At 44.1% G+C, this 233,626-nt stretch overlaps 4 protein-coding genes and 1 pseudogene across 5 annotated transcripts; 4 read left to right on the top strand and 1 right to left on the bottom strand.

Moving 5' to 3' along the window:
* The first annotated feature begins 14,561 nt into the window (after window positions 1–14,561).
* Window positions 14,562–99,426, top strand: SHLD1 (shieldin complex subunit 1). The gene is made up of 3 exons (XM_056121885.1): window positions 14,562–14,657; window positions 14,878–15,059; window positions 98,175–99,426. Exons 1-3 carry the CDS (start codon window positions 14,629–14,631, stop codon window positions 98,612–98,614), a joined length of 651 nt encoding a protein of 216 aa, XP_055977860.1. The 5' UTR covers window positions 14,562–14,628; the 3' UTR covers window positions 98,615–99,426.
* On the top strand, window positions 53,617–72,592 carry LOC130030234 (40S ribosomal protein S25-like; annotated as a pseudogene).
* Window positions 99,427–130,319: 30,893 nt separating the features above from the next.
* CHGB (chromogranin B) lies at window positions 130,320–145,789 on the top strand. Its single transcript, XM_056121327.1, has 5 exons — window positions 130,320–130,564; window positions 134,199–134,245; window positions 134,941–135,034; window positions 142,163–143,895; window positions 145,402–145,789. The coding sequence occupies exons 1-5, from the start codon at window positions 130,522–130,524 to the stop codon at window positions 145,483–145,485; spliced, it is 2,001 nt and encodes a 666-aa protein (XP_055977302.1). The 5' UTR covers window positions 130,320–130,521; the 3' UTR covers window positions 145,486–145,789.
* A 10,715-nt stretch (window positions 145,790–156,504) lies between these two features.
* On the bottom strand, window positions 156,505–168,789 carry TRMT6 (tRNA methyltransferase 6 non-catalytic subunit). Of its 2 annotated transcripts, XM_056121399.1 has the most exons (11): window positions 168,513–168,789; window positions 165,558–165,685; window positions 163,410–163,519; window positions 162,640–162,731; window positions 162,453–162,536; window positions 162,064–162,188; window positions 160,794–161,152; window positions 160,328–160,413; window positions 159,645–159,747; window positions 159,457–159,543; window positions 156,505–157,945 (listed from the first exon to the last, which is right to left on the bottom strand). In XM_056121399.1, the coding sequence occupies exons 1-11, from the start codon at window positions 168,638–168,640 to the stop codon at window positions 157,754–157,756; spliced, it is 1,494 nt and encodes a 497-aa protein (XP_055977374.1). In that variant the 5' UTR covers window positions 168,641–168,789; the 3' UTR covers window positions 156,505–157,753. The 2 variants fall into 2 exon arrangements, with proteins under 2 accessions (XP_055977374.1, XP_055977375.1); XM_056121400.1 differs by lacking the exon at window positions 163,410–163,519 and having other exon boundaries at window positions 168,513–168,634.
* Window positions 168,790–178,969: 10,180 nt separating this feature from the next.
* On the top strand, window positions 178,970–220,838 carry MCM8 (minichromosome maintenance 8 homologous recombination repair factor). The gene is made up of 18 exons (XM_056121799.1): window positions 178,970–179,117; window positions 179,426–179,506; window positions 183,573–183,655; window positions 184,370–184,519; window positions 188,811–188,914; window positions 190,479–190,677; window positions 192,132–192,217; window positions 193,295–193,446; window positions 194,042–194,237; window positions 199,378–199,408; window positions 201,828–201,968; window positions 202,410–202,551; window positions 202,855–203,050; window positions 205,589–205,808; window positions 207,522–207,731; window positions 212,592–212,668; window positions 219,897–220,086; window positions 220,606–220,838. The coding sequence occupies exons 1-18, from the start codon at window positions 178,970–178,972 to the stop codon at window positions 220,696–220,698; spliced, it is 2,499 nt and encodes an 832-aa protein (XP_055977774.1). The 3' UTR covers window positions 220,699–220,838.
* Window positions 220,839–233,626: the final 12,788 nt, after the last annotated feature.

Raw genomic sequence — 233,626 nt, forward strand, 5'->3', positions numbered from 1 at the left:
TTTGCTTCAGTTATTCATAGCCCACCTCCGAGTGAAACCATGTAGTAATTGGGTTTCACTTCTTTATTTTATAGAGCACAATCACCTCAAATTCCACCAATATTTTTCTCTAAAAGACATGATTTCATATATTTTAACGATAAAGTATATTTCATTGAGCATATATGCTAACAACTTCTTTATTCAGGCATCCATCAATGAACTTGTAGACTCAATGCATGCTTTTTTTTTTAATGTGGGATTATTGCTAACTATTCAGCCATTGATTAGGCTTATTGAATTGGGTATGAACTCCACCTTACTATTTTTTTCTTTTTTTTTATAAATTTATTTATTGAATCACCGTGAGAGCAGTTACAAAGCTTTCGGGTTTAAGTCTTGGTCATACAATGATGAAACACTCGTCCCTTCACCAGTGCCCATTTTCCATCACCAAAAGCCCCAGTATACACCCCATCCCACACCCTCCCCCTACCTGTGGGGCAGATGATTTCCACATTACTCTCTCTCTACTTTGATTACATTCAATATTTTGACACCAGACCCACCATTATTATTTGGGATTTTACCCCAACACACAGATCTGCTGAAAAGGCAACCATAGACAATTTGTTTTCTATTGCTGATTATGAATAACATATGATGCCACGTGGCCGCAGTAGTGGCCATGTGATTTTGGAATTCTGAAATTTTAACAATTAAATCTGGAGGGATTTCTGCCCAAACCTGCTGGGAGATTTGTTCCTGAGTCTCTAGGATCATGGCCATTTAGGCTGCTTGATCAGGAGCCAGACAGGCTGTTCATTGGCAGCGACTCAGGGTCTCTTTGGGGTGGGGAGGAAAGGGCTGGCTCCACCTCCATCCCGTGAGGCCCCACGTGTCTCATCACTGCGGGTCCAAACCTGACTGTCCAATGGCCTCTGGAGGATGGTGGCCACCGAGCCGTCAGGGAGAACAGGTCAAGACATGAAACCTATTTCCACCTGGGGTGGTCCAGCGCCAGTAACCTACTGTTGGGACCAGCCGCATTTCTGCCAAAAGCCGCTGGGTTCCAAGATTTGTTTCTGAGTCTCTTGGATCATGGCCATTAAGCAGTTTGATCGGGAGCCAGAGATCCCGTTCGTGGGCAGTGACTAAGGGTCTTGTTGGGGTGGGGAGGAAAGGGCCGGTTCCAACCCCATCACGTGAGGCCCCACATGTCTCATCACTGCGGGCCCAAACCTGACTGTCTAATGGCCTCTGGAGGATGCTGGCCACTGAGCTGCCAAGGGGGAGCAGGCAGAGGGACAGCATCCTTACCCCCTGGGGTGGCCCAGTGCCTGTAACCCATTGCGGGGACCGGACGCATCTCTGCCAAAAGCCACTGGGTTCCGAGATTTGTTTCTGAGTCTCTGGGATCATGGCCGTTAAGCAGTTTGATCAGGAGCCAGAGAGGTCTTACCTCTAATTATATAGCTGAGCCGGGGGTGGTTTGTGGGTGTGTCTCGCGCATAACTAACTTTTGGCCGTTTACTTTACTTTCTTGGTAAATTTGGCCCCGAATTGTTGGGATTTGGCCAAAGACACAGCAGCAATTTTGGGGTATCTAGAAGTCTGAAGGCATCATCAGGCTGCGGATGCAATTGCCTCACAGATACAGATTGACCTGCTGGCGGCACCATACTCCCTCAATCCACGCTTTGATTACGGTGAATACTGCTATGACCATAGGAATAAAAATGTAATTTTAATTTAGCACTTTCATATGATTTGGACAAGTGCCTAGGTATAGTATCACAGGTATGGTAGTCCGGCCAGCTCATTAAGGAATCTGCATAGCCTTTTCCAGAGGCTGTACCCTTTATATACCCAGCAATTGCGGTAACTGGTTTCCTTACCCCCTCCACATCTTGGGGAAGATTTCTTGTTCCAATCTTTCTGATACAGTCTCCTGTAACTATGGAGGAATGTTTTCATGAAACAACTGGGGGAAAAAAGTAAAACAAAACTATAAATTTGGGGGTTGGAGAAATAGTACCGCAGGTAGGGCGCTTGCCTTGCATGCTACCAACCCAGATTCTATCCGGGGGATCTTCTAGGGTCTTCTGAGCACCGCCAGGAGTAATTCCTGAGTGGAGTCAGGAGTGGTAAATAAGCCCTGAGCACCACCAGATTTGGTCCCCAAAGAAAACCAAAACCAAGTTTAGGCTTTGGACCCCAGAGTCAGTGCAGTGTGGGTAGGGCGTTTGCCTGGTTTTGATGCCCGACTCCTCCTAGGGCCCCAGCTAGGAGCAATCCCTGGGTACAGAGTCGGAAACTATGCTCAGAGCATGTGGTCCAAAGAAATAGAATGCTTTGTTTCCTTAACGTCCACAAAACGCATTTATCTATTAGCTGCGATATGAGCGGTCCTCCATAAACTCCCCCCCAGAATTCGGCGGCCAGGAGCTTGCCCTCAACAAAAATGGCTGCGGCTCGCATTCCGAGCCCTTCCTTGCCCGCAGCAAAGATGGCTCCAGCGGCTTCGCATCGCCCCTCCCCTTTGGCAGAGCAAACATGGCGCCTCCGCTTCCGGGTTCCGGGCCAAAGCAGTAGCGAGCGGTGAGTGTACCGGGAATGCAGGAGCGTTCCCGCTGCCGTTTGTCGTCCTTCTGTCGGCATTGCCTAGGACTAGGAATGAGAAAGGGAGCCTCGGCAGGGCATCGCATCCTCGTTCCATCACTGGGAACTGTCCCGGGATTCTGGCAGTGCCCCGTGGCGCACGCCCGGTCCGACGTCCTCCACCCCCAGCCCAGCCCTAGATGGGGGGAGTGCGGGGAATTTGTCTGGATGAACTCCCCTTCTCTCTCTCACACACATTTTTTTTTTTTTTTTTTTTTGGTTTTTGGGTCACACCCGGCAATGCACAGGGGCTACTCCTGGCTCTTGCACTCAGGAATTACTCCTGGCGGTGCTCAGGGGACCATATGGGATGCTGAGATTCGAACCTGGGTCGGCCGTGTGCAAGGAAACCGCCCTACCCGCTGTGCTATCGGGCCAGCCCCTCCCTTTTCTCCTTTTCAAAGCGGATTTCGGAGATTGAATTGACAATCTTACAATCGCCGGATTCCCAGTGTCAAAATCAGTGGCTTCTCATGTATCCTAGCATGGTGCGTCTATAGCATCACAAACTGCAGTCAGAACGCTTGCCTGGACCGTTTAACCTGGACCCATTAGGAGTCACTTTCCATTCTCCAGCATCTTCCAGTGCTGGGCTTCAGAGCTGTCGTTTGTCTCTATCCGTGCTATAAATGAAATCATACAACATGCAGTCTTATGTTCAAGATAAACAGACACCTCAATTTTTGAAGAGTTGATTGAAACAGAAATTAATAAGGCAGCATTTAATGTAACAGACAAACGGGATGGGCAGAGCAAAATGAAACCCTTTATAGGCAGGAAGGTGCAGGAACCAGAACGTGATCGCAGGCAAAGAAAGTGTTTGGTTATTGCAAGATTAGGGAGTGTATCAGCCTGATTAACTAGTGCTGATCAATCAGTTCTGAATGGTTGGTATAAAGTTTCGTCTTGAGGATAGCCCAAACTGTATATTTCAGTTTGGTAATGTAAGGCTTAGCCAGTTTTTATTTTGATTTTTCAGTTCTTCACTAAGTGCATTATTTCCAAAGTTTGAACTTAAAGCATCTAGCAGAACTTAAGTCCTTTATTGCTGAAAAATGTTTCATGTATGTATGTCCCACATTTTATTCATCCATTTGTCAGATGATGGATATTTGGATTATATTTTTGTCTATAATTAATTAAGCTGCTGTTAATATTTGTGTAAAATCTGTCATAGTTTTTCATTTTTCTTGAAGTATATACATAGGAGTCAAATTGCCTGGTCAGAATGTAACTGTTGAGTCTTTTGGAAACTACCAAACTGTTTTCCAAAGTGTTTGCACCATTTTACTTTTTATTTGTGGATATCTTATGGTTCTAATATTAAAAAGATTTAATTCCCCTGTGGAAATGTCTTGGCAATTCTCCTGTAGAAAATTAACATAAATAAAATATTTCCTTTTGGACTCTCATTGAACTTTATGCTTTTCCTTGTGACATATTACACAGTCTTAATTACTGTGACTTTGTAGTAAGTTTTTGAATTAAAAAGAATGAGACCTCCGATTTTGTTCTTTTTTAAGATTGTTTTGATTATTTTTGACCCTTGCATTTCTACAATAAGAAATTTCTAAATAAATGTTCTTAATTTATATTGTTATTGTAGTTTAGGTAATAGAGTTACAATACTATTCAAGTACATGATATTGATGCACAAAGCTATTACACACCACCAAAGTTCTCTTGGTGCTCCTCAGTCCTTCTGTCACCTGTGATCTGAAATTCCTTCCGTTGTTCCCTTACCCATTATTACTTCTCTTAGCATCATTCATGTTCTAGAGACCCTCCACTTATGTTCTCCTCTTACTTTCAGTCAACCTATTTATTTCCCTCTATTGCTCCTCCCAAACCTGTCACTCTCTGGTTCAAATTCCAGTATCCAAGGCTTATTGTAAATTAATGTTGCAGTAACAATAACTCTCACAATGGAGATGTTACTGGTGCCCGCTCAAGCAAATGATGAACAGTGCTATATCCTTAACTTGTTTCTCATTCACAGATGAATGAGATTGTGAGATCATTCTGTATTTGTTCTTTTGTTTCTGGCTTATTTCACTCAGCATGATATCCTCCAGTTCTATTCAAGTTGCCGTGAACTGAGTGACTTTTATTTTTTCTGGCTGCATAATATTCCATTGTCTGCATATACCACAACATTCTTATTCATGCATCTCTTGTTGAACATTTGGGTTTATTCCGTATCTTTGTACTAAGAGCTTCAATGAATGTAGGTGCCACTATCTTTTTGAATTAATGTTTTTGTGTTTGGGGGGATAGAAATGGAATAGCTGGGTCAAATGGGAGCACTGTTTTTTTTTTTGAGAAATCTCCTTATCACTTTCTACAGAGGTTAGACCAAGAGATTCAGACTAGCAGTCATTTGAGTGCTCATTTTTCACCACACATCTGCCAATGACTTACTGTTTTCATTTTTTAAAGTATACACCATTCTTACTGGTGTGAGGTGATACCTCATTATTGCTTTGGTATTTGTTTCCCTGAAACTAAGTGATAATATGAACACTTTTTCATAGACTTATTTGCCACCCATGTTTCTTCTTTATGGAAGTCTCTGCTCATCTCTTCTCCCGATTTATTGATGGGGTTATTGGTTCTGTTGTTGTTCTGAGACCTGTGAGTGCTTATATATGTGTAGTATTAGTCCTTTATCTGAAGCGTATGTGAAAATATCTTCTCCCTGCTAGTGAATTTGAATTTTTTTTTCTGAATTTTTTTTTTCTGCTCAAGTTAATTTTGTCCTTTGGAAAGATTTTGTCTTCATATAGTCCCCACTTGCTTGCTTTTATTACTTTTGTTATTGGGATCAGGTTATTGAGTACCCTTTCAATGTCCAGATCCCAGAGAGTTCTGCCTTTGCTTTCTCTGTATATTTTTCAGTTTCTAGTTTAATCTTTTTTTTTAATTAATTAATTAATTTATTTTTACTTTTTTGGGTCACACCCAGCGATGCACAGGGGTTCCTCCTGGCTCATGCACTCAGGAATTACTCCTGGCGGTGCTCAGAGGACCATATGGGATGCTGGGAATCAACCTGGGTCGGCTGCATGCAAGGCAAACTTCCTACCCGCTGTGCTATCTCTCTAGCCCCTCTAGTTTAATCTTTAGTTGTTTAATCCACTTTGAATATGATTTTATGTATGGTGTGAGATATGGATCTAGTTTGTTGTTTGTTTGTTTCAGCATGTGGTTTATCCAGTTTCCTCACCAGCATTTGTTGGAGAAGATCTCCTTGTTTCACTTCATGCATGAAACTCCTTTTTCATAGGTTAGCTGTTCATATATCTGAGGGCTTATCATTGGTGATGGTGGGGGGGTGGACCTCAATTCTGAGCTACCCCCTCAGCCTATCAGCCTATCCTTAGATAAGTACCATGTTGTTTTTATTACAATGTGTTACCTCCCCAATTTTTTTTTCCTCCCCAGGATGGCTTTGGCTATTCGAGGGGTTTTATACATTCATACAAATTTCAGTTGTGCTCATTTCTTGAAGAATGTCTCCACATGAATTTTTGAAACAGTTTTCTCAACTGTGTTTTTGAAAACACAGTGGGGAATGCGTTTGCCTTGCACGCGGCCAACCAGGTCAGCCCAGGTTTGATTCCTCCGCCCCTCTTGGAGAGCCCGGCAAGCTACCGAGAGTATCTCACCCACACAGCAAAGCCTGGCAAGCTACCTGTGACGTATTCAATATGCAAAACACAGTAACAAGTCTCATAATGGAGACGTTACTGGGCCTGTTCAAGCAAATTGATGAACAACAGGAGGACAGAGAGAGACAGTGACAGTTCTTAAAAGCCAATTGATATTTTAATTAATATTGCATTGATCAGTTTGGGCAGCATTACCATCTTAACTCTTTATATAAGATTCATTTAGATCTTTAGTTTTTTCAACATTTTTTGTAGTTTTTACTAGTTTTGTAGTCAGTCATTTAGTTTAGTGACATATGAGTCTTTAATTAATGCATCATGAATCATGAATATTTTTCTTTTTGATACTATTTGAGTTGTTTCTTAATTTTACTGTCAGATTGTTTATGCTAGTGTAAATAAAATAACTTCTATATTTAGTTTTAAATTTCTCAGTCTTAAGCAAGACTTAAAATAATTGTTTAATTGTTTTACTAGTGTTTTAAGTTGGATTCCTTAGGGGTTGTATTTGTTTGTTTTGATTTTGGACCTGCTGGTGCTCAGGGGCTGCTCCCAGCTCAGTGCTTGGGGATGGCTCCTGGCAATACTCCAGGATCACTCCTGGCAGTGCTACGGGGACTATGCTGTGTGATTTCTGGGGCCTTCCATATACAAAACATGCTTTCCAGCTCACATACTTTCTCTAGTCCTTGAGATTTTCTATATGCAAAAATCGTATCTCTGCTAGTAAAGTTCAGCTTCTCTCTTTCCAGTCTCGAAAGTCTTTACTTCACGTTCTTGCTTAATTGTATGGTTAAAAAATCCAAGATAGGGGACAGAGAAATAGTACAAAGGTTACGGCACTTGCCAAGCATGCAGCTGCGTTTGTGATGCTGGTTTGAATTTTGGCACCACAGATGATCCCCCCAAGCACTGCCAGGTGTGATCCCTGAGCCAAGAGTAGCAAAGAGCCAAGAGTGGCTCCCAAGCACAGAACCAGGTGGACTCCTGATCACCCTGGGTGTGCCCTGCCCTCAGACCCCCCAAATTCTCCAGGATATTGCTGAATAGAAAAATGAGAGCAGACATTGTCTGATCTCAGAGGGAAGATTCAGTCTTTCCCATAAAGTGTGATGGTTGTTTTGTTTGTTTGTTTATTTTAAATATGCCCTCCAGGGCTGTGGAGAGATCTCATATCTCATAAATTCTGACCCTAACTTAAGCAGTGGTTGGGAGTAACCCCTGGGCACCACCAAATGAGGCCCCAAGTGAGCAAATCACCAAAATGAACAAATGTCCTATATCAAGTTAGATAGTTTCCCATTATTCCAAGTTTTAAAAAAATTATGAATTGGTACTTGGCTTTGTCAAATGCTGTTGTGGCAAGGGGCAGGCAGGGATAGTCATGCTGGGTTTTGTCCTTTTTTCTACTAATAGACTATTATATTAATTTTCAGATGTTAAGACAGCTTTGCAGTTTTAGAAATGCAATATAATCCTTTTACTTTTATATTTCAAAATTTGGCCTGCTAGTACTCTGTCAAATATTTGTTTGTTTTTGTTTATGGACAACACCTGGCAATGCTCAGGGCTTACTCCTGGCTCTGAACTCGGAGATCACCCCTAGTGGTGCTCAGGGGACCATATGGGATGTCGGGGATCAAACCCAGGTCAGTCAAGTGTAAAGCAGGTGCCCTACCTCCTGTACTAATTTTTAGGCCCCCATGTCAAGGATTTTTTTAAAAAAGATCTGTATTCATGATATTGTTTTCTGTTAATGCCCTTATCTAGTTTTGGTTTTTTTTTTTTTTTTTTTTTTGCATCAGGATAATATTGAAGTCAGGGGTAAGTCAGCCTCATCTTCTTCATTTTTTAGGATAGTGTGAGCTCTTTCTGGAAAACCTGAAAGAAAGCTGTTATATCTGAAACATGGAGAACAAGAGGGATCTGGACTAGAAAGACAGCTCTGATAGGCAGTTGATGTCTCAGAGGGGAAAGCTTGGGCTGAGTCTCCAAGAATCCAAGATGAGCTCCTGGGCAGGCAGGAGGGAATAGCCCCCGAAGGTGGGAAGACCGTTAGGACAGTATCTTGAAAAATAAAGATCAGAAGGAACTTTTAAAAGTTATATTATGGGTAAATCAGGTTGGCAGAAAAGAAGAAATAAGCCCATTTAGATTCTATAAAAGGGGAAAAGAGATTGTGACAAGGGCATATGTCATCTTCTCATTACACTTTTCTTTCCTTCTGGACAACCTCTTAGATTGATATAATTTTGCATCTTAAAAAAATTCAACACTTGTACAAAGAATTTCCGTATAGCCTTTTCTAGGCTTACAGATTGTTTACACTTGCCTTGTTCACGTCCTCATTCTCTCATATCCAATAATTCTAGGTAAGTTTATAGAACTATTTAATTTGAATGTGGCAAATGTTTCTGAAGATAATGTCGTTCTTCATGCACCAAGCTTTGTTGAAAGTGGGAGCAAGGGCTGGGAAATAACTCAGGTAGTTGAATACATAATGTGGATAACACATGCCCCCTAAACACTGCTATGTGTGGCCCTGGTGGTCCCAAAGTATAATTGGGCCAGAGGCCAGTTATGGTATTGGTAGTCCCCATTGCCAGTTGGACTAAGCTCTCCTGGGAGCATGCCCATGCTTAAAAATAATAAAGAAGAAAATGGAAAAAATCTACGTCCATTGGAAAGCCTAATTTCTTTCTTTCTTTCTTTCTTTCTTTCTTTCTTTCTTTCTTTTTTTGCTTTTAGGGTCACACCTGGCGATGCACAGGGGTTACTTCTGTCTCTGCACTCAGGAATTACTCCTGGTGGTGCTCTGGTAACCATATGGGATGCTGGGAATTGAACCCAGGTTGGCTATGTGCAAGGCAGACACCTACCAGCTATGCTATCGCTCCAGCCCTGAAAAGCCTGATTTCAATATATTAGGTGATTGTGTTGATTGGCTGCTCCTTCAGTATTGGGGACAAAAGCTAGAGAGAGATGGTCATTGATGAAGATTTCTGGAATGGTCCAGATGGCAAAATCTACAGGACTGGAATGGCCATAGTCACAGGAGGGACAGCTCCCCTGCTGTGACACAGGTTCAAGATGTGGTGTCTTTGTGTATGAAAGGGAGTTAAGGAAGTATCTTTCAGCTGGATTCTTTGTCAACTAGGAAGTGAGAAAATGGATTGAAAAGAGGAGGTGGGTGTGTTAGTATTAGAAAGGGGTAACTTAAAATAGGGGACTAACACCCAAGAATAGCCGAGACAAGTACCAGGAGGTTTACTCCGTGGTTTGGAGGCCAGCCGCACACACTAGGGGAAAAGGCAGCTCAGATAGAGAAGGGAGCACCAAATAAAGGGTGTTGGGAGGATTCTCGCAGGATGGGAGATGCATGCTGAGAGTAGACTATAGACCAAAAATGATTGCCACTCAGTGTCTGTTTTGCAAACCACAGCACCCAAAAGGAGAAAGAGAACAAAAGGGAATGCCCTGCCACAGAGGCAGGGTGGAATGGGGGGAGGGGGATGGGGGGGTGGGAGGAATACTGGGACCTGTGGTGGTGGAAAATGGGCACTGGTGGAGGGATGGGTATTCGATCATTGTATAACTGAAACCCAAGCACAAAAATTTGTAAGTCTACAACTGTACCTCATGGTGTTTCACTAATAAAATTTGAGAAAAAAAAAAAAGAAAGTGGTAACTTGAAGAAGACTGGAGGAAACATGAAAGAATCAAGGAGAGGCTGAGAGAAACATTTCAGGATTCAATGAGCTGGATCACCTTCCCCATCCCGTTGGCCATTCTTGTATATAGCAGAAGCCAAGCCCATACTGTACTGTGATTCTCTCCTTCAATTTGTGCATAAGGGATGGATAGGTGGATTCATCTGTATTGGGATTTTGACAAAAGAGATGAAAGACAGGGACTGGAGTGATAGCACAGCGGGTAGGGTGTTTGCCTTGCACACGGCTGACTCAGGTTCGATTCCCAGCATCTCACATGGTCCCTTGAGCACCGCCAGGGGTAATTCCTGAGTGCAGAACCAGAAATAACCCCAGTGCATCGCTGGGTGTGACCCAAAAAGCAAAAAGACCAGGATGTTGCTGAATAAAGAAAGAAAGCAGCATGAGAAGTTAAAAAAAGAAAAAGAAAAAGAGATGAAAGACAGATTAGTCAGGGAAGGGAAATTTCAGGTATTCACAAGATTATGGACGGTCTAGGATTTAAAAAAAAAAGCAAGAAGACATCTGGGAAATAGGAGCAAATGGACAGGAGGAAGGCTGGGAAGAAAGGAGCCTATGATTTGTTTTTCTTAATTATTACTCTTTTGCTTGTTGGAGCTAGCATTATTGACCACAGATACTGTAGTAAGTATTTTACATGCATTAGTTTCATATAATTCTTATAGCAACTCTTTAAGGTAAATATAGTCATCAAGCCATTTTTATAGTTGAGGAAACTGAGATTAAGTGACTTGCCCAAGGTGGCAAGCTACAAAGTGACAGCAGGGGTTCAAAATTATGATCCTTGTACCGTTCTGGACATGTCTCCAGAGTGTCCCAGTTGCTTGGCTTCTTTGGAGGAGCAGTTTTGGAGCACAACAGTGGAGTTTGGAGCACATCAGGCTTACTACTGGCTCTGTGTTCAGGGGATCATTGTCATGCCGGAAATCAAGCCAGGGTCAGTTGTGTTCAAGGCAAGCACCTTAACCTCTGTGCTGTCTCCAGCCCCCAGCTGTGTTTCTTGCCTATGGTTTACCCATCTCTCACTCATGTTTAGCTCAGCTTCCAACCTAAGCAATTGATCACAGCACACCTTAGCTCAGAAACTTTCATTATGTTAAAATATAAGTGGAGATAGATATAAAAATAAGATGAATTGATGGATACGAGTAGATGATGTAAAAATGGATTGTACCTACTTGTAGAAAAATAGATGAATTGTGCTTGATAAAGAAAATCATAATAACATGCTTATTGGGAAATTTAGGCGGTGGCTATGTGAATGTTTCATTGGCTGTCTGAAGTTTATTTTCAAATAAAATATCAGGTGGGCAGAGCCTTAATAAAAAAATTACTGAAATTAAAACATTTTTCATAAGTGGATCCTGACTGATTCGCATGTTAGGTCTATAAGAAGGTTGTATGTATCTGACCAAGGTTCATCTTGGTATCCCATATGGTCCCCCAAACACTATGAGTAGTAGATCCTGAGCACAGAACTAGAAGTTCAGAGAACTTCCAGTTATGGCCTCCAAACAAAACAAAACAAAAAAAAGGAGTGAAGTTGGTGTAAAACTGTAGAATGTCTGTGTTATCTCAGAAACATGTTTTTATGTACTAAGAGACTTTCTGTGACAGGACAACTTAAATTCTTCAGTATTTAATAGAATTAAGGAGGATATAATTTGGAGTGTGTATTTAAAGCTGTTTAAAGGGGAGGAGGGGAGCGCATAATCTGAAGAAAGAAAGTGAACCATTTATTGAAAACTTTGGGTATAGGAAAATTAATCATTGCATTCTGCTTGCCAACAGAGGTGGCTTCACACCAGAAGAAGGAACGTTTATTTCTGTTACTGGCTTTCTCCTCCATAAATGCAGAGTTGGAAATAATTTATTTTTCATGCACAGATATTTACTTTATAACAGAAAGGATTCTTTATTTCAGTATCACTCTCTCTCTCTACTCCTCGTTCTCTTACCAAATGTCCAGTTTGAAATGCACGTGACATTTTATAAAAGTAATCCTCAACAAACAAAAAATTTTCACCATCAATGTAATTCTTTGCTTTTTAAAAAGGATTCCTTTCATTTCTACCGCCAATATGCTCTGTTGATGGTTGATTTAAAAACACCTTTGCAGGCAGACAGGATATGCCTGTGACATTTACTGACTTGTCTCTTCCCTTCCAGAAGCCTCCAGGACTATGTTTGGTAACCTGAGGGGGGAAGGACGAACAGTGATGCCCATAGTGGAGGTGTTGCTGAAACTTCAGATTTGGTTGGCTAATAGAGCACCCGTGAAAAGACAGGATGTTCTTGTTTCTTTGGGAGCCTTGATCTCTGCTCCTCTCAAGAGCAATCAGCTGATGTCTTGGCTCACTCTGCCTGAGCAAATGTCCACACCAGCATGTGACCGCATGTCCTCAAACAAGAATGATCTTGCCAGGCTTCTGTGTTGATTTGTTTTTATGCACCTCTTGCCTGCATTTGATCTGTGGTGACTTGGGCTACGTGGGGGGCTGACGTGAGACTCCGGGGTCACGCGGAGCTGGGTTCGTCCTGGCTTGCTGCTTTCTTGCAAGGTTTACTTGGGCCAGTTATGCAACTTCTGTCTCTGGTCTGACCGTCTGGCTGTAAATAATGTAAATAAGGGTAATGATAGGATTACCTGCCTCATTTATGCTGTCGCAGCTAAAACTCTTACTTAACACAATGCCCAGCACCCAAAAGCTTTAGACAACTGTTAGCTGTGCTCATTATTGAACTGATAATGTTATTCAGAAGTTGCTTCTTCAAACATACATCTGTGAAATCTTTTAAGTTCTGTCATTTTGACAGCTGGATAGTGTTTCATCGCTTGAAATACTGTCTCACCTAAACCTATTCCTTTACTGGTCTTCTCTAACTCAAGAGATTATACAATCCTCCACCAAAGAGGTCACTCTTCCTTGACCCTTAGTTTCTCTAGTCCCATCCAGCGAAGCTGAGGGATTACTCTGGATCTGCACACAGCAATCACTCCTGGCAGTGCTTAGGAGAGCATATAGGATGCCCAGGTCAGTTACATGCAAGGAAAGTGGCCTAGCCACTGTACTATCACTCTGACCCAAAGCTGCTGCTGCTGCTTTTATTTATTTGTTTGTTTGTTTTTGAGCCGCAGCCAGTGGTTATTCCTGGTTCTGCACTCAGGGATCACTCCTGAAGGACTCGGGAGACCATGTGGGCTGCCGAGGGAATTCAGACAGGGTCAGCCCTATGTAAGGCAAGTGTCCACTTTGTATTTTCTCCAGCCCTTCCATTCAGTTACTCAATCTTAAGTCCCTCTTTTATTTTTGTCCCTAAGTATGTCCTGACTCTGTACCCACTAGCTCCTCTCCACCTGCCCTCATTCTCTTGTTCTCCCCTCTTACCTGGACTACCTTTGCTTCTGAGACCACCATCTATGAAGCTGACACTCTATAAATCTATCTAGTCTTCAACCACCAAATCTATAGATCTGATTGTGCTGTTTCTCAACATGATATTTGTGACCCAGGGTACTAGTGCCCAAGGTGCTGGCTAGAATAAGAGTTAATGGGGACAACATTCAGGAGGCAGAGTCACAGAGGGACCAGATTATCCCCAGGCTCCTAGTGATTTTGTTGTGAGATGGGCAGCACCCTCCAGCTAGACAACAAGAAGACATGGGCCCAGGGCATAAAAGAAAATCATCAGAAGCATTTGTTTCTCAGTGTGTACGTGCTCAGGCCAGTAGGCCCCTTTGCAGTCTCTAGGACTCATTTGTTTGCATAGCAGAGTTGTTAGTGGTGGCTGGGCCCTGCTGTGTCGTTCAGCCTGAGACCACAGAGCTGCCCTCTTCAATTCTCAGTGACTCTCAGCTTCTGTTCCTGACACCCAGGCCATCGGGGCTGGCAAAGCTGGTTGTCCTGGTCTCCAGTTGCCATCACTTGGTCTATCCCATGCCTGGGTCCAATCTCCTTGAGAAAGCCCACCTCTAGAAAGCCCTTCCGAATCCCACCCTTATCTTGTATCGCCAAGGCACATCTGTGTGTTTGAATCATCCCAAAGTGTAAACAAAGTGAAGAAAGGGTCTGTCACATCGCATTTACCCCCAGGGGCTGGCAGCAGGCCTGGCCTTTCAAGTAATTGTTGACTTGAGCGCATGTTGAGTAGGCTACAGAGGAAAATGTCAATCACTTGTAATCTCACCATTAAGAACTTAAAACACTCACCTAATTAGCTCTGAAATGAATCTGAGATATCCTCTTCTAGAGGTTTTTTGTTTCTTTTTTTTCTTTTTCTACTGTGGAACTATATTTTTCACATCTGCATTCCATATTAATATTCTACATTATGAAGTCTCTATCAAACCCTAGCTGGTGTTTTCAAATCTTTTTTCATTTAATTTGTCTCCCTTTGTCTCCAAATGAATAAGTCCTGGAGACTGCAAAGGGGCCTACTGCCTTGAGCCTGTACACACTCTCTTCTTGTAGCCCTGGAATGAAATATTCTTGTAGCCCTGGAATGAAATATTCTTGCAGTCCTGGAATTACAGCGCTGTGCAGTATTTCATCCTTACCCGACCAGCAGCTGATTTTCCAGCTGGAATGATTAATGGCTGCTTTCTGTGTTCAGGGTAATTTTTTTTTTCTCATGATGAAGAAAACATGGTCAGAAATAGTGGAACTAAAGTAAAGACAAGGGTGACCATTCATTACAGGAGAGCCCATTATTCTGGTCCTACGGTTGTTGCATCCTGAAGATGCTGGAATGTCAGTCCTGCAGGCCAGCCTTCATGCAGGCTCCTCTTCTGCAAAGTCTTTTGTATTAAATTGTTTTCTTCTTCTCCAGGGCAGGACCATGGCAGCCCAGGAAGCCACTCCACACAGCCATTCCGAGGAGAATAGTGTTTTGGACCTGCCATCAGCTGCTGACATAAGAGATTACGTGCTGCAGAGGCGCGGTCAGGAGGCCACCAGTGGGACTTTTAGTTCTGTGGAAACCTTTTCTTTGCCTTGTTCTTCTGATGTGGAGCCAGGTAGGAAGCCGAGTTTAAAGCTAACATTTTAAAAAACAAAACGGAGCAAAAAAATCCGACACAAAAACCTTAGCACGTCGGGGATGTGATCATTTGTTTCTCTCTTTCCCAGTAGCCCGGGTCTGAGGAGTGATTCATTGTCTTGGGTAGAGAGACATCTAAGAAAGCCATGGGAGAGACTTGAAAGCACAGCCTCCCCGCTGGAGCCCTGGCAGGAGGCTTTTCCTTTTTTCTTTTTTGTCTTGCTTCCTTTTCTGATCTGTCTCCAGGTACATTCAGAAGCAGAGGAACTCGGTTCAACAAAGAGAGAATGAAATTGTTTGAGGGGTATTTTTCCCCCCTTTTCTTTTTGTTCTTTTAAAGCTTCAGAAAATGGCATTGTGTTATAGGTTATAATAATAGATTCCTTAGTATTTCTCTTAGACGCAAACTCTAGTATCGTGCAACAAGTTTTCAGGCTGTTTTTTTCTCGCTGAATTCTCAAAATGATATCTTTGATTGAGGCCTAGTGATAATTCCCTGACACGGTTAATGACCATCTCTGAGTTGAAAGCTCATATTTTCCCCAATTCATTGGCCTTCCCAGGCCCAGGTTCATAGAAATATATTTAGATTATGTGAACTCAGGGATCAGATGAGAAAAGAAAGAGTTGTACCTGTCATTACTACATTAAGAGGCAGAGTATTTGTATCTCTGTGTGTATGTCTTTATAGAGGAGATAAGTCCAGGGTTTTTGTGTATATGAAACATGTGCTCTACTTCTGATCTACATCCGTGGCTCAAAGTACATATTTATTATGTAGTGAACTCCTTGGAAACTAAGAAACCATTAGTCTTGACAATGATTAATTCATTGTTGGCATAAGTGTAGTGCGTACATAACATTATCTTCAAGAACCCTATGGAAATAGTACTTTAAAAGTCCCTGGTGGTTCTGTTCTGATCTTAGGATCAAGTTATCATGACCTGATAAATATGATTAGTCTGCCTTATGTTTATTGCTGACCAAGAATTAGATAATTTTTTTTTGAGCCATACCTGGCCATGCTCAGGGCTTACTCCTGGCTCTGCACTCCTGGTGGGGCTGTGACCATTTGTGTTGCAGGAGTTCAAACCTGGGTCAGCTGCATGCAAGGCAAGCACCCTACCTGCTACAGTGTCACTCTGGCCCAAGAAGTAGATAATTTCTTATCCTTTTTCTTTCTAGATTTGACAATCTAACTCCTTTACAGTTTCCTCTTCCCACTACAATCCTGCTTCCTTTCTATGACTTTCCATCCCTAAAACTGATGTTGTTCATTGTTTCTGGTTATCATAGCATTTCCTGGAAAGCAAGAGTGGATGAAATGAGAACTTTCGAAGTGTTGACTTGTTGAAGTACTTCAGCAATGACTGGATTCTTCCAAGGAATTCAGTGTTTATTTTTAATTGCCTTTTGGGAGAAAAATCCACAGGAAAACAACTGTTTTTAATTTGAATTTGGCGGATGGTTCTGAAAACTAAGAGCATGTTGAAATGTTTACGTTGGAAGGAGTTTTCAAAATCTCCACATTTCAGGCAGGAGGAAAAGGTTCTTTGGGAAGCCCTTATGAAATTCCAAACATGGGAAGAAGCATTCAAAGGTTAAAATAGTAACTTCACATGGTGCTGCTGGTTTGAATTCTGGTTTTGCTTCTTCCTCTTGTTGGATCCTGAGCAAAAAAAAAACCCATGTAGCTTCTCTGTGCTGGTGCCTTCATTTTATGAAATTGAGACACCTAGCTGGGCATGGGGGAGAGATAGTGAGGCTGGATGACTCTGAGGCTCTTGGAAATCCAATTTTTCAGGATTTTAGACCTGGGCTATTCCAGTCCCCACTGTAATGACTGAACTCCCTTTAAATTCACGACCTTTTTCCTCTGCTGGACCCTGACTCTCCTCCTCCATCGTACCCCATTTTCCCATCTGCTCACTCTCTTATTCTCCTGATGTCAGTTTCCTATCTATTTTTCCTCTCTTTGGAAACTCCTTGATGACTTCTTCTTTCTTGAAGAAAACAGAAACTCTCAGAAGAGGTGACCAACCACACACTCCTGCTTCACACCCCTCGGCCTCCCTCCTGCTTTTTTCCATGGGAGACTCGCCCTTGTTTCAACTTTCATTTCTGCACTTGATCCCATCTGCTCTCACCTGTTTGCTTGAGGTTGTGACTCTAGAAAGTTTCTGTGTCATTGATTTCTTCTCTTTTGGCCACTCGCATGACCATACCAACGCGCTAAAATAATTCTTACCTAAAAAAGGTGCCCACCCCCTTCTGCACAGTGGAACATTATTCAGCCGCTAGGAAAAGTGAAGTCATGAAATTTGCTTATACATTGATTGACATGGAGAATATCCTGCTGAGTGAAGTCAGTCAGAGGGAGAAATATATTTTTCACATATTATGTGAAAAATACCCAGAGACATAGAAACAGAAGCCAGGAAGACTGGACCATGGTAGGAAGCTTGCCACAAAGGGGGAAAGGGAATGGAGCTAGGACAGAGAAAAAAACCAGTGTGACCAAGGTAGTTGTTGGAGATGATCACTCTGACAAGAACTGAGTGCTGAAAGGAGGTATGCATGATAGCCTTCAGTAACATATTTAACAAACTGCAGTGCCTTAAAGGAAAATGAATGAGAGAGAGAGAGAGAGAGAGAGAGAGAGAGAGAGAGAGAGAGACATAGAGGTATGCTCTGGGGATGGGACTGGTGAGGAGGGGACGAGAGGGAAGGAAACTGGTGACATGGGTGTTGGGAAATGTGCACTGGGATAAGGATGGGTACTGGGACTTTGTATGACTGAAACTCAGTCATGACAACTTTGTAACTGTATATCTTATGGGAATTCAATTTAACAAATTTTAAAGAAGGATAAACAGCTATTTAAAAGGTGCCCACCCTTGGCTGAGGGCTGTGACTCATTATGGAGTATGTGCTTTGCATGTTTGATCCCACGGTCTCTGCAAATTCCCACAGCGTTCCTTCCCCGGAGTCCAAATACTCCTCTCCTTAGATTTGCTTCTTTGTTCTTTCATACTGAAAACCCTTTAAGACTGGTCTGTATCTGCTGCTTCTAATTACTCTCCTCCAAATTCCTTCTAAGGCCCTGTCTCTTCTCCCTGTCATGCTGCACAAGCCACTCTTCCTAAGGTCCCAGTGCCTGCGCGTCATTGAACCCAGTGGCTGCTTCTTAAGCCTCTGTCCACATGGCTTATTGGCAGTTCACTTCTCCTTCTTCGGCTCTTCCATCCCTGGGCTTCCTGAGAAGCCTTGTGGTTCTCTTCTGACTTGTGCTGTGCTTGCAATCTCCTCTCCTGGTTACCGCTTGCCCCTCCAGCAGTTTAATGTTCCAGGACTGGATTCTTGGATTTCTGTTCTGACTCACTTCCTGCAGGATCTCATCTGGACTCAGAGCCTTCCATTTCCTCGGTACCTTATTCTGTTTCAGATCTCTCTTTCCTGCCTGAATCTTTTTTTATTTTCATTTTTTATAATTTTATTTATTGAATCACCGTGAGAGCAGTTACAAAGCTGTTGGGTGTAAGTCTTGGCCATACAATGAAACACCCGTACCTTCACCAGTGCCCATTCTCCATCCCCAACAATCCCAGTATACTCTATCCCACACCTTCCCCCTACCTGTGGGGCAGATGATTTTCGCATTACTCTCTCTCTACTTTGATAACATTCAATATTTTGACACTAGACCCACCATTATTATTTGGGATTTTACCCCAACACTCAGATCTGCCAAAAATGCAACAGTAGACAATCTGTTTTCTATTGCTGGTTATGAATAACATATGATGCTGCGTGGCTGCAGTAGTGGCTGTGCGATTTTGAAATTCTAAAATTTTAACACTTAAATCTGGAGGAATTTCTGCGAAAACCTTCTGGGTTCCGAGATTTTCTCCTGAGTCTCTGGGATCATGGCCGCTAAGCAGCTTGATCAGGAGCCAGAAAGGCCATTGGTGGGCGATGACTTGGGGTCTCGTTGGGGTGAGGAGGAAAGGGCTGGCTCCACCCCCATCCCATAAGGCCCAAAATGTCTCGTCACTGCAGGCCCAAACCTGACTGTCCAATGGCCTCTGGAGGATGATGGCCACTGAGCCACCAGGGGAAAGCAGGCGGAGGGACAACACCCTTTCCCCCCTGGGGTGGCCTGGTGACAGTAACCTACTGCGTGGTCCGGATGCATTTCTGCCCAAAGCCGCTGGGTTTTGAGATTTATTTCTGAGTCTTTGGGATCATGGCCGTTAAGCAGCTTGATCAGGAGCCAGAGAGGCTGTTTGTGGGCGATGACTTGGGGTCTCCTTGGGGTGGGCAGGAAAGGACCAGCTCTACTCCCATCCCGTGAGGCCATCATGTCTCGTCACTGTGGGCCCAAGCCTGACTGTCCAGTGGTCTCTGGAGGATGGCGGCCACTGGGCTGCCAGGGGGACAGACCAAGGCACGAAACCTATTCCCACCTGGGTTGGCCCAGCACCGGTAACCTACTGCAGGGACCGGACGCATTTCTGCCAAAAGCCGCTGTGTTTCGAGATTTGTTTCTGAGTCTCTGGGATCATGGCCATTAAGCAGTTCAATCAGGAGCCAGAGAGGCCATGCCTCCAATTATATAGCTGAGCCAGAGGTGGTTTGTGGGTGTGTTTCCCACATACATAACTTTTGGCCATTTACTATCTTGGTAAACTTGGCCCCACGTTTTTGGGGTGTGGCCAAAGGCACAGCAGTAATTTGGGGGTATCTGGAAATCTGAAGGCGCCATCATGCTGCTGATGCACTCACCTCACAGGTACAGATTGACCTGCTAGTGGCACCATACCCCCTTCCTGCCTGAATCTTTTCTTGAGATTTAAACCATCAGTGTACGTGACCTCAGCATGTTGGTTTCTGCAATGCGTCTACAATTCAACCTATTCTAAACCAATGTCTTAATTCCTCTCTCTGGATCTCCTCTCAAGAGACTTCCCCCTTAGCCCTCTAAATACCTCGATATCTCATACTTGCTCTGTGAGGTTTTACTCACTTCAGAAAAGAACTTCTGTCTTTCTGTTTCTCTTCTACCTTCATCATATCTTTCCCCAACTTTATTGTCTATACAGTGCTCGGGCCATAAACTTAGGTGTCATCATCAACTCTTTCTCTTAAACCTCCTATTCACGTCACTGACGATAACGCTAACCACTCTTTCTTCAGAGTAAATCTAGAATCTGGGCAGTTTTTGCCATCTCCACTGCCACCATCCTGGTCCTTCTGTCTCTTTGGTTATTGTTATGGTCTGGATTTTCCACATCTCCCGTTCCATCCTTGTGATCTTTTCTCAGCATAGCAACCAGAAGGATCATTTGAAAAATATAAGCCATTTCGGACTAGTCCTTGATGCCAAGCCCTTGTGTCTTCTTCTCTGACTCATAATGAAAGTCAAAGTTCTCACCAGGTTTCTGCCCTCTGGACCCTGGACCTAATGCCTCTCTGACGGCTCTTCCCACCCTCCCTGGCCCGGATCTGTACCAGGCACATGTCTCTGCACCCCATGCTCAGCTTTCAGGGGCCATCCCTTGCCTGCTGTGTCCAGGAAGCAGCACCCGATCTCCTTTGACCCTTCTCCTTCTTCGTTGCTTCTCTCCCTTCTGCTGCATATGCTTCCCCAGCTTTATTCATCTATCCAGTGCTAGTGCCATCTGTCAGCCTGTATGTTTGGACTGTTAATTTGTTTGACTGTTTGACTATTAATGTCATCCCCCATGGCACACATTAAATTCCAGGATAGCGGGTACTCAAGAAATAATTGTATGAGGAATTCATGAGTAAATGTTGACTGCAGTTACTATTTAATGGAGAGAGATACACCTGGATAGATTTAGGGCTGATGTTGATCACAACATAGAATGCCTGTCCTCCCCACGTCCCCTGCCCCCATGTACATGCTAGAGTAAAGCTAGCTATGGAAGGTCCCGTGGAGAAGGAGTGGGAATCATGGGCTGCCCTGCATAGTTCAGGGCTGAATGTAGCCCCAGAGTTTTGTCGGTGTTGGATATGAGTACATGTGTTCTGACACACATGGGTATGTTAAAAGGCATTATAACAATGTGTACAACCTACACGCTGTTATGTCATCTATATCACATATAATTTTCACATGTACTACCACACAGAGGAATGTCACATACTCCCCACACAGTTTAGTCACTCAGCCTGTGTCTTCAGAGTCGGTTGTCCAGGTTTCTCCTCCCTACTTGGACCTCTACCCTGTCTTCTGGGTCCACAAAAATCAAGGTCTCTCAAAAATCAATTAAGGGGGTGTGGGTTGAGTGGGAAGAACACTGAGATCCTGGCAGAGGGTTGTAGTATTGGAATATTGTATGTGTGAGAGCATATCATGAAAACTATTATTGGGGTCGGAGTGATAGTACAGCTGGCAGGGCATTTGTCTTGCACACAGCCAACCCAGGTTCGATCCCCAGCACCGCACATGGTCCCCTGAGCACATCTGGAGTGATTTCTGAGTATAGAGCCAGGAATAACCCCTGATCATCACTGGGTGTGACCTAAACACTCTGAATAAAGATAGAAAGAGAGAAAGAAAGAAAGAAAGAAAGAAAGAAAGAAAGAAAGAAAGGAAGAAAGAGAGGAAGGAAGGAAGGAAGGAAGGAAGGAAGGAAGGAAGGAATAGAGAGAAAGAAAGAAAGGAAGGCAGGAAGAAAGGAAGAAAGAAAGAAAGAGAGAGAAAGGAAGGAAGGAAGGAAGGAAGGAAGAAGAAAGAAAGGAAGGAAGAAGAAAGAAAGAAAGAAAGAAAGAAAGAAAGAAAGAAAGAAAGAGAATATTGTAAATCCTGGTGACTAAAAACAAAAAAAAAGAAACTGAAAAAACAACAGCAAAACAGTTGAAAATGTATTCCTTATTCAAATACCAGTATTTGATGATAACTCATAGTATTAATGTGTCCAGGGAGGTCTTTGTCCCTTGCCTCAATCTTAAGGAATGGTTTCATTCCAGAAATCAAGGGCTGGTAGAAAGATTTGGGGATGTGTCTTTCTGGTGTTGTCTTTCAATCCCTAAAGATCCTCACACTCCCACCCCCTCTTCAAGTCGTTTCCAATCTGACCTTTCCACATGGAGTCATTTGTTTGACTGTTTGACTGTTAATGTCATCTCCTGCTCCTTTGCCCTTGCCATCAGACTCCTGCAGCTTGTGATCTAAATCCTCAAGATGGGACTGGAGAGACAGTTCTGCAGGCTGAGCATGTGCTTTGCATGCAGGAGGCCTGGTATGAACCCAGGCAAGGCATGGTCCCCTAAGCACTACCAGAAGTGACCCCTCAGCCTGGACAACCACCAGTTACAGTCCCAGAGCAAAAGCAAAAACAAAATTCGGTTGTTTTGCACATACCACCCCCAGGGAATTTCTGTGACTGTTCCCTATTCGTTTCTTTTTCTCTTTTCTTTTTTTTGGGAGTGGGGCACACCTGTCAGTGCTCAGCAAACTCCTGGTTCTGAGCACAGGGATCATTTCTGGAGGTATTTGGGGAACATATGAGATACTATGGATTGAACCAGGATCAATTACATGCAAAGGAAGCACCCTACCCACTTACCTTCTTTTTCTGGGAAAAAAAATTTTTTTTCTTTAAATAATAAAGCATGTAGGGGCTGGAGCAATAGCATAGCGGGTAGGCATTTGCCTTGCACGCGGCCGACCTGGGTTCGATTCCCAGCATCCCGTATGGTCCCCCAAGCACTGCCAGGAATAATTCCTGAGTGCATGAGCCAGGAGTAACCTCTGTGCATCGCAGGGTGTGACCCAAAAAGCAAATAATAATAATAATAATAATAAAGCATGTAGAGCACTTGCCTTGCACACAGTCGACTTGAGTTCAATCCCCAGCATCCTATATGGTGCCCCGAGCACTGCTAGGACTGAACCTTGAATGCAAAGCCAGGAGTAAGCCCTGAACATTGCTGAGTTGGCCCCAAAATAAAACAAGAATTTGGGAGGGGAGGGGCTTAAGGGAGCCTGGGTACCATTCCTGGAAATACGTGGTCAACCAGCCGGAGAGTTCAAACTCGGGCCTAGTGATATGGTGCTGCTTGGACACAGCAGTGTGGGGGGCCATCAGGACCTTCCCAGGGGTGCGCAGGAACCTCCAGGGCTACACCCAGGGGTGCAGGGGGAGTGGGAAGCTTGTGGGGCTCCATACCAAGGACGGAATGCTGGATCTGTGCACGCATGTGTCCCCAAACTGTCTTCCTGCTCCTTCGTATGCTCGTTTGTCTTCACCTGCATAGACACTACCATGTTTTAGAATTTGCTAAAATGGTTCCCTTCCATGAAGGAATTATCAGGGTCTCTCTTTTTGGATGCTTCTCCTGCCAGGTACTTCCCACATGTCGCCTTTTTTTTTTCTTTCTTTCATTTCCACCTCAAATCTGTGAAGTGGAAAGAGCCCTGCTTTATCAGTGAACACATGGTTAGGAAACCTGCCTGGTGTTACCTAGTAAATATAAGTGCAGGGATGCATCCAAAGCCAGTGTTTCAGAGCATGTTTTTCTGTCTTAAAAAATAGCTTTCTCTCACCTGGGAAATAACCAAGAAGCTGACACCTCAGACGAGAACTGCTGGAATTCAATATAGGCCTGTTTGTTATCTTGCGACCGCAATTTTGTCATCTGGGGAGGGATGAGTTTTAAGGAAAAACAACCCATTTTGATGCTATTTTATTCACATCTTAGTATTTTGAAACCAGTTCTGCCATTCTCTAAATCTCTTATCTGTGATGCCATTTATTGCTCTGGTTGCAATTGCTTTAAAAAATGGACCCGAGGACCCAGAACATCCTAAGGACGGAGTGAAAATGGTTTTGCAGCAGGGATTACATCATGACCAAATGGATGGCAGTCATCTGCTGTTATCTATCACAATGTAATAGATTGTGCTGTGGGGAAATAAATGTGCTCAGGTGTATCTACCACAAAGGGCACTTCATCCTTGACATTTTGTTCTTTCTTTTCTGGGGTGCCAATGGGATTTGGGCCACACCCAGTGGCACTTGGGTGCCATTCCCTGGCTCTGTGCTCCGGCGTCACTGCTGGCAGTGCTCAGGGGACCTTATGCTATGCCAGGAGGAAACCAGGGTCAGCCACATGCAAGACAAGCGATTTAACCCCTGCATTCTCTCTCTGGTTCCAGGAACTTTTTTGTGTTTGCATGAGAAGTTTGCACAGCACAGAAGGCCATTATAAACATTATAAACATTCTAGAGCTGCCTTTTATGAAAAGGAGGTTTTCTCCAAAAGTAAACATAGGAAAAGTTGTCATGAGTAGTCTGGCCACGACAGAGCCATACCTGTGAGGTGTTCAGACCACCTGAACATCTGAGGTGAGGGAAGTCACTGCTCTATGGAGCCAGGTCTCCCACCCATCTTCTCTCAGGATTCTCAGGATTCTCAGGATTCTCAGGGGTCTGAGGTTTTCATTTCCTGTTTGCAAATTGAGCCCATTCTCCTTCCCTTCACTGTGTTTTCACAGGGTGTTGTTATAGGTTGGGCTGGAGCAATAGCACAGTGGGTAGGGTTGGGTGTTTGCCTTGCACGTGGCTGACCCGGGTTTGATTCCTCCATCCCTCTCGGAGAGCCTGGCAAGCTACCGAGAGTATCTTGCCCACATGGCAGAGCCTGGCAAGCTCCCCGTGGTGTATTTGATATGCCAAAAACAGTAACAACAAGTCTCACAATGGATATGTTACTGGTGCCTGCATGACCGTTACTGGTGCCTGCATGAACAATGGTGCTACAGACAGTGCTACATTGTTATAGCTTATCTCCCCCACAGTCTTGAAGCGAACTTTGGGCCACATTTTCATCTTGTTCAGGAAACTCTGGATGTCCAGAGACATGGCTACCCTTCAGTTAGCTGCTGGTAGTGTTCTGCTGGCAACTGTTTTATCACAGGTGTCTCACAGCCCATCCTCAAGCCAACGTGTTCTTGCTTTGCTTGTTTGCTGTTATGTGGTATTTGAAAAAAAGAAGTTTCGCCTAAAGTGTGTGAGGCCCATCCCTGCCCCTCACCCTCACTCACATTGAAGAGGAAAGAACCAATCATCTTCCAGATGAATTGGTGGATGCAGACAAGGTCACCAATAAATAGTGGCCCAAGGCCACAATGGCTTCTACCCTGGTCCTCAGCCGCTGGTGAGTGCATTTGCATCACTGAAACTTGACTCCCAGGCTCTGGCTGGTTAAAACCAGACAGAGTTGAGCAGACTGTTGGGGGGTGGGCAGATATCTAAGAGTGGGCCTGGGGCCTGGCTTCCCCTGTTCCTGAGCAGAAGAAGAAGTGAATTATTGCCACTAGGGTTCAGTCAAATCATCCCAACTGTCAAGAGTCAGACCTGTTTGGCAAGAGGATATGCCTACAGTGCTGGCCAGGATCCCCATAGGTGGGGAGATGGCCACAGAGGACTCCAGACAGTCCCAGGGGCAGGAAACAGGCGGTAGCTTGTCCACGCAGAGTGCAGGCCTGACTTCAAAATTGGGGTCAGTGGCCAGGATGACAGTACAGTGGATAGGGTGTGTCCCTTGCAGGTGGCTGACCCAGGTTCAGTCCGTGGCACCATACATGTTCCCCTGATCTCCTCGAGTGATCCCCAAGTGCAGAGCCAGGATTAAGCCAAAAAAAAAAAAAGACTGGGGTTGGCATCACTCTTTATTTCTCTCTTTCTTTTTTTTTCTCCAAATTGAACCATTGAATTACAAAGTTACAAAAAAAAAGTATGTTTGAGTTTCCGGCACATATTGTTCCAACACCAATCCCTTCACCAGTGCCCTCTACCCTCCACCAATGTCCCCCGTTTCTCTCCCGACCCCATCCTGCCTCTGTGGCAGGTACCTCTGCCCTCCCCCATTGTCCTAGTGTCCCCTTCCCTAACCTGTTCCCCTCAGCCCTGCCCAAGTGCCAAGCTGCCCGCTGCAGACCAGTTCTCCTCCTCTTCCTCTCTATTGCCATTGGGCATTGGGTACTCCTCTACAGGGTTTCTTTATCCACCATATATTAGAGAGATCACTCTGGGTCTGTTCCTCTGATTTCACTCAACACGATACTCTCCAGATTCATCCATGTTGCAGCAAATTGCATGATTTTATCTTTTCTTAAGTCTGCATAAAATATCACTCTTCTATTTTTTTAACAATTTATATTATTATTATTATTATTATTATTATTATTATTATTGCTTTTTGGGTCACACCTGGTGATGCACAGGACTTACTCCTGGCTCTGCACTCAGGAATTACTCCTGGTGGTGCTCAGGGGACCATATGGGATGCTGGGAATCCAACCCGGGTTGACCACGTGCAAGGCAGATGCCCTACCTGCTGTACTATCGCTCCAGCCCCATATATCACTCTTCTAACCCCTGGAAATGTAGCCGGCAGGGGAGTGGCCTCAATCTTAGGGAGCACTAGAGACCAGTGCAAAAGGCAGATTTTAAAAACATAAGCCAGGATTCCTCTTCCTGCCAGTACTCTGCTTCTGTGGACTGCCCTCACCCTGTCCTTCAGTCAGACTATTAGGAGCGGTTCACCACCTTCCTTCTTTCTGCTTCGTTCACTGATTGCTCCTCACTTCTGGGCACGTAGCCTCCACCCGATGCCCAGTAATTAAGCCTGATGTGCCCAGATACCTGCGACCCTCCCCCACCCCCAGCAATTCCCGATGGCTACTGTGCTTATCTTGATGTCCAACTGTCACTTCACCCTTCATGCCCGGAGGAGGCTCTTACTGGCGAAGGAACAAGAGCCTTAGGAGCACTCTGCGAAAGAAAACAAAGGGTTAGAGAGGAGAGTATTACTCAGATAATCCCCAGAGCTCTGCTTATTTCAGTCTGGGTGTCCAAAGGTAGGCCAGGCTGGGCTATAACAGTCTGCATTCATCGGACCCCTCTGACAACTGCCCTTAGAAGTTCAAGTTTGAGGGAAATGCTGAAACTTTCCCATGGCCGCCTTGCACTGACTTCAGAGGTACCCTTTGTCCATGATCAGAATGCATCTTGGGTACCCCCTTGGACAAAGGTTTCAAAAGGCCACACCCAGAATTTATCAAGCCAAGATAGTCCACCAAGGACTGTGCCCTGTGCCCCAAGAGCCTTTGGGATGGACTCTGCTTTTGAGAGTTTCATCCAAGATCATTCACTCTTTCACCTGTCTGAGTGAGTGGCATATCTGTCCCAAGTGACCAACAAGCCACTTCTCTGGAAGCTTTGGGGAAATAGAGCACTCTTTTCCCACGATGGCCTGAGGAGGCTCTTCCAACCACCTGTAGTGGGAGCAAAGCAAAGACCCCCACCTTTAAAAGGCCCTCCTGATAACACGGTTTCTTCACATTCCTCTGGTGAAGGTCCCAGAGATGTCATCACCCACTTACCCTTTGCCAACTCCAGAAGCTTCTCTGTCTCATTTCCAAGACTCCATGTCTTCGGGTGTTTGAGATTTTTCAGTCAAAATCTTTAGCAACCCATCTGACAGTATTGCGATATTCGAGCCACTGGCAAGGCTGTACAGGCCCATGCCTTCAACTGTGTCTAACCATATTAGCACATGCCTGGAACTCCTGTCAGGCCTGTTTTTATGCTGAGTCAGCGTGTAATGCCTCAGCCACGTTGTCCCCCTCCTCCCTGGCAACTCCTGCCTACCCCAGAGACGCTCAGCACGCTCTGCCCATTAGCCTCCAGCACACACTTGCCAATAGGCTTGAACTCACCATTCTTTTTGTCTATTGTTTGGGGGCCATACCCCGCTGTGCTTAGGGGTTACTCCTGACTCTACTCTCAGGAATTACTCATGGCAGTGCTCAGGGGATCGAACCCGGGTTGACTGTGTGCAAGGCAAACACCTTACCCACCGTACTATTGCTCCAGCCCCCAAACTCTCTGTTCTTAGCTACTTATTTCTTTGTCTCTGGATCCAGGGAAAAAAACGCAAAGAGGAGACAGAAGGGAAGCACCAGGTGAGCTGGTGAATAATCTTCAACAAATCTCTCAAAAGCAGAGTCCATCTCAAAAGTTCTTGGGGCACAGTCCTTGACAGACTATCCTGGCTCGATAAAATCTGGGTGTGGCCTTTTGAAACCGTTATCCAAGAGGGTGCCCAAGATGCATTCTTATCACGGACAGAAAGGGTGCCTCCGGAGTCAGTGCTCAGACACTGCAAGGCGGCCATGGGGAAATCTCAGCCTTTTCCTCAAACTTGAACTTCTAAGGGTAGTTGTCAGGGAGTGAGATGAACACAGACAGTGAGGTGGATGTTAAACATAGTAGCACATTTGACGTAGCTAAGGCTGTAGGTGGCTATATGTTCAAAAGAAGTAGTGGCTCCATGCCCCCTTATTGTTCTTAAGGAATCTGTCAACATCCCATCTTCAAAGGGCCATTTTCCTACCTGAGTGTTTAGGCATTTCATGGAAGGAATTTAATGTTTAAGACTAGAGATCTTTCTTCCTTTAATGGAATTCTTGTAGCAGCTACATGTAAGTCTGGCAAACACATATCGAAATGGAATTTAAAATGTGAATTACAGAGTTCTGTATGGATTCTTGTTTTAAACAGAATTCAGGGTGTATTTTTGACAGGTAGAAAATGTTAAAGGTGTGTCCCCTATAGCTGCATTAAATGAGAGCCAACCTCATGTCCCAGCTCGCTCTAAACTGGGCCTCAGACAACAAAGTGAGAAAGAGAAAGGAGAGGATTGAAGAATCTGCTCTGTGAGAACCGAAGGCGCAAACGGGGCTGCTTCCCATCACACGCGGAGGCCTTTCCAAGGCTGCATTTGGGAAGCATGGGTTTGCTGCGGGAGGACATCTCGGCATTTGTTACTGCTGCCTGGACTGTGTGTTGAAGAGTGAAAAAATGAATTTTTTTTTGCAGGGGGGGGTAGGTGGGGGGTCACACCCAGCGATGCTGCTCAGGGGTTACTCCTGTTTTATGCACTCAGGAATTACTCTTGGCGGTGCTCAGGGGACCGTATGGGATGCTGGGAATCGAACCCGGGTCGGCCACGTGCAAGGTAAATGCCCTACCCGCTGTACTATGACTCCAGCCCCAAGGAGTGAAAGATCTTGACTTAAGTTGCAGGGTCCAAGTAGGACTCCAAAGTCTTTGGACCTCATCAACGCATCGTTATTGCGTGACCCAAGCCGGGAAGGAGAAACCGGAAGTGCCCCTGGCTGACTCCGGGTTTGGCGACGGCTTTTTTCCCGGGGTTTTCAGACCGTGCTCGCTACCGTCGGAGGAGGGCACCAGGGTTGGCACTGGCGGGAGGAGGCGAGCTTCCCAGAGTTCTGTGTTCTCTCATACTGCTCAGCCATCACCGTTCATTTCCACTGGGCCAGAGGTAGCGCTTCACAGAAGAAAGGATGTCAAGGCCAAAAAGCGTTTGAGAGCCACAAAGCTCCCCTTCTACAAGGGAGGGCCATGGGTGTGGAGGAAAACCGAACCCTGGGGTAACAAAGGAGAACAGCACTCAACGTCATGCAATAACCCGCCTGTTCCCATTTCCTAGGTGGCCTTCTAGACACATGACTGGCAACTGTGACTTTACCTTCTTTTTCTTTTTTTTTTTTTAAAAAAAGATTTTTAAGATTGACTTTCAGACTGCTAATTTATAGTTAAAATGGAGCAGTTGAAGAATAAAACTTTTTGGGTTTTTGTTTGCTTGTTTGTTTTTGGGGGGGCTTTTTGGGTCACACCCAGAGATGCTCAGGGCTTACTCCTGGCTTTGCACTCAGGAATTACTCCTGGCGGTGCTCAGGGGACCATGTGGGATGCTGGGAATCGAAACTGGGTCGGCCCTGTACAAGGCAAACGCCCTACCTACTGTGCTATCGCTCCAGTCCCAAAAATAAAACTTTTTATTATTTATTGTTTTATTATAGTTGAGGTTTGCAGTAGTTTATAGACTTGATGCAGAAATAGATTAAAGTGATCAGTAGAATCAATGCAGTTATAGCACTGTGCCACTAAGTACTCAGCACTCCTCACCACTCTCCTTGTGTTACTTCCCATCAGTCTTGCCTTGCCTTGTATTGCTTTGCCCTTCCCCCCTCCTCTCCCCTCCTCCCCCTCCCCTTCCTTTCTCTTCTTTCCTCTTCTCTTATTTTCTTTCTCTTTTTTCTTTTCATTTTTATGGGCCACACCTGATGGTACTCCTGGCTCTGTGCTCAAGGATCCAGGTGGCGCTCAGAGAACCATATGGGGTCCCAGGGATTGAGCCCACGTTGGCCTCATGTATGGCTGTCGCCCTACCCACTGTACTATTGCTCCTGCCCCCAGCTCACCTTTTCCCAGAATCAAATTATCTTTAAAGGCGTGAGGATATGATTATGCTGTTCCTGATGCTCTCGTGGCTCCTCACTTTTGGGTTTTAAGGGCACAGGCTGAGGGAGAGAGAGACCCGTTTACTTCTGTGAACTTTGCCTGCGTCTTGGGTTTTAAAAGGAAGTCCCAGTGGTATGAAGAGGCACTCATCTCTCAGGTAGGTGCTCCTGGCAGGTGGTGCCTGTCATGGGAAGGAGAGCAGCGATTTCTCCAAAGGATTTTCTGTTCCTGACTTGGCACTCAGCTATGACTTCTATTTTTTTTTCTTTTTGGGTCACACCCAGCGATGGTCAGGGTTACTCATAGCTTTGCACTCAGGAATTACTCCTGGCAGTGCTCGGGGAACCATATGGGATGCCACGGATTGAATCCGGGTTGGCCATGTGCAAGGCAAATGCCCTACCCGCTGTACTGTTGCTCCGGCCCCTGTGACTTGTATTTTTTGAGGGAGATGGGGCACACCCGGTGGTACTCAGGGGTTTTTCTTGGGTCTGTACTCAGGAATTCTCTGGTGGTGCTCAAGGGACTGTATGGGATGCTGGGAATTGAACCTGGGTCAGCTGCATGCAAGTCTCTACCCGCTGCAGCATCTCTCTGTCCCAGCGGTGACATCAGAGAATATGAGGAAACAACTTCATTACAATACTCACACGTGGGCAAGAGAGATGGGACAGGGATTAAGGCGATTAATTAATTACTTGCATGCAATCCACCCCCATTCAGCCCCCCCCCCTCACCTATTGTGCAGAGCCAGGAGTAGCCTCCGAGCACTGCCAGCTGTGACCCAATCTCCCCCAGGGTAGTCAGTTATATACACTATCCCTGTTATTCACCATTCAATATTCATAAAGCAATGAAGACCCAATGTAGGGCAGACAGAGGATGAGGAGCTTATCCAAGGCTGTACACTGACATCGCCATCACTGCCTCTGCATCTTACATGCATTGTTTGCACTCTCACTGCCACCTCCGAGAAGAACATGCAGTTACGACCGCCATGGAATAAGAGGAAATAAGTCTCCCCAAGGTTCCATATTAATATGTTGCCCAGAGAATGGTGGAAAATGAAGGTGCAAATCTGGGTCAGGCCAACTTCAAAGGCAGAACTTTAAAGAAATGTAAACATCCAGGCGGGACTGAGTGCCAAGAGTGAAACCTTAAATATTTGCAATTGACTCTCAGTGCCTGCTGGCTTCCAGTGCTGATGCAGTCTCTCCAGACCCTGCAGAATCCTCTGGGTTTGGGGAGGAGGGGAGGAGGGCAAGGTGGGGGCATCCTGGACTCTGGTTCCTTTGACCAAGAATTTAAAATTCGACCTGAAAATCATAATTCTAAAAATTTAAATTTTGAGCAGTAGTGTAAAATTTGTGTCCTTCTCTCTTTGCCAGAGAGAAAGCATTGTCTTACAACAGGGGGCAGGGGAAATTTTTTTCTGCCCACTTGGAGATCCATGACAGTATTTTTGACCATACCGTACAGGTAGAGGGTTCATGGGGCAGCATACAAGAAGCATCAATGTTTGTTCTGTCATGTACCAGCGCCAGTCTACCTGATTTCTGGGCCTTATATGACCCCTGGGCTGGCTGGTCTCCACCCTGGGCCTAGAGGGAAGACATTACTTTCTCAGTTCAGCTTCTCACACCAGAGAGGAAACTTCTTCCCTGCAAGCCAAGAGAAAAATAAAAGTCAGGCATTTTTACTGTTTTCTGGAATGATTGAAGCCCTTAATATTTTTTATCAAAAGGAACTATTTGGACTCTTTATTCTTAGCTCTGGGCCCTTTGAACTTGCAAATCATGCCCTGTGTTTGCTGAGTATCTGCCCTTTATAGATCCAGAAGCTCCCTGGAGTTCTTGAAAGACCTGGGTTTTGCGAACATACTTGAAGTTACAAAGTTGCAGCTAATTGGAGCATAACTTTTCAGGGCAAGTGCTTTTTAATTCATTCCTGGTGCCCTGCGCTTGCCTGCCCAGATGTAAGCTCTTCTCTGTGCCATTTCTGCTCCCATAGTATACCTGTAATTGCTGCCTTGTAAACCTGGACCCCACTTAACGAGTAGAGAACAAAGACAAAAAGTGCTGGACAGAGTAGGTCCTCAGTTAAGACTGATTGGAAGAACATGTTGTCCTGGGGCTGGAGAGAGAGTCCAGCAGCTAGGACACTCGCCTTGCATGCGAATGACCTGAGTTCAATTCCCTGCACCCACTATGATTCTCTGAGCCCCACCAGGAATCTTCCCTGAGCACTCCAGGGTGTGGCCCCAAAACAAAAATAAGTAACTAACGCATAGGAACAACTGAATTAAAGGAGAGCTTTATGGGCAATGAAACAAGTTCAGTGAGGAAGGAGCCCACCGTATAAGCTGAAGAACAGCATCAAAGAGACGGAGTAGAAGGGCTGGTTTTATTCCCAGCAGATGCAATCGAGGAACATACAGGGAACATATAACACAAGTACAGAAAATGGAGAAATGTCAGATAATGAAGAGCAAAAAGAATGGAAGCCAAATAGGGTCCTACTGCCAAGTCTCCACTGGCAGGTCCTGGCGTCCCCGGCAAGGCAAAAGTGCTCTCCAAGTCACCTTTGATCCAGTCAAGCCAATAGACTGCAAGGGGGCAGCTTCTCCCAGAGAAAAGTTCTCACAGTCTCCAAACTAGGCACAGCCCGCCCAGTATCTGCCAGTTTTTCCTGCTAGTCCTCCTAAATTTTCAGGTGAGGAAAGAGAAGGAGTAATGTTGCAAAAAGTTTCGACAAAGTGACAAACACATGTATGTAAAATCTTATACAAGAGTAGAAATAGAATCACAATATGTACCTTGTGATTATGTAACCAGTTATGTAACTCTCAGCAAATTTAAACTTATCTTTTGTGTATTGTAGGATAGGAAAGGTTTTTTTTCTCCCAATGAAGTTACATGTATTGACTGCATATGGTCACGTAACTTGAATATTATAGAATTATAGATATAGAAATAGATTTGGCTTGGGGGCCAGCAGTGCTCAGGGTTTTCTCCTGACTCTGGACTCAACATCACTTGTGGCTGGGCTCAGGGCACCATATGGGGTACCAGCGATCAAATCCAGTTGGGCTATATGCAAGGCAAGTGCCCTAACTGCTATACTATCGTTCCGGCCCCCAAAGTTGAATCGTATTAACTTACACATAAACTCTGCAATTTGCTTAATTCTTACTTGGGAAGTTTCAGACTAACCCAAATGTTGAAATACAATGGAAATCATGCTTCAGAGGCTAGACCAACCATGTAATGAGCATGAGGCAGATTGATGAGATTACAAAGAGACATCTTATTCCATTTATTCCTTCTGTACACACTGAGCAACCAGCCAGGCTGGTAAATCACCTGTGATCTTGGACGCCATCCTGAATCACCTTAGCTAACACAGAACACTTGGGGAGGAAGAAAGAAGAAAGGGGGAGGGGGTCAGTTAAGAAGTATAACCAGCAAGGCACATTAAAGCAATGGAAGGTGGATTTGGGGGGTGGGGGTGTCATACCCAGGGGTACCCAGGGATTGTTCCTGGTGGGGTTCTGGGGACCATATTGGATTCCAGGGATCACACCTAGGTCAGCCACATGCCAGGTTAATGCCTTACCTGCTGTACTATTTTTTTCCACTCATTTTTTTTTAAATTAAGGCCTGTGATTTACAAAGTTATTAATAGTTGAGTTTTAGGCATAAAATATTTCAATACTACCCCCACCACAAGTGCCAACTTCACTCTACCAGGTGTTCCGTATTCCTTCCCCACCCCAACCCTTACCCCATCCCCACCTGTCATCCTGACAGGCACTTTACAAAGTCCCAGTGGTTGCAGCTTAGATGGCAGTGCCACTCACCCAGATCACCGGTCTAATGAAGCCCTGATACCTGTTCACCCATTACTTCCTGTTCTCTTCTTCCTGCTGTGCTATATTGCTCTGGCCAAGCAATCTAAGCTCAGCCTCTCCATTAGCTTTTCCCTTTCACACTAATTTGCTTTTCTGCTTCCCATGAAACGAACAGTTTACAAAGGTTGTGTTTTAGAGGTTGCAGACTTCTGCCTTCCTAAGCTGTTCTCTTTCTAAAGCCCACAGCAGAGAAATGAACATCTGAAGAAATATGCTACTGATATTAGAAGTGCATCATTCTGGTTCCCCCATCATGATGAAATGGTGCTCTAAGTAGGATGGTTTCTTTCTTTTTTCCCCCAGAAAAAAAAAAGAACACATTATTATTTTTTAAAATTCTTTTATTAGTGAAACACCATGAGGTACAGTTGTAGTCTTACAGATTTTTGTGCTTGGGTTTCAGTTATACAATGATCAAGTGCCCATCCCTCCACCAGTGCCCATTTTCCACCACCACAGATCCCAGTATCCCTCCCCCCCCCACCTCCCCCCCCATCCCACCTTGCCTCCGTGGCAGGGCATTCCCTTTTGTTCTCTATCTCCTTTTGGGAGAACACATTATTTTTAACTATAGTGTTTCACGGATATCCATAAAATCTGTATTTTAAAGCTGTTTTATTTTAAGAAACCTGTATTATGTGACTTTATAGCAGTTTGCCAGCATTGTGTTTACCACTTAATAGCATTTTTTTATTTCCTTGCTTCTAAAGTGTTATAATTGAGTGAGATAGTTAAATGAATCCTGAAAACAGACAAGCAAGATTTAGGCCCAGAATTGTCTTTTAAAAAGTAGTCTTGGAAAATATTAGGGAACAATAGGCATGGTATAAATTAAACAACAAAGAGGTTACCCACAACCAGTGCCATTTTAGAAGCAGAGTTGTGGGAGGATGTGCTAAAATAATCTCGCAGGTTTGGGGCCAGGAATAAACCTCAGCAGCTGCTTCAGCGCCTGGGTGCCTGGCAGGGTCTGACGCAAGAGCCCTTGAGTCTGCTGCCCTCTAGCGATACATTGTGTACTTGTTCCCAAGCCTTAGAACTTAAAACGGATGTGTTGAACTTGGTAAATATTTTTGTAGTTTTATGGCTACTAGAGATAAAACTTAAGGTTGTCAGAGACTATTTTGTGCTGATTTTATATGAGAAACTAACTTATCTTAAGGCCGCCAAGGCTAGTTCTAGTTACTTCACATATAATTTGAGGATACCTTTTCATTTGTCTTAATTGATTGCTGCCCAGGATACAAACATAATGCAAAATGAGGGCTGGAGTATACAGCGGACAGGGTTCACCTTGCACACCGCTGACCTGGTTTCAATCCCCAGCACCCTATATGGTCCCCCCCAAGTCCTCCAGGAATGACCCCTGTGCACCGAGCTAGGAGTAAGCCCTGAGCACTGCCAGGTGTGGTCCTCCCAAACCAAAAATACAAATAAATAAATGAATAAATCAGTCAATAAATAAATATGATATTCCTTTGAACAATGGCCAATTAAAAGTTGTAATTGAGGGGTAGGGCAAAGATAAGATCACAGCATTTAAATTTACCTTTTTTTGATGAAATTATAATGGCATTAAAGGGTCACGGGATTTTACAACTATTTGGAGACCTATAATCTTTTTTTTTTTTTTAAAAAGGGCAATCTCATTTCTGCCTGATAAATACTGCAATAAATGCCGGAAATAAACTGAGACAGCTCAGGGAGAACAGAGAACACTGGCCAATGGTAAAAGATGGGTGGATTTGGATGACTGGGGGAACAATCTCACCACGTGTCTTCTGTCCTCCCCGCCAAATGAAGAAGGTGACCAGGAAGGACTGGTGCATCTCAGCCTGCAACCTAGTAACAGGAAGGCATGTTTCTCCCAGGAATTGACCTCATTGCCCAGTGAGTATCCCCAGGCAAGCTCAGCACCCACCAAGGAGGAAATCTATAGGAAACTCATGACAGCAAGTGGGTCAAGGGAAGCCCTTTCCCCCATTAGGCCTGAGCTAAGCCCTGCCTAGGGAGCCAGGAGCCCAAGCGAGAGGGTTATGCCAGCATAGCAGGAGATCCAGCATAGGGAGTCTTTGGGTCCCCATGGGCCTTGGACTCCTCCCTCCTCCATGTTCCCTGGGACAGTTGTGGGCAGCTGGCATGGGTGGAGGCCTGGCAATGAAGTCTCCTCTTTGAAACCACAGCCCCCCAAAATAGGCCTCTGGGTTCTCTAAATGCTACGTTAGCCAAGCTTTATAGGAAAATTGCTCAAGATACAACCAAAGTTCATTTGTCTCGGTACCAAGAACCAAACATCACAACTTGATTGGAAAAATAGTCACCGATGCCAAGACTTGAGATGAATCAACTTTGGAATGATGTCACAAGGTTGTTGTTTTTCTTTTTAAAGCAACCACATGAAAATGCTTCAGCCATAATTATACATCTCCTTGAAACATGAGAAAAATAGAAAATCTCAGCAAAGAAAAATAAGTGATAAGTAGAAGTATATTGAAAATGGTTAAAATGAAACAGCCCCAAAACCCAACTCCACAAAAATTAAAGGACTTTTACACTAAGACCAAGACTAGGGCCTACTCTAAGACCATAAATGTAGACACATTACCTTAACTATAATAATTTTTGTTTGTTTGGGGGCCACAGCATGGGATGCTCAGGAACTCCTGCCTCTATACTCAGGAAGTACTTCTGGGGTGTTTGTAGAATTATATGAGATGCCAGGGATGAACCTGATCAACTGTGTGAAGGCAAGTGCCCTAATCACTGTACTATCTCTTCAGACCCATTAACTATAATAAAAAATTTTAATATTAATCAAAAAATATTAAATGTCTCGCTCTGACAGCCTACAGGGGAGGGTGGAAAATTAAGCTACATTTTTTAAAATTTTATTAGTGAAACACCATGAGGTACAGTTGTAGACTTACAAATTTTTGTGCTTGGGTTTCAATTATACAATGTTCGAGTACCCATCCCTCCACTAGTGCCCATTTTCCACCACCATGGATCCCAGTATCCCTCCCACCCCCCATCCTCCCCATCCCACCCTGCCTCTGTGGCGGGGCATTCTAAATGTCTAAATCCAATACCTTGATAAAGAACTTTTAAAATTCTGTAGAGAAACAAAAGAACAACCCAATAGAGAACAACAAAACATAGGAAGAGACATTTTTCTGGAGACGCTATTCAGGTGGAAAATTAGCATGTGAAAAAAAGTGCTTACATTATTCGCTATTAAAAAAATATAAAACTTAAACCTTAAAGACACTTATCAAAATGTTAAAATTTTTAAAAAATAAGAAAAACAACATGAACTGGCGAGAGGTCAAGGATCTAGATAGCTGAGATCTGGCTGGTGAGAATATGGAAGGGAACTTTGTACATTTTTTTACTTTTAAGTGACTCAAATAATATTCTTTTAAAGTAAAGGTCTACAGACCAAAAGATGCAAAAACAGAGCATTCTTCTTACCATCTCACCATCTCATTTCTGTTCCCTATAAGACAGTAAGTGTTGTGTATATTTGGGGGGGGGGTGGTGAGGTGGGAGTGTGTGTGTGTGTGTGTGTGTGTGTGTGTGTGTGTGTGTGTGTGTGTAATGATGGGGATGGTGTCCTTAAGAGCATATGGGATCATACATTTATATGTCCTGATTTGCCCTTTGGGCAAACTGTTAGATTCTTTTGTTTTTGGGTCACACCCGGCACTACTGAGGACTTACACCTGGCAGGGATGGGGGGCATGAGGGAGCATATATGTGGTACTGGAGTTTGAAGCCAGGTTGTTGATCTGGCATGCTTCAAAGTATACCCACTATACTTTCTCTCCGGTGCCAAGTTTTAGATTCTTTTATAATTAATTTCACCAATTAATATCTTCTTACAACATTTAGAAAGTTATTTTCAATCCCAAACTATATTGATAATCATCTCCTGCCTTTAAGTTCTTGTTTTATTCTGAAATCTTTTATTTCATTGTAGGGTGTGAAGTACAGACAAGGTTTTATAGTTTTTCAAATGTGAATCAGTTGTTGTAATGCTATTTAATTGTATCCTTTCCTCTCTGTTTTTAAAGATCGTACTCACTTTTTAAAAAATTGTAGTTTACATTCTTTATTTTTTGTTTTGGAGCTAGATCGGTTTGGGTTTGGGTTTGACCTGGAGTCTTGGTTTTCCTGCAAAGTGGGCAATATGGTATGTGGTAAAGGGATGATGGCACCCCACAGGGGCATGGGAGTAAACTTAGGTGCAGTTGTGGAGGGGTTGCTTTGTTTGTTCACTTAAAGAAGGGAGATTTCCAAAGGATTGCTGAGTGATTTTTTTTTCCCACTTGAAAAGATGGCCCATACGCCAAATGTCACTGTCACTGTCCTCCCGTTGTTCATCGATTTGCTCGGGTGGACCCAGTAACGTCTCCATTGGAGACTTTGTTATTACTGTGTTTGGCATATCGAATACATCACGGGTAGCTTGCCAGGCTCTGCCATGCGGGCAAGATACTCTCGGTAGCTTGCTGGGCTCTCCAAGAGGGGCAGAGGAATCGAACTCAGGTCAGTCATGTTGGCTGCGTGCAAGGCAAATGCCCTACCGCTATGCTATCACTCCAGCTGATAAATAAGTTTGGAAATTTCTGTTCTAGATTTAGCAGCTTTTCTGACCATGGCGAATTAATAGCCTTCACTTTGCTCGGTTTTCTCGCCTGTCAGACTGAAATGATGGTGTTGCCTGCCCACTTCACTTGTCACATGACTGAGTGGGCATCTAGAGCTTAGTATAAGTGGTGCTGGTGAACTTCAGGATCTAGTCTGTGCCAGTGCGTTGACATGGTGGAGACTGTGGGAGGTGGGCTTGGCTGTCAGTGCTTCTGGAAGCATGGGGGTGGGTGTGGGGAGGTTGTCTACCTTCATTCCAAGAAGACCCCAGAGTTCTCATCCTGGACCCTGTTTTGTGGTTTGGTGTCTCTGCAGAAGTGTGTAGTGAAGTTGAGTCCTTGGTATAGTGGCAGCTGTTGGGTTGTGGGTACAGCTGCCAGGGCTTCTGCAGGGTGGGGACTCGCCCCTCCCACCTCCCTCCTGATACCTTAGAATTTTCAGCTGGGAAACCAGTGTGTCCATAAATTTTAGTTGCTTGGCTTGCATCTCCTCAGGTTAAATTCTTTTTAGAAGAAACCAAAGCCTTCTGCTTCTGTATGTGGCTCAGTGATCTGAACTGGGACAGAACTCTTTGAGAGGAGTTACCCTGGTCAATGCTGAGTATCTGTGGGATTGGTTCCTAGAACTTGCTGTTAGACTGTATATTTTCTGTTAATTTTTAGTATTGAGGCATGTTTTTCTACTCTGGTTTTCACAGAATCTCTTCCTTGCAAATAAATTTGTCAACAGGTGCCTTCTGGCTCCCCAAGTATTTGATTTGTATTTGAAGATGAGCCTATGCAATAATCTACAAATGACTATATGCTGAAGGATCCCAGTTAATTTCAGGTGCTTTAAGCAACATTGCATTTGTAAGCCTGTATTATTTGGCATGTTTGTTAGAGGTCCAACTGGTCACTCACTGGGGGCTGGGGCATTGTCTTCTGCATTTCTGCACCATTTTATGGATTGGGAATGTTATAAAAGAGTGGATACGCATGATTCCTGTTCTGTAGGGTTGATGGTCTAGTTGGGAAAATTAGATTTGCAGTCTTAAAATATAAGGAGACCAAATCAGGCAGAGCACATTTTAGAGTTGCACAGACCAAACTGAAATGAATAAATTCATTCAAGACCATCTATTCAAAAAAGAACAACTATCTTCTTATTTCCCATGTCAGCATCTTCTATGAAAGGATTAGTTGTTGAAGCTTTTACATTCTTCGTGGCTCTAAAAAAAAAAAAAACAGAAAACCCAACTTTTTTTTCCTTTTTTATAAAATTTTTTATAAAAGTTCCCGGACGAGAACAGTGCAGTCTCTGCCCCCGCGCTTGGGTGTTCCTTCCCGGAGTCCCTTGGAGGGGAGCGGGTTGAGCTTTCCTCCCCGCCCCGACCAGGGCTACGGCAGCTGAAGACCTTCAGGACCAGCCACCACCATGCTGAGACCACTCTCCGCACACCTGAAGGTACTGGCAGAGGAACAAAGCCACGCGGGTTCCGGGGCCGAGACCTCCAAGCCTACTCGAATTGGAGTCGAGCATCTTCCACCCAGATCCTCCAAATTCCAGTAGGCGGGGGTCACACCCACCACCTGGCCCCCTGGCGCCGTGTAATCCCATCAGCGGCCAAGACTCAGAGACTATAAAATCCAGATCCCGGACGAGAACAGTGCAGTCTCTGCCCCCGCGCTTGGGTGTTCCTTCCCGGAGTCCCTTGGAGGGGAGCGGGTTGAGCTTTCCTCCCTGCCCCGACCAGGGCTACGGCAGCCGAAGACCTCCAGGACCAGCCACCACCATGCTGAGACCACTCTCCGCACACATGAAGGTACTGGCAGAGGGACAAAGCCACGCGGGTTCCGGGGCCGAGACCTCCAAGCCTACTCGAATTGGAGTCGAGCATCTTCCACCCAGATCCTCCAAATTCCAGTAGGCGGGGGTCACACCCACCACCTGGCCCCCTGGCGCCGTGTAATCCCATCAGCGGCCAAGACTCAGAGACTATAAAATCCAGATCCCGGAACCGCACGGCCGCATTTGCGGCCGCGCGACATCTTAACAGAACTTTTTTTTTTATGACATCTTATTGTCTTATTTCTACTTTGGACAAACTTGCAGGCTATCGAATGTAGCCTGCCCACAGGGCAGAGTCTGGCAAACTCCCCGTGGCGTACCAAATATGCCAAATACCAGTAACAATGATGGGTCTCACTCTCCTAAATAGCCTTGAGTATAATCTCAGGGCTAGGATGAAAGAGACGTTACTGGGGCCTGCTCGAGGCAATCGACGAATAAAATTTTTTATTGAATCACAGTGAGAGCAGTTACAAAGCTTTCGGGTTTAAGTCTCAGTCATACAATGATGAAACACCCATCCCTACCTATCCCTTCACCAGTGCCCATTTTCCACCACCAAAACCCCCAGAATACTCCCCATTCCACACCCTTTCCCTACCTGTGGGGCAGATGATTTCCACATTACTCTCTCTCTCTCCTTTGATTACATTCAATATTTTGACACCAGACCCACCATTATTATTTGGAATTTTATCCCAACACACGTACCTACTGAAAAGGCAGCAGTAGACAATTTGTTTTCTGTTGCTGATTATGAATAACAAATGATGTCATGTGGCCATAGTAGTGGCCGTGTGATTTTTGAATTCTGAAATTTTAACAATTAAATCTGGAGGGATTTCTGCCAAAACCTGCTGGGTTCTGAGATTTGTTCTTCAGTCTCTAGGATCATGGCCATTAGGCTGCTTGATCAGGAACCAGAGAGGCCATTTGTGGTTGGCAACTTGTTGGAGCAGGAAGGAAAGGGCCGGTTCCACCCCATCCCATGAGGCCCCACGTGTCTCATCACTGTGGGACCAAATCTGACTATCCAATGGCCTCTGGAGGATGGCAGCCACTGAACCGCCAAGGGGGAGCAGGCAAAGGGACAGCATCCTTTCCCCCGCCTGGGGTTGCCCAGTGTCAGTAACCTACTGCGGGGTCCAGACACATTTCTGCCAAAAGCCGCTGGGTACCAAGATTTGTTTCTGAGTCTCTGGGACCATGGCCAATAAAGGGCTTGATCAGGAGCCAGAGAGGCTGTTCGTGGGTGGCGACTCAGGGTCTCATTGGAGCGGGGAGGAAAGGGTCGACTCCACCTCCAACCCATGTGGCCCTGCATGTCTTGTCACTGCGGGCCCAAACCTGACTGTTCGATGGCCTCTGGAGGATGGTGGCCACTGAGCCGCCAAGGGGGAGAAAACCCAACTATTTAAAGATAGAAATTAGCATGTGATTTTACATTTACCCAGGTAGAAAGACCAATAATACAAGATTTATTCAGATTTTAAAGGAAACAATTTTTAACTTTATTACTAGACTTCAGACCTCATTTGATTGTGTGTATTCTCAAAATCACCTGGAGAGTTTAAAATTGTATTTAGAAATATTACTCTTGACTATGTTTATTAGTATATTACTAATAAAAAAGGAATAGAGGAACAGTCATAATAGGACACAGATTGCTTCTTAGTTATAATTTCCACTGGTTCCAGTGAAGTTTCCCTTTCATGGGACATCTGAGATTTCCCCACTGCTTTCCCTCTGCCTCTTAACAAGTGGCTGATTCCCTAAATTTGAATTTGACTGGCTTTGTGAAGAGGGGAAAAATTCAGTGAGTTTGGAGGCTGAATCTATGACTTTTCATGCTTCTTTCTTCAAAGAATGGGGTGATTTGCAATGTTGTCTTCCAAACTTGTCATGCATGTGGATTACATGATCAGTTTCTATAGCCCCCTCATGAGAGTAGTAGCCTGGCTAAAGTAGAAATTAGAGATTCAAGGACTAGGAAAGCAAATTTGGAAATGATCCCATGAATGCTAGCGTTTTTCTTCACTTAAGTGTATTTTGCAGGATCAGAATGAATTAGAAAAAGCAATCTTTAGATTTCACTCATCCTAGCCAGGAAATAGGTGTCTCCTGTGACCCCCACAATGCACCCTGCTGTCTACTTCATGCTGTTTACTCAGCCAGTGGACAGAAAAAAAAAGCAGGTACCCTTTTTTGAGTACTGTACATGGAGGGGCTGCTCCAGACATCTTATAAAATGAAGAAACATTTCATTTCCCCCCCTACCAGATCACAGCTACACCCCTGCCACTCCTGTAAATTATTTGTGATCATCCCAATTGTGTCTTCCAGCCAGAAAGATAGTAGATTGGGTAAGGCTCTTGTTTTTCATGTGGCCAATCCCAGTTGGATCCCTGGCACTAAGAGATTCCCAGGAGTGATCTATGAAGTAGATCTGAGCCCTGCCAGGTGTGACCCTAAAACTCAAAGTCCCCAAACAAAAAGCAAATGGGGTCTTCCATATAAGTCTGGAGGTGACACTGGGTATTGATGGAGGGCTATAGAGACTTTAGGGGATAGGGATATGGAAGAGTAATTGTACAACACTACTTTGTAGGTAAACATGAACACTGTCGTAACCATGTTACCTTGGGTATTAAAAAGGAGGAGGAGAAGAAAACCAAAACAAATAGGGTCCTTCTACTTGGAACCTCTTTCCAGCTTTCTCTCTTCTAAAGTGCTCACCCACATGGGCGGGAGCCAGTAAACATTCGCCCTTGTGAATGTGAGTTACAACACGGAGAGTTACAACACAGGAGGTGAATTGAAGGGTACTTAGTCACTTCCAGTTTTAGTCTGTAAACTGGCCTATCACTCTGCAAATATGAACTCAGCCTTCAACAGGTATGAGAGAGTTAAGTTGTTTTGCCACCAGCCAAGAGACCTGGGAGAAGGATTGTTGAGTGTTTTTCAGCATATTAAGTCCTGAGAAGAAAAATAGAAACAGAAAGAATAGGGCGGAAAGGGAAGGAACAGACAGAAAAGGAAGGAGTGTAGAGGGAAAAAAAAAGAAAAAAAGAGATAGGTATGTATAATTTTCAAAACTGCTGTGAGGACCCAAGTATATAAAAGCCCCTGAATGGTCTCTGCTCCATAATATTCTTCATATTCCTGATGTTGATTAGGTAAAATATTATGTTCTTGAGCACAATGTTTGACATGTTTGACCAAGGGCATGTCTAGATCTGTTTGATTAGTTCACATTAGAGTTCCTTTGTCCTTCATGAATATCCAGTCAGGGTATTATTCAGAAATTGCACACATAGACTGCCATTGTCACAAGCCCTTCTGCTCACTATACCTGGCTACTTCTTGACCTGTTTGCCTGTCTCACATGTACCTAGGACCCTTCTAGTCTCTGTCACCAGTAGCAGTTGTACATGGGGCGATAAGATAGTACAACTGGTAGAGTGTTTGTCTTGCCTGCAGTCAACCTGGGTTTAGTTCCCAGCCCCCATTTGGTCCCCTGAGCCTGCCAGGAGTGATCCCTGAGCTCAGGGCCAAGAATAAGCCCTGAGCATCAGAGAGCATGGCCCAAAAACCAAACAAACAAAAAAGGTAACAGTTGTATCTGAAGTCATGTTTCAGTTATCTATGGTGACTGCCTAACACTTCAGTGGTTTAAAACAATAGCTAATTTAGTCTCTTCCACAATTTTGAGGGTGAACTTGGCCAAGTGGTTCTTTTGCTCCCCATATTGCTGACTGGGACTGCACTGACCTAGAAGTTAAACTGTCTGAAATGTTCAGGTTTGTGCATTAATATGACTGGCAGGCCAGAAGGTTAGTACAGGGGTTATGGCCTTGCATGTGGACAGCCCTAGTCCAATCCCCCAGTACCTTATATGGTCCACCTGAGCACCACCAGGACTGATATCCAAGCACAGAAGCAGGAATATGATTGACAGTGGTTGCTAGCCATCAGCTGGGAGCTCAGCGAGGCTGTTAACTGGCATACCCACGTGTGGCCTCTGCTGGTCTATGCTCTCAGAGTATGGCAACTGCATTTCAGAAGGAAAAGCTCAAGTATAAGACACATAAGAAAATAAAAGCAGAAAACTGTTAGGCTTCTTACAAGCTAGCCTCACTTCTGTTGTCTTCTATGGGTCCAAACAGTCATGAGCCAGCTCAGATTCAAAGAAATGACAGAAGCAACTCTCCCCTTGGTGTGAGGATGGCGTGTGTACAAGGTGGGGTGGAGATGGGGGTGGGAATTGATGATAGGCCACCTTACTATTGGGTCAATGCAATGGCTCTTTAAATTTTGTTTGTATGCTCTAAGTTGTAAAGGAATATTCGTAGGCCCAAGATTCTTGCCTCAGAACGATTCTGAAGAGTTATGAGGTATCACTGATCTAAACATCAGAACTTGTGCTTCAGATTTGTCTCATATCTAGTAATGTTATTGAAACATTTATGTAGTATTATCTAATGTCATATGAAAGAAATTATTTTTGGCTTTTTGTTTAGGGGCCATACCCAGTTATGCTCAGGCTTACTCCTTGCTCTATGTTCAGGGATCATTTATGGCAGGTAGCTGGGGACCATGTGGGGCGTCAGGCATCCGACCTGGGTTGGCCAGGTGCAAGGTAAGCACCTCTGCACCATGCTACTGCTCCAGTCCCTGTTTTCCAGTTTTGAATATCGCTGTTACCTATAGCATAAAACACTCTGGTGACTCTGAAATGAGGTGATGCTCAGAAAGTCCTTTAGAAGGGTGCCTGGCATGTGCCTGATCACATGCATCTCTCATCATTGTAAACATCCTGGGTTCCTTCTCTGTGAACTAGGAATAATACCTCTGACTTCTCATTTCCAAGGTATTGGGGATTTCTTTCTTCCTTGTTTACTTCATTGGCTCCATTCTTATATCTCACCAATTTACCAATTTTTGTGTGTACTCAAAGCCACCTTCCACCTTTGGTGAGGAGAATTAGGGATGTACACAAACACAGAGATAAAATAGTATAGGAAAGCACTGATAGAAATTCAAAACTGGGGGCTGGAGTGATAGTACAGTGGGTAGGGTGTTTGTCTTGCATGCGGTCCACCCAGGTTCGATTCTCAGTATCCCCTATGGTGCCCAGAGCACTGCCAGGAGTATTTCCTGAGTGCAGAGCCAGGAGTAACCCCTGTGCATAGCTGGGTAAGACCCAAAAAAGCAAAAAAAAAAAAGTTAAAAACTGTCAAGTGTTTGTGACAGAGGTTGGGAAAGCCACTCTGCTAATTTTTTCTTTTTTGTTTTTTGGGTCACATCCGGCAGGGGTTACTCCCAGATCTGCACTCAGGAATTACTCCTGGCGGTGCTCAGGGGACCATATGGGATGCTGGGAATTGACCCTAGGTTGGCTGCATGCAAGGCAAACGCCCTACCTGCTGTGCTATCACTCCAGCCCCTATTTTGTTTATTGATTTTTAAAAAGGTAAAGTTTCAGTCATCTTAGACTTCAAGTGAAAGCTACAATTAATAACTGGATATAGCAAAAACATGAAGGAGATGAACCTACTTTGTTCCTTCAAAGATAGAAATTCTGAAACTTTTAGGTAGCACAAGATTATATGTTTGAAACAAGTGCAGTGGCTGGAGAGATAGTTCAGGGGCTAAGGCACTTGCCTTGCACACAGTTGATTCCTGTCCAATCCCCAGCACCACCGGTGGTCTCCCAGCCACTGCCAGGAGTAATCCCAGAGTACAGAGCCAGGAGTGAGTCCTGAGCACCAATGTGAGTGGCCCCCAAACCAAACACAATTACAAAGGCAGTGTGAAGTAAACCTACAAATAGACATCTTTATAGTTCACAGTTACTGGCTGTTCACTTGACCTTATCCCAAGTAATCCATCAACAATCAGATGGATACTGTAATGGATACTGTATTATTTACTTTGGGTTGCAAGTACCGCCCAAGTGATGACCAAGAGGCAAGGACAGTCTGCCAACCAGTCAGGGTGCTGAGGAAACCAGGCCCTGAGGCCCCGCTGGATGACGGAACCAAGGCACTAAGGGCCGACTCACTGCAAGGCTCTGTCAGTGACCACACATGCAGGACTGCTGCAAGCTACACCCTCGTAATCATAGCAGTGCTTTGTTGGCCACACTATAGAATTCTCTCACCTATATCACAGGGCCAAGACCTGTGCAGGACAAAGTGAAATAGGAGATATATTTACATACAGATAGATAGAGATAGATATCTTTACATATATATTATTGGTTTAGTTCAGAGCCTCCCCCAATGATGCTTGTAGCCACCTGGATCACACCCAGAGTTCCTGGGATGCCAGGGCAGTTCTGGGGATTGAACCCAGGTCCTGTGCATGGCAGACATGTGCTCCAACTCCTTAAGCCATCTTCTTGGCCCGTAACAGGCTACATTCTCATTTCTGTACGACTTGATTACCACCCTAATCTCATTCTCACCCATAGCATATAGCTAACAAGCCACAGCCCTTGAAACTCAAGAGAGGTTGTACTCCAATGCAGTATTCTTTTTTTTAACTTTTTTTTTTAACTTTTTGGGTCACACCTAGCGATGCATAGGGGTTACTCCTGGTTCATGCACTCAGGACTTACTCCTGGCTGTGCCTTGGGAACCATATGGGATGCTGGGAATCGAACCCGGATCAGTCGCCTGCAAGACAAACACCTTACCTGGTGTACTATCACTCCAGTCCTCTTATTTTAATTTTATTTTGTCACTATGCCAATACAATATTCTTGAAGAGAGGCTAAAAGATATTTGTTCTTTTCTTTATTTGAATGCAGATCCCTACAAGAATTTCATAGGGAAGATGAAAACTTTGGGGGGGGGCCGCACCATGGCAGGGGGGTAGGGTGTGGGAAGAAGAGTGAGTCTCAGATGTGGCATATGGTTTCAGGGAAAAACCTCTTGACTCCTAGGCCACAAAAATCCCATTTAAGGAATAAACCAAGAATGACCAGTAGATGGTGGTATTCTGATTCTTTGGAAGCTCGGCCTTCATCTCCTGCTTCTTTAAACAAAAGAAGATATACTGCCTGCTACTAGGGCTAAATCAGTCAAATTTATGCCTGCTGCTAGAACTAGATCAATCAAATTTATGCCAAACATTGATTAGGTTGAGGGGAAAAGTCCAGTTTATATTCAGTCACCCGGGTGGTTTTATTTGTTCTCTGGGCCACACCTACTGGTGCTCAGAAGCTGCTCCTGTCTCTGTGCTCAGGCAGGGAAAGTCATTCCTCTCAGGTGCTTGGGGAGACTTTGTGGGGCCAAGAATTGGATTCTGGGGCCGGAGTGATAGCACAGCGGGTAGGGCGTTTGCCTTGCACGCGGCTGACCTGGGTTCAATACCCGGCATCCCATATAGTCCCCCAAGCACTGTCAGGAGTAACCCTTGCACATCACTGGGTGTGATCCAGAAAAAAGAAAAAAAATTGAATCCTGCCCCCCTGCAGGCTAGCCTGCACACCAGTCCTATGAGGCGCCTGCGTGGTTCTTACCAGACAATTTAGTTCCTGCCAGTTCAGGATCCGCCACATCCTGCTCACTTTCTGTGGGTTAGTGCAGACCTATGATGTGTTGAAACAGTTCAATTATAGCCTAACATATGGGGTACCCCAGGACTTTCCGGAACAGATGGTGCACTGGATAAAAGTGTCTGTCACAGGCTGGAAAGGGCGCTCAGAGAACCAGAGGGATACTTTGCTTGAAGGAGACCTGGGCTCAAATTGGAGAGTTCCCTGAGCATGACCGGGAGTGACCCCCCAAGTATGGAGTTGGAAATAGCCCCCGAGCATTGCAGGGGATAAGGCACAGACAAACCAAATGATTTTAATCATCAAATTATGTATACCAGTGCTGGCTTACATTTCCTAACTGGCACATCAAATAGGTATTTCCATTAAGCAGCAGGATGTTATTCAATATTGCATGAGATGTCTCCCATTGACCTGGAAGTTGTTGTCTGTTTTTGTGAGTCCAGGGATGGAACCCAGTTCCTCACACATGCAAGACCAATTCCCTGAGTTACATTCCCGGCTCCATGACTTGGAAAATGTGAAATGTGGATCAGATGGATAGTACAGTGGGTAGGGTATTTGCCTTGCACATGGCCAACCAGATTCTATCCCCAACATCCCATATGGTCCCCCAAGCACCACCAGGAATAATTCCAGAGTGCAGAGCCAGGAGTAACCCCTGAGCTTCGCTGGGTGTGACCCAAAAAAGAAAAAGAAAATGTGAAATGTTTGAAAGGAGGGGAAGAGGGGGTGGATGCAAGAAATTCTGCATATTCAAAGTTATCCGTGGTAGTTTGTGTACTGAGAAGAGGCCTAAGTGTTGAGGGTGAAATAAAGCCTTTGCCTTGCCCAGGAGATCTTGGCGGAATCCAAGCAGCAGGAATTTGGATTCAGTGATGATCAGTTGAAGAATAAATAAAGATCTCACCGCACTTACCCCAGATGCCCTTTTCCCTCTCAGACGAGAGCCGGGCCTTGATGGAGAAGAACGGAGGCCCAGAGCCAAGAGCTCAGGCTAGCAGGCCTCGCTCAGTCATCACAACCTTTCCTCTTCTCACATTTCCTTACCAGTCAGAGCCCTGCCCCCCTGCCCTGTGATTCGCCAAGAACTTTTGTCATCTACCAGCTGGTATAGTTTCCATTTTCTTAAAAAAGAGAAAGTGGTAGATCATTTGGGACAGAATAAAACGTGATGATAAATTATTCAATTTTGCTAAATTTGCCATAATGCAGGATTGACAAGATGGGGCCTACAGACCCATCTCTCTGTTAAATGGGGGGAAAGTGCAGCCTTTGGAGGTGGAAGGGCTCTATCATGTTTTTTTGTTTTAATGGTTTTTGGTTTATTTATGGGGAATGGGTACACCTGGAGATTCTCAGGGCTTATTTTTGGCTCTACTCTCAAGGGACCACATTATTTGTTTGGCTTTTTGGGTCACACCTGGTGATGCTCGAGGCTACTTGTGTCTTTGCATTCAGGAATTACCCCTGTCGGTGCTTGAGGGACCATATGGGATGCCAGGGATTGAACCTAGCTTGGCCATGTGCAAGGCAAATGTTATACCCGCTGTACTATTGCTCCAGCCCCCTTGCTGTATTATCACTCTGGCACTCTACCTCTCTTCTTTAAAAAAAAAATGGTGTCCTTAGGTAGGTGAAAGAACTTCTCTTAGCCTCATTTCTTTCCTTTGTTTTATGGGGATAGTAATACATCGATGGGCTGAAGCGATAGCACAGCGGGTAGGATGTTTGCCTTGTGCACAGCCAACCCGGCCGAGCTGGGTTCAATTCCTCTGCCCCTCTCGGAGAGCCCGGCAAGCTACCGAGAGTATCTCGCCCTCACAGCAGAGCCTGGCAAGCTACCTATGAAGTATTCGATATGCCAAACAGTGACAAGTCTCACAATGTTACTGGGCCTGCTCAAGCAAATCGATGAACAATGGGAGGACAGTGATGGTGACAGTGAACATATCCATGTGTTGGACATTCACTTGGAGTCACAAATGACAATCTCCACCCTCACTCTTTTCATACTTTCAGCATCATACTGAATGGCCCATGATGCAAGCACTTATGGATGATAGCTTCACCCTCCCTGTTGGAAATTAAAATACTTACTTGCCTCTCTTTGTCATGTAGTCCATTCCATGGAACAGCTAGTGACTGATGTTTTTCTCATTTTCCTACTATGCCCTGGCGAGGTGATTTATCTGCCATAAAAACCCACGTTCATTTCCACACAGAGCGGTCAGATATGTGGTGTGATAAACTTCCTCTCAAGTGTCAGAGGACGTGGTTCCAGGCCTCACAGAACCCCAACAGTAGATCTTCTGGCCCATGGTGTTGGAGGAACCATTGATGTTCTGAGCATTTGTTTTTTCCACGTCCCTGCAGAATAGGGGAGCTGTGGCATTTAGAGTCTTCTTGCTTCCCATGAGACTCGAGCTGCTGAGCAGTTGGGATCCTTCCTGAGTAACGTCAGATGTTCTTGTTTCTCTGCACTTGGTTTGGGTGGCACAGTGTGAACTGAGTAGCTGGGGTGGGGGTGGGGTTGTAGAATGGGAGCGCTTTTTTTTTAAATCAAGATCAACTGCCTTCTACTTGACACCCCCTCAAATGTGGTGTGCTACTCTTGGCACATCAGTGGCACAGGAAGTATGAGATGTAGCATGGTCGTAAAAGCACCAGTGTGCTCCAGGAATTGTAAAATTTTAAATAGGGTGCTAAAGCTGGAGTTAAATTCTTAACTGGGTGGTGATTTGGTGGTTCGGAGGCATCTCTGCACCATCTTGCTCTCTTCCGATATTTGTGAGTCTCTGGATCATGGCCGTTAATGTGTTTATATGGTGCCCAGAGGCAGCTCATGGGCGTGACTGCCAGGTACCCGGAAACACAGGGAGATTGGGAGAAGGCCCCCATTCCCAACTCTGTGCAAGCCTGGAGATTTCAGTCACAAAACCCACATACCTGGATTTTTCAGTGGATTTATTCTCATGCATGGGGAACTCAGCACAAGCCTGTAAAGGCCAGCTGTGAGCATGGCAGCGATTGGATTCTGGATGTTTGTGGCTGCTGGGGTTCTGTTGGGACAGGTGGAGGGACACACCCATTCCCATCATAAATATTCCTTGCTAAAAAAAAAATGAACTTATTTGTTGGGTAGAACATTATACGAACATCAGTTGGGTTAATTTTATTGTTTGCTGTAAGTTAATTCTTGGTAAAGTGTTTGTTTTAGAACATCAAATTAATAACTCCGTGGAGGAATTGGAGGAGGTGGATTTAATGAGTTGCCATAGTGGCAGCTACAGAACTCTGGCGTGTGTATCATTAGAAGGTACTTCCAGAGGTAGAAATGAAAAAGAATGATTTTTTTTTATAAGAGGTAAGAAATGTTGGGGGTGGGTTTGTTTTTCTAAAACTTTTCATTAGTGATTAAAGTGACAGCTTTTTAAAAAAAATTACAAAAGAACGAGATGTGTGACTAAACTGTAGAAAAAGTCTGAAGTGTACATTTGCAACAAAAATAGGCAAGCTATTTTCATTTCATGAAGTGAATACTAACTAGCATCTAGGGTAAATCAGTGAGATGAACAGATGTGGCATCCCTTGACTAGAGCCTTGGTGTTATTTGCTCTGAATTCAGAGTCAAGTCCTTTATACTTATACTGGCGGGTCTAGTTAGGGGGTCTGATTCGTAGCCATTCCATAGAAATCACTGTGTTGTGTGATGTGGTCTGGCTGTCACAGCCCAACTTGCTCCCAAGGGGAGTGCTACCAAGAAGGACCCAGAACAGGTTTAGCTCCAGGCCAGGACAAATGTTCTTCTAACAACTGTTACCTTGTGTTTTGTAGTGGCTACCTCCCTCTTCCCTTGTGTGTGCCGACAACTCGAAGATTTACTCTACCAGGGCTGAAGGGAGAGCACAGCGGGTAGGACATTTGCCTTGCACATGGCCGATCCAGGTTCAATTCCTAGCATCCCATATGGTCCTCTGTGCACCGCCAGTAGTAATTCCTTAGTGCAGAGCAAGAAGTAACCCCTGTGCATCGCCAGGTGTGACCTAAAAACCAAAAAAAAAAAAATATTTACTCTACCCCAGGAGTTCTTGACCTGGGTGGTTGGGATTTTTCACTCTCAGCGAACACTTGGCAGTGTTTGGAGACACTTGAGTTGTCACGGCCATAGGTGTGCTTGCCAGGTCAGTGTGGGCAGAGGCCAGAGATGACACCGAACACCCACAGTGACAAAACAGCCTCCCGTTTCCCAATAGAGAGAGCTGACCGTGGAGTGTGAGGTCACAAGCATGTAGTAAGTTCTCAGCAAATGCCTCTTGACTGCAGACCCCCTCAGAACCACATAGAGTAGTTAAAGCACAGAACTTGCTAACCAAGTCACAGCTTTGTATTCACATCTGAAAATCAACGGCGTTGCAGTGAAGACCCAGGGAGGGCTTGATGGTCTTTCTAAGAATTTCAGGTCCTCCAAAGGTAAGAGAGATTACGGGCAATATTGTCTGCTATGGAGACAGGCGGAGGGTGGGAAAGGGTGGTTATACCGGGGATATTGGTGGTGGGGAATGTGCACTGGTGGAGGGATGAGTGGTTGATCATTGTGTGATTGTAACCCAAACATGAAAGCTTGTAACTATCTCACAGTGATTCAATAAAATTTAAAAAAAAAAGAGAGAGAGAAAGAAAAGAATTTCAGGTGCTCACCATGTTGTTTCCTGGCTCTGACATCTCAATGTCCCCCCCCCCCCCCCCCGTGGCACCCAATAAATACTCTGACTCATCAGGCCTGCAGAGAAGGGAAGTAAATTCATCACATTCATTCAGTAAAGTCCTTGAGCAACCGTTGTGAGCCGGTTCTGTGCTGCCTCCTGGGGATGAGGTATGAAGCAGCCACAGTTGTTGCTGTCTGCAATTTGTCATCAAGTGATAGAAAACCCAAGAAACGAGGCTGGGAAACATTAAGGCTAGGAGAAACTGTCTCACTGTGATATTAATTTTGAATTTTTTTTTTGATTTTTGGGTCATACCCGGCAATGCACAGGGGTTACTCCTGGCTTTGCACTCAGGAATTACTCCTGGAGGAGCTCAGGGGACCATATAGGATGCTGGGAATCGAACCTGGGTCATCCGCATGCAAGGCAAATGCTCCAGCCCCTAGTTTTGAATTTTTAGAAAGAGACTAAAATTAGTTTATTGGGAAATCATGAATTTTTGTATCATGAACGGAGCCAAGGATGAAGACGTGGCCTCCTGCTCTGCTTCCTGGAGAGGAAGGACAGGGCCTGACCAGGATTTGCTGAAAGTGAGGCAGGTGAGAGAGGGGTTCTTATAACTAAACTTTGCACTTGGCTCGAGTGAGCGTCTTTGTGAGTAGAGACTCTGATGCGCTTCCCACCAAGCCTCTCTGGTTGTGATGTGAACAGCTGGATGTGGTTCAGGGCCAGTGGCTTCTTCATGGTGGAATTTCTAGGCAATGAAGCTGTCCCACTACTTGCCCTTCCTGCTCTCCAACCCCCGCTGTTACCTTTGCATTTCAGGTCACTGCCCCAGTGGCATTTTCTTTTCTTTCTTTCTTTTTTTTTTTTTTTTATGTAGAAGTACTGCAATTTATTCAGCCACTGATTAGGCTGATTGAATTGTGCATGAACTCCACCTTACTTTTTTTCTCCATTTTTTATAATTTTATTTATTGAATCACCATGGGAGCAGTTACAAAGCTTTTGGGTTTAAGTCTCAGCCATACAATGAAACACCCATACCTTCCCTAGTGCCCATTCTCCACCACCAAAACCCCCAGTATATCCCCATCCCACACCCTCCCGCTACCTGTGGGGCAGATGATTTCCAAATGACTCTCTCTCTACTTTGATTACATTCAACATTTCAACACCACACCCACCATTATTATTTGAGATTTAACCCCAACACTCAGATCTGCCGAAAAGGCAACAGTAGACAATTTATTTTCTATTGCTGGTTATGCATAACATATGATGTCGCGTGACTGTAGTAGTGGCCGTGCAATTTTGGAATTCTAAAATTTTAACAATTAAATCTGGAGGGATTTCTTTCCAAAACCTGCTGGGTTCCGATATTTGTTCCTGAATCTCTGGGATCATGGCCATTAAGCAGCTTGATCAGGAGCCAAAGAAGCCGTTCGTGAGCAGTGACTCAGGGTCTTGTTGGGGTGGGGAGGAAATGGCTGGCTCCATCCCCATCCCGTGAGGCCCCACGTGTCTTGTCACTACAGGCCCAAACCTGACTCTCCAATGGCCTCTGGAGGATGGCGGCCACAAGGCCGCCAAGGGGGAGCAGCCAGAGGGATAGCACCCTTTCCCCCCTGGGATGGCCCGGTGACAGTAACCTACTGCGCAGTCTGGACGCATTTCTGCCAAAAGCCACTGGGTTTCGAGACTTATTTCTCAGTCTCTGGGATCATGACCATTAAGCAGCTTGATCAGGTGCCAGAGAGGCCATTCGGGGGTGGCGACTCTGGGTCTCATTGGGACGAGGAGGAAAGGGCCGGCCCTACCCCCATCCCGTGAGGCCCCACGTGTCTCATCACTGAGTGTCCAAACCTGACTGTCCATGCCTCTGGAGCATGGCAGCCATCGGGCCGCCAGGGGAGCAGACCAGGGCACAAAACCTATTCCCATCGGGGTGGCCCAGCACCGATAGCCTACTTCAGGGACTGGACGCATTTCTGCCAAAAGCCGTTGGGTTTTGAGATTTGTTTCTGAGTCGCTGGGATCATGGCCATTAAGCAGTTCAATCAGGAACCAGAGAGGCCATGCCTCCAATTATATAGCTGAGCCAGTGGTGATTTGTGGGTGTGTCTCCCACATACCTAACTTTTGTCTGTTTACTTCCTTGGTAAACTTTGCCCCAAGTTTTTGGGGTCTGGCCAAAGGCACAGCAGCAATTTTGGGGTATTTGGAAGTCTGAAGATGCCATCAGGCTGCTGATGCACTTGCCTCACAGGTACAGATTGACCTGCTGGTAGCACCATACCCCCCCAAGTGGCATTTTCACAGGGCACATTCAAACTTGTTCATCATGGGAAGGGTTAAAAAAAAGGATAGTTGTTGGTCCAGATATATGGAACCGCAGGTAAGGAGATTGCCTTGCATGCAGCTGACCAGGGTTTGATCCCTTGCACCAAGATCAGGTTTCTTGAGCCCCACTAAGAGTGATCCCTGAGCAGAGATCCAAGATTTCAGTCCTGAGCTCTGTTGGGTGTGACCCACCCCCCTGCCCCCAAGATCCAATAACTTGCATGAAATAATAAAACAGAAATAAATACCATTTCAGGCAGATACTAAGTGACAGCTTAGCGACTGCCATACTGTCTCACAGGGGAAGATTTTATTTATGTCTCCTTGGGGCTCATCTTTTTATCTCCAAGTTTGATGTGTTCTAGCTTTAGCCAAGGCCTTTGATTTATAGTGTTTGGAGAAAGAAACCAGAGATAACAAAGCCAGCCCGGCCAAACGTGCTTCCTGATGCGTTGTTTCAGCGCGGGAGCTGTCTGGGAGATAGATGCAGGGGGGTTTCTGCAGGCTGCTCAGTGGGAGTCCTCTGGAAAGGCAGCTCCCTTAGGGCCCCATAAAACCCTTTCCCAAATCTTGGAAATATAGTTCGTCCCATGTTTTATGGCAGCTCTTTGTGTTCCTTTGAAAAATCTTTTAGTAACTGAGCTTAATCAGGTAAGAAAATAAACAATTATACATCCATTTAGTATGCATATTTTATTTATTTATTTTTTAATTTTTATTAGTGAAACACCATGAGGTACAGTTGTAGACTTACAAATTTTTGTGCTTGGGTTTCAGCCATACAATGATCAAGTACCCATCCCTCCACCAGTGCCCATTTTCCACCACCACGGGCCCCAGTATCCCTCCCACCCCCCACCCACCCCCCATCCCACCCTGTTTCTGTTCTCTGTTCTCTCTCTCCTTTTGAGTGTTGTGGTTTGCAAAAGAGGCATTGAGTGGCAATCATGTTTGGTCTATAGTCTACTTTCAGCATGCTTCTCCCATCCTGGGAGGATCCTCCCAACGCCCTTTATTTGGTGTTCCCTTCTCTATCTGAACTCCCTTTTCCCCTAGCATGTGTGGCTGGCTTCCAAGCCATAGTATGCATATTTTAAAAGAAAAAGCTTTAAGAATTACATGGGGGCAGGGCTGGAAAGATAGTACACTAGTAAACTGCTTGCTTTGACACAACCAACCTGGATTTCATTCCCCAGCACCCTGTATGGTCCCTCAAGCACTGCCAAGAGTGATCCCTGAGTATAGAGCCAGGAGTAAACCCTGAGTACATCCAGGTGTGGCCCCCAAACAAAATTACATGGGGGCTGAGATGTAGCTGAGTAATAGGGCATAGGCCTTGCATGGGTTCCTTCTCTGGCACAATAACTCAATTAATTAATAAAATGTTACACGGAAGTCTGTGACCATTATTTTTCAGCCTCTAAAATGTATTTTACTAACAAATTCTGTTGTAACATATTGGATAGTGAAGGATGATGAGATTAGTTATCTTATGGGGACTAATAACAAATTACCCCAAACGTAATGGCATAAAAAAGCAAACATTTATATCTTCAATTTTCAGGACCAGAGACTCAGAAACATGAGTGATTTAGCTTGAAGACTGACTCAAGGTTTCATGAGATTACAGTGGGGTGGGGGGGAGGGAGGGAGAGAGAGATCAAAATAGAAGTCTCCATGCATTTCATAAGCAGTTTCAGAAATAACAGACTTGTGCCTCTATTCTGAGGGGTCACCTAGCCAGCAGTTCTTAAATTTTTCCACTTGTAATCTCTTTTTGCCCAATAAATTTCTATGCAACCCTGGGTATATACATATATACAATCAAACACTATTTTTTTTTGCTTTTTTGGGGGCGAGGGTCACACCCAGCGATACAAAGGGGTTACTCTTGGCTCATACACTCAAGAATTACTCCTGGCATTGCTTGGGGGACCATGTGGGATGCTGGGAATCAAACCCGGGTCGACCATGTGCAAGGTAAATACACTACCCGCTGTGCTATCGCTCCAGCCCCTTGAATCAAACACTAATAATAATACATTCTAAATAAATTTTTTGGTTTACTTTTGGACCACACCAGTGATGCTCAGGGCTTACTCCTGGCTCTCTGCTTAAGGATTACTCCTGGCAGGCTTAGGGGGTTCAGATGGGATGCCAGGGATTGAACCAGGTTGACCCCATGAAAGGCCACTACCTACTGTACTATCTCTCTGGCCTCAAAGTGAATTTTTTAAAAAGTTTCACAGTCCCATATGAGGTTATTACCCACAGTTTAAGCTAGGACCTATGGACCAAAGGGCTAGTTTGAAAGGTTGGTGTACATACTTTACATGCAGGAGACTTGGGTTCAATCCCCAGCACCAAGTGGTCTTCTGAGCACTGCCATGGAGCAACCCCAAGCATTGAGCTGAAAGTAGCCCCTGAGTACCCCCAGGTATGGCCCAAAATCTAAGCCTAAAGGGAAGCTGAGATCCAGATGGACTCTGGCAGTGGGTGGAAGGGCCAGACCACATAAGCTCATAAATGCCAGTAAATGAAGATTCTTCAAAGCTGACTTCTCTATGGCCTATGGTCAGGCTGACTTCCTTTTTAAATTTATTTAAAATTTCATCATATTGACCCAATTGATCTGATATGCACTGGTTCCATGATTTATCTGCTTGAGAGACACAGTGAAAACCCGTAGTAATGGGACTTTGTGCATGTCCCTAAGTCCCAGCAATAAGACCAGTTGGGTCATTTCTTGTTCTGTAAGACCCCTAAGAGGCAGGTATGAGTCACCAAGAAGACTTCTTTTCTGCAGGGGATCCTCCCAAGAAGTGCTCTGAGGGTGACTTCCAGCAATACTGTTGTCCTAGCTTCTCCACTGCTAAGACCCAGTGAGGTGGTACTGTTCACATCCCAGGAGATCCCAGGATGCAGGAGGGCTACCAAGATCACGTTCAGTGGTGATCAGGGGACTTTGCAGTACCAGAATCAAACATAGAGATTGAACTCACACATGCCAGGCCTGTGCTCCAGCCCCTTGAGCTGCCCCCCCACCTACACACACACATATACACACACACACACACCCCAAAAGGACTTTTTTAGGTTTGGATGAACCTAAAAAACCTAGTTTTTGTTAATACTGGCGCTAAAAAAAAAAAAAGCTTTATATAATGTCACACTCCATTTTTTAAATTTTTTGGTGGGGGGGGGTCATACCTGGTGATGCACAGGGGTTACTCCTGGTTCATGCACTCAGGAATTACTCCTGGCAGTGCTCTGGGGACCATATGGGATGCTGGGAATTGAACCCGGGTCGGCCACGTGCAAGGCAAACACCCTACCCACTGTGCTATCACTCCAGCCCCCACAATCCACTTTTTGAGGGGGGGAAAAAGCATAGATTATGTGACAATTCTGCAGTGAAATACAGTGCAAGGGAAAGCCTGTTTTCTTAAAAGGTCTGAATCAGTTGCCAAGGAGACTGTGTCAGGCTGAACAAATCTTAACCTGAAGGAAATTGGGTATCCAGGCACAAAACAAAAGCCCCTTCTCTTCTGTGCACCAAAAGCAGGAGGGAAGGCTGGGGGGTCAGGTGGCAGTGGATGGGACACATGACATTCTCCATTATACTGTGTAGAGAATCAGAGGAGGGAACCTTCCAACACGAGTCTGGGTTCCTTCCAGTCCTCATTTTCCATGGAAGGAGCCCATGCCAGGAGCCAGTAGAGCCTTTCTTTTCTCCCCCAGAGCAGAACCAGGGTCTGATCTTGGGTGATCATTTGCTTGCCCTGAGTGGGAAACAAAGGAACTGGACTGGTAAGAGAATATAGTAACAGAGTCTTCCCTTCTGACTCAGCCACATCACTACTCTCTCTTTCTTTCTTTCTTTCTTTCTTTCTTTCTTTCTTTCTTTCTTTCTTTCTTTCTTTCTTCGGGGTCACACTCAGTGATTCACAGGGGTTACTCCTGGCTCTGCACTCAGGATTTATTCCTGGTGGTGCTTGGGGGACTGAATCGAATCCAGGTCGGCCGCTTGCAAGGCAAATGCCCTACCTGCTGTGCTACTGCTCCAGGCCAACGTCATGACTGTTTCTCCAGACACTGTGCACTGGAGCGCCATGCCATTCAGATTTGACTCCCAGGCACTGGTTTCCCATGTTGGGATGTTGGCATGTTGCTTCATTATAGAACCTACATGTGTCTTCTCCGATAGCAGGCAAGTGGACGCCTGTCCCAGTTTCTCCTAAAGAAACCACCCAAGTCCCTAGATGCAACATGTGCCACCTGTTTGCTTATTTACAATCAGTGTTGCTTTTCAAAATGCATGTGGGTATTAGAAGGGTACTTGGTTATCTTTGGAAACATGTAGAAAGTGATGCTGGAGAGATAGGATGGCACTTACCTTGCGCTCAGCCAACCTGGGTTTGTTTTGTTTGGAGGCCACACCCAGCAGTGCTCTGCACTAACTCCTGGCTCTGCACTCAGGAATCACCGCTGGTGGTGCTCAGGGGACCATTTGGGGTGCCAGGGAACAAACTTGGATTGGGCACTGCAAGGCAAGTGCCTTATCCTCTGTATTATCTCTCGGACCCCATGTTTGAATATTTCATGTTTTTTCAAAGCCATGCTATGAAGAAAGTAGCATCTTTGAAACTGAGAGATGATTATTCATCATTGTCATGTTTGCGATTTATCGTGACTTCTCTTTAGGAGCCATCTATAACATTGCTGGGAGTCTGGGGCTACTTCTGGAAGAAGTTGGCTAGCAAGGCCAGAGGTGCTCCGGTCATGGTGCTCTGAGGCCAGCAGGGCAGCACCTGGTGCTGCTTTCAGGTCAGACTTGAAGGTCAGGCTTCAGGTCTCGCACATACTAGACATGCACTCCAACCCTTGGGAATATCTCCTGTTAATTTTTAAATCTCATAAGATGGACATTTAAAAAAATATATATATACCATGTATTAAAGGACAACACCTTCCTTGCAGATCAGCAGAGAATTTTTGCCAACAGGCACCTGTCATGGGCTAGTTTTGAAACTGTCACTGTCACTGTCCTCCCGTTGTTCATCAATTTACTCGAGTGGGCCCAGTAACGTCTCCAGTTGAGCCTTGTTGATACTGTGTTTGGCATATTGAATACATTACGGGTAGCTTGCCAGGCTTTGCCGTGCGGGCGAGATACTCTCGGTAGCTTGCTGGGCTCTCCGAGAGGGGCAGAGGAATCGAACCCAGCTTGGCCGGGCTGGCTGCATGCAAGGCAAACGCCCTACTGCTGTGCTATCGCTCCAGCCCTAGTTTTGAAAACCATTGGCATTTGCTTCCTGAAAGTAGAGACTACAATAGTTATCTCCAGCAGAATAGCCGGCACTTCCATACAACTGTTATCTAATCCAAAACCTAATTTAGTTTTTACCAGTGGTCTCAATTTTCTTTAAACATTCTTAGCCTGTGAACTTTCTCTTTTATCATTTAAATTCTGAAATATTTGTAATGGCTGAAAAACATTCTATTATATTTGCAGGTTGGTTTTGGCTTTGGACCACCACCTGGTGGTGCTCCGGACTTAACTCCTGGCTCTGCACTCAGGGATCTCTCCTGGCCGTGCTCAGGGGACCGTATGGGGTGCCTGGAATAGAACCTGTGATGACCATGTGTGTGCAAGTCAAGTGCCCACTGTACTATCCCTCCAGCCCCTAGATGTGTCGTACTTTATTAAACATTTTTACTAATGATATTTTACTCACAAATAATGCCACAGTGAGTATTACTGTTCCCATATCCCATATTTTGTGTTGGCTGTGAGCTGACTCACACATCAGAGCTGGCAACAATGAAAAGATGCAGATATTCTGGTGTGTACTGGGAGCACCTGACTCAAGTGTGCTGATCCTTTCAAATAAGCAGGCATCCTCTCTTTCCCCACTCTTGTTTTCTTTTTTGCTTGTTTGTTTTGTTTGTTTGTTTTTGGGTCATACCTGGCTTTACTCAAGACTTACTCCTGGCTCTATGCTCACAGAACACTCCTAGTTGTGTTTAGGGGACTTATATGTGGTGCAGAGTTCAAATCAGGGTAGGTTGTATGCAAGGCAAGTATCTTATACACTGTACTGTCTCTCAGGCTCACATCTCTTCCCCTGCTCTTTCCCCTTCAACCTCTCTACATCATATCTGAAATGGATATGATTATTCATCTATAATATATTTACATTATATTAATTATTAGTATATTGGAGCGATAGCACAGCGGGTAGGGCGTTCGCCTTACAAGCGGCCAACATGGCCGACCCGAGTTCGATTCCTCCGCCCCTCTCGGAGAGCCCGGCAAGCTACCGAGAGTATTCGATATGCCAGACACAGTAACAACAAAGTCTCCAATGGAGACGTTACTGGGCCCGCTCGAGCAAATTCTATTAAATTCTAATTATATTTATGTAATTATAAAATTATCCTAAAATTGGGTAATTTTAGGATCATTTCAAATATTGCTGGGAAACTTAGCTTTTGTGTACCATCTTCTTCCACGTTCTATTGTCCTGTCCTTGTGTCCTCCACATTATCCTCTGACACCTTCCCAACACGTACACACACAGATACAGACATACACAGACACAGACACAGACACACACACACACACACACATACACATCCCTGCCCTCCATAGCTTTCCACCATGCATTGGATTGCTATGCCTGATCCCAATTCTGGATGCCAACGTTCTTTAGAATAGGCTCTGTCAGATGAGCTGTGCCGTGGTCAGAGTCTTGGAGTTCCCCGGTCCTTGGGGAAGATGGGGCCAGGGTCTCCAGACACCTGCGAGGGGCTTCTCTCCCTGCCTGTGGCAGCATTCACTCCTTCCCTCCATGTGTCCTCACTCTGGCTACAGTGTGAGCTCAAAGAATTGTCCCCCTTTTAAATTTTCATTTCCTTACTGATGAGATCCAATGCATGTTTTGAATGTGGTTAAAAACAACAAAATTGGGGGTTGGAGCGATAGCACAGCAGGTAATGCGTTTGCCTTGCATGTGGCCAACCCAGGTTCAATTCCCAGCATCCCATATGGTCCCCTGAGCACTGCCAGGAGTGATTCCTGAGTGTATGAGCCAGGAGTAACCACTGTGCAACATTGGGTATGACCCAAAAAAGAAAAAAAAATTGCCACGTTAACCATTTTTAAGCACTTCATTCATGACATTAAGTACATTCACATTGTTGGGTGCCCATTCCACCAGTCAGCTCTGGAACTTCTCTGTCTTGCCAAACAGAAGCTCTCTTTGCTGATTCCACATTCCCTTTGCCCCCAGCTCCTGGCAATCCCAGTTCTGCTCTCTATGGATGAAGTGTAACATTTTCAGATATATCTTAGCCATTTATTTTTCTCGGAATTATTTGAAATATCCTTAGCCTGTATTTCCTCTGGGCTTACTGGTACTTGAATGTTGAATGCTTATCTGAAAGTTGCTATTGTTGGGTCACGTGTTTATAATAGTATTAACATCTGTGTCTTGATAGATGGTTCTTGCACCTAAATACCACCAAGAGTGCCCAAAACCATCCACCAACTTATTTCACTTCTAGTCCGCCTCTTTATTCTCTCACTTTTCTTCCCCCACTGCTTGGTCAACTCAGTTATGTAATCCAAAGCCAAGGGTTTGTCATCATTTCTTACCAGCTATGCCCTTATTTTGTTTCCCTAAATATCACAGATGAGTGAGCTCATTCGGTTTTTTTCATTCTCGCTTGGTATTTTTCTAATTCAACAACAAGGTTTTGGTAGGGGAATTGAGAGCCAATAATGAAAGGGCTTTGTAGATTTTTAAATCTATTGGAAGGTTAATGTTCTTTCTCTGCCTGATTTTAGTCATTGAGACATTTGCCTTCCTTTGTCCACTCCTGGCTCCTGAGTCAAACTCACCTAAAAGTTCCTTCCCTTTAGAAATGGGTGGGCTCTTTTGTTTTGTTTTGTCTTTGTTTTGATTTTTTGGTTTTTTGTTTTTATATTTTTGCTTTTTAGAAGAAGAGCCACACCCAGTGATGCTCAGGGTTTCTTCTTGGCTCTACACTCAGGAATTGCTCCTGGCGGTGCTTAAGGACCATATGGGATTCCGAGGAGCAAACCTGGGGTTAGCAACATGCAAGGCAAACGCCCTACTGCTATATTACGGCTAGGGCCCTGGGCTCCTTTTTTTTTTTTTAACAGCTGAGACTATAAAATGCAGCTCCCGGACGAGACCAGTGCAGTGAGTCTCCTGCCCCTGCGCCTGGCTGTTCCTCGCTGGGGTCCCTTGGAGGGGAGCGGGTTGAGCTTTCCTCCCCGCCCCGACCAGGGCTCCAGCAGCCGAAGACCTCCAGGACCAGCCACCACCATGCTGAGACCACTCTCCGCACACATGAAGGTACTGGCAGAGGGACAAAGCCACGCGGGTTCCGGGGCCGAGATCTCCAAGCCTACTCGAATTGGAGTCGAGCATCCTCCACCCAGATCCTCCAAATTCCAGTAGGCGGGGGTCACACCCACCACCTGGCCCCCTGGCGCCGTGTAATCCCATCAGCGGCCAAGACTCAGAGACTATAAAATGCAGCTCCCGGAACCGCGCGGCCGCATTTGCGGCCGCGCGACATCTTATCAGGACATCTTTTATGATATTTTATTATCTCATTCCTACTTTGGACAAACTTGCAGGCTATCGAGTATAGCCTGCCCACAGGGCAGAGTCTGGCAAACTCCCCGTGGCGCACCAAATATGCCAAATACCAGTAACAATGATGGGTCTCTTCTCCTAAAGAGCCTTGAATATAATCTCAGGGCTAGGATGAAAGAGACGTTACTGGGGCCTGCTCGAGGCAATCGACGAATAACAGGATGATGAATGATGAATGAATGAATGAACAGCTGAATAATTGGCAATTATAATTTTACATATATTAAAATTATACATGTTGATATGATACACATATACTTTGTGAAAAGATTACCAAGGTCAAAGCAACTTATCCCTTACCTCTTAGAGTTACTGTGTGTAAGCAAAGGCTTCAGATCCAAACTTGGCCTACAGTGCTTATGCAATTGTAAGCCTAACCACCCCTCCCAATAAAAAGAAAAATTAATCTACCAAGTACAGCCTTGTTTTGCAGACACAAAAATCACAACTCACAACCTACATATGACCCTGCAGCATCAGTCAACCAATGAGTCAATCCGCTCAATCCACTGGTCACTGAAATTCAAGAAAAAAGGAAGGAGAGACAATGGGCTCTGGCTGGGCAGTTTTCAGGCTGGGAGCCAAGCTGCCCAGTGGGCTTTGGCGCCCCCACTCGGCCACCCTGAGGCTGGTTGTTGTGTCTGTCTTGAGGGCTGTTTTCCATCTTTTGAGCCTCTGATCATGCTGCTCTTACTGAGAACATTCAAACAACAGGAAACACATTCTCTGGGCCCTCTGCCATGAACCTTTGCCCCCCCCCACCCCAACTCTTTGATGGCTAGGCTGCTTGTGCTTCTCGCTGTTCAGAGTTGTGCTTCTCCTCTTTCCTAGCCATGAATGTCACACCTCTAGTGATCCCCTCTACTGTATTACTGATCTTTCTCTCTTGACCAACTCATTCTCAGAAACCTAAAATATGCAGTAATCCTTTCCCATTAAAAACTAACAAATGAGGGGGTATGGTGCTGCCAGCAGGTCAATCTGTACCTGTGAGGCAAGTGCATCAGCAGCCTGATGGCACCTTCAGACTTCCAGATGCCCCAAAATTACTGCTGTGCCTTTGGCCAGACCCCAAAAACTTGGGGCCAAGTTTACCAAGAAAGTAAACAGCCAAAAGTTAGGTGTGTGGGAGACACACCCACAAATCACCTCCGGCTCAGTAATTGGAGGCATGGCCTCTCTGGTTCCTGATCGAACTGCTTAGTGGCCATGATCCCAGAGACTCAGAGACAAATTTCAGAACCCAGTGGCTTTTGGCAGAGGTGCATCTTGTCCCCACAATGGGTTACCAGTGTTGGACCACCCCACGGGGGGAAAGGGTGTTGTCCCTCCGCCTGCTCCCCCTTGGCGGCCTGGTGGCCACCATCTTCCAGAGGCCACTGGGCAGTCAGATTTGGGCCCTCAGTGAGGAGATACGTGGAGCCTCACAGGATGGGAGTGGAGCTGGCCCCTTCCTCCTTATCCCAACAAGACCCCGAGTTGCTGCCCATGAACGGCCTCTCTGGCTCCTGATCAAGCTGCTTAACCTCCATAATCCCAGAGACTCAGAAACAAATCTCACAACCCAGTTGTTTTGGACAGAAATGTGTCCGTCCCAGCAGTAGGTTACCGGCGCCAGGCCACCCCAGGGGGGAAAGGGTGCTGTCCCTCTGCCTGCTCCCCCTTGGGGGCTCGGTGGCCATCATCCTCCAAAGGTCATTGGATAGTTAGGATTGGGCTCACAGTGATGAGACACGTGGAGCCTCACGGGATGGGGGTGGAGCCAGCCCTTTCCTCCCCACCCCAACAAGATCCCAAGTTGCTCCCCACAAACGCCTCTCTGGCTCCTGATCAAGCTGCTTAACGGCCATGATCCAAGAGACTCAGGAACAAATCTCGGAACCCAGTAGATTTTGGCAGAAATCCCTCCAGGTTTAATTGTTAAAATTTCGGAATTCCAAAATCGCGAGGCCACTACTGCAGCTGAGCGATATCATATGTTATTCATCCAGCAATAGAAAACAGATTGTCTACTGTTGCCTTTTTGGCAGATCTGAGTGTTGGGGTAAAATCCCAAATAATAATGGTGGATGTGGTGTCAAAATATTGAATGTAATCAAAGAAGAGAGAAAGTAATGTGGAAATCATCTGCCCTACAGGTAAGGGGAGAGTGTGGGATGGGGGATATACTGGGGTTTTTGGTGGTGGAAAATGGGCACTGGTGAAGGCATGGGTGTTTCATTGCATGACTGGGACTTTAACCTGAAAGCTTTGTAACTGCTCTCATGGTGTTTCAATAAATAAAATTATAAAAAAAAAAAGGCGAAAAGAAAAAGTAAGGTGGAGTTTATGTCCAATTCAATCAGCCTAATCAATGGCTGAATAAATAGCAATACTCCTACATTTTAAAAAAAAACTAACAAATGAAACAGAGCTGGAGCGATAGCACAGCGTGGGATAGGACGTTTGCCTTCCACACGGCTGACACGGGGTTCCATTCCCAGCATCCCATATGGTCCCCCGAGCAATACCCGGAGTAATTCCTGAGTGCATGAGCCAGGAGTACCCCTGTGCAATGCCAGGTGTGACCCAAAAAGCAATACAAACAAAAAATAAAAAATGAAACAAAAACCTTGACCTCTTGCTTGGTGCATTTGGACGACTGCCCCTTTCTTTTCCTTGTTATTGCTAGAGGCTGTGCAAGATGAGCCTGGCTTGCTATAACTTTATGCACTCTCCATTCTTCCCCCCTTTTCATCCTGCGCCCCTCAGGCTTTTTCCTCCACTCCACACTGCTCTTGTTAAGAGTCTGTTTCTCATCTCTTCCAAACTTCTATTTCCTTTCTTTCTTGTATTTCAGTGACTAATGGATTGAGCTGATTGACTCATTGGTTGGCTGATGCCGCAGGGTTTATATTTATGTTGTGAGCTGTAGTTTGGTTTCAGCAAAAATAATATAGTACATAATAACATAATAGATTAATTTTGTCTTTTTTTTGAGGGGGTAGATTTATAATTACATTTGCAGCACTGTAGGCCAGGTTTAGATCATAAGATCTTTTTCTATTCCCAAAACCAGTGGTCAGTTCTTAGTCTTCACTATATTGGACCAAACAGCACAGTTGATGTAGCTGATCTCTCCCTTCCCTAGCATTTGTCTTCACCTGACTCCATTTCAGTCTCCTGCTTAAGCCTTCTCATCCTCTTCAGCTGTAATCCAGACATCTTTCCTCAGCACTGCCCTAGTTCTGGATTCCGCCTGCCTGCCTTGGCCAGCCTACCTTCCCCACTTCTTCCCAACCACATAGGTGGCCATTCCCACCTCTGAGATTTTATCCTTGCCAGTATCTTAGCTGGAACATTCTTCTCTTGTTCGTGTACTTGCTTCAGGTCTCTGCCCAACAGGACTTCTTCCTAGAACCTTTCTTGCTTTACCCCAACCAAACAGGCTTCTCGTCTGCATTGTTATCTCTTCCCTTCCTCTGCTCTATTTTTTCATCATGGTGTGTATCAATGTCTGATTTAAGTTTTTAGGCTACACTCAGTGCTTCTCAGGAGCTACTCCTGGCTCATTGCTTGGGAATTCTTTTCATTAATACGCAGGACACCACCATAGACAGTGCCAGAAACTGCAGTGGCAGATTTCACCAAAATCAGATTATCTGGCGGCAGCAGGTCTCTGCTCCGTGACTTCCTGAAACGCTCTTGCTTCTCTGAGTGCAGATAGGCTAGAGTTCATCATCTTGCACTTCCCTTGAATGAAGGAGATGCCTCATTCAGTTCTCTCTCCTGCTGGGACTGTCTGTGTTACACTGTCCCACAGACAATCCCCAACCTTGGCCTTAGATGAAGGTTGCATTTTTTTTTTAATCTTAAGAAATGAAATCTTGGGCTGGAGTGATAGCACAGCAGGTAGGGCATTTGCCTTGCACACGGTCGACCTGGGTTCAATTCCCAACATCCCATATGTTCCCCTGAGCACTCACTGTAATTCCTGAGTGCAGATCCAGGAGTGATCCCTGTGCATCGCTGGGTGTGACTCAAAAAGAAAAAAAAAAAGAAATGAAGTCTTTGCGATATCCAGAAATATTGCTCTTCTGTATTTCTATCCAGGAAGGGAATTTTTTCCCATAACATTGCTTTGTTTTTAATAAACGATAGCTTGGGATGGGGGAGCTGGAGAGATAGTACAGTGAGTAAGGCATTTACCTTACATGTAGTCAGTGTGAGTTTGAGCACTGGCACAACATATGGTCTCCTGAGCCCTGCCAAGAGGGATCTCTGGCACCGAACCATGGATAAGCCCTAAGCACTGCCATGGTGGCCTCCAAACACCTGAGTCACAAGCTGTGAGCACGCTCACAGATGAGAGCAGTGCTGGAAACCCAGAAACTGTAGGTCCCCTGGTCATAGCAGCCTCAGCATCAGCATATGGGGGTGTCCTGCCTCAGTCAGGGTTCCCTGGCTCCTGCCATCTGTCTGCTCCCCACAGAAGGCCTCTCTGACTTGCGTATGGCCATGCTCACACCCCAGCCTCTGTGCCCTCAGAAGGCACAAGTCCTGGAGGCCCTTCCATGGCCCTCTTTGGAGTACCTACCCTTACCCTTGTCTTCCCAGTATGATTCCTTGTATTTTGGGGTTTTTTTTTGGGGGGGGGGGTAGGCAGTGGCGCCAAGGACTTATTCCTGGTTCTGCACACAAGAATCACTCCTAGCGGGTTTGGGGAACCATATGAGCTGCTGAAGATCAAACCTGGGTCATCTGCAGACAATGCATGTGCCCTACCCACTGTCTCTCTGGCCCCACGGCTTCTTATGCTGGTCCTTTTTCAGCACCTGCTTGATCTCATTGAATAGTATTAATGGTAGTGGGGAGGAGAGTCCAACTCTACTTGTCTGTCTGTGGTGGTGGGGGAGCCAGGCTGTGCCGGGGATCAAGCTCAGGGCCTCATATATGCCAGGCATGTGCTGTGCCCTTTCAACCTCTCCCTGGCCCTCCTGGTAGACTTCAGTGTCACTCAGTCACCATCAGTCACTCAGTCTCTCTATTGAAAGGGCCTAGCAGTGAGGACCACCTTTATCACACGTGTGCCTCTGGCCCTGAATGAAAATTCAGAGCTTTTTTTGGGGGGTGGGGGGAGAATTACACTGTTCTTAGCAAAACCACACCTCCATCTCTTCCAGAGTATTATACTGAATCTCGCCTGTCAATCCCCTTAAAAACAAAAGAGCAATCTGGGCCAAAAAGATAAATAAAATGTCCACAGCTCGACTCCTGTTAATCGTAACACTCAGAGCATCTCTGATCAAACAGGGCTGTCCATCTCCCTTGCATGGAAAAGCCCCAGTGACCCCTAATCATGGCAGGCTACTCTTGACTATTGGGGAACAAAAGGCAGGAGACTGGTCACTCTCTTGAGCCCTCATCTTGCCTGTGTGGGGGGCCTTAGGAGGGCAGTATGAGGAGGTTCAGGATGAGCCGATAAAGGCAGAGAGGCCAGTCAGCATGCAGACCAGCCAGCAACGACAGTCCACCATCCACTTTGCGCCAGGCCCAGGGCCCATCCTTCTAACGGCTCATGACTAGATTCCTCATTACCACTTGGGCTGGCCTGCCTCTTGACAGCGTGGGATGCTCATAAGAACGAGATGAGTCTGGCTCAGAACCCCTTTCCCTGCCCTTTTCCTTAAGGGGAGGAAGGTGGTGATTGTGGAGGCAAGGGTGATGCTTTTAATAGGAATGTGTGGGCATGGCGGGGGAGGTTGAGTGGGTAGCTTGAGTGAAGATGGGCAAAGGCCACTTCAAATAAGGGAGGGGCAAGGAGAGAGAGAACAAAAGGGAATGCCCTGCCACAGAGGCAGAGTGGGATGTGGGGAAAGGGGGGTGGAAGGGATGCTGGGACCCGTGGTGGTAGAAAATGGGCACTGGTGGAGGGATGGGTACTTTAACTGAAACCCAAGCACAAAAATTTGTAAGTCTACACTGTACCTCATGGTGTTTCACTAATAAAAATAAAATTAAAAATTTAAAAAATAATAAGGGAGGGGACGCAGGGCTGGTGTTGGTGTGTCCTGCGGCACACATGCTCCACACCACCGCTCTGTCAGGATCTGCTGGGCCTGATGGATGCTCGCTGTGTGTTTTCAGAGCTGGAACAGGCCCTCAGGTATCTGTGCAGGAAGCACCGTTTATGTGCTCTGGTGCCCCCGAGGATGTGCAATTTGGGGACCAGGGGACCGGATTGCTCTGGGCTTGGTGGGTCCGAGGGAGGCCTCTACACTGTTTACGCATCAGCCAGCTGGCAACCAGGGTTCTTCCCACCGTCAGTGCCGTGGCTTCAGCAGCAGATCTCTTTCTGAGCTCTTCCGGTTTTGCTTTGTTTCTCCTGGGCTGGTCTGTGATCAGGCCATTTGCTCCAATGTGCAGAAAAGACTGGGTATTAAGTGAGGCTGCTAGGTGACAATCCAGAGCGCTGACCAACCTCCCAAAATTCCAAGTCAGGGCCATGCTTTTGAGAAAGAATGGAGAGGGTGTGCATGTTGAGATTGGTGCCACCTGAGCAGAGAAAGGATGCAAGATAGAATGCAGTGATTTGATCGACTGTCTGCTTCAGGCAGAAAATGACCCGTCGCCTGAATGCCATCAGGAAGCAGCGAGATAAGCCAATAAAGGAAGGGAAGTCCAGGCCTCCACCTCACCAGTCTGGCCAAGCAGCCCTGGCCCTGAGCAGAGCTGCTGGGGATGGCTGAGGGGATCCTGCTCCCCTCTCACTGGAAAGCTGAGCCACTGAAAAACTGCTTTGTGAAAAGGTCTGAAAATTAAAAATTGCTTTGTCCTAAGAAAAAAAATAAAAAAGAAAGAGTGACGCTGAATTTGAACCTGGTTGTGCCTGTATCTTTGGGTCTAGTCATAGGCTGAAGACATTCTGCCTTGCTGGTACCTGCCTGACATTCTGCAGCGTGGTGGAGGCAGTTTGTGAAGAACCACGAACAGCAGGTGGTGGCTCTCCATTCCGGCGGCCTTCTGGGATCCATCATTACAGAGTCCCCATCTTTGGCACCCACAGAGCAGATAGTCCAGCCTAGTGGTGGACAGCTTGGTGCTGGTACTTGGCATCCCTGGGTTTTGAGCTTGTGCCTTGTCACTTAGGAGTTTGGGACCTTGTGTGGGCCACTCAGCTGTGTTTTGGTTTTCATATGTAAAACGAGATCCCCTTGGAGGAGTGAGGAATAAACTAAGCTGTGTTCAAGCCTAAAGAATGGTGCTCGGGCCCCAGGAGGTCTCGCCTCAGTGCTGTGGTCTATCCTGTCAGGTCCTCTCCTCACACTTGAGCTCTTCAGCTCCTCATGCCTTTCCATGGTGTGAACCCCTCCTCCTCCAGCAACACTTCCTCTCTGTATTTGTGGCTTTGGCCTTCATTAGCCCCCTCTATGCAAACACCCCCAGCCCCACACCCATTGCCCAATTGCATGATCATATCAGTTCAGGCCCTGGTGGAGAGCAGGTAACAGTCAGACCAGGTCATCTGAGGAAGCTTTGTATAGACAATGGTAGGAGCAGGTGTGTGGAAAGGGCCATTCCTGACCCTGGGAACTGGAGGAGTGTGTTGTGAAGCTGCCTGTGGGAGCCATGATCTTGGTGCCGGGATGCAGCCCACACATGACGACCGTCAGGAAGAGCCAGTGACATAGTCCAGCCTTACCTTCCCCTCTCCCCACATCTGACCAGCCCCCAATGGGTCCCCACTCCAAGACAGAGGGCAAGGATTGCGTTCAATGAGGTACACGAAGTCAGCCTACTAGGGCACAGATGATCGAGCCAGGTAGATGAGAAGCAAGACTAGCAGGTAGCTGGGAACTGTCAGCATGGTGCCCTGTGGTTCTGCTTGTCCACTGCCCCCACTCAGCCTTGAGTCCTGGCCCACTGTCGTCTGGGCCACACCCATCTCTCCGGCTACAAACCCTCCTCTCTGTCTCCATCCCCACAAATCTCATCTCTTCTCCTGCCACTCTTCCTTTGCATTGCTTTGTGATGCCTCCAAGTAAGTGGCCAAATTTTTAAAAAATGAGTGCTCAAAAAAACTAGTGTGTGCAGGTGACTTGTTGGCAACATCCTAGAAAGGTTGCAGTGGCAGCAGCAGGAAAAAGAAAAATGCCAGAAAGTCAGCCAAGAAAGACAAAGACCCAGTGAATAAATTCGAGCACAAGGTGTAAAAGAATAAGTGATCCAAAGGCAAAGTTTGGGACAATCTCAGTTACCTCATCTTGTTTGACAAAGCCACCTATGACAAGCTCTGCAAGGAAGTCCCCAACCAGAAGCGTATATCCCCTGCTATTATTATGGAAGATTCAGGGGTCCTTGGCCCTTCAGGAGCTCCTTAATAAGGGTTTCAAAGCTCAGAGCTCAAGTTATTTACACCAGAAACACCAAGGATGGAGATGCCCCAGCTGCAGGGAAAGATGCATGAGCAGGTCCCAACTGTGCATTGTGAAAAACAAAAACTTTACTAAGTCAAAAAAAAAAAGAAGAAGAGATGACTTATTAGAAGATGTGATAAATAGCATGTAACTAGCTAAGGCTATGTTATGAAGAATGATTTCATATTTTTCCTCTCCCTCAACAGAAACTTTGGGTTGGGGTCACACCTGGTGATGCTTAGGGGTTATACCTGGCCCTGTGCTCAGGAATCACTCCTGGCAGTGCTTAGGGGACCATATTGAATCCTAGGGATAACCTTGGTCAGTTAAGTACAAGGCAATCATCCTACTCACTGTATTATCTCTCCAGCCCAAGAAGGGATTCCTATTTCTACCACTGGTCAACAGTGTCACTTGTGTTAACAAGTTCCTCCCTGGGCCTTTCCCAGCCTCCAGATTCTTTGGCCTTTGTGTTCCCAGAAGCACCCTGTCCATCACTTATCTGTGCAGTTTGCCATGTTTCACTTCCTCTTCTAGATCTGTAAGTCCAGAAGGATTGGAGTTGTATCTGTGATGTTCATCACACTCTCCAGACTTTAGAATAGTGTCCAGTTCATAACAGAGCCTTTACAAGTTTTGTGCACTGAATTGTCACAATACTCTATGGCATGTCATAACCTCAGGAGGCCAGCTGAATGGGGATTTTAGGTGTCAGGAAATTGCCTGTATTTCTTTCAGATCATTCTTTCTGCTGGATGAAGTCATTCTTTACAGCCCCACTCTTTTTCATGATTACAGCCACCCTTTCCACTTGTGTAGGAGAAGGTTCTAGACCAAAATCAAATTCCCTTTTCCTTGGGTCTCCATCAGGAATATAACATTTGGGGAATTTTTCTAAAATTATTCTATTTCTATTATTCTATTTCTCATTTGACTTTTCTAACTATATATGGTTTCTTAATCGAATAGAGTAAAGAAAAATACAATGGATCATTGTTTGGAACATTTCAAACCTAATTGGTAATTTCGTCAGTGTATCACAGACATTTTCAGATCTTACAATTGAACATTGGGATCATTTTATATGAGTCACTCAGTGATGGTCTAACCAGATTTTATTATTAATCAATGACTTTAGGGGTTCTTTTGAAAGGTCACAAATGATATTTAATAACCTCAAAAAAGATTACTTTTTGGTAACAGGAAGTAGTGACATAGACTTGAAGCTTTAATTTATTTGAGCCCTAACATTGCTCAATAATCTTTTCATTCATTTTGGTTTAATATTATAAACCAAAATAAGAATAGTTCTGGAAAGGAAATTAAACCTGGAATTTGAGATAACAGGCCCTGAGGAAGCTTACATACTAAAGATGATGGGAAAAAAAGACTTATCAAAAAAATAAAGCAATTAGCTTGGTGGCACTGTCCAAATAGAGTTGTCAAAAGTGAAAGCCTGAAAGAAAAATGAACAGATGGACTTCATAAACTTGAGGAATATTAATTCTGGGGAAATCTTCTAACAGGTTTTTACTAATGCATTTGTTGCAAACTAATTGCCTCTTCTCTAACTGCTAACTGAAGTCTATGTTGGGAGGTTTTGTAATAGAAGCAATTGAAAGCACAGCACTGTCATATTTTTCATTAATTTAACAGGGAGTGGTTGGGATGATAAGAATAATTGGATTTATTTTGAAGATAATTGTAATTATAAGTTGTGTCTTACTACACAGCTTGTCCTTTATAATATAATTTGCCTTTATCTAGAATATAATTTCTTCTGCCCTTCTTGGTTAACAACCTCTTACTTAGGAAAAATAAGTAAGCGTGGGCAATATGAAGATAATCATTTTTAAGGTAGATGGAAATAGAATGATTTGGAAGCTCTCAATCATGGCTGGGAGATTAGATTTCGGCCAGGCCTGATCTGGATCACCATCATCAGAACAGACAAAAGCAGATCCAGGCCTTTAATTCTCAGATAAGCTTGTTTGCCTCTTTGATGTATTGCTGAAAGCTGAACCTCTGTATTCCCTATAACCACCAGGTTCCAGTCGGCTCTTTTTGTATGTAAGATTAAGAAGACAAAGTGATCCAGGTGTTAGAAGTCAGGATGCAGGTAACTTTTGCTCTCCCAACCTCTGGTCTTTTCATTCTTTTTTTTTTAATTTTTATTACTGAGACAACATGAGGTACAGTTATAGACTTACAAATTTTGTGCTTGGGTTTAAATCCAGTAGAGAAATTTCCTCACCTTTTATTCAGCATGAGGGGGCACACCAAGCTGTGTTCAAGTTTACTCCTGGCTCTGTGCTCAGGGATCACTCCCAGTGGGGCTCAGGGGACTATACGAGGTGCCCGGGATCAAACCCAGGTCAGCTGCACACAAGTAAGCACCCTACACACTGTACTACCTTTTCCTTCCTTTCCTTAAGGATTCTTGTGTACAGCAGAAATTGCATGTATCACTGCCTTGGTTTTTATTCCTCTTTGTAGATGAGGATTAACTCGGATGCTCTGTGGCTGACACATTTGTCTTCCCTGCAGGACTCAGAGCTCCTGATCCTGATGATCTTGAACCTGGGCACAGAGTTGTTATTCTTGGCATCTTCTCCTGAAATAGAATTTCTGTCTTTGCCTCCACTTAACTTTCTTCTAGTTTTTTCCTCCAAGACTCTTCAGATTAGTTTCTCTTTGGACTCTAGTATTTAAATAATGCTCATTTAAATGAGATGATTCATGATTTGAAGAAAAATCACCCCTATAACACTGACAGACTCTTTCTGTTGACCTTATAGAACCTTAATGAGAGTGTTGTTTCTTCATTTTTGCTCTGCTTAAGACCATGTGATATTTGTATTATCTCTAGGCCTGTGAGTCTAAATGAGTGGAGGTTTGGGTTTTTTTGGGGGGTCACACCCAACAATGCTCAGGGGTTACTCCTGGAGGTGCATGGGGGACCATATGGGATGCGGGGCATTGAACCCGGGTTGGCCATGTTCAAGGCAAATGCCCTACCTGCTATACTATTGATCCCTATAAATTAGTGTTTGACTGTGGCTATATGTGAGTGTTTATCTTGAACAGAATCCATCTAAAGTGAGAATGTGTGTGTGTGTGTGTGTGTGTGTGTGTGTGTGTGTGTGTTTATGTGTGCATGTCATAGATGGAGACAGGGAGACAGAGAATAGCAGAAAGAGAGAGAATCAGATAGAGAAAATACCTATCCACAAAAGAGATAAAGTTTGACCTTAACATCTTTATCATTTCCATTTGTCTAACCTTGGCCTGTGTCCAGTTACCCGAAGGCATCCTGGAACTCTATTGTCTAAGAGTCCCCGCAAGGCTCTCATGGGTCGGAAGGAGACTAAATGTTACCTGTGTTGACATTTAACTCCTGTGACTCCCTCTGACCTTCCTGATCATGGTCTCTGTGAAGGACAGGTTGACAGATGCGATGTTTATGTAAACATGATCAGAAAAGCAGTGCTGGGTTTCAGGAGCCAAATCCTGCACCCGGTTCAGGTCCAGCTGATGGAGGCCAGGAGCAGAGCTGCCGACCAGGGAGTTTCTGGTGGCGCCTTCCTGCCTCCAGAGTGGGGACCCCCTTATCCTATTTGGCCATTTCTTTCAATATGCCCTTCCAACAAAAATAAAAATAATAATAAAATAAAATAATTTTAAAAAATAATAAATAAACGTCTAATAGGTAAATGAATAGTGTATGACTTTAATTTCCAGGCAGAACTAGCAAAGTGATGGTTTCCTTTTCTCTGGGAGGGAGGGCACCCAGCTGTGCTCAGGGGCTATTCCTGGCTCAGGAGTGAACTCTGGTGTTCCGGGAACCATATGTTGTGCTGGGGCTTCGAAGTGAGGTCAGCAGAATCCAAGGCAAGCACCTTCACCTCTGTACTATGCCTCTAGCCTGGAAAGCCAACATTTCTCTTTTTTTTTCTTTATGATTTTGGGTGCTCAAGGCTTCCTCCTGACTCCACACTCAGGGATCACTCCTGAAAGAGCTCAGGAGATGATACACAGTGCCAGAGATTCAAACCCAGCTCAGCCGTGTGCAAGGCAAGCACCATAACCCTTGTACAAGCTCTCCGGCCACATAAAATCTATACTGCTGGGTGGAGGGTGGAAGGGGGAATACTGTAAACTCACCCTGCTGGTTTGCATTCTTATTTGACTAATTCTTTGAGGAAAATAGCTTCCCTTTTTTGATGGGGGGGGGGGGGGGAAGGGAGTGGTTAAGCTTGAAAGTGCTCCATGGTCATTATAAAACAAGCCTGCAATGTGCAGATGAGTGAGGAGAGTAGCCGTGATAGAAACAACAGCTCGTGCTCTTCGAGTACTGGGGGAATTGACACTGCTCCTTACTTCATTCCATCCTCCTCCAGTTCTGAGGGCAAGAGACCACTGGGCCAGTATGAAACTTACTGGAAAATTGATGGGTGCCACCACCTCTGAGGCTTTGGGGTGGGATTTCTGCAGTGCTGACAGTGAGGGTGATGCAACTGTGCCACAGCCACCCTAGGGCCTTCTAGGGTGTTCAGATTCTTTGTGCCCCTTTGTTGGTAGTGACATGGAGTTGCTCTTCGATGGATTGATTGATTGATTGATTGTTAATCACTATGATTTACAATACATTCATGATAAGGTTTCCACTTCCCTCCACCACTGTCTCATCTCACCCCTCCCCCATCAATCCAGCCCACCCCAGTCCCCCTGGTGAACTCAGTTCTGTAGACCCTTCTCAGGTTCTGTTGCCTTTGACCCTTTGTTATTCCCCTTCTGTCCTTCTTTAGAGCCCCCAGGTGAGGGAGACCTGTCTCTTCTGGACTTCACTCAGCAGCATGATTTCATCTTTCCTTAAAGCCCAGTAGCATTCCACTGTGTACATATGCCACAGTTTCTTTATTCAGTCCTATGTTCTTGGACACTTGAGTTGTCTCTAGATTGGGTCTATAGTGCTGCAGTGAACATGGGAGCACAAATATCTTTCCATAATAGACTTTTGTGGCCCCTGGCATAGATGCCAGGAAATTGAATTGCTGGGTTTTTATGGAAGTTCAGGGCTGAGCTTCTGAGCCTGTTAAGTCTGAACGTTTCCTTCATTCAGTTTCATTTGCTGAAACCAGTGGCCTCAGCACCGTGTTCAATGGCCTCAGCACTGTAGACAAGATGAATCCCTGCCATTGGGAAGTCACGACAGGAGAAAGCTGCCAGACACAGCTTGGCCATAGGCGGGAGGAGGAGCTGCAGTGCAGTGTTGGGCCCTGTGTAGTAAGTGCTGCTAGACCTGGGTAGGCGGGGTCCGGGAGGGGGCACCCACAGAGGAGGCCACGGGCACAGTGACATCTCTGGGGTAGAGAAAATCAGCCAGGGAGGGGCCCTTTGAGAACAGGTTAGCAGGGTAGCTGGTGGAGCGGCACAGATGGTGTTTAAAGTCAGGTCTGAGTCATTCTGTGAAATCACAGAAATCCAAGGAGAGGGACTTGGCAACCCTCCAGCAAGTTATGTGACCTTCTTGTCTCTCAATAACCATTTGGTGTCTAGCTCATAAACGGCAGTGCTCTCTAAAATAGCATCGTACAGGAAATTGCTGAATGAATGATTCAAGGACAATGGTTTGATGCCTTGGCCTGTCAACAGAGAGTTGACTTTTACTCTCTCAAAGGGATCTTTAGTCGTCGTGAGTAGCCCCCCTACCCAGCATGGTACTCCTCCCTCTGTCCCGGTGCTCTTGGTTCCTACTGTAGCCCTGTTTCCAGAAATAACTGTATAAGTGCTAAATATAACCTCCAAAGCAGGACCACAAGATGCTCAGCTTCTAAATGCAGTAGTTTTTGAGATAGAAGCTATTTCTGTGTCATTTTTTTCCATGTTGCCTTAGCAACTGGGTTTTTTGTTTGTTTGTTTGTTTTCTGTTTGTTTTTTGCTGGGGATTGAACTCCAAGCCTCACATATGTAAGACTGGAGCTTTCCCACAGACACACATGCCTGCCCTCTGCCCCTTTTTGTAAAAGAAAGCCTTTTTAAATTTTCCTCAATCATATAAACTGTCTCTTCTTCTTATTATTATTTTTAAAAATTTGTTTGCTTTGGGGACATACCCAGTGGTTCTCAGGGCTTACTCCTGACTCTGCACTCAGGAACCATTCCTGGTAGGGTTCATATGGGGTACCGCCATACTATCTTTCTAGCCCTCTACTTCCTTTGATTTAACTCAGACATACAATAGATTTATAAATAGTTCCAAGTCTCTGATGGGTTAACTAAATGGTAGTTTTTTTTTTTTTCAGAATTTTCACAAGGTTACACAGGGATCAACTGTTTCTCAGAATTTTCACAAGGTTACACAGGGATCAACTGTTACACAGGGATCAACTGTTAGCCTGCCCTGATTTTTTAAAATCTGATGTCAAATACTGTAAAGAATGATTCAGATTCATTTTTATAAAATATCACTAGTATTTTAATATCTGGAGTTTTAATTCTCTGATGAGGGAGGTCTCTGTGAAAATTGTTTCAGGAGCCTGAGAGATTTGCAAGCGGCTGACCCAGGTTCAATCCCCAGCACCCCATATGGTCCCCTGAGCAGAGCCAGGAGTGATCCCTGAGGAGTGATCCCTGAGCACAGAGCCAGGACTAAGCCTGAGAATAGGGCTGAATTGTGAGGAAGTGAAGGAAGATAGGGAGGAAGGGAGGGAGGAAGGAAGGGAGGGAGGGAGGGAGGGAGGAAGGGAGGGAGGGAGGGAGGGGGGAGGGAGGGAAGGAGGAAGGGGAGGGAGGAAGGGAGGGAGGAAGGAAGGAAGGAAGGAAGGGAGGGAGGGAGGGAGGGAGGAAGGAAGGAAGGAAGGAAGGAAGGAAGGGAGGGAGGGAGGGAGGGAGGAAGGAAGGAAGGAAGGAAGAAAGGAAGGAAGGAAGGGAGGGAGGGAGGAAGGAAGGACAATTTCCATAAACTGTGGCTGAATATCATTCTGTCAGGTTCCTGCTATTCCCTGTGCTCCAGCTAGAATGACTTCCCGGCCAGACCCATCCTTCCAAGCCCTGCTCCCATCTCACATACTTGGCATTGCCCTTTTCTCTATCAGGAATCCACCTGCTTCCAGCTTGCACATGCTTCCTCCCTGCATTTAGGTCTCCAGTTTAAGCCACCTCAGAAAGGATTTTTTTTCTGGACCTTCAAGACTAAAACAGCTTCTACTGGTTATCAACCATGTATGAATACGAAGTAGTTCAGTTCACCTCGCTAGAACTCCACCCATGGCCAGAGTTTCTGATTGGCTTTTTAATTCCTAAGCCCTTCAGTTGAAAATTCACAGCAAGAGATTCCTAGAAAATTAAGAGAATCTTCCATCACCAAATACAGACTAATATATAAGGAACTTGGAATACACTTAGACAATGATTGAGTAAAAAAATCTGCAATAGCAACCACAATAATGGCTGCAGAGGAAATCATTATAGAAATAATACATGGCCTTCAAGATAGCAGCAAAGCAACACCCGGGTCAACAGCTATGGAGTGGCCTGGAGAACAAGCAGGCCAACTTAGCAACAGGCAGATGGCATTCAGCAGAGAGTCACCTGGAGGGATGGAGAATTGTCAGATTATCCTCTTCATTTGACATGTAAAATCATATATGGAATTCTACAGCAAGGCTCTTGAAGGGTATGGATAGAGTCAGGGATAGTTACGAAACAAAGGAAACCAATGCACAAAAAGAAATGAGAGTTAGCTATAGAAACAGTAATATGCAATAACATTGCATGTTGTTACAATTTTACAGTGATTTGATATACCTAACTAATAAGAAACCCAAGTATTGATTTTCTAAAAATAAGTCCACATAAACATATTGAGAGGATCGACAGTGGTAAGCTTTGACTCATATGCCTGAGACCTGTCAGCACAAATAATGTCAGAAACTGATCAAGTCTCATATTTGGCCTGGGAGATAGCCTGAAAAACTGGAGCACACACTTTGCATGCAGGAGCCCTGGGTTCAAATCCATGGACCCTGTGGTTGCCTGAGAGCCTCCAGGAATGAGAGCCCCAAGCATAAAGCTGGAAGTTGTTTATGAGAATACCACCATGTGTGGTCCAACCCCCGTACACACATAAACACTCACACACATACCAGTTATCATTTATAACAGTATCATTTATAACCAGTTATCATTTATCACAATAATGACCACATTATTGTGTGATATAAGAATTTTCAAAGTGAAAAAGAATAACAAGTTTAAACATAGATTGAGGAATAGCAGGAGTCAGGGGACTATTGTTGTTCATTGTAAGACTTTTAGCCCAATCTGACTTTTGAAAACTCTGAGTATAGGTTACTTTGCTAAATATAAAATTATGGGTGAAAATTAGAAATGTTGAGCCACCCTTCTGTGTCCTTATCACTGATGCAGTTCAGTGTACACATGATTAATAGGAAACAGTCTGCCATGTAGCTGATGGTCTGGCTGTCAGGCTCATTTATTTAACCAAATCCATTTTTACTTGCACATGGTGTAATTAACTCAGACTCGCTTTGTTGGAAGTCACGCTGAAGACATTTATCATTTCCTTCTGCACCATGGAGATAGATTGGACTCTGGCTCATTGTTGTTGAGACGGTGTGCTCATTAAAAATGGAATAGATGCATGCAATGTACAGCAAAGAGAAGAGAGTCAATAATATTGTATTAACTGTGCCCAGTGACAGATGGTAACTGGACTTATTATGGTGATCATTTAGCAATGTATACAAATGTCAAATCACCATGTTGTATACATTAAGCTAGTATAATACAATAAGCCAATTATACTTCAATTTTTTAAAAATGGAAATAGATATATGTGGGACTAAATTGAAATTTTCTATTGCTTTAGGTCTAATGATGTACCTTTGCCATGTTCTTAATCTTCAGCAAATATTTATCTTCCCAAAGTGACATTATTGCAGTTTATAATCTGTGCTACAAATGAGGCATTTTCTCTTTCCCTTATCCCCAGAAATATCTCTGTTCGAAATTATAGTCTTTTATTTACTTATTCATTTTGGTTTAGGAGGCCACAGCTAGCTGTAGTCAGGGATTACTCCTGGCTCTAAACTCAGGAATCATCTCTCTTGGCCGAACTCAGGAATTGAACATGAATTTGCTGCTTGCAAAGCAGCACCTTGTTCATCTCTTGGGCCCTCTAAATTAGGCTTTAAAAACAGAAAAAAAAACATGGGGTGGGAGTGTGGGAGGGATACGGGAATCATTGGTGGTGGAAAATGGGTACTGGTGGAGGGATGGGTACTTGATCACTGTATGACTGAAATGTAAACACGAAAGTTTGTAAGTCTATAACTACCTCACGGTGATTCACTAATTTAAAAAAAGAGAGAGAGAAAAAGAAAGAAAAAAATAAAAACAGACATATTATTCTTTGTGGGCTACTGTCTCCTTCGTGCAAAATTCTACTTCACAGAGCGGGGAGAAAGGGCTGCAAAGTTCAAAAAGAGAACTCCCAGAACGACCACCAACTGGGAACTCTTTGGTACTATTGCGGCAACATGGGAAGATGCCATTGTTGACAACATTGACGAGGAATACGATCGACTGGTTCAGCACCTCCATGAATGTGCGAGGAACGCCAAGAGAGAGATAGCCACAAAAAGTCGCCTATCTTCGAAAACTCTTGAGCTAATTCGCCAGCGTGGTTTGGCGCATGCCTCAGGCAACCGCAAGCTAACGTCCGAGCTTGCAAAGCAGTGCAGAGATGCGATCAAGGAAGACCTCAAAGAGAGAAGAGCAGAAGTACTGGTAGATGCGGCAGAAGCCGGGAAAAGTATTCGTAACGCCCGCCTGTCCTTCGCCAACTATAAGACCAAGATGACTGCCCTCCGACGTCCTGATGGATCCATCACATCCTCCAGAACGGCAATGGAGAAGATTATCCATGACTTCTACTCAAATCTCTTCGATAGCCATGTCCACTTGCCGACATACCAAATTCCACAGGATGGGTATGTCGTTCCCAACGTTCTCCCTTCTGAAATCCGACACGCCATTTCGTCAGTAAAGAAGCAAACAGCACCCGGCCCAGACAAGGTCAGACCTGAACACCTGAAGAACCTGCCGTCAGTACTCATCAATACACTGGCTCGGCTCTTCACTCGCTACCTGTCTGAATGCAAGGTTCCATCTCAATGGAAAACCAGCAGGACCGTACTACTGTTCAAGAAGGGAGACATCCATGACATTGGCAACTATCGCCCGATCTGCCTATTGTCTGTCACCTACAAGTTGTTCACTCGAGTCATCCTGAATAGGATTGGCAGAACACTAGATGAAGGACAACCATGTGAGCAAGCAGGGTTCCGCAAAGGATTCAGCACCATCGACCATATCCACACGATAACCAAACTCATTGAGGTTTCTCGGGAGTTCAAGATGCCGCTCTGCCTAACGTTCATTGATTTAAAGAAGGCCTTTGATTCTGTTGAGACGGAAGCGGTCATTGAAGCCCTAGCCAATCAGGGCATTCAAGCCCAATACATCAGGATCCTCCGTGAGCTGTATTGCGGATTCACTACCAGGATCTCACCATTCTACAAAGAAGTGATCGTTGATGTCAAGAGAGGGGTGCGGCAGGGTGATACCATTTCACCAAAACTCTTCAGTGCCACCCTCGAGAACATCATGCGACGACTGGAATGGGAAGGAATGGGAGTGAAGATAGATGGTCGGCAACTACACCACCTCCGCTTTGCTGATGACATTGTTTTAATAACACCAAGCATCAGCCAAGCGGCACAAATGCTGGCCGACTTTGACCGTGAGTGTGGAAAGGTAGGACTACAGCTGAATCTTATGAAGACAATGTTTATGAGAAACAGCCTTGTTCCTGACGCCCCATTCGCTCTCAATGGAACGACCATCTCCGAATGCAACAGCTATGTGTACCTAGGTCGAGAGGTCAACATGAGAAATGACCTGGCACCTGAGCTGCGCAGGAGGAAGAGAGCGGCTTGGAACGCCTTCAAGAACGTCGAAGAAATAGCTAAGAGGACGAAGAACCTCCGGCTCCGGGCACATCTCTTTGATTCCACTGTTCTTCCTGCATTAACATATGCCTCAGAGACCTGGGCCCTACGCAAACAAGATGAGAACGCCATTCAGGTCTCCCAAAGAAGAATAGAAAGAGCTATGCTTGGAATATCACGTTTCACTCAAATGAGAGAAAGAATCCGGAGTTCTGACATCCGTCGACGATCAAGGATCAGGGACGCTGTCTCATTTGCCAAGGTGTCGAAAATCAGATGGGCTGGTCACGTAATGAGATTTAAAGACGACCGTTGGACTAGAGCTGTTACTGATTGGATTCCACGGGATGTCAAGAGACCGCGTGGCCGCCCACCTACCAGATGGTCAGACTTCTTTGTCAAGGTCATGAACGATCGGTTTGAGGCCCTCCATGTTCCTGGAGCGAAGAGATGCCATTGGGCTACACTAGCACGCGACAGGGACAAATGGAGACGTTACTGGCGCCCGCTCGAGCAAATCGACGACTAACGGGAAGTTAAGTGACTTAAGTCAACATTTCCACCCTATGAACTGAGCCCTCTTGATTTTTCTCCTGTGCCTACTGATACATTTGTTTGGACACATTTTAACTTTCTTTTCATTTTATGTATTTATTTGGATTGGGAGCCACACTCAGCAGTGCTCAGGGCTTACTCATGGCTCTGCGCTCAGGGATCTTGCCTACGTGCAAGGCAAACACCCTGCCTGCTGTACTCTCTCTCTGATCCCTGTTTTAATTTTTTGTTTCATTTCCTCCCTGTCTGTCTCTTTGTACTAAAGTCAGAGCAGTATCCTCAAATCTGATTTGTTTCCTAATTCAGTTTCCAGCAGTATCTTATCTCCTATTTTACTTGTCTCTCATCGACGAGTACAAATATCTGTTTTTATTTCATTGTTATTTTTTCTAATTTGTTTTTCTTTCTCATTTTAATTTCCCTGTTTCTTTTTGTCATTTCTTATTCCTTAGGCAGACTTTCTATTACCTATCTTATTTCTTTTGTCTTTTCATTTTATTTGCTCTATATTCTGCACTCATTGATTCCAATAGCTCTGTGAGTCTTATTCTGGTACTGGTTCGTTTTGTTTATTCCTTCTCAGAAAGTGGGCACTCTAGTGATGGGCATGGTGTTTGAATAATATGTACATGAAAAGTATAATTAACAGTGATGTAAATCATAGCACCTCAATAAAAATGTTCCAGTTCGGTTTGTGAGGATTGTTTTTACGGTGACTCTTACTCAGGGAGACCTCATCCATAGAGTTTCTGGAAATTTGCATTGAGAGTACATTTCTCACATGTAGGGGGAAAAAAGGGCTTGTGTTTCCCTCCTTTCAACCCGGAAAGGAGGAATCAACCTGGAATCACATGAAACTAAATATATTATGTGGAGGTTTCTAGACCACAAAAATCACCCCCATGCAGACCATAGACATATTTGAGGTCTGGTTCATATATCACTCATGGCATTTTTTTTTAAATTTCCAGGGACAAACCTAAGACAAATCAGTTTTCTTTCTTTGGCCTTTTGCAAGGCATTTCCCCCCAGTTGATGTGTCTCTGTAGGCATTTATGTAGCAATCTCTTCTAACCTCCGACTGCTGTCAGCCTAGCTGTTGTGTCTTGAACACTGCGTAGCCAATAAAGCTGACGAGCCAGACCCAGACATGGTTCAGGACTCACTTACTTCTGCAGTGCCTGCTCAATTTACTTTGGTCTCAAAGGACTTTTTTCCTTTATCCCAGCTTAGCCATGCATTTTAAAAGATCCATTTAAAAAAAAATTTTTTTTTAACCCAGCGGTTTCAAATGTTTGATTACAGGGAGGATTTTACATGTCCCTATAGAAGTGAAAATTCAGTTCCCTCTTTGCAGGCATTTTTAGCTCTTCACTATCCCTATGAAAAACATTTCCCCCCTCCTCCCCCCACACACAAATATATACTAACCCCTCCCCCCTGCATACACCCTCCCCCCAACCCCTCCCCTGGGACTTCCCATTTTCTGTCATTCAGTCAAACCTGCTTTCACATCTTTGGGGCCTTTACTGCATGTATTATGTTAAGCTATTTGAAATGTTTGTCTGTGACTTTTAAGCACTTTCAAGAGATTTGTTCCTGGAGCCAGGGGGATAGTACAGCAGTTAACCTTGCTGCTGCTGCCTTCCTGGGTTCAATCCCCAGCATCCCATTTATTTCCCCCAGGCACCACTGGGAGTAATTCCTGACTGCAGAACCAGGAGTGACCCTTGAGCATTACCCGGTGTGGCCCCAAACCAAAACAAACCCAAAAAATCAAGTGATTTGCTCCAGAAGAGAAAGCTGAAAAATTTGTCTTTAAGGACCCAAGTGGGTAGGGCGCTTGCCTTCCATGTGGCCAACCCAGGGTCCCTGAGCCCTGCCAGGAGTAAGCCCTGAGCACCGACAGGTGTGGCCCAGAAATTTAAAAAGAATTATGAAATCTCAAAAAGCCTTGTCTTTCTTCAGATTCAGTTGTCAGTGGAAGAAAGTGGGCGGGGTGGGGGAATGAAGGAAAGAGGTTGACAGTTATCTCCGAAAGCCTGTCTCTGTTTTTCCCCATCTCTTCTTGCCTTTTTATTTTATTTTAGTGATGCAAGTAGTTTTTATTGAAGGACAGAGGGGTGGGGGGAGAGGTGTTCAAAAGAGAACTTGGGGTTCTCTCGAGTAGAAAAAGCAGAGGAGAGAAATGCATATACGAGAGAGAACACAGAGCTTGAAAGAACTTTTTGCTTTTGGAAAATTTCACCCAGCACACCCTGCCATTCCGACTCAGCAGGTAGGCAGTAATTCCTGGGTTTATTTCCCACGTCAGTGCAACCTGGTTCACCTTCTTGAACGGATTCATTCACCTGAGCTTTTCCCTGCAGCTCTGCTTGACTTCTACTTTCTACCAATTCTCAAAATCACCCCTTCAGGCTCCCTGAGGTTGAGTCACTTTGGTCCCACCCACACTCTGATGCTGGTCCCCCCAGAGGCTGTGCTGGGGGACGACTGGAGGGTTCCACCAGCCTGGGCTTCAGTGTTTCGCCCTCCCACACACACACCAGGGCCCCTGCTGTTACCTCCCACACGGGCATGGTTTGCTTTGCAGAGCTGTGCACTTGGGACCTCTCTGCAGTCCTCATCCCACTGCTGGGAGATAGGTAATGCTTGGGTGATTCATCCCATCGCTTCTGACGCCAGGATGGGGGCCAGGGCTGTACGTGAAGCTGATGCTCTCGCCTGTTCCAACCGAGATCTTGTCCATCCGTCCATCTGCCCTTTCCTTAGGCTGTGACTCCCTCACAGCCTCACCAGATATGCAGCAACATCAATAATCCACGTTCTGAAATCCCAAAAATGTTAGGCGATGCACGCCTTGATGCTACCACGTAACAACTCCACAGTTGGCACTACTCTTTAGGAAGCTTTTATTTATAGGCAAAGCTTTCTGCTGCTAAATCATTTCCTTCTTACTGTAACCCTGTTGTAGCACTGTCCTCCCGCTGTTCATCGATTTGCTCGAGCGGGCACCAGTAACGTCTCCATTGTGAGACTTCTTGTTATTGTTTTTGGCATATTGAATACGCCACGAGGAGCTTGCCAGGCTCTGCAGTGCGGGTGGGATACTCTTGCTAGCTTGCCAGGCTCTCCCAGAGGGACAGAGGAATCAAACCCGGGTCAGCCGCATGCAAGGCACAAAGGCCCTACCTGCTGTGCTATTGCTCCAGGCTTCCTTCTTACAGTCCTAAAAAAAGGGAAGAGCTATTGTTATCTATCCCCCATTATGCACATGGGTCCTGGGACCTTTAAAGATGTTAGGTAACATCATCGGTCACAGGAACCAAACTTAAGTCCTCAGCTTCCAAAGTTCATGCTTCTGAGCATCTCACCTGTCACGACAGAAACATTATGTTTTCAATGAGTATGAGCTTCTAAATGGAGGCCAGAACTCAAATGCACCTTGTTCCATCCTTCAGAATAACTTGTTTGGAATTAGAAGCACATGCAAGCCGCGCTGTCATTGCTCAGATTGGATTAGGGGATTCCTTGAAAGCACAGTATCTGCTTTCAGAAGTTGGCGAAACCTAAGGAAAGCAAGTTCCTTTTGGAGATACACTTTAATTTTTACCCCATGCCATATTGCCCGGCTTTCTGGCCATATGATTTATCAGTTTTCACTTCTTAAATCTCTTGGCAGTTTGCCAAAAGGTACTCTGTCCTCTGAGGTTGGAGATTTGTCACCAGTGAGGACATTTAGAGGAAGTTTCGAGATGGAGTAAAGGCATTCCCTAAGCAGAAGCGGTCCCACCAATGTTCTCAGTAATGTCAGCATTTAAAAGAAATAAAGAGCTGGAGGGGACAAGAGAGCTCAGTGGGCAGAATCCATGCTTTGGATGCAGGACATCCCCATGCAGTCCAATCCCCAGCACCAATGGTTCCTGAGCATCCCCATGAGTAATCCCTCAGTGCTGAGCCGGGAGTAACTCCTAGGCATTACCAGGTGTGACCTCTCCCCCAATTTATTTGGTTTGGGGCCATGCCCAGCAGTGCTCAGCACAAAATCCTGCCTCTGCACTCAGGGATCACTCCCAGTGGGCTCAGGGGATCAGATGTGGTGCCTAGAATAGAACATAGGTCAGCTGTGTACAAGGCAAGCAGGAGGCTCAGATTTGAGTGTGGCACCATCTGGTCCCCCAGCAGCACCTGGGAGCAGCCCTTGAGCCCTACCCAGAGCAACCCCTGGGCACATCCGGAAATGCCCACGTTCAAAACAAATCACAAACAGAAGAAAAAGATCTTGTGCCCGGGAGGATTACTCTGAAGGGGGAGTAATATTTTTACATTCTGATTTATTTGTGTACAATTCGATGATGGCACAGACTTCTGTTAAACCTTGATTGGATACAAAGTGAAATCTGTTTACCCAGATATACACATCACAGAAAACTTGGTGTCGAAAAAAACGTCAGACCTCCCTGGCTATTCTAGTCTCCAAGAGTGTCACTGGTGATGTCAGTTCTGGAAGTAGCTCTGTTCTGATCGCTAGCTTGTTCCGTTCCTCCTTTGTTTGATCTTAGAATTCGGAAATATCGACTGGTGGATTTGGACAGACTATGAGTCAGCCCCGTTCCCCTGCAAGGGGAAAAGGATCGGGCTGCTGTTTCCCCAGCAAAGAGGAATGCTGTCCCTGTTGGTTATGTTTCTGGCAGCATGACAAGCATCATTTGTAAAGCGCTGCATTCTTTCTTACAGTTAAGGTTAAGGTTAAAGCTTCAAGCATCCTCTTAATTAGCTGCTCACATTTACTTAACTCTGCTGAAGTAAACAGTCAAATTCAAAATAGCCCTGTTGCCATAGCAACCTAGATCCACTCACAAGTGTTCCTGATGCTCTAGGCCAGGACGGAAGATGAGTCTTCTGAAACTTCCCATGTAAAAATGTTATGAGGAAAGTCATGGGAGGTAAAAACAACATAACCAAAAAATAATAATAATGATAATAATAATAAATAAAATAAAACAGTTGGTTTCTGTGTTAAAATGAAGCAGCTCTCCATTCCAAATGACTCCTGAACGAGCTTGTCTCTTGCTTCCCCACCTGACAGTCTCCTTGCTACTAACACTCTGCAAAATGGTACCCGGCAACGTGGAGAGATCAAAGGGTGCTGCTGCCTCTTCCAGCTCTAAGTCTAAGGTTCCCAGGTTCTCGTGTAGAGAGTGAGTCAAGGAGTCAGCCACCTAATTCTCCAAGGTTTTTCCAGGGCCAGGTTCTGATCCTTGAACTTAACTACGACATAATAGCTGATTTGGGGGGGTGTTTGTAAGTTTGTTGGTGGTGATGGTTTGTTTTGGGTTGATTTGTGTGTGTGTGTGTGTGTGTGTGTGTGTGTGTGTGTGTGTGTGTGTGTTTTGGCTTTGGTTTTTGGACCACATCCGGGTTTACTTCTGGTTCTGTGTGCAGGGATCCCTCCCGGTGGGGCTCAGGGGACCATATGTGTTGAGGATTGAAGCATGGTTGGCTATGTGCAAGGCAAGTGCTCTACCCCCTGTACTCAGGCCCACAATCGAGGTGATTTCAATGAAGCCTCAGGCTATACCTCCATCTGAGTGTGAAGAACTGAGCTGGTGAGCCTTTGCATGACCTTAGCGTCTAGTTACTAAGCCTTTTTCAAAATCATGGAGGAGGCCCTCCAGCAGCAACCATATGGAAAGCATCCTTTTGTTTGTTTTTATTTGGGGGGTCACACCCAAAATGCTCAGGGATTCACTTCTGGCCAAGGGGACCGTATATTTTGCCCACCTAGTTCCATTCTAAAGTTGGTCGAAAAGAGACACACTCAGTAGAAAAATGATAAGGACTTTCAGCAGTCTAGGACTCCATTTCTCAACTGGGATTCATATGACCCTCTATGGAGCCCCAGGATACTGAGGGAGGTCACGGCATTAGACTAGGGGACCAAACTACAGTCTGAGGTAGGGGCACCAGAAGTAAACAAAATCTAAGGATCCATAGAAGGGTGAGAAACTCTAATATGGAAGCACGGACAGCCAGTGTGTATATAAGAAGCAGTTCAGCCCTAGGAGCAATCCAGAATCACGACCCGATACGAAACATTTGAAGTATCTTCCAGTATGAGAATTTGGCAAAGCTATAGAGAAACAGGAAAATGCAGAGGCTGTAGGTAGGAGTTCAATGCTTCCACCACTTCAGAGAGCGATTTGGCAGAACTGTGTGAAACTGCAAACGTTCTGACTCAGCAGTTCATCTTCTAGATGTATTTCCAGAAAAAAATCTTATGCCAGTACACAGGGGCTATTTGCTGGGGGACGATTGTGATTAGGAAAAATTACGCACAAGCTAAAGTCCATCAAGAGAGAATAGGTGGGCTAGAATGATAAGTACAGTGGTTAGGGGATTTTCCTGGCATACAGCTGTTCTGGGTTCAATCCCCAGCATCCCATAAGGTCTCCAGAACACAGTCAGGAGTGATTCCTGAGCACAATGCCGAGAGTAAACCCTGAGTACTACCAGGTGTGCCCCCCCCAAAAAAAATGAAAAACCCAAATAGGTAATGGAGTTGGAGAGATAGGATAGCATGTAAGGCAATTGCCTTGTTGTATGTACCGAACCAGGGATTGAGGTTACACCAGGAAAATGCCTGAGCACAGAGCCAGGAGTAAGCCCTGAGCATTGTCAGGTGTGGTCCAACCCCTTTCCCCCATACCCCCTCGCCTCATGTCCCCTGGCACCCCCGTCATGCAGTAACAGAAAACCAGGCAATAGAATAGAATTTGTACTTCCTGTAACAGAGTAACAGGGAACAGATTCATACCTATCAATAATGGTTAGAAATTTAAAACCGTATGATTAGTGAAATGAAGCAAAACTTTGGTAGGTTAGAAGTAAAAATAATTAAAATTAAACCACCATTCACAAAGTGGCACTCCTTATTAAAGTAAAAAAAAGTAAAGGCCCTCCCGTTGATCATCGATTTGCTCGAGCGGGCCCAGTAACGTCTCCATTGGAGACTTTGTTGTTACTGTGTTTGGCATATCGAATACATCACGGGTGGCTTGCCAGGCTCTGCCGCGCGGGCGAGATACTCTCGGTAGCTTGCCGGGCTCTCCAAGAGGGGCAGAGGAATCGAACTCGGGTCGGCCATGTTGGCTGCGTGCAAGGCAAATGCCCTACCGCTGTGCTATCTCTCCAGCCGGCACTCCTTATATCTTATGCATATATCTATATATAAAAGTGGACTGAAAGAAGTGCATGTCTGTGTAAAAGTGGTCAGTTCTTTAAAATTGAGACAATGTGGTTTGCAGTAGTTTCCATAATATTAGTTTTGGGGGGGTTGATTTGGGGGTCATACTCAATGATGCTTAGAGATCTCTTGTACCAGGCTCAGGGGACCACACGGGGTGATAGATTTGCCCATGTGCAAGGCAAGCACCTTAGCCACTGTGGTATCTCTCCAGCCCCCTCCTTGTGACTGTTTTATACTTGCCATGCCACTTTGTACCCCAAGAAGTGAAGATTCAGCATTCCCTGAAATGCTGAAATCTTCATTAGAGTCTTGAAGCAAATATGATGATATAGTAATTGTCTACATGGACAATATATGGAGTGTTGTGAGCCTGGATAATAGAGTTCGTTCCCTCCAGTCCTCAGAACATTTTAATTTCTTTAGAAAAAGAAAATGCCCAAGGGAGAGTAAGATAACAGGCAATTCAGACAGTGGAGACTGGCTATGTTCACTGCCTGGGCCCCTAATTTTAGAGCTATTCAGCAATTGCACACGTCTTCGCTTTTTTCCCCTAGCATTTTGCTCCCTTCTCAGCAGGTGCTTTTTTAAAGAACCCTGGCCTCTGCCTGTGGCTTCTGTTCATCATCTAGAGAACGTGATAGCATATGCCACCTCCCCTCTGGGCAATTCATCCAGTTTTAGCTTTCAGATGTAAACAAGCACAGACAAGGGGCTGGTTTCCAGAGCACCTGACCAGCCCACCCATCCTTTTGAAGTGTGCATATGGATTAATGACCCCTTGCACTCAGGGACACACAGCCCCTCTTTGTGTGTGGCTCTTGTCCTTTAAAGGAACCAACCATGGCAAGTTCTAAATCTACAAACCAGCAGGGTGGCCAGCAAACAAAAGGAGGCTTAAGCTTCTTGATTTTTATTTTATCATTAGTTTTATGTTTTTAATAAGTTAGGAAATCAGGTGTCTTTGGACCCAGCACTTGATATTACCCAGCAGGAGAGCCAGAGTAAGCCAGAAGGAGTCAGAGTTCCCTGTAGCGTAGAGGGAATGGAGGCCCTTTACTTGTCCTAACCAAGAAAAAATGTCAGTTGGGAAAAGGAGGGGAAAGGAAAGGATTGCTTTGCAGCAGGTTAGAAGGCTTCGATATCTTGTTATTTAAACCACACACTGGGATTGGTTTGCGCATCCCAAACTCAGGCTCCTGGGATACAGAGGTGTGTGGTGGAGATCTCTCACCACTGCCGCAGTCACATCTGCTCCTTTGTTGCACGTGTCTAAGTGGTGTCTGACACAACCCAGAGCACTTTCGAGAACGAGAGAGTGCCATGAGGAATTAATTCAGATACCAGCCATAACCAGGGGTATCCTGAACCTCACAGTCATGCCATTAACTGGAGGGTATTAAGGGTGTCACCCTACTTGTCCAACTGTACACCTAAGTTCTTTGCCACCTAATACCAGCCCCTGTCTGACTGTCCCCCTGCGTCCCTCCATACCTCCCTACTGGGAGAGCTTTTTGTCTCCCTCATCTCCAAAGATGCAGGCTTGGCATTTCTGACTTTTATTTATTTAAGGTTTTCTGGGTCACACCTGGCGATGCTCAGGGGTTACTCCTGGCTCTGCACTCAGGAATTACTCCTGGCAGTGCTCAGGGGACCATATGGGATACCAGGGATCGAATTTAGGTCAGCCGCCTGCAAGGCAAATGCCCTACCCGCTGTACTGTTGCTCTGGCCCCTGGCATTTATGGGTTGGTTATTTTTTTGTTGTTTGTTTGTTTTTTTGCTTTTTGGTCACACCCAGCAATGCTCAGGGGTTACTTCTGGCTCTGCACTCAGGAATTATTCCTGGTGGTGCTTGGGGGACCATATGGGATGCCAGGGATAGAACCAGGGTCAGCCTCATGCAAGGCAAACACACTACCTGCTATGCTATCACTCTGCCCATTCCCCCCTGCCTCCCCCAATCTTAACCTTCTATCACTTGGCCCAATCCTCTGCTTGGGCTGGTAGGTGGCCTGTAATTCCTGAGTTGGAAGCTAAAGATAACAGGACCCCCTCCAAAGGCTCAACCTCAAATCCTGGCAGGAGTGGTCTCCAGGGGCAGCTGGCATCAATACGACCACAGACGCTGACCCACCACGTGTGACCACCTCTTGCTTCTCTAACCACTGCGGCACATGCCTGTCCAGCCATCACCCTCCTTCTGATCTCCAGGGCCCTGGATATTAACCATCAAGAAAGTAACTGAGAAGCCAAAGCTGTCTTAAATCTGCTAAATCTCTTAAAGCTACAATGTCTGAAACGGCTTTTTCCATTGGAATTAGAATATGCGTCATATAGAGAGTAGTTCGCAACTGCCCGCCCACAGCTGCAAAGAAGTTGGAAACCACCAACATAGATCTGTTTGAATTTCTAGTTTAGAACCATAAAGGAACTTAATTTTAATTATATATTTTATTTAACACAGTCTACCCAACATTATCATTTTGACGTACAGTTAGTAGTCAAAAAGTATTAATGAAGCATATTATATTCTTTTCATACCGAGTCTTTAAAATCTGATGCCATTTCATGCCTACATACCCATTAGACTCATTCCATTCCTCCCATGGCTAGTGGCTGTATTATTATATAGCTGCATGTATAGGTTGCTCAAATCACTTTCACTCTGTGGAATTTTCTGCTGTCTATGTTACTGTAAAGTCTTTGTTTTTCAGTTGTTCTTGAATCATGTCAGTTTTTGAGAAAACATCCCAGAATAGTTGGTATAGTGGGAGTAACCAGGGGTTTGACTGTCCATACCTTAAGAAGTATGTTTAGGGGCTTAGAGTGATAGTACAGTGGGTAGGGCATTTGTCTTGCATGCAGCCTACCCAGGTTCGATCCCCAGCATCCCCTATATACCCTGAGCACCACTAGGAGTAACTCCTGAGTGCAGAGCCAGGAGAAATCACTGAGCATCACCAGGTGTGACCCAAAAAAGCAAAAAAAAAAAAAAAAAAGGAGGAGGAGGGGGAGGAGAAGGAGGAGGAGGGGGGGAGGAGGAGGAGGAGGAGAAGGAGGAGGAGGAGGAGGAGGAAGAGGGTGTTCCAATGTTCCCCTATGTTCCCATTCACTCATGTGCATGACACTCTGGATATTTAAACCTACCATATGGCTAACTTTGTATTAAATATTCATCATAGGGGTCTACAGAGCAGTACAGTGGATAAGGCACTTGCCTTGCATATGGCTTACCTGAGTTCAATCCCTGCCACTCCATTTGGTCCCCTGAACACACCAGGAGTGGTACCTGAGCACAGAGCTAGGAGTAAGTCCTGAACACAGCCAGATGTGGCCCAATGCCCTCCACCACCCCAAAAATAAAAAGGAATGAAGTGTGCAAATAAATGACCAGTGATGATCAGGGCTTACCACCACCCTTCCGCCTTGTCCTTCTCATGCCCACAGTGGCATTTTCTGAGAGCCACGTGGAACTCATGAGTTCAGCAGATAAGCCAGAGCTGTGGGGTCCCAGGACTTCTCCATGCAGACCCCTTTCCTTTGAACAACAGATAGCTAGCTCAGAGTATGCAGTTCATCTCCTCCATTTTAATCCTTATCATTTCCATATATTTCATTTGATCTTAAGTCCCTTGCAGCTCAGTACAGCTTTGAAAGCACAGGCCGCTCTCCAACCCTCACTAGCAGTTGCTAGAGAAAGAAACTCTTACTAATGAGGCAGAGTGGGTGGCTATTGATGCTGATGCGTGAAGGAGACAGAATTCTAAATATCAAATCCATTTAGAGAAAGCTTGTTACAGTTGAAGGTGAATGTGTTTCTCTGAGATAAAACCCTGCTATGCATTTATCAATCTCTGGAGGAGCCCTGGAAGATTCTCTGGGAGAAATTCCATTAAACTTTTGGATTTCTAAAGGCTAATAATGACATTTCTCAGAACAGAACCAGTGATTTCAAATGCTCCTTGCTAATGGGGTTTCTTGGATTACGAAACTCAAATTAGCATCTGTAATTCCTAAATATATATAAATATTCATAGCTTTGTGTGAATCTCAGTCATCTGTATGCAATCTATTTTCTCTTGCACCCTCCCCCACAATTTTTTTTGACAATTGTAAGCTCTTGGTAAGGTATTTGATCTTGAAAACACATGCAAAAGCGTTTCCATATCCATCTCTGACTGCTTTTTCTCCTTGTCAATTCCTAGTGGCGTTCTGTTCATGATAGGAAGCATAGTGAAGTCAAAAACAAGATTCCACCCAATGTAGGTAATAGCAGCATAGGGGCAGAGTTCTTGCTGAAAGTAAATGTAAATAAATAAGGGAATATCGAGGTCTGGTGCCAGGGAGAAGGGCATTGTGCAAGGATTGATTGCAAATTTACCATGGGAGCTCAACGTGAATCAATATATACTTCCTACTCATTCCAAGGGCTGGAGCGATAGCACAGCAGTAGGGCGTTTGCCTTGCATGCAGTCAACATGGCCAACCCAAGTTCGATTCCTCCACCCCTGTCAGAGAGCCCAGCAAGCTACCGAGAATATCTTGCCCACATGGCAAAACCTGGCAAGCTACCCATGACGTATTCGATATGCCAAAACACAGTAACAACAAAGTCTCACAATGGAGACGTTACTGGGCCCACTCGAGCAAATCAGTGAACAACGGGAGGACAGTGACTCATTCCAGAATCCATTCTCTGAGCCTCAATCCTGGGGAAGGACTGGGGACAGGAGGTGCTGTTGTCTCTCTGGAGAAAGATAGTTCCTAGGGAAGGGAAAGTGTGTGTCTAGATGTTGAAGAGCCCACCCGAGGATTCTCTCACTGAGGGACCACAAGGCCAGGAAGACTGCTCTGTTCCTTAACCCCCTTACTAAATGTAATTAGCACTTTCCCAATCAGTGATACAAAAATGCTCCCAGTCTCCAATCCCAGATATTATCGTCCCAGTTGAAATCCCCACAAACAGTAGAATAAGGTGAGACAAGTATAAAATTTTTCTTATATTCAGATAGCAGGGGTAGGGCATGTATGGAATTCACACTAGTAATTTATTAAAGCTTTATAGCACAGTAGGGAAAAAAGGAAAATATATTTTGATTTAAAGTGTGTATTTTTTTTTAAAAAAGGAAACTACTGTTCTAGGTAATATAACCATTTTTATCTGTGCTAATTCTAATCTATGAGCATGAAAACTTTTTCATCTCTTCTATTTCTTTCATGGGCTGGAGCAATAGCCCAGTGGGCAGGATGTTTGCCTTGCAAATGGCCAACATGACCGACCTGAGTTTGATTCCTCTGCCCCTCTCGGAGAGCCTGGCAAGCTACTGAGAGTATCTCGCCCGCACAGCAAAGCCTGTTATATATGTATGTATAAGAATAATCTGGTACCATAAAAGGAATTCTGCAATCTTCAGGTTATTTGTGAACAATTTTGTTCTAATGCATAGTAATAGGACTGTTCTGTATTTCAAAGAACTAAGAGGTTCCCATATGAAGAACAAGCATTCATTTCTTAGCACCAAAAACCGAATGTGTCCAGAGAGTTAGAGAAAATTAGAACAAAAGCTTGAATTTGGCTCCAGTTCCAATTCTTACTGTATTAGTTAATCACATAGCTTATTTGTCACTCTTTTAAGAGTCACAAAGGTAGTCATGAAGAAACAGCATGTATGAACCATATAAGTGCTGAGAACTTCTCCATTAGCAGTCCTCACAGTGTTTGTGTCAGATCTCTTAGCATCAGGCAAAATCCATCAACCCTTTCTTAAAATGATAATTTTCTGCTGATAATGCATAATATAAGAATTGTTGGGGGCTGGAGCAATAGCACAGTCAGTAGGGCGTTTGCCTTACACGTGGCCAACCCGGGTTCGATTCCCAGCATCCTATATGGTCCCCTGAGCACTGCCAGGGGTAATTCCTGAGCTCAGAGCGAGGAGTAACCCCTGTGCATTGTCAGTGGGCCCAGGGAGATAATACAGGGGTAAGTCATTTGCTTTGCAAGCAGCTAACCTGTGTTCAATTCTTAGCACTGCACATGGTCCTCCACGCCATTCCAGGGGAGTGATTCCTCAGCATCACCAGGTATGACCCAGACTATCCCTGCACACAGACACGCACACACAGACACACACACACACACACACACACACACACACACACACTCAAAAGTCTTAAGAAAAATAATAACCAATGGAAAAAAGTAATCATTGGAATCAATGAAAAAAGTAGTCAATGGGAAAAATTACCAAAAAGTAATCATTAAAATATTCTAAGAACAAATTTACAATCATGCAACGGATATATGCTTCTGCCAGTGCTTAAATAATAAGGATTTGGTGTCAAGAACTGCTATATGGCTTAGCAATAGAGCACTTTCTCTACGTGTGTGAAAAGAGAAGAAAAGAGAAAGCAGGGGTCAGGGGAGAAGGGGGCAGGGGAGGAGCGAGGAGGAGAGATCTAGAGCCAAGGCTAATAACTGGTTATTTCAGTCAGGGTCATCTAGGGCTGCAGTGTCAAAATCCACAAACCGGGCAGCCTAACAGAAGCTTCTTTTCTCTTTGTTCTGGAGGCTGGAATGCCCAGATCAGGGTGGCAGCATCATCTGGTTCCAGTGGGAATTCACCCAGCTTGCAGAAAGCCACCCATCCTTGTGTCTCGACCGGTCTTTTACTCAGTACAGCACATGCAGAGCAAGACGACTGTTCAATTGATGAGACACCCGCTGCTCTTGGTTACTTTCCAATGTTCCAGAGTATGTGTTCACCAACTGGACTCTGTTTTGTCTTGCAGACAGTAGCAACCAAGATGCCACGAAAAATGATTTCTGGAGCTCTGAGAACTTCTGGCTTAATCCTTCGATGGGCCAAGCCGAGACCAAGGCAGAGAATGACAGTCTTCGGAAATCTTTGGATAGGTTCTATGAAATGTTTGGCCCTCCGCAGCCTGCCTCTGGAAACCGACTCTCTGCAGCTGTCTGCCAGCACCTGACGCAGAAAATCCTCACTCTCAGTGACCAGGAAGGCCAGAAGTATAACCTCCGAAGGTTCCAGCTGGCCCGGGCCATCCTCAGCCAGGATGGCTGCTCTGTCTTACAGAGACACTCCAGAGACACCCATTTCTACCCACTGGGAGAGGGGAGTGTGTCTCTAGATGTTGAAAAGCCCACCCCAGGACTCTCAAAAGATATTCTGCATTTTCTCCTGAAGCAGGGTGTGATGAAAGATCCTTGATGGTGTCGGGAGTGAGAGAAGCAGCCGGAGGGGATGTGGGGTGACCTCAGGGCTTGGGCTGATGGTAGGGTCCTGCCAGAGATCCTGTGCTCACTTTCAACCCTGTGTCCAATCCCAGTGGGCCCAGCACGAGTCACTTCAGCCACCACAGAGTGAGCACTGTTGGAGCTTCATAGCACCCGCTTCCGGCTTCACAGCCCCATCTCCCTCCCCATCCTCCCCTCTCTGATTGAAGGCTAGTGATAGACTGGTTGGAGGGTCCATTCCTCCCCTCTGGATGAGTCAAGACAGGAAATTGACATGAATTTGCACCCTGGCATTGCCCTTGCCCTTTCCTTCTTCCCCCATCATTTACGGGGCTTTATTAAATTTCTCGCACCCACATACTTGACTCCAAGTCTGCCACTGGGCTCATCGAAGAGAGAACAGGCTTCCAGTTCCATGAGTTTTCGGAAGCATCCAAAACCATGGTGCTGACTCAACTCTAAGAATTGTATCACATTGTAAACTGCAACCATGTGATTGAAAACATACATCCCAAAATAATGGAAAGGATTTGCATCCAGACCCCAAAAGAACATCGCATCTTAATTATATCCTTTCCTCTCTCCAACGCCAGAATCCCGTTCTGTAATACTAATTGGATGCAGCAGAAACATTTGGACCATCTAAAATAGCAGCTACAATACGCAAATTAAAAAATAAAGAAACCTCTCCCGTCAGATTGCCAGTGTGAAAGGTGAGAAGAAAACAAACGTGTCCTCCTGCGGGGGACAGAGGGAGGCAGCACTCGGTTAGGCTGTGCCAGGCTGAGGCAGTGCCAGTTCTTGGTGGAAGAGAGAAAGGAATCCTTTTTTTAAAAAAATTATTGAATCACCGTGAGATAGTTACAAGCTTTCATGTTTGGGTTACAATCACACAATGATCAAACGCCCATCCCTCCACCAGTTCCCATTCCCCACCACCAATATCCCCGGTATACCTCCCCTTTCCCACCCTCCCTCTGTCTCCATGGCAGACACGATTCCCCATAATCTCGCTCTACTTTTGGGCACTATGGTTTGCAATACAGACCCTGAGAGGTTATCATGTTTGGTCCTTTATCTACTTTCTGCACACATCTCCCATCCCCACTGATTCCTCCAGCCATCATTTTCTTAGAGATCCCTTCTGTATTCCAGCTGCCTTCTCCCCTTTGCTAATGAGGACAGGCAATCCACCTGTCCTGTGTATCTACTATCAAGAAAGGAATCCTCTACCCAACCTCTCAGCTTCTCATTATTCTTGCCTCTGGTGCACTTGCCTGCCATCACCAACTATCACCCTCGGAAGGGTTGGCCCCAAACCCCGTACCAGCCTGGATTCTGGCACCCCGAGCTCTCCAGGCAGGCAGTGGCCCAGAACAGGTGCTTCTGGCCATTCTGACCAGCCCTCCAGGCTGAGCTCCGATTTGCCTGGGAATGGCTTAAAATAGTCGGTGCAAGCTCCGTGCTGGCAGAGGCTGTGTTCCATGGGTCATGCCCATCCTCCCTGTGAGTCGTGGTTGGGAGAATGACATCACCCACACCACCCACCGCACACTGTCAAACTGTGATGGGAAAGCTGCTGCTTCCTGCCTGGCTCCTCTGACACATCACGCTGCTGAAAGGGCCAGAGCACTTGTTTGGGAGAGCAGCGAGAGGAGCTGGAGGCACCAAGCAATGGATTTTGAGGAACTTTAGGTGACTTTTAGCTGACTTTAGATTTCATTAGCTTTCGAGAAATCATGTGATACAAACAGAGCAGCCTAAAAGTGAGGGGCCTTGTTCAGACAGGTCTCTTGGGGAGTCTTAGGTGGAGAAGGAAGCTGTTTTCAGGTCAGCAATTACACACTCGGGCTTCCAGTTCTGGGGAATCATGCTTTAAGTTGAAGTGCAGGGGGCATAGTACAGCGGCTTGGTCACTTTCCTTGCAGCGGCCGTTTCATCTTCCATCTCCAGTACCCCATATGGTCCCCCGAGTGCTGCCTGGAGTGATCCCTGAGCTCAGAGCCAGGAGGAAGCCCTGAGTACTGCCAGGCGTCGCCCCAAAACCAAAATAACCAAATAAACTGAAGCACAGAAGCAGCACCACCGGCAGGAGATTAAATTAAATCATAGAAAGTAGGAAATAAGTAGGTCTGGGACAGACACAAGACTCCGACTCTCCTCTGACAAGCAGTCACCCCATCTGCCATTCACATCCTTCTCTTCTTCATCTGCCTCATGGGTACCAAAGAATTGAAAAGTTGTTGAGGGGCCAGAGTGAAAGTACAGTGGGTAAGGCACTTGTCTTGCACACAGCTGACCCTGGTTGATCCCTGGAATCCCATAGGATCATTCGAAACCTCCAGAGTGATCCCTGAGTGCAGAGCCAGGAGTAAACCCCGAGCATCACTGGGTGTGGCCCCAAAGGAAAAAAAAGTCAGTGAGACTTAGAATTGAAAAGCTGCAGTTGCATTTTAAGCTCTCTACTTTCATTGTTCTCTCTCTTTTTTTTTTAACTCTATAAATTTGGGAGTCATACTCAACAGTGCTCAGGAACTGCTCCTGAGTGAGGTGCTCATAGACCGTCAATGCTGGGTGGGATCAAACCCAGGTCTCCAACATACAGAGCGTATGTTCAGCCCTTTGAGCCCTTCTCCTTTTTAAAGTTTTTTTTTCCAAGTAAAACAAATCAGCAGGTGTCCTTGAGGATATACTGTTGTTTTGATTACTATTCTGTGACTGAAATGTTGGAGATTAGTTTCCATGGCTACCCAGGAAAGGAAAGTGGATTATTTCCGTCTTTTTAAAGGACAAACAGCACAAACTATATGAGTCTCCGTGCATGGAAGCCCCAGATTGTATTTGGCAGTGAAATGTCGTTATCAGTAATTGTGTGGTCTTTATTAATATCCGTGCTGAGAGCACTCTGCAAACAGTAGAGTCTGAAGCTAGAGATTTAGAAGTCTAAAAGCCAAAAAAGCCTTAACGGTGGGAAAAAAAAATGCATGGTGTGTGTTGGTTTGACTCTGCCTAAGTGCTAGTGACAGCTCAGGACAAGAGATTTGATTCCCTGTAATCTTGCTCCTTAATTTGATCTTTATAAGGTTTATGGGGGCACTTTCCCAATTATCTCTGCTCACCTTTCATAAAGACTAAGTAATAAGGACCTTGAGGCTCTGACCTTTGGCATTATTGTCCAGTTCTACCCTGCAGATCACATCACCAACATCTTATTACCATCCCCGGGGCTCTGACTGGCCTTTGCCCCCTTTCAGAGGCCTTTCCAAGGGTGGCTTTGCTTGCAGGTGCATCAGGATTCATGGTTTTAAGTTTTTGTAAGTTGTTTGGTTCATCAGAGGACTCAGTCTTCTCCAGCCAGCGTCTGTTCAGAGAAGTGTGTTAAGTTGATTCAAATGATAGTCTCTTTGGGATAAATGATTCTCTTTCCACATAGGCTACTAGCCCAGAACCAGGTAACCCACTGGTCTTACCTCCCACTGCTTTTTACTTAATAACCTGACAGCTGTGCATTGGAGACAGAGATTTTAGCAGCAAACAAGGCATGCATTCTCCAAATCTACCTGGCTGTCCACTGACTGGAACATTCACAGGAGACATGTGGATTAGCGCCTCTCTTCTTATTTCCTCTCCTGCCGTCTTCAGCTTTTGCAGCTTACTGCCGAATGCCTTATAACGCTTTATTATTTTTTGAAGCCATAAATCACATGTATTCTAATATGAAAGTGTTCTGGTTGCTTTATTTATTTATTTATTTATTTTGGCTTTTTGGGTCACACCCAGCAATGCTCAGAAGTTACTCCTGGCTCCGCACTCAGTAATTATTCCTGACAGTGCTCAGGGGACCATGTGGGATGCTAGAGATTGAACCCGGGTCGGCTACATGCAAGGCAAATGCCCTCCCTGCTATACTATCCTTTGGCCGCTCTGGTTGCCTTTTCAGTGTCCCCTGAGGTTCTAATCAGTATTTACTGCATTGCCTCTAGAAGGTGTTTTGCCCATTTGGATGTAAGGTACAGATTTCTCCAGTGCTTAGTGAAAATTCCTGGCAGCAAAGATACAAAGCAAAACCCTGCCCTGACTTTCACATTTTCTCTCTTCTGTTCTTTCCCACTTCCTCTCCTATCCCATCATGTATTTATGGATCTCCTTTATCTTAAAAAAATAAATAAATAAATGCACATGCTCATACACATGTCCACATGCAATAAAACGTTCATTGAATCTGTCAGCTTCTGTCCATATCACTTCTTCCCTTCATGCCTATCTTCTGAAAAGAACTAGAAAAGACACAAGATGCTAGAATTTGAAGGCAAGAGGACCTCGAGATCTGTAAGGTATGATTTGGACCAAATGACAACAGGTTGATGAGATAGTGACATTCCTGAAATCGAAGATGACCCTGCCCCCTCCAGCACGGAAGACAGGGCTCATGGCCGATCCCATTGGGCCTGGCAGCCCACAGGCTATATTCTATGCTTCCTTACCAAGTTTACCACCCCCCTCTGGTGTTTGTTACCTTTCCCGCCCAACACTAATTAAAATCCTGATTAGCTCTACTCCAGCCTTACCAGAGGCCCTTACAGTCAACTCGGGAGTGCACCTCAATAAACTCCTATTTCTTCACTGTACTCATCTCTATCCTTCTGTCTGTGCCGGGTGAGGTCTCAGACCTATCAAGATTCAGCTCTGCAACTGTGCATTGTGCATCCCAACACATGTCTCTCTGGACCTGCATTTACTTGCCTGCCAATTGCAGATAATTATTACATCTCAGAGCCTTTATGAGGCTCTCCTAAGTGAGTGACTTCAGTATATTCATAAATGAAGTGTACCTGGAAACACTGGAAATTGTACATAGTGATGGAATTGGGAGGGGTGTGTGTGTGTGTGTGTGTGTGTGTGTGTGTGTGTGTGTGTGTGTGTCCCACTGTTCCATCCTCATGAGTTTCTTAGCCCGTTCTAATCTGCACCCCCACCCCCATTCCTCCACTTGCTCCTCCAATAAAGCGCCTCTCTAGCATGACTATCAGTAACAGTTCCTAAACTTATTTGGCCTACCTCCCTGTTTTAAGGGAGAAAAATAAAAACACTCAAAAATCTACCTTCTTTAAGTGAACAGAGAGAAAGTGCCCAGATGCACCTGAGGGTACCACAACTCCCTCCCCTGGATTTTTCCAGTGACTCCCAGGGTGTGTATCACCCACTTTGAACACACTGGTCAGCAGCAAGCACCTCACCAATTCCCAGACAGACCCATTATGTTCAGCTGCAATAATCAAACAGGAGGGGTAGGATGGACTGGGGCATAGTCACACGGATGGGCTCCCTGGCAGCTGTACAAAGAATGAGTACGTACTCTGATGGAAATATCCAGCTAGTGCTGGCACAGGTGTAGAAAGAAAGGGATTCTCATTCACTGCTGGTGGGAACGCTAATTGATCTAGCCTTTTTGGAGAAAATAATGTAGACATTCCTCAAAAAACTAGAAGTTGAGCTTCCATGTGACCCAGCAGTACCATTCCTGGAAATATGCCCTAAAGGCCCCAAAACACAATACAGAAAAGTCTCATCTGCCACTGCTATGTTAACTGCAGCACTATTCATAACAGAAGGAATTTGGAAACAACCCAAGTGTCTGAAAACACATGATGGGATAAAGAAACTATGGTACATCCACACAATGGAATGCTATGCAACCATTAGGAAAAATAAAATCATGAAAATCACGCACTCGTTTTCAGGATATATATGGAGTGGATTCGGGAAACTGATTTTCAGATTGAGTGCTGTTTGTGTGTGTGTGTGTATATACATATATATATATATATACATACATATGTGTGTGTGTGTGTGTGTGTGTGTGTATAACCCCAGTAGCAAATATCTCCAAACTACAACCATCAGTCATGATAGAGATCAAAGTAAAGAGAAAAATGATAATGTGAGCTGAATTGCTGTTTCAGGACGGGGAGTAGAACGAATGGATGCAAAACATAAATATTTCTGCTAAGCCTAAAGTTATCTTTGGAGAGACAGAGAGTAAAAGGACATTTTGCCGCCTCTAAGAACTGAGGGTGAGGGGACAGGGAATAGATTATTTGTGCTTAAGAAACCAACACAGAATAGCCAACATAAAATGTATGGGCAGCCAGAGACAGAAGAGTCACCTCTGAAGATGCCCAGGCCCTAACCTTGCAAACCAAGAAATGGCTTCAGAGAACTTCGCAGGTAAGACTGAGGTTGGGATGAACTTGTTGGACTGGAAGGCCCCATCAGGAATCAGGCAGGAGAGACAGGGCAGCAGTGTACAGAGGGGCTGGGAGGCTGCGCAACCATAGCATAATGAAACTAATGAAACCACAGCCTCCCTTGTAAGTGGCAAAGAGGGAACCCTCCCCAAGTGCCCCCAAGGGCAGGTCCTGCTGGAGCCTTAATTTTCCCTAGACCTCTGAACATAAATACATTAGATGACAAAGTTGTGGGTTTGTTATTTGGTGGAGCAAAATAGTTTTTATAGAAAGAAATGTAGAGAGGGGCTGGAGTGATAGTACAGTGGGTAGGGCACTTGCCTTGCATGTGGCAGACCCAGGTTCAATCCCTGGAATTCCATATGGTTCTCCAAGCCCACTGGGAGTGATGCCTGAGTGCACAGCCGGGAGTAAGTACCAGGCACAGCTGGTTGTATCCAAAAACAAAATCAAAAAGTAGAGAGAAGTAGAGTTGTGAGGGAAAGGGCAAAGGGAGAAGAGAGGAGGCGGGGGTGGGGGTGGGGGAAGGACAGAGAGAGAAGGCAAGAGAGAGAGAGAGAGAGAGAGAGAGAGAGAGAAAGCCTGGAATGGCTTAATGTCTTTGGGATGTTATATACAATTCCTCCAAATGTCTTGGCTTGGAATTCTCAGCATACATAAAAGTTCACCCAGGCATGGTCATAGGAAAAACTTTGTACAGCAGATGGTCCTTTCATAATCTCATCACAGCCTTTATATTCTTTGGGGGCGGGGGTGGTGGTCACCCCCTGCAGTGCTCAGGAATTACTCCTGGTGATGCTTGGGGCACTAATGGGATGCCTAGGATTGACCCCTGTTTGGCTGCATGCAAGGCAAATGCCCTATCCGCTGTACTATCACTCTGGTCCTCTTTAGATTCTTTTGTAGCTTCTCCTTTTCTGAAGGGGTCCATCCTTCCCTAGGGCAGCCTCAAATTTATCCATCTGGGTGGGGCGTCAGCTTCTCTATCCCTAGAGAGCTTTTGCATCTCAAAGGGGCTCATGCTTTTTGGTTATTTCAGGACAAAACCTGGGACCTCCTCTCCTCAGTTCCCCCCCATCTCCTCCCCCCCCCCCCCAAGGGAGACCTCTCCCCCACTCCCAAGGGAGACCTCTATTTTTTTTAATTGTTTAAGTAAACAAGAAAGACCTTGTAACATCTGGGAGTGAGGAAGAGTAAAAACCCCAGAAAAGAAAGCAGTTTCCAAAAAGAACTAAATGGAAATTATAGAATATAACCCTCAAGAGACAGTCTCAGTGGCAAAAGTGTAGATGAGAAGAGAGGAAATGACTGAACTTAAGTCAGTGAAATGTAATGTCTGAAAAGAGCCAGAAAAGAAGCTGTGGGTATCCACCATGAGGTTGTCAAAAGGCTACCTTGCGCACAGAGATAAAAGAGCTAATACTCATGTCAGCACCGTCCGTCCCAGAAGCTCAGTGGGCGCCCAAACCTTCCGTTGCTTCTCCACACCCCTTAAATCTGTCCAGCTTCACAGCCATCCTTTAGCAACAGCCTCCTTCCCCCAACAGAAAGCTCTGGAAGATGAGAGAGCTTCCATGCCCCAGACTGGGCACAGGCCCATGTTGGGTACATTTTGTTCATGACGTGACCCTGTTGTCTACAAGAAACAAGGCCAGCTTGTTCCCTCCTCTCTCTTATCTCTGAAACCCTCTCCTCATCGCCTTGGGGCCAGGAGCGAGGGGAAGAGTAGGGCATGTGCCTTCTGAGAGACAGCAGGGCTGAAGGAAGCATCCACCATGGGTGTCAGAGGCGGGAATGCTGCCAATAGGATGTCCAGCAAGGCGTGTCTCACGTCTTCAAGCACCATTTCCCTCAGCCAAATGAGGACACTCACAGAGTACCAAGTCCTCCCCTCAGGGCTCCAGTGTTCTGTGACAAATCTCTGTGGGGGTGGATTCGGGAAACTGGTTTTCAGATTGATTGAGTGCTGTTGTGTTCCTGCTTGAAGAATGACACCTCTGTTCTCTTGATGATTCTTTTCCCTGGATTTCAGCTTGCAGCCCCCGCCACCTGGTCCCCCACACCCCATCCCCATGTTCATGAGGCACCATCTACTCTGCAGCACCTGAAATTGCATGCTGTAGTATTTCAAAATACCCTTGGCCTCAAGGAGCATATAATCAGTTTATAATGGATTAAAAACTCACCACACTCAGAATCTAGCCAATGATGCGACATGACTGATTTGAAAGATGGTGTCATTTAAACTGTTACACACAGGATGGACAATCCTATGTGAGCCTTGTAGTCTGTGTGTCATTTCTTTATTTGAAACATACACATGGCATCTACATGGTATGTGTAGGCAGAAATATGTATAGTGAAAAGGTATGTATTCTAAATTTCTCTACTGACATGCTATGTTTTTTTTAAAAAAAACTCCTTAAACATACCAAATCCTGCTAATTTTCAAACTTACACTACGAGTAGAGATTACTACTATTCATGCCCATCATTAAATTCGCTATTGGGAAATTCTCACCAAAAACCAGCAAAAAATCAAGCAATAAGCCTTGACAAGTGGGAAAGCGCTGACATATTAAGCAGAGTTTATGCTCCAAAATAAATGGCTATAAAACTAAGGCAAAAACATAGTTTTATAGAATATCTGATGGGGGTTGGGGCATTTACAGGCAGCTGGCAGGAGAGTACAGAAGCAGAAAATACAAAGCATGTTAGTTTGCAGAGCAGGGTCTGGATCTCCTCAAGGACACTAGCATATTTGGGATACGTTCCCAGGTTACCACGTTTACAAAGTGAGACTAGGATCATCTCAAGGACATCCAGAATGCTCATCATGGTTATATCGCCCAGATTCAACTGCCCTTAGCAGTTCCTGACCTCTGTGTTATCCAGCTTGAGGTTAGCCTGTTTGAAATATGGACAGGGATTTCTTTGCCTCATCACCACCACCATCAAATTTCTGCCATTCTTATCCTTCTTCCCTCCCTGTCACCTCCTTTTATATGTGTCTAAGCATTTCTGCTTCCACAATGAGAAGTCAAAAATCTTTGGTTCAACTACCAATCCTTTGTGGACCAGTGATTGCATAGAGCTCAGGTCTATGTCATATGCTGCTCATTACAAAAGTTCAGTTGGTGGGGCCGCAACAGCACAGCGAAAAGGGTGTTTGCCTTGCCTTGCAAGTGGCTGACCTGGGTTCAATTTCCAGCATCCTATATGGTCATCCGAGCACCTCCAGGAGTAATTCCTGAGTGCAGAGCCAGGAGTAACCCCTGCGCATTGCCGGGTGTGACCCAAAATGAAAAAAGAAAAAGGTTCAGATGGGCTCTGTATTGGCCAATGAAACAACACACTCATTGTTTTGGGGATGCCAGCTAAATGTCAAAGTACTGTGACCTTTTCTTTCACCTATTGCCAATATCTGAACTTCTCACAGACCTTGCCATGTGCCAACTGGCCTGATCCATAGAACACACCTTGAATAACACAGTACTAAATGATCTTAAAGCAAATCCATGGCATTCTTTAATTTCACCTATGTATTTAGTGCACATCTCTGATCAATAAGGATTTCTTTTAAAAATCCACAAAACTCCACAATACCACTAATGTTTCCAAGAAAATTATCACCATCTAATACTCAATCCATGTTTAATTTTCTCAAAAATGTTTTCTTATGGTTGGTTTACTCTCATCAAGGTCAAAACAAGGATCTAAAATTTCAATTGATGGATGTGCCTCTTAAGACTGAACACAAGGGGGTGACTCAAACTTTAAGTCAATACTTTTAATGAGTTTCTAAGTAGATAGGGTGGGGAGAAAGAGGGAAGCTTGGGGTCATTGGTGGAGGAATGCTGACATTGGTGTTGGATTTTGAGTTGGAATACCGAATACCTGAAACTTTGCTATCAACCACTCTGGAAATCTTGATGAATAAAAACACATTAATATGGGGCCAGAGAGAGATTTTGCACACAGCCAACCCAGGTTCCATCCTCAGCACTGTGTAATATCCTTTGTGCACTACCAAACGTGATACCTGAGCATAGATCCAGGAATGATCCCTGAGCACCACCAACTGTGGACCAAAAGACAAACAAAACAGATTGGAGAGCTGTTATGGAGGGCCAGAGAGATGGTTCAACAGGTTGAGTACATGCAAAGCATATTTTGCCTTGGGACAGGGGGTCTCAACACTGAGCCAGGAGTAGGCTCTGAGCACTGCTGAGTTTGACCCCCAACACATAACAACAAGAGCTGTTTTGAAGGTCTTTTTGAATAGATTGGCTTACCATTAACTGTGAAAAAATTTTGAACCCAGAATGGGCCAAGTGATGCTTTCTTGCATTTCTTAGTGTGAATGAAAAATGGGAAGAATTTAGAAGCATTATCTCTCCAATATGTATTTTTATGGCTACAAAACCATTTAGGTTACCAGTTATATCAAAGTTCCCCTCATTTTCACTTTCCTATCCTGATTCTTCTTTTAGAGAGGGATCATCACATAGCAGAAACTTATGAACACTGATGAATGAACTATGACCCTTCTCAGCCTTTGCATGCCCAACTTAGCATGCACAGCTTCATTTATCTATATATCAAGATGCTGCCTGAACCAGGACCCAGGACTCTAAGTTTTGAGGGAGACTGCACCAACAACTATCACATTCTTTGCCGGTCTCCAGGTAAGTGCACTCAGGCTGACTTTGAAGGAAGGATAACGGGTTGCTAATTAAAAGGACCAGTAGGTTTAGGACTCAGGTAGGGTATGAGAGGAGCCCAGGGAGCGGGAATATAGCTGGTGGTCATGTTATAGGGAATCTGATTCAGTTGTCCCTACTCTGGCTCTGTTGCCACTTCCAGGAGCACAGATGTCACCACTATTAGGGATTCTGAATTGTCCCTTAGTCTAAGTTACAAGTCCTAGGTGGGAGCATCTGATTGGTGAAGACTGAATCATGTGACCTCCCCCCCCAACCTGTAATTAGAGGGGGTCTCCTTAGGGCTCAACTCTTTTCCATCTGCCATGACCTATGCACCGTGGAAAAAAGGGCATAAACTTGCCAAGCGTTAGCCCATAATGGCATCTTTCCGCCTGAACTTCTATTCCCATCTAGACATTGCAGATGGGATATAGAAAATAACTACCATTGGCAATGTCCATATTCAAGTAGAAATTCAAGAGGGAAGAGCTCTATGCTCTATGTCAAGTTTGCAAAGGCTTTAACTCATTAGACAGAGAACTGCTTCCTCTGTGTCTTGGTGATCCATTGATCAGTTCCCGGCTACGAGCTGGGAACAAACCACAGCAGACCAGTCTGAACCCTCTCACCCTCTCACTGTGAGCACCGTGGCTTCCAGGGGAATCAAGATTTACTCCACTAGGGACCAGATTGTTCTTGAAAGTATTGCATGCATATCAAATGGGAATACAGGAAGTATTTGTGGAAATGCAGCCAGTATTCTGCCATGGTCTGCTCCACAGTGAGACAATGGCTCTCAGAGTCGGTGATGGGAGGCGGTACAGGGTGACTAATCACTGTGAGGCCAGGCTGACCCAGCGACAGCTGTTTCCAAAGGGAAAAAATGTTACCAGGAAAAGATGCCCTTGAGTTTGGGGAGCGCAGAGATAAGGGCATTTGGCAGACCTTGGCTTCTCAGCTTTCTGATTGCCTTAACAGAGCACAGGGTGGGGGGGGGGGGGCGAGGGGCACATAATGAGCCAAAAAGGCCTTCAGGGTATTTGTCCACTGCCCATGTGTTTGGGTTTAGGTTCCTTCCAAAACAGATTCTGAAGTTCCAGCTTCAAGTGCAGGAAATTTATTTGAAGAGAGGAATGGGGAGATGAGGCAGGAAAGGAGGTCAGTAAGAGGAACATTTGTAAGCAGGTCACCTTGGTGACCCACTGGAGCTGAACCGTGGAGTGTAGGCCCCAGAGTTATTCTCCACCAGGAGTGAAGTGTGAAGATGACATTTGATATAGAAAATGTAGATGGTACAAGTATAAGTTTCATGTCCTGGGCAGGAAAATGTAGCTAGTAATGACATAGATGGTATAGATTAGGTATAGGTGGTGAGATAGGTAATTAGATACATCAATATAGAAATAAATTTTTTCCAAAGTAAATATTATTTCTTTGATGGTGGGGATCAAAGATCACTATTTATATCTACTTGAGAAATTCAGTGGCTCATCAGTGATCTGTTTATTGTTTACTAGTTTTTACCACTTCAGAGTCAAAGCTATTATGTTTCAAGTATACTTTCTATGGAGAAAAAAAGACTATTTGGGGGAAAGTGCTGTGTGTGGTAATTTAAAACTCCAAGTTATAAATAAGTATATGTGAATAGAATTTAATGTATTTAAAGCATATCCTGCATATATTTTCCCCAAGGATTGTTATAAAAATGGCAAATGTGCAGAAGACAAGAAAATTTTGTAAAGGTACTTCAGCTCCAATTTCCATCAGTCTTTGGTCTGGTGCTAAGGACCTAGTATGTTTTGGAGGGCACAGATGCCTCAGCACCTCAGGCCTGCTGTATGGGAGAGACGTCTCAGCCTCCAGTAAAGCCTTTGGGTAACGAGGCTGAAGTCAGGCTGGTGGGCATCCAAGGTACCCAAACACAGGGCCCTCAAGCCTCCACACATCTTCCATATTGTCCCCCCTCATCCTCCAGGTGTGTGAACATACTATCTGTTCCCTTCCTCCATCAAAGTCTTCAATCCAACCTGATAGGGGCACATCCACAGCCCCCATATTGATGCAGATGGGCCTTTCACTCATTCTTCAGCAGCTTCCTCGCTGTGCTGCAGGATCATGCTGCAGTTCAGTCCTCTTTCGCCCTCCCTGGTGATGTGTTGGCAGCTCCAAATTGGAAGTATCTGATGCATCTCATTCCTTCCATTCAACACATGTCCTGGGTATTCGGCAACGGCACAGTCCAACAGCCAATGCACTTTTAGCAAGGCCTTGCCAACTTTGATGTTTGGGAGAGATATGCTGTTTGCTGAAATGTTGATGTGGGATTATGTACTGAAGTGTGTTTCTGGAAGGAATAGAGTTCCTCATCACCAAGGGGGAGAGGTCAGGCCTTTTCAGAACTATAGATAACCTTTGCTTACACAGCTGTCAGACATCTGGGAGATGACAACTTGACAATGTCTGAGAGAAAAGAATGACCAATCAAGAAAGCAGATATTTCTGTTTTATTGTTGTTCGATGTGAGAGCATCCCCTTAAGATTTGCTGTATGAATTGAAGAATCTTTTGAGTCCGGAATAACACAATATCTTGAAATCTGATGTCTTCTTGGTTTTCATTATTTATTTTGTTTTCAACTTGAATTTTAGGCTTTGGAAGAGGGTGTGAGGGCTCAGAATCATCTGGGGATATCAAGAGATCATATGTGCAGTTTGTCTGCCTTCAGGAAGCACCAATTTTAGACCATTCCTGACAGGAGGTTGCTTACTGGTGATCTAAAAAATCTCCAAAACCAAATGGAAGAAATGTACCAAATGGCTGCTTTTTCACTTTTTTTTTTACAAAGGGGGGGAGTATCTTTTTTTTTTAAGAATTTTTTTTATTTTTAAGAAGTTCTATTGGATCATGGTGAGACACAGTTATAAACTTGCATGATTGCATTTCAGTCAAACAGTGCTCAAGTACCCATCCCTCCACCAGTGTGCAATCCTTCTTACTCTCTCTCTAATTTGGGCCATTATGATTTGAAATCCAGGTACTAAGAGGTCATCGTATTTGGTCCTTGGCCTATTTTTAGCACATTTAGCACATTTCCCATCCCTCCAATCATCATTTACTTGGTGGTTCTTTCTCCGTTCCAACTGCCTTTTCCCCCTTGCCTTTTTTTTTGTTTCAGTCCTTTTAAAACTTAACCTAGCTTTGAATTTTTAATAAATATTGTGATGTCCTTCTAGATCCTACAAAATTGTATTTCCACAGATATTTCAAGTGAGCTATGACTGTTCCAGGCAAAAACCATAGTCTGCATTTACATGAAGTCAAAAGTATTATTTTGGGAAATTTTGTTTTCTAGAGGACTAACTAAAATATCTATTTTGAAATATTCCAACAAATAAGATATATGAGTGTATAGATAGTGACCAGATGAAAAGAGATGAGATAAGCATTCCCAGTAAATGTAAATGGTAAAAATCTAAGCATATACAGGTCTTATTTGCAAAGTTTTCTTGTCTTCTGCACATTTGCCATTTTTATAACAATCCCATGAAGGGTCTCATTCTCCTAACTCTGAAAGAGCCTTGAATATGGCACTTTTTAAAAAAATCTCAGGGCTAGGACGAAGGAGACGTTACTGGGGCCTGCTCGAGGCAATCGACGAATAACAGGATGCTTGTGATTTGTGATAACAATCCTTGGAAAAATGTATACAGGATATGTTTTAAATATATTAAATATTACTTACATATATTTGTTTATAATTTGGAGTTTTTTTTCTCCATAGAAAGTATACTTGAAATATAATAGCATTATTAACTCTAAAGTGGTAACACTAGTAAACAAGAAACAGATCACTAATTTCTCAGATAGCTATAAATAGTAATCTTTGATCCCCACCACCAAAGAAATAAAATTTAGCTTGGAAAAAATTATTTCTATGTTAATGTATCCAATTACTTATCTCACCACTTATACCTAAACTATATCATCTATATCATTAATAGCTACATTTTCCTGCCCAGTACTTGAAACTTATACTTGTGCCATCTATATTATCTACATCAAATGTCATCTTCATCTATATCATTTATACTTATTATTACACCTATGTTTGTACCTATTTACTTGCATCTATGTTTATATTGCCTAGTTACATTTTTATATTCATCTTTTGTATTGTATACATCTATACTTACATACGTACACCAACATCACTTCAACTTTGACATCAACATCCTCTTCATCACTGGCTTTCAGCAGGCATCTTTGCAGCAAAGGAAATATGGTGAAATTTAGAAACATTTTCAGAAGCCAGAGATATAGTAGTACAGTGGCTTACCTTGCACAAAACTAACCTGGGTTTGATAACAGATATTACATATGGCCTTCCAACCCCTGCCAGAAATGATCTCTAATCACAGAGCCAGAAGTAAGCCCTGAGCATTGTTGGGTGTGACCAAAAACTTAAAAAATAAAAAACATTTTCAGTTATCACAACTTGGGCCTGGAAAGTGAGTGCATCTAGAGAGTAGGTGCTAGGGATACCTTTAAACATCCTATAATTCATAGAACAGTCCCTAATAATAAAGAATTATCCAAAATGTCTACAATGCTGGGCTGGAGCAATAGCACAGCGGGTAGGGCGTTTGCCTTGCAAGTGGCCGATGTGGCCGACCCGAGTTCGATTCCTCCGCCCCTCTTGGAGAGCCCAGCAAGCTATGGAGAGTATCTCGCCCGCACGGCAGAGCCTGGCAAGCTACCCGTGATGTATTCGATATGCCAAACACAGTAACAATTGTCACAATGGAGATGTTACTGGGTTGAGTAAATCGATGAACAAAGGGAGGACAGTGACAGTGACAGTCAACAATGCTGAGCTCACAAAATCCTAATCATACTACCTACCTCATCTATATCCATGCTTAAAACTATATTGTGCACATTTGAAATTATACTGACATATAATCTCTCTGCACCTGTACTCATACTTACATTGTCTACACCAGCACTTCACATCTGTGTCATGTACAATATTCACATTAATGCTATTATCTACATCAACATCTGTTTTTCAAATTGTTATTCTTTTTTTTAATTTAGACATCATGATTTACAAACTTGTTCATAATAGAGTTGTCTTAGGCATAGCGGGTAGGGCGTTCGCCTTACAAGCGGCCAACATGGCTGACCCGAGTTTGATTCCTCCGCCCCTCTCGGAGAGCCCGGCAAGCTACCGAGAGTATTCGATATGCCAGACACAGTAACAACAAAGTCTCCAATGGAGACGTTACTGGGCCCGCTCAAGCAAATCGACGATCAACGGGAGGGCCTTTACCTTTACCTTTATTAGTGAAACACCATGAGGTACAGTTATAGGCTTACAAATTTTGTGCTTGGGTTTCAGTTATACAATGATCAAGTGCCCATCCCTCCACCAGTGCCCGTCATCCATCACCACGGGTCCCAGCATCCCCCCCCATCCCCCATCCCCCCCGTCCCATCCTGCCTCTGTGGCAGGGTATTCCCCCTTGTTCTCTCTCTCTTCTTTTGGGTACTGTGTTTTGCAAGAGAGGCATTGAGTGGCAATCATGTTTGGTCTATAGACTACTTTTAGCATGCTTCTCCCACCCTGGGAGGGTCCTCACAACACCCTTCATTTGGTGCTCTCTTCTCTATCTGAGCTTCCTTTTCACCTAGAACGTGTGGCTGGCCTTCCATTCATGGAGCAAAATTCCTGGTACTAATCTCAGCCATTCCTGGATGTTAGTCTCCCTTTTTGTTGTATAAGCTATGTTTTAAGACACAAAATAACTGGGGAGTTAATTATAAACAATGTCATCTCATTTAATTATTGCACCTATATTAGCAATGTTTTCTTTAATTAGAGAACTTATTTACTATCCTTACCATGATAAAAACTCAATTTCAGTCACAGCACTCATTTTTTTTTCCCTTTATTTTATTTTATTTTTTTTAAAGTTGTAGATTTACAATTTTTTGTGCTTTGGTTTCAATTATACAATGATCAGATACCCATCCCTCCACCAGTGCCCATTTTCCACCACCATGGATAATATCCCTCCCACCCCCATCCCCCCATCCCCCCTGTCTCTGTGGCAGGGCAATCCCCTGTGTTCTCTCTCTCCTTTTGGGTGTTGTGGTCTGCAAAAGAGGCATTGAGTGGCAAACATGTTCAGTCCATAGTCTACTTTCTACATGCATCTCCCCTCCTGGGAGGATCCTCCAAACATCCTTTATTTGGTGCTCCCTTCTCTATCTGAACAGCCCTTTCCTCTAGGATACCCGGCTGGCCTCTAAGTTATGGAGTAATCCTCCTGGTGCTGATCTCAGCTATTCTTGGGTATTAATCTCATACTTTGTTACTTTATATCCCCCAGATGAATGCAATCTTTCTATGTCTATCCCTCTCTTTCTGACTCATTTCGCTTAGCATGATACTTTCCATATTGTACCACTTGTATGTAAATTTCATGACTTCATCTTTTCTAAGAGCTGCATAGTACTCCATTGTGTAGATGTACCAAAGTTTCTTTAACCAGTCATCTGTTCTTGGGCATTCAGGTTTCTTCCAGTTTCTGGCTATTGTAAAGAGTGCTGCAATGAACAAACAAGTGCAGATGTCACTTCGACTATACATTTTTGCCTCTCTGGGATATATTCCCAGGAGTGGTATTGCTGGGTCAAATGGGAGCTCAATTTCTAATTTTTTGAGAATCGTCCATACTGTTTTCCAGAAGGGCTGAACCAGCGGACATTCCCACCAACAGTGAAGGAGTGTCCCTTTCTCGCCACATCCACGCCAGCATTGGTTGCTTTTGTTCTTTTGAATGTGGGCCAGTCTCTGAGGTGTGAGATGGTATCTCATTGTGGTTTTGATCTGCATCTCCCTGATGATTAATGATGTAGAGCATTTTCTCATGTGCTTTTTTGCCATTCGGATTTCTTCTTTGAGAAAGTTTCTGTTCATTTCCTCACCCCATTTTTGGATGGGGTTGGATGTTTTCTTCTTGTGGAGTTTAACCAGTACTTTGTATATCCTGGATATCAACCCCTTGTCAGATGTGTATTCGGTGAATATCCTTTCCCATTCTGTAGACTGTCTTTGTATTTTGGTCACTGTTTCTTTGGAGGTGCAGAAGCTTCTTAGTTTAAGATAGTCCCATTTATCTATCTCTGTTTTCACTTGCTCGGCCAGTGGCGTGGCATCTTTGAAGATACCATTAGCTTCAATGTCATGGAGGGTTTTGCCAACTTTATCTTCAATGTACCTTATGGTTTCTGGTCTGATGTTGAGGTCTTTAATCCATTTTGATCTTACTTTTGTACATGGTGTTAGGCAGAGTTCTGAGCCTATTTTTTTGCATGTAGCCGTCCAGTGATGCCAACACAATTTATTAAAGAGGCTTTCCTTACTCCACTTCACATTACTTGCACCTTTATCAAAGATTAGATGAGCATATGATTGAGGAGAGATGTCAGTGTATTCAACCCTGTTCCATTGGTCTGCAGTTCTGCCTTTGTTCCAGTACCATGCTGTTTTAATTATTACTGCTTTGTAGTACAGTTTGAAGTTCGGGAGGTTGATTCCTCCCATTTTCTTTTTCCCAAGAATTGCTTTAGCTATTCGTGGGGGCTTATTGTTCCATATAAATTTCAAGAGTGTTTGCTCCATTTCTTTGAAGAATGTCATGGGTATCCTTATAGGGATTGCATTGAATTTATACAATGCTTTCGGTAGTATTGCCATTTTGACAATGTTAAGTCTCCCGACCCATGAGCAGGGGATATCTTTCCATTTCCTCATGTCCTCTTTTATTTCCTGAAGTAGCGTTTTGTAGTTTTCTTTGTACAGGTCCTTTACTTCCTTAGTTAAGCTGATTCCAGGTACTTGATTTTCTGGGGCACAATTGTGAACGGGATTGTTTTTTTCATGTTGCTTTTTCTCTCTCACTGTTTGCGTATAGGAAAGCCATGGACTTTTGGGTATTGATTTTATAACCTGCAACTTTACTATACGAGTCTATTGTTTCTAAGAGTTTTTTGGTGGAAGTTATTGGGTTCTCTAAGTAGAGTATCATATCATCTGCGAATAGTGAGAGCTTGATTTCTTCCTTTCCTACCTGAATGCCCTTAATATCTTTTTCCTGCCTAATCGCTATTGCAAGTACTTCCAGTACTATATTGAACAGCAGTGGAGAGAGTGGGCATCCCTGTCTCGTCCCTGATCTTAGAGGGAAGGCTCTCAGTTTTTCCCCATTGAGGATGATGCTTGCTGTAGGCTTGTGGTAGATGGCTTTAATTATGTTGAGGAAGGTCCCCTCTATACCCATTTTGGCTAGGGTTTTCATCATAAAGGGGCACAGCACTCATTTTTTGCATAGAAAATGTTACTAGGCGCTGAAGAAATAGCTTAATGGGAGAGAGCCATGCTTTGCATACAGGGTGCCTGGATTTGATCCCTGACATTACAAACAGTTTCCCAAGCACCACCAAGAATGACCCCTAGAGTGCTCAGCTAGAAATAACCTGTGAGCACTGTCAGGTGAGGAAGAAAGGAAATAAGGAAGGGAGGGAAGGAATTTTGCATGAATCTACTGGTAGGGAAAATTCATTAACTTACTGTCAAGTAAACATATTTGAAATGCAATTGTTGTATAACCTCAGTTGTCTGGTGTTATTCTTCCCTTTGAACTCTGGTGGAATCATTTTTATTTTTAATTCTAAGCTTGTCCTGTGTGTCCCAGGCATAGAATATTTTGGGATTATCTGCTGTTCTATTAGATATTTATTCTTCTAACTTCACCCGCTCAAGCAAATAGATGAACAACGGGAGGACAGTGCTACAGTGCAGTGCTACTGTGAAGACAGACCAAGAGACAACTTCAGAAACAGAAGGATGTGTGGTGAGGTCATCCGCTTATTTAATTGGGATCTGATGCCAATTGGTAACAGAAGAAGATGAAGTTAGAGTTAAAACCAGCAGTAATATTCTCAATGTACTTTTTAAAGTTTGGGTCTTTAGAATTTTCTTAAATATTAACTATTGTTGCCTGGTAAGACAGTACAGGGTATCCCGCTGATCCTGGTTTGAATCACCAGCAACACATATGGTCCCCTGAGCATTTCCAGGGATCACTCTGAGTACTGCCGTGTGTTGCCTCCCCCCCTTAAAAAAATCAAAACCAAAAACAGATAGTACTGCTTGTGAAAGAACAGAGGAATAAGAATGACTCCAAAATTTCTGACTGAGTATCTAAAGTACAGAGACACCATTTATTGGGATGAGGAAAATTAATAGAACAGTTGGTTCAGATGGTAGAATTCAGAATTTAATTTTGAACTGATAAGTTTGAAACGGATAGCAAACATTTAAACATCTATATCAAGGAGGGAATTGAATTTGGATCAGAGTTCAGAAGGCTGAATTCAGAAGTCCTCTGAGGCTGGTGATAAACTGTAAGAGATCATCATAAAGATGCTTTTTAAAACTGGTATTAGATGATAACACCAGTGAAAGAGACCAAATTGAGAGAGGTTTAAGGAATGAGGCTTGGAATGCTCTGACATTTAAAAATTGAGAGTAGGAAGCAGCAAAAGAATCTAATATGAACAGTCCAGAAAAAGTACAGTGACCTTAAAACCAGTAAAGAAATAGTTTTAAAGCATAGGAAATGACCGTTTTTTTTTTACTTTTTTATTGAATCACTGTGAGTTAGACAAAGCTCTTCATGATTAGATTTCAGTCATACAGAATTACAACACCCATCCCATGGCCAACTATGTTACTGGTCACCAAAGAGGCCAAGAAAATTAACTTGCAGAGAATACTATGAATAATTGCATGCCAAAAAAAGGGTAAATTGGTGAAATGAACAAATTCAACAAAAAAAACCCCAAGTAACAGGAAATATGAATATATCTATAATAAGTAAGAAGCTAGAAATAATAATTATAAATTTCCTCCAATGGAAAACCCAGTCCCAGATGACTTCAAGGGTGAATTACATTAACTATTTAAAGAGGAATTATTATCAATCCTTAATAAACTCTTCCAAATGGAAGAGAGAATACCTCCTGATATTACCCTGCTCCCTAAGCTAAGCAAAACTATCACAAGGAAATTATAACTCAATATGCCTCTAATACAGAAGCAAAATTCTAAGTAACCAGACAGAAACTGGCAAATTAGACATAAAGAATCCTATGAGTAACTAGCCAACTCTTGAATGCTACCATATGCCAGACACAAAAATGGGGATAAGCCTGTTCATGACCTGCAAAGCCAAGGCTCTGCGTTAGCATTATTGCTCTCCTTTTACAGATAAGAAAGGCAATAATCACAGAGTTGTCACTTGTCCACAGGGATGTCATTGGTAAATGTCTTAAGAGGAATTTGACCTGCGTGTCCAAACTTTTTTTTGTTTTGTTTTGTTTTTGTTTTTGGTGATGCATAGGGATTACTCCTGGCTCATGCACTCAGGAATTACTCCTGGCGGTGCTCGGGGAACCATACGGGATGCTGGGAATCGAACCTGAGTCGGCCATGTGCAAGGCAAATGCCCTTCTCACTATGCTATTGCTCCAGCCCCCAAACTCTTAACTATACATTAGATCATCTTGGGCTACCAAACAGATGGTAGTGGGTAGGTCAGCCATGAATCACAAACAAGACTGCTTACAAGAACCAGAGACATAACCAGGTACTACACACTACATGTTTCCTAACACAGGATAAAGGGAGTTGAAGACTCCAGACACATGGGAAAAAGACTTTTCACTAAGGAAAAATGTGAAGCGCAAGGTAGTCAAGTGACACCTGAGACTGCATGCCTTTCACCGTGCTGAAATGCAGACCACCTTGATGTAAGGCCTCATGGCTGAGGTTGGGTCAGGTATTGGCTGAGTAAAGAGAGAAACAAGTCCCATATCTGGCTCCCAGGAGTTCTGAAAGGCCTTCCCACTCCCTCAACCCCAACTTCCCTCCAAAGTGTCTGCTTCTGTAGTACATTCCCACAAGCACCAAAAACATTATCCTGGGATTTATGTTTCTGGACAGAGCAAGAGCAGAACTGGTCCCTGGGAGGGGAAATGCCCCCACATGTTATAAGCTGAAGAATCCCAAGAAGATTCTTCACTGAAGTGAGTCACTGAGGAACCTCAGCACTGTCCAAAATTCCATTCTCTCCCTCTTACCTCTCTGTGGGGACAAAACAATATTGTTCGTAATATTGGTTTGGAGCCTCCCAGCTTTCATTTGCCCTCTGTAATAGCACATTTTGTGCAAATTACCTTTTTGCTTTGGGGTCTGGTTATGGTCTGATGTTAATCAGATATTGGAGGAACAGGCAGCTGGTGGAAGCTGACTCATACGGATGCTTATTTTAGAGAGATCAATGAGATACAGTGCACAGTCCCTGTGACATTCTGTCCTCACCTCCTAAAGTCTCCTGGTGGTCTCCCTTTCATCTGGAGGGTTCAGGTGAAACAGAAAAAATTAGACTGGGAAAGGAGAAGATTAAGGGCCATTGACAAACTTGGTATTCAATGCCTGCTCTTAGTCTTGCCTTATCTTTTGTGTGCCCCTTTCCCTCAAATTTATCATTGGCAGCATGTTTGCCTTGTGTGCAGCCTGCCTGGCCAAGCCAGGTTCGATTCCTCCGCCCCTCTCGGAGAACCCGGCAAGCTACCAAGAATATCTCGACCGCACGGCAAAGCTTGGCAAGCTACCCGTGACGTATTCGATATGCCAAACACAGTAACAAGTCTCAAAATGGAGACGTTCCTGGGCCCACTCAAGCTAATTGATGAACAACAGGAGGACAATATGATCATTATCATTTCATGTGTTTGCCCAAAGTAGAGGATAGGGACTTGTGTGCATGACACACTTCCTCTCACATACTCTTCTTGCTTGTTCTAGTGCTTTCTTTCTCCCCATTATCAGAGCAACACCAGAGTGTCACAATAAAATACTGATCATTATGTAAATTATTGCTCTTATTCAGCGTTTTGTCAAAGTGAACAATTTCACTTCCAGTGGGAGTTCTTGAGGGGGTGGGAGAAGAGTTGCCTCTGGTCCAATTGAGGTGAGCTGTTTATTTACTGAAAATTAAAAGGTAAGCCAAATAAGTTTGGAAGTCTATGCCCAGATTTTCAAGTATGCGGTCTATCCAGGGGTGTATATAGTACAGTGGGTAGGGTGCATGCTTTACCCGGGTTTAATCCCCAGCATCCCATATGGTCCCCTGACCACCTCCAGAGTAATTCCTGAGTGTTGAGCCAGGAGTAATCCCTGAGCATCACCCACCGCTTGTGCCCTGCTTTTAAAAAAATGTGATTTTTCCATAGTATAGAGACTTAGAGAGTCTTTGGGTGAATTGGGGAATTGGGAAGTTTGAGCTCATTCCCCAGTGACTAAATCATTTCCTGAATTATACCCTAATCACCATCACCACCACCCCACCCCACTCCAAGTCCTCTTCACCCCATCCAACCTCTGTGGTGTCTACACCTTTTTTCCTAGCGTAGTCTCCTCTTTCACTACTGAGCTGGACACCTGTCTACATTCCAGTTGGTTTGAGTACGAGGGACACCAAAGTTCCTATCTGTAGAATCTTTGTCCTTTGAGTCACTTCTGCAAAACATATCTCTCTCTTCATAAATTAGCTATGACTTTCAACTTCACTGTAATTCTGGGTGGAAAAGACTGAACCCAGTAAATCTTCTGCTATTTCTTTTCCTTTTTTTCCCTCTTCTGCTATTTATTTTCATACCTGAAAGGACAAACTGCCTTCTTTTTAGTAAAGGAGCTACCCATATTGGTGTTGGGAGTACTCTAGGGTTCTTAGAGAACCATGTGGTATTCAGGGTATTGAACCTTGAACTCCCACATACAAAGCATGTACTCCAACCCTTTCAGTTATCTCCCTGGTCCAAGATGACTTCCAAAATACAAAAATATTGAGTCTGATTTATGTATTGGTGCATTAAAGTTTCAGATAGTGTGGGGACAGGTAGCCTACCCCTATTGCCACAAGTCCCAGTAGTCACCCCCACATCCCAGAGCCACCCCATGTAAACAACAGACCAGCTGTATGGCTAATCTCAGGAGAGATGCCAAGCCACTGAAGCTCACAAGTACACTGGTCTTTAGGCTGAAACTTCTGGGCCCCCCTTTGGGAGGAGGTTGGGCTGAGAATCATCCCAGTTCTACAGATCTTGGAGCTCCTGGAGTATGCAGCTGCATGCATGGCTGCACACAACACCTCCAAATTCCACAACACTGACAGCCCAGTATGATCACAGCAATTGACATGGGAAAGTAGCACAGAAGCCAACTAAGTCCAGTAAATAAGAGCAAGAACACAGAAAACTCAAGACATAAAAAAAGAGCTCAGTAAATCCTCAAACTTTAATAACCCTATTGTGAAATATAAAAATTTTCATGATTTTCTTTTACTAGAATTTTTATAATTCTATTTTCTGTGTTATTGTAATAAGCAACATAAAATAAATTATTTTATGGCTGCTAAAGGGGCAGGCTTGGGGAATGAGTGGGAAAATGGAGGCAATGTGGAGGGAATATCATTCCTGGTAGTTGCATTGATATTGGAATATTAAATGCCCAAAACAACCATATTATGAACAACCATGGTGTTTAAAAAAAGTTTTTTCTTAAGTTTCACATAGAAGACACACACACACACATATATGTATAGTTTGATATTATTTGGAGTTCTCAGATTTGTGAGTGGAAATAAAAGAAATAAAAGAAATCAAATGAAACTTGGAGAAAGAGATAGTGAACAATACTTTAGAATAGCATATGAGAGGGGCCTGAGTATAGCAGATAAAGCACTTGCCTTGCATCTGGCTGACACTGGTTCAATCCTCAGCACCACATATGATCCCTTTGAGCCCAGAGCCAGGAGTGATCCCTGAGCAGGGTGTGGTTGTGCTCCCCCACAAAAAAAGTCTGAGAAGTGGCCCACTATACATATATATACACACATATATATATTTCACTGTTACACAGAACAAAAGTCTGAGCAATTACATCTTGGGAGATTTTAAACTATGCATATTAACTTAATAGTAATAACTCCTTGAGGGCCATTAGGAATTATTATAAATAAAATATTTATAGATGTAAAACTGAAATTAGCCTACATGGAGTTTTTGTGGAGTTTATATCTGCAAAATACACTTTTGTAGAGGAGAAATCCTCTGGTAGTTGGGATTCTCTGATATTCACCATAAATAATTTAAAATTCAGCATCAACCAAATGTTAACTTATCTCAGAATGAAGAGAGCTCGTTAAGGATGGGCAATGGACAAGGGATCTGCAGCATCTGTGCTTATGGATGCATGTATGTGTGTGAGGATAATGTGTATGTGCATTTTTGTTAGAAAAAGAAACAGATGACCGACTAGCAAGGAACTAGATCCTTACCGTATTGTTAGTTGTAATAGATTTGTCAGGAGCTAATGAGCATATCAGTTCATCAGACCTGAAGTAGTTATTCTACCTCATTCTTAATAACTATTCCTTGCTTCCTCTCCAGTATATAACAAAATAACTGCATCTGTTCATTTGGCACGTCCTCCTTCCTGCACACTCAGAACTGAAGAGCAACCCCTACCTTTTCATACCGAATGATTATAGCTCTTCCTCCTGACTTCTCTTGTGATGTTGTTTTTGTTAATATGCTAGATGGAGTTACATTAACCACAGTTTGGCGAGTTAACAGATAGCTTTGCTTTTTTTATTTCTTAATTATTTCTAAGTGTTAGGAATCTGATCCGATAAAACATGATGTAATAGATGTATTCTAGAATCAAACTACCTAACTTTTTTACATGGTCTCCTTATTTTCGCAATGAGCCTGGGGACGTCATTCAGCAGGTGAGCACTTGCATTGCCTATGTGAGGCCTCGGATTCAATTCCCAGCCCCACAGAAATAATCAATGTCACAGAGAGAAATATGTATCTTTATCAGTCATCAACACAGGGAATTTTGTAAACGTGTATTTCCAGGGCAGCAGTTTCCACAATATTGTCATTCTCCTGATATGTCACACTCACAGCCTCCTCTGAAGATATGGAATCAATGCTCTCTTCTTCCACTTGAATCCTTGACTAGGTGATCAACTCTGTTGGAGTAGGTGAAGTGTCTTTCTTTTGTCCTTAATATTGGGGTTGACCATGTTATTTGCTATAGGCAAAGGAAGGTGCGTCTTTCACAGTTACTGACACATAGTAAGCATTTACTTATACAATTGAATGCATGAATGAATTTTGAGAGAAAAACATCTAAGTTTATACCTATACTTCTCAGTATCCTTTTCTGAATGCTAATCTTTCTGTCTCTTTGTTTTCTGAGCCCTTCCTTTGTTTTGTATCAGTGGAGGGACCAGGCCATTCTCAGGTCAACTTGGCTACTAAGAGTCATGGCCCTGAAAAGAAGATGTCACAGTACTTCTCCCTGTCTCTTGTAGGGGAAAGAAGGGTGCATCACCAGCAGTAGCTGCTGATTCTCTGTGGGTACAGATCCCACCCAACAAACCCTTCCTCACTGCCTCAAATCCTGCTTTTCTCACGTGCAAAGGTTCCCACCCCTACCGATGTTTCATGTGTCTGAGTTCTAGTGAGCTAGTGAGGTTCCATCTTCCCTTCATTCTTTCACTCTAAGGCGGAGTGTGTGTGTGTGTGTGTGGGGGGGGGGGTTCACAGTTCCCGCGGTTACTAATCTCTGCTTCCCCATCTTCCCTATTTGCTCTTTCAATGTGTCTAATTTCTGTGTCATATTTTTTTACTTAAACTTCTTTTAGTGATTTTATTTTTCTAACAGTGTCTGAATGAACAACCTTAAGCATTAGCACTGTTAGCACTGTTAGCACTGCCCTCCCGTTGTTCATCGATTTGCTTGAGCGGGCCCAGTAACATCTCCTTTGTGAGACTTATTGTTACTGTGTTTGGCATATCGAATATGTCACAGGGAGCTTGCCAGGCATGAGAGGGGAACAGGAGCACCTCGAGCCTTAAACGTACAAAATTTAAGTCCAGATTTATCTTAAACTCAGTTTGTAAAATATGTATGTATTCCTCTTTGAGAATGCTCCCGAGAAAAGTTCCTTCCTATGACTTCATTTTGTTTCCTATGAGTAATAGTATTTATATCAATAATAGAATATTATCTGCATCCAAAAGTTTAAGACTGCCCAATATTTATAAAGATATCAGTCACTACCAACTTGCCCTATAGATTTGATTACCAACAAGGCCTAACTATTTTTCCTGGAATTGACAATTTTAAAAACTTACATGAAAATGCAAAAGGTCACGAATGGCCAATGCCCACTGAAGAAAAACAAGATGGGAAGTCCTTTTGCACCAGATACTGACTTATTAAAAGCTCTGGTGAGACTGGAGATATAGCATAGTAGGTAGGGCGCTTACCTTGTATATAGCCAACCTGGTTCAATCCTCGGCATCTCTTTTGGTACCCTAAGCACCATGCGGAGTGGTCCCTTAGCATTGCTGGGTGTGATCCCAAAACAAAACAAAACAAAAAAGCTGTGGTAATACAGAAGTTGTGATGCTACTACAAGAAAAAACAACAACAACGAAAACAGTTAAATGCAATGGATAAATATTCTGTTTTTCTTTTGTTTTTATTTTTGTTTGTTTGTTTTGGGGACCACATCTGGCAATGCTCAGAGATTATTCCTGGTTCTGTGCTAAGGAATTACTCCTGGTGATGCTCAGGGGAATATATATGGGGTGTTAAGGATTGAACCTGGGTTTGGCCCTTTATGCTGTACTATCTCTCTCGCCTTATAGCTTCCTGCTATACTATCTCTATAGCCTTAGAGTATTCTAAAAGAATCCAAAAATATGTCTATGCATAGATCCTAGATTTTTTTTCTACAGTGAGACTTTAAAGTAGGTGGGAGAGGATGGTCACATTGATAACAAATTCTCAAGACAGATGTCCATATGGTAGAGAATATGACTCTACTCCTCTTTCATACCATATAGCATATTTTAAAGCTCTGGTTTCAGAGGGAAATATTGTTTTTATTCCTTCATCTTACTTTGGGAGGATTCCTGATAAGTTCTTCTCTCCAGGGCTTCTCCTGCCCCTCACCCCCAGTGCAAGGAATTCTAAGTACAACTGACAAATAATATAAAGTTTATAAATTAATGTGAAGGTAGAAATTTATATCTGAATGTAGGAACTGATGATAGGCCAACTTACAAGAATGATGTGGCCTTTCTTAATGAATCCTGCACTCAGCACAAACCCAGTCGGAACAGTTACCAAATGCCCTTTACTGTTTAAAATCCCATACTTAAAAAATTATTTTATTTTTATAAAGTAGTTCATAATATTTGATTACATTTAATATTCAAACACCAATCCCATCACCATTACATCTTCCCACCACCATATTTTGGATGTTTCCATCCCGAACCCCAACCCCTGCTCCAAAGCAGAACCAAAATAATTTATTATGTATTGTTTGTTATGAAAAACCTCTGAAAATGCTCCAAAAAGCTTTCCTTAGGGGAGAGTGTGTGGAGATTGTTGTATTTCACCCAGGGGCCATAAGCTCTTCTATAAGAGATTACTAAAACATAAAAGCCCATGCTTTTCAACACAGCAAGAATAAAGGGAAGTCATTGGGATACTGGAATGCAGCTGGCCCTGGAAAGAGGCCATTCCAAAGTACTGTTGCCAGCCAGAGCTCATTAAATAGTGGCTGGAGGAGCTGGGGAAATAAGTCTAAATACCTAGAGCACATTTGTTTTTTATGGGAAGCCTGGGATCAATCCCCAGTACCAAATGCTTCCCCAAGTGAGCCCAGCATCAAGCAGGTGTAGCCCCCCCAAACCAAAATCAATTAATAAATAACAGCATATTGGCCACATATAAGAGCCATAACCCCTGTACTCATTTTTTCCAGCACTAAAACCCTTATATGATTTTTTTAACATTTGGAGCCACACCCGGCCATACTCAGGCTTACTCCTGGCTCTGTACTCAGGGATCACTTTTAGTAAGTTTGGAGGATATGGGGTGCTGGGGATCAAACCCAGATGGATCACATGCAAGGCAAATGCCCTATCCACTGCACTATCTCTCCAGCCCCAACTCTTTTTTTTTTCTTTTTGTGTCACACCCAGCAATGTTCAGGGGTTATTCCTGGCTCTGCTCTCAGAAATTACTCCTGGAGGTGCTCGGGGGATCATATGGGATGCTGAGAATAGAACCTGGGTCGGCCGCATGCAAGGCAAATGCCCTACCCGCTGTGCTATCTCTCCAGCCCCCCTCCAGCCCCAACTCTTATATACGATTTTAATAGAGAAGCTTAATGCCCACGAAAGATCCCTTAGCTGTCTTTCTTTCTGTAGCCATTGCTCTCCAACCACTGGGTTTGTTCCAAGAATGTTTTCTTTTTATTTTTAAATAATTCCATAGCACTGTAGCACTGTCCTTCCATTGTTCATCGATTGGCTTGAGTGGGCCCAGTAATGTCTCCATTGTGAGAATTGTTGTTACTGTTTTTGGCATATTGAATACATCACGGGTAGCTTGCCAGGCTTTGCTGTGTGGGTGGGATACTCTCGGTAGCTTGCCAGGCTCTCCGAGAGGGGTGGAGGAATTGAACCCAGGTCGGCTGCGTGCAAGGCAAACGCCCTACCCGCTGTAATATTGCTCCAGCCCAATAATGCCATATTTCAGAAAAATACTCCAAAAAAAGGAAAAAAAATTCCCGCATATCTTTTTTATAATCCCCCGAGTATTTTATTCTTTCCTCTAACTCTAACTATTTTAAATATTTGTAAAGTGTACAGATGGCATCCATTCGCCTCTCAATATTTGTGTATGTCCTAAGAACAAGGTCACTCTCTTACATAGTCACTGAATAGTTCTCAAGATCTGTACATTAATACTGCTAAGAAAATTTTAGTGTAATCTACAGGTCTTAATTCAAATCTTCCTGTTTCTCCAATATGCTTTATAAAATTCTTTCTTAAATATTCTGTGGCTGTGGCTGTGGTAAAATAATTCCCTGCCTTCTCAGGTAAATGTACCTAATCAGTACCTGCAAAAAGAATTTGAATTCCACTGATTTTTACCATAGACTCTCTCTTTATCAAGGTATGTAGATACCTGCTTTTCCTGAAAGAGATCCCAGGTGGAGATACACTTTATTCCACAAAGCATGTGTAATCAAAAAGATTTTGTGGGGCCGGAGTGATAGCACAGCGGGTAGGGCTTTTGCCTTGCACGCGGCCAACCTGGGTTTGATCCCCAGCATCCCATATGGTCCCCCAAGCACCACCAGGAGTAATTCCTGAGTGCAAAGCCAGGAGTAACCTCTGAGCATTACTGGGTGTGACCCAAAAAGCAAAAAAAAAAAAAAAAAAAGAAAGATTTTGCATCTTCTCCTTTTAGGACTGGAAATTTGCCTGCATTTCCCCCCCTAATTTCTTAGCACATGAAGGAATATATACATATATATGTATGTGTATATGTAATACATATATATATATATCAAAGATTTCCTGGAAGATTTTTACTTCCATATCATACATACTAAGAAAACAGTTTCTATTCCAATTTTAAAGCAAGAGAAGATGCCCAGAGCTGGTGGGAGGTAATGCATGCTTACAAGCAAGCTATTCCATTAACACTCCTGAGACTATAGCTCAGTTGGGTTTTGGTTTTTTTTTTTCTTTTTGGGTCACACCTGGTGATGCACAGAGATTACTCCTGTTTCTCCACTCAGGAATTACTCCTGGCTATACTCAGGGGACCATATGGGATGCTGGGAGCCAAACCCCGGGTCAATCTCTTGCAAGGCAAACACCCTACCTGCTGTGCTATCACTCTAACCTCTCATTTTTTTTAAGTGAGTGCGACTATCAAAATCAATGTCTATAAGAAAGGGAGTTGTTTAAATTCTGGTTAACAGCTGTTAATACAATACAGCGCCACCACTCAAAAGAAGATGTATCTGGATTTACTCCAAAATAAATTAAGCCTAAACAAAATTAAGACAGTGTGATTGTCATGTTGACTCTACAGAAAAGGACTTGAGTTTGGAAGAGAGACATTTATGATAAATATTTTGTGTCATTTGCTTAAAATGTATCAGATGCTTATGCTCTGCCTGCATCGAGTCATAGGTAGGATTTAGATAGATAGAGAGGATTCTGTAAGTATAGGTCAAAACTTTGGAGGAACAGCAGGTTGTACATTATTCAGTTGCACCCTTTGTTTTTAAAACCATCACCCCTATTTCCAACTCCACCCCCCGCTTCTTATTCCTCTTCAGTTAGCCGGTGTCTCTGGCTCCATTAGGCACTGAGGACTCAAGGCAGATGTAGCCGTCGAAACGTTCTCAATAGGACCAATAGTAGACCGTGCACAGCCTCAGACAGCTCAGACCTCGGCCTGCGGGTGGCGAGCAAGGCAAGAAGTGAGGAGCAATCTCCGATGAGCTGGGTGGGTCCCGCACCCAGCCCCCCGCCTCCGCCCGATTTCAGGTCTCCCCACTACTTCCCCTCATTCCTTCTCGTGCTCACCCAACCCAGCTCCAGACCTGCCGCCCGGGGCGACTGCACTGGCATAAATACCTCCCCCCTGGGGCCACCCCGTGACGTCAGAGCTGAGTGAGGGGGCGACTCCTCCCGGGCGCCCGCCCCTCCCGGCCCCGCAGCCCCCACCGGCGCTTTATAAGAGCGGGGCCTGCGCCGGGCGCACCGCAGCGCCGCTGGGATCCGGCCCCGCGGCCCCGCTCCGGGAGCAACTTCTCCTCGCCTTGCTTCCACCTCCTGCTGCAGCGGCGGCGCTTCTCCAGCCCCGTCTCGGTGCAGATCCTGGAGAGCCGGACCATGCATCCCGCGGTGCTTCTCGGTCTCCTGGGAGCCGCGGCCGGTGAGTGGGAGCCGCGGGCCGTTCAGCACCGCGGACAGCGCCGTCCTCTGGTCCTCCCCACGCGCCCCCCCCCCCCCCCCGCCTCGCTTCTGGGCCCCGGGGGATGTAGGCAGAGAGGTGGGGTGCGTGGAAGGTCTCTCCGTCTCCGGCTGTAGATCTTCTCTTCTCTGGCTCAGTTCTCAGCCACACTGTTCGACTTGGAAAAAGCGAGAGGACTTCCTTACCTAAGAGTCAGTCTTTCCCCAGCTTGAGTTTTCCTGTAAATAGGAAGAGAAACGTGTCCGCGTTTGTGCTTTCATGTGCTCACTTCTGAATTGTCACGCTCTCTCTCTCCCGACAAGGGGACGCTCTGGTTGTAGGATTCTGTATCTGTGAATGTGTGCTTGGCTTTTCAGAGATGATGGCAGAGGGACAGTGGAACGTGGATTATGATATTAGTTGGCAAATTAACTCCTCTCATTCGTAACTATTTTTTATTAAATATGATAAGATAGAACTTCTGCATGTATATGATATCTTTTTTCTTAATATGGTCGTGTGTATGTGTACGGGCTCATATCTATTAAGGTACAGAGTTAATGTGATGGTTCCATTTTGAGAAATAGGTAATTTCACACTCAGTCTAAAATCATGAATGAAAACCTCAGTAGATATTTAGACTGTTGTACTCTAGAAAAATAATCAGAATAGAAAATAGCTAGAAAAGTATACATGGTAGTAGTGAAAAATCATTTTAGGTAATTAGGTAATCTGAAGTTTAAAATAATAAATATTTGGCAGTGTCTCTTTTTTGTGTGGAAGATTGTGGGGTTAATCTTTCAAACCACGATGAATCACCAAAAAAAAATTCTATGCTTGGGGAAAAAAACTGTGTGTGTGTGTGTGTGTTTGAGCATGGTTGTGTGGTTGTGTTTGGGGTGTATGGGTGTGTATCTGTGTGTGTTGAAATAATGTTTCTACGAGCTTTGAAACTATTGAAAGATAATTTTGGCATCACCAGATTATGTCAGAGATCTTTCTTAGTTATTTTAATGACCTTGTAGAATATTGTTCTCCTCTGAACCTGGATTTCCTAATTAGAATTGAGGTCTTGTCACCCATCAACATGAAGCTTTCATTGCCCACCATTACTGGATTCAAAATGTAAAGAAACAAAATGAAAGCCAGTGATAATTTTATTGTAAGCTACCTACAATCAGAATTTTTAAAAAATTCTTGTCACTCTTATAAATTTCCTATAAATGTTCTCAATTTAGTTAAAGAAAACCAAATAACTATTCAGAGTATTTTCTAGTCAAAGACCTTTCAGGAAGAAATTGCATCAAATACTAAAGTTATGCTGTACAGTGTCCCATAGGTCACAAAAACAATGTCACTTGTGATACTTATTTAGCTGCACTCTAAAATATTTGTAGATCTCTTATGTAAGAGAAGTTTGATTAGGGCTCACATTTTAATAGCAGCTAAACATCATCACTATCAAGTTTCAGAATATTTGCATCACCCCGAAAAATACTGCACCTATTCCCCATAGTCTTTCCTCATTCCTGTCTCCTCCTGGCAAAGTCTGGAAATGAGAAGTGGAACCTTCCAAGCAGAGTTTGTAATTTAGCATAATTGCCAGGTCAGGAAGGAAATTCAGAAAACCTTGTTTCATTTCCTACCCTCTGGGATTTTCCTGGGAGAGATCCACCTCTTCTACAGCAGCCAGTATGGACTCTTAAAATGGAGTAATTACATGATGTCTTTATTATATTGAACAGGATGGTTATGCTTTCTGAAGAACTTACTAAACTTATTTTGTAGCTAGTTGAAATTTGGAGTCAAGCCTTTAATATTCTTTTGAAGCACTAATGGTTCAGAAGTCTTTCTCAGATTTATCGTGATTTGAAAATGTTTCTACCATTAGTATTTAGCTTTTAACAAAATACTGAACTTGTTTTCTGTTCCCAGAATCTTTACTCAAACATAAGTTGTGGGTGGGGGGGGGGGGGTCAGAGAGATGATACAGCAGGTGAGGCTCTTCCTTTACATGTAACCTTGCCCCTAGTTTGATCCCCATCAACATATAAGGTTCTCTGATTCCTACCAGGGATGCCCCCAGAGTTTAGTAGAGTAAGCTTTGAGTACAGGCCAAATGTGGCCCAACCTCTTCACCAAAATCAGTTAAACTGCTTCAGGGAAACCAACATGCCTTGGCTGTCACAGGTTCATGTTGAAAGAAATATAATGACACTTAAATGTCTCTCTAAGATGATTAATGTACTTTCACAAAGAAACCCTAGTTCCTTTCCATTAAAAAAAATGTGTCTGAAGAGCTGCAGTCAGAGAATTAGGACAGATTTGAAATAGCAACATGAGTTACAAATTACTTAAAAGAAAAAAAAATTCTCTCCCCTCAAATCTGATCATTCAATACTTTAGCTACATCAGTCATTTATAAATTTTTATATTTCTATTTGTGAAAATTTGTATTTGTGAAAAATAGATAAAAATAAGAAATTTCATTACTAGAGAAGGCTTAGCAGAGCTTCATTTTTAAAAGGAAACTTCTTGGGGTTTTTTTTTAGAGGAATAATTCAATGATTTCTTACCAGAGGAAGAGCATATCCTGAAATAGAAATGTTTCCAAGTAACAGTCATTTGGGAGATGAAATAAAGGCCTAGCATTTTGGACCCTAGTTGCCAGTGCCGAGCCATTCAGATCTCGCCTGAATTGCAGGTTCAGGCAAGGACATGGGCTTTTCATATCTTGCTAATGACTTCTCAAATATTTTACAAATGATTTTTAATGTACTGAGGGACTTCGGGTCTCTAGAAACAATTCAAGTAGGTTTTGCTCTGAAAAGGAAATTGTAATGGGGTGAGTAAATAAAAGAGATGCTTTATTTCTAGGCTGATCTGTACTATGTAATGACTGAACAGGGGTTAGTTGAAGAGACTTGAAAAGCAAACATTGTGGGAGGAAAGGTCGGGTCTCTGATGAGAGAAATAAATGGCCCTTGAATAGTTTCTATGTGTAGGTCTGAGATTTTGCTCTGGCCCCAGGGAGTTCTAATCTTATCTCAGGGACCTAGAATCTTCAGAGCTAAACTCCTCCAGCCATAACAGCTGTTTTTCCTCTTGAGACATCCAAGGAAATTGTGGAGATGACCTTATAGGCCAACACTTTGAGTTTTTATGATGGAAAAGCCTTAGGATGAAGTGAAAGTGAAAGATAGCAGAATCATATTACTGCTGCGGCGGGTTTTGTTTTGCCTTACTGAGATTCACACATGCAAGGAAGTGCTCTACCCTGAATTACATCTTCCCATCTCAAAACCATTTTGAAAAGAAAAAGAAAATGACACTGGAAAATTGAAATAACCTGAAATGGTTCCTAAAAAGTAAAAGGCACTTCAATTTCTAGTTTAAAATAAGTAGAATTTTATGAAATTTAATTGAAATAAATTTTAAATTTTTCTTTCCAGAACCAGAATAATAGTCCAGTGGGTAGGGTACTTGCTTGTACTCTGCTTTGACTTAGCACTGTTCTAGACATAATATACAGGAGACGGTGAGGATATGTTGTACATTGGAGGTTTAAAAAGCTTCCCCAAATCAACTCATTTCTCTTTCTTTTTCTCCTTTCAAGTCGTTGGTTCTATGCCAGTGGATAATGGGAACCACAATGAAGAAATGGTAAGTTGAATTGAAAGTCTAGGGCTTAGATATATCTCGATCCTCCCACTCCTTATCACACTAAATCCAACAAAGACAAAGACAAATAGCAATTTTTAAAACCCACCACACAGTCTTACAGGACCAGGTTTTCACAGTTTTTCATCCCAAGAAAATGAGTGCAATAGATGTTCATCCTGCTTTGATCTTTTACCTTTTTGCTGGATATTTTGGTGGCCCTTGAAGAGAGTTGTGTCATTTTATATATTTATTTGTATGCTTTTTGGGTCACACCCAGCAATGCCCAGGGGTTATCTCTTGCTCTACACTCAGGAATTACTCCTGGCGTTGCTTGGGGGACCATATGGGATGCCGAGGATTGAACCTTGGTCGGCTATGTACAAGGCAAGTCCTCTATCCGCTATACTATCACCCTGGCCCCCGTTGTGTCATTTTAGCATTTTTCTTCTCACTTATTCAGAAATGGGTATTTTCTTCCTGAGATAAACTTGATCCACTGTTTTCTTGCACTTATTCATGAAGGGATTTGGCAGATTTCAACAGTCTTTGTAGAAATAAAACTATGATTCTGCCCCTAAGGTACCTCCACCAGCAAGGGACATAGCCACACCTCTGTCCACAGTAGCTCAGGGTTGGGTACTCTGTCATCCCACTGACACTAGCTTTTGTCAACCTGCTTTTGGGTTTACCCCCAGGTGACTCGCTGCATCATCGAAGTCCTCTCAAATGCCCTATCTAAGTCCAACGCGCCTCCCATCACCCCTGAGTGCCGACAAATCCTGAAGAAGAGTAAGTATCCCTCACTGTAGGAGATCTTTATCCCCCTGATTCTTGCTCTGCTTCCATCCACTTATCCTCCAAACAAACTTGTGGCACGGTGCAGAAGGAAGAGTTCTGACTGACCTAGAAGTTGAGGAGGTACGGAGGGGGGCGGATACGAGATCTGACTTCTGGTCTCTGCTCCACCACTTAACTGCTGTGCGGCCATGGGGATGACTCCTTGTCTCTCTAGACTTGCTTCCTCAAGGTAAATTGGGAGAGTTGAAGCCAATAATAACAATCTTAGAGATGTCTATCAGTTCTTAAATTCCTTGGTTTCAGAATTCGGATTTATAGACTGAGTGGCATTTGGGTAGAAGAAATAAGGAGACTTGTTTGTAATCAGGGCATTGGAGGTTGTGCTGTGGGAGTACTGGAATAGGAGGGCATAGAATGGGGTTTTAACATTGGTTAGGCCAGGGCTAGAGCAATAATAGCGTGATCAGGGTACTTACTTTGTATGCGACCAACCCAGGTTCAATCCCTGGCACTTAATATGGTCCCCTGAGCACCGCCAGAGATGATCCTTGAGTGCAGAACTAGGAGTGAGCCCTGAGCACTGCTGGATGTGGCCCAACCCCCACCCCACTACCACCCCCCCCCCCCAAAAAAAAGACCATAAAATTAGTTAGGCCATTTTATACAGAGGTTATTTGAAAGACAGCTGTTATTGTATGGTCCTAGGAATTCAGGATCTGAGAACTAGAGGGATAAAGGTGGAAGCAGAGCCTCCGATGAATCAGAGCATTGATCTGCTGAGTCTAGACCAGCATGCTTTCTCTATACAAAACAACTTCTGTTCCAAATGAAAACTGAACAGCGATGAGTCACATCCATTGGGCGTTGACATTAAGGGATCAGTATTAGGTACTGGGGATATGACTCAGCGATCAAGTGTATGTGCCACGTGTGTGAGGCCCTGGGTTTAGGCCCTGGCACTGAAATCAAACCAACCCATGAAGAGATCAGTGTTGATTATTCATGAAGTCAGGCTAATTCAAATAACCCCCCACCCCAACCCCCAAAACAAACACTGTTCTTTTCAACATATTTCTTACTTTGACATTTCTGGTCAGGCTGTAACAGTAGACTTTTATTTCCCCTTCACTTTCAAATGTTTTTCATTGCAAAGTAATACTCTCCTGTTATTGGTGCACAATAATGCTCAAAAATAGAAAAGTAAAAAGAAGTATTAGTGATTGATAAAAGGGAAACCCAAGAAAACTCAATTCACCATTGGAGACTTCAAGGTAGTCCCAATATTTGGTGGGGGGTGGGGGTGGAGGGGGAACCTGGGTCTCTGTAGGTTCTTCTTCCTGAAAGTCTTTACACTTCTTGCTGAATTCTCTCCAATTTTCTCTTCAAAATTTCAAAGAAGTTTGGTTCATCATATTAGGTGGGAGTTTAAGAAAAACCTGTCAGGTCAGCGAGATAGTATAATGGGTAAGGCATTTGCCTTGCATGCAGCTGACCTGAGTTCTATCCCTGGCACCCAATATGGTCCCAAGCACTGCCAGAAGTGATACCTGGGTGTAGAGCCAGGAGTCATCCCTGAGTACCACCAGGTGTGATCCCCCCCCACACACACATACACATACAAATAAGAAAGTCAATGATAAGAGAGAATGTAGTAGGTAGAATGCTTGCCTTGCACGCAGCTGATGCGGGTTCGATTCCTGGCACCCCATATGGTCCCCCAAGCACCACCAGGAGTAATCACTGAGCACAGAGCCAGAAGTAATCCCTGAGAACTGCCGGGTGTACCCCCACCCCAAATGTCAAGAATAAGTCTCATCTTGTCTCACCCCTGATCAAATTCTTTATCCTTAGGCCATGGCTATCGCCTGACTGTCTCCTGCAATTTCTCTACTTTGTCTCTTGAGAGAGCCCCAGGGAAACCTGTGAAAATCTAGCAAACCAAATCTATCAGATCCAGAAGAGTCAGTATGGCATCAAGGAGCTTTTCTGGGGTTGCAGACTCCAGTAAGGACCAGACCAGCACCAAAATGGAGTGTTGCAGGACAGGAGAAGGCTCATTGTCCTGCATCAGTTATAAGGGTACATGTGTCTTTTTAGAAAGGAGTACATATTTCTCAGCTCTTACCTAAGGGTGAAGAAATGTAGACATTGTTACTTGATCTTGGAATTTTTTTTTGACAGAAGTTCACATTTGAATTTTTAAGGGTCAGAGACATAGTATAGGAGGTAGTGTTCATGCTTCAGCTGTACCCTACTCAGTTAGGGTTGCAGCACCACAATGGTCCCTGGAGCACCACCAGTGGTCACTCTTGAACCAGGAATAGCCCCTGAGCAAGCACCTCTGGGTATGACCCAAACACTTCTCCTCTCCCATCTTTGAATTATTTGTGGGGGGTGTTGAGGGGTCACACTTGGCAATGTTCAGGGGTTACTCTTGGTTCTGTACTCAGGTATTACTTCTGGTGCTGCTCAGAAGACTGACTATGGGATGCCGAGAATTGAACCAAGGTCAGCAGCATCTAAAGCAGAAACCCTACACACTACTATTGCTCCAGCCCCTCACCTTTGAATTTTTAAGCAATATATTTTAGTATAGAAATATTATTCTCTCTGAATTAAAATTTCCTCCTTCCTACTTTTAGAAATATCTTAACTCCTAAAAAATATTTAGGCCAAAGAGAACTCACCTGATTCCTACCAGCTTGTGACTCTGCCCTATTCTAGTTTTCTCTCTCCTGCCTATTTTCAGCTGATCAGAAGATGGATGGAGCTTTCAGCCAACCTGAAAGATGGATGGACTTTCCCCACACTCTCCCTCCTTCCTTTCTACCCCATCTCCAACCTCTGCTCCCACTTTCCCCAGCACAAAGAGAGAGAAAGAGAGCTTGAGTAGAGGGGTATCACTGTTTGATGGCTGCTCCTTTGGGGGCACACAGCTAGTTTCTTCCCAAATACAAAAATCTCTTTGACAGAATTGGCTAGATGATCTTTGCAATGTGACAGTTAGAAGAAGTATTTCCCTTCTTGTTTTATTTGAAAGTACGAGTAAGCATCACACTTGCTTTTCCGGAGTGAGTGACAGTGATGGGGCTGCTGATCACAGCTGCCTTGTGATCTCACCTAAAGTTTAGCTAATTTTAGAGGGAAGTGTTAAGCTTCAGGCACAAGCTGCTATAGGCAGCACACACTTAACAGGGAAAAATAAAAATACTTCTGTTCCCAAATAGCAAGAAACTTAAAAAGGGGCCACCTAGCCCGATCCCCATAGCTGATCTGTCTGATCTGCAGCCGTGTTTTTGCTGATTCTCAGAATGATGTCATTCTCTGCGCAGAGCTCTCTGCTTACCTCTGTTCTCCTGGCCAGCTTCACCTAATTTGGCTTTCTTTCCCCCCAGCCCCCATTTTTCTTTCCCTGCTTTCTTCCCTCCCTCCCTCTCTCTTTTCCTTCATTCGTTCATTTGTTCATTCCTTCCTTCCCTCCCTCCTTCCCTTCCCTTCCGCCCTCCCTCCCTCCCTCCTTCCCCTCCCTCCCTCCTTCCCTCCCTCCCTCCCTCCTTCCTTCCTTCCTTCCTTCCTTCCTTCCTTCCTTCCTTCCTTCCTTCCTTCCTTCCTTCCTTAGCCACCATGGTTTACTGTTCTTGATAGGGTTTCACACAGACCTCATTCCAACCTCACATCCTCCACCCAAATCTTTTTCCCTTCACCATTGTCTCAGGGTCTCCCTCTTCCCTGATTCTAACTCCCACCCTTGATAAGCTCATTTCTGTAGACTAGTTCTCAGATTTTGTTAACTTTTAGCTTTTTGCTATTCCTTTACTATGTTTCTTGATATCCCACACATGATCGCACTCATTCTGTATCTGTTCCTCTCCTTCTGGCTGACTTCACTCAGGATGATACTCTCCCATTTCATCTGTGTAGGGGCAAATTGCATGATATCATCTTTTCTTATAGCTAAATAGTATTATGGTGTGTATATCTATCATGGTGTCTTTTTCCAGTCAGTTGCTCTTGAACATTTGGGTTGTTTACAGATTTTGTCTATTGTTAATAGTGCCACAGTGAACGTAGGAGTACAAATGTCAACAATATGGACAATTCTCAAAAAACTAAGAATTGAACTCCCATATTATCCAGCAGTTTTACTTCTTGGCATCTAACCCCAAGGGCCCAATATTATCTTTGAAAAGACAAAGGCATTGGTGTGAGGCAAGCTCCCAGAGGCCTGGGTGGGTAAGATCAATTGTCTAACAAAATCTGACAATGTGGTCATACCTGACTGAGAGTTAAACTGAGAGGTAAAAAACCACCCATTATTTCTGAGATATTTTTACAAAGCAGATCAATTGTTTTCCATTTTGCAAATGTCACTTCAAAATAACCTCATCATCTAATGTTTTAATGCAGCTTTACTTTTGATGGAAAACACAGACATGAGGCAGGAAAATAACACAGCAGTTAGGACACATGCCTAGCATGCACCTGAGCTCAGTTTATCCCTGGCATCACGTGACTTGCAAGTGCATGGTGTGTCCCTGGAGACCCCCAGCACTGGTGGAGTGGTTGGGATAATTGCTAGTGCCTCAAAGTCTGAGCAGCACTGCATCCTCGGGTCCTTACATTGAACCGCCAGTCAGGTTGAACGAGAGTCCCTCGTGGAGGCTTCTGAGCACCTTTTGGAAAGCCCATTCCAACTCTGGCAAAAGAGAGTCAGATTTCTTTTTTTTTTTTTAAAGAGAGGCCTTATTTATTTATTTATTTATTTTGCTTTTTGGGTCACACCCAGCGATGCTCAGGCGTTACTACTGGCTCTGCACTCAGGAATTACTCCGGGCAGTGCTTGGGGGACCATACAGGATGCCAGGGATTGAACCTGGGTCGGCCGTGTGCACGTGTGCAAGGCAAATACCCTGTCCACTATACTATCACCCCGGTCCCAAGATTCACATTTTAAGAAGTACTTCTCAGTGCCATTCCCCATTCTATAGAAGCATAACGTGCACCTCCGCCAAAAAACTTCACATTGGTGGTAGCCATATTCAAAAAGCTAAAAAAAGGCAAGAGAAATTGAAGAGTACATGTTGACTCAGTACCCTCTATTCAGTTTTAATTTTTCATATATTTGAGATGTTGATAACAAATGTTTTATACATCTGAAACAGATGTTTTATACATCTGAAACATTTAACAGTGTTATCAGTATGAAAACTTGATATGTTTTATGTTTTACATGCTTTCTTTTTTGGCTTTTTTGGATCACACTGGAATTACTCCTGGCGGTCTTCAGGGGACCATATGGGATGCTGGGGATTGAACCCCATGTTGGCCAACTCTGCAAGGCAAATGCCCTACTCACTGTACTATTGCTCCGGCCCCATTCTTTCCTTTTGGGACAACGTCTTGAAAATCTGGTGTCTATCTGTCAATCTGTCAATCTTTCACTTCTAGTACATCTCCTTTGGGAACAGACACATTTCTAGGGCTCCAGTAACCATAAATAACTAGGACTCACACAATGGACAGCTCAGATGAGGAACTGGAGCTGTGAATGTCAGGATTTCTATCCGAACTTGGTGACTAAGCAGAAATCCAGACCCTCCCAGTTAACAGATGGTTAACTGAATCTCTCCTTTCATGGGATGCCCTTGAATCAAGGAGGATTTAGAGAGAGTTACTGACACCTGGAGACTGGGAGAGAACAGCATTCAGTTCAAGTCCATTATGCCACCTACCGTTGAGATACAAAGGTAATGGAGACACAGAAGTGCCTTCTCGCCCTCAGAACATGCTGGGACTTGAGTGAAGGAAGAAATGGCCCTTTTCACAACTGTGTCATTTCTCAGGGAAGATATATTCACCTCATATTCTCATTGGCAGTTACTGAGATACATTGGCAGTACACTGTTTATGTAATAAAAGTCTGTTAATCTACTGGTTAAAAATTTGAACATACCCTTGGGTCCTGAGAGTTTAGCTCTTTTAACTTTATTGATTAGATTCTATTATGAGCTGTTTAAACAATGCTAACTTTTTGGGGGGAGAGGCCACACCTAGTGATACTCAGGGTTGCTCCTGGCTCTGCACTCAAGAATTATTCCTGACAGGGGCTCAGGGGACTATATGGGATGCCAGGGATTGAACCTGGGTCAGCTGTGCACAAGGCAAAAGTCCTGCCTGTTATACTATTGCTCTGTCTCCAATAATGTTAACTTTTTATACTTTTACTTAGAGCAGAATTGTAAAGAATGCCCCCAAATTAAAGCTCATGAAGACACATCTTTGTCTGCAAAAAGAGGAGAATAAACTAGACAAATTCTAAAGTTCCTCTTGGAAGAACTACTATTTCTACTTCTGTGTATTTGTTTTCACTTTGAACATTGATAGTGCCAGTAAAAGTTGTTGGCTGAGTGTTTTGAAAAAAAAAATCTGCAGTGAGATTACTTTTACCTTTAACCATGTCCAACAAGATTCTATATCATTTTTCTAAAAAAGCACAGTATGCGATCATTGTATGACTGAAACGCAAACACGGAAGTTTGTAAGTCTGTAACCATGATGATTCACTAATAAAAAACTAAAAAACAAAAACAAATTTAAAATAAAAAAAGCAGAGTATATTATCTATTAACATAAAACATTATCTGGGGAGAGCAATGATAGAGCAGGTAGGGCACTTGCCTTGCATGTCCCCAGCATCTCACATGATCCTTCAAGCCCCGCTTGGAGTGATCCCAGAGCGCAGAGCCAGAAGTAAGGCCAGAGCACTGCTGGGTATAGTCTGAAAACAAAAACAGCAGCACAACAAAAATTTAACTATTTTGTTTTTGGTTTTTTTTTTTTTTTTTTTTTTTTTTTTTTTGCTTTTGAGTTTGGAGTCACACCACCTTGCTCAGAAATTATTCCTGGCTCTGTGTTCAGGGGTCACTCCTGGCAGTGCTTGGGATCCAGCTGGGGTCTGTATGCAAGGCAAATACTTTAACCCCTATACACTCTCTCGCTAGCCCCCTATTCCAGTGATTTATTTTTTTAGCATCCTTAGAATTTATAGTTATTATGAAGTCCTGTGCTTATTGAACCATGAACAGTTCTAAAATTATACTCTTTAATTTTGTGTTATAGGTGGAAAAGAGGTCAAAGATGAAGAGAAAATTGGAAATGAAAACACAAGGTTTGAAGTCCGTCTGTTAAGAGATCACGTTGACGCCACGGAAGCCCAAGGACCCCCAGGCAAGGAGGAAGCAGAACCTCCCCAGAAAGAGGACCCGCAAGACCCAGCAATGGTCACTGAAAGAGAGGAGGGTGGGCACAGCCACGAGGGAGCAGGGACACCCCATGAGAGCCTCCACCCTGATGTCAACAGTCCTGTCTCCAAAGAAGCAGTGGCGTATCATTCTGAGCCGAGCTCAGGAGAGGACCGGGCCAAGGAGCCAGAGAAACGTCCCAAAGGGAAGCTGGGGGAGGATGCCAGCCAAGAAGCACTAGGGGAGACACAGGACATTTTTCTCCACCCGAGAAACCAGGCCTCCTCGAAGGGCAAAGAGGATGCTGCCTCCCCTTACGGCGGTACCCACTCTAGTGAACGCTCTGAGGAGAAGACACACAGTCGGGAGAGAAGCAGCCAGGAGAGCAAGGAAGATGCAGGGAGCTTCGAGAAATACCCCCACGCACCCAAAAGCCAGGCTGGGAGACAGCAGGAATCTGAGGAGAGTGAGGAAGAAGCCAGCCCCGATGTGGACAAACGACGCTTGAGGCACCACCACGGCCGGACCAGGCCTGACAGGCCCTCCCAAGAGGGGAGCCCCGCGGCCAAGGAGAGGGACCGTCCCCGTGAGGCCCTTGAGGAGTCAAATGGGGGCTGGGCTGATGTCGGGGACAGGCAGGACCGCAACCCTAGCCACTACAGGGATTTCCAAGAAGAGCCAGAGTATCGGGGGCGAGTGGGAAGTTCCCCAGTTGTCTGGGCTCCGGAGGACGTGGAGGCGGCACACCATCGGGGCAGAGGAAGTGAGGAGTACAGGGCGGTAGGCCCGTCTAGTCAGGAGGAGGAGGAGGAAGAGGAGGAAGAGGAGCAGAGGAACCACCCCGGCCTCGAGCTTGACAACATGGCACGGGGCTATGGTGAAGAAAGCAAGGAAGAGAGGGGCTGGGAGTGGGGGACCCACCCCAGAGCTAAGGGAGGCCCGTCAGGGGCCAGCAACAAAGAAGACAAGAGGTTTTTGAGTGGAGGCTACCGCCAGCTTGGAGAAACTCAACTGGACAAGGCCAGGAGGTATCCACAAGGCGAGTGGGATGAGCAGAATAGAAACGACCTCAGGGACGGGGAGGGGAGAGGCGAGGAAGGAGGCTGGGGGCGGTGGCAGCAGCCCGAGTATCCACGGGAGAGTGAGAAGAGGGAGGAAGCCCGGCTGTCGGGCCAGAGATCCACGCCCCGCTACACCTCTGAGGACAGGAAGAGGCTCGGGGAGCTACTCAGCTCCTACTTTGGCCCTTCCCAGTGGAAGAACAGCCATTTTGAGAGGAAAGATGACGTGGATGCTGGTTTCCCGGAGGGCGAAGAGGACAGGCTGGCCGTGAGCGAGAAGAGTTTCTTCCCAGAATACAACTATGACTGGTGGGAGAAAAAGCCTTTCGAGGACGACGTGAACTGGGGCTACGAGAAGAGGAACTTCGCCCCACGACTGGACCTGAAGAGACAGTATGACAGAGTGGCCGAACTGGACCAGCTCCTCCACTACAGGAAGAAAGCCGCCGAGTTCCCAGACTTCTATGACTCCGAGGAGCCGATGAGTCTGCGCCCAGCAGCAGAAAGCGAAGGGGACAGGGCTGGCCCTGGTGTTCTGACAGAAGAGGAGGTATGGGTGTGAGCCTCTGGACTGGAGTTAGGTCACAAGGGTTCTTGCTGGGGTCCAGGCCATAGCTCAGATGGTTGGAGTGCATGCTTTGCAAGAGGGAATCTTCAGTCCCTGACACTATATTGTCCCTAATACCCCATGATCCCCTGACACCATTGGGTGTTGCCCCTGAGCACCCTGCCAGGAGCAGCCCTGAGCACCACTGGATGTAGCCCCCTCCAGAAGTGGGAGGAGTTGGTTAATATTAATAGGTTCTGAGCCATAGACATAAGACAGCAGATTAAGACACTTGCCTCACATGCAGCTGACCCAGCTTCAGTCCCCAACACCACAGACAGGCCTCTCCACACTGCCAGGAATAATTCCTGAGCACAGAGCCAGGAGTAATCCCAGAGCACATTCAGGTGTCGTCAAAGTCCGTCAAATTAATACAGTCAAGATTGTCTGATATTGAGAGAAATGGATAAGAATCAATCACCAAGAGAGTGCATTCCTCAATCACTGAGCAGAAACAGTCTCTGCATCTGATATCCACCTAGGGTTCCCACACCCTCCTTTTGCCATGCGACCTGGGCCTCATGTTAGTATCATCCAGAGACTGTTAGAAATTCCTGATTTCTAACAGGTCTGATAGTCATCCCCAGCAGCTCTGTCTGCTAGGTACTAGGGGTAGCCTGGGCCTTCGCTCTGAGTTGCTATCAGTGATCCCTAATGGATTCCAGTCACCTGTTTGCTCTCCTGGGCCATTTAATTATTTACTGCTACTGCCCAAGGTAGGAAGAAGTCAGATGACCACTGTCACTGTCACTTTCCTCCCATTGTTCATCGATTTGCTCGAGGGGGCCCAGTAACATTGTAAGACTTGTTACTGTATTTGGCATATTTAATACGTCATGGGTAGCTAGCCAGGCTTTGCTGTGCAGGCGAGATACTCTCAGTAGCTTACCAGGCTCTCCGAGAGGGGTGGAGGAATCGAACTCAGGTCAGCTGTGTCGCCCGCGTGCAAGGCATTTGCCCTACTCGCTGTGCTATCGCTCCATAAATTGCTTTGTCCATCTTTATCATCTGCTGGTCCACAACAGGTAGAGCAGGTATACATCTGGGACAGATAAAGCTATCAGAGCTCTACTTGCTTAAACAGTGTTCCCGCCCCCCCCCCCCACCACCAAATTGATTGTGTAGGTTGGTACTCTTTCAACTTGGATACGCATCAGAACCAGAAGAGATTCCTAGTCCTTGGTATACTTCAGAATGAGTAGGGCCTGGGTGAACTCTAAGAATCTTGGGTTTCCATATGTAGCTTTGACTTAGACTTCTGACAAGTTTCCTGGTAGTGCCCATGTTGTTAGTCAGAGGGCTGTACCTTGAGAACCAGTTATATAAGTTGTCTCATATAGATGCTAACATATCAAACCCCCCCCCCACCTTTGGTGGTCTTACACCTTTAACCTACAACTAAATTAATTGATGTGGGACTTCATGCCTCTATTTTTCTTCCTTTTCTAGGAAAAGGAACTTGAAAACTTGGCTGCAATGGATTTGGAACTTCAGAAAATAGCCAGGAAATTCAGTGCTAATCGAGGGGGCTGATGGTCATTGGAGCAAGCGGCCATTGTCGGAAGCAGCCCTTACATCATCTATTTTCCACCATTTCACTGAGAGACACCATTTAGTTATCTGAAGGGAGAAAGTAGAATTTACTATTTATTGAATGTTTGACATAATTGGAAATGTATTTTTTGTAGTATGCAATTGAAAATGAGTAGCATGACTTATAGCATATTCTTTCTTGCAAAATAGACTATTAACACGCTTGTGACCATGACTATGCTACTATCCTTGAAAAAATATCTTTGTCTCAGTTTGAAATAATAAAAGGTTCATCTGAGGCCATCATCTTCATGTTCTTACTTTTTTGGGGGGTATATAGGGTGGGCATTAAGAGGTATGAGCATGGTATGGAAATCTATTCTTTTGTTCTTATTGTTGGTTTTCAGGCCACACAGCTGTGATCAGTGTTTGTTCCTAGCTCAGTGCTCAGGGATCACTCATGGCAGTGCTTTGGGGACCATATGGGGTCCCCAGGGTGGAAGCAGAGTCTGCTGCCTTCAAGGCAAGTGTCTTATCCACTGTGACCTGTTTCCCTGGCCCTGAAATCTTATCCTTAATGTAAATCCTAAAAGATAATGCAGGATATGTTAGTCTTTGGTTACAGAATAGAAAAAAGTGGGGTCATATCTCTGAAATTAAAGAATGTGCAGGGTATAAAGGGAAAGAACAGGACTAGACAATCTGTTGTCCCAGACTGTCTGGAGAAAGATTGTATAGGTTTGAATAATCTGTTTCTAAAAATGATCATAGGCATCACTTTTGAAGTCATATTAACTGGAATGCTCTAGAAATAGCCAGGGTCATTCTTCAAGGCTCAGGAGAAAGACTGGCTCAAGGGAAGACCTCCAGTTTGGGAATCACAACCTCTGAGCTGGTCCCTTGGCAGATTCCTGACCTCTTAGGGATTGTCTGCTTTCTTTCTTTCTTTCTTTCTTTCTTTCTTTCTTTCTTTCTTTCTTTCTTTCTTTCTCTCTCTCTCTCTCTTTTTTTTTTTTGCTTTTTGGGTCACACCTGGCGATGCACAGGGGTTACTCCTGGCTTTGCACTCAGGAATTATTCCTAGCGGTGCTCAGGGAACCTTATGGGATGCTGGGGATTGAACCCAGGTCGGCCGTGTGCAAGGCAGACACCCTAACCACTGTACTATCGCTCCAGCCCTGCCTATCTGATTTCTGTGGTAAGAAGACAGGACTCTGTTACTAAGTAGTTGTGTGACCTTGGGTAACTTATTTGCCTTCTCTGGATCTCAACTCATCAGTAAAATAAAGTTGATGGCTATGAGGACAGTCTGCATTTATGCAAAAACACTTAGAAAAGTGTCTAGCATTTAGAAATGATGAAGGATTTATCTCTGCAGCCGCTCACAGCAAGACGTTGGACAGTTTCCCCTTGTGTTTTAACAGTTTGGGTAGAGAGCTATTCTCTGGGAGATGGCAAAAACAAGTGAAGGGCTACTCTAGGACTTTTTGTTTTCCTGGTAAGGCAGAGTCTCATAACTGAGTCAAGTATTGCCTGTGTTAGGCCATGATGCAGCTCATTAGTAGAGCACTCGCCTTGCATGTGTACTTGTGTGCAACCCTGGGCTCCATCCCTGGCACTGTCATTTAAATTTTAAAAAAGGAAAAGAACTAAGAATTGCCTGTTTTAATTAAACCGGATTCTTCAAAGAACGTTCTCCCAGAGTTTCAGCTTTATCTGGGGAGCAAAGACAATCAGTTTCTGTGAGTTTGATGGGGAATCATCTTACAACCGGCTACATGCTTCTAGAAAGCTGCCTATCAGCTCCCTTCCTGGGGTTTTTAGTTCTGTTCATGGGATGGGGATGAGAGGTTGGCAGAGGCAAGTAGGAGTGGCTGGGGGAGGGGAACTCCTGCTGGACAGGAAGTTGGTATGTGACCATGATGTGGTTTCTGGGGCTGCATCATGAAGTACCACCATCAATTGAATGTCCTACAGTGCTGGCATCCAAAAGGTCTTCAGGAACACGCTTCCTCAGGGGCATGTGGAGGAAGAGCTTCTCTTGCTCTTCTTGTGGCTAACTTCTTGTGAACTAACTTCTCGTGGCTCCTTGGTGGCTCCTTAGGGGGCTACAAAACTCTGGTCTCTGCCTTCACCTTCTACTTCTGCATCTTGGTTCCTTCTATAAGGAAACCAATCTATTGGATTAAAAACCTACTTCATTCCAATATAACAATATATTGCTAATTACATCTTCAACAGACCTATTTTCCAATAAGATTATATTTGGAGGGTGCCAGAGCATATAAGGCACTTGCCTTGCACACAGCCGACCCAGGTTTGTTTCTCAGCATCCCATATGGTCCCCAGAGCCAGGACTGATCCCTGAGTGAAGAGCCAGCAGTAACCCCTGAGCATCACTGGGATTGACCCCAAAACCAAAAAATCATATTTGAGATTCTGAGAGTTTGGGTCCATATATATTTTTAGAAGGGGCAGACAAAATTCAGCTCATAACAATGTAGACCCTTATGTAAATAACCTTAAGTCACATATTCCATACTATTTTCCAGAATCCCCAGGACATGGATCCCTACCTAAGTTCCATAGAAGTGATCACTCAGCAACGCCCCTTCATAGGCTGTCTTGACGTGACTGTGAGTCAGATGCCAACTGGCATTTCCTGTTGCTCATCCACAGCTTCTTATATCAGACTTTGCTTCTGGAATCCCCAGCCTAAGAAACCATCCAAAACCTCACTTGTATTAGGGCAAGTAAATAACTGTAGTGCGACATTCCACTATCTTAATCCCTAATATTAATGCATCTTCTTTCAAACTGAATTTATCAATAGGTCTTTGCCCTTTTCACCTTGTTGTTTCGTAGGGGAAAAATCATTCATGAAATAAAGAGAATTTGAGGGAACTGAAGAAGTAGTAAAGCTGGTCTTGCACCTGGCCAACCCAGATTTGACCCTGAAACTGCACGCTCCCCCTGAGGATCCCTGAGCAGAGAGAAGAAGTAACCCTTGAGCACTCTGAGCTGCGCACTCCCAAAAGAGAGAAACTGAGGGGCTCACGATGAATAGGGGTACAGTCACTGGATAAGACAGGGGGGGAAATGACAATGTGCCAAATGCCAGCCTGGCATTTCATACATACACAGACTCGCAGCAGGCACTGCTAGTAAGAGCTACAAGCAGATGGAGCACAGCCCTGCGTGGCGTCTTGAGCTTGGAAACGGTCCACACAGCTTCTTCTGGCTTGTTGCCTTGCCCATGCCTTACGCATACGCATGTTCTTTCAGTTTAATGCGCAGACACTTGGTGGGCCAGGGTGGGGGCTGAGGAAGGGCAAGAGAAGAGTCTGTAAGCAAGAATAATCTACTTAAAGATGCAGGAGGCAAGTCAGGAGAATCCTACCTGATCTGCAGTCCCAGTCAGTGGCACCATAAGAATCTCTGCAGATGTCAATGTTTCTTCAAAGAGTCAAGGTCCAGTGAGACAGGACAGGGCTTAAGGCACTTGCCTTGCGTGCTCAGTTCTATCCCTAGCACCACATGGTCCCCAGAGCACCACCAGGAGCAACCTCTGAGCACTGCTGCCTGTGAACCCCCAATTCCCCCAAAGATAGGGAAGTAAAGGACTACATAGGCACTGTTATCCCCCTCTTTTAATCAAAATCTTAAAAATTAGGGAGTCCTGAAAAGTGTGTAATGAATCTTTTGTGACCTTTCAAGTGATATATTGAAGTTCTCACCCTCATGAATGTGACCTATTTGAAAATAATGTCTCTTCAAATGCAGTTAAGTTCTGCCAAGGTCATGAACTTAGGCCCATTCTTGCAAGACTGGTGTCCTTGTAAGAAGAGGAAACTGAGGGCCGAGGATGTGGCTCAGTGGTAGAGCACTTGCTTTGCAGTGGGGAGCCCGGGTTTCAGTGCCAGTACTGCAAAAATTTTGTGTTCATTTTTTTAAAAGAAGAGGAATGGAGCAATAATACAGCAGGTAAGGCACTTGCCTCGCATGCAGCCACCCCAGGTTCAATCCCTGGCATCCCATATGGTCCCCAAGCACTGCTAGGAGTAGTTCCCGAGCACAGAGCCAGGAGTAACCCCTGAGCATCTTTGGGTGTGGCCTCTAAATCATTGGAGAAAAAATAAAAAAGGACAGGAGTCAGACAACAGTACAGCAGTTAGGGCATTTGCCTTGCGCACGGCCTACCCAGGTTCAATCCCCAGCACCCTATAATGTCCCCCAAGTATTGCCAAGAGTAATTCTTAAAAGTATAAAACTGGGAGTAACACCTGAGCATCACTGGGATTACCCACAAACCATTAATCTCTCCCCCCCCCAAAAAAAGGAGAAGGAAATGCGGCACAGTGGAAAAGGCCACATGAAGATAGAAGCACAGAAGGTAGAAGGTAGACAGCCATATGAGGACAGTGTCAAAGACTGGAATTAGCTTGGAACGAACCAAAAATATGTCTAGAGTCTCTGGAAGCTGGAAAAAGCAAGGGAGTGTTCTCCCCTAGAACTCTTGGTTGACGGGGAAGGAGGGTGCGGTGCGGCCCACCAACCTTGAGTACAGGCTGAACTCAAAATCTACTAGAACTAACAGAGTAGATTTTGCTACTAGAAATTACTGTTTGTAATGCTTTGTTAAGATAATTCTAGGTATCCACAGCAATGAGAGATATAGGGGGTGCAGTTCACTGCTGGGGGTGTGTGCCTCCTGGGTGTGAGGTCCTGACATCCCAGCACAGCAGAAGATGAACAAAATAAGCAAACAAACAAATGAAACCCCATAAGAAGCAAAGCACCTTTGCTCCCTCCTCCCAATCTCTTCTGCAGATGCAACCGGTTGTCGCTGTTAGAGTTCTGTTTTTTCTTTTTTAATTTAGTGTTTTAATGGTCAAGGTCTTCAGTATGTTATCACTGGAATGGACAGGAAGGGAGAGGGTTTGCTATCATTACCAAATGAACACATGCCACCTACTTCAGTAACACACAGTATGACTGAAGGTCTCCAGTGCTAAAATAACTAACTGGTTCCTATGGCTCAGGAACCACACTTGGACTGTTGAATACAGAACAGGGCTCACTGAGAAGGTGAAAGCCTTAGCAGAAGTGGGGTGTAAATTGTAGACACCTAAGAAGGAGAATGGCAGACATGCTACTTCTCGTGGGCCCCCTCCCTGCCCCCCAGCAGCATAGATGTCCTAAAGTGCATTTAAAGTGTTCATGTGTTTAACTCGCATGACACCAGGAAGAGCAGCTTGAAGTATAACATTCTAGAGAAGTTGAAAACCATAACTCATGAGCTATTTCTGTTTTAGAGAATACAAACTTGTTAGAAGCTCTCAGGGTGATGGGCAACTCTAAGAATTTTAGGACAGTGACTTAAAAAAGAAAAAAAACCCGTTGGAGATCAAGTGAGAAGGCCAGATTGCACAGGGCTCTGCGTGCTGGGAAGAGCTGTGCATTTGCAATAGGAGCACAGTCAGCAGAGGACTGGTGTGACTTATGTAATGTGGTCCTGAGTGCCGGCCACTGGGATCGAGAGGGACGGTAGGGAAGTGAAGGCAGAAACACAGACCCTCAAGAAGGAGGCCATGACAACCATCCTGGTGGGTGTCCCTGATGAGTTGGCCAGAGCTGCGGCACTGGGAGTGGGAAGAAGTACTCAAATTCTATTTTGGTGCCAAGCCCATGGGTAGAGTCAATGGGTTTTGTGAGGCATGAGGAAAAGATCAGCATTGAGGTTGCTGTGAAGGTTTTAGGTCTGAGAAAGTGGGGTGATCGGAGGTGTGTCAGACTACTGAAAGGATGGGCTTGCAAAAGAGTATGAGGAGCTCAGATGTGGGCATGGTAAGTTTGAGATGTGACTAGACTCCAGGTGGAAGTATTGATTTGGGTGTATGAGCCTGTAAACGAATGTCAAATATGTGGGGCTGGAGAGATAGTACTGCGGGTTGGGTGCTTGCTTGCCTTGCAATTAGCTGACCTGGGTTTGATTCCTGGCACCCGATATAGTCTCCTGAGTCTTATCAGGAGTGACCCCTGAGCACAAAGCCAGGAGAAAGTCCTGAGCACCTCTGGGTGTGATCCCCCTCAAAAAAAAAGAAAAGAAAAACAAAGAATATAAAATAGTTGTACTGAAGAGACAGTACAGCAAGTAAGGCTCTTGCATGTGGTTGATACAGTTTCATCCCTGGCACCCCGTATGGTCACCCAAGCACCACCAGGAGTGATCACTAAGCACAAGGCAAGGAGTACCTCCTGGTGTGGCTCCAAAACAACAAAAGGAATATTGAATGTTACATAAGTGAACCAAAGACATCCTTAGTGCTGTGGCCCCTGAGTCAGTTCTTCACTGGAGGTTGAAACCTGTCAGTTCAAAAGCCTTCCATTTGCAATTATTACAAACATTGTCTGAAGAAGCATGTTTTAAAACTAGAGCCCACTTGTTTTGCATCTTACCCAACATCTGCTGGTCCTTGATAAGATCAAGTCTGGGGTCTTACAGGACCCTACGGCTTCTAAGTTATATGATTCCTGCCCCTCAGCACCTTTAGAAGTTGTCTGGCTAAAGCACCACAGAATGGCATCACCCACGTGTGGAAAGCTCTTCTGGGATTCCCCTCTCCTCTGGGGGGATCTTGTCACCTCTCTCCCGAATGGCACCCCTACTGTGGCTCTGGATGGATTCCCACTCCCCCCTACAAACCTATCAGTGTCACTTCATAAAGTGTGTGTGTACGCGTGTGTGCATGCTGCCACCTCATGGTCATAGTTTTCTCATTCATTAGACCCCACATCCCTCCAGCACCTCTACCTCAGGTACATGGAAGGGAAAGAAACGTTGTTCTACATTGTTCTTAATCTCTGATATGGTGTCAGTGGTTAAGAGCAATCAGTACAGAGGTGAAAGAAGCAAGACCAGATGTGTAATTGGCATCCGGAGCCCCTCTGCGTGTGGCCTGAAAATAAACCATAAAGAAAAAAAGAAGAAAGCAATTTGCCTGAGAGAGAATTTTAAATAATGGTTATAAAAATATTCACCTTGTTTAGGAGAGCAAATCTTGAGCAAAGTGAGAATTTCAGCAGAGATAGGACACAAGTGTGTACATGTGCACATGTGTGTGTGTGTGTGTGTGTGTGTGTGTGTTTAAGGACCAAAATTATTGCCTAAAGGATGCAGAGTTGTTTTCTTTGCAAGAAAGGATTCAAGAACCAGTCAGAAAGTTAAAGTAGGACTATGTATTCATTGAAAATACATTCATGAGCCAGAGTACAGATATACCTGAGTCGGGGAGATCTACAGAGGGTGAAGCACTTGGCTGGCATACAACTGACCTGGGTTTTAACCTTGACACCACTTATAATGCTCATATCCTTGAGCACTTCCAGCTGGGCTCAAAGACAGAAACAACAGAAAACAAATAAACTCAAGAAAAGTAGCAAGTTTATAGATTATACAGGTATCAATATGGAATGTATTAATGTATTAATAAGGGAAGGAATATGCATAGAATTTCTGAAAAATGAAAGGATGGTGGGGTGGTGATTTCTTGAAATTTAAGCACCATTCAGAATTTGATCATATTTTCTCACTTCCAAATGTAGTTATAATCACAGTTATAAATTGCCATGGTGTGAGTGGGTGTCATTTTTATTATGTAAATCCATTACAAAGGGTGTGTAATGAAGTGATAGGTCATTTGCTGATGATTCAGTTTTTTATATTCCATGCATCTGGTTCCAATTGACTTCAGTTTCTATTGTTTTCATATTCTATGTCTAATATGTGAGTCTGTAACTCACTAACAGCTAGCATTTGCATACTATGCTTCCAGGCATTGTACACAGGAGACAAAAGATCCTGCTTTCACAGCTGGGTAGGGGAGGTGATCTTTTTAACAGTTAGAAGGTAGAAAATAAGATACCAGTCTTTGTATAAGCATGCAGATGCTTACTCGAGGGAATAACAGGATGACAGGATGCAATAATTATTAAGCTTTGCAATGTTTGCATAAGGGAACTTTCTCCCAGAGTAGATAGTTTCCTGATTTTTACTCTATTTGGGATATAACATTCCTATTTCAGTACTATAGAAAAGTCTATTTAAGGCATATAATGTGATAACTGAATTATATGATAAATTCAGTGTATCTATTCAGTATATGATAAGTTCAATAATAGAGCAGATCAAACAGGAGAAAAGATCAATGGACTAGAATTCACCTAATCAGAGGTAGAAAATGAAAGAAAGAAAAAAGAAAGAGTGAAGACAGCAAAATGAACAAATGGCCTTGGAAAAATAAGAGAATGAGAAAAGAGAAAGGGGTATAAAGCTTTTTTAGAAAAAAAATTAGTGGATGAAAATCTCCTTAACCTGGAGAATTAAGCAGACACCCACATCTAGGAAGCCCAAGGAAAATCTAAAAGACAAACCAAGACATAATTAAGTTTTCAGAGGTTAAAGACAAGAACTCTTATATGCAGAAAATAATGTGTACCTGGGGAACCCCCAAAGACTAATAATGGATATTAAAAAAAACTTTACAGAAGAGAAGATCGGATGGTGAGTGGGATGATACATTCAAAATGCTGGAAGAAAAGAAAAAGTTAATAAATCAATAATGCTCTATACATGAAGTTGTCCTTCAGAATTAAAAGAGAAATCGTTTCTGGAGAAATAAAAGCTAAAGGAATTTATCATCACCAAACCATCCTTATAAGAAATGTAAGTAGAAATTCTTCAAGTTGAAATGAAAACTTCTAATCAGTGAACAGTAATGTGAAAGTATAAAGCACACTTACAAAGGCACAGTTAAATTCAGAATTCTTTAATATTATAATGGTAATAGATGTCTCTTAGGGGTTTTTTTTGTTTGTTTTTTAGTTTTTTTGGGTCACACCCAGTATTGCTCAGGGGTTACTCCTGGCTCTGCCCTTGGAAATTACTCCAGACAGTGCTCAGGGGACCATATGGGATACTAGGAATTGAACCTGGGTTGGCCACATACAAGAAAAACCCCCTACCTGCTGTACTATAGCTCCAGCCCAGTCGATTAATCATCTTTAGTTGAAATATAGAGATCTGAATGCAAAAGATATTAAAAGAACTACAGGAACAATAATTTGTTAGTGGACATACTTCAGGAAAAAAGATGTAAATTATATGACTTTCAAAATATTAAATGAAGGGGCCAAACTGTTAGGAAAAAGGGAGCATAGGAACACTGGAGCCGGGGAAGCTCACACTGGTGGTGGGATTAGTATTGAAATACTGTGTGCCTAAAACTCAAACATCAGGACTGGGGAGATAGTACATCGGGTAAGGCTTGCCTTGCACACGGTTGGCCTGGATTCAATCTCCAGCATCCCATATGGTCTGTGGAGAACCACTAGGGTTAAGTGCAGAGTTAGGAATAACCTCTGAGGATCACTATGTGTGACCCAAAAAACAAACAACCAAAAAATTAACCCCAATTACCAATAGCTTGGTAAGTCATGGTTGTTTAATTATATACAATTTTAAAAATCAGTTTCCGAGAACCTATGGGTGACATAAAGTGAGGACATACTGTGTGCACACTATAAATGGCATTAAGGACTACTGTGTGTATAGACACATACATAACATAGATACGTTGTGTATATGTATCTGTATTGTCTATACAATTAATTGTATGTATACAAAATGTCTATAGAGAGTGGATAATTCAGCAATGAGAAAGATGAAGTACTGCCATTTACAACATAAGGAACTTTGGGAAAAGTATGCTAAGTAAAAGAAATCAAAGACAAATGGTCTATTACTTATCTGTGAAATCTAAGAAAACCAAATTTAGAAACAGTGGTGCCAGGGGCTAGGATGTTGGAAAGGTGGGACATGCAGTTTGAAGGTATAAATTTCCAGCTATAAAATGAATAGGTTCTAGGAATCTAATGTAGCCTTTTGACTAAAATCAACATTGTATTACATATTTGAAAGTCACTGAGAGAGATCTTAGATGTTCTCAACACACACACACACACACACACATATGCACACACACACTGAAATGGTAATTATGTAAGGAAAGGGAAGTGTTAGCTAATGTTATGGTGTTAATGTACACGGCTGGCCTGGGTTCAATCTCGGGCATCCATCCCATATGGTCTCTAACGGGGACTCTTAATGATTTTGCAATATGCCTATCAAATTGTACACCACGTTCTGTGTTAATTATAGCTCAAAGCTAGAGAGGGATTTGCTTCTTACAATTTTATGATACTGCTAAGATGGAAAAACCTGCCTTTGTCCCAGGGTGCATTCCTAAATACACCAAATCCAGCGGAGGATTGAAGGGCATTAGAAGATGCTGTTTCTCTACTCTCACTTCTCTTTGTTACTTTCATTGTTATGGAAGCATCAAATTCTTTAAAAAATTGTTTTAAGAACAATTGTGATTTACAAAGTTATTGATAGTTGAGTTTTAGGTATGGAATTATTGACTCCAGGCAGGAAGTGCTTGTGCTTTACCATGAAACTCATCTCAAGTGCTGTCTTTTTTAGTTTGGTATTTATCTAAGGGTTATTTCACATAGTGCTTGCCAGACATTGAACCCTGGTTAGTCATGTACAAGGGAAACATTGAACCCACTGTACTATTGCTTTCGCCTGTTCACTTCTTTTATTCTCCACCTGAGTATTTCTAAGAGTAATCTCCCAGCATCGCTGGGTGTGGCCCAAGGCAAAACAAGAACTATGTGAATGATGGCTGTAACTCAGTAACACCGTTCAGTGGGGTACCAATCAGGCTACGCTGGCTTATTTTTGTGTGTATGTGATGGTGAGAGGGATGTGGGGGTAGGGCTGAGCTATACCTGACTGTGCTCAGGGACCACTTCTGGCAGTGCTCGGGGGACCACATGTGGTTGTGAAGCCAGGTTACCCACTGTCCTACTATACGTCACCATGAACTACAAGCCGGTAAGTGTGGCATCACATAGATTGGAGTAGGAATGTAAGTCAGACAGATCAGAGTAGGAAACACTTTTATTCTTTAAAAGCAACTGTTTTAAGGAATCAAAACTGTACTCGGTAATCACTGGCCATGATCAGAATAGTACATGCTACTAAGAAAAAGCAGATCCCCTCTTTTCTAAGATGCCCCTCCCTGGATGGGCCACATTTCTTCTCTTAAGGACATGGACAGCGTGCTGGAGAAGCGCGTTTCATTGTGCAAGACTCATATTCTCAAATGGACAAGGGCCTTGGCTTACTGTAAACACTTTCCTTGCCTGCAGCAGATAATCAAAGTTTGATTTTATTTTTTAGAGCTTAGAAAGACTAACCACCTAAACATGCGAGAGCCCAAACAACATTAATAAACACTAGAAAAGGCACTTTAAAATACATTGACAGGTGACACTAATGCAATGAAAACTGGTCTGAAGCCTGCGTTAAACTTTGTCATAGTTCATAGTGCATTCTGTCTCCACATGTATGTATATGCATATATAAATATGTGTAAGTTGAATGTACAACCAAATACATACATACGTGTGCATATATAGCTATTTCCTATAGTCTCTGAGGAGAAAAAAATTCTCTTTACCTTAATAAATAGTGCACAAAAATTCTAGTTACTTTATTTGGAACAAAAAATAAGGATATTGGCAAATTATTATTTTTTAAGTACCCTACTACATCTTTCTACAAAAAAGGAGTAAAATAAATACTCAGCATTTCCCTAGCTCATCAATTATTAAAATAATAAAATCTAACATTAAAAAAAATTTATTCCACTGCAGGGAATAGGGTAGACATTTTTGGTACTATAAATCTCACACACTCACACATCCATATTGCTTAGGTTGGAATAGAGAGGAAATTTCTTCCACAAACTCCTTCCTTTGAGTCTCCAACAAGTTTTTACATCATGTTGTTCCAGTTAGCTTAACGTATAAACAAAGTCTGGTATAAACTTAGTTTTAGGTGTCTAAATTCTCAAAATAGTCGCAGGAGTACTAACAGTACACAGAGGATTTTGTGAAATCAACGGAATTGACCCACTAGTCCACTATATGTGGCCGACTTGGGTATTTTAGCTGGAGGTCTGGAAAGACCAAACCCAACCGTGTTGGAGCTGGAGCGCCACCTTCCTTGTCCTTCCAAAGAGTAAGTGTACAGAGTCATTCTTAATCTTAGGATACAAAACAATTAGTAATGGCATCTGGAGTTTAATTACTAATTGTAGAACGCCTGAGGACCCAAACCAAAGCTATCTTGGAAAGGCTACGAGTCAGACTCGGGGCACTTCCGTTTCTTAGTGGCTGGCTCTTCCGTGCTGGGTGTCTCTAAAGTGCTTGTGCTGGGTTTCAGGGCGGGGTCTGCATTCAGGGCATCCATGGCCACAGTGAAGCCCGAGAGAAGGTAGCCTCCACCTCCACTCATCAGGAGCTTGGGATGACTTCGATCTGGTAAAACCTAATCAAGAAGAGAGAAATAATTCAGATCTGCCTAAGCAAATAAAACAGGAGAGAACGACACGATGTCAGAAATTTGAAAAAAAAAATTTTTTTTTAAAAAGTTTTTGGGCCATACCAAGCAGTACTCAGGGCTTACTTACTCCTGGATCTGAACTCAGGGATCGCCGCCCTGGAAAAACTCAGGAGACTATATAGGGCTTGAGGGACTGATCTTACATCAGCCTTATGCAAGGAAAGTGCCCTACCCACTGTACTATCTCTTACCAGTCCCAAATCAAAATTTTAAAAAAATATTTAATTATTTTTTTGCTTTTTGGGTCACACCCAGCGATGCTCAGGGGTTACTCCTGGCTCTGCATTCAGGAATTACTTCTGGTGGTGCTCAGGGGACCATATGTGATGCTGGGACTCGAACCCGGGTTGGCCGCGTGCAAGGCAAATGCCCTACCATTGTGCTATCACTCCAGCCCCCCAAATCAAAATTTAAATGACACAAATTCTCTTGAATATTTTTAACAAACTACATAATAGCGTGCATAAAAGTGTAGAAACCACCCCACACCACACGATCCCCTAAGCACAAGTGACCCCTAAAGTACAGAGTGGGGAGGAGTCCCTGAATACTGTTGGGTGTACCCCCAGACTAAACACTAAAGCACTGAAACTGGTTTAAGTTCTTTCCTTTTGGAAATCAATTGTAGCTGCTCCTCTAAACGCTGAAGCAGTTTCCTAACAGCGAACAAGGTGCTGAGTCTCTGCACAGCCTTCTGCTGGCTGTCCAAGCAACTACACCCCCTCCCGGACAGCTCCGATTCCAATAGGAATCCCTCTGTCCTGTGACTGCAGCCTGAGACTGGCCTTCCCAGAGCGCCACAGGACTCCCGGCAGCCGTGGAGGCGCTTCCCTGAGGCTCTCTGCAAGGGGGACTGGCTGGCCTCAGCAGCGCTGACGACCAGGAGGCCACAGGCTGCTCTCGGCCGAAACTGAGCAGAGGTTCCAGGGCTCCCTCGCTGGGCAATTCTCTTCATTTGGTCGTGGTGGGTTCCTTAGACACTTTTTTTTAAAAAAACTACACTCCGCGGTGCTCATGGGGACTGAACCCGGTCGGCCGCATGCAAGGCGAACACCTCCCTGTGGTACTGAGCCCATCTGACCAAGACACTCTGAGCAGCACTGTGGGTGCGTCCTCCTTCCCCTCTGCCTCACCTCATCTCATCCTGCTCCCCCTACAGCTCAGCGGCTTTTCCCCGGATAGACCCTCTAGGGTCTTTCCCTTCCAGTCCCAAATGGACCATGGAGACCACCTGGAAATCCTGGCAATTGTTGAAAAGCCACCACAACAGAGAAGAGGCGGCAGGGGGAAGGTGACTCTCCTGCTGGGGGCTCGGCTCTCTCTCTCTCTAGGGAGGCTTCTGCAAAGCCGGAGAAGGAAACAGGACACTGTCTAGTGAACGACTCAGCATCCCGGCACGGGGCCAGCGACTTGGGACCGGGTCGCTGCACGCCTACCTGGTAGTTCCGGAGCCAGGTCTCCGACAGCCTGAGGTTGATGACCCCTCCTCTCTCCCGCAGCTTCGTGTAGCATTCCAACAGAGGCTGGGCAGCAACAAGAGAGCGTGTAAGATTTCCCCAGTACGGGCCCCAGTTGGGAATCCACATTCCGAGGCAAGAAAGCCCGTCCACCGTTTCCGCGTTACCTCTTTATATTGACAGTAAGCCACGAACGGTCGGGAGGGGGCCACGAAGTCCAGCAGCGAGAGCAGCAGCGGCGTGGGATGGAACCGGCTAGCTACAATCAAACTGCAGGGAGAATGGCAGACACGTTACTCCTCGGGGCCTCTTCCCTGCCCCCCAATAGCATAGAGGTCCTCAAGTGCATTTAAAGTGATCATGTGTCTACTCGCATGACACCAGGAAGAGCAGCTTGAAGAACAACATTCTAGAGAAGTTGAAAACCATAAACTCACGAGCTATGACTGTTTCAGAGAACACAAACTAGATTAGAAGCTCTCAGGGTGATGGGCAACCCTAAGAAATTTTAGGACAGTGACTTTAAAAACACACACACACACACACACACACAAATCTGGAAACAGAACTGGCATCGCATCACTGGAATGTGTCACTGCCAGATTCTGCAGGTCTGGGGATCTAGTTTTCTGAGGCGCCATCCTGGGAGGAATTCCCAATTTCTTCTAAACTTCTGACACCAGCACCATTTCCCAGCTCTGCCAGAACGTGGTGTTTCTTTACAACCAATGACAAAACCATCCTCCTGCTCCCACTACAGCCAAAGCAGACGAGCAAGCAGAGAACGCTAATCTGTCGGAAGCAGAGCCCACAAGCACCAAGACGTCTCCTGCTTTCTGTCAGCACGCACCCATCTGCGTTTCTTTCACTCAGCAGAGCAGCGGCCTCTAAATGTCTTTTCCTCTGCTCTTCTTGTCTCCTCTGCTTTTCCTGAATCTTCAAGAAGAAAAATAAGAAACCAACGTACTGAGGTCATTGAGTCAGGCTTATGGAAATGCTGGTCTGTCAAAACATTTCAACAAGATTGATCAATTTGGACCCCAACAACAGGTCATTTATAAGGAAGACGAAAACACACAGAACAGTCCATATATATATTATAAAATCACTATTAATCTACCTATATGCTTCTGTACCCTGAAGCTCCATCCCAGATTAAATTGTGTGTGCAACCCCCAGACACATTTTCTCCATCTGTTCTGGCATTTGTTAACTTGTAAGCTGATGCTCCAAAGTCAAACCAAAATCTCACTGCTACAATGAAATTAAAGGAGAGGAATTATCATGAGGAAAATGGGGTGTCTCAACATTCTTACATAATCCTTTTTGCTTCCTCCCTCCTTAGGCTCCTTCTGTTCTGGGTCCTGAGAGCCAATTTCCACTGTTTCCTGTTCATCAGGGTGAATGCTCTCTAGGGCCTCCGCCACGCCGTCTTCATTCTCCTGTTCAGAAGTCTGTTTTTCCTCAAGCATGCCATTACTTTCCTCAACTAAAGCACCATCTTTGGGCTCTGAAGATAACAACTCAGCAGAAAACGTTCCATTTAGGAGACTGTCCACCTTATTGAGTGGGAATTCATACAGGCCACTGAGGAAAGACTTGGGAAAACCAAAGCACGCCGTTGCCGCTCGAACAGGGCCCCCTCCAGGGTAGAGTTGAATAATGGAGCCAAAACCTGAAGAGATGAAAGAAACAAACACTCGCTTGGTGGAAGCAACCGAGACTATAACAAATCCTTAGGGTTCTTCACTGTTAACACTGAGGGTTTCTATGCTGTGCGGAAGCCAAAGGATGATGCAGCTTCTTTGGGGCTCCATTTGCAGTCTCCTACTATTACCACAGAATGCAATACCGTTCCAGAACAGAGGCAGTCTTCAAAGAGTGAGGTTATGACCTCTACATCACTCACATACAACACAGAAAAAACCTTTGACCAAGTACCTTTGAATGTCACATGACTGGTGACTGCCTGTCAACTCCATCCATCCGTCCTGCCCACATGCTCCCACAACAGCCCCAATTCCCAGCCCCAACCCCCCATGGGGAATTAAGAATTCTTTATCTTTGTTTTTGCGCCACAGGGGTCTGTGCTCAGGGGTCACTCCTGGTGGATTCAGGGGATTGCCAGGTATTGAACCTGGGTAAGCTGTGTGCAAGGCTAGCGCCCTACCCACTGTTATCTCTCCAGTTCCAGGGATTCTTATCTTCTATATGGCCAGGGAAAGCGCAGGTAAAATCAGGCTGCGGTATAGTCTTGACCCAAATCTCCTCAGCTTAGGCCAATAAATGAGTATTAGATTTAAGAGATTAGTCAAATCCTGTCTTAAGAGACCCATGCCAACCAGGGGCTTCAAACCTATCCCTCCTGACAGAAGTTGGACAGGTCAACTGCCATCCAGAGATGCCAGGGAGGGCTAGGCAGGGGACAGTCAGGGCTCTGGAGCTGTGCAGACCGACCCAGGAAGTGATTCCATTAGCCTCACAGGAACCCAACTTTGAATTTTTCAGACCCCTCTACTCACATCGAGGTGTTGGCGGTGGGCGGGGGGGGGGGGTCTTAAAGAACTTGAAAATGTGGACTCTCACCTCCCATTCGCTCCATCATGGCACCTAGCACCAAGCCCGCACACGTCTCCATTACAATCATCTTATTGCCAGCACGAATATTTCCCAGCGTGAGCATCTGGGCGAGTGTGTCGTATCTCATGTGGCTAAGAGAAAGAGAGCGATTCATTCATTTTGAACTGACCAAAGTCTGTCACTTTTAAATCATTTTCCAAGTTTTCTTTGCTTTATAAAAAAAAGTATGTAGCTAAGATTGATTGCTTTGGAGGCAACAGTGAAAAGGACTTACAATTAGAGGTGGAAGGATACTTTATGCAGCTGTGCAAGCTTTTCATGTTACTTAAAATCATGACTTTCTTAAGGACTTATTTTTTCCCCCAATTATACTTTTGAAATGAAACAAAGCGTACTTAATTTTTCCAGGTTCTCTCGCATAATACATAGTTGATAGAATGCGGGTGGATGGCTTCACAATGGTAACGATGGCCTCGTATCTGAGGGAAGGAAAACAGGATGGCGATTTAAGAACTGTTTTATCATCAACCTATAAAAACATGCAATATTTGGGTGTTTGTGTTTTTAGACTAAACTACTTACTTCTTTTTCTTCTTTTTAATGTATTTATCCTGAGCAAATTCTGTCTTGTCTCGGAATGTTGTGCTATTTTCAATTAACTGCTGAACTATTTCCTACAACAAAAGGAGCAAGATTTCCTGAAGCTTTATTTACACAGAAGAGCTAACTTCAAAGATTCCTGAGCCTAGAATGCACCCAACAGCTTGATTCTCTAGTCCCTTTTCCCAGAGGTACAATAAACAAACTCTGTGCTTTTATCCTCTATCCAGATAGGGGTGGGGAATGTCTGGCCTGTGGGCCTTATTACGGGTCTGACCCTGGTATATGATGGCACAAACAATGCTTCTCACCAGCTGCCTTCCACTGTCTGTCTATATGCCCCGATGGCCTGTGAATGCTATTATAAAGAGCCGAGTGGCCCTTAGCATAAAAGTAACAGTGTCTGCCACCCCTGATCTGGGAGTTTGTACTTCTAAAATATTTTTTAATTCCACACAAACCAAAGTGAAAAAATGAAATAAAAAGAGAAAAGAGGTAGAGGACACTCATTCCTGAAGGCACTGATTAAAATCATTACTGAAAAGATACAAAGTGCTGATACACCTGAGTTACTAAATTCTCTTTTAGTAATGTTAGTAACATTATCCAGCACATACATTCATTTTAAACAATTTTTAATAGAAGTACATAGAGCAGTACTATCATCTCTGACCTCAAAAAGCCTGGTTTAAAACTAAGCAATTTTCCTAAATACCGAACAAAAACAAAACACGACATCCTTTGAGCTTTACCTCTCCTTTAATGCCTTTGTCCTTTAAAGCTTTTATGTCATCTTGAGTAAGTTTCTGTGATTTCCCATCATCAATTATATTTCGATTATCAGTGCCCGCTTCTTTGATCTCTAAGGAAGGAAATTGCTCTATGACATTTCAAATCCACCTCCAGCCCATCAGCCACTCAAGTTTGCTGTTCCAGTTCCTCGACCCCCCACTTCAGTCCACTATTTGCTCCTGCTGTGATTGCGACTCCAAGACTCATACTCCTGCTTCTCTATTATCTACCTGGACAAATAGACAACCAGTTTTCTTTTGCTGGGGAGGTCCCCTCCCCCACCCCTGGGTCACACACAAGGGCGTGAGGGTCACTCCTGCTGATAACCTGACCTGGCTATGTGGGCCCAACAGTGCGCCCCAGGAATACACCAGCAGCATGACCTGGGAGGCAATACTGGGGATCAAACTTAGGGGTGCCACTTGCAAAGACCTGTGCTCCAGCCTTTTGAGCCACCTCCGTGGCCCCAAAGGTATCTTTCAAATATGCAAATTAGCCTATACAGTATCATACTTAATTCTTTCTGTAGGGATTAGAATATGTTTCTAAAGAATAACTCGCAAAGTCAGAGAAGATTTGGCCCCTGGCTGCCTTTTCTGGCCTCATTTCTTGACTCCGTTTTTCAGTTGCATTGTCCTTCCTTTTATTCCTTAAAAAACCCTTCTCAGGCTGGAGCGATAGCACAGCGGGTAGGGCATTTGCCTTGCACATGGCCAACCTGGGTTCGATTCCCAGCATCCATGAGCACCACCAGGAGTAATTCCTGAGTGCAGAGCCAGAAGTAACCCCTGTGTATTGCCGGGTGTGACCCCAAAAAATCAAAAGCAACAACAACCACCACCAAAAAAAAAAAACCAAAAACAAAAACCCATCTCATCACTCAGGGTGGAATCTCGCCTCTCAGTTCGGTCCTCCTTCACCCAGTCAGCCTCTATACTCTTCCTGCTGTTTCATCCCACAGCACACACCGCCATCTAAAAGTATGCTGTTCGCATATCTACTGGATTACATCTTGGGATTTTCCACTGCAAAGTAAATTCTGAAGTCGTCTGGTCCATGAAGAGCTACAATCACAGTGAGCAAACATGTCTGGAATACATGTTATGCTTAATAAAAAGACAAATGTCAATGGGGAAAAAAATCCAATTATGGCTGGAGAGACACCTTGCTTATGGGCAACCCAGGATCAATCCCCAGCATCATATGTGGTCCCCTGAGCACTGCCAGAAGTAATTCCTGAGTGCAGAGCCAGGAGCAACACTTAAACATCACCAAGTATGGCCCCCAAAACAAACAAATAAACAAAAACTAAACTAAAGCAAAACAAAAAAATCTCCAAAAAATCTAATTAGCTGGTCTGAATGAGAACATTAATAGTACTTTTATTATAATCACTAGATATTTTTAGTAATCAAGTATTGTCAGTTTAGTTATGTTAACAAATACTTTAATAACAGCAAAAGTGGCAGGCCCTTACAACAGTATCATTGCTGCAGATACTGTTTTTAGGTCATACCCTGCAGTGCTCAGGGGCTACTGCTGGCATATTGCTCAGCAGTGGCTCTGCAATGCTGTGAAGACCAAGCAGACATAGCATTCGTGGAGTTTTCGTGGAGTTTCCTGTGCTTCGTATCAGACCTCTCGAACAGGCAAGGCAATAAATATATTATGATTCCATTTTACAGATAAAAATATAAAGCAACTTGCCCAAGGATATAAGGTGAGTGATAATGCTGGAACTTAAACCTAGCTGCTTGAATACAAATGCCAGAGCTCCTCTACCTATAGCTACCTCACAGTTCTTAACTTCCAGGTACTGAAAGGATTCTCTACCTGATCTTACATTAAAATGGTAAGGACTCATGGAATAAACCATCCAGCCTGAGGTCAGGTCAGAGAAGGCAGCTCAGTAATTAGTTGGAATCAGAATCCCGAAATTCAAAGTCAAAGGCAGACCTTGCTTCATTACACCTGAATATATCCCACAGTTCTTTTGAGGATCATTTTAGATTAGGGTCTCCTGCGTTTGTACTTTAGAATGAACTAAGAGTTGTCAGGTACGGCTAGCCAGCTCAGGGCATCTATTGCATATACCCAAAGCAGTGCACCTGAAGTAGGCTCTTCCTTTTTCTTCTTAAGCTGAAGACTTCCTCCATTGGTCACTTCAAATGTGGTTCCATAGCTGTGGCCAATTACATTATCCAGATAAAACCACTGTTTTTCAAAAGTTATTTTTCTGGGGAAGAAAATGGAATCAGTTAGCTGAATACAATTCACATTCAACAGAGATGTTATAGTCAATCTAGTTTGTTTCAAAACTGTTTTCTATAAAAGGATGATCAATAGCATTATCACTGAACAGAAACTGGCAAATGAACTAGAGAGAGAAGTGGTTTGGAACAGATGTAAACATTGGGATTTGAGCAATGGTACACCAGGTAGGGTGCTTGTCTTGACGAAACTGACCTGGCTTCCATCTCTGGCGCCCGCCAGACCTCCAGGAGTGATCCCTGAGCATACTGAGAACCACCAGGTGTGGCTCAAAAAAGCAAAAGCAAAACAAACAGAAATGTGCTTCCAAATGCTATTTGTTTGCTTGGTAATAAAAGCACCATTATTAAGTAACAAATTCAAACAACAGGAAAGTAACTTGAAAGGATAGTATGTCAAAAAAAAAAAAATAAGGTGGGGAGACTTTGCAAGGTTTCACCAGCATGGTCAATATACAGCTGTGAACTTTGGGATCATACTTCAAACTTAAGTTCTGAGGCAAACTACACTTCACCTCATTGTTATACTTCAATGGGGAATTGTAAAATGCTTAAAAGGGCCGGATTGATTGTACAGCAAGTAGGGTGGTTGCCTTGCATGCAGTTGACCTGGGTTCAACCCCCACCCCCCAATAAGGTCCCCAGAGCCCACCGTAAGTAATTCCTGAGTGCAGATCCAGGAGTAACCCATGAGTATCCTGGATGTGGCCCCGAAACCAAAACTAAAATAAAATAAAAAATAAATAAAATGCTTAAAAGCTGGGATCCAGTATCGTATTTCTGAACCAAAAGATCTCCTTCCCACCCTACCCATTTTTTTTTTTGTACGAGGGATAGAACCCAGGGCCTCATATATGCAAAGCATGTTCTCAGCCATTGAGTCACAGCCTCTAGTAAGCCCACTTTTCCTTTCCCAATTGTGCAAAAGTTTGGCCGTGGCCAGGTTGCTATTTTGAAGCCTACTCCTTTCTAGAGATTCCTGCTTCAACTGACGTTTCAGTCCACAGCCATAGTCAAATGAGAGTATAAAATAATAAAGAGTTGGCCTGAAGCCGACACTGATGAGAAATACCAAGTCTCCTCTCACTAGCTTCATGGTTTGTACCATGCTGTCCTATTTCCTAGCACTGTATCCAGCTGGTTTCTTGGTAGAAAGTATTGCAAGAACTCAACTCAAAAGCCTGTTCAAACAAACAATACCAAGCAAGCCTTTAGATAGAACAGAGTGGTGGTTACCAGGTGACCAAGAGGGTGTAAAAACAAGGTCAACCGCACGGTAAAGGATGGGAACTAGATTTTTGGTAATTACACAGATGTCCAATATAATGTCATATACCTGAAGCTTACTATGTTCTAAGCCAAAGCTAGCTCAACAAAATTATATTTGGAAGGAGATGGTGTTCAGGACACACCCAGCTAAGCTTCAGGGCTTACACCTTGACTCTGTGCTCAGGGATCAAGCCTGAAGTGCTCCAGGGACCAAACCAAGGTTGGCCATGTGCAACACAAGTGCCAAAATTAAAGCAGAGAGGCTGGTATAAGCTTTGGTTTGGAAAGGGGCTTTTTGGTCACGGCCGAAAGTGCTCAGGGCTTACTCCTGCTCAATGTGCAGGGATCACTCCTGGTGGGCTGCTGGGGAGAAGGGGGGGATGGGTGTCATATGGATGGATTGGTGATGAATGCTGGCAAGAAAAGTTCTTACTATCCCTCGAGGTCAGTGCAGTATTAAGTCCTGAACACACATGGCTGTGGCCCAACAATAAATGATGGTTAAGAGTTCTGTGGTGCTGTTTTTCTGGTTTTGTTTTGGGGCCACACCTTGCGATGTGCAGGGGACCATAAGGGATAGCAAGCATCCTCCCTATCCCTATTAATGCACTCCCAAAGCATGAACTCTATCTTCAATCTCCCCCACCATCTCCCCCCCCCCCGCAATTTTTTTAACCACTAGAAGGCCACTGGGATTTAACCCCTTCACTACCTCAAGAAATCTACCAAAATTACCAGTGCTCCGGCACTTAACCCAGAATGCTACTACCATTCAGCAGGCTCACAAACCCACTTAATTCCAAGTTTAAGAAGTTGAGGAAACTGCTCCTGGCCAAGCAACAGAACTTCTCTGGACATCCCCTGGTGAAAAAGGGCACCTGAAAATGATTCCACATTCTATGGGAAGCTGTCTCCTAACATTACTGGGGACCAGGATAGATGGTCCTGTTTACTTGGGCAGAGAGATTGATGAGTTCGAACACTAGGTTTGTGAGGTTTCAGCTTTGTGGGAACTGATCCAAGCTGGTGGAATGGGGGAAAAAAAAGGGGGGGGGGGGCGGAGGTGTGGTCCGTGGGTAAAGTGGACGGGGACGGAGTGGCAATGAGGGAAAAGCACGAGATCGGTGGGTGAAGGAAGGTTTTGTTTGGAGAACTGGAGAGATCTTGAGAACCCGGGGTAGGGTGGGAGTGGAGGCCTGGGTCAGGGAATGGACTGGGGGTGCAGGGGTCTGGGAAGAAGTCCCCGGGATTCTAAAACACTGAAGTGGGATGCTGAAGCCAGAGGGGCCCGGTATAAACCCAAGGAAGGGGGGGCCCTGCAGGGGAACAGGTAGGATAAGGGGCAATCGGCTCCTGGGGAATGGGTCCCGCTGGAGAAGAACCGAAAGAAGACGCCAGAGGAAGGTTGGAGATCTAGAGAGCCAGAAATGGAACCCTCGTGGGAGGAGAACGTGGGTAAATACAGATGCTGGATACCAAAAGATGGGGGGGCCGAGGACTCCCCCAGTCCCCGACCTCACTCACTTTCTCCTTTGCACTTGCACGGCTTTGAACACATCTTCCCGTTTCAGCACCACGAAATCGCCGTCGCGGATGCGGTGGTCCACGGGGGGTGCGGGCGGCGGGCCCGGCTGCTCCCCGGAGCCCTCCATGGTGCCCCGCGCGTCTCCGCCGCGTCTCCCGGGTGGCCCGAAGCCCACACCCCGATGCTCTGCCGCGCGACCTGCGGGTCCGGAGCGTCCACGCGCCGAGGGAGCCGCGCAGCCCGCGCACCGGCACCGCCCCCACGTGCCGCGCGCCGCTTCCGCTTTCCGGCCCGTCCCTCTGCACGCGCTTCCGGGCGCGCGCCCACTTCCGCCACGGCGGGCTCCCTGATTGGCTCCTGGCCGCCCCGCCCCGCCCCGCCTCACCGCCTCCGGGCGCGGAAGGGGCGTCACAGAGGCGCCAAAATAGAACTTGGAACGGGGCTGGCACCGGTGGCTGGGGCGGGAGGCGGCCTCCCCGCCTCTGGGAAGGACGGGGCTGCACCCGGAGCCGGCGGTCGCGGCGGGAGCGCTGCGGGACTCGCGCCTCTCAGCCCTGCGGTAGGACGGGCGAGGGCGCCGGAGCTGCACCCAGCCGTACCTGGAGAGCTCGGGCACCACTTTGCAGGTAAGAGCGCAAGCCCGGGTGGTTGCCAGGGCAACGGCTTGCTTTTAACGCAGCTGTCGGGTCTCCCTGTGCTTCTTCCTGGTCCACCTCCCCGTGTTGGACTGTTGACCGCCTGTGATCTCGGGAGTAGCCGCTGAAGAGGCGCTTCCTCTCGGCGGCTCAGAGGGCAGAGGTTTTTTTGTTTGTTTGTTTTGTTTTGGGTCACACCCGACGATGCACTGGGGTTATTCCTGGCTCATGCACTCAAGAATTACTCCCTGGCGGTGCTCAGGGGACCATATGGGATGCTGGGGATCGAACCCGGGTCAGCCTCGTGCAAAGCAAACGCCCTACCCGCTGTGCCATCGCTCCAGCCCCGTGAGGGCAGAGTTTTGCGCTCCGTGCTCTCACCCAACATTTTTTCGTCTTCATCAGCTTGCTCCATTGCTGTGCATCTCGGTGTTTTTACATATGATGTAGTGCAGACTTTTAATTCTGTCAGACTCGTATTAGATCCTCTCCACTCCCCTCCCCCCAAAAAACCCCGCATAATTTTTAGACTAATGTGGGCTTTTTTTAGGGTGATTTTTAAAATTTAATTTTATTTTTCAAAGTTTCTCCTGTAAAAAATATTCACGTGCGCTTATTCGATATCCTGGATTTTTTAAAAATTATTTTATTGAGTTTTATAGTCTATAGTAGTATTAAGGGGCACGGCGAGCAGGGCATTTGCCTTGCATGCGGCCGACCCGGGTTCAATTCCTCCGCCCCTCACGGAGAGCTGGGCAAGCTACCAAGAGTATCTCGCCTGCCTGGCAGAGCCTGGCAAGCTCCCCGTGACATATTCAATATGCCATACACAGTAACAACAAGTCTCACAATTTGTTGTGAGACGTTACTGGTGCCCGCTCAAGCAAATCGATGAACAACCAGAGGACAGTGCTACAGTGCAGTAGTATTAAAGTCATTGTTTAAGAGTGAACTATTGTTTTAAATAACTTAATTTTTTTAGAGTAGTTTCAGGTTTAAAGCAGATACTCTGTCATTGGGTTCTCAGAAGGGATGGGGAAGACGGGGGCAATAAAAATAATCCTGGGAGCCGGAGCAATAGTACAGCAGGAAGGGTGTTTGCCTTGTACACTGTCCACCTGGTTTCGATCCCCACCACCCCATATGGTCCCCTGAGCATCACCAGGAGTGATTTGGGAGTGCAGTCAGAAATAACCCCCAAGCATCACCAGGTGTGACCCGAAAAGCCAAAAACAAACCAACAAAAACAATCCTGGCCATCTTTAAATTGAAGAACTTAATACAGGATCTGATTTTTTGTTGTAGTGGTGATTTCAAACAAATTAACTGTCCTCACTTTAGGAAAAATTTCCCAGGAAGTAGACTGTTTGCTGGGCTATCGTTTCTTCATTTCTGCCATACATTTATTGCAACTGATAGACCAAATTCTGTGCATTCTTGTTAGCTAAAGTGCATAGTATGGTGTTTACTCTTCTGTGCCGTGATTTGTGATCAATGCATAATGTCACCATACAGTATCATACAGAATGGTTTCCCTGCTCTAAAACTTCCCAATTCTTTCCTTATATGAATTATCTAAAAAAAAAAATACACCTCTCCCCCTTTATTTGGAGGCCATACCTGGAAATGCTCAGGGGTTACACTTGACTCCGCACTCAGGAATTACTTTTGGTAGTGCTCAGAAAACCATGTTGGATGCTGGGACTTGAATCCGGGTTGTCCAAATGCAAGGCAGGAACCCTGCCTGCTGTATTATTTCTCCAGCCCCTTAAAAATCCTTTTCTGTACTATTTTTTCCATCACTGACCCTTGGTGTTCAAAAGAGGTATAAAAGCAAAGTATAGAAGCTGTGGAAAGATCTCAGTCCCTGTTCCAGAAATACGGGGAATGTGAATACTGGCCACACAAGTCCTAAGGGAAACAAAGATTCATGCATTCATTTAAAGATAAATAAAACCTAAAATCAAGCAGTCAATCTTGTGCCCAAAAGGTTTGATATAGAGAACTTGTACAGTCAAGTTCCTGCCTTCCCTTGTTAAAGAGAAAACTCACTCACTCTCCTGCCTCCCCACTCTCCCCGAAGATGAAAGAGGGAAAAAAGCTGGATCCCCAAACTACCCACTATCATTCTTGCACAGGAAGAGGTTGGATGTGATTTCCAAGAACCAGCCCCTTCATCTCTAACCCCATCCCTACATCATTTGATCCACAGACAAGGTTTCCCCAGCACTCTCCCTGGAATCTCCTCCTGCTGGTGGCCCTGTTCATTCCTGACACCTGTCTTCACTACCAGACCCTTCTCCTCCAGAGTTCCTCTGACGCCCCTCAGAGCCTGTAACTGCTTCTGTCTGTCTTCTCACAGGAAACTATGAACATCCACAAAGTCACTCTCTCGCCAAGACTCAGCTCCAGGGCAGAGGGCAGCATGGTCACCTCATCCTAGCCCTCCTTTTAATGCGTCCAGGGAGCGTACAGCCACAGGGCAAGTGGAGTGTTGGGACCAGAGGACTCAGAGGGCATTGCTTTTCTTTACTCGCAAAAAAGATACTCTAGAGGATTTTTGACATAAAAGCCCATTTAGAACTAACTGCATCCTCTCTACCCATGCGCTCTAGAGATGCTGCTGTTCTACCTGCAGGACATATGTACATACATATATGCACACACAAACATGATTAAATCCCATTTTATTTTATTTTTTCAGGAGTACATTCTGTTTATTTTGAACAATAAAAAAAAGTCTTCATTTGTATCTTTTCCCCTACCCAAATTCTTTTTTTTTTTTTAATTTTATTGAATCAATGTGAGATAGTTACAAGCTTTCATGTTTGGGTTACAGTCACACAATGATCAAACACCCATCACATTCCCCACCACCAATCACTTGATCACTTGACTTCCCGTTAATCGTCGATTTGCTTGAGCGGGCGCCAGTAACGTCTCCATTTGTCCCTGTCGCATGCTAGTGTGGCCCAATGGCATCTGTTCGCTCTAGGAACATGAAGAGCCTCAAACCGATTGTTCATGATCTTGATGAAGAAGTCTGACCATCTGGTAGGTGGGCGGCCACGCGGTCTTTTGACATCCCATGGAATCCAGTCAGTAACAGCTGTAGTCCAGCTGTCGTCTTTAAATCTCATTACGTGACCAGCCCATCTGATTTTTGACACCTTGGCAAATGAGACAGCGTCCCTGATTCTTGATCGTCGACGGATGTCGGAACTCTGGATTTTTTCTCTCATTTGAGTGAAACGTGATATTCCAAGCACAGCTCTTTCAATTCCTCTTTGGGAGACCTGAATAGCGTTCTCATCCTGTTTGCATAGGGCCCAGGTCTCTGAGGCATATGTTAAAGCAGGAAGAACAGTGGAATCAAAGAGATGTGCCTGGAGCCGGAGGTTCTTCGTCCTCTTAACTATTTCTTCGACGTTCTTGAAGGCATTATAAGCCGCTCTCTTCCTCCTGCGCAGCTCGGGTGTCAGGTCATTTGTCATGTTGACTTCTCAACCTAGGTACACGTAGCTGTTGCATTCGGAGATGGTCGTTCCATTGAGAGCGTATGGGGCGTCAGGAACGAGGCTGTTTCTCATAAACATTTCTTCGTAAGATTCAGCTGTAGACCGACCTTTCCACACTCACGGTCGAAGTCGGCCAGCATTTGTGCCGCTTGGCTCATGTTTGGTGTTATTAAAACAATGTCATCAGCAAAGCGGAGGTGGTGTAGTTGCCGACCATCTATCTTCACTCCCATTCCTTCCCATTCCAATTGTTGCATGATGTTCTCGAGGGTGGCACTGAAGAGTTTCGGTGAAATGGTATCACCCTGCCGAACCCCTCTCTTGACATTGATGATTACTTCTTTGTAGAATGGTGAGATCCTGGTAGTGAATCCGCAATACAGCTCACGGACGATCTTGATGTATTGAGCTTGAATGCCCTGATTGGCTAGGGCTTCAATGACAGCTTCTGTCTCAACAGAATCAAAGGCCTTCTTTAAATCAATGAACGTTAGACAGAGCGGCATGTTGAACTCCCGAGAAACCTCAATGAGCTTGGTTATCGTGTGGATATGGTCGATGGTGCTGAATCCTTTGCGGAACCTGGCCTGCTGGCATGGTTGTCCTTCATCTAGTGTTCTGCCGATCCTATTTAGGATGACTCGAGTGAACAACTTGTAGATGACAGACAGTAGGCAGATCGGGCAATAGTTGACAATGTCATGGATGTCTCCCTTCTTGAACAGTAGTACAGTCCTGCTGGTTTTCCATTGGGATGGAACCTTGCATTCAGACAGGTAGTGTGTGAAGAGCCGAGCCAGCGTATTGATGAGTACTGACGGCAGGTTCTTCAGGTGTTCAGGTCTGACCTTGTCTGGGCTGGGTGCTGTTCGTTTCTTTGCTGATGAAATTGCTTGTCAGATTTCGGAAGGGAGAACGTTGGGAACGACATATCCATCCTGTGGAATTTGGTATGTCGGCAAGTGGACATGGCTATCGAAGAGATTTGAGTAGAAGTCATGGATAATCTTCTCCATTGCCATTCTGGAGGATGTGATAGATCCATCAGGACGTCGGAGGGCAGTCATCTTGGTCTTGTAGTTGGCGAAGGACAGGTGGGCAGTGAAGGACAGGTGGGCGTTGCGAATACTTTTCCCGGCTTCTGCCGCATCTACTTCTGCTCTTCTCTCTTTGAGATCTTCCTTGATCGCATCTCTGCACTGCTTTGCGAGCTCGGATGTTCTCTTGCGGTTGCCTGAGGCCTGCGCCAAACCACGTTGGCGAATAAGCTCAAGAGTTTCCGAAGACAGGCATTCTCTCTCTTGGCGTTCCTCGCACAATCATGGAGGTGCTGAACCAGTCGATCGTATTCCTCGTCAATGTTGTCAACAATGGCATCTTCCCACGTTGCCGCAGTAGTGCCAAAGAGCACCTTCTACAAGATCATTGTGGGTGATTTTAATGCCAAGATAGGACCGAGAAGATCAGCTGAAGAACTTCACATTGAGACCCATGGCCTTGAATGGAACAAACAGGGTGAGAGACTATCTGAGTTCATCATGTTGACCAAGACCATCCATGGTAACTCACAGTTCCAGAAGGCCGAATCTAAACGTTGGACATGGGAGTCTCCCAGTGGATGATTCCACAACAAAATAGACCACATCATATTCAATCGACGGTTTTGCCTGACCGATGTTGCTGTTGTGCCAAAATTCCGAACGGGATTGGACCACCGTCTCCTTCATGCAAAATTCTACTTCACAGAGAGGGGAGAAAGGGCTGCAGAGTTTAAAAAGAGAACTCCCAGAACGGCCACCAACTGGGAGCTCTTTGGCACTATTGCGGCAACGTGGGAAGATGCCCACCACCAATATCTCCAGTATACCCCCCCTTTCCCACCCTCCCCATGCCTTCATGGCAGACAATATTTCCCATACTCTCTACTTTTGGGCATTATGGTTTGCAGTGCAGACACTGAGAGGTTATCGTGTTTGGTCCTTTATCTACTTTCTGCACACATCTCCCATCCCAACCGGTTCCTCAAGCCATCATTTTCTTCGTGATCCCTTCTCTATTCCAGCTGCCGTCTCCCCTTTGCTCACGAGTCAGGCTTCCAGCTATGGAGCAATCTTCTGTCCCATGTATCTACTATCCTTAGGTGTCAGCCACATGTTTTGTTGTTAAAACCCATTTTAAACAGTCGCTTGTATTTCCAGTGATACCTGCAGAACCAAAACTATGTAAGTTTGAGTTTAATAAAAATGAATTGTATTGCTGTGTAAAAAATAGAAAAAAAACCTGAAAGCTCATTAGAAAGATGGCAGTGATAGCATACTATAAATGTAGATATGCTATTGTAGAAACTCGATTGCGTTTCAATGGATTCATTAAAAAAAAAAAACCTTGCAGAATAATGTACATAATCATTGTTGGTCTAGAAATGATGTTGTTTCCATTGTCTTTTTTTTTTTTTTAAGATTTATTTATTTATTGCTTTTTGGGCCACACCCGGTGATGCTCAGGGGTTACTCCTGGCTCTACACTCAGGAATTACTCCTGGCAGTGCTCAGGGGACCATATGGGATACTGGGAATCGAACCCAGGCCGGGCACGTGCAAGACAAACGCCTTACCCGCTGTGCTATCACTCCAGCCCCTCCATTGTCTTTTTTTTTTTTTTTTTTTTTTTTTTTTTTTTATTGAATCACTGTGGGAAAGGTTACAAAGCTTTCAGGTTTATGTCTCAGTCATGCAAATATCAAACACATTTCCCTTTACCAATACTTATTTTTTACCATGAAGAACCCCAATAAAACCCCACCCCCCACCCCTCCCCGTCCCTGTGAGGCAGATGAATTCTAGTTAACACTCTATCTGCTTTGATTAGATTCATTGTTTCAATAAAAGATTCACCACTATTATTTAGAGTTTACCCCCCCCCCCCCAAATCAGCCATGCTGAAAAAGCATTGTGAAGTGATTTGCTTTCTACGGCTGGGTTCAAGAATTAAATGTTGGTTTTGGATTTCTGCTCTTTTACCTATTGACCCTGGAAGTATTTCTACTGAAAGTCAGATAGTTAAGAAATTGGTTTCTGTGTTCTGGAGTCCTGGCCGTGCTGGAGAGCCGCTCGCGGGGGGCAACCGGTGGCCTCGGTAGGGCGTGAAGGGCGGACCGAAACGCCCCCCTTCCCATGAGGTTTTAGTCGCCCCCACACTCCCGGCTCATACCTGCTGTCCACAAGGCTCCCATGTGGCCGCCATCTTTCTTTCCAGAGAGGAGAGGGCGAATGGGGCAACACCCTTTCCCCTCCGGCAGACTTGATGGCCTGGATCAATGCACAGTCCGTTCACTTTTCTGCTCCAAGCTGCTGGGTTCTGCATTAAGTCCTTGTGCTTCTGGGGCCGTGGCCGTGCTGGAGAGCCGCTCGTGGGGGGCAACTGGTGACCTCGGTAGGGCGTGAAGGACGGACCAGAACGCCCCCCTTCCCATGAGGTTTTAGTCGCCCCCACACCCCTGGCTCATACCTGCTGTCCACAAGGCTCCCATGCGGCCGCCATCCTTCTTTCCAGAGAAGAGAGGGCGAATGGGGCAACACCCTTTCCCCTCTGGGCAGAAATGATTGCCTGGATTAACGCATAGTCCTTTCACTTTTCTGCTCCAAGCTGCTGGGTTCTGCATTAGGTCATTGTGCTTCTGGGGCTGTGGCTGTGCTGGAGAGCCGCTCTTGGGGGCAACTGGTGGCCTCGGTAGGGCGTGAAGGGCGGACCGAAACGCCCCCCTTCCCATGAGGTTTTAGTCGCCCCCACACTCCCGGCTCATACCTGCTGTCCACAAGGCTCCCATGTGGCCGCCATCTTTCTTTCCAGAGAGGAGAGGGCGAATGGGGCAACACCCTTTCCCCTCCGGCAGACTTGATGGCCTGGATCAATGCATAGTCCGTTCACTTTTCTGCTCCAAGCTGCTGGGTTCTGCATTAAGCCCTTGTGCTTCTGGGGCTGTGGCCGTGCTGGAGAGCCGCTCGTGGGGGGCAACTGGTGACCTCGGTAGGGCGTGAAGGACGGACCAGAACGCCCCCCTTCCCATGAGGTTTTAGTCGCCCCCGCACTCCCGGCTCATACCTGCTGTCCACAAGGCTCCCATGTGGCCGCCATCTTTCTTTCCAGAGAGGAGAGGGCGAATGGGGCAACACCCTTTCCCCTCCGGCAGACATGATGGCCTGGATCAATGCATAGTCCGTTCACTTTTCTGCTCCAAGCTGCTGGGTTCTGCATTAAGTCCTTGTGCTTCTGGGGCCGTGGCTGTGCTGGAGAGCCGCTCGTGGGGGGCAACTGGTGACCTCGGTAGGGCGTGAAGGACGGACCAGAACGCTCCTCTTCCCATGAGGTTTTAGTCGCCCCCACACCCCCGGCTCATACCTGCTGTCCACAAGGCTCCCATGTGGCCGCCATCTTTCTTTCCAGAGAGGAGAGGGCGAATGGGGCAACACCCTTTCCCCTCCGGCAGACTTGATGGCCTGGATCAATGCATAGTCCGTTCACTTTTCTGCTCCAAGCTGCTGGGTTCTGCATTAAGTCCTTGTGCTTCTGGGGCCGTGGCTGTGCTGGAGAGCCGCTCGTGGGGGGCAACTGGTGACCTCGGTAGGGAGTGAAGGACGGACCAGAACGCCCCCCTTCCCATGAGGTTTTAGTCGCCCCCACACCCCCGGCTCATACCTCCTGTCCACAAGGCCCCCATGTGGCCGCCATCTTTCTTTCCAGAGGGAGGAGGGCGGAAGGGAGCAACACCCTTTCCCCTCTGGGCAGAAATGATTGCCTGGATTAACGCATAGTCCTTTCACTTTTCTGCTCCAAGCTGCTGGGTTCTGCATTAAGCCCTTGTGCTTCTGGGGCTGTGGCCGTGCTGGAGAGCCGCTCGTGAGGGGCAACTGGTGGCCTCTGTAGGGCGTGAAGGACGGACCAGAACGCCCCCCTTCCCATGAGGTTTTAGTCGCCCTCACACTCCCGGCTCATACCTGCTGTCCACAAGGCTCCCATGTGGCCGCCATCTTTCTTTCCAGAGAGGAGAGGGCGAATGGGGCAACACCCTTTCCCCTCCGGCAGACTTGATGGGCTGGATCAACGCATAGTCCGTTCACTTTTCTGCTCCAAGCTGCTGGGTTCTGCATTAAGTCCTTGTGCTTCTGGGGCCGTGGCCGTGCTGGAGAGCCGCTCGTGAGGGGTGACTGGTGACCTCGGTAGGGCGTGAAGGACGGACTGGAACGCCCCCCTTCCCATGAGGTTTTAGTCGCCCCCACACCCCCGGCTCATACCTGCTGTCCACAAGGCTCCCATGCGGCCGCCATCCTTCTTTCCAGAGAAGAGAGGGCGAATGGGGCAACACCCTTTCCCCTCCGGCAGACTTGTCCATTGTCTTTTTTAAAAAACAGTTGTAAATTTCTGGAAAATTCATCTCTTTGTCATTTGGAGTCTTGAAAAAGAAACAAAGGTGAAATATGTGTTTCCTCTTTTGTTCTTTCCCCCAAATGCTCCCTCAGGATACCAATGCAAGATATCTGCGTCTCTGATGAAAGTGGGAATGACAGTGCAGGATTGACTATTTAAATAGTTATAATGTATTTCTGGTATCTCAGGATTATGTTTGATGATACTTCCCTGTATAGTAAGTCTCAATACAAGTTAGCTTTGATTACCTGTTTTCATCTCATATGGGAGTTCCTTAAAACAGATATAGTACTCTTAAAAAAACCATTTGTCTCAGAATTAGCCTGTATTCTTGGTTAAACGTTTATATATCTTAAAAAGAGATGACTAGGGACTGGAGCAATAGCACAGTGGGTAGGGCGTTTGCCTTGCACGTGGCTGACCTGGGTTTGATTCCCAGCATCCCATACGGTCCCCTGAGCACTAACAGGAGTAATTCCTGAGCGCATGAGCCAGGAGTAACCCCTCTGCATTGCCGGGTATGACCCAAAAAAAACAAAAAATTAAAAAAGATACGACTATGGTTCAGTGGTGAGTACATGCTTTGCTTGTGTGATTCCTGGTACCCTTTCCCACCCCCCTCCACCGCCTGCTGCCAACATCCACAGCGCGCGCACACACACACACACACACACACACACACACACACTCACGATTAAAAGAGAAACTGCAGATCAGAAAAGAAATTGGGTTGTATTCCATGATGGTATGTACCAAGCATTGCAAGCTTGTTTGGCTGCTGTTTAACTAGAATATAATAATTTTCACTTGCCATGTTAATAATACACTTTTAGAAACACAATTTCCCTTATATTTTCCTATTCAAATCTTTTTGAAGACATGAATAGAGGGCATAGAGGCAGAGGTTTTGGACGAGGAAGATTTCAAAGCTGGAAAAGAGGAAAAGGTGCCGGGAACTTCTCAGGAAAAGGCAGAGAAAGAGAATGCAGGACTAATTTCAACAAAACCACAGAAAAATTAAGTTCTGGTAAGAGAAATCAAAGACTGTTCAGTTTGGTTTTTATTTTTTTCTACTTCCATGCAGGAATTTGTTTATACTTTTAATGCAAAGCAATCTTATTCAAATATCGGTCTTTATTTGATGCTATCTATAAAGTAGCATTTACATGATAATATCAAAAGTTTATAATTGAAGTTCATAACTTATATATTTTAATATTGTTTAATATTTTAATATTATATTCCCATTGTGTATGAAGAAGCAAATTGGGGGGTTGGGGAGTAGTTTGTTCTGTTTCCACTATCCTAATATTCTGGATTTTGTTTAATTTTCAGAACAACCACTACAGTTTTTGCTACAGTCAACATTGGATCCATTCATACCGTATAAAGGCTGGAAACTTTATTTCTCTGAAGGTAGAGTTAAAAGTACAAAAAATACCACAACTTAAACTTTCTTAATTTGTCTTTTGGATGCTACATCTCATACTACCGTCATTCATTTGACTTACATTCGTAGATATAGCACTTTTTTTTAAATCTTACTTCTCTTAAACAGCTAAATCATTTGTGCTTCAAGAACATTCAAAGGTGTTGTTTTTAATTTTTGTTTTGGTAAAGAAAATAGATGCCATTATAGGTATTTCAAAGTGGAGAATTAATATGGAGAATTACAGAAGAGGGACTGAAGGAAGACCCAAAGAGCAAAAGGGAGTTTTGAGGTGACCTTCCATGTAATAGAAGGAAGGAAATTGAGGAAGCAGCGAAGACTGAGGGAAGAAAGTTAAGAAGTTTTCAGTGTTCCAAGCCCTGGGAGTGCTCCCAGCATAACTGTTACTTAAATGATAATGCAGCACTCTTTCAAACTATGTTTTAACCTTGTTAGGTCCTCTTCAGAGCTGGTTTTTTTTTTCTTTTTGGGTCACACCCTGCAATGCACAGGGGTTCCTCCTGGCTCTGCACTCAGGAATTACTCCTGGCAGTGCTCGGGGCACCATATGGGATGCTGGGAATCGAACCTGGGTCGGCCGCGTGCAAGGCAAATGCCCTACCCACTGTGCTGTCGATCCAGCCCCATTTAGAGCTGTTTTGAACCACTGAAGTACACTGGTTGCTGTTGGTACCTTTGGTGGAAGAATGACATAGTTGGTGCTCTGAACTAAGAAGCTGGAACTACATTCTCTGTAGCAGAAGAGATGCTGAAAAGAATCAGAAACAACAAAATCTTTTCTTTCCTACCACCTTCTAGTCTATATGAAATACTTTCAAGTGGCAGAGCCTAAAGGAAGTCAGGGAATGGAATGTGCAGGCTAGTCTGGTGAGGAATGGTGAGACAACAAGCAACATAGGCTTGTGTAGAAACACAGTTAAGGAGTCTCCATTTTAAGAGCTGGAGCGATAGTACAGCAGGTAGGGCACTTGCCTTGTACATGGCCAACCCAGGTTTGATCCTTTGCATCCTATATGGTCCCCTGTACCCCGCCAGGAGTGATTCATAAGCATAGAGCCAGGAGTAAGCCATGAGCATCACTGGGTGTGTCCTCCTCCGCCCCCCAACCCCCCCAACGCAAAAGGGGGTGAAATCTCCCTTTTATAATCACAAATACTAATTTGGAAACTGGAGGGATAATACAGCAGAGAGGGCATTTGTCCTGCACATGGTGAACCCAGGATTGATCCCAGCATCTCATATAGTTCCCCCAAGCATCACCAGGAATAATTACTGAGTACAGAACCAGGTATAACCCCTGAGCATCACTGGGTATGGCCCAAAACCCCAAAACCAGTCCAAAACAAAAAAGAATGTTGTATTTGGCTAGAGAGATGGTTCATGGTGTAAGGCATTTGCCTTTCACACAGTAGACCCTAGTTCCTACCCTGAACCACATATCACGTCCCAAGCCCAGCTAGAAGTGACTCCAAGCACAGAGCTAGGAATAAGCCCTGAGCATCGCTGAGTGTGGCCCCAAACCAGAAACAAACAAAAATGCTAATTAACATCATACTTCTTAAAGTTCAAATAATTGCTTTCTCTAAACTTTCAGTGTCTATATGCTAGTTATGTGTCATGAGATAGAGGTGGGTTTTTTTTTTTTTGAAAAAAACTACCGAGAATCCATTTTTTATAGTATCTAAACAAATATATTACAGATGTATTTCTTTTTTTAAACTTTATTTAAACACCGAACACAAAAACCAAAAACAAACACTGTCCTCACATTGTTCATCGATTTGCTTGAGCGGGCCCAGTAACATGTCCATTTTGAGACTTGTTGTTACTGTGTTTGGCATATTGAATACGTCACAGGTAGCTTGCCAGGCTTTGCTGTGCGGGCGAGATACTCTCGGTAGCTTACCGGGGCTCTCCGAGAGGGGCAGAGGAATTGAACCTACTCGGCCTGGCTGGCTGCGCACAAGGTAAACACCCCAACCCTGTGCTATCGCTCCAGCCCATTTAAACACTGTAACTTACAAAGTCGTTCACGATACAGTTTCTTAAGGTATTCACTATTCCAACACCAGCCCCGCCACCACAGTGCCCTTCCTTCCACCATTGTCCTTAGTTTCCCACCCACCACACAAATTAATTTCTTTTCTATTTATTACTTTCTACAACATATGTCTCTCAATGGTGTTGCTAAAGTACTAGTCTAAGGATTTACTGAGCTGTTAAGGTGTGAGTGTTGAGCCTCTAGTGGGCTTCTACTTATTTTCCATCTAATTTTCTTGCTTCTACTGTGCTGTCAGCTCTTTGAAATTTGGCAGTGTTGCATGACCATAATATTCAACTGCATGCTTCAGGGGCTTTGGAACTGGGACAACCAACTATGGGCATCTCTCTGAGATTAGTCATGAAGCTGGGCTGTTTCTCTGGCCAAGGTGCAAGCCAGGTGTAGGTGGGTGGAGCTCTAGGCCTTTCGCAGGGTGGGCACTCAGTCTTCCCCCTCCACTCAGGCTCCAGAGATCTTGACCGAGTAGTAGCTGAGCCTTCCTGGGACCTCAGCTGCTGGCATCTCTTCAGGATTAGTCCTGAAGCTGAGCCATTGCTCTGGCAGCACTGGGGCCCGGATGTGGGTTGTGGGTTGTGGGCGGGTGGACCTTGGGCCTTTGCCAGGATGGGGACTTGGTCTGCCCCCGTCCTACTAAGGCTTCAGTGACCTTGACCTGCTGGTGTCCGAGTCTTCCTGAGATAACTCAGTTGCCAGCATCTTTCCTGAGATCAGTCCAAAAGCCACAGATATATTTCTTAGCTTCTATGTTTTGTTGCTCTAAGATGCATTCATTAGCTACTAACTCCAGCAATCAAAAGTTAATTCAAAGCACTAGAAGTGGTCGTTGGCTTGGTCTTAAAGGTAGAGGCCAGGAGATATCTTAGTGTTGACCAACTATACTTGCAAACTACATTGTATTGTTTGTTTCTCTCTAGTAGATAAAAAAAGGTTTCAAGATGGGGTCAGCGAGCAAGAGAGTACAGTGGATATGGTACTGGCTCTGCATGTTGCTGACCTAGGTTGTATTCCCAGTGTTCCAGTGGTCCCCTGAGCACTGCCAGGAGTAACCCTCCTTGCTAGGTGTGACCTCCTGCCCTCCCCACCCCCAATCCCCACAAAAAAAAATGTTAAGAGAATTTCACAGTGTAAAACACAGTCAAACCAGAGTGCTTTGTGACTTTTCTGATCTTGGGAAGGGATTTGATGGGTGGCAGTTTTCTAGAAGAATTTTTTTCTAGAAGGAGAATTTTATTTATATGCCTAACTTTGGCTTTATTATGATTTTTGTTTTAAGCTCTATTATGTTAGCTGTTTGAACTAATTTGTTAAAAGTAAAGACTTAGATTTGAGAGAGCTATTTCCCTGCACTGCAGATTATGCTGATGTAAACTTGCTTACATATTATGTAAACTTGTTTACATATTATTATATCAGATTATGTTGATGTAAACTTGTTTACATAAAAATACTAGCTTTATGCTTTACTTTTTTTTTTTTGGTCTACACCAGCAGTGCTCACTACTGGCTACGCTCGGCAGTGCTCAGGCAGCAGGCTCACTACTGGCTCTGGTCAGGGAATTACTCCTGATGGTGCTTAGAGTCTATATGTGGTACCAGAGCTCAAAACAGTCTTGACCTTGTGCAAGACAGATGTCATAATCCCAGCACTGTCTCTCCAGTCTGGGATATTAAGTAGACTTACTATGTCATTGTTATTAAATATTAAAATGCAGAGGTAAGTCATCTACCATATAAGTCCTATTCTGTTTTGGGGTGACTTGGCGATGCTCGGGGGTTACTATTGGCTTTGCATTCAGGTATTACTCCAGAAAACACTTGAGGGACCATATTGATGCCAGAGATTGAACTCAGATCAACTGTGTCTAAGGCAAATGCCCTACTCATTGTACTGTTGCTCTCGGCCTCATTGTGTCTTCTATTTATAAAGAAATTTGTCTTTGATTATGTAATAATTTCCACATTTGCATTAGTTTACAGTGATAGCTCTCCTTTTATCAAGAAGATTCAAGCATTTGAAAAATTTTACATCAGGCATATTGACTTGTATGATAAGGTAAGATTCCCACCCATTAAAGCTACAGGTCCAGCTTTATGTGTTCTCTTAATTTAAAAATGTGTTGGAGGTGCTGGTGATTGTATTCATAGACACTGGGGCCTGACTGCCTTCGCCCAGATCCACGCTCTGCCACTTAGTGCAGGGTGGGCTTTGATAAGTTGCTCAACTGTGTGTCTATTTCTTCATCTGTCACTTGTGAGTAATAGGTTAATACCCACCCAAAAAGCTTGTTAAGCAGTTTAAACGTTAATATATTTTGTTTTATTAAAGAATTGTGATTTACAGAGTTATTGATAGTTGAGGTTTAGACATAAAATGTTCTAGCAGAAATCCCACCCCCAGTGTCAACTTCCCTCTACCAGTGTTCCCAGGTTCCGCCTACCCCTTGCAGCCTGCCACCTTGACATTTTAAAGTTTGGTTGTTGTAATTACAAGTTCATGCTTTTTTTTTTTTTTCTTTTTGGGTCCCACCCAGCGATGCACAGGGATTACTCCTGGCTCTGCACTCAGGAATTACTCCTGTCGGTGCTCGGAGGGACCTTATGGGATGGTGGGAATCGAACCCAGGCCGGCTTATAGCTCTAGCCCCAAGTTCATATATTTTTAATATTAGAGCTTTAATTGGCAAAAATGTATTTGTCATTATCACCATATAAACATATGCTTTCTCAAAACATGTAATATTGTTTTCATACCTTAATATCTTTTTAGGATGAAATAGAAAGGAAGGGAAGTATTTTGGTGGATTTTAAGGAACTGATAAAAGATGATGAATTAATTGAATTGATACCAAATATAGCAGATGAATTAAGGGATACACCTGAGAGCACCTTGGCTTGCATGGGTCTGGCGATACATCAGGCAAGTACTTACTTTGTGCAGACTTATATCAGAATTTTTATTTGTTTGTGGGCCATCCCTGGCTCTATGCTTAGGAATCTGGCAGTGTTCAGGGGCTCATATGGGATGTTGGGGATAGAACAAGGGTTGGTCACATGCAAGGCAAACACACTACATACTGTACTATTTCTCTGTCCCATGATGTTTGAATTTATTTATTTTTTTAAATTTTTTTTTTTTTTTTGCTTTTTTGGGTCACACCTGGCGATGCTGAGGGGTTATTCTTGGCTCTGCACTCCGGAATTATTCCTGGCAGTGTTCGGGTGACCATATGGGATGCTGGGAATCGAACCCGGGTCGGCCGCATGTAAGACAAACGCCCTACCCGCTGTGCTATCACTTCAGCCCCGATGTTTGAATTTTAAAGACCTTTTCAGAGTAACAGTATCTTTTCTAAAATATATATAGTTTTACCAATAGGCATGATTAGAACCAAACGATTACAATCCTGCCTTGAAAGATGCTATTCAGTCCAGGTACAAGAACTTATCTGTGTGTATTATACGTTATACGTTACATATGTATAACATGGGGAATTAGTTCAAACTCAATACATCAGGATCCTCTGTGAGCTGTATTACGGATTTACTACCAGGATCTCACCATTCTACAAGGAAGTGATCATTGATGTCAAGAGGGGGTTTCGTCAGGGTGATACCATTTCACTGAAACTCTTCAGTGCCACCCTTGAGAACATCATGTGACGACTGGAATGGGAAGGAATGGGAGTCAAGATAGATGGTCGGTAACTTCACCACCTCTGCTTTGCTGATGATATCGTTCTAATAACACCAAACGTTAGCCAAGTGGCACAAATGCTGATCGACTTCGACCATGACTGTGGAAAGGTTGTACTGCATCTGAATCTCATGAAGACAATGTTTATGAGAAACAAATTCGTTCCTGACATTCCATTCGCTTTCAACAGAACGAACATCTTTGAATGCAGCAGTTATGTGTACCTAGGTCAAGAACTCAATATGACAAACAACCTGGCACCTGAGTTGTGCAGGAGGAAGAGAGCGGCATGGAACGCCTTCAAGAGCGTCGAAGAAATAGCTAAAAGGACGAAAAACCTCTGGCTCCGAGTACACCTCTTTGACGGCCACCATCCTTTCTGCATTAACATACGGCTCAGACCTGGGCCCTACAAAAACAGGATGAGAACGCTATTCCAGTCCCCCAAAGAGGAATCGAAAGAGCTATGCTTGGAGTATCATGCTTCACTCAAGTGAGAGAAGGAATCTGGAGTTTCAACCTCTGTCGACGATTGAGAATCAGGGATGCTGTCTCGTTTGTCAAGGCATTGAAAATCAGATGGGCTGGACACGTAATGCGATTTGGAGATGACCTTTGGACTAGAGCCGTTACTGACTGGATTCCACAGGACGTCAAAAGATCGCGTGGCCGTCAGACTTCTTCGTCAAGACCCTGAACAATCATTTTGAGACTCTGTGTTCCTGTAGCGAGCAGACGCCATTGGCCTACACTAGCACGCAACAGGGACGAATGGAGAGGTTACTGGTGCCCGCTTGAGCAAATTGATGAGTAACGGGATGTAAAGTGATCGATTGATGTATAACATATATATACACACAACTTCTAATTTATTTCGATTAGTTTAATCTCATCAAAGATTATAGAGAAGTGAAACCCTTTTTCTAGGATCTCATAGGTAAGGTATTATCAGTTATAAACATGGAACAGAAAGACCACCCACCCATCCAAGTTCTGTTTTCATGAGGCAAGTCATTTAAACTTCCTGGGTGTCCATGTATGGAAATTGCAAATAGCAATACATTCCAGGCCTGCTGGAGTTTTTCTTGAGGTCAGATGTCAACATCTTGGAAAGCACAGTTTTGACTGGCAAACAGATTAATGCTTCAAGGTAAAGAGTACTATCAAGATAGGCACAGACACAGAGGCAGGGGGTGAGATGGGATAGGTGTAGCGGGAGGGATACTGGGAACATTGGTGGTAGAAAGTGCGCACTGGTGGAGGGATGGGTGCTCGGTCATTGACTGAAACTCAATCATGAAAGCTTTGTAACTATCCCATGGTGATTCAATAGAAAAATTAAAAAAAAAAAGATAGGCCCAGAGTTTCAGGTATATTCAAAGATAAAGATGAAGGACTGGAGTGATAGTACAGTGGGTAGGGTGTTTGTCTTGCATGCAGCCGACCCGGGTTTGATTCCCTGAATCCCATATGGTCCCCTTGAGCATCGCCAGAAGTAATTCCTGAGTGAAGAGCCAGGAGTAACCCCTGTGCATCGCCAAATGTGTCCCAAAAAGAAAAAAAAATTAAAATATAAAGTTGATTCTTGGCAATTGGAGAAAACTGGGCAGAGTTCAAAGAGTTTATAGAGGGTTAGGTCCCTGGTACCCACTTAGGCAAATCAGTGAACAACAGGATGTACAGGACTAAGGTCTTTAAAGGAATACTGAAGCTTGGATGTAGGTCTGGGGAAGGAAGAGGATCCAGGCCCAAAATTTTGTTAGAAAGATGTGTACACTGGGAGTGACTTAATGCTAGCAACCTTGACTCTTGTCTTCAGATCATGTTGATCATTCATTCTCCATGTCCAAATCACCATCATTTCTTCTTTTTTATTTTAGTGAACACTCATTTCTATTTTCTAAAGTGTTGCTTATAGCCACCTCTTTTCCATCTTCATTCCTTCTACTTAAACTTTCACTGCCTTTCCTAAACTGTGGCTGCATGTCATAAAAACATGATGTCTCCCAGGCCGGAGTGATAGTGTGGATGATATGGCGCTTACCTTGCTGACCTGTGTCTGATCCCCAGAACCACATATGATTCCTCAAGCCACCAGGAGTGCTTCCTCAGCATAGAGCTAGGAGTAAGCTCTGAGCACCACCCAGTGTTGCCCCCCCAAAAAGCAAACAGAAATATGTTCTCCCCTGGGAAATTGTGACTCTTGTCTAATGGAATCCAAGAGTTTAGGAGGAGGGGCAATTAAGGCTGCTCAGGGCTTACCCCTGGCTCTGGGCTTGCGATCACTCCTGATGTATGTTCAGGGAAACATACAGGGTATTAGGGATTGAACCCATTGTATTATCTCTCTGGCCCTTGAATCCTTTCTTCAAAAATAAGGAATCAGGCGCTTTTTATAATTTGGTCCAATTTCTTCTCTCTACTGTCCTTCATTTACTGCCTTCCAACTGTCAGTTCTCTCCAGGATGTTATGAGTACTCACTCCCAGGTCTTTGGCAAACCGTTCATTCAGCATGAATATTCCTCACCTCAAAAGTCCAAAATTTGTCTTCTAACTCAATCATTTTTCTGTGAGACCTTTCTCGTGACCCCTTTTCAAAGCTTGCATGATATTTTGTCTATAAATCTTTTACCCCCGTAGTAACTGTAACTGCATCTATCTTTTTTGTTCTTTCTCAGACTGTGCTGCTTTGCACACAAGTAGGTGTTAAATATTCATTTAATGTTAAATGCTACAGGAGTAGTCAGTATTTTTAAAGTAATCTTTATTTTCTCTGTCTTAATCAGTATTAAGTAGAGGTAGAAGCCTTTTTTAACAAGAACCTGTTGAGATAATAGCTCTGGTAACTACTGATACAGAAATTTTAGTATGAAGTTCAGTTTAGGTTTAGATGACATACATACAGTTTCCCAGTTCAGGGATAGCAGAATTCCAGGTAAAACATAAATTACTTTAAAATTAGTTGATTATTATCAGGATTTCAAAGGATTTTTAGAATTCTAAAATGTTAAAATTCCGTTCTACAGGTTGGGGAGATAGCTCAGTGGGCTGAGCACATGCTTTGCATATAAGAACCTCAGGTTTGGGGCTGGAGTGATAGCACAGTGGGTAGGGCATTTGCCTTGCATGTGGCTGACCCGGGTTTGATTCCCAGCAACCCATATGGTCCCCTGAGTACCGCCAGGAGTAATTCCTGAGTGCAAAGCCAGAAGTAACATCACTGGGTGTGACCCAAAAAAGCAAAAACAAACAAAAAAAACCCCTCAGGTTTGATTTCCCAAGCACCACCCAGAGACCCTTGGGCACTGAGCGAATGTAGTCCCCAAACCTCACCAGATATGGCCAAAATAAAATCTATTTCACATATACGTATATGTATATGTGTATACATATACATATATATGTATGCTGTTCTGAACAGCTTACTTTCATAAATTTCATATCCTTTATAGTGTTCTGCTTCAAGAGGATATTTTGTTTTCTAGCTTTTGAGTAAATGTTTATCTTATTTAGGTATTAACTAAGGACCTTGAAAGACATGCAGCTGAATTACAAGTCCAAGAGGGATTATCTAGAGATGGGGAAACAATAGTAAATGTACCACGGATTCATGCAAGGTGAGGAATTTGCTGGTTTTAGAATCAGACTAGAAGACTTTTAAAATGACAACTTCATTTCATAAAAATCAGTGATTGATATGTGTGTGTGTGTGTGTGTGTGTGTGTGTATGTGTGTGTGTAGCACTGTAGCACTGTCCTCCCGCTGTTCATCGATTTGCTCAAGTGGGCACCAGTAACATCTTCATTATGAGACTTGTTTTTACTGTTTCTGGCATATCGAATATGCCATGGGGAGCTTGTTAGGCTCTGCCATGCAGGCGGGATACTCTTCATAGCTTGCTGGTCTTTCTGAGAGAAATGGAGGAATTGAACCCTGGTCGGCCGCATGCAAGGCAAATGCCCTACCTGCTGTGCTATCGCTCCATCCCTTGTGTGTGTGTGTGTGTGTGTGTGTGTATGTGTGTGTGTGTGTATAAATATATATGTAAAGAATACTAGTTCTATTGGTCTTCAAACCAATGACCCTAAGAATTATTTTAAAAAATCATGATAGAAATAAATCTTTTCTATCTAAATTAGTTGATTTGTAAGCCTGCACATTTTGTAAACATTAGTTTTGGGTGTGTCCCTATGAAGACCCTCTTGTTTAAATGCAGTATCTATAAAATGCACTAGATGGTAAGATTTTATTATGCTAAAAATTGTACTCTACTAGACATAGTAAGTAGAATTTTGCTTTTCTTGAGTTTGGACCAAAGAGATGGTACAGCAGTTAAGGCACTTGCCTTGCATGCAGCTGACCCTGGTTTAATCTCTGGAACTATCTAGAGTTACCTGAGCACTGCCAGGTCTGGCCAAGGGGGGAAAAAAAAATTCAAGATTTTTTTCTTTTTTTAATTGCAAGAGGTTCAGGGACTGAGTGATAGTACAGCAGACAGGTACTTTCCTTGTATGCAACCAACCAGGGTTTGATTCCTGGCACCACTTATGGTCCCCTTAGATCAGCAGGAGTGGTCTCAAAGCACAGGCCAGGAGTCAACCCTGAGCACCGCTGGGTGTGGCCCAAACACCAAAAAAAAAAAAATTGATTGCAAAGGCTCTAATTAGACAGTAGTATGTACATGAGAATCAGCATGCAGACATACTCTAAATAGAATAACATTGCTTCTAAGTAAGGCAGACTGCTGATTCAAAATCTACATTCAGAGGGCATCCAAAGAGCTGCCACTATTTAAGATTTCAAATTTTCACTGGAAGCAATGAATAAGGTTTTGTTTTTTCTTTTCAGAATATACAAAAGAAATTAAAAATTTTTTTCTTTTGAAAAAAATGAGTTTAGAAATTCAAAACTTACTGAACTCTGCCTGGCATCATTTTCCCCCTGTCCCTAGTGAGCAGCTAATGATATAAAAAGGGAAGATTGACTTAAAAAATTTTTTTTTTAATTTTGAATTGACTTAATTCTTTGATACTTTGGAAATTTCATTTTGTGTATAAAAGGAATCTGATTGGAGAATTCTGTCATTGCTCCTACAAAGAACTTGTAAAAATATAGACAGCTTTGAGGTTTTGTTCGTTGTAAGTTTATACATAGCTGTTTCTGCCTTTTTTTTTTTAATAGGGTGTACAACTATGAGCCACTGACAAAACTCAAGAATGTCCGAGCAAATTCCTACGGGAAATACATTGCCCTGAGGGGGACAGTGGTCCGAGTCAGTAACATAAAGCCACTGTGCACCAAGATGGCTTTCCTGTGTGCTGCCTGTGGAGATGTTCAGAGTTTTTCTCTTCAAGATGGAAAATACAATCTTCCCACAAAGGTGAGAGCATGTTCATTAGCCACTTCAGTGTCTTGGGAAAGAAGGCAAATTCTTGGGCTGGAGCAATAGTACAGTGGGTAGAGCCCTTGCTTCGCATGCAACCAACCTAGGTTTGATCCCCGGCACTCCATGTGGTCCCCCAAGCACTGCCAGCAGTAATTCCTGAGTGCAGAGTTGGTGTAAAAAAAAAAAAAAGGAAGGAAGGGACGGAGGGGGGGAGGAAGGAAAGGAAAGGAAAGAAAAAACTAACTCAGTGTTCTTTAATACTATTTTGAGATCAGATTTCTTTTTTTCTGGGGGTAGAGTAGAGTGGGGGTGGGGGGAGCTTCCCCAAGCAGTGGTCAGAGGACATTCCTAGTGATCTTTGGCCAACCAGACGGGTGGATCAATGTGAAGGGCCAAGGATGCAGTGCTCAGTCCTTTGAGGGGGCTGTGGCACCAGGGACCACTAGGTCTATCTCCAGCAGTTCGAGTGTTGGGGGATGCAACACTAAGGATGGAACCAGGGTGGGGCCTGCATCCTAATCTATGTTCCATCATTATGACCCTCTTAGATCAACTTTTCAAACTTTTTTTTTAACTTTCCTTTTTTAAAATTAATTTTATTTTTGTAAAGTTGTTCACAGTAATTTATTACAGTCAATATTTCAACACCAATCCCACCACCATTACACCTTCCCACCACCATTATTTTGAATTTTCCTACTACCACGCAAGCCCGCCCCAAAAGCAAATGCTAAATAATTTATTTTGTATTGCTTGTTATGAGTAATCAACTAAAAATGATCCCAAAAAGCCTTCCTTAGAGGAAAGTAGGTGAAAATTGTTGTGTCTCACCTTGGAGCCATTAAGCCCCTGTATAAGAGGTCACTATGTATATAATTTGTTGTTGTTTTTGATCAACATCGGTTGCCTTCTACCTTACACTCCATAAAATGTGGTGTGCTGTTCTTGATAATATGGCATAAAGTATGAGATGTCTCGTGGCCGTAAAAGCACTTGTGCTTTCCAGGAATTCTAAAGTTTTAATTAGGGTGCTAGAGCTCGGGTTAAATTTTTAACTGAATGATGATTTTGAGATCTGGGGAGGCATCTCTGCAGCATGTTGCTCTCTTCTGAGATTTATTTGTAAGTCTCTGGATCATGGCCGTTAATGCACTTAGATGGTGTCTAGAGGCAGTTCGTGAGCGTGACTGCCAGGGACCCAGAAGCTTAGGGAGATAGGGGAGGGCTCCCATTCCCGACTCTATGTGAACCTGGAGACGGTAGTCCTGCATACCTGGGTTTTTTAGCAGGTCGATTCTTGTGCGTGGGGGGGCTTGCGATGAGCCCGTGAAGGTCAGCCATGAGCATGGTGGTGTCGAGTTCTGGAGGTCAAACCTTCTTAAACGGAGCGTTTTTAACTTGTCTGTTCTGGCGATGTGGTCCTCAGTCTGAATGTGACTTTGTTGCAGTGCCCTGTGCCTGACTGCCGAGGGAAGTCTTTCACTGCTCTTCGAAACTCTCCCCTCACTGTGACAATGGACTGGCAGTCAATCAAGTAAGTCCCTTCCCTCACAGGGGGAACAGCTTAGAACAGTGCTCTGTTTTTTTGTTAATTGGTAAAGCCTACTAGCTTTGTTGAAATGCCCTCATTCTTCCCCTCCATGCTTGGCCCATTCTCTCAAACTTTCAGAACACCTATCTTGTGACCTCTCTTTGGGTTGCTTTCAGTTTTCCTGTTGTCTTTCTGTTAACTTCTGCTTTACATTCCTATCAATTAGGATATAGGGATGTGCACTCCAGAAAGTACTACCCCTGATAGGCATATGTGTAAGCATCACTGCCACCTTTGCGGCAGCCACCATGACCATAACTTCTTAAGTGTCTCAGCTCAGAGGCGTGCTCTGATGCACAGCATGTACAAGCCCCAGCATAAGGAGTGTAAGCATGGGTGCTCACCCAGTGTGATGGTTGACTGCTGACACCAGAGCCAGGCTTGGCACAGTCCCTCATCATCACATATATTCTCTCTCTCTCTCTCTCGCTCTCTCTCTCTCTCCCCCCCCTTCTCTGTCCCTCCCTTCCTCGCCCTTCTCTCCCTCCCTTCCTCCCTCCCCCTCTCTCCTTCCCTTCCTCCCTCCCCCTCTCTCCATTCCTCCCTCCCTCCCTCCCTCCCTCCCTCCCTCCCACCCTCCTTCCCTCCCTCACTCCCTCACTCCTTTCCTCCCCCCTCCCTTTCTTCCCCCATCTCTCTTTCTCTTGTTTCTCCCCTCTCCCTCCCTCTTTCTCCTGTCTCTCTCCCTTCACCTCTCTTTCTCTCCCTCTCCTCTCCTTCTCACCTTCCCTGCTTCTCCCTCCCTCTCTCTCCTCCTTTTGAACCATACCTGGTGATGCTCAGGGGCTCTTGGCTCTGCATGCATAAGTCAATCCTGGCAGGCTTGAGGGACCGTATGGGATGTGGGGGATTGAACCCTATCAGCTGTGTGCAAGGCAAGTACCCTGCTCTCTCTACTATATCTCCCCATCCCCTAAGCTAAGCTTTTTATTTAGCTCAGTGGACCCTAAGTAAGTGAATGTGTTCAGAAATAACCCATAATCATACATATACCAACTGGAAGTATTTAAACATTTTTAGAATCCAGGAGCTGATGTCTGATGATCAGCAAGAAGCTGGCCGCATTCCACGAACAATCGAATGTGAGCTTGTTCATGACCTTGTGGATAGCTGTGTACCAGGAGACACTGTGACTGTTACGGGGGTCGTGAAAGTCTCAAATACCGAAGAAGGTATAGTGCTCTCCTCCTTTGTATGAACTCTGGGGTAGTTAACATTGCTGTTTCGGTTCTGGAGCAATAGCACAGCGGGTAGGGCATTTGCGTTGCACGTGGCTGACCTGGGTTTGATTCCCAGCATCCCCCAAGCACCGCCAGGAGTAACCCCTGAGCATCACCAGGTGTGACCCAAAGAGCAAAAAAAAAAAAAAAAAAAAAAAAGGTACTGTTTCTCTTTTCACGCTACTACTGAGTCTCCATTCATTTAGAGCATTTTCTGGTTTTGGTTTTTGGTTTTGGTTGGTTTTTTTTTTTTCTTTTTGGGTCACACCCAGCAATGCTCAGAGGTTACTTCTGGCTCTGCATTCATGAATTACTCCTGGCAGTGATCAGGGGACTGTGTGGGATGCTGGGAATCTAACCTGGGTTGGCCGTGTGCAAGACAAACACCCTACCCACTGTACAATCACTCCAGCCCCCATTTCCTGGTTTTTAACATAGTAAAGCTTTTCTTATAAAAGTTCATTTATAGTTTACATTTTACAATTCTAGTTCAATCTTTGGAGAGGAAAATGAAAGTGCCATTTATTATATTGTTTGAAATTTACAGGTTCTCGAAATAAGAATGATAAATGCATGTTCCTTTTGTACGTTGAAGCAAATTCTGTTAGCAATTGCAAAGGACAGAAAACAAAGGCTTCTGAGGATTACTGTAAGCATGGAACCTTGATGGAGTTCTCACTTAAAGACCTTTATGCCATCCAGGAGATCCAAGCTGAAGAAAACTTGTTTAAACTCATTGTGAAGTATGTTGAACTTTTCTGAAGTTTGATTATGTGCGTTTGTGTCAGGGGTGCTTATAGCCACAAATAACAGTTGGTTGACTAGTATCAGTCAAATGGATGCAAAACACAGTTCAAGAATGATATTTATCTCTCTGCCCATTTTGTGTGACCCGTGAGTTAAAAATAGGTTTTTATGTTCTGTATTGACTGAAAAAAAATCAAGAGAAGAATATTAGTGAGGTAGAAAATTATTTGACCTTCAGATTCAGTGTTCACAGATAGTTGTGGGCATACAGCCACATTCATTCACTTTCCATTTCAGAATTACAAAGATCAGAACTGATGGTTGCAACACAAAGAATGGCCCACAGATGTTTATTGTCTGGTTTTTCGCAAAGAAGTTTGCTGGATGTCTAGTTGAAAGAGTTGAAAAAGTGGGGCCAGTTCAGTAGCACAATGGGCAGGGTGCTTGCCTTCATGCGACTGACCCGGGTTAAATCCCTGACATCCCATATGGTCCCCCAAGCCCACTAGAAGTGATCCCTAAGCACAGAACCAGGAGTAAACCCTGAGTACTACCAGGTATGACCTTCCTCCTCCTGCAAAAAAAATAAAAGAAAAAGAAAAAGAAAAATTATTTGTTACTCAACAAAAAAATAGACTGGAGAGTTTATTCCAAAGGCATTTAGGGGCCAGAGTGAAAGTCAGCAGGGAGGGTGTTTGCCTTGCAGAAGCTAACCCAGATTTTGATCCCCAACATCCTATATGGTTCCCTGTGCACCGCCAGTAATTCCTGAGTGCAGAGCCAGGAGTAAGCCCTGAGCAACACTAGATGTGACCCAAAAGGCCAAAAAAAAAAAAAAAAAACCCTCAAAAAAACAAAGTCACTTAGTTCCTTCTAGGGGTTATTTACCTTTTTTTTAAAAAAAAAAATCTAGCTTTATTTTACTTATTTGTTTTTAGTCTTAGAAGAAATATTAATTAAATACTGAATTTTTATTATTAAGACACTGTGATTTATAAATTTATTTATAATTGAATTTTAGGTACACTATGTTCCAGCAGCCACTCCTACCACCAGTGTCCCAAGGATCCTTTCCCTCCCGCCCCTCCCCCTCGATAGATATATTGTTAAATTTGGTTGTTGTATTTTGGATCTCCTTCTGGATCTCCTTCCTTCCATGCTGTTGCCTCTGCACTCTACACCACTGAGTAAGAAATGTTAAGTGAAGGTCTAGGATTAGGACTTGGTGTTAAGAGAATATATTCATCACGTTTCAGGTGCTGGATTTAAGCACCGGCATCACAAAGACAGATTGATGAAGGGTTGGAGAGAGAGTGCAGTGGGTAAGTCACTTGCCTTGCATCTGGCCAAGCCAGATTGAGCTTGACACCCCATAGTAGCCCCCAAGTCCTCCCAGGAGTGATCCCTGAGCACAGAGACCATTGGAAACCTGAGCACAGCATGTGATCCCCACAAAAAAACAACCAAAATTAAAAAGATTAACAAAAAAGTTTATTTGATACAAAAAAGCACACGCTTTGGAGATCTGCCAAATATTATGACTGGCAAAAAACAAAAAACCAACTTCTAAAGGATGAAAACAAGAAAGAGACAAATAGAAAATATTGGATTTGCTGGGTCCTGTAGCCTTGTTTGAGCTGCGAAGGTCCAGAACTGGCTTGGTATTTGGGAATTTGCTGACAAACTAATAATGTGTGTCTAGTCAAGTAGAGCATTTATAGGAATTGGAAAGTTACCTAAGCTTCAGTTTGCTGATATGACGTCCTGGGCAGGAGCTGCTCCATTTCAGGATTAGGAAGTTACTGCATCACTTTTAAAAGTCAAGACAAAGGGGCTGGAGTGATAGTACAGCGGGTAGGGTGTTTGCTTTGCATGCAGCCAACCGGATTTGATCACCGGCATCCCATGTGGTCTGCCAAGCAACACCAGGAGTGATTCCTGAGTACAGAGCCAGAAGTAACCCCTGAGCATCGCTGGGTGTGATCTTAAAAGAAAAAAAAAATCAAGACAAAGATTCACATATAAGAAGCCATTTATGTTCGTGTTACTGCGGTCTAGTAGAGAGGAAGAGAGGAGGCATTTTTGCTTTAGTGGGTGGTTGAGTTTGTCTTTTTCTTCCCTTCAAGAGGTAAAACAAAATTAGGATCCTGATTTAGCCCGTTTATTTCCAGTGAGACCTAGGATCTGTTATGTTTTACTTCTTAAAATGAAAATAATAATACACAGGCCAGAGTGTGTATTATTTTGTTGTTATAGGAATACACAGTATAGCAGGTAGTCATTTGCCTTGCACACATTTGGTGCAGATTTGAAGATTCGATCCCTGGTACCCCATATATTCCCCCAAGCACCACCAGGAGTGATCCCTGGGAGTAGCGCCAGGAATAAGTTCTGAGTTCAGCTGATTATGACCTAAAAACAAAACAAAACAAAACAAAAACAACAAAAAGAAAGTAAGGTTGTTCTTGGCTGTTAATTTTGATAAGGTAGGAAAGAGCCATGAAGAAAGTGAACTGCATTGTATTGGAAACATTGATCTGTTTAGATTTTCCTCTTCATTTAGCTGTATGCTCTAGGATTTGATACTTCAAAAATATTTTTGTATGTTTTGGGCAGGAGCGATAGCACAGCAGAAGGGCGTTTGCCTTGCGCGCAGCCAGCCCGGCTGAGCCGTGTTCAATTCCTCCGCCCCTTTCGGGGAGCCCGGCAAACTACCAAGAGTATCTCGCCTGCACGGCAAAGATACTCAAGCTACCCGTGACGTGTTCAATATGTCAGAAACAGTAACAACAAGTCTCACAATGGAGACATTACTGGGTCCGCTCGAGCAAATCTATGAATAACAGGAGGACAGTGCAGTGCTACAGTTTTGTGGTGGTAGGGACTGAACCCTGGGCCACACACCTGCAAGGCATGTGATTACCGCCGGCCATCACCCCGTGGCTTTGCCTTTTGATCTTCCTTAGCCAACTGAGAAACTGAGAGTTTCTCTCAAGTTCTTTGCCCTTAAATCTCTGACACTACTCGCTGAATTGTTAACGACCCAGGTCCTCCCTGGAAGAGAGGGCCTGTGATAACTGGTGATAAGTGTGGGGTATGTTCTGTGGGCTAATATCTGAGCTCCATCCTAGTTGGGGATCAGAATGTCTCTTTTCTAGCTTCCTGTCCCTAATTCCTTTAAAAAAATTTCCAAAACTTTTTATTGATTGAGATTTTGTGATTTACAGTACTGTTAATGATAGTTTCTCGTGCACATAATTCCAACAGCACACCCATCACCAGTGTATCCACCTTCTCCCAATCTCTTCTGACACCAACTTAGTTGTATGGGTCAGTTCTCTCTTTGTATTGCCACCTTGCTGTGTATATTTATTTGTTTGTGTTTGTTTTTGGATCACACCCAGGGTGCCCAGGGCTTACTCCTGGTTCTGTGCTCAGGGATCATTCCTGGGAGCAATTAGGGAACCTTTATGGATGCCAGGAATTGAACTCGGGTCAGATGCTGCAAGGCACGAGTCTTACCTGCTTTACTATTGCTCTGGGCCCTGTTGTATATCTTTAAGTCTCCCATGTGAGAGATGATTCTGCATCTATCTCTTTCCTTCTGTCTCACTTCACTCAGCATGATTTTCTCTAGTTCCATCCACCTTGTGGCAGATTGTACGATTTTGTGTTTTCTTAGAGCTACACAGTATTCCATTGTGGACACAGTATTTTTCCACTCTTTTTGACTGCTAGATTGTGGACTGTGCTGAAAATATTAGACACCTCACACTCCCAGCCTGCAGGTGTCTCTGTAGCCGTAGACGCTCTTTGGCAGGCTAGTACAACTGCTTGGTGGAAAGCCAGCATGATTATATAAAACATGCTGAGCAATAGGAATGAATACCAGTGCCAGGAACATATGGCACAACACCAACTTGTGTTTACACGAATTAAAAAAGATAATGATTTTATTTATTCCTAATTGTATCTCTTCCACCAGGACCATTTTGCTTGGTTCCTATCTGTGCAGTTAGACATAAACGTATGTCAGAATAGGTTGTCTTGGGATTTTTCTTCTGACTCTTTGAATTGAAAAAAATCAAATATTATTCCATTTTAAAATATTAAGCACTAATTCACCCTTTAGTCTCTTCATTTTTGTTATTGCTGGCATTTGGCCTTTGGGCTACACCCTGTGGTGCCCAGAGCTTACTCCTGACGCTGCTCTGGAATCATTCCTGTTGGGAATCAAGGTACCATATTGGGATTCCAGGTATCCTGCTCAGGGCGGCTGCGTGCAAAACCAGTGCCCTGCTGCTGTCCCAGCTCTCCAGCCCCTCTTGTTCTTTGTCAGTGACTTGGTTGCAAGGGTTTAAACATATCTCTTTAAAATCCCTGGGAAGACCGTGATTGCCATAGAGGTCAGTGATTCAGAGTAGCGTTTCTCAGCCAGGGAACAGAGGGACCCAGTGGGCACCCGGGATATTCTGAGGGGGCCACAATTAAAACTGAGTAATAAGGTGGCTGTGGTGAGACTAGGGGCCCATTCAGAAAGACACGGAGCCACAGAAGGAAACAGTGTCAAAAGGGGGCCACCATGGAGAAGAGTTTGAGAAACACCAAATTGGAGCCTAATATATGAGGAGTAGTAGTATGTTTGGTTGCCTCAAGATGCTTAACACACAGGTTTGTGTCCATTATACAGGCACAATTTTTAAAGTATTTCCCCCTCATATTAACCAAGAATTTTGAGAAATTTTCTGTCAGATCAAAATTTCTTGAGATCTTTGAGGAGGTCTAAATAGTTTTTTTTTTCCACATCAATGTTATGTAGCACCGTAGCACTGTCCTCCGTTGATAAACTCAAGCGGGCACCAGTAATGTCTCCATTGTGAGACTTGTTACTGTTTTTGGCATATTGATATGCCACGGGAAACTTGCCAGACTCTGCTGTGCAGGCGGGATACTCTCAGTAGCTTGCCAGGATCTCCGAGAAGGACGGAGGAATCGAACCCGGAGCTGGAGCAATAGCACAGTGGGTAGGGCATTTGCCTTGAATTGTTAAGTAAAACATTAAAATTTGAAGTATGACCTTCTACTGGTTAATGAAATGTAAAGTTCAGATTTATAAGTTATATTCTGTTTTTTCAGCTCACTTTGCCCTGTCATTTTTGGTCATGAAGTAAGTATTTCACTTCTTCTTTATTCAAAAATATGTAAATTTGGCTAAAATGAGATATAAAGACTGCATTAAAAATATAGATCATAAGGGCTGGCATGATAGTATAACAGGTAGGGCTCTTGCCTTGTACATGGCGGATCCAGGTTTGGTCCTCGGCACTCTATATGGTCCCCAGAACCTGCCAGAGTCATCCCTGAATGCAGAGCCAGGAATAAGCCCTGAGCACCGCTGGGTGTGGCTCAAAAACCAGAGAAAAAAAATAGATCATACTCCATGAATTAATAATCTAAGAGTCATACATCCCTTTTAAGAACAATTGCTTACCAACTAGGGTTAATAGAAATGGACTTCTTTCATGGTAATTCTGGACTAACTGAGCAGGAAAAGCTATTTGTCCCTTTGGGGAATGAGTTAATGCCTTGCACTTCTTCACTCAGTGGCTTTTGATACCTTTCTGATTCCGTCTGTTAGTATTTGCTTTTTAATCATGTACATCATAAAAGCTGGATTTTTAAAAAAGCTTTCAAATGTCTTCAACCTTTCTGGAGTTTAAAATTTTGGTTAAAATGTCTTTGGGTTTTGATTTATTTATTTTAAAGTTTTGGGCCATATCCAGCAGTTCTCAGGGTTTACTTATGATTTACATGCTCAGGGATAAATACAAGTGAACAGCCATAAAAGTGAAGAGTTAGAATCAGTCAGAAAAAAAAAAGCAAGAAAAAAAGCTTCTTGAGGTGTTTGGAATTTTTATGGAAGATCAGTATGGTTGGCGAGCTAAGAACAGAAAGGACTGGAGAGAGTTCAGGGGTTAGGGCACTTTGCATGCTGCCAACTTTATTTCAGTTCCCAGCACTGCATATGGTCCCTGAAGCGTGATCCCTGAGCACAGGTCCAGGAGTAAGCTGTTAGTACTACAGTAGGATGTGGCCCCAGAGCAAAGTAGACACACTCAGAGAATATAACAAGATGTAGTATTTCAGGGAAAAGGTAGGGGTCAGATTCTGTTAATCCTATACATTGTTGTGAGGATTTGTATTTAAATCTAGAGCACTACTTTTATGATAAAATACAGATTGCCACTCTTGCAGCACAAGTGAATACAATAAAAAAAAAAATAAAATGAAACCCCAAACCTACAATGCCTGGGGATAGCTCAGTGATAGAGCACTTGCCCTGCAAGTGTGAGGCTAAGAGTTCAGTCCTTCATACCACCCTACATGAGCCAGCCCCATGCCTCACGGTAAAGTCTGCAATCTCATTCATATCACAAGTAAATGTGTGAGCACGGAAACTTAGGTGTTTGTTGCAGCCCCCAGTCATCACAGGAACAATAGAGGAGGAAAAGGAAACAGTTGGAGATCTGCAAACATACAGCCAGAGTTTAGAATGATGTAAGACCCAAATGACGACCACCAAACTCTAAAATGAGTCCCTTGGGGTGGAAACATAGCACAGCAGGTAGGGCGTTTGCCTTGCACGCGGCTGACCCAGGTTCGATTCCCAGCATCCCATATGGTCCCCTGAGCACCGCCAGGAGTGATTCCTGAGTGCAGAGCCAGGAGTAACCCCTGTGCATCGCCAGGTGTGACCCAAAAAGCAATAAATAAATAAATAAAATGAGCCCCTTAAGGTGGCAGGCTGGGGAGATGGGAGGGAACATGGGAACCTTGGTGGAGGGAAGTTGACTCTAGTGGTGGGATTGGTGCTAGAAATTATATGCCTAAAAGTCAACTCTCAGTAACAATGTCAAGGCTCTGAAGACATTACATTTTACAGCTTCTGTCTTGACCACAGGGCACGTTCAGTGCTTAAAGTAGCTAAAGCTTCAGTTAAGAAAATTCCCCCCTCCCATTCGTCATTTTGATGACCTGATTAGAAGGGACTGTACGCTTTAGTCATGGGGCCTACGCATACTTGGTGGTGGGGAACCAGAGAGCACAACTTGTGGCACTGGGCTCATAGGTGGCAGTGTTGCTGGAGTCACACTTGGCATGTGTGGTGATGCTGAGGATCAAACTCAAAACCTCACGCCTGCAAGACACACTGTACTGCTCTATCCCTGGGCTCTTCTACTTGCAAATTTGACATCTTCCTGGCCTTGAAAAATCAAAAGAAGCTTTGAGACGGCTTGAGTAACTGGAAATTTAAAAGTTGCCCCTCAGAATTAGAGAGCTAGAAAGCAAGGATGGTGGCAAAGTTATAATAAGTTATGCCTAAGTATCTTATTGGCCACTAGGTTGTACATGCTCATGTCAGAGTCAAAGGAACAAGTTTTTAGACTTTTCTTGGGGGAAAAAATAAGTTACTCATACTTTAAAACAAAATCCCCAATAGCTGTAATATAGGAGGGACACTCCTTTTGCAAGTCATCTTTATGTTTTTCTTACTTTGTTTTTTTATTTTTTCCTTCTTAATTGAGCTTGTTAAAGCAGGTTTGGCATTAGCACTTTTTGGAGGAAGCCAGAAATTTGTCGACGACAAGAACAGAATTCCAATTCGAGGGGACCCACATATTCTTGTTGTTGGAGATCCAGGCTTGGGAAAGAGTCAGATGCTACAGGTAGGAAATCAGTAATTTAATATTTGATGTTTTGCTTAAAAAATGTGTGAAAAATCACAAGTGAATTTTCTCAAAGCATAGAGCACTTGTGTGCTGGAGGATATAGTTTCTGTGCTGGTATAAAAGCATCTCTATGTAGGGAACCATAGAAATAGTACAAAATCTAGTGTGCAGTTTTCCCTGTATGAACTTGAACATGAAACATAAAATGGAGCTGTGTGGAGTATGAGCACAGACCAGTGTCACCAGGCTGCCTGGACTCAGTCCTGACTCAACACCTTCAGTAGCTGTGTAAGTTTCTCTCTGTTTCTGCATCACTAAGTAGAGATGCCTTTGTACCTTCCAGTGACTGGAAAGCTTTTAGGAAAAAGCCTGTAGCACTTACTCCTAGCTATTATTGCCCTTTTATTTCGACTGAGTCTAAAATTTTTGTTTCCTTAGGCAGTGTGCAATGTTGCTCCACGTGGTGTATATGTTTGTGGTAATACCACGACCACCTCAGGTTTGACGGTGACTCTTTCAAAAGATAGTTCCTCTGGAGATTTTTCTTTGGAAGCTGGTGCCCTCGTCCTTGGTGATCAAGGTGAGAACAATGCAATCGAAGGGAATAATAGTTCTGGGGCTTTTTTTTTTTAATGCAGCTCTTTAATAGTAACATTTACTCCCTTGAATATGTATTTTAAGTCCTATTTGAATTTAAGTCTTAAAACTGTCTGAGGGTCAGTCCCATATCTTCTTCATCTCTCAAAAACATAGTACCTTTCTTAAGGAAAATGCTCAGGGAGTAAATACTACATAAGCAATCAGTAAGACAAGCATTTTAGTTGCTTTCCATCCTGTAAGGTATGGAACTTAACCAAAGAAAACCTTTTTTGCTGTGTGGTAGGTATCTGTGGAATAGATGAATTTGATAAGATGGGAAATCAGCACCAAGCCTTGTTAGAAGCCATGGAACAGCAGAGTATTAGTCTTGCAAAGGCTGGTATGGTTTGTAGCCTCCCTGCAAGAACTTCCATCATTGCAGCTGCAAATCCTGTTGGAGGACACTACAACAAAGCCAAAACTGTGTCCGAGAATTTAAAGTAAGTCTCTTCGAAGATACATACACCTTTCCCATACTGAATTTTGTTTTATTTTTGCTTTTTTTTTATTTTATAAGGTAGTTCACAATATTCAATTATATTTAATATTCAGACACCAATCCCACCACCATCACACCTTCCCACCACCATATTTATGATGTTTCCATCCCAAGACCCAATCCCTGCCCCAAAACACAAACGAAATAACGTATTTTGTATTGTTTGTTATGAAAAAGTGCTGAAAATGCTACCAAAAAGTATCCATAGAGGAAATAGTATGAAGATTGTCCTATTTTTGCAGGGGCCATTAAGACCTTCTTTAGGATATCACAAACATGTTGTTAAAGGTTGAGTGATCACATACTCAATTCTTAGTATGATTCAGCGAGAAAAAGATAACTGAGCACAGAATGATTTTAGGGTCAAATTTTGGGTCCACTGCTCCTGGGTTGAGTCTGTGGCACCACATATGGTCCCCCGAGCACCAACAGGGGTTACTCCTGACCATAGAGACAGGAATGGCCCCAGAGCACTGCTGGGTATGCACTCCTCGCCCCCACCCCTCAAGAAGTAAACATAATGAGTAGGCACCAGAAGTTTCTAGCATATGTACAGAAATAGGAGCACTACATACAAATTAAAGAAGTACTGTAGCTACCAGATTGTCAACCGTGCCTGGCAAAAGGGTGTGGAAATGAACTGTCAGGCGAGCAGTTTAGCGTTTTGGAAGAAAACTTGGCATATTTGCTCAAAACGCACATTTTTATTCCAGCTAATTTTACTTTCAGTAATGTTCTTAATGCAAACAAATTCACATATATACTACAGGGTGGCTTTTACAATATTGTTTACCACTGCCAAAGATTGGGAACAGCTTAAATTGCTCTTCAGCAGGGAAGTGGTTCAACTATCTTATAAGGCATGTTGTGGAATATAGCAATTATGAAAATGAAGATAGTTTTGTATATACTAATAGGGGAGTCTCTGTGCTTCACTGTTAAAGTAGAAAGAATATGTTATGTTCTTATATGTGTAGTATGATCCCACATTTTTTGTTTTGTTTTTTGTCTTTTGGGTCACACCTGACAGTCTTAACTCCTCCTGGCTCTGCACTCAGCGACCACTCTTGGTGTGCCTTGGGGAGCTGTATTGGGTGCCGGGGATTGAACCCGGGTCATCTGTGTGCAAGACAAGTACCTGATCCACCTTTTTCACTTTTTCAGATCTGTGTATGCTTTCTCTTCTAATTTGTTATATACAGTCTGGACATAATGGGAAAGGGAAAACAAGAAAAGGACATAAAATGCCTTGTATAAAAAATAGGTAACTCAATTTCTGGGAGAAAAACATTAGGGGCAGAGTATCAGTACAATGGGGAGGGTGTTTGTCTTGTACTCGACTGACCTGGGCTTGATCCCTGGAATCCTATATGATACCCCCATGCCCAGCCAGGAATAATTCCTGAATGCAGAGCTAGGAGTAACCCCTGAGCAATGCTGGTGTGACCCCAAAAGCCAAAAACAAAACAAAGCAACAAAAAAAATAATTTCCTAATGTTTGATAATATATACCTTTAATATATAATGTTTCCTTGTAAAATGCACAATTGAACTTCAGTGATTACTTAGTATATCCATCTCTAAAAAAGTAAAATCTTTTCACTTTTTTGTAAAATGATCAAGTGTTCTTTTTTAATTGAAAGAGCTTATTGAACCAAGGACTTTGGAAACTTAGATTCTCGTTTATGGTAGTCCCACAAATCTGCTTTGGGGCTTTGGGCATATTCTTTAATTACTCTGGATTCCTATTTTCATCTCTTAGAGTGGGATTGTCTGACTAATGGGTTTAGAGAAAATGAATAGTTCATTGCAGTATTTTGTTTAGTTTTGTTTTGTTTGGGGTCCACGCCCATTAATGTTCGATGGTTACTCCTGGCTGTGCACTCAGGAATTACTTCTGGCGGTTATCAGGGGACCATTAATGGATTGCTGGGAATTGAAACCAGGTCAGCCTCATGTAAGGCAAGCGCCCTACCCTACCCACTGTACTTTCTCTCCAACCCAGGTGCAGTATTTTTGTTATAATGATTGACATAGAGTTGGTCCTTTTCACAAAGAGTGGAGGTTTCGTTTCTATAGGTACTGTGTAATTCATTGTGTAAATGAGATAAAAGATAAAAATGATTAGAAACCACTCTGTGTATCACATATTATATAATCTCTGGTATGCCATAGAGTATTTTAGTTTAATTCAGTGATCCTAAATCATAAGCAGTGATATGGAACATAGAGAATAATTTAAGGGTTTTGATGGTATGAAAGGGCTGTATTCTCACCCTGCTGATGGTTTCTTTTGAAGGCTGTGTGACTTGGTGTCTGTGGAGTTGGTAGGTGTACTGAATAAAAGTCCTATTAATTTTTTAACCTAAAACCTTTTTTAAGTACTACCTAGAATTTGGGTGGTAAGCAAGCGAGTAAAGCTTTGTACATTTACAGTTTGCCTGGATTTCAATCATTGTTTCTTCTTTCCTACTCTTAGAATGGGGAGTGCCCTGCTATCAAGGTTTGATCTGGTCTTTATCCTGTTAGACACTCCAAATGAGGATCATGATCATTTGCTCTCTGAACATGTAATAGCAATGAGAGCTGGAAAGCAGAAAACGGTCAGCGGTGCCACAGTAACACGTATGAATAGCCAAGGTTCAAATACTTCCATACTCGAAGTATTTTCCGATAAACCATTATCAGAAAGACTGAAGGTATGTTTTTTTTTTCTCTGTAACCATTCAGTTTCCTCCTTCTTAAAGTGTCAGTTTAATTTGTATTTTATTATACAGCAGTACTATACCATGAATACCAAAACTTTAAAAACTATAAAACTAGGCTTTATGTAAACATTGTGGGGTTTTTTTGGCACCACATTGCACTGTTCTCAGGCCTTACTCTTGGTATTGTGCTCAGGGAGCACTCCTGCTGGGCTTGGGGTACCGGGGATTGAACCCAGTCAGCCACATGCAAGGCAGGTGCCCTTCCTGCTGTACTGTTGCTTTGGCCCCACTTTATGTAAACTTTATCTAAAATAATCTTTTTTTTTTAAATTGAATCCCTGTGAGATACAGTTACAAAGCTTTCATGTTCAAGATTCAGCCGTACAGTGATGGAACACCCATCCCTCCACCAGTGCACACTTTCCACCACCAGTTTCCCCAGTATATCCCCCCCGCCACCCCCCTCCCCCCATCCCAGTCCTCACCCTGCCTCCATGGCAGGCAATTTCCCCAGTACACTCTCTCTACTTTGGGGCATTATGTTTTGCTTGAATTTTCCCACGACCATTCAAGCCTGCCAGCCAGGGGCAGATGGTAGATCATTTATTGTCCATTGCTCATTTTGAATATCATGAGTGCCTTGGTTGTGCGCTTCTGGAATCCTAGATTGTAAATGGTTGGGTTCCAGAGACATTTCTGTAGGGCAATTCCATTTTGGAATTCAGTTGGGCATCTCTGGACCGGGGCTGTTGGTGCGCTAAGGTGGCACCTGGAGACACATTGTGGGTGTGGCAGTCAGGCCAACGAGTCGGTGGGGAGCCTGAAAGGAACAGCCCAGCACCTCTGCTGCAACGTGGCATGCAGATTTAATCCTGGAACCCGAATACCTGGGCCTTGCTTGTGGAAGCTCTTGATTGCCGGGATTCCATCTGGAGTAGGCGGGGAGACTGCACCTGCTTCACCTAGGGTGCCCCGGTGATATTGGCTTGGTATGGGGCCCGGAGAGATCTCTGGCTCTGTGGTGTCTTCCAGGACTCGCTGCTGTGTCTCTAATGGTGGAGTCAGGCCAGGGGTATGGTGGCAATTTTGGATTGTGGAAGCAAGCGGCTGCTGGGGGCTCTGCTTGGGCATGCACAGACCAACCTGCCCCTTTCTGATTTATCCCAGTCTTTTCAGCCATGCGTGGGTCCTATATTAACTGTGTCTTTTGATCTCTTTCGAGATTTATGTAGGGGTCTCTGAAATAAGGCCAATAAATGAGCTTGTATAGCTGAGCCAGTGGTTGTTTGTAGGCATGGCTTCCACATACCTAACTTTTGGCCGTTTAATTTCTTGGCAAACTTGGTCCCAAGTTGTTGGGGCCAAAGGCGCATCAGAAATTTTAGAGTGTCAGGAAACCTGAAGTCACCATCAGGCTGCTGATTAACTCACCCTGCAGGTAAAGGTTGACCTGTTGATGACACTGTATCCCCTCTAAAATAATCTTAAATAAACTAGATCAAGGTCCAGAACTATAGTTTGGCTTTTTGTAGTCTTTTTTTTTTCTGACTTACTGACTTCGAAACATGCAAGGAAAGCTCTCTACCACTCAACTAATCCTGCCTTAGAGAATCTTTTAGAATGTCCTATTTATTTAAGCAGGTTATTTTAACAAAGATTTTATTTGCCTCTTATCCTTGCGCCATTCCTCCATCTCATTAATAGGTAGTTCCTGGAGAAGTTATAGATCCAATTCCCCACCAACTACTGAGAAAGTACATTGGTTATGCTCGGCAGTATGTCTATCCAAGGATATCCACGGAAGCTGCTAAAATCCTTCAAGAATTTTACCTTGAGCTCCGGAAACAGAGCCAGCGGTTAAACAGTTCACCAATCACCACTCGGCAGCTGGAATCTCTGATTCGTTTAACAGAGGTATGCTGATTTTAGCTTTGTGCTTTTTTGTTTTGTTTTGATTTTAGCTTAGCAGGGTAATGGGATGGAATGAGATGAGATCATTTCTCTCACTTTCCTGTATAATTGGTTTGGTTTTTCTTTCATCCAAGAGTCATTAGAAATGTGTGGATGTAAGAGTAGTCATTTTTTTAAGGTTTGATATTTAACTATTGATCAAAGCATAGTTGTTCTTCCTGTACACAGATGCAATTGCGTGCAACTCTTTGTTTGACACTAATAACATTTGAGAGATACCTGGAGCATAAAGAATGCTTGGATGAAGTACTTGGGGGTTTTGGGTTTAATATGTGGAAATATTTCCATTGAGATGGAACCTTGCATTCAGACAGGTAGCGAGTGAAGAGCCGAGCCAGTGTATTGATGAGTACTGACGGCAGGTTCTTCAGGTGTTCAGGTCTGACCTTGTCTGGGCCGGGTGCTGTTTGCTTCTTTACTGACGAAATGGCGTGTCGGATTTCGGAAGGGAGAACGTTGGGAACGACATACCCATCCTGTGGAATTTGGTATGTCGGCAAGTGGACATGGCTATCGAAGAGATTTGAGTAGAAGTCATGGATAATCTTCTCCATTGCCGTTCTGGAGGATGTGATGGATCCATCAGGACGTCGGAGGGCAGTCATCTTGGTCTTATAGTTGGCGAAGGACAGGCGGGCGTTACGAATACTTTTCCCGGCTTCTGCCGCATCTACCAGTACTTCTGCTCTTCTCTCTTTGAGGTCTTCCTTGATCGCATCTCTGCACTGCTTTGCAAGCTCGGACGTTAGCTTGCGGTTGCCTGAGGCATGCGCCAAACCACGCTGGCGAATTAGCTCAAGAGTTTTCGAAGATAGGCGACTTTTTGTGGCTATCTCTCTCTTGGCGTTCCTCGCACATTCATGGAGGTGCTGAACCAGTCGATCGTATTCCTCGTCAATGTTGTCAACAATGGCATCTTCCCATGTTGCCGCAATAGTACCAAAGAGTTCCCAGTTGGTGGTCGTTCTGGGAGTTCTCTTTTTGAACTTTGCAGCCCTTTCTCCCCGCTCTGTGAAGTAGAATTTTGCACGAAGGAGACGGTGGTCCGATCCCGTTCGAAATTTTGGGACAACAGCGACATCAGTCAGGCAAAACCGTCGATTGAATATGATGTGGTCTATTTCGTTGTGGAATCGTCCACCGGGAGACTCCCATGTCCATCGTTTAGATTCTGCCTTCTGGAACTGTGAGTTACCATGAATGGTCTTGGTCGACATGATGAACTCAGACAGTCTCTCACCCTGTTCGTTCCATTCTAGGCCATGGGTTCCGATGTGAAGTTCTTCAGCTGATCTTCTCGGTCCTATCTTGGCATTAAAATCACCCACAATGATCTTGTAGAAGGTGTGGTCTTCTTTATAGAACTTCTCTAGCTCCATGTAGAACTTCTCGATTTCTCTTTCATCATAATGAGATGTTGGTGCGTAGACAACGAAGATAGAAACTGCAGGCAGTGAGCCACATCTATTCAAATGTAAACGTCCGATTCGGGTTGTTAGGCATTCAAATGAATCAATGCTCTTGGCCAAGTTTGTGTTGACAAGGACACCGACGCCTCCAACACCTCTTTATCGCATGTTCCGAGGAACAATTCTTCTCCAGTGTCGAAAACGGCATGGTGAGATTCGTGTCTTCTTGTCTCGGTCAGACCAATGATGTCGTACTTGATCATTCGCGCTTGTACCATCAGGTCCTCGATGGATGCATCTGATGCTAGCGTACGTGCATTGAAAGTACAGACGATCATTTTTGTCTTCCTTCGTTGTGGCAGCCTAGGTCGGCCTTGAGATTTTGTCGGCCTCTCCTTTCTCATCCTTCTCAGTGCTGCCATGTCGGTGAAGCCTTCAGGGTCAGGTGAATGAGACCAGTTGTAGTTACTGGTTTTGGCATATCGAATACACAGCGGATAGCTTGCCAGGCTCTTCCGTGCGGGCTGAATACTCTCGGTAGCTTGCCAGTCTTTCCGAGAGGTATAGAGGCTTTTGGGGTGACCTCTAATCACCCTTGTAGGTGTTACCATATTTGAACCCTATCAAATATGGTACGACAATTCCAGAAGACGGGTATTTAGTGTCTTATGATGTGTCGGGCGGCCGCTTGCGGCCGCGCGGGTCCGGAAAGCGTCCTGGAGTGTGGCGACGGCTGGGTAGTGGAAGTAGTGTCGAGAGTGGAAGTCTGCCAGTGGGATATTTATCTGGGTAGGGTGGGTCTCCTGTGCACAATTCGATCCCTGGGTGGTTGATGGAAGCAGACAGGGCAGGGTAGGGTGGGGCTCCTAATTAGAATCCCTTTGTCACCTGTGGTGGTGGGAGCAAGCAGAGAAGCTCTGTCCCTGGGTCCGCCGAGCCTGGAGTCCAAGGTCTCAGAGAGTTCCGCTTACCTTGTTCTGTGGGTCTTCAGTTGTGCGTGGGTCTCGGCCGGAGCGGCCGCGTGGGTCCGGAAAGCGTCCTGGAGTGTGGAAAACCAGCAGGACCGTACTACTGTTCAAGAAGGGAGACATCCATGACATTGGCAACTATCGCCCGATCTGCCTATTGTCTGTCATCTACAAGTTGTTCACTCGAGTCATCCTGAATAGGATTGGCAGAACACTAGATGAAGGACAACCATGTGAGCAAGCAGGGTTCCGCAAAGGATTCAGCACCATCGACCATATCCACACGATAACCAAACTCATTGAGGTTTCTCGGGAGTTCAAGATGCCGCTCTGCTTAACGTTCATTGATTTAAAGAAGGCCTTTGATTCTGTTGAGACGGAAGCGGTCATTGAAGCCCTAGCCAATCAGGGCATTCAAGCCCAATACATCAGGATCCTCCGTGAGCTGTATTGCGGATTCACTACCAGGATCTCACCATTCTACAAAGAAGTGATCGTTGATGTCAAGAGAGGGGTGCAGCAGGGTGATACCATTTCACCAAAACTCTTCAGTGCCACCCTCGAGAACATCATGCGACGACTGGAATGGGAAGGAATGGGAGTGAAGATAGATGGTCGGCAACTACACCACCTCCGCTTTGCTGATGACATTGTTTTAATAACACCAAACATCAGCCAAGCGGCACAAATGCTGGCCGACTTTGACCGTGAGTGTGGAAAGGTAGGACTACAGCTGAATCTTACGAAGACAATGTTTATGAGAAACAGCCTTGTTCCTGACGCCCCATTCGCTCTCAATGGAACGACCATCTCCGAATGCAACAGCTATGTGTACCTAGGTCGAGAGGTCAACATGACAAATGACCTGGCACCCGAGCTGCGCAGGAGGAAGAGAGCGGCTTGGAACGCCTTCAAGAACGTCGAAGAAATAGCTAAGAGGACGAAGAACCTCCGGCTCCGGGCACATCTCTTTGATTCCACTGTTCTTCCTGCATTAACATATGCCTCAGAGACCTGGGCCCTACGCAAACAAGATGAGAACGCCATTCAGGTCTCCCAAAGAAGAATAGAAAGAGCTATGCTTGGAATATCACGTTTCACTCAAATGAGAGAACGAATCCAGAGTTCTGACATCCGTCGACGATCAAGGATCAGGGACGCTGTCTCATATGCCAAGGTATCGAAAATCAGATGGGCTGGTCACGTAATGAGATTTAAAGACGACCGTTGGACTAGAGCTGTTACTGATTGGATTCCACGGGATGTCAAGAGACCGCGTGGCCGCCCACCTACCAGATGGTCAGACTTCTTTGTCAAGGTCATGAACGATCGGTTTGAGGCCCTCCATGTTCCCGGAGCGAAGAGATGCCATTGGGCTACACTAGCACGCGACAGGGACAAATGGAGACGTTACTGGCGCCCGCTCGAGCAAATCGACGACTAACGGGAAGTTAAGTGATTAAGTGATTAAGTGATGTGGAAATATGAAATGTATCATTTGTCTTGAGTCTAAATTGATAAAAGACAGGTGTTTTATATAAAAGTAGCATTTTAAAACCACAACACCCAATAGGAGAGAGAGAACAAAAGGGAATGCCCTGCCACAAAGGCAGGGTGGGGGGTGGGGGTTGGGGGGTGGGAGGGATACTGGGATCCCTGGTGGTGGAGAATGGGCACTGGTGGAGGGATGGGTATTTGATCATTGTATAATTGAAACCCAAGCACACAAATTTGTAAGTCTACAACTGTACCTCATGGTGTCTCACTAATAATAAAAAAAAGTAGCATTTTATATAAAAATAGTGTTTATTTTTTTAACAGCAACATCTATTCACAGACAGCTATGGATATTGAGAACTCTTACAGTTAAAATCATTGGGTTAAATGCTCTCTGTGTTTCAATTTGTCTCACAAATTGGTGAGGTTTGATTTCCTAAGAGTAAAAGGCAAGAAAAAACCAAGTATATTCATATTAAAATTGGAAATGAACGTTCAGAAAGACATGTTAGATACCATTAGATTTTAATTTATATTTTAAATGACTTACTCTTTTCATAATTAAGTTTTTAGATGATTGTTTTTAAGCCTAAGTTTTCATATTATAACTTCTTTCCCCCAAAGTCAACTTTGGATTTTGGACTGTGCCTTGTGGTGCTCAGGGGCTACTCCCAACTCTGTGCGTGGGGGTTACTCCTGGCAGTGCTCAAAGAGAAACTTCCCCTCAGGTACCTCAGGATTGAACCTGGGATTGAACCTGGGGTACCTGCATATAAATAAGCACATGTTCTGGTCTTGTTGAGCTTTCTCTTTCACCCCCCACATCAGTTTTTGTGTAAAATAATCAAGTAGTTTTAAGACATACAATATCAGAACAAATTGTTAAATATATTTCTCTTTCTTTATCTGCACGTGGCTTTCTTCCAAAGGCACGAGCAAGGTTGGAATTGAGAGAGGAAGCAACCAAAGAGGATGCTGAAGACATAGTTGAGATTATGAAATATAGGTAAGATTTTTAAATGGAAATGCTGTCTTGGGGATGGAGTGATCATACAGCGGGTAGGAAGCCTGCCTTGAATGCGGCAGACAAGATTTGATCCCCAGCATCTTGTATGGTGTTCCTAAGCACAAAACCAGGAGTAACCCCTGAGCGTTCCCTGGTGTGGCCCAAAAACAAACAAAAAAGTAAATGATGTTTTATGTAAAAAATAAGTAATCTTTCCATCTCAAATATAGATTTAATTAAGCCAACCAGAATTATTTCTATTTAGCCCGTGGATTACTTATTTTCCTCCGAACAAACTGCTTTCTTGTTTTAAAATATTTCTGTGTGAAAAATCTTTACATAAAAAAGACATTTTTTGAGTGCTAACAGACACACCATTTTAAAATCATCCAAAAACACATGCACTGAGAAAGTTTGCGTCCCTCCTGCTTACTATTCTTCCTCTCCACTAAAACACTGGTTATGTCTTGCAAATAATACATGACTTAAATTGTTTCTTTTTTAAAAATTTAGCAACATACTCACAGATCTTTTCTAATTAAAAAATAAAGATTTCCTTTTTTTAAAATTTTACACAGCTACATAGTATTCTGTTATTTAGCTACATCGAAATTTAGCCAGTACCTTGTTCTTTTTGCTATTAAAAACAATGTTACAGTGAATGATTTCTGTAAGATACTTTGAAAAAAGTTAAGTGTGGGATTGAAGTGACACCACAGTGGGTATGGCACTTGTCTTGCACATGGCTGACCTGGATTTGTTTTAGCAGCCCCCAAGTCCTCCTAGGAGGGATCTCTGAGTGCAGGGCCAGGAGTAAACCCTGAGTAGGGGGAAAAGAAGCAAAGAAGGAGGGAGGGAGGGAAGGAGGGAGGGAGGGAGGAAGGAATGAAGGAAGGAATAAGGAAGGAAGGAAGGAAGGAAGGAAGGAAGGAAGGAAGGAAGGAAGGAAGGAAGGAAGGGTTATCTTCTATGACAAACATTCAGAAATAATATTTCTGGGTCCAATGATAAATATATATGTTAAGTTTTTGATATATGTTGCTAAAGTGCTTTGCATACATATCATTTGGTAGAATGTGATGTCTATGAGGCAAGGGAATTTTTTTTTTCCTTTTTGGGTCATACCCAGCGATGTTACCGAGAGTATCTCGCCCACACGGCAAAGCCTGGCAAGCTACCTGTGATATATTCAGTATGCCAAACACAGTAACAAGTTTCACAACAGAGATGTTACTGGGCCTGCTCGAGCAAATTGATGAAAAATGGGAGGACAGTGATCCAGCGATGCACAGAGGTTACTTCTGGCTCTGCACTCAGAAATTACTCCTGGCGGTGCTCAGAGGACCATATGGGATGTTGGGAATCGAACTCAGGTCAGCCACATGCAAGGCAAATGCCCTACCCACTGTACTACTGCTCCAGCCATGGCAAGGGAATATTTAAACTGATGATAATGTCTATTTTTTTTAAATATGTTTGGCTTACTGGTGTAAAAGATAATCATCTTACATTGACTTTTTCTTTTAGTAAAGAAATATTTTAATTGAGTTCACACATTCTTACATCTCAAAATTAAAATCTTAAAAAAAATTGTAAAAAGAATTTTTTCCTACTCCACTTAGAGTCTACCTGTTTTTTTTTCTTGCTTCAGTTGGCAATAAATAATACCTTTTGTATGACTTTTAGATATAAAATACATCTCAAACTCTATATTTTCTCTCTCATAGACAAATGGTAGCATACCACACACATTTTAAAAAAATTTTTTAATGAATCACGGTGAGATACAGTTACAGACTTACAAACTTTCGAGCTTACGTTTCAGTCATACAGTGATTGAGTGCCCATTCCTCCATCAATGCCCGTTCTCCACCACCAATGTTCCCAGTATCTCTCCCATTCCCCCCATCCTTTCCCCCAACCCTCCCTACTCCACCTCTGTGGCAGGCACATTCCCTTTTATTCTCTCTCTCCTTTTGGGACCACACACATTTTTATACCTTGCCTTTTTTCACTTAAAACACATCTTTGAAATCATTCCTTTTTAATGCCTGAAGGCACTGATATAGTATGTCTTAAAACGACTTCATTTATTTTACACAAAAGCTGATGTGGGGAGTAAGAGAGAAAGTTCAACAAACCCAGGGTACGTGTTTATATGCAAGTATCCCAGGTTCAATCCCAGCCCCAAATGGTCCCCTGAGCACTGCCAGGAGTAACCACCGAGCACAGAGTTGCAAGTAGCCCCTAAGAACCACAAGGCATGGTCCAAAATCCAAAACTGACTTGGGGAAAAAGAGGTATAATATAGAAATTCAGAATAAAAACAATTATATGAAAACTTAATTATAAAAATAAGTCACTTAAAATACAAATTAAAATTAATTGTATCTAACATATTTCTGAGATTACTTTCTTAATGGCCAGGGAACCATAAAGGTTTTAACTTTAAAGAAAATATAGGAGAGGGGTTTTTTTTTTGCTTTCATTTTCACAGCTATATATTAGCCGACTTTGTGGATTATAGCATAATATAGAAATTATCTATTTTTAATATACTTTTCACAGAAATAAACATAGGCCTTTAAAAATCTACCCTTCCAAGGCCAGATTATATAAATACAAACATGAGATTATTTTAAGCTATTGCAGTTTCTTCAGCAGTAGATGGCGGCTGGAGATGTGGCTTCAGTGATAGAATAACACCCCTACCATGTGCATGGTCTTGAGTTCAAGCCTTGGAATCCTGTGCCCTCCACCCCAGCACTGCCAGGTATTGTCTTATGTCCCCAAAGTACCACCAGGTCAGGCCGTCACACCACCAGCTCAAGTACCAGATTGTCAGAACTCTTGGGCCCACAATCACTGTTATTTTTTTTTAGGTAGACAAATTGGGGGCAAGAATGATAATACAGTGGGTAGAGTGTTTGCTTTGCACACAGCTGACCCAGATTCTATCCCTGGCACCACATACGGTCCCCGGAGTAAGCGGATAGAGCAAGGAGTAAGCCCTGAGCACTGCTAGATGTGGCCGATAACAAACAAGATGGATTTATTTTTTTCTAATAGTTGCTATGCTTAGAGTCAGAATGAGCTCACTCTGCCCCGCTGTTCCTCTGGCTCCTTGTCACTGAGCTGCATGAACATGGGCTTTAGAGTCTGACCTAGAGCTGCCAAAGCCAATGTCACTAGCTTCAGACTGCTCTGATCTTTCATGAAGTGATGGGGATATGGTAGAGTGACAACTCCATTTCTGATGAGTTAATGAAACTCTCTGGCTGTCATGCTGGCTTTGGGCATTTTAGGATGAGACTGAGTAGACCCCCTTATTCTGACGCTCAGTACCCACTGAAGACTTCAGTAGCTGGCAGGCGAGACAGCTCCTAAACGACCCTTTTAGAGAACTTTCTTGTCTGATTTTAAATACTCTCCATATTGATTGTTCTTATGTCCCCTTCCTTATAAAGAAAACCCTTACCTATTTGTCACTCTGGCCACACTGGCATTGGCCGGTTCCTTTAAATCCTAAGAATTTTTGTCCTGTGGCCAGAGAGAGTACAGTGGGTCAGTCATTTACCTTGCACACACAGCCAGTTAGGCTCAGTCCCAAGCACTCATAGGTCCTCCCAAGCACAGGCAGAATCAGGAGGAAGTCCTTAGCACAGGTGGGTGTGGCCCAAAAGTAAAAAAGAAAAGGAATTATTGCTCTTCATACGTAGCCTATGGAAGAATGGGGAGTTTTGTATTGATGTAGTTGTCAGCAACTGTGAGGCTTACTAAGTTCACTTGTTGTCTGTGGAAGCTTTAAAGACTGAAGAATTGTCAACTCTTAACTTTTAAAAAATTATTTTTATAAAGCTGTTCATGATGCTTTGTCACATTCAGTATTCCAACACCAATCCCACCACCATTGCACCTCCCCACCACCATTATTTCCAGTTTTTCCCAACCACCATTCAGGCCTGCTCCAATAGCAGGCCCTAAATTATTTTGTATTGCTTTTGAATAATTCGCTAAAAATGATAAAAGGTTTTAGAAAAAAGTGTGTGAAGATTGTGGATCCATTAAACCTTAACATGTCGTTATAGTTAAGCCTTGTGTATTAACATTCTCTTAAACCAGATTAGTTGTCTTCTACTTTATTTCCAATCTATGTAGTTTGCTTCTCCTGGTGTATCAGTGGTATAGAGTTTGAAATTTCCAGAAATTCTAAAATTTTGAATGGGGTTATACAGCTGGGGGTTAAGTTTTAACTGGATAGTGACTCTGGATCATGGCTTCTTAATGAGTTTATTTGGTGCCAGCCAAAGGCAGTTCATGGGCATGACTGCCAGGCTACCAGAAGATTAGGGAGATAGCGGTGGTAGCTGTGAGAGGCTGGAGATTTTTTCAGTCTCAAAATCCGAATACCTGAGTTTTTCAACAGATCGATTTTTGTATGAGGCTCAATCTAGCAGTAGTCTGGCCTTTAGCAGGGTTCTGTTTGGGCGAGCTCCTAATTTTTTATTCCTGGCTCCCAACTTTTACCTGCCTCATAATGAGGAAAACCATTAACAGTTAGTGACCACCAAAACCAATTCTTAGCATATTGTCTTCTGTTTCTAACTGCCCCAGGGGTTAGCACCAGAGTGTTTGATCAGTTTTCTCTTTTACATGATTCAGGGTTTGAGGGGCCTTTTAGATAAAATTGGTTTTCCAGTTGACCTCATTAACTAGGAATATAAGTCACTGAACTCAAGAAAAATTCCACAGATTTGGGATTTTGAGTATTCTACATTTCCCCCACCCCCATTTTATAAAAAGGACCAACAGCAGGGACTTTTTTTTCAATAATAAGATGCCTCTTTGCTTACAACTTAGAGGATTTGTGTCATTTCTTAGCTTGAATCTCTTCCTCCTCCATCTTTGGATATAGAGTAAGATTGTCCTTCTGGCTTTCGTTCCATAATCTTTTTCTTGCCCTTGCTTTTTCTGGTTTGGTTGTGCTTAAGAAACTCTAAGCTGCTGTTTCACTGAATCTTTTTTGGTTTGGTTTGGTTTGGTTTGGTTTGGTTTGGTTTGGTTTGGTTTGGTTTGGGGGCCACACCCTGCTGTGCTCACGTCTTACTTCTGGTACTGAGTTAGGGATTACTCCTGACTGGGCTTGGGGAACCATATGAGGGTCTAGGGACCAAACCAGGGTTGGCCATGCCCTACCCCCTATCTGTACCTCCTATTTCTCCAGCTCCTGCTTCATTAACTCCTGACTGTCAGGCAAATTAAAGGTCTGACTACCCATAATCCTCTAACTATCTCTGTTTGGCTTGGGTTGGTTGTTTGTTTTGTGTGTGTGTGTGTGTGTGTGTGTGTGTGTTTGCCTTTGTGTCTAGGGTTTAAGGAGAAGGAGTGAGAAGGAGTTTTTTTGTTTTATGGTGCCAGGAATCAAACCCAGAACCTTTATGCATGCACTCTATTTCGCGGCTACATTTTTTTTTTTCCCCCCTGGCAATGCACAGGAATTACTCCTGGTTCTGCACTCAGGAATAACTCCTGGTGGTGCTCGGGGGACCATATGGGATGCTGGGAATTGAACCCGGGTTGGCCGTGTGCAAGGCAAATGCCCTACCTGCTGTACCATATTGCCCCAGCCCCCTTGCAGCTACATTCTTGAGGATTTATAATTTACTCATTGCCTTTAGCCCTTAGACTATAGATTTTGCCTTAAGTCGGTCGTCTGTTGTTACTCACTGTTACTCCACAGTCAGCCCACTACTCTGTAGACACTGGATTAGGTATCATTTGAGACCTCATTTGAGACTACATTGCAGATGGCACTGATTTCTGCCTCTCAGAAGCTGTATTACTCATCATGATATGTCCTAGGGATCTGAATCCTCATGTCAGATTGTGGGTCTTTGTCCATATGCAGCTCTTGGCCACTTCCTTACAAAACCTAGTTTCTGCCGCTTCTCACAGGTGCCTTGCTGGTCACTTTCAACTAGTTTCAAACTGTTTATTTCTAGGTTCCTAAGAAGAAAGGTTTCATTAAGGGCACCCACATAAAATCCCAGTTTTTTTTTTCTGGGATTATCGAGTATGTTTACTTGCTTTTTAAACATTGTGTTGAGCAGAGAATGACTGGGTTCCTGTGGAATAAGAGATGCTTAGAAACACTGGAGGGCTGACTGAGAAGGGTTTTGCTTATGGTAACGATAGCAAGGTCGCAGGAACCATTCCTAGCAGTCCTTGACCAGGGTGGCTGGTTCAGTTGCTGGTTCAGTGATGCAATGCTTCTCTGGCCTGGCAGTGTGTGGGGAGGATCATGTAATGCCAGTGTTAGAACTTGGGTCTCTGCACTTGCCAGGCATGTACCCCTGACAATTGAGTGATCTCCCCAACTGAAGATAAAGACCTTATTACTCTAATTTTTCTTTTCTACTTCTACTTTATAAGATAACCTCATCAATGAGTATCTTTACCTAATCAAGCCAAGTATTAGTATGATTAGAATTTTTTTTCAGACTAAAGTACTCTCAAAGGTCAACAATAACAAAACAATAATCCCACACACAAAAATAATGAGAGGGGCAAGTGATCGTATAATGGGTTGCCTTGCACATGGTCAACCTGGGCTCAATCCCTGGCATCTCATATGGTCCCAGCACCACCAGGAGTAATTCCCAAGTGTAGGGCCAGGAGTAACCCCCAAGTATTACCAGCTGTGACCCATAAAGAAAACAAAAAAATGAGAGGGTCGAAGAGAGAGTACAGGGATTAAGGTGCTTGCACATGGCTTACGCAGGTTCAATCCCCAGAACCCTATATGGTGCTTTGAGTCAGGAGTGATCACTGAGGTAAAGCCAGTGTAAGCCCTGAGTACCACTGGGGATGGCCCCCAAACAAATAAAAGTTAACACTGTTATAACCGTATTACCTCAGCTACAATAAAAATTAATTTAAAAATAATTTCTCGATGAAAAATTTTCAGGAATCAAAAAACACATTTTGGACTATCAGATTTATACTTTTTTGCATTTACTTTTAAACTTTTAAGTTCTTTTAAGGTGGTAACTGTGTTCAAATAATTTTTTCTCTAAACAGTTTGACATAAAAGCTACACATTACATGTTTAAAAATCTTTGCTGTGTGAGCCTCAGAGCTAAATCTCTATTTTTCTTATAGCCTGGAGTTTGAAGACAGATTTTGTCCCTGCTATACTAACTTTTTCTTCTCTTCTCTTCTTGTTAAGCATGCTAGGAACTTACTCTGATGAATTTGGGAACCTAGATTTTGAGCGATCGCAACATGGTTCTGGAATGAGCAACAGGTCAGCAGCAAAAAGATTTGTTTCTGCTCTCAACACGATTGCTGAAAGAACTTACAATAACTTGTTTCAGTTTCATCAACTTCGGCAGATTGCCAGAGACTTGAACATCCAGGTATGAGACACAGGCAATGCCAGTGCCCCACCCACAGTACTGTTGCTCTGGCCCCTACATTCACTTTTTAAAACTTTTTGGTTTTGCTCTATTGCAAGCCACAGCACCCAAAAGGAGAGGGAGAGCAAAAGGGAATGCCCTGCCACAGAGGCAAGGTGGGGTGGAGGGGGCAGGGTGGGGGTGTTGGGAGAGATGCTGGGACCATTGGTGGTGAAGAATGGGCACTGGTGGAGGGATGGGTACTCCATCATTGTATGACTGAAATGCAAGCACAGAAATCTGTAAGTCTAACTGTACCTCACGGTGATTCACTCTAAAAAATTTAATACAAATTAAAACAAAATAACAAAAGAAAGAAACTTTTTGGTTTTATTTTCATGCCAGAGATGAAATTCAGGGCTGCACATGCAAAGTATGCATTCTATCACTGTGCTATATCCCCAGACATGGAGATTAATATCTTTAATAAATTTTCCTAATGTTTCCTAGTGAGCTAACTCTTTTGATGTTTTCTTCCAGGTGGTTGATTTTGAAAATTTTATTGGATCACTCAATGACCAAGGTTATCTCTTGAAAAAAGGTCCGAAGGTGTACCAGCTTCAAACTCTGTAAGACTGTTCAAACCAAACCAGGAATGACCTCCTGTCCTGTTAGCCTTTTAAAGCCTTGATATTGACAAAAATACAGGAAGAAAAAAAAATACTCTTCTGTGAAAGGTAAACATGAAAAGTAAATAAGAAGAGTGTTGCACAAATTTAAGGTGTGTGATAGTTGCGTGTTAAAATCATTTATTTTTTTAAGCTAAAAATAAAATGCTTATAAATAATAGGGGTTTTTGGCATGTTTTTTTAATGTACTTTATAATTTTGATTGGCAGATACCTATGTGGGGAAACATTCGCAATTATTTTTTATGTTTGGTTTGGCTTTGGGGGTCACAGCTGACAATACTCAGAGGTCACTCCTGGTGGTGCTCAGGGGACCATATGGGTACCAGGGATTGAATTCAGTCAGCGGTGTGCAAAACTGGTTCCTTACCCACTGTCCTATCTCCAGCTCCTTTCCCTTTATGTTTATATAATTTCGACACAAAAAAACTGAGTATCAGAAATAAAAACTTTCAAGTCCAAAAACTTCATGAATATTATCTATTGAAATAGCTAACAACTACTATGATTTTTAAATATTTATTAGTAATAGTATTATTACCAAAGTCAAATATAAACCTACTTTATTCACTTACTATTTTGTAGCCCTGGTTATTCCCCACTCAGTACTCAGGTTTTATATTAAAACCTAGTAGCATTTGGGGCCAGATAGTACAGCGGGTAGGGCGCTACCTAGCAGATGGTTAATTGGGGCTTGATTCTCAGTACCGTATGTTTTCCTGTGGTCCCTGCTAGGAGTGATCTCTATGGCAGAGCCAGAGGTAAGCCCTGAGCACTGCAGCTCCCCATTTTTTTTTTTTTAACTCTAGGACCGGAGAGATAGTATAGTGCTATCTTGCTAAGGCAAGGTAGGCAACTTGCCTAGCATGCAGCTAACCCATTCTTAATCCCCCAGATTCCATATGGTCCCCTGAGCATCACCAGGAATAATTCCTGAGTGTGAGCCAGGAGTAACCCCTGAGCATCATTGGGTGTGGCCCAATGACCTCCCCCACTGCCTGCAAAAAAAAAAAAAACAACATGAAATCTAGCAGCTTCTGTTTCATTCTTTAATATTCCTTATTTTTTGCTCAATTTTAAATTGCTTTCCCATTTGCTTCCAGAGGAAATTCCAGAGGACATGCTAATGCTGCTTAATTGTTTCAGGTTTTAAAATCACTGTTTTACAAAAGATAAAACATTTGATCTCTTAAACTCTTCTATACATATACACACATTCCATTACTTTCCAATTATATATCATAATTGTTTAAATTTGTATTTAAACTACATATTCTATTGAATATTATTCATTCTCTGTACAATGTTTTGTTTTCCTGAGAATTCATAATTTGTTTTCAACTCAGATGTTTCTGTCACTAATTTGATCCTTACATTCTGCTGCAAGTCCTAGTCTTCTCCCAAATGAATCAAATGGTTCATTTTAACTTCTTGGAGTCCTCTGTTCTCTAAGCCTCGGGCCTTTCTTGGTCTGAATTACATAGTTATCATCTTGTGACTTTTCATTTTCTCTCCCACTTGTGACTTCAATATCTTCTTATTTTATTTCCTCCTGTTGGTAGAATCTATACTGTAATAACTTCATGAGAAAGCGTTTATAAGACAAATTGTACCTTCACCCCTGCCCTGACAGTTTGGGCTTAGCGTTTTCGTTTGGAAATTGTTTTTCACTCAAAATTTTAGGTTTGCTTTTCAAAAATTTTAGTCTTGTTTTATTAATTTCAGTTCTATTATGAACCAAACCACCATTTCCTCTCTTTTTGTTTTTCTTTCTTTTTCTCACGCTCTCCCTGTTTCCTCCTCCCCTCCACCCCCAGCCTGTCTGTGTTCAGTGCTTCCTCCTGGAGCTGTGCTCAAGAATCACTCCTTATAAACCATCTCATCTAGTATCCTAAACCCAAGGACTTTGCTTTACTACTTGTCAAAGCCATAGCAAGTAGAAGAAAGATTTTCACATATATTTCCCTAATGAGGTACATAAAGTGGATGATTATGCCACTTACAGATAGAGCACATTGCATAGAATTAACTACTGCTTAAGCAACTTGGTTTAACAACATAAAATACATTTTTTGATCCTAGAGGATAAAGGAATTCTTCTCTTATCAAGAAGAATTGAGGGGCTGGAGCGGGTACAGTGGGTAGGGCATTTGCCTTGCATGTGGCCAACCCAGGTTCAATCCCCAGCATCCTAAATGGTCCCCCGAGCACCGCCAGAGGTAATTCCTGAGTACAGAGCCAAGAGTAACCTCTGAGAATTGCAAGGTGTGACCCAGGAAAGAGAAAAAAGAAGAAAAAATTGAGTATGGGGTTGGATAGATAGTACAGTGGGTAGGGTATTTGTCTTTGCATACAGCTGACCCTGGTTTGATCCCTGGTATTGTATATGGTCCCCTGTGCACTGCAAGGAGTAATTCCTGAGTACAAAACCAGGAGTGACCCCCACAACAAAACAAAAAAGAAATGAGTTTGTAAGATGATAGAGAAGCATTCTCTTGCATCCTGGGAAGTTGCATCCTGGAAGTTCCTCCAAAGCAATAAGTAATTGCTATCAAAATTATATACCTCATCTTTTGTGAACTGATACAAAACCCCGAACTTTAATTGTAGAGACTGCAAAACAAAAAATTATTACTGATTCCTCCGTTGTGGAGCCTTACTAAGGAAGGACTTTTCCCTCAAGTTACTCCATTAGAGATCTCCCAAATACTAGTTCGAATATGAAAGGTTCCTGAGGAGAGATCAGATACCTTTCTGGCACTTCTGGGATAAAGGTCACATACCTTTACCAAGACTAGAAGAGACAAAACATGGGAGTGAGGGGCACTGGAACTTCTGTTTTCTGGGCTGCTAGGTCAAAACCTTTAGAATCAGAGGTGATAATTCCTTATTTCCCCACTTACTAGGTCAAATTAGGGGCCCTAGAGAACTGGCACAAATCCTGACCTTGTGAACGGGACAGAGAGCATGTAATCACTGAACTGGATGGAATCCAGGGCAAGAGCAAGAACTGCCTCCACTGCTTACTGTTGGGAGTTTGGGAGTGGCAACTGGGTCTCCAGGGCTACAAGAGTCCTTAGCATTTACACAAGATTGGTGCTTTTTTAATAGCTATCATAAACTTCTACAGGAGGTCTGGAGAACAGTTCGTGAAAGATGTCTCTGACCTTAATAGGTGCTGGAATGCAGGCTTGGAATAACAAGTTTTTTGAAAATAGAGCTGTGTAGATTCCCTTTACTAGAGGTTCCCAAACTTACTCAGCCTATCAACACCATTCTCAGAAAAGTGTCACTTAGTACCCCCTGAAACTTTCTTTTTAAGCAGATATTACCTGATTATACTCTACTGGCCTCCAAACCCACCTATAAATGGTGAGAGCGTGGAGATACCACTCAAAGTTGACAGAACAGTTTTGATATGATTTAATGTAAACTTCATAGCATTTAGGTAAAGTGAGTCCCTGCAAGTCTGAAATTGACCTGACCATTAATGTCCAGGCACTTATGGTTTAAATCCAAATCTGATCATTTCATTTCTTTCTATCTGACTGTTGGTTTATTTATCACACTGGTTTGAAACCATGCCTAACTTAGACTACTAGTTCAAAATGCCTTTGAATTCAGTCTCACTAATTTTAGCTCACTCTACTTGATTCTCAAATAATTTTATTTTCCAGAGATGCTTTAATTCCAAATTACTAATACTTTTATAAAACCACTTGCAACACTACTTCCTCTACATTCTTACTTTCTTCTGGTACATTGAAAGAAAGTGGTTCAAATTTAGAGTCTCAAACCAAACAAGTTGATACAAGTAACTCTCCGCTTCTTTGGGTGTCTGATACAAGAAAAGGCAGACATATTTCTAGTTTGTCAATTTATCAGTGGACATAAAATATTTATAATAGATTTGAATATTTTCTCCAGTACCACAAAATAAGTAAAACTTAATAAAACCATCAAAAAGTGCTTGGAATAGAAGTGACAAGTGAGAAAGAACGTTTTGATTACATTATTTTCAAAAGCCTACAAGCAGTATCCAGGATGTGTGTGTGTGTGTGTGTGTGTGTGTGTGTGTGTGTGTGTGTGTGTGTGTTGTGCCCTGTTCTCACTGCTCAATCTCCATTCAGCACTTTGCAATTTATCAAAGAACCCAAACTAGAAGCACAGCAGAATTACTCCAGGGTAGAATTTTCATAAACTCTAATCAAAGTATCAATTTAAAAAGGAACTAGATACAACATAGCTCCCTGTGACTACTATATAGATAATAATATTTATTGATGTAAACATTTCTATTCTCAAAGAACACTAGAATATTATCAACTGACCAACTGTTCAAGGTTTTTTAGTCCTTTCTGTTGTTGTTTTTGGGGGTCACATCCGACAATTCTCAGGGATTACTACTGACTCTGCATTCAGGAATTACTCCTGGTGGTGTTCGGGGCACCATATGGGATACTAGGGATTGAACCTAGGTTGGCTGTGTGCAAGGCAAATAAATGCACTACCTGTTGTGCTATCGCTCTGACCCCGGTTAGTCTTTCCTCTTTTTTTGTGTTCTTTTGTTCCCTTCCTATTAACATTTACTTGATTGACTTTTATAATCCTTTACATGATTCAGTTTATAATAAAGTAGGGATAAGACAAAGGACCCGTATATTTTGCTCTGAAAATACAATTTGGGGGACAGAGAGATAGTACAAGGATTAAGGCTCATGTCTTGCTTTCAGCCCAACCCTATTTGACCCTGACAACACATGGTCCCCTGAGCATCCTTCAGGTGCAACCCTGGTGACCCCCCAAAAACACTGTAGGGTGTGGCCCAACCAGCCTAATTGGCAGAGAATTGCTGGGATGAGTTCCTGGACTTCTGAGCACTGATTGGGAAGTACCTCCCTTCACCTAACAAAGGATTTGGTGAGAATACAGAGGGGCAAAAGAGAGCTTGGAGGGTTGGAGTACATCCCTTGCATGAAGAAGGCCGTGAGTTCAATCCCTGGCACTGCTGGCCTGAGCACAAGGATGCATCTCTCCTGGACCCAGCATGCAGGGCCCAAGCAGCCCGGTTGTGGGTCCTAAGTCTATATGCCCAGCCCTGGATCTCTGGGAAGAGCCTCCAGACTCCTGAACACCACTAGAAAGTTTCCTTCTGCCCCCCCAAAGGAAACTGAAAAAATGTTAAAATTGGAGCCATAGAGATAGTACAGGGAGTAAAGTCTTGCCTTGTATGTGGCTGACCTGGCATCTATCCCTGACACCCCATATGGTTCCTTAGGGATCACCATGAAGAGTGATCCCTAAGCATGGAGCCAACAGTAAGTCTTCACTGCTGGGTGTGGCCTACCACAAAAAAAAAGTGTTATTCTCAAACAGGAAGCAAACTGATTTTGCTTGACCATATGGATTTTAAATTTTGGATTTTGTTATATACTTCTAATTATTTTCCCCAATTTGAGGGAATTCCAGTGGATTTCAGTTTAGTTCCTTAGATGTGAGCTGCCTATTTATTCAGGGGCTTACTCTTGGCTCTGTGCTCAGGGGTTATTCCTGGAAGTGCTCAGGGGGATACATGTGGAGCTGGGGAGCAGACCTGGTCAGCTGCATGCAAGGCAAGTGCCTTAAGTGCCTGTACATCTCTCCAGCTCCACCACTGCTTTTCAGTCCAATGTACCTCAGGTATTACCGTTTGGTTCCTCCAGCACCAAAATAACATACTTTACTGCCTGTTTACTTAATAGTAACATTAGTAGTCTACAGTAAAGTGAGCATTCTAAAAAATGATATATGTAAAATACACTTTGCTTTATTAAAATATTTTTCAGGTGAGGTTGGAGAGATAGAACAGTGGGAAGGGCACTTGTCTTGCACACAGCTAACTCAGGTTTGATCGCTAGCAACCTGTTCAGTCCTCCAAGTCCCACCAGGAGTGATTCCTGAGCAGAGGAGTAAACCCTGAGCACAGCCAGGTGTGGCCCTATCCTCTCAATTTTTTTTCTCCAGGCTGAAGAGGTAACATGGGGGTAAGACACCTGATTTGTATGTCCTGTTTGATCCCCAACACTGCCAAGGATCACTCCTAAGCCAGAAAGAGTTCCCAATCCCCTAAATAAAAATGAATAAAATATTTTCTGGCCTTATTGAGCCATAGTGACAAGACTGTCTAAACAACATGATGATTTGTTATGAAGTGTTCACTGGGAAAATACTACCATAGTAAGATTGTAACTGCCTCATCAACTCACACAATTGACTTTGTGTGTGATGTGTGTTCATGTGGTGAGAACATTTATGGTGTTCTAGGGGCCAGAGATAGCTCAAAGGACCACTGTGCCTGCTTTGCATGGGGAAAGCCTGGGCTCCATCCCTGGAACCACAATCCTCCAGCACCACTTGGAGTGACCACCCCACCCCACCCCACCCCACCACCAACAGCAGCCAAGAGTTCTTTGGGTATGACCCAAAACAAAAGTTTGAGTAATTTTGGAAAGTATAGTATTGTTAAGGTTGTGGGGACCACAGCTGGCAGTGCACTGGAGATGTGGTGCCACGGATGGAACCCAGGGTTTCACACACGGCACAAGTGCTACCACTTGAATTGCATCTCTGACCCCGGATTGCCAATGACAGTCACCATGCTGGCTGTCACCAGATCTCCAGGAACTTATCTTATAAATGAAAGTCTGGATTTGGACCATTCTGTTCACATTTCCTACTTTACTAGAAGTACTGACTTCATTTACACCATACTTGCTGTACTATTCCTCCAGCCCCAATTTTGTAATTCACAAATCACTATTAAAATGTAATTCCATCCATGGAAACAGACAAAAACAAAAACATGAATACTTTTTTTTTTCTGTACTTGCAGGTTTTTTTAATATTTAATTTTTTATTTTTAAATGAATCACCGTGGGGTATAGTTACAGACTAACAAACGTTTGTGCTTACGATTCAGTCATATAGTGATTGACTACCCATCCCTACACCAGTGCCCATTCTCTACCACCAATGATCCCAGTATTCCTCCCACCATCCCTACCCCACCCCCCTCTCCCCCGTGCCAGGGCATTCCCTTTTGCTCTCTCTCCTTTTGGGTGTTGTGTTTTGCAATATAGGTATTGAGTGGCAATCATGTTCAATCTATAGACTACTTTCAGCTCGCATTTCTTTGAGCTGCCTTTTCCCCCAGCATGTGAGGCCTGCTTCCAAGCCCTGGAGCTATCCTCCTGGTACTTATCTCTACTATTCTTGAGTGTTAGTCTCATTCTATTTCTTTATATTCCACAAATGAGTGCAATCTTTCTGTCTATCCGTCTCTTTCTGACTCATTTCACTTAACATGATACTTTCCATGTTGATCCACTTATACACAAATTTCACGACTTGATCTTTTCTAACATGAATCACTGTCCTCCAGTTGTTCTTTGATTTGCTCAAGCGGGCCCAGTAACATTTGAGACTTGTTACTGTGTTTGGCATATCGAATATGTCACAGGTAGCTTGCCAGGCTTTGCCATGCAGGCGAGATACTCTCGGTAGCTTGCCGGGCTCTCCGAGAGGGGTGGAGGAATTGACCTCGGGTCGGCTGTGTCGACTGCGTGCAAGACGGTCTGCCCTACCTGCTGTGCTATCGCTCCAGCCCTCTAACATGAATACTTTTTATTTTTGTTCAAAAATCTAATATAAAAAAATTAATTTCTGCTGGGTTAAATATCATGTCCTATTATTTTTTATGCTAAAAAAACTTAGCAAATGTACATCAAAGAGTCGTATCTAAGAATAAAAACTACCATGCGACCCAGCAGTTCCTAGCAATTCCAATTCTCCATATCTATCCCCGAGACATAAAAACATTAATTCAAGTGGATCTATGCACACCATTATTCATTGTAGCACTCAATACAATAGCTAGAATATGGGACCAGCCTTGGTGCCCAAAGACAGATGAGTGGATAATGAAGTTTGGCAAGCATACTCCAAGGAATGTTGAAATCATGCATTTGCTGCAACCTGAATGGAACTGGAAGATACCTTGTTGAGTGAAATAAGTCAGAAAACAAATACCAGATGATCTCACGTATCTGTGGTATAAAGAATAATAGGACAAGAGAATGCAAGCTATCTAAGGAGAGCTTCCTAGATTACCATTGACGCTAGATTACAGAAATGAGGACAGAGAAGAAAAGAAATTGGGGGGACAGGAAGAGGCAGATGGGAAGTAATGGGCAGTGGTGGTATAGAGATTACATTGGTTTAAGTATGTACAATGCTATTATGTACATACCTAAACCAAGAACCAATGACACTGAAAGCATGAGACCCAAACTACAAAACCAAACTTAGAAATGTGCCCACTGGGGCCGGAGAGATAGTACAGCGGGTAAGGCACTTGCCTTGCACATTCCCTACCTAGGTTCGATCTTCAGGCTCTCATTTGGTCTCCTGAGCCCACCATTAGTGATTTCCAAGTATAGAGCCAGAAATAAGCCCTGAGTACTGCCGGGTATGGCCCAAAGATACACTCTTCTCCACCTCCCCCCCCCCCCCCCCCCCCCGCAATGTGTCTGCTGAGACAGGGTGATGGATGGGGGAAGGAACCTGAGGAATTTGTCTATTTCTTTTTTTTTTTTTTTGGCTTTTTGGGTCACACCTGGAGATGCACGGGGGTTACTCCTGGCTCTACACTCAGGAATTACCCCTCGCAGTGCTCAGGGAACCATATGGGATGCTGGGAATCGAACCTGGGTTGGCCGCGTGCAAAGCAAATGCCCTACCCACTGTGCTATCGCTCCACCCCCAGGAACCTGAGGAATTTGGATGACGGGAAATAGACACTGGTGGTAGGAATAGGGTTGGAACATTGTATGTCTGAAACTATTATGGAGAACTTTGCAAATAAAGGGGCCGAGAGATAGTACAGCTGGTAAAGTACTTCCCTTGCAGACCCAAGTTTGATTCCTGGCATCCCGAGCCTACCAAGAGTGCAGTTAGGAGTAAACCCTGAGCACTGCTGGATGTGAACCAAAAACCAAAAGTAAAAATTTGGTGCTATAGCAGTAATAAGAGTGGGCAATAAGTTGCACTTGGCCAACCTGGGTTCAATTCATGGCATCATAGATAGTTCCCAGAGCCCTGCTAGAGGTTTTTCCTGAGTGCAGAATCAGAATCAGGAATAAGCCCTGAGCACTGTCGGTTTTGCCTAAACCACCCCCCTTCAAAAAAAAAAAAAAGTCTTATCTCTTTCTTTCCCACTGTACCCTATCTTAGTCCTCATTTCAACCCTCCCTCGGTTTCCAGGTGAATCTTACATAAAATCACATGATGGCATCAATGCAAGCCATTAAATATGATTTAAAATTTACTAGTTTTAGCATAAAGCTTTCATCTTGGATAATTTGGCAGACTAATATCTAAAACTGAAAATATTTTAAATTTTTTCATATAAATTAATGCAGTTATATAAAACTGGACTTTGTTACTTCTTTATTTTGATTAGAGTCATACCTGGAGGTGTTCTGGAGTCATTCTCAGCTCAGTGCTCAGTGGGTGGAAGGAACATGTGGTACTGGGGTTCAAACCAGAGTTCCTACATGCAAAGCAGATGCCTCAGGCCCCTGATTTACCTCCCTGACCCATAACAACTATAAACTGAAAACTTTGTTCTTTCATGACTTAAATGACTGTTATAACTTTTTTCATTTTTAAAACGTTTCATTTTCCTTTGTTTTGGGGGCCACACCTGGCTGTGCTCAAGGCTTACTCCTGGCTCTGCACTCCAGGCGTGTATCAGGGGACTATATGGAGTGCCTGGGATTGAATCTAGGTCAATGTTGTGCAAGGCAAGCTCCCTACCCAGTTTATAATCGCTCCAGCCTCCAGTTGTGACTATTTTTAATAAGTGAAAATAGTATCGCCTAAAAGTAAGATAACTAAGTGAAGACCTCAGGCAAAGGTGCTATTTTTCTTTTTCTATTTTTTTTTTTGTAGGAGTACTGCTATTTATTCAGCCACTGATTAGCTGATTGAATTGGGCATGAACTCCACCTTAATTTTTAAATTTTTTTCTTCTTATATTTGTTTATTGAATCACTGTGGGAAAAGTTACTAAGCTTTCAGGTTTAAGTCTTGGTCATATAATGATCAAACACCTTTCCCTTCACCAGTACTCACATTTCACCACCAAGAACCCCAATATTCCCCCCTCTCACCCCTCCAAATGTCTGTGAGGCAGATGATTTCTACTTAACTCTTCTCTACATTGATTACATTCATTATTTCGACAAAAGATAAGGTGCTATTTTTCTTTAAAAAAAAATTGTTTTCCCTTCCACTTCTTTTCATTGTTGATGATGTTGTTGGAATAACTGAGGCGTCACACCCTTACTGGCTATAATGCCTACCATTTTTCAGTTGTGGTACTTACTGGGGGCTGTACATCAAGTTGTGGTGCTTGCATGTTTGACCACAGTGCTCACTGAGGGTTGCACTTTAGGTGGTGTGCTCACTCTCAAACTAATTATAGTGCTTGCTTGGATAGCAGGGGGAGTGCTCTGGTGCTCACACATATCCTTGCCAGGGGTTGCACTTCCAGGCTGCTCTCTGGGAGCGGTCAGAGCTGCCAGGCTCAAACATCATACTCAGCACAGGCAGAGACACTCAACATATGCTTGCGAGGCCAGAGTTGTAAGATGCTGAATTATTCTTCATGACTCATGGGAACCCTTCTTGGTGGTCCAGGTAAACTTGGTAGCCAGAACTTAAAATAGTTAAGTGGAATTTTAGAATTTAGGAGAAACTAAGAAATAAAACCCTGGGGCCGGAGTGATTTTATAGCAGGGAGGGTGTCTTCCTTATAAGCGGCTGACCCAGGTTCAATCCCCGGCATCCCATATGTCCCCTGAGCACCACCAGGAGTAATTCCTAAGTGCAGAGCCAGGAGTAACCCCTGAGCATCACCGGGTGTGACCCAAAAAGGAAAAAAAAAAAAAAAAGAAAACCCAACAAAAACAACAAATGGAGGTAACAGGAAAAGCAAGTTAGACTGTCTTCAGTGGCAGTTGTTAAAGACAGATGCAGCATAAACTGAGTATAATGAAAGAAAAAACCTAGAAAGGGGGAAAATGTCTTAAATTAGAAAGTGTGAAGTCCATAAAGAGAACTGCATAGGCAGGAAGCAAGTGGGTGGGATACTGTCCCCTTTTCCTGGCAAGGTTATCTATCAGGTGTCTGTGTCTGAGTTAAAGGTTGCTTCAACCCGAAGATTGCTTTTGGCTATCTTCTGTATTGCTAGAAAATACTTTTTCTTTCAATTCCAGTATTTCAGTATGTGCATAAGAAATGGAAGATTTCATCTGATGTGCAGTACAAGATCTAGAAGTGGTGCTGTACAAGTTCAACTGGTTGCGCCATTCCTATCATTTGAGGTAGAGTTTAAAATCAACTTAAAGGTGGGTCTGGCTGTCCTCGCCGGGGCCCCTTGGAGGGGAGCGGGTTGAGCTTTCCTCCCCGCCCTGACCAGGGCTCCGGCAGCCAAAGACCTGCAGGACCAGCCACCACCATGCTGAGACCACTCTCCGCACCCATGAAGGTACTGGCAGAGAGGGACAAAGTCACGCGGGTTTGGGGGCCGACATCTTACCTCATTCCTACTTTGGACAAACTGGCAGGCTACCAAATGTAGCCTGCCCACACGGCAGAGTCTGGCAAACTCCCCGTGGCGTACCCAATATGCCAAATACCAGTAACAATGATGGGTCTCATTCTCCTAAAGAGCTTTGTATATAATATCAGGGCTATGATGAAGGAGACATTACTGGGGCCTGCTCGAGGCAATCGACGAATAACAGAATGATTTGTGATTTTGTGAAAGGTGGGTCTATTATCAAAAACAGGACTGGGGCAGGGAGTGCATAGAAAGAATCAGTTATTTCATTTTTTTCTTACAGACTTCCCCAAGAAGGATTTCATGGAGAGCAAGTATTTATTTGAGAAGATAAAGGAAGCAAGGACCCTATTCGGGGTTAAGTTAAAGAGAAGAGAAAGTAGGGAAGACACTCCCTCAATAATTGGGGGTGGGGGGGTCCAAGGAGGAACAATCTAGCAAGAACCATCTAAATTCAATTAAAAACCACTTAAATTGATGAGGAACATGAGGTAGGGTCTAAAGAAATCAAAGACTGAGGGGCTGGAGCCTTAGCAGAGTGGTTAGGGCATTTGCCTTGCACGTGACCAACCCGGATTTGTTCCCTGGCACCCAATATGGTTCCCAGAGCGCACCAAGAATGATCCCTGAGCACAGAGCCAGGAGTAAGCCCTCTGAGAACAGCCAAGTGTGACTCCAAAGCAAAGATAAAAGAAATTGAAGACTGAATCAAAATGAAAAGCCATTAAGCCCTCCAGGATAGGGAGAGTAGCCCTTATCTTATTCTCTTCCCCCACCCCAGCCCCACCCCAAGCCTAAAGCAAGGAGACCCTGAGGGCGGAACCTTTAATCAGAAACTTTTAGATTTGCAGATGCAATGGAGCACAACTCAAGGGGACCAGCCCAAGGGAATTTATGAGCCTCTATACCTGAGTTACAGTCTACAAGCCCACCCTTTACAAAAATGTGCTTATCTGTTCAGTCCCTCCCCCTCGCCCCTCCCCTCCAAAAACTGGTAACTAGTTCCGCGACTGTTCAGACAGGATGGTTATTTTGAGGATGTGAGCCATTTTCCAACAGTCCAGGGTGCTGCTGGTGGAGTTTGACCATCACTGTAAAGTCTGGGTTGACCGGATCCCCAGCAGCCTTGGAATTGAACCTACATGGATACAAAGACAACAAGCAATTCGGTAAACAATGCATTAATAAAGGTGAAAAATATACAACGA

Source organism: Sorex fumeus, unplaced genomic scaffold (assembly GCF_029834395.1).
Source record: "Sorex fumeus unplaced genomic scaffold, SorFum_2.1 ptg000044l, whole genome shotgun sequence".
In the NCBI taxonomy this organism is placed as follows: domain Eukaryota; kingdom Metazoa; phylum Chordata; class Mammalia; order Eulipotyphla; family Soricidae; genus Sorex; species Sorex fumeus.

Bases quoted from the DNA above. Each gene is read 5' to 3' on its own strand.
- SHLD1 (XM_056121885.1), top strand. From the start codon at position 14,629: ATGATTAATGGCTGCTTTCTGTGTTCAGG. The intron at 14,658-14,877 runs GTAATTTTTTTT...TCTCCAGGGCAG, and splicing joins GGCTGCTTTCTGTGTTCAGG to GACCATGGCAGCCCAGGAAG. The intron at 15,060-98,174 runs GTAGGAAGCCGA...TTTGTCTTGCAG, and splicing joins TTCTTCTGATGTGGAGCCAG to ACAGTAGCAACCAAGATGCC.
- CHGB (XM_056121327.1), top strand. From the start codon at position 130,522: ATGCATCCCGCGGTGCTTCTCGGTCTCCTGGGAGCCGCGGCCG. The intron at 130,565-134,198 runs GTGAGTGGGAGC...TCTCCTTTCAAG, and splicing joins TCTCCTGGGAGCCGCGGCCG to TCGTTGGTTCTATGCCAGTG. The intron at 135,035-142,162 runs GTAAGTATCCCT...TTTGTGTTATAG, and splicing joins CCGACAAATCCTGAAGAAGA to GTGGAAAAGAGGTCAAAGAT.
- TRMT6 (XM_056121399.1), bottom strand. From the start codon at position 168,640: ATGGAGGGCTCCGGGGAGCAGCCGGGCCCGCCGCCCGCACCCCCCGTG. The intron at 162,537-162,639 runs GTAAGTAGTTTA...TCCTTCCCTCAG, and splicing joins ATTAAAAAGAAGAAAAAGAA to ATACGAGGCCATCGTTACCA. The intron at 159,544-159,644 runs GTAACGCGGAAA...GTTGCTGCCCAG, and splicing joins CTTACTGTCAATATAAAGAG to CCTCTGTTGGAATGCTACAC.
- MCM8 (XM_056121799.1), top strand. From the start codon at position 178,970: ATGAATAGAGGGCATAGAGGCAGAGGTTTTGGACGAGGAAGATTTCAA. The intron at 199,409-201,827 runs GTAAGTATTTCA...TTCTTAATTGAG, and splicing joins CTGTCATTTTTGGTCATGAA to CTTGTTAAAGCAGGTTTGGC. The intron at 201,969-202,409 runs GTAGGAAATCAG...TTGTTTCCTTAG, and splicing joins GAAAGAGTCAGATGCTACAG to GCAGTGTGCAATGTTGCTCC.